We start from the raw sequence: 217048 nt of genomic DNA on the forward strand, positions 1-217048 counted from the left end.
CATAGGTACTGAGAGATGCTGGGAGAGCTGGAAGGAGCCACAGGCACTGAACAACACTCCTCCCTGGTTTCCTAGAGACCCTAAGTCTGTTCTTGCGCTCACGTGTGCCCCCTGAGCATGGGGGCCTGGACTCTGGAAGGAAGATTCTGCTGTCAAGGGAGGCAGCAGGGCTAGTGACAAGCTTTCTTCTGGCCCTATAAAGCAGAAGTTTCTGTACGTGTAACTGCCTGCCCCTAACTCTTCCTTTAAACAAAAACCCTTCTGTTTTTAGAAACTCAAATCCCAAAACTATGGTCCCAGCCACCTTGTACAGAGCCAAGGTCCTGACCCTGGCCATGAACTGGGATTTTATTGTGAAAAGGAGGCAAGAATCCTCCCTGGGGTGGCAGACATCAGCAGAAAGATCTAAGTACCCCTCTCTACCATCAGAGAATGTTCAGAAGCCACGGCTGGGCAGCAGGGTCCTGAGTGTAAGACCCCCTGAAGCTGGGCCTCCACTCAAGTCACGGCATGAGCTGGATAGCACCCCAGTGACCCAAGAGAAAACCACACCTGATGCAAACTGCAAGAGGTTTTATTATCAGCTAGCTGAGGATGAAGTCCCTCTGCCGTGCAGGGCAGGGGAGTTCAACCCTGAGTGGTGACAGTAGGGGGCTTTTAACAGCTAGCTGAGGAATTGGGAGGAGTTGGGAAGAGTTGGGAGGAGTTGGGAGGAGAGTTCTTCTTTTCCTGGTGCCCTTGATGAAATTTACAAGGCAGGAGTGGGGAGTGAGTTCTTTCTGAATTTTTATCTCCCTGTCCTCGGCACAGGAAGGCAGGCACCTCTGGTTGTAAAGTATAGAAACAAAAAGGCTTTTTACTGGCTATAGAGAACAGAGAGCTTCTTTCTGGCTATATTTTTAGAGGTCAGGGGAAACAAGTTTGGGGAACGTCCAGGGACTTTACCTTCCAGGGAGAAATGCTCTAAGCCAGGGTCCAACAAGAGGACAAATGCCACTGTACACAGTTGAAACGTGGTTCTGGCTGCATAGTGCCTCACCTAGTCTGGGACACTCTGGAGATCTGGGAGTCACCCAGATCTCACAAATAAACTCCCTTACTACTTCCATTAGCCAAATTAGTATGCTGTTTCCTTGGAACAAAGAGGCCATTGGCTGTGAAGTCAGAGGAAGCAGCAAAAAAACAAAGCAAAACAAAACACTTGTCCTTCATGGGACCAGCCAGTCTGAAGAGCATGCTCAGGTCTAGGGAGGGTTCTGGGTGTTCTTCAAACCATCTCCTGGCCTGTAGGCTTGTCAGTCTTCAGTAGGCAGAGAGGCAGCAATGTGCCTGAGGTTGGGTCTCCTAGAATGCAGCTCCTTGGGCCTGACTCCAGGCCACAGCATCACAGTACTGGAGTGTGGCACCTTGATTCCTACACCTCTCCTGAGGTAATTCCTTTGGGAGCTGAAGCTTGAGAGCCCTGGTCTTAGCCTTCAGTGCAAGCCTGGAACAGCCCTTGAGAAGGCAGGGCTCTCCTAATGGAAAGAGACTGAAGTCTCCCAACATAAAAACCTTCATTTTTCAATGAGAAAACTGAAGCTGGGAGCCAAGTGGTTTATTCAAGAGCCATTGATTAGTGAGGATGGGAGTGGAGACCATAGGATACTAGAAGACAGGAGCATTGTTCTGAGAAGAGGGAGCCCACATAAATCACTCTAGATTGCACCCCACTAGAAAAGCACAGAGTTCATTGTGTAGATAGGGCAGGTTGGAGATGCAAACTGTGTTGGAGTTATCAGATTGGAAAGCAGGAAGAAACTGTGACATGGCAAGACCAAGGTTGTACTAAAGACACACTTGTGCCCTCCCTTCAGCTTTCTGAGGACTGTGACATGGACCCCAAGGAACTGGAATTTTCACCAGAAATTTCAAGCTGACATAGGGAAAGTGCTGGGACCCTGACACTAGCCAGAGCAGGAGTCTGTCTCCAGTGCTGACAGCCTGCAGGACAGATATGGGGAAGGGTTGCGTGCTGAGATGAGACAAGGATGGGTTGACCACAGGCTGAATCTTGACCACAACCGCCAAACCTAAACAGGTCTGTAGTCAGGAGCAGAGAGAGATGGATCCTGGTGCTCAGCCTGCTTTCCCCATTTTATTCAGGCCAGGATCCCGACCTACAGAAGGGTGCTAGCAACACTTAGGTTGAGTCTTTCTATTTATATGGTGCTACCTAGAAATTCCCCTGCAGATGTGTCCACAGGTTTATCGTCTAGGTAATTCTAGATCCCATCAAGCTAACAATCATTATCCACTGTCTCAGAGCCATCAGTGAGTAGGTGGTGATCCTTGTTAGTGGGAGCACTGGATGTGGAGTCAAGGGACCTTGTTCTTGCAATGGCCTTGCTGGTAGACACACTTGTGGGAAACAGCCAGACTCTGCTGTCCTTCTTGCTTTGCCCTGGGTTCCAGCACCATATAAAATGGGTTTGGAAGTACATGCCTGTGATGCTAGTACTTGCAAGCAGTTTGTTATTGTTTGTTTTTTGAGGCAGGGTTTCTCTGTGTAGCACTGGCTATCCTGGAACTCACTCTGTAGACCAGGCTGGTCTCCAAATCAGAAATTCAGCTGACTCTGCCTCCTGAGTGTTGGGATTAAAGTCCTGCACCATCACTGTCCAGCTCAAGATTATCTTTATATCAGGCCAGCCTGGGATGCATAAGACTCTGTCTCAAACGACAACAACAACAACAAAAACAAAAACCCCAGTGTCTCCCATAACAGTAGTTAGTTTAAGATGACTGTACCATTCATCAGTGTCTTCTTTACTTCCTGGGGCTATTGTTAAAAAAAAAAAAAAAAAAAAAAAAAAAGGTTAGCAGTTAGGGTGACTCACCTGTATCATCTTGGCACCCTAGATGCAAAGGGCCAAGATCAATGTGCTAAAGGGGTTGATTCATGTGAGGCCATGTACTGACTGGTTTTGTATTGTCAACTTGGCTAGGGTTATCACAGAAAAAGGAGCTTCAGTTGGGAAACTGCCTCCATGAGATCCTGCTGTGGGGCATTTTCTCAGTTGTTGAAAAGTGGGGAGGGCCTATTGTGGGTGGTGCCATCCCTGGTCTGGTGGTCTTGGGTTCTATAAGAAAGGAAGCTGAGCAAGCCATGATAGCAAGCCAGTAAGTACCATCCCGCCATGGCCTCTGCATCAGCTCCTGCTTCCTGACCTGCTTGAATTCCAGTCCTGACTTCCTTGGTGAAGTCAGGACTTTCCGGGTGTAAGCACAGAGTGCATGCAGGGAGCCCGGGATTACAGTGACAAGCCTAGATTCTAAGTTTCAGCTCTGTACTGTTTGAACAAGCTGCTGACAAGGGGAACTGGGATGTGCACTCACTGGTTGTTGGTCACTGTCCTCTGAGTTGAAGGTTTCCTAGAGTTTGGGCAGGAGGCGCATGTGGCAGTCATAAGATGGCAAGGGTTTGCCCTCCCTGAATTATGTGATTTCTCAGTTCCTCTTCACTGGGCCAAGGGTGTATAAGAAGTACTTGGTAATTTCTTTCTTCCTTCCTTCCTTCCTTCCTTTCTTTCTTTCTTTCTTTCTTTCTTTCTTTCTTTCTTTCTTTCTTTCTTTCTTCCTTTCTCTCTGTCTGTCTGTTCAGCTATCTATGTCTGTCTATCTATCCAACTATCTATCTATCTATCTATGTCTATATATCCAACTATCTGTCTATCTATCTATCTATCTATCTATCTATCTATCTATCTATCTATCTATAGATATAGCCTGGCCACTATTCCCTGTAGATGCAGTGCTGAGGGTAGAGGTCAGGGCCTCAGGTATGCTTAGCATTCACTCCATTGAGCCACATCCTGACTACCTTTCAATAATTGATTTTATTTCTTTCTGAGACAGGTTCTCTCTATATAACCTTGACTAGCCTGGAACTTACTATGTAGGCCAGGCTGGCCTGGAACTCACAGAGATCTGCCTGTCTCTGTTTCTCAAGTGCTGGGATTAAAATCACATGCCATGATACATGGCCCAAGAATTGAATTTAAAACATGTGAATGTTTATATTATTATCAAATGAGCTGGCACTGGTGGAACATGCCTTTAATAACAGCACTTGGGAGGTAGAGGCAGGTGGATTTGTGAGTTCGAAGCCAGCCTGGACTTCACAGTGAGCTCCAGGACAGCCAGGGCTACACAGAGAAGCCTGTCTTGGAAAAAAAAAAAAAAGGATCAAATGAGCATCCTTCCCATACCTCTCAATTTTCAAGGCCATTTAAAAATTTTGCTTTATTACTATTTGTGTGTTTGTTTGTTTTCTTTGTGCATGCATGTGCACATGTGTGTATGCATGTACTGTGGTACATTGAAGTTAGTGGACAACTTTCAGGAGTAGGTTCCCGCCTTCTACCATGTGAGTTCTGAGATGGAACTCGGGGTGTAAAGTCTGTGCAGTAAGTATCTTTATCTCTGGGCAGTCTCATTGACCTTTTTAAAAATTCTGTATTTTTAAAAACACTTTGGACTAAAAGTCTCAGAAAATGTAAAGACGGTTGGACTTTTAAAGTTATTCATGCTGTAATATTGACATTAATATATGAAATATTGAGGATAAACAAGGAAAGAAGAGTTCTGGCTTAATAGTAGTGTGTTAACAAGTTGACTGGGGCCAAATGTGCTGATTGACATAAGCTAGAGTTATCTGGGAAGCAGCACCTCAGTTGAGATGATGCCCACATCAGATTAACTGTGGCAAGTCTGTGGGGCATTTTCCTGATTGGTGATTGATTGGAAGGCCCCACAGTCCCATCCCTAGACAGAGGGTCGTGGGGTGTATAAGAAGGCAAACTACCACCAAAGGGAGAAAGCCAGTAAGCATCATTCCTCCATGGTCTCCACTTCAGTTCTTCCCCCAAGTTCCTGCCTTGAGTTCTTGCTCTGACTGCCCTTCAATATGGAGAATAAACTGTAGATTGGATGAACCCTTTCCTCCCTAAGTTGTTTTTAGTCCATGTTTTATCACAGCAATGGAAACGTAACTAAGACATTGTCTTCTTAGGTCATGACACCTTTCTGTCATTTGACACTCCAGTTGAAGACCACTTCCTTTTCCTCCCCACAAAGGACTCTCCTATGCTGACAACATCCAGAACCATCTTTACAGATACTTTCCTTTCACAAGTCTTCCTTTTAGAAAGAAAGTGCTCTGAAGATTCATGTCAAGATAATGGCCCAAGCTACTATGACCATTTTTCAAAAATGGAAACTAATTAAATAACTGCCATGGATAAATAGGACCTAGATCCATCTTGTAGCTCTTAATTCAGCATTGGGGAGGATGGGCTTCCAAGCTGCAGCCATGCAGATGCCCCAAGAGACATATGACTCATCAGTAGCCAACTACATCCACAGCATTAGGCAAGCCATAACAGCTAGTTAGCATCTAGTTAGCATCTGGATACTGGTGGAGCCACACTTTGTTCCCTAGTCTGTTTCCTCATTAGAAGACAGAGACAAAATTATGAGACTGAATCTGCTAATTTGCTAATTTTCTTTTCTTCTCTCTCTCTCTTTTAAAGGAAAAAATTCCTTTATGTGTCTGTGTGTTTTGCCTGCATGTATGTATGTGCACCATGTGTGTTCTTGGTGCCTGTGGAGGCCAGAAGAGCACATCTGCTCATCGAAGCTGGAATGGCAAACAGTTGTGGGCTGCCATATGGATGTGGGAACTGAACCTGGTTCCTCTACAAGAGCAGAAAAAAATGTTTCCTCACTGCTAAGCCATAGCTCCAGTCCTCTCTACCTGTTCTTCAACATTATCTTTCACTTCAAAAGTAAACTCTCATCTGAGTCATCTGAATGTTGTCAGCATAGGAGAATTTGTTGCAGGGACAAAAAGGAAGTGTTCCTCACTGTGAGCACTCTGGAGTGTCAAATGGGGAACCAGCGCCATGACCGCTTGTGGAAAGAAGACAGTGCCATAGTTACTTTGCTATTGCCATGATAATACACTGACCAGATGAGTAAATGTACATTTACAGTTAAAATAAATGTCAGAGAACAGGCAGAGATGGCTGAAGAGGTGGATGGAGAGATGGCTGGAGAGGTGGCTGGGGAGATGGCTGAAAAGATGAATGGAGAGATGGCTGAAGAGATGAATGGAGAGATGACTGGAGAGATGAATGGAGAGATGTATGGAGAGATGAATGGAGAGGTGGCTGGGATGATCAGTGCTCAAAGGCAGCTGTCCACATTCTTTCATCTAAGGTGGTGGTTCTCAAACTCTGGGTCATAACTCCCAATCAGATATCCTGCATATCAGATACTTGCATCAAGATTCATAACATACGGCAGGTGTGGTGGTGCATGCCTTTAATCCCAGCACTCAGGAGGCAGAGGCAGGCAGATTTCTGAGTTCGAGGCCAGCCTGGTCTACAAAATTAGTTCTAGGACAGCCAGGGCTATACAAAGAAACCCTGTCTCGAAAAACAAAAACAAACAAACAAAAAGATTCATAACAGCAAAATCACAGTTATGAAGCAGCAATAAAGTAATTGGATGGCAGGTGGGGGGTCACCACAATGTGAGGATCTGCATCAAAAGGTTGCAGCATTGAGAACCACCGCTCTAAGATGAAGGTGCTGCTTCTGTATTACTCTATTTACTCCACGGGTTTACTGCCTGCAGATGCATAGTAAAATCATGGACTTAGAATCACAAGCACGAGGATGTAAAGTGGCTCAGAGTAAGCAGAGGCCCTTGGTGAGCACCATGCTTGGCTCTCAGGAGCTGAGTGACCATAGCCTGGGGAACAGGCCATTTGCTAGAGGAACGAGGCCCTGTCTGCCACAGCAGCCCAGGTGAACAGCAAGCTGTTGTCATTACATGCACTTTGCATAGATGTTTTCTCTTACTTCACAGGACTCTCGATCCATGCTACAGAAAAGGAAATTGAAATCCAAGCACTTTTTGTCTTTTTGTGGTATCAGGAAATGAACCCATGGCCTCATGTGCACTATGCAAGTACACTAACCCCGAGCTATACCCTCGTGTTCATTTTTATTTATCTTGAGATAAATAAGACAAATAAGGCTCACTATGTTGCCTAGAGAGGCCTTGAACTTGCAATCCTCCTCCATCAGCATCCCGTGTAGTTGGCATAACAAGCATACCCTAGACTGGGGAAATGCCAGAATGTGAAGTGTTTTGCTCTAGAGCACAGGGATATGTGGCAGGCAGGGATTCCTAGGATCTTTGGTTAATTTAAAATTTTATCCTTTCACTGGGCTCTCCTACTCTGCAGAGATGAAAGCAGACAGGCCCCAGAATCTGTGCAGTGTCTCATCAATACCAATAGATTCTCCAGGCTTCATCTTTTTCTTTTTGCTTGAGACAGTCACACTCTGCAGCCAGGCTAGGCTGGTGTGGACTTCCTCATGTAGACTAGGCTGACCTTGAACTTGTGACAATGTTTCTGCTTCAGGTTCCCAAGTGTTGAGTCTGCAGGTGCAAGTCACTGGGCCTGGCAGCCATGTCACTGCTGGCTGTTAGAGGGCCTTAGTTACCTTTCTATTACTGTGCTAAATACCATGACCAAGACAACTTATAGAGGGTTGGAAGCTATGCTGGTAGAGCAAAGGGATGGCAACAGGACACTGAGACAGATGCTGGAAGATCACATCTTGATTTTGCAAGTAAGAGGCAGAGAAGAAACACTGGGAATGGCAGGAGTCTTCTGAAGCTTAAAGCCAACCCCCATAACACACCTCATTCAACAAATCCACACCTCCTAATCCTTCCCAAGCAGTTCCATCAACTGGAGCACCAGTATTTAAATATATGAGACTATAGGGGCCATTCTTTTTCAATCCACCATACTAGGATTGACTGCAGCTATATCTTCAAATAGAGGTGATTTCAGGAGTCCCTTTCTCATCATGACTTGTTCATTGAGATATTTTTGCCTAGGCTTCCTGGCTACTGAATAGTTTGAAAATCACACTGGTTTGCCTAAACAAATCCCCAACAAACTGCATTTCTCAAGAGGGATCCAGGGAAATTAACAAAAACTGATTCCAAGGCTGGATTATTTGCTCTTTTTTAATTAATTAATTAATTAAGTAATTTATTATATGTAAGTGCACTGTAGCTGTCTTCAGATGCACCAGAAGAGGGCATCAGATCTCATTACAGATGGGCATCAGATCTCATTACAGATGGTTGTGAGCCACCATGTGGTTGCTGGGATTTGAAATTCAGACCTTCCGAAGAGCAGTCGGGTGCTCTTACCCACTGAGCGATTTCACCAGCCCCCGGATTATTTGTTCTTTAAGATTAGATTTAGCCATTACAAACTGGGTAACCTGCAGTGAATAATCTTGTTGCCCCCGGACCACTTAGCCATTGGACCAGTAGTTCCTGAGAACAGGACTCGCCTTACAATGGCTGTATAGCTCCCAGGATCCAGACACCAGTGAAACAGTACCTTCCCCAAGGGATTTCACAGTCTTGTGGAGACAGACAAGGTACCAAGGAAAACATAAGGAAGCAAGCAATGAAAGATTCTATACTAGGCTGGGTGAGCTTCAGAGGGCATGGACCATGGTGAGGATGAGGGGGCAAAGGCCAGGGAGGCTGGAAGAGCCAGCAAGATTCAATAGGGAAGATGCTATGCCATATAGAGAGCATAGATTATAGTTCTTTAGTCCTTGGATGAGGTATGGAAGACTGAGGGAGTCAATGGGCATCCCCAGAACTTCAGGGCACTCTCTAGGAGATTCCTGGGATCCAGGCTCAGTCTCCATCCAGGTCACTTTTGCTGGTTACTGCCCTGCTCCCTCCATCTCCCATCCTACTGATAACAGTTTGTCCTTTAGAATGTGTCACCTCAGCTCTAAGGGACAGAGATAGGGACATTCCATAGCTCTGTTGCCTTGGATGAACACAGTGCCTGGAAGGCAATGGCCTCAGCGTGTTCTGCAGTGTTGTGAACAAATGTGTAAGTAAGTGAAAGAATGAGCAAGTGGATCAGAGAATGGAAGGTGCAGTAAGCCGAGCACAGATGCATGTGTTATTGTCCTGATGGTTTTAGGGAGATGAGATCACACCTTCTCCTGGTTAGGACACCATGACTAAAAGCAACTTGGGGAAGAAAGGGTTTGTTTGGCTTACACTTGCACACGTAGTTAGTTCATCATCAGATGAAGTCAGGACAGGAACTCAAACCGAGCTGGACCTTGGAGGCAGAGCCTGATGCAGAGGCCATGAAAGAATCCTGCTTTCTAGCTTGTTTCTCATGGCTTGCTCAGTCTGCTTTCTTATAGATCCCAAGACCACCAGCTCTGGGAAACCTACCACTCACAATGGGCTGGGCCCTTCTCTATCAATCGTTAATTAAGAAACTGCCTTACAGAAGGAGGCATTTTCTCAATGGAAGTATGACACCATCCCTGAGATGACTCTACCTTGTGTCAAGTTGACATAAGGTAACCAGCATACACATGACATTAAGGAGCAGAGAATGAGGTCCAATTGCTGAGAACAGAGGAAGAAATTGTTGTTGTTGTTGTTGTTGGTGGTGGTGGTGGTAGAGGCAGTCAGGACAACATACTCTTGAGAACAGCATGTAACCTCTGTTCTGGGCTTCTTCTGTATCAGATAAGGGACATTGCTTTTCATGAAACCCTGAAACAGGGTCTGATCACAAGGTCAGTGAGGAAAGCCGGCATCCAACTTGTGCTCTTGGCCTCTGGGCTCAACAAGCCGATAAACGATCGAGTGGAGTGTGGAATGGGTGTCCAGGGAACCCTCAACTAGAAGCCTGCTTGAGATACATAGGGTGAAGGTATGAGAGGCCCAGGGAACAGTCTGGAATTTATTCTATCTCCTCTCATTCCATCTGCCTTTATTGATCCTGTGGACTGAGTGGAGAGTTGTCCCCCAAAAGAGTCGAAACCATCCTGAGAGCATGATTCTCCAACAGTGAGCTAGCCTGGGGAAACACATTGTGTCTTTTTTTGTTTGTTTTGTTTTGTTTTGTTTTGTTTTGTTTTGTTTTGTTTTGTTTTGTTTTGTTTCGAGACAGGGTTTCTCTGTATAGTCCTGGCTGTCCTAGAACTCACTTTGTAGACCAGGCTGGCCTCAAACTCAGAAATCAGCTTGCCTCTGCCTCTGCCTCTGCCTCTGCCTCTGCCTCTGCCTCTGCCTCTGCCTCTGCCTCTGCCTCTGCCTCTGCCTCTGCCTCTGCCTCTGCCTCTGCCTCTGCCTCTGCCTCTGCCTCTGCCTCTGCCTCTGCCTCTGCCTCTGCCTCTGCCTCTGCCTCTGCCTCTGCCTCTGCCTCTGCCTCTGCCTCTGCCTCTGCCTCTGCCTCTGCCTCCCAAGTGCTGGGATTAAAGGCGTGTGCCACCACTGCCTGGCTTAACACATTGTGTCTTGGGAAGCTAGCCTTGGGAAACACATTGTGTCTCTCTTTCTTCCCTGACATAACAAGCATGCTACCTATGACTGCTTCCCTGCCAGATGACATCTGAGAGTAAAGGATGCTGAGAATTCTGATGTCACCTGTGTAATGCTCTGTCAGGACAGCCCCTGCTCTCAGGTGCCTGTGGGAATCTCTGGGGCATATTTTCAGATCTAAAAGATTCTATGCACACACACTGTTGAAGCTGAATCGCCTGGGAAATCACAGACTGAGACATCTTTGTTCCTGTTAAATGACTCATGGGTGTCCTTTAAAAGAGAACGAAACAGACATGTTTTGATGGGAAAACACATGAAGAATGCAGCTGCTTTTTCCCAAACAGCCATCAGCCCATCTACTTTAGGCCAATGAGGGGAAACGCACCCAAAGCTCCCAGTTGACCTTCCCCATGAGGATCTTGTGTCCTGGTCCTGGGCCCAGAGTGGGGGTGGGGGGTAAAGAGCCTGGCCTGGTGGCAAAGGGAAACAGCTTTCCCAGGGCTGTTTAGAAAAGATGCTGTGTCTACAGTCTGCTGTGCTTCTAGGCGAATCACTTTCTGTAGCAGTATAATAGATAATCCTGAGTCTCCTTATGGAACATTTACTATATGTACAACACAGTTCTGTGTGTTGTACAACCAAGTTTCCTAGCCTCTCAAGGGAAGAACCAGGGCTCAGAAAGAGTTAGAGACTTGCCAGGGTCATATAGAGGATGTCTCTGTGGGGACAAACAGGCAGCTAGATGCAGTGCCTCTCTAGAGTAGCAGGTCTCAACCTGTGGGTCATAACCCATTTGGCAAACCTCTATCTCCAAAAATATTTACACTACAATTTGCAACACTAGAAAAAATAGTTATGAAATAGCAACAAATATAGTTGGGGGTCACCACCATATAAGGAACTGTATTTAAGGGATGAACTATATTTAAGGATGGCAGCATTAGGAAGGTTGAGAGCCACTGCTCTAGACTGTACCTGATGGATAAAAATTTACTTAGATTTTATTTATTTTTTGTGGATGGGTGTCTTGCTTCATGTAAGGCTTTGCTCCACTGAGTGTCTGCTGACCACTGGGGTCAGAAGAAGGCATAGGATCCCCTGGACCTGGAATTACAGATGGTTGTGAGGGGCCATGCAGGTGCTAGGAATTGAACCCAGGTCCTCTGAAAGAACAGCTAGTGTCCCTAACTGCTGTGCCTTCTTTCCAGGCCTTCACTTAACCTTTCTAATGGAGGAGGTGGATGACACTGTTATTGGAGGAGACAATCAGTAAACATGAGCTGATCTGGATAGTGGCATGTCCTAAACATCTGCCTCCAGGTCTTATCTGATTCACTCAGGCTTCGAGCCCTCTGTGTGCAATGGTTGGGTGGAGAAGCAGAGGAAGCAGAAGAAGCAGAGGAAGCAGGTTGCTATGGGCCTCCAGCACATCCTGATCTGTTGTTATGAGAACTGCCTGAATGTACAGTGATGGTAAATGTGTCCCTCCTATACACACAGCCAATAGGAACACATCAGCTGTGAACCACAGTACTCCATGCCAAGCACAGACTAATGCCAGCAGTAGTTCCTGCGGCTGTCAAACTTGGTTTCATCAACTTGCCTGGGTTCCCAGGGGGTTTCCAGGAAATGTGGCTGGTTTGTATCAACCTCTTTGAATGGGGGAAATCCCATGTTGACAAAGGGGAAGCCACAACAAATCACAGTGAAGGAGCAGGAAGCAGCTCTCTGATTTCTGGCCCCAAGTGTAAGTTATCCAGGGAAGCCCTGGTCCTGAAGCTCTCTCCTTGATTCCTTAACAGGAAGGAAATGATATCCACATGGAGGAGGGGTTTCTTGTAAATGACTTGCTCTGGGTGGGCATTCTTGACCACTTTACCTCCTCTCCTTGTTGGGAGTGTTTCCCTCTCTCCTTACCCTAACTAGGGAAGTCCTATAGAAAGTCCTTAACACCCACTGGGGGGCCACCCAGAGAGACAGCAGTAGGCTGCCCTGCATGCCCATGTGTGGTGATGGCATCAAAGCCAGAATTCAGAACAATCAGTGCCACACTTCCTATTATTCTGCCTCTTCATTACCCCATAACTGTGTGCAACTCCAAGGTCTTGCCTCAGGAAGCCAGGCGTGTGGTAGCCTCTCTGTGACTCCCCTGTCAGCACTCCTTAGTGGGCAGGTAAGCATGAAAGCCAATCAACATAAGTTTCTGTAATTAAGTCCCTTAGAATAGGACTTTGATCTCTCAGAACAGAAAGAGCCCTGACTGAGGGATTTTAGACAGTATGTGGAGTGCTGAGCAGTGTGAACTGGTAGGAAGAGGAGACCCCTGGGAGGTGTTGGAGCCTAAAGGGAAATCCTCATATGTGTTCTGTCACCGAGAGCATCTCCTAGGTGCTCCTATGAGTGTGTTCCTGTGTTGTGTCCCTATTCTAAGTGTGGTCCTTTCTAGGAACACCCTCTAATCCTCAATTGTTAACTGATGATTATATATAAGACACTGTGTGAAGTCCTTATCCAAATAAGGTTCTTACAGCAACACAGAGGTAAAACCTCTATTGTTAGAAAAATCAGACTGGTTGACCCAGCTTCAGGAGTTCCAGAAGTCTGAACAGAGATATAAATGTCCATTTGGGTGACTCTGAGAGCGCAGCTGTAAGGCTGGAAGGTGACAAGAAGGACAGGCAGGGTGGTCTGGTGCCTCACCAAGCTCGGGAAAGACAGGAGAGACCCACTAAGGAAGACAGGTGTTTGCGTGTGTCTGCTTGGGGACAAGTTGATTGGCGACTCTGTGAGCAGCAGTGTCATTATAGGAGAGGCTCATGACAAACACTGAGGATAATGGGCAGGTAGCTTTGTCACATGACACTTGAGCATCAGGCATGGAGGCATTTCTTACCTGTGGGCTGAATTGGGGCACAGTGCCTAGGCAGAGCTTGAGAACTGAAGGATGAGGTCAAGCCCATCCTTCTCTGCGACAATGAGTGTGCCACTTTGCCTTTCTGAACTGCAGAGGGCATATTAGTGCCCGCCCCCATTTTGTCTACCTACAGGTAAACCAGATAAAATCTTGTCACTCCTTGCATACCATTTGCATATCTGTTACCAGGGTGGCAATATAAAGGTACAAAATGTGTAAGCACATTTTTACAAAAACCTGAAAATATAAGTAATAGCAATTTGTGGACTGGAATGTGGGGACCATTCTGTTTTCTGGGATGACTACAAAGGCAGATGGAGGTTGGGGTCTAAGTGATGGAAATAACCTTGCAGGTCTAAGTTATACCCCGGCCCGAGGATAGGGTGAGAGTTTGGACATGCTTTCCCTCCTGCGTGCTGCTGCTGTCCCAAGGCAAAGCTGTCACTCAGGAAGCATGGCATGTAAAACTTCATCTGTTCCATGAAAAGTCAATTATCTCTTCCCAGACATTGCCTTCCCTGGGTGATAGATGGGAGCTATTAGCGTGCCCTTGGCAAAGACCTTGCCATGTTTTAATTCTGTCTTTCTGGCTGGACTGTCCCTGGCCAGACCCCTCTGGGGACCCAAGTCTGGGATCTGCCAACTGTGTGGAAACTTCCCAAACTCACTTAGACCCCCAAAGTCTCTCCTGTGGGCTGTGGAGGGACCTCAGTGCCCTTGGCTATTGTTACTCTCCTATGTGGCTTTTGTTAAACCATCTGTGATCAGAGCAGTTTATACAAAGAACTTTAACAGCAGGAGATGAAACAAATACCTCCCTGATGTGCGCAGAGCCCTGTGCTGGTTCCTTTTTTGCAGAGCAACCCTGGACATCTTCACCTTGTGACCACAACATTAGAGCAATTAGTGCTGAGACCTATTTGAGATCACATTCTATTTTAGTCAGCTCAGGCAGGCAACTGTGAATAGTCTCAGTGGGACTGACTGACCATCCAGCTTCCACAGAGAAATCTTTAATGCTCAAGCTAGGAAGAGGGGGTCAGTGGGGGTGGCCAGGCTGCAACTCCAGGGCTACTACTGGCTTTTTCTCTGGGAGAAGTAACATTTTGGTATCACTATCCTTCTTCTTGATAAGTTATCAAGATGGGAAGGAGGACTCTGAAGTGCTATCTCCAAGAGCAGGTAGGCTTCTGGCATGTTTCTTCTATGGACAGACCAAATATGGCTGTCTCTTCTCCCATCTGATTTAGGCAGCTTGTTTTTACTCCCTTGCCAAGGAAGGTGCACTGTGCACTGTGAAGCCAGCTTAGTTTGAAACCTAAAAGACATATTCCTTTAGCTTAGGTTATACCACCTGTATATGGACCCTGATCCTTAGAGTCTGGCTTATATAGAACATTCACAGAAGGACAACAAAACAGCAGGGAAGCTCCTGTGCTTACAGATGGGCGAGCACCACTTTGAAGTGATGTTAGCTCACAGAGCCAGCTGAGTCTTGTGTGTAAGGTGTGCATGGAGAACCTACCTCACAGATAGTTAACATGGTGAAGTATGACAGAACACAGGCCACACCTCCTTTCTGTAGTGGTTTGAAATAGAAATATCCCCTAGAGCAGTGCTTCTCCACCATCCTGATGCTGTGACCCTTTAATACAGTTCCTCATGTTGTGGGGACCCCCAACAAAGTATTTCACTGCTAATTCATAACTGTAATTTTGCTACTGTATTGCATCATAATGTAAATATCTTAATTGTGATCCATATGAAAAGGCCATGTGACTCCCCACAAGGGGTCGCCACCCACGGGTTGAGAACCACTGCCCTAAAGGCTCAGGGATTTAAACAGCAAATCTCCAGTTGGTGATGCTGTCAGAGGAAGTTCAGGAGGTATAGCTTTGCTGGAGCAAGCATAGCATAGGGGTGGGCTTTCAGAGTTTATAAATAGGCTTTCAGAGTTTATAAAACTTCCACGTTTGCTCTTCTCCTCTTTCTGAATGGAGTTGAAGATGTGATCTTTCAACCTCCTCTTTCTCCCTCTGTGCCTGTCACTTGCTGTTGTGCCTTCCTGCCATGAGAGACTCGTATCCTACTGTAGCTATGAGCTAAAACGAACCCTGTCTTCCATGAGTTGTTTTTGGTGAGGGCTTTTGTTATAGCAACAGAAAAGCAATGAACCCACTTTCCCTTTCTGTCATCCCAAGGGATCTGCTTTCTAAGGAATTGATGGGGAAAACACAGAACATAGATTTTTGCTTCTATGAGGCTTAGTGTGCCAGCTTAGTCTTATTATCTTGGGAGTTCCTCCTTCTTATTCTATGGCTAGATATGCAATGATAGGCCTTGGTTTCTCTCTGGAGAACCATAAGCAGCATCTACTCCCTCCTCCTAAGGCCCCAGTGACAAACCAACATATGTTTCTACTGAGGATCATCCAGCAGAACCAATGAATTTACTGAGGTTACGTCCTGGTTAGTTTTTTCTCAACTTGACACAAGCTGGAGTCAAACAGAAAGAACCACAATTGAGAAAATGCCTCCATCAGATTTACTATATGCAAATCTGCAGGGTTTTCTTGACTCTTAATTGAGAGAGGATGACCCAGCCGACCATGAATTGTGTTCCCCTAAGCACATGCTTTTGAACAGCATAAGAAAAGAGGTTGAGCAATCTATTGGAGAAAGCCAATAAGCGGCATACTTCCAGGGCTTTTTTTTTTAGTTCCTGCTTCCAGGTCCCTGCTTTTAGCTCCCTCCCTGACTTCCTGTCATGATGGACTACAAGCTGTAAGATGAAAAACCCTTTCCACCCCAAGTCACTTCTGTTAACGGCAGTCTATCCTACCAATAGAAAACAAACTAAGCAAACTATTTCCTTACAGTGTGGGGGTGAAGAGTTACAAGCAGGTACATGTGTGAACCCTAAGAAGGCACACTGGAAACTCTTCACTCAGCACATCTGATACATCCCATCTATCTACATCCCCTCCACAGCCATTGTGCTTTAGTAATCCCTAAGCCCCAGACTAAGTACAATTAGGGCAGAATTGAATTAAATGCCTGCAAGGAGAAGCTGGAGTCTCTCCTAAGGATCCAGGGACTCCTTTTCTGAGGGAAGGTCAGCATTCCACAGGTTGCTTCTGATGGCCTCTTGAGAGAATGCAAGGTTGATGAGGGAGAATACATGATAAAGATGATGTCTGTTTTGGTCAGAGGGCTGTGTTCTACAACAATGTTCACCTGCTAAAGGCCCTCTGGCCAGCATTCCAGTACCATGATTCCTGCTATTCAGCTCAGTCCTTGGGATCCAGCCCTCTGGGTTAGGGTCAGAGATCAGCTCCATTCACAGTAGCAACAACAGGTGTGGGACTGAAGGACCCAGGTCTATCTTCTGAAGGCTCCTTTCTACTTCTCATGCCAACTGTCCTTCATCTTGAGTCCAGCACTTTAGTAAGCCTGAAGACAGAGGTTTGGACACCAGTGTTTTAGCACCAAAAAATTTTCTCACCCAGTAATCCCGTCTTTTTTTTCTTTCTGAGAACTTGTGTTTCAGACATGGAAAACTTAGCATTACTCTAAACAAGAACTGATTCTTGTAAGCAGATGTTTATCATGAAGGAATAATCATCAGGCTGCATAGTATAATTATTTTATATATGCTAAACTCTATTCAAAAGATAGCTATGAAATTATAAGATTGAAAGCAATCCCATCTACCAACTACTTTTGAAAGCATAATAAATTTGAATGGTAGCAAACCCCATAGACATGAACACCATAGACCACACTAAAGCATCCATAAGAGTAGAGAGCCTAAGGTACCAAGTTTCACGTAAAATAGATCCCTAATGACTAGGGAGTGTTTCCAGGGGAGTCCTGGTATGTAATATAGATACACACTGTATTCTATATTTGTTTGTTTATAATAATAGGATCTCAATATAACTATGGCTGACCTCCAACTTGCTGCAAGGAGGGAAATGGCTTTGAACTTTGATCTTGCCTCCACCCTCCAAGGGCTAGCATGACAGGCCGGTACCATCCCCACACCCACATTATGCAGTGCTGGGACTTGAAGCAGGACTGAATGAGCACTCTACCAACTGAGCTCTAACCCCAGTCAGTCAGACATGCATTTGTTCGCTGAACAGACCTTGAAAGAGTTAAGAGCCTGGATACCAAGCGCTCCCTCCACCATGAGCTTTACTGTTCTGACCACACTTCCTTTTACATCCACAACTCCAGCTCCAGAGACACAGGCTCTGTGGTAAGCAGAGCTATACTAACTGACATGCTATAAAACTCCAAAGAATTAGGAAAAGCCCACAGTCTACCTTTCTCCTCGATGCTAAAGACTGTGCTTCACGTCTTATTGCCTCGGAAGATAAAATCGAACACAGAGTTTAATCTGGAGGTTGTTCTGCTAATTTGAAGCTCTCCTACCTTATGTGGGCTTGGATGCCATATGGCCCCTTCTTAACCTCTTAAATTTTGGATCACTGGAGCAGCAGCTATGACTTTTCAAAGGTTAGTGCCAAAGGCAGGGCTGGGGGGGGGGGCTAGCATAACTCAGTCCTTCCACCCTTCTGTTTTCAACACCTCCTGATGTTTGTTTGCATCCTTCCAGGATGATAGAGCTTGAGAACCAGAGCTCCATGCAATCACTTGCTCTGTGATCTCCTCCTCTTCTCTGCATCTCCAAATTCTGTCAGTGCCAAGAAGCTGCCTCACAGGTTGCCAGTTTGGAATATTCTTCCTGGAGCCAGGGAGATAACTCAATGATCAATGAGAGATGACTCAGCAATTAAGATCTACTGCCCCTTCAGAACATTTGGGTTCAGTTCCCAGCGTTTCCATCTGGGGATCACATCCAGGGGATCACACTCTGGCTTCTATGGGAAAGCACACTCATGAACGTACCTGTGGGCGAGCCCACACACACACATAGACACACACACACACACACACACACACACACATGCATTCACACACATAATCTAAAAAAAAACAATCAAAATGCATAGTGGCATAAAATTTAATTCCAGCACTTTGGGAGGCAGAAGTAGGCAGAGTTCTGTGAGTTCGAGGCCACCCTAGTCTATATAGTGAGTTCCAGGATAGGACCTTCTATTGCAGGTCATTCCTATTTCCTGGCATGCCTCAGTTCTTAAAGGGAGAGGACCCACACTGAAACCCTACATTATGTCCTAAACTAAGCACACTTATTTAGCTTTGTAAGTAGCACAGTGGCGATTATAATAGATGCACTAAAAAGGCTTTGTGAGAATAAACTGTGCAGAGTCATTGCTAGGCACAAAAGTGATGCTTGGACCAGTAACATGGCTCAGTAGGTAACAGTGCCCACATGCAAATTTGACATCTTGAGTTCAATCCCTGGAACCCACAGTAGAAGGAGAAAACTTACTCTTGAAAATGGTCCTCAGATGGGGCTGGAGAGATGGCTCAGCGGTTAAGAGCAGAGACTACTCTTCCAGAGGTCCTGAGATCACTTCCTAGCAACCACATGGTGGCTCACAACCATCTGTAATTGGATCTGATGCACCCTTCTGGTGTGTCTGAAGACAGCAACAGTGTACACATAAATAATAAATAGATAAAACTTAAAAAAAAATTTTTTTGAAAAAAGAAAAGAAAATGGTCCCCTGACTTTTGCATGCATAGTGTGGTATGTGTGTGATATAAACAGATTAATAATGATAAACGTGATAAAATAATTTTTAAAGTGTTAAATAAAATAAAACTATTAGAAACGCGGTCCTTCATGAACATGTTGAGTGGATGAATGAAGAAATGAATGAAAGAATGACTGAATCTCAGTTTTCAAGGATTCTTATATAGAAATGAGCTTACCATTTCACCAAAGTTGTTAGGTGCATTCTGAGTTTGAGTCCCAACCTGCTTCTTCCTTAACTGATTAATCTCAACTAAAGACTGACAGGATTTAGTCACAAATTCAGTCAAGCTTCTCACCCAAACACCCCTTCTGGTTTCCAAACCTCACAAGCTTTACTATGTGTAGTCCATGGAGAGCTGTTTTCATCATGGGGAAGTTACCTATTTCTCTTATTTCCAATGTCACCCATAGGCCATGCAGTCCAGGAAATCTGCAGGTCGATCTTGCCAATTGTGAAGGACAAGGGGACCCTTCCTCCCCATAGTTCCATGTCACACAGTCTGCATGGCCTTCTGCCCTGCTTCACTCAAGCCTACTGTGAGTTTACACCTCCCATGTAGGTCTGTGTTCAAGAGACTTCTATTCCAAATCATGCAATATTGGGAGAATGCTCAAAACCCCCCTGCTTGGGCGAAGGAACAGCTCAATGGCAGAGTGCTTGTCTGGCAAGCTTAAGATCCTGGGTTTGACTCCCCAGGACAACAACAGCAACAGCCAAACCTAACCAACTCAATAAAAATAAACCCTCTTCCCCTTTCCTCTAGAAGCCTGTTTGTGGAATATTGAGCAACACACAGGGTCCACCTATCCCTTACAAGATTTTTGGGTCTTAGATGGACAGGGTCCTCCAGTAGTGAAAGACAGTGAATAAAGGCATTTTCTATGATTCAAAGGGGGACCTTTCTGTACTCTCACCACACACACACACACACACACACACACACACACACACACACACACACAAACACAGACACACACACACACACAAATACACACACAAACACCAGTATAAATGTATCCATTCAAAGGATACAATTAAATCAAGTGCTGGGTTTTAGGGACATAAAGCTGAAAGGATTATATACCTGATCTGCTGCAAACTCATCTAGTGACAAAGACAGACCTGTGAGTGGAAAGTGTTGTGTGTCACTCACATTTACATCACTGTGACAAAATGAAAGAATCAATTTAGGAGGAAAGAGTTAGGTTTTGGCTCATGGTTTCAGTCCATGGTTGCTTGGCCCTATAGCTTTGGGCATCTAGCAAGTCAGTGCATCATGGTAGCAGCATGTAGCAGGTTTACCATGGCAGAGAAGCAGGGAGGGGAAGGGGAGCAAGGTCCCAACAGTGCCTCAAAGGCATGCTCCCAATGACCTAACTTTCTTCCTCAGGCCACAACTAGAGGAGCAATTCTTCAAAACTTGGGTCTTTGGTAGATATTTCACATCTAAACTACCACGTGCTATAACAGAACAAGGTACCATGGGAAATGTTGAAGATATGCTCAACATGGCAAGGGAAGAAGGGAAGGAGTGCTCTTGAATTTTAAAGCTTGCAAGCTGAGTTTTGGACTGTGGGAATGAATTCATCAGGTAGACTAAAGTGGAAGTCAGCCCTAGTGGATTAAAGGTTGGTTGGTTTCTGTTAAGCACAGAAGACCATGTGGAAATCTGGGTTCAAGGCATTCGTTTTGGATTTTGTTTTCTCGAGACAGAGTCTCACTATGTAGCCCTGGCTGACCTGGAACCCACTATGGAGATCAGGCTGGCCTCAAACTCACAGAGATCTACCTGCCTCTGCCTCTCATGTGCTGGGATTCAAGACATGTACCACTATGCCTCGATTTCAAAATGTTCTTTCATTCCCAATCAGAGAGATACTTTGAAAATGCAAACCTTCTTGAAGTGGTTTGGTGACTTTCCATGAGCAGACAACAGGAGTTTAATCCTGTGACCTAAATCATGGGTAGATAGAACAACCAATTCCTGCAAGTTGCCCTCTGACCTCATATTAGGACAAATGCACACTCCCTTATATGTATGCTCCAGCCCCCACCCCCAACATTAATTGTGTAATGATAAATAAAGCAGGAACTGGGGATGGAGAGATGGCTCAGCAGTTAAGAGCACTGACTGCTCTTCTAGGGGTCCTGAGTTCAGTTTCCAGCAACCACATGGTGGCTCACAACCATCTGTAATGGGGTCTGATGCCCTCTTCTAGTGTGTCTGAAGACAGCTACAGTGTACTCATATACATACAATAACTAGATACACCTTTAAAAAGAAATAAAGCAGGAACTGAATGAGGAAATGCCTGAGTCAATAGACTATGGTTCAATCTCTGGGTACAAGCAAGGTTGGAGGAGAAGTGAGGCAGCACAGTCAGGCATTCTGGGCCATGAAGGACCTCTTAGAGCATATTGAAGAATTTAGGGTTTATTCGTAGACTGTAGGGAGACCCTGGAAGATATTGAGCCACTTAAAACTACATTTGCTTTTTAGAAGGATCACTATGGGAAAGAGTCTGGCACCCAGTAAAGAGGGTGATTGGAAAGTTGATTAACCCAGAAATGGGAAGATTTATTATAAAATAACACTTGCAGATGAGGAGAGACCTAAATGGATAAGGGCACAGTGGGAAATGAGTGCTCAGGACCACAGTGCTCATGGATAATAAACTGAAATATCCAATCCAATGGCATGTGGATTCGTTGCCAACTGATTGTCATCAGTTGAAGAGGAAGAGCCCAGAAAGTGGTGCTGAAGCTTCTGCTTATTAATTAGAGGGAGAAGAACAAAGACAGTGAACAGTGGGCAAGAGAAGCGTCTACTCCCTGTGGATTGGCAACCACTGGGACATCCATGAAAGTGAGAATGTTTTACTGCCCCAAGTAGTTAATCTGACAAGGGTCCTGTTGAAGTCAGGGGTACCATTACTGTGCTGAAACAGCATGACCAAAGCAACATGGGGGAGAAAAGGGCTTATTTGGCTTAGGCTTCCACCTCACAGTTCATCATCAAAGGAAGTCAGAACAGGAACTTGAGCAGGGCAGAAACCTGGAGGCAGGAGCTGATGCAGAGGTCTTGAAGGAGTGAGTGCTAGTTATTGGTTTGCTCCTCCTGGCTTGCTCAGCCTGCTTTGTTATAGAACCCAGGATCGCCAGCCCATAGATAACAGCACCCACATTTCGCTGGGCCCTCCCCATCTAATTATGAAATTGCCTTAATTTCTCCATTAAGAAAATGCCTTACAGCTGGATCTTATGGAAGCAATTTCTATATCTAGATTTATCCTCTCAGATGACACTAGCTTGTGTTACGTTGACATAAAACTAGTCAGGACAGGATCTGTAGGATCAGACTTCAGACAAGGGAGAAGCCTGCTTATATGGGCTATGAGTCCCCTGAGACATGAAAGATGGAGGTTACTCCTGGCTTGCCATCAGTGCTCCTGGTTCACAGTAGTGAGCAGCATCTTCCAGGGATGCTGCTTGTTCCTAAAAGCTTCAGGCTGGATCACTGTGTCATCTTTTTTGGAACAAGGGACAAGGACCACATTGATCAGCTGGCAACCCTGCTGTCAAATCCCTTGGTCTTGGCCTTGCTGGGCTCCCGTCTCCAGCCATTTACTCAGAGGGACATTTCTACAGGTCTGGCCCATGCAGGGACCTTCTTTGCCACACTCAGTGGTTCTACCCAGGGGAGGGTTCAGGGCATGACCCTGGGGAGGCTGGGAGCCCCTAGGAAACTTTGACCAGGACAGGAGCTAGCTGCTTCTTCATTCACTTCTTGGCACTAGTAAGTGGGACTCACCAAAATGCAATGCAGAGTGAGCCAGGGAGATCAGCATTGGCTGTGAAGCCCAAGCTGAGTGGGAGAGGTCAGGAGAGAGAGAGAGAGAGGAGTACTGGAACAAACAGAACCAGAATGTAACCCTGTTTTTTAAGCACTAAGAGAAAAGGGAAAGTTTGGGGGCAAAGTGCTAGGCTCCCCACTGCTATCTGGGGGGATTATGCCCAACCCTCAGGCTGCTAGAGTTAGTTTTCCAAGCAAATCAAAAAGCCTCAGGAAATCAATCTATAAGCTTTTTGCAAAGAAAGGCCCCCACAGGGCATCAGACACTAGGAATTCCACTGCACTGAGAAAACAGTCTGTAGGGACTAGGTCGCCTCTGTGATTTGGGCATTGCTTCCACTTACAGGTAGCTCAGAATCCTACAAGCAAATCCCTCTGCCTCAAACACATACCAGGAGAGCAAAGGAGTGATCCAAGCATGGATATTAGACACTTTCAGCTCCACTGGGAACGCTTTTGGTCTTAAAAGTATCTCTCATTATGTTTGTGTGAGCATGCACTAATGTGGAAATCAGAGGGCACTCTGCAGGACTTGGTTCTCTCTTCTACCATGTTGGTTCTGAGAACTGAACTTAGGTCACCAGGCTTTGTGGCAAGTGTTTGTCCCTACTTTTTGGCCATGTTTATTCAGAGTCATTATTTTGTAGACGGATCCTCAGAGGTTTGTGGATTGTGGGCTCTGGAATGGGCTCACTGCTCACTTACCTCCAAGAATGACCCCATGCCTGCCTACACTCATAAAGAAATTCCCAACACTCTGGCTTTGAGCTTCTCCACCTAACTGCCACATAAAGCTTCAGAATTTTGTTTGATGGAAAATCCTGGAAATCCTATTAAGCATACAAGCTACCTGAGCTCCTCTCCTGAAGACTAATTTTAAAGGTCTAAATTAGGCCTCCCAGAATCTAGATTTGGAAAATGAGGTCAGGGCAAGTGTACTTATTGGGCAAGCATGACTTGAGTTCAAAGCCTAGCACACATGTGGAGAGGAATTTTAATTCAGCAGCATGGCAGCTCTGGCACGGGATCACATCCAAAGATATGACCATGGCTTGGACCATGGTCATTGCAACCATAGCCCCAGTAGGTGAGAAAACATGCTGAGGACTGTACCTATGGCAACCCAGGAGTGGAGAGGACTAGGCTGGCCATGAGAAAAGACACAGCATTCTGAACAGGTGGGGGGGTTGCTGGACTATTCTGTGTGTTGGAGTTTATAGCCCATCCTTGGATAATACTTCTGAAATAACATGGGGCTGCTGTTGATGGAATGAATCCCAAAGTGAGCACCCACATAGCAGTTCACAACTGTCTGTAACTCTAGATCGAGGAGATCAGACAGTCTATCACAGACATTCATGCAGGTGAAATACCAGTGCACGAGAATGAAAACGAATATTTTCTTTAAAAAAAAAAAGAAAACTATTGTGGAAAAATGAAGAAAAAAGATAGACATGAGCTCCCAACTGCTGGTCATGGTGGGGCTTTTTCTCAGCAATAGGAAGTAACTAATATGACTGCTGTCCTTATGAAAGGAGAAATGTGGAATGCTTGCCCAGTTCCAACTAGGCTGTCCTCTCATTCTGTGGTCTAACAATTCCCATGCTCCCTTACCAGACATTCCCTTACATTCCTTCTATCTTCATCTACTTATCCAGCTAATCTTATCTTCTAGTATCTCTCTATAAAGTACAGATCTCCTGTATGACAATTAATCTCTGTGATATCTTCTTCTATGGTCTAGACCTGTCATCTATTTCATCTGCATTTTGGTTTTGTCTTAGTTTTAGTTTTTAGTTTTTCAAGACAAGCTTTTTCTGAATAGCCCTACCTATCCTAGCACTCAGTATTTAGATCTGGCTGGCTATGAACTCACCAACATCCTATTGACTCTGGCCCCTGAGTACTGTGGTTAAAGAATCAGGCTATCATGCTCGGCTACTTTATTTATCTATTGTCTTTGTTATCTACCTAGCTCTGTCTTCTCTTTTCTTACCTCTTCATCTGCTGGTCATGTACCTTATTATTCCCTATCATCTATAGATAGTATCGTATCTGTCATCCATCTCTCTTCTATTGTCTTTTACCTATCACCTATATCATTGTTTTCTATCATCTCCTCTATCTATCTATCTATCTATCTATCCATAATTTATCTATCAATCTATCTATCTGGTCATCTGTCTTCTATTATTCACCACTATCATCTATAATCTATATTTGTCAACCATTATCTACTTTCCTATTTTGTGGTATTGGGGATGAAACCAGGGTTTCCTGGGTAAATATTTATTCATCTATCTCTTTTCGTATATGAACTTGATGAAAGCTGGAAGAGTGAACCATAATTTTTAAGAAATGCCTCCACAAAACTGACCTGTAGGCAAGACTGTAGAGCATTTTCTTAATTGGTGACATTAGTGTTAGGCCCTACCCATTTGGGCACCTCTGGACAGGTGGTCCTGGAATGTATAAGCAGGCTGAGCAACTCATGAGGAACAAGCCAGTAAGTAGCCCTTCTCACTGGCCTCTGCTTCAGTACCTGCCCTGAGTTCCTGGCCCTACTTCCTTTAATAAGGAACAGTGATGTGGAAGCAAAAGATGGAATTAACCCTTTCCTTTCCTTCCCAATTTGCTTTTGTACTTTGGTTTGTTCAGGGTTGTTTTGTTTGTTTTGGAGACAGAGACCAGTTTTTCCATGTAGGCCCAGCAGCCCCAGAACTCCCTCTGTAAACAAAGCTGACCTCAAACTCAGAAATCTGCCTGCCTCTGCCTCCCATGTGCTGGATGAAAGGTGTGTACCATCACCGGCTTTGGTCATGGTGTTTTGTCTCAGCAACAGGAACCCTAACTAAGACACAGGGTTTGTTGCATGCTAAATAGTCTACTGTTTCCACTGAGCTTTAATTTGAATTTTCAGTCATTCCTAAATTTTTTTAGGCTATACCCCAACCCATTTGATTTATGATTTTGATTGTGATAATATTTGTAGATGGATATACACACATATTCATATCTGTGTATATGTATATCTCCAGATTTGTATTCTCTAGCTATCCATATCATATACTTTATATAACCCGTAGGCAAGTTTGTAGGGCATTTTCTTAATTAGTGAGTAATTAATTAGTGATTAATTAATTAGTCAGTGATTAACATGCAGTAGACTGTGCCAGCTATTTTTCAGCAAAGCTTTTAGTAAGTCCCAGATTGGTCTTGGAGGAGACACATGATGAGAATTAAGAATCAATGAAAAGTTAGTGCTTGGTCAGGAGGGACTATTCCAGAGCTCTGTTAGGCTCTTAAAACCCAGCATCCAACAAAAGCTTCTAATTCTTGCATTCTGTGGCCTGTAGCTCATCACAATGTCACCTCCATCGCTTGCTTGCTTAGCAGCAGGCAGCAAGGCCAGCACTTCCTGGAGTCCCCTTTATCTGGAGCCCACTGTGGCTCCTACATTTACTTCCTTGATGTGTGCTGCCAAAGCACACCCATATATAATTTGATAATGAACCCTGTCATTTTGTACAAATAACATAAGGTAATTAATTTAACAGTGGGATGTAATCTGACTTTCTATTACTAATAAGTGCTTTACCATCTGTTTTGGCTCCACCCTTAACCCATGAAATCATTTCTCTACAAGCAGCCAAAGGAATATTAGTGTGTGTGTGTGTGTGTGTGTGTGTGTGTGTGTGTGTGAGTGAGTGAGTGTAGTATGTGGAGTATGCATGTGTGTGAGTTTCTGGAGTACTGTCAACATTGGATTGTTGGATATCCCCTTTCATTGCTTCTCTGCACTCTTGTCTTGTTAAGCTTAGACAGGGTCTCTTGCTCAACCTGACACTCACCAATTGGCTACAGTGCTGGGCAGTGTGTCCCAGGGATTCTCCTGCCTCGGTCTATCAACAGTGGGATGAAAAGCTGCCACACCCAGTTTGTACTGGAGTATTAGGGGTCCCCATGCTGGAGCAGTGACCACTTTACCTGCTGAGCCATCTCCCCAGAGTCAAGTCTTCTTTGTTTTTAAAGTGAAAGGACAGTTGTGTTAGTTGCAGACATGAAAAACCATACTCTTGAAGGTTCTAGGGCCCTGTACAGTCAGTGCCTGCCAATGTCTGCAGCACCAGCTTTTGTCAGAGACCATCCCATGAGAAAGGGAGCCCTTCACAATCTCCCTAGGTGAAATGGCCTTTGCTAGGAGCTGGTTATCATCCCCTCCTCCCTATTCCCTTCCTGGCACCTGAGGCTGTAAAAGCTGAATTATAGTCCCCTCTTCCCTATCTCTTCCTGAACTCCCATGCCATCCAAGGCCAGGAGTTACGCCTGAGCCCAGCCTGACACCCAAGGCTGTCAAGGAGGATCTATGTTTCGAAGATAAGATGCAGAGTGCCCACTGCCTGGTGCCTGACTTTGCCCCCCATGTCAGCAGATGCCCAATTCTTTGTTCTTTGTAAAATTCCCTCTCAACCCCTCCCCTACTCCCCGAGATGTATGCTTTAAAAAGAAGGCACCTCAGCATAATAAACGAGACCTGGACAAATTTGCTTGGTCTCCTGCTTTCTTTCCCTTCCTCTCATCTCCTTCCAGGTTTGTGGCCCCCCTCGCAACCATGAATAACTGAATACTGCAGGATGGGATAGGCTTTCTTTTCCTTTGCGGGCAGGACTCTAACCCGTGTAAGGCCATCTTTCTCACAGCTAACAAGTTCGCACCTCAGGGCTTTGGCTCTCTACATTCCTTTGGAGGACTCTCCCCAGCCCCTTAGGCTAAGCTGTTTCTTCTCTTCATCTCAGACTTAGCTCGAAAGTTGCTTCCTCTAGGAAGCCTTTTCTGACTGCCACTGTTGATGTTCTGCCCCTGCCCCAGTTATTATTATGTCACCTCATTTTGTTTCTCTCAATAGGACTCACAGGAGGACTGTAGATGTAGCTCAGTGACAGAGTCCTTCTCCAGCATGCACAAAACTCTGAGTTGTAACTCCACCCACCCCCGCCCCTGCCCTGACCCCAGAACAAAATAAACTCTGCATAGAGTGTATTCCCACATATGAGAGGTAGAGGCAGGAGGCTCAGGAGTTCAAGGTTATCCTTAGCTATGTATCAATTTAGAGGAAAACCTGGGAGACACATGAGCCTAAACACACACATACACACAACTTCAAAATGACACATTCATATGATAGAGACCCAAACCTCTGATTTTTCTTAGATTAAATCCCAATAGTACAATAGAGTTCACATGATTTGAAATTGTAGCCGTCTGACAAGATGAGAAAACAAAGTCCTTGTTTTTGGTGTATCCCTGTGTAAGCTAGAAAAACCACTCTCAAAGGTTAAGTGCAAACGAGTTAGCTCGAGGTCTCCCTAAGTCTTGGTAGGAGTGAGTTCTGCATTTCTACCAGGCTCCCAGGCAGCTGCTGCTCTCCAGACCACAGTTGGCACACCACAGATTGAGGCAGGAGTTCCTTTATTCATATGGAACTGTGTTCATGGCTGTCATCTTGAGCCTTAGGCTTCCAACATGGAGGAGGAGGAGGCTTGAAAGTTACTGTGTCTGATTGGGAGCAGTGTGGGGAAGTGCAAGGTAGTCCAATCACCACCCTCCCAACCAGCATGTTCATTCCTCTATAAATAAGTTTCCCAGACTACTTGAGCAGCTTGCCTAACCTATCATGGGTGAAGACCCCATTCTGTCTTGGCAGATGGCAGACCAATGGCTTTCTCAGTAAGGATTTCATGTCACCTCTCATTCTGCCTTCCAAAAGCTAAGTGGTGCCATGCATTTAGTTTTCTAGTAGTGGTTAGGGAATCCATAGAAAGACCCAGTCTCAAAAAGACGAATGAAATTTATGGAGGTCCTACTCTGTGTCTGCCCCATTTTAGAGCTTCCCTGAAGCTGAGTGCAAGAGGTGAGCATCAAGCAGCAGATTCTGGAGCTGGTGAGCTGGCTCAGTGGTTAAGAGTGCCGACTGCTCTTCCAAAGGTCCTGAGTTCAAATCCCAGCAACCACATAGTGGCTCACAACCATTGGAAACAAAATCTGATGCTCTCTTCTGGAGTGTCTGAAGACAACTACAGTGTACTTACATATAATAAATAAATAAATAAATAAATAAATAAATAAATAAATAAATAAATAAATATTAAGAAGCAGATGCTTCAGCGATAAGTTCAAATCGTTCTATAATGGAAGCTTCTAGAACAGATTGGGGTTGAGATGTATTGTAAGTTCAGTGAAATGAGTGCTCTCACCTTGTCTGACTCAATATTTGGCCAAAAACCAATCACATCACATTTCTTTGAGGATGGAGACAGGCAGAGAAATGGGTTTTAGGTGTCTCACTGTGCACCAAGATCTATTAGTATTATTCTTATTAATAATAGTTCTTTTTTCTACAGTCCAGTCATTATCCCCCTCCTGGGCTAACCACAACACTTTCTCATCCCTTTCCTCTTCCCAGTCTTCAAGACGATGTCCCTCCCTGCTGCCCCCATGCACCAAGATCTTAGTGCTGTGCTCTGCTATGCTTCTTTTCTGCTGCCTTACAGATTCTCTGTCTAATGCTTCAAGGAAGGAGAGTAGCCAAGTCCACGAATTTTGCACAGACAGGCTGAGAAAGAATTGAAACGAGCTGGACCCTCAGAGGCTCAGATTTGAGGTTGATTCTGAAAGATGGCCAAGACACTTCCCAAGCAGTCAAGAAAAAGAAGTGTTCCAGGCCAAGGATTTGGTGTGAGGGTATGAAGGTGTGTGAAGATGAGGAAGCTCTCAACAATGTTCCAGGGTCAGAAGCTAGCTAGCCTGTCCTACAGGAAGCCAATGAGGAGCAGAGCTGCTCTCAGTGGGGAAACAGAGAGGAGAGCTGTAAGCTGTGGGGAAAGGCAGTTTGAAGTCTCAAGGATGTGGCTAACACTCTCTGCTGAGCAGGTCTAGTGTACTGCAGATGCTTTAGTGTGGGGCTCTTGGGTGAGTGCTGCAACTTCTCAACTCTCTACAGGTGAATGAATGCTGTGGTCAAGAAACTTTCTCAGGGGAAGAGAGGTAAAGGCGGGTCACCTCTGAGGAGCCAGTGATGGGTTGGAGTGTGAGTAACGGTGTGGAGTTGTGGTTCTAGATTCTTCCTGGCCTCGCCATTATGGGGGTATGCTTGATCATCTCTGTGGTGTCCACTGCATACATGCACAATTTTACCAACAGGGGCAAGAAAACAGCTGCTCAAGTTCAGTCCCAAGGGCCTGGAGAACATTGACTAAGAAAGTGTTTTCCTGGCTGATGAGAAAAATCACTCAGCTATGGTCATCTGTTCCTGTTAGAAGGCTATGCAGCATATTATATACTATGCGCATGTTATGAAATGCCCAATAAGAAAGTTTCCCAGGCATTCATGTCTGAGTCCCACAGAACCTGTCAAAGTTATTCTTAGTGGAAGGCCCCTACAAAGGCAGGCAGGGTTTGGAGGTCCTTAGAGGTCAGAGGGTAGCTGGGAGAAGGGTTGGGGGAAGGGCTAGAGTAGAATCAAGATCTTCACTTTTATTTCATAGACAATAGGAAAACACTGGAGAAATGCCTGCCCCATCTAAAGGAGAGGGAGAGAAACCTATGAATACATCCACTTGCTGAAGGAAGAGGGATTTTTTGTTTGTTTGTTTTGTTTTCTAGAAATAGGGTCTCACTATGTCTGGCTTCTAATTAGCTCGGCTGCCCAGAATTTGTAGCTTCAAATTCCTAAGCTTCCCACTCAGCCTCACCAGTGCTGGGATCACAGGCATGCACCACCTCACTCAGCTATGAAGAGAGTGCCGTGATCTAAGAAAAAAATAAAGTATGCAAGCACTCTTTAAAAGCTTTAGCAAAAGCTATCTGCATATGGAGTGCTAATTAAACTCTTATTTTTTTTTGTTTTGTTTTGTTTTGCTTTCCCATGAAAACAAACCCCGCCCTCCGATGGCACTTGTTTGTATTATTCTAAGTGCTTGAAAACAACAAATGGCATTCCCTTAATTGCTGAAAGACAAATAATATTTTTAACACTAGTTGCCTTTGCTTGCATTTCAGCATATCAGGGCTTTAATCCTATATGTATTTCATTCCAGGAGCATGAATCAGAGTTGGGAGGGCCACTGCTCTGCCTGTTGGCAGGAAAGATAGAATTGTATTCAAAGTGGGCTGGTAAATACTGAAAGCCTAGTCTCTGAAAATAGATGTGTGTGCATATCCATAAATACACTTATTTTATGTTTTCTGACTTAAAGACTGGACAGCACACAGCCTGCAAAGGATTCAGAGATATCCGCTACTCTATACTGAAGCCCATGTGGCTAATTGATTCTCATACATGCTTCCATTGATTTTTGCCAAGTGTTTACATCAATACCCAGTCTGCAGTTTAACCATGCCTGGACAAAATAAGACTTAGAAGATATGCTTATTATCCAACTCAGTCAGCAAAGAAGTAGCTGCTGTCATTGACAGATGAGTCTCTTTCTGACATCAATGTCAGTTGGCATTTGTTTATGTTAATGAGCAAGCAAGGCTGGTAAAGATGTCTGGTGTAACTTCATCTGCCCATGACACCCTGGCCTCCTTGCTATAACAGAGAGGATTGGCAGCATTTTTCCACAAACATCTTTGCTACTCACAATGCAGTGGCTCAGATGTGCCTGCCTGTGAATATAATCCTCAACAAAGTCACAACACTCCGCTGTCTTGTTTGGCTTAGACAATCAGTTAAGCAAGAAGTCCAGTCATGGTCAGCGGCTGCCCATTTCTCTGGTGTAAATACTCCTACAAAGCAATTTCAAGCTACCAGACTATGGAACTGGGAAGAGATGCACAGTGACATACCACCATGTAGTATTTCTACCACATACACAAGTTCTCAAACCCAGCTTTCCTGACTGTGTGGCACAGCTCACCTGAGTAGCCCCCACAGATTCCAGTTTAAGGCTCCTTTATCTAGGACTGTCTACTTTATTTTCACAAGGAGAGTGTACAGACTTTATTAAAATGACAAAATGAACAGTCTTTGTGTGCTGTTCTGTAAAATAAGCTGAGGATAGATCTGCTTGTCATTCATTTTCTAAAGTCAGTCATAAAGGTGACCCAGAAAACACACATTTTCAAATGTTGAGGCCTAAACTGGTAATATCAGCATCTTCTTTTCTCGATGCATTAAAATATGTAAATGAGGGCTGGGGTAGTAACTCAGTGTTGGAGCACTTGCCTATAGGTTCAAGGCCTTGGATTCAATCCTCAGTACCACATACAAAAGAGTGGGAAGTGTTCTCTTGATTCCTGTTCAACATTTAAACCTTAAATTATGTTCATGTCTGTGTGTGTGTGTTTGTGTGTGTATCCCTTTGTTTGTGTCTCTGTGTGTGTGTGTCGCATGTGTGTGTCTCTCTGTGTCTGTGTGTGTATGTGTGTGTCCCTGTGTTTGTATGTGTGTGTATATGTCTATGTGTATGTCTGTGTGTGTGTGTCTGAGTGTCTGTGTGTCTGTGTGTGTGTGTCTCTGTGTGTGTTTGTCTGTGTGTTTGTGTGTCTATGTGTCTGTGTGTGTGTTAGACACATTGACTAGTTTGACTGGTACTATATTATGTCAAGGAAAAACTCTACTTTCTTTTAACTTCCCAAGGCATCACAGAGACCATGTCTCCAAAAATAAAACCTTGAAAAGTCACAGGGAATATTCTTCAATTTCAGAGAAGAACAAAAGCACTTATAGGTGGGAAGAGAGGCAGAGGGATCAGAAAATGCCTTGTGAAGGAGAGCCTGTACTATAACACAATACCCTGAAGTTATACATGCTGAGATAGGTGTGTCCCTGAGACACTAAATGGAAGGATGTTCACAATGGTGGAAAGTTGCAGAGAGTTGCAGAGTTTTGGGATTGCAGTTTATTACCTTGTGCAGGAATAAAAGTTACCCGCTCGCACAGCTATTTTTGAAGGCTGAACTTATTCACAGGCAGTGCTGGTAAAATACCAGAAGCCATATATAATGTCTGACCTCAGCTGCTACCTCATACAGCATATTTGTACATGGGAGCCTTAAAAAGATGGAGTGGTCTACTGTCCTATGGCAGCAGGAGACCACTTTTATTTCCCATGTTGGGCTTATAATGTCCCTCACATTCCCTTCTTTTCAGACCCACAAAAGGTTTTTGTAAAGTTTCTCTAGGCTGTTTTGTTGGCAGCAGCAGTAACCATGCCTCTTGCCTCCGGGAGTTAGAGGGTGTGATTTTTGACTAGTGTCTTCAGAAACTCTGGGTTTTTAAAATACAGCTGAGGCTCTGATCTGATAAATGTTTGCTCTATGATGTGTTCTGACATGGGGTCTGGTTTTGGGGATCTGTTACTTTGGCACTATTCTTTTTTGCCTCTTAGTGTACTATACCTCAGCCTTATTTGAAATACAGAAGTCTAATTGAAGAATAGTCCTAGGAAGATACATAAAATGATTTGTTTTATAATTCATCCCCTATGTCCAGTTTGGTTAGCTTGTTATGCAATATAAGTCAAATGTCAGGTTGTTTTCTCCTGTGCCCTTTTTTTATCATTAAAATGAACACAAAATGTGAATAAAATAAAATAAAATAAAATACAGCTGAGAATTTCTGAATGAGATATAGACGAAAATGTCCTAATTCAGATGATTTATTGGCCCAGTTGTGTCTGTGATCAGCCAGCTGTGGGTTGGAGTACTCTCTGAGAACCATCTGTACCTCTGGTTCTCTTGGGTGTCCCCCACTTCCCACAGCACATCACTGCATTCTATGATTTTCTCAGTGTGAAGCCTGACCTAGCACCCTAAAACTGTCTTCAGGTAACTGGGAGTGTCCCTAATTGTACAAGCTTAGGGAACAGGATGCTTAATAGGGGTTGGAGTATTCTTCCAAGTCGAAGGTCATGGGTTTGAATTCCCATTGGGCTTGTACCATGGTCAACTCCCTATGCAAAACACCTGCCTTTATCCTTTATCCCTGGCTTCTTAAGGCTGTGAGAAGGAGCACAGACAGAACATGGTCCCTATCATTGCATCCTCAACTAACTGTCCCTACATCTTGTCCCGCTAAAGTGCCCTGGAGGATTTCACTGTCTTGCAGGGGTCAAGCTACCCACACTGTCTCACTGGCTCTTTCCTGAGGTTCTGGTGGGGGACTCAGGGGGCTCTGAGGCTAACGGTGGGATTGGGGAGCAAAAGGGTGGGCTCCCTTCCAGCCGGGAAGCTAGTATCCACTCCACGCCCTTTGGGCAATGTTGCTAGAGGTCATGGCGGGTGCGGGGTGGGAGCCGGGCATCGCAGCTTATGAGAGGGCGCGCCCTCGAACCCCAGCACGTCCGGAAGGCAGAGGTAATGCAGCAGCCCACAGCCACTGACATGCCCTGAGCGCACGTACCCTCCTTGCCTAGGCCTCCGCTTCCTGGCGGCGCGGTAGCGGCGGGCGACCCGATTGGCGGCCAGGCCTGCGCCCCGCCCCGCCCCGCCGGGCGGGCCTCCGCGCCCTCTCCAGCCGGGCCCTTTCCTTTCCGCGGGAGGCGTCCCGGAGAGTGGCTTGGTGGCGCGCAGTTCCCCCTGACTGTGCGCCCTCGCGTCTGGTCTCCTTTGCAGAGGACTTGGTAGCTGCAGCTCCCGGAGAACAGCGGGCAGAGCTGCGGGCTGGGCGCGCCCCTGCTGCCACCGGGCGTCCCGCGATGGCTCCCGCGCCCCGCGGCGACTTCCGCGCCCGCGCTCCCCTTTGTTCAAGTCCCCGAGCGGCGGCGGGGTCGGAGCCCGCGCCCTGGGCGACTGAGGCGCCCGCAATCCGCGCCCCGGCGCCCTGGCGATGCCGGACCAGATCTCCGTGTCGGAATTCGTGGCCGAGACCCTTGAGGACTACAAGGCGCCCACGGCCTCTAGCTTCACCACGCGCACGGCCCAGTGCCGGGACACCGTGGAGGCCATCGAGGAGGTGAGCGGTAGCGTAGCCCGCGCCGGGCAGGAGGCTAGGGTCGCGGGGATCGCGCTGCGCCCTGGGCACCTGTTAGGCTTCCGCGCTTGGTGCCCGATACCCAGTGCCCTCCGGCTGCGCCCACACCTGGGAAAAGTTTCTGGTACCCCAAAGCCGGACGCAGCCGGGCCAGCAGTGCCCGACACAGAAGCCCTTTGGTCCCTGCTCTAGGGAGAGGCTGCTTGGCCACCTTGGGCCTTTTTTTGGGAACGCTCCTCTATTCCCATTTCCAGCGCAGGGTTTCAGGTTCTTTGCTCCCATCCTCGGAGAGGTCAACTTCAGCTGCAGAGTCTGTGGCGGCTTCGAGCCGGGGACCCCTGCGAGCTCTGCGGCCCGGGAGTGATGGGTCTCCCTGCGCGGACCTCTCCAACTTGTTCCGGAAGTAGCCCGGCGGGGGGCAGCTGTGGCTTCTGAGCCAACATGTAGAGCAGATCCAGGGACCCCAAGCTGCTTAGGCACGGGTGCCCATCCCATCTTGGGAGGCCTGGCAGTCCCACAATGTGCCACAGAGCAGCGCTGTAGAGGGATGTGGAGAATGGTATCTTTGAGGTCCAAAAGTTCTTTGGTGGCCACTTCTGGGCTACCTGTGTGGTGCCTGTTGACAGTATGATCAGCTCCTTTGCCCTTAACCTGGGGAAGTTATCCACCTGGATAACTGCGTAGTCATTGTATTGAGTGGCTAAGCAGTGAGCTCTCCAGACCCTGGGGAAGAGGGACTGCAAGAATAAGCAGTTTTGGTTGAAAATTGAAGCAGGCTTGGAAGAGGCTGTGTGAGTCCAGAGACTACGGCTGTCCACAGCTTGGGAAAGCCTCACTTACATCATTTTCTTTACCTCCCCAACAGAATTTAGAGTTTTGTGTTTTCAGCTCTGTAGGCTTTGTGCGTCCAGCTGGACTCACAAAAGGTAGCTGGAGAACGAGACACACATGTGTAGCAGTAGTGAACCGATGACTACATTTCTTTTGGTCAGAATTTTAAGATCAAGGTAGACATTTTAAAATACTTGTGCCAGAGGTTGGTGTTCGGAGAGCTTTTAAATTAAGCTATGTCATTACATCCTTTCCCCTTGCTTGAACAAAGCATTCGCTATTAGCCTTTGCCTGGGCAGGGGGTGGGGGTGGGGTGGGGGGGACTAGACTACTATTCTTTCGTGTAAAATATTTGTCTTTGTAGATCTACACAGTCAGGACTAGACTCAATGAAAAATACTAGGTTCAGTATCCTGCTCTTGGAAGTGAGCTAGGGTATCCGTTCTTCTCCTTCACCCTCATCCCCTTTCTTTTCTCTCTCCTGTCTTCCCAAAGATCTGCTTGTAAATCTTTTGTAGCAAATTCAGTGAGAGCAGATTGCTTTAGTCCACTTTTCTCAACCTGGCCTTTAGGTGCCACTGATGCCTTTAATGAGGCAGGTGGAGGATGAGAGCCCCTTCCCCATGAGGGCCCTTGAAAAGCACTAGGAAGATAGTCACAGTGTTTTGAAAATACATCATTAATGCTTATGAAAATAATTATATCCAAAAAGGTAGGATTCCCTCTGTGGAAAGGACACTTGTGTGTGATGTCCTTAAAAGACAGCCCATGCGGCCGCCCAGTCTTCCGCCGCACGTGCCTTTGCCGTGATGCCCAAATCCAAGCGAGACAAGAAAGTTTCTTTAACAAAAACTGCCAAGAAAGGCTTGGAACTGAAGCAGAACCTGATAGAAGAGCTTCGGAAATGTGTGGACACCTACAAGTACCTTTTCATCTTCTCTGTGGCCAACATGAGGAACAGCAAACTGAAGGACATCCGGAACGCCTGGAAGCACAGCCGGATGTTCTTTGGCAAAAACAAGGTGATGATGGTGGCCTTGGGTCGAAGCCCATCTGATGAATACAAAGACGACCTACATCAGGTCAGCAAGAAGTTGAGAGGTGAAGTTGGGCTGCTGTTTACCAACCGCACGAAGGAGGAGGTGAATGAGTGGTTCACAAAGTATACAGAAATGGATTTTGCTCGAGCGGGGAACAAAGCAACTCTAACTGTGAGCCTGGATCCAGGGCCCCTGAAGCAATTCCCTCACTCCATGGAGCTACAACTGAGGCAGCTGGGGCTGCCCACTGCCCTCGAGAAAGGTGTGGTGACCCTGCTGTCTGACTATGAAGTATGCAAAGAGGGTGACGTGCTGACCCCAGAGCAGGCCCGGATCCTGAAGCTGTTTGGGGATGAGATGGCTGAATTCAAAGTGACCATCAAATACATGTGGGACGCCCAGTCGGGACGATTCCAGCAGATGGACGATGACCTGCCTGAGAGCGCGCCTGAGTCTGAGGGAGAGTCTGAGGAGGAGGATGACAGCTGACTCTGAGAGCCAGGACTATGGCCTTCCAGCAAGTTCTTCATCTCTGCTGGACACCCCACCCCACCTCACCCTGCCCCCGGACTGCTGTCACCCTCTAGAGGGAACAGCTATTTATTTTGCTATGGACAAAGACAAGGGAGGGTGCTAATGGAATGACTTTGTTTCTATAAAGAATAAAATTGTGTCCGCAGGGTGTTCCCGGGAGACAGCAAAAAAAAAAAAAAGACAGCCCATGTTTATAAAGTTAGGACGCTTCTCTCATTGTATTGAATCAGTTAGGTATCAGTAATACTGGCAGATGTTGGAAAGCCCGGCAAATAGGAGTTGCAATTAAAGTTGGCGTGGACTCTCTCTGATTAATTTTAGTTTATTTTGGATGAACCCAAAGCTGCTTTTCCATGCAGTGTAGGAGATTACCCAAGAGCTCAGTTACTGAGTAGATTAAAGAGAGACTGGATTTGGTCATTCTGTCAAATTGCAGGCTGGATTCACTCAGCCTCCAAAGCAGAAAATGGATTTGAGTTAGAAACAGGGAAAACCTGAACTCTTTGCAGGCTTATCTCATTTTAAGTGAGGCCAGCATCCACTCTAAGCTAATAGTGTGTATGAACTGATTTGAAGGGTGAAAGGACTCAGTGTGGATTACTTAAAATAATGCTTTCTTTCTCCTCCTACATTATTTAATGTTTACTTCCAAAACAAAAAGTTGTTCTCTGTCTAGTGTAATAACACACCATGTTTACAATACTTAGATTTTAAGCAAATGTCTTTTTATGGTCAGATGAGACATTAGGGTAGGTTTTGTGATATACAAAAAGTTACACATTTCATAGAAATACAACTAAAATAATAAGTCTCTGGTCTTCTACTTAAATGAGTTATGGAATTAGTAAACTTATCTGATTAACTTTGGCAAACCTGATTGCTTCCAATGGAGAATATTTCTAGCTGTTGTCATTTTCTGACTGAAATAGGCTTTCTTGACTTGCACACCTGTAGCTAGAATGTCAGTAGTTGCCAGTGCGTGGCCTGTATTACAGGTATCAAACTGTTGTGTTTAATCTCTATCCCTGCTCTGCAGATGACGAATTTGAGGCTAGGAGATTAGTTCAGGTTATAGATACAGCAAGTGGAGTTTAAACTTGGCTGGATGCTGCTTTCTCAAACTGCATGGCGTTATCTAATGATTAGTTATTGTGCATTCTCAAAACTGCCCATAGCTAGATCAGCCACCTCCAAGTCAGGCTCCATCACTTTCCAGTTGTATGAATTGGGATGAGACCCTAACCGCCCATATATACTTTTACCGTTTTCAGTCCAGTTCACAGTCTAGATAATCATGTCTATTTCTGAAGGTTCTGGTACAGTACCCAGTAGACTTAGTAAATGGTAGCTGCTTTACCAGATTTCACTGTAGTTACTGTATAGACCCTGGAATGAGAATGGAGGAGGGGAGAAGAAAATGGATGAATGGATGAAAGTGTGCATATAAATGGAAATTGTCCCTTCCACTAGGTGTGCCTGTGTGTGTGTGTGTGTGTGTGTGTGATGGCTCCTGTGCTCACCGAGCACAGAGGCTGAACTTGCAATGCTTTGCTGAATCAGTTCCCCACAGCCTGTCTCTGCTTCCCCTGAATCCTGGGGATCCCCATGCAGGTTCACAAGCTTATGCAGCAAGCACCTGACCCCCTAAGCTGCCTTCCCAGCCCCCATGCATTCTCTCTAAGGAGCTTATTGTCTTGGTAACAGGTGAGAGTGTAGCTGGTTTGAAACTTTTGACTTCCTGTTGACTTTCTCTGGGTGACTTACTTTGCACAGTTTGCAAAGTGCAGAGTGCAACTGGTGTCAGCTTTGTGCTTTGAAAATAAGGGAGAAAATAAGTAGTTGTGGCATAAATCTGAAAAATGAGCTGTGCCACCCCCCACCCTCTTCCCAGCTTTGATTTTTGTATCTTACTTTTTTTTTTAAGCCTCTGGTTACTTCAAAATACTCTGGAAATAGAGAAACATTGTGTGCATTCTTGGGACAGTCCTGTTGTTTGTTAGGGCTTCTTCATAGCTCCATTCATTCCTACCCTTCTTATTTTGCATTGTTGTAGTTTTAAAAATAAATTTGATATTGACTCTTAAGTATTAAAATTTAACTTTTTCCTTCCATGGCCATGAGTCTCTTATTCTGTTGTCCTTGGTTACCTTGGAAATGCTTTGCTGTTCTAACTGCAAAAGGAGAATGAACATCTGGACTGTACAGACTCCCAGGGGGATGCTGTTCATGGGGCCAGGCTCCGCCCAGCATTTACAGTGGGAACTGGCCTTGCATTTGATTCTGAGTTGTAGTCCTTTGTGACTTGTTTGTAAACCAGCTCCTTCAGAATCCCAGGCTAACAGATTTTGAATCTATGGTCAGAAGGATGCCCCCTTTTTCTCAGTGTATCCTTGGAAGGGAGTAGGTTAACAGGCGATCATTTTATGCTGTCCTGAAATCTGAATTGGTGTCTCTGGAATGTCTTGAATCAGTTAGGGTGGAATTGGTTTCCCTCCAGCTGAATTCAATTTCTCTTTTATGATTAGTAGTGTAGTTACTATGATACCACTCCTTGTGCATCCCAGCTCTTGCTGTGGTTCATTTGGGACCTGCTGCTGTGTGTTAGGTGAAGGGATTAGACATCTCTTCTCTTTGAAAGAATCTGTGGTTCCGTGGGGAGAAACCGATTCTCCAGGCAGATCAGTGACATTAGGTCATGTCTGCGAGAGCATCTATGGAGATGATATAGAGAACAGGAAGACTGGACCACTTACATGTGATCAGAGCATCTATGGTGATGATATAGAGAACAGGAAGACTGGACCACTTACATGTGATCAGAGCATCTATGGTGATGATATAGAGAACAGGAAGACTGGACTGCTTACATGTGGTCAGGGATGTGGATGAAAGGGCCTTGAATGGAAGCCTGGTGTAAGAGGCTCCAAGGTGGTTTAATCCAGTCTTCCATATCTGTGTCCCTACCTTAGGGAAATATTTATCCACTCTTGGGCTGGTGATCAACTAGGCCTTTGGTGGAATTTTCCTATCCATCCAGACTGCAGAAGGCTCCTTAGGCCAAGAATTTACAGAGGCCTTTCATGGTGGGGAACTGCACTTCTGGCTTTTGGTCAGAATTGTAGCCCAAGAATGAAGTCAGCTCTTTGCTAACATTACTCTGTCTCAGATGCTTGGTGGCCACATTGGTTGGTGGCCACTCTGTTGCAAGATGTAGATTCAGGACTTTGTTCTCCATACTTGTAGGAAGTCTTGTTGATGAGCACAGTTTTAGGCCCTTGCAACTGCAAAATGCTTCACCTGACAGTACCAGTCAGTGAGGTGTGGAACTTGCAGAGCCTCAGGTTCCATGGCAGAGCTGTGGAAATAGAGGGTGCATTTTAATAGCACTCTCAAGAGCAGTGTGTGCACCAGGGTTTGAAAGTACTGTTGTAGGCTGCCCTGAGTCCTGGCTGTGTTCAGAGTTGCCTGGTGGGGGAGGGGGTGTCTGTTGCCTGGAAGAACCTGGTTCTGCTCTCCTGAATTCTGATTTCATAAGATTTGGGTGAGGCCTGGAGCTCTTATATTTGTAAAAGGCTCCTCCCTAGTTGATAATCACTGATAGACAGGTGATTATGTCATGTTGTGTGCCAGGTAGTGATGAATCAAGGTTATGCATAACTTGGGGATAGGATGTGGTTTTGGAAGGGAGGAAACTGAAGTCAAGACCGGCATCTCTGCAGAGGTGACCTTTGAGCAGTCTGGAATGTAGAGGCTGCCTGCTTGCAAAGACCTAGGCATAGAGGAGTCCTGAAAAAGGGCTGAGACGTTAGTATCAGGGCAGACAGAAGGCCTGTGATCAGAGGTGAGGGAGAGCAGAGGGGCCTGTGTGGAGGGGTGGCTTAGGTCCAGATAGCACTGGGCTTTACCTTGGGGAGAGAATTTGCACTTTGGCTGTGGAGTGATGTGAAGCTGTTAGAGGGTTTGGGGCTCAGACTCCCATGGTCTGATTTCCTCCTTAGGATTTACTTTTTATTGATTTGTATCTGTGTGTGACACTCAGAATGCAGATGTCCTTAGAGCTTATGCAGCTGGAGTTGTAGGCAGCTGTGATTTGCTTGGTTGTGAGTGCTGGGAATGAAACTTGTTACCTCCAGAAGAGCAGGAAGTTCTCTTACAATAAACCATTTCTCCAGCCACTGCTTCACAGTTTAAAGACATTTCGGTGCTTGTTCCTAGTCCCAAGAGAGAGGTGGGGAGACCAGCAAGGGAGTAGGGGTTCATTTGGATGCTGCGGTGGTGGCAGTGCAGAAGTGTCCTTTGAACTGGGTGTCATTCCCTGGTACTTGAAGCACGGGTCTCCTATCATCCCCAAGGTAAAATGACACTGTCCAGCATGCCTTAGTGGTAGAGACCAGCTCTACTGTGAAGATTGGCTGGCTGGAGGACTTGTATTGAAACAGTCTTTTTTTGTTTGTTTTTGTTTTTTGTTTGTTTGGTTGGTTGATTTTGGTTTTGGGTTTTTTTGGGGGTGGCTGGGTTTTTTCGAGACAGGTTTTCTCTGTATAGCCCTGGGTGTCCTGGAACTCACTTAGTAGATCAGTCTGGCCTCGAACTCAGGAATCCACCTGCCTCTGCCTCTTGAGTGCTGGGATTAAAGACGTGCACCACCACACCTGGCTATAACTAGCATTTTTATGAGCTTTAATTCTATGTTAAGAAAATGTGCTTTTGCCAGTTGGTTGCCTAATACCAAATGGTCAGCACCGAAGCCAGACATATAAATAATATTATACAGATTGTGCAGGCTGTGTTTACATGTTTAGGGAATATACATGTATGTATAAAATAACAAAGGAAAAGAGAGGTTATAAATTTGAAAGAGAGTAAGCAGGGATATGTGGGTTGGTTTTGAGAATAGAAACGATGAGATTATATTACAATTTCAAAAAATAAAGAAAAGTAATTGTAAAGTAAGAAAGCATTTAATGGGCTCATTTAAGATTATTTCTTTTTGAGAGAGGTCATATTGGCACCATGGAGTCATGTGACTCTGGGTTTCAGCAGTTGACAAAACAGGAGTTCTGACCACTCTGGTTGGTTCTTCAATGCCCTTTCATTGTACAGAGGTGGGTTTACTTAGTGCAAGCTGGTGTCCATTGAGTCTCTGCAGGCCAGCTTCCATTGTTGTCAACTTAGAAGAGCCAAGACTGACAACTCCAGAGATATCAAGTGCTAACCCCTGGGGAGACAGGTAGCATTAGAGGCCCTTTTTTAGAGGCTTTTCTTTTCTTGTTTTACTTTTTAGTCAGGGCTTCAGGGTTGCCTTGAACTCTATGTACCAAATATAACTTTGGATTTCAGATCCTCCTGCCTCTGCCTCCACCTTCGAAGGCTGCAATTACAGCATGTGTTATCATGTTTGTTTTATGTGGTGCCAAGGATCAAACCCTGGGCCTCTTGAATGCCAGGCAAACATTCTACCAACTGAGCTGCCTCCGTAGCCTCTAGAGGCGTTTACTGAGAGGCCTTCACTGCTACAGAGTGAGTTGTCTAATAATATACCTGGTCCCTTAGGGCTGTGGGTTCCAGAAAACCATCTGGGTTGTGTACATAAAGGCCTCATAGTGAACGGACTCAGGCTGGGTCTTCTAGGCCAGGAGATCTGTGTGTGGTGGCTGCTGCTTCTTAGAGGGGCACAAGCTAAACCATGGCAATTAAGGTAACAGTTAGGAACAGACCTTCCACCTAGGGTTTTCCTAATCATCAGGATATATTCTTCTCAGATCAAAAAAAAAAAAACAAAAGTCTCCAAAACTAATGCCCACAGGAACATGGCAGAAGAGCAGAAGAGGGGCTAAAAAGAGCATCAGAGGACACATTTGGTAAAACACTTGTTTTCTGGATATAATGCGACCATTGCACCCTGGGCAGTGCCATTCCATTTATATGCACAAGATCCAGCCTAACAGATATTGAGTAATATTCCATCAGGCAGCACTAAGTGACCTTAGTAATGATGGTGATGGTGATGAAGAAGGAGAGGAGGAGGAAGAGAAGAAGAGGAGGAGGAGGAGGGGGATGGAGGGGGAGGAGAAATGGGGAAACTAGGAGGAAAAAGAAGACACAATGGAGACATGACGGTGGAAGTGTCAGAGAGGATGTAGTAAAGGGAGGAATGAGAGATAGAAACAATCAAGATATATTTTGTGCACATATGAAATGGTCAAAGAATAAATTAATAACAAATAAATAATAAACCTTCCAGTTCAGCTCACCCCCGCTTCCTGACCATTGCTTTGCCTCTAAAAACCCTAACACTAAGAACCCTAATCCTAACCGTAACCCTCTAATAGCCTAACCCTAAGTCTAACCCTGCTTACTGTGAGGGAAATGTCTTCAGTATACCTTTTGAAGTGAGAAACCATTTCTTAATCTTGATCTTTTGAGATCATCAGATCCACCTCCAATCTAGGCAATAGATTCTTTTGGCATCCTACATACATAAAAGACAATGAACAGGGTTGTTCTTTCATTTTTTATACTTGCCCTATTTTTGTATGTTAGAAAAGGTGATTTGCTAGTTTGATTTTTAAAATTGGCATTGAAAAATACTTATTTCTTCAGAATTCTAGTACATAGTGAATATCAGCTGTAATATCCTGCAACATGAGATAACCCGTCCTTGATTTTTCTAAGTTCCCTTGGCAGAGAGCCTTTCTATATTAGGCATTAGAGAGACATTCTATTAAATTTCCTTTCTGTATCCACAGAGAAATTCATTCTTATTTGAGATATGTTCATCTAGAGAACCTGTCCTAATACAACTGTGGCTTTTCTCTACTTTGCCACTGATGGCGATGTGCTGGCTAACAAGATGGCTCAACAGTCTTTCCCTTACATTTCTGTCTTTCTTCCCAGGGTTGGTTGGTACCTATCATCTGGGAAAGGGAGCTGCAGTCTCCCTGAGCCCAGCACTGAGCCACAAACAAAACTCTTGTTTGTTAAATTCCCTCTTTAATGTTCATTGCCTGGGCACCCTCCCACTCAGATTGATAACCCCACTGCACCTTGGGTAATGGGCTATGCATGCTCTTCCCCTGGATTTCAGGAAGAAGAAGACAAGTGCTGTGAGGCAAGCTCAGGCAAGGTCTGAAGTCAGGTCCTGGTAATGCAGGATCATTGCTCACAGAAAACAGGAGCAGGCAGCTGACTAGCCTGAGCTGGAATGTGTTGGGAACTAAAAGGGGGCCCTGGGGAAGAAAGGAAAGGGGAGGAAGGCCCACACACTGCCAGAGTTCCACCTATGCTCTGGACAGAGATGTGGGAGAGCTGCCATACATTCAACTCAGCCCCAGGTCGGCATCTAAGCCTTTGACCCACTCTTTGGGTCTGAACAAGGAGCAGCCCAACCTGGGAGCCCCGGGGCTCCTTTCCTAAAGCCCTGGGGTTATGGGAGAGAGGGATGAGGGATGAGAGGTTCCCACACCGGTGAGAGAGCACAGTGGATCTGGACTGGAGCACAAGAAGGCCTTCCATCTGGAGAGTAGAAAGGGCTCATTACGAGAAAGCCTATCCCATCCTCCAAGCACAGTGGGCCTTGATGAACAGAGACATTCTATGGTTTTAGAGCTTTATTATAGAAAGGCAGGGAGAAAGAGAGAAGGTAGAAGAGAGAGAGAGGCCCCCCTAGAAGCCTAGAAGGGGGGAGGCTAGATAGAAAGAGAGTAAGAGGGAGAGAGGAGAGGAGACGAGGAGAGGAGAGGAGAGGAGAGGAGAGGAGAGGAGAGGAGAGGAGAGGAGAGGAGAGGAGAGGAGAGGAGAACACAAAGAGAAAGGAAAGAGGAGAGAGGAGTGCAAGAAGTGAGAGGTAAGAGATTGAAGGAGTGAGAGCAGGAGAGATAGGCGGGGCTGAACAACCCTTTTTATGGTCTTTACTGTTGCTAGGTAACTGGGGAGGAGTTTAGCCTGAAGGTCAGAAGCTTGGGACATTGCCTACATGACTTGTAGCCAGGCTTCTCTTGTGGTGGTTGGGGGTGGCGGTGGGGGACAGTAACTTAGGCAGGAGCCTGAGTTCCAGAAGCATGAGGGAATTGATGCCTTCCTTGTCACATAGGTGAATTATCACCCTCCCGGGTTCAGACCTCCACTCAACTGTAGACCAACCTGTCGTCTGTGCATAGCCCAATGCCCCACCTGAATGGTGAGTTCTCCCCCAGAGCTGGGAGGAGTAAAAGTCCTCTTGGGGAACTGGCTCAAATGCTAATGTAGTGCAAACCACACCTGAGATCTGGAAAAGGTGTGGCCCTGGACTTGAAGCACACTTTAACCTTGAGGAAGGGTGAGACCCACTGGCCAATCAAGATCTCCACAGGCAGACCTGCCAGTCAGACAAGGAGGCGGGATCTTATGGGTGCCTTTCCCCAAGTTCACTTTGGCTCTGCAGGCTTGAATGGTTCTGTGTCCTGCTCTGACTCTGCTGTTGGGTGTTGTGAGAGGACCTCAGGGAAGCTCTGAATTCGAGACATGGTGAGCACAGGGTTACTGCCCACAGAGGGTAGGGGCAGGGTGCTGAGCAGTGGAAGCTGGGGTGGTGAGTCCTCTCTGGGGCTGGATGGGAAGTATAAGCCATATGTGAGCACCTGTGAGGTCTCTCGTGTTGCTCCTCACTTGCTCCATCAGGGATTGACCTCTGATAACTTCCATATCATTGCCCATATCGTTTGGACCTTAGTTAGGCTGGCTTGTGAAAACAAGGGTGGTTTCTTTGAGTCTGTAGCACACATGTCCAAACCCCTTTGTCTTTTAGTATACATTAAGAAGACAGGTAAAAATCTAATAGGTCTGATTTCATACATTATACTTGTTTTTGTTTTGTTTAAGTTTTGTTAATTTTTGTTCTGTTGCAGTTTTTTCATATCTTTTACTTCATATGTTTAGTGATTTGATTATTATTTGGCAAAGGGACTTTAATAATTTCAGAATTTTTTATGGTTTTATTGAAAAATTATAGACCTCTGAGAGGATATTCTTCTATTTCGACTGTTTGTAATTTCACCTTCACATATTTTACAGAAGTCCCAATTGTTTGTTGCCATGAAACTTTTAGAATCCACATTTTTTAACTGAGATATCAATTTTTTCTCTTCATCTTGAATCCCTGAGATTCTGTCTTCTTTTCCTGTTCTGTGGGTGAACCTTGCCTCTGTAGTTGTCAGTGTACAGGTAATCTCATGTCCTGCTCTTAGGGACTTAGCAACAGCTTATGTCATTTCCTGCCTCCATCCCCTGTGTCTGTTGTCAGGCGTGCTTTATATACATGGACCACCAGCTATAGCAGCTCTCTATTTTTGTTCCCTGTCTCTGTTCTCTGCACATGCACACTCTCTGTCATCTCTCCCCTCATGGCTCTCTTTCTCCTCCCTGTCTGTGTGTCTGTCTGCAGGTCCTCTTGTGTACTTCTATCCCTTCCCCAGGTTCTCACTCCTCTCCCTTCCCCCAAACAACCTCTTTTGCACTTTATCTGTTGCATGCTTTAATTTCTCAGACCTGCTGTGATGAGATAGCTTGGATTTCTTGGTTGCAATTGTTCCTGGCTGTTACTCTCTATGTTGCTATGCTGGTGTGTAGCCATCTCTGTTTGGGTGATTATTGACCTAGGTACTGGCCTCTGGGTTTGTCTTTTTGGGTGGGAGTTTTGTTCCTGGGTTACTGTTTGATGCATGGATTTGAAGAGTGTGTTCACTGACAGTTTCCTATCTTACTGACCTATTTTGTGGGTATGGTCAACAGGGGGATGCTTTGTGATATTAAAAGCTGGGAGAAGAGACAGGCAGGAACAGAAGATCTTAGTAATCCACAAGGAGACATAGTCAGGAGAGAGGTCAAGCAGCCCATGGTGTTTCATACAATGTTGGAACAACTGGGAAAATTGAATCTGGGTTAAGAAACCAATCATGAAGTTGATCTAAGGAACCTTACCTTGTGTCCTTTCAGGCATGGAATGTGGTAGAACAGGGAGTATCTGCCCAAGTGGGGGCTGAGACACAGGGATCAGGCAGGAATGGATAGGCAGGTGGGGATTGTCTATGGTGTTTATAGGAGGCTTGCACAGGAGGAGAGGAAATTTCCACTGCTCCTCTGTTCCAGTGGTAACGGCAGCTGATAATAGTGTCTGCAGTAACAGATAGTGAGGTAGGTCTTTGGACAAAGTCTAGTCTACAGACAGGCATGGTTGTGGTTAACCAGGAGTTTCTGTCTATAATCAGGGGCTTAGGAACAGAGATGAGTTTGTAAATCCCAAAGAGTTTGCTTTTTGAGAATGTACATTTGTACATTCCAGCAAAAATCCCATGACAACATCCCCTTATCAACAGCCAGTTAAGGTACATCAGCAGGGTCAGCTACATAGAGATAACTAAGACCTCCTATAGAAAACAAAAACAGAAACAGCTTACCCATTATGGTTGTCAGATTTTTTTTTTTTTTCCTCCCTTGCTTGGTTCCTGCACATTATGCCAGACGATTTGTATGCAAACTCCCCACTCTTGTTGTAACTACAATAAATACTCAAAACCTCTAGACTTGATCTCTCAGTTTGTACCTAATGGGAGTTTGACTGCTGAGAGTCCTTGTTACTGAGCTTATAAAAAAGACCTCTGTGTGTTTGCTTTGCAATCGGCTCTGTGCTGGTCATTGCAGTTTCTGTGAGTTGGGCATAAAACCTTGATGCTTTGACTGGAACCCCAAGACCCTCAGGACTCCCATTGGAAGGGTTGAAAGACCGCTGTTAGGATGTGTCATTGCTGTTCTTTGTGTCAGTGACCTGTCTGTCAGAAATGTGTCCGTGTACATGGAGCTTAATCAGTTGTTCCCATAGGGTCTGGAAGATTGGAGTGTTGATAGTAATGCAGCCACACGAAGTTGAGGTCATACTATTTCAGTGGAAAATAGACTGAAAAACTTTAGGAAGAGGTCATTTCTGTGATATTTTGGCCAAAAAAAAAAAAAAACAGAAAACTTTTGTACTTGGCTTATGTCCTGAGATATTGAGTAGGTCAAACAAACAAACAAAAATATTGCCTGATTTGTATATTTTTATGCGATTGATAAGTATTTGTTCAATCTTCCTATTTCTTTTTTTTTTTTCCTCTGAGACAGAGTTTCTCTGTGTCTCCCTGGCTGTCCAGGAACTCACTTTGTAGACCAGGCTGTCTTTGAACTCAGAAATCCCCCTGCCTCTGCCTCTTGAGTGCTGGGATTAAAGTCGTGCTCCACCATGACCCGACTTCCCCTATTTCTTTATTCAATTTACATTGAAAACTTTAGGAAGAAGTCATTTGTGTGATATTTTGGCCAAAAAAAAAAAATCTTTGTACTTGGCTTATTCCCTGAAATATTGAGTATTGATTAAAAATTATTGCTTGATTTTCATATTTTTATTCTATTGATATGTTTTTGTTCAATCTTCCTATTTCTTTACTCAATTTACATTCTAATCGGTACAACCACCCCATTCCACCTTCCACAGTCCCTCATCACTGACTCCCTTTTATCTCCCCATGGGGGGTGGGGACCACTTGAGTATCCCCCAACTATGGCATATCAAGTCTCTGCAGGGTTAGACACATCCTTTCCCACTGAGGTCAGACAAGGCAGCCCAGTTATGGAAACAGTTTTCACAGACAGGAACAGTTTAAGGGACATGCCCTGCTCTGGATGTTGGGGACCCCATGAAGACTGAGCATCATATCCACTACATATATGGTGGGGGCCTCCATCCCAGCCTGTGTGTGCTCGTTGGTTGGTGGCTCCATCTCTGAGAGTCTCCTAGGTTCTGGGTTAGTTGACTCAGAGGGTCTTCTCATGGACTTCCTTTTCCTTCAGAGGCCATCAATTCTTTCGAGAACTCTTTTAAAATAATCCCTGAGCCCTGTCCAATGTTAGGCTGTGGGTCTCTGCATATGTTTCAGTCAGATGCTAGATGGAGACGCTCAGAGGACAATGATGCTAAGCTACTATCTGCAAGTATAACAAATTATCCTCAGTAATGCAAGCCTTGGTGCTTGCCCATGGGATGGGTTACCAGTTGGTCAGGGTATAGTTTGGCCATTCCCTCAGTCTCTGTTTCAACTTTGTGCCTGCCTTACTTGCAGACAGAACAAATTTTGGGAGGAACGGTTTTTGGTTTTCTTGGTGTACTGAACACTTCACTGCTGGTTCTGCCTGACTGCAAGATGTCACCCCTTCTGGTCCATAACTCAGTGCTATCTATCTCAGTTAAGATCACCTCTCTAGCTGCATTTGTGCCCTCCCATTCATATTCTCAGGCACATTCTACAGATGCCTCCACCCTAACCCTGCTCCCTCCCAGCATGTGCTGATTTCATTTCATTTTCCTGGCTCTCTGGCCTTCCCTTGTCTCTTACCACACCTGTTCCTAACACTCCCCTTCTTTCTTAACTACTGTCCCATCCAGTTCTCTCCCTTCCGTCTGCCTCTTCTGTCTCTTTCATATCCCCTTCTGAGTGAGATTCAACCATGCTCATTTGTGCCTTGTCTTGTTTACTGTCTTTAGGTCTATGAAGTGCAGTGTGGGTATCCTGTACTTATGGTTATTATTCACTTGTAAGTGAGTATGTACATGCATGACCTTTTGGGCCTGAGTTACCTCGTTCCAGATATTAGTTTCTAATTGTACCCATTTCTCTGCAAAATTCATGATGTCCTTGTTTTTTACACCTGAATAGCACTCCATTTTGTAAATGAAACATGGTTTTTGTGTCCACATTTTAGTTGAGGAACATCTGCATTCTTTCCTGTTTCTAACTGTTATGAATAAAGTGGCTATGAACTTAGTGGAGCAAATGCCTTTGTGGGGATGCGCCTATGAAGGTACCCTAAGTGTAGCACTTCCTCCTGCTTGTATGTTTTAAATTAATGGGAGGAGTATTCACAGTGTTTCCTCATCCCAGGATGGAACCTTAAACAAAACCTGCTGCAAATGTGGTCCAAGCGAGGCAGGGTCCATTAATTTAGAAGCCAAACTTCACAGGATCATCCACATTGTGCCACTTCTGGAAACTGAAAGATGAAAATACCATGGTCATAGATTCTTTCTCTATGGTTTCAGTTTAGCACCACTCCAGCCATCTTTTGACAGAGTCAGGATCCCAGGGAAGACTCTGTGAGAGTTCCTTGCATTTAAGTGGTGAGGTTGATGCTTGAGTTGCATTTTGTGACCACAGGTTGTGGAGAAAAATAATGCATTGAGAAATCTGCCTTGGAGAGATGCTACAGGGAGATGAAGTACCCAAACTGAGAGATGTATGAGAAGTTACAGGAAGAGCACCATCTATGCCTTTAGGAATTGAAGTCCAATGTGTTTGAGACAAAACTAGGATTTGTTGTTTGCCCTGCTGTTTTTCTTGCCTTTGTCCAATCTTCTCTCCCTGTGTGCACATTCCTATCGATTGGAATGGGAAGGCGTATTCAGTGCCATTTTATGTTGGAAAGATACATCTTGCTTTCTGATTTTGCAAGATGTGGCTGTCAAGATATTGCCTTGAGTGTCAGCAGAGACGTTAGACATTTGAACAGTGCAGGAGCCTTTCTAGATTCATCTTGGGGAAGATGAAAGTGTATATTCACTCAAAATTTTCCTTTTTCTTTCTTTCCTTTTTTTTGTTTATCTTATCATTTAGATATTCATTATCACCTTGATCACTGTCCCTACTCTAGGTCCCTGCCCTCACAGACTCCCTCCTCCCAATCTCCTCTGTTTCTCCTTTGAGCAGGGTTGGGGCCCTCTGTCTACCCCCTGGGCACATAGGTTATAGTCTATTTTTTAGGATGGCATATGCTCATGACATCAATACTGACTGTGGCTTCAGAGTCATTGGATTCAGGGTGTTGATGTTTCCCTAAACTCTTGTGTTTGTTTTGAAATTTTTTAATAAATAGGAGTGTTTTGCCTGTGTGCGTGAATATGAATATCATGTGTGCCTCATCGTTAGTGTTGTTGGAAGGTGGACTCAGAACTCCTGTTCATAAAGACATGGGTCACGTGAATGCTAGTATTGACCACTGTTATCTGGAAGACCAGCAAGAGCTTTCCACGGCTGAGTTATCGCTCTCTCCTGCCTTATGCTGCTTTTTATGTTCTACACTTACATTACTAATATTTTCATCTGTCCATTGGTCCATTAAATGTGCCTTGATTGCTAGTAAAGTTTTACTAATGTTGCATTTTAAAGCGGTACACTTCCTGTTTCTGCTAGATTAGTACAGAAGTGCAGGGAATGTATTCTTCTTTGTAGGAACTGTAGTAAACAACTGAGTTCTTTCTATCATTTTTGTCTCCGTGGTTGATTTTTGCAGTGGAGTAAGGGTCTTAATATGTAACTTTTGCTGTCCTGGAATGTGTTACATAGAACAGACAGGGATCCAGCTCAATGACGTATACCTGCCCGTGACTCTGGGATTAAAGACATGAACAAATACACCCTGCTTGTCCATGATTTTTCTCCTTAGTGATTCTTCTTACAATTTCTGGGATGTGTCCTCAGTACTGTTGATCTGTTTCACCCTACATCTCCCTCTCAATTGGAATTCCTCTCGAAAGACTTTACCCTATTTATTTAAAATGTTCATAAGCAACACAGGTGAACCTTCAACTCAATTTCCTTTAAAATGTTATGGTACTTAGATTATAACTTCTGTGTCAGGAAGTCAGTGGAGGAAGCACCACAATTACATGAATATATGGTCAAGGAAGCGTACATTTACTTTACAGTGATTTCAGTACCATGCTTTGTGATGTACACATGTATGGGATATTTTAGGATGCAGTGACTTATGATGATGTGCATGTGAACTTCACTGGGGAAGAGTGGAAGTTGCTGGATCCTTCCCAGAAGAGTCTCTACAAAGATGTGATGCTGGAGACCTACTGGAACCTCACGGTTATAGGTATGACTGTGAATTTTCTTTTGCTTTTCAAAATAGTGGGAAGACATGTCTCTTGGTGAATGATGGTGCTCTGTTATTTCAATCGAGAACAAGGAAGATTGAGTTGAATAAATAGTGTCCAGTGATGTGAAAATTCACAGTACCTTGAATTTTACCTTATTTCCAATACTATATCATTCATTTTTCTGGTACTGTCTTTTAGGCTACACTTGGGAAAACCATCAAATTGAAGGACATTGTCAAAGTTCAAGAAGAAATGAAAGGTAATTTTCATGTGCAAGCTGATGCAATTATGCCTCTGAAGAAATTTTACTATGTTATGGAAGCTATAGAAAAGCAGGAGTGTAAAATGTCAATAATTCAAGTGTAACTATAATTACAATATTCTTTTTTTTTAAGATTTATTTATTTATTATATGTAAGTACACTGTAGCTGTCCTCAGATACTCCAGAAGTGGGCATCAGATTTCGTTACTGATGGTTGTGAGCCACTATGTGGTTGCTGCGATTTGAACTCAGGACCTTCAGAAGAGCATTCTCTGCTCTTAACCACTGAACCATTTCGGTAGCCCTAATTATAATATTCTTAACAAAATGTTGTGCCTCGATGTAGTTATCTGATTTATCTATCAAAGCATTCCTCCTTTTTAAAAAAAGACAAGGAAACATTGCCTTAAGAGATACCTTTATTCAATTTGTACCTCCATTAGAGCTATACTGATCTGACAATGTGTATAGACTTACAAGACTTAGATATTGCACATCGAATAGTGATAAATATATATCCAAAACCTTCAGATTAGCAAATAATCCATGGGAAAGTTGGTGATACTCATATTCTTATAGTGAAATTGATCATTTGTTTAGGGTACTGTTTATGAGAGTCAAGAGTATTGTCATAGGAGAAACCTTAATTCATATATTACATGTCTATGAGGAACAAAAAGTCAAACAGTGTGAATGCAATGTGGAAACCTTTCATCTGTTATTTTTCTTTTAATATATATATCATGTGTCACAATGGATAAAAGCCATTTGAGCATAGGGATATTGAAAGAAGCAATGTACTGCTTTCTATCCCAGAAAAGTGAGAAAATATGTCAGATTCTGCCTTTGGTAGACATTCTTAATATGATAAAGTTTGTAATCAATTGGTTTTCTAATTTTCCTGGGAACTTCCCCAAGCTCACACTGTAGAAAATCTTTATGGGTACTAGGAATTTGGAAATTCTTTTGTTTGTCCTGGTTCACAGTCAAATGTGGTATAATTACGCTACAGGAAAAATTATGAAAGTAATTAGTGTTATAAAGCTCTGAGGTGTTCCATTTTCCACATATAGATGAAATACATCATGTAAATATCCCATACAAAAAGGATGTTATAAATATCAGTCATGTAATAACCATCACAGATATCTCGAAGATGCAAAACAACCCATAATGAGGGAGAACCCCATGAACATATAAAGTGATAAAACCAGATGATCTGGTACATCTTTATCATTAGACCAACTTGTAAACTTTATTTATCTTGATGAAATGATTGAACAGGGAAATTAATGTAGTAAACATATCACATGTGCCAATTTTCATTGCAGGTATGTAAATAATCATAGTGGAGAGAAACTCTATGAATGTAATGAACGTTCTAAAGCCTTTTCATGTCCCAGTCATCTCCAATGTCATAAAAGAAGACAAATTGGAGAGAAAACACATGAACATAACCAATGTGATAAAGCCTTTCCAACACCCAGTCATCTTCAATATCATAAAAGAACCCATACTGGAGAGAAACCCTATGAATGTCATCAATGTGGTCAAGCCTTTAAAAAATGCAATCATCTCCAACGTCATAAAAGAACCCATACTGGAGAGAAACCCTATGAATGTCATCAATGTGGTAAAGCCTTTAAAAAATGCAGTCTTCTCCAACGTCATAAAAGAACACATACTGGAGAGAAACCATATGAATGTAATCATTGTGGTAAAGCCTTTGCACAACTCAGTAGTTTAAAATGTCATCACAGATCACATACTGGAGAGAAACCCTATGAATGTAATCAATGTGGTAAAGCCTTTTTACAACACAGTCATCTCAAATGTCATAAAAGAACACATACTGGAGAGAAACCCTATGAATGTAATCAATGTGGTAAAGCCTTTGCACAACACAGTAGTTTAAAATGTCATTACAGAACACATATTGGAGAGAAACCCTATGAATGTAATCAATGTGGTAAAGCCTTTTCAAAACACAGTCATCTCCAATGTCATAAAAGAACACATACTGGAGAGAAACCCTATGAATGTAATCAATGTGGTAAAGCATTTTCACAACACAGTCTTCTCCAACGTCATAAAAGAACACATACTGGAGAGAAACCCTATGAATGTAATCAATGTGGTAAAGCCTTTGCACAACTCAGTAGTCTAAAATGTCATCACAGAACACATACTGGAGAGAAACCCTATGAATGTAATCAATGTAGTAAAGCCTTTGCACGTCACAGTTGTCTCCAATATCATAAAAGAACACATACTGGAGAGAAACCCTATGAATGTAATCAATGTGGTAAAGCCTTTTCAGGTCACAGTCATCTCCAATATCATAAAAGAACACATACTGGAGAGAAACCCTATGAATGTAATCAATGTGGTAAAGCCTTTGCAATTCACAAAGTTCTCCAATATCATAAAAGAACACATACCGGAGAGAAACCCTATGAATGTAATCAATGTGGTAAAGCCTTTGCACGACTCAGTAGTTTAAAATGTCATCACAGATCACATACTGGAGAGAAACCCTATGAATGTAATCATTGTGGTAAAGCCTTTGCAGGTCACAGTAATCTCCAACGTCATAAAAGAACACATACAGGACAGAAACCCTATGAATGTAATCAATATGGTAAATAAAGCCTTTGCAGGTCACAGTTGTCTCCAATATCATAAAAGAACCCATAATGGAGAGAAACCTTTGAAACGTAATCAATGTGATAAAAGACTTTTCACAAAGTTATTGTCTCTATAATCATAAAAGAACCCATATTCGATAGAAACCTTACGAATGTCGTCAGTGTGCTAAAGCCTGTGCATATCCCACTCATCTTCAAAACGTTAAAGATTCCACACTGGAAAGAAACCTCATAAAAGCAATCAATGTGGTAAATAAAGACTTTTTACAACTCTATAGTCTCCATTATTTTTAATGAACACATAGAAGACAGAAACCTTAGGAAGGTAATCGGTGTAGTAAAGCATTTGATGTCACGGTCATCTAAGGTGACAAAAGATCACATACAAGTGAGAAACCACGTGAATGTTATGAACGTAGTAAAGCCTTTGTATGTCATAGTTCTTTAGGCACTCACAAGACAAACTGCACAGCAGAGAAACCCCAATTTAAATGTTTGCTTTTCTCAGAGTTGGTTTGGTCATGAGATCTGTCCCTAGCCATTGAAAGGCTGTTGGAGAAACCCTCTGATTATACTTAATGTGGCAAAGCCTTTGCACAATTTTGTAGTCATCTTCATCATGGAAGAATTTGAACTGGGTAGAAACATTGTGAATCTATTTAGTATGGTGAAGCTTTTTCATTGAACTTCTTTTTATGTATATTCTTCTTTTTATGAGACTATTCATACTGGAACAGATGCTATGAATGTCAGCAGTGTGGTAAAGCTTTTAAGTTGTTGGGCCCAGTCAGGTTCAACACAACTCACACTCCACGACAATGCAAAGGATAAGAATTTATTGGGCTGGGTGGTGGTGGTGCACTCCTTTAATCCTAGCACTCGGGAGGCGGATGCAGGCAGATTGCTGAGTTAGAGGCCCAACAAGTCTAGAGTGCGTTCCAGGACAGCCAGGGCTACACAGTGAAACCCAGTCTGGGAAAAAAAATTAAAAAAAAAAAGAATTTATTGGAATTAAGTCACTACTGATCAGTGAGAGACACAAAAGTATACTCAGAAGTTTATCTTCAAAACCCCACCGCCCACACCCAACCTGAGACAGAAAGTTGTATAGCTTTCAGACACAAAAACCTCAAAGTCCTGGGCCAATTTACAGCTACATTTTCTCCCAAATCAAAACTTATTTTTATTGAATGAGTCAATAAATGGTGATTGCTAACTCCTTGTATTTTTTTGTTGTTGCAGCTGTGGGTGGTGTTGGTGTTGGGCTGTGTGTGTGCTTTCCCTTCTTTTGTAGACAGTAAGAGATTATTTACTACCCGTGTATCCTTAACTTCCTCAGTTAGATTCTACCTCTATCTCTTTGTGTAGGTCTGTATGTTTGCTTAAATTTGAGTTTATCATGGACTATCTTAATTTTTTCTATTTACAGTGTAGTCATTTTTTTACATATTAAAATCCAGGCATCTGTTGTTTCTGCGGCACATGTGTATAAACCCTTCTGGCATCTACAGACTCCAAGGAGAAGACATCTGTGATCTTAATAGATCTTCCTTTATGTTTTTCCTGGCTTTTTACCTTTGCAGCTTTTAGTATTCTTTCCTTGAACGGTATGTTTTGATTATTACACAGAGAAGAGACTTTATTTTTTGGTCCCTTCTGTTTGGTGTTTTGATGATTCTTGTGTTTTCTTTATGTTAGGAAGTTTTTCTTCTAGGATTTGGTTGTCAATACTTTCTGAAACTTTGAGCGAGGATTCTCCTTCCTCTCATCCTAAGTATTCTTATGTTTAGTCCTTTTACAATGTCCTGGATTTCCATGATATTTTATATCAGGAAGATTTAGACTTATCATTTTCACTGTCTGATTTACCCATTCCTTCTATTGCTTATCCAATGATTGAGATTTTTCTTCCATGTCTGTGTTCTGTGGTTGAACCTTGCCTCTGTAGTTCCTTTTTGCAGTCCTAAATTTTTATTTCCACTATTTCCTAAGTTTTGGTTTTCTTTTTTCCTTCTATTTCCACTTTTATGTATTGAATAGTTTTGTTTACTTCACCCGTTGGTGTCTTCTTTCTTGGCTTTATTTATAGGAATTTTGGCTTCCTCTACATTTTGTTTTGTGTTTTCTTGGCCTTCTTTGTGGCATTCATTGATTTTCTACATTTTTTTTTCTGTTTTCCTGGATTTCTCTAAGTGATTTGGTCATTTCCTCTTTAAGGAACTCTGTCATCTCCATACATTTGGGGTTAGAGTGTTTTTCTTGTAATGTAGCTTTGTTGGAATATTTAAGACTTTCTTTGACAGTATAAATGAGCTCAGAGTCATTAACCAGAGAGTGATAAATGTTGGTCCTTATTACATTATCGAGTACCAAGGTCATGGAATGGAATGGCGCTAAGCTAAGTATTCAGCTTAGATTTAACCCGATGTGTGGTTTATCCCAAGGTTATTCTTTCTCCTTACACTGGATGGGTAGCCAATTGAGGCACTTTTTGTGAGACACCTGTTTTTATCACTACCCTTGGAGTCATCATTAATAAAAAAAAGACGTGATGGTGACAGGGTAAGCGACTTTGTAATTTTCCAGCATGTATTTATTCATGTCTTATGAATGAAGACAGACCAGATTGATAGATATGTAAATTGGGGACTTTAGCTTGGTCTAAGCAATATTGAATTTCTTACTTTGGAGATATGTCCAATGCACCTTCAGGCTTTAGTCAGCTCAGATGATTGTGACACAGGCCATTGGCTGTAGTTGTGTGTCATGTTACGTCAGTACAGTGACCTGTCCTTATGTAACATTTCAACCTACAACAATATATTGATATATCGATCTACATATTTCTATATCTATTCATCTATATATGTATATACCATCTATATATCTTCATCAGTACAGTCAGTACAGTGATCTGTCCTTATGTAACATTTCAACCTACAACAATATATCGATATATCGATCTACATATTTCTATATCTATCTATTCATCTATATATCTATATATCATCTATATATCTTCAATCTATACACCTATATATCACCTATTAATCTATATATGTACATATCTATATGTACATATCTATACATCTATATATCTATCCATATATCAATAAATATATATCAATATATTATCTATAAATCTTTATATAAAATCTACATTTCTTAAATTTATATATATACATAGTATTATTATTTCATATTATTTCTTATTATTAGATTATTATCATTTCTTTTTCTCTTCATATTATTATTATTATTATTTGATACATCTATAATTTATGTGGTGGTAAGAAATCCACAAGTAATATTTACCACAAAAAGTTGGCTGTAAAAACAGCTTGTGCCCAATGACTGAAATGTAATTGAAAGTAAGATTTGGTTTTACAAACTTGTAACCACAGAACCCAACAGACAAAACAGAAACATGGCCAACAGTCATTTTCTTGGGATACAGGAAGAAAGTCCTTTTGAGTCTCTGCTAATAAGGTCACACACACACATACTACATACGTACATTAACACATATACACACACACCACACGTATAAACATACACGCACCACACATACACCAAGCACACACACATAAACACAATATACACACCATACACATGCCCCCACCAAAACACGCACACGCACGTATACCACATACTTATATTCACACACATACACATGCACACACACCACACATACCCCCACACAGTCACATACATACCACATAGATACATTCGCACATATAAACATACACCACACATACACTTGCACACATACTTACATTCACACACATACACACACACACATACACCACACAGCACATGTACACACACACCATATACAAACATTCACACGCCTACACACACCTCCCTTTTTGATTCTCGTTCATTTTGCTTAACAATGATTTCTAGTTCCTTCTGTTTCTGTGCAAGTATCATGATTTCACTTTTCTTCCTGACTGCATGAAATCATGTCATTTGTACTCTGTGATCAATTTGGTTAACAAGGGTTAACGCATAAGTAGGGCCTGGGCTGAGGAATTTGCATTGTGGGTGTTCCACATAGCCAAGAGTGACAAGGCATGTCCCAGAGTCTCTTCTCCCTCAGTGAGCCCCTTGGAGCATGGCTCTTGACCAAGGTTGTGGGGAAGGCAGAATGAAGAAATCACTAGCTGACATTGTATACCTACTTGCCTGGTGATTGCTGCTGCAACCACCAGGTTGTGTGTCTGATGACCTTCCACAGGTTCCACCATTTGCCTGCACTTTGACCCCATGAGTGTCAAATCAGAACTCCTGGAAGCTATTGAATCTGGGGGCTTTGAGACACTTTGAGAAAATATGGACAAGGTGGAGCACGGGGTATCCGAGGTCAGTGAAGCTGGTCTGTATACATTGTAGAGGACATGGATCTGTGAACCCAGAACATGCAGCTCAAAGCATGAATGCTGTGTAGGCTGTAGACTGAGTGAAGACAATGATTGTCCATGCTACATTCTGGTGGAGGGTGTTGACCAGATGGGACCAGGGAATGTCTTTGTGCCTCTCTCTCAATGTCTCTATGAATCTAAAACTGCCCTAAAATAAAGTCAGTTAAAAATACATATGGGACCCAAGGAGCTAAAGGGGTTTGCAGCCCCATAGGAGAAACAATATGAACCAACCAGTACCCCCAGAGCTCCCTGAGACTAAACCACCAACCAAAAAGAATCCCATGGCTCCAGCTGCATATGTAGCAGAGGATGGCCTAGTCAGTCATCAATGGGAGGAGAGGCCCTTGGTCCTGTGATGGTGCTATGCCCTAGTATAGGGGAATGCCTGGGCCAGGAAGCTGGAGTGTGTGGGTTGGGGAGCATAGGGAATGGGGGAAGTGATAGGTGATTTTCAAAGGGGAAACAGGAAAGGTGATAATTTTGAAATGAAATAATGAAAATATCTAATAAAAAATACATATGGGGACTGGTGGGGTGGATCCATGCATAAGAGTTCTTACTTTTCTTTGAGCAGACCCTAGTTCATTTCCTCCCATGTTGAGAGGCTCACAATCACTGGTAACTCCAGCTCTGGGGGATCTGGTGACCTCTTCAGGCCTCCACGGGCACCTGCACTAACGTGCATATTCCCACACTAATGTGCACATATCTGTTAGGGAAGTGCATGGCTTTTCTAGTCCAGATCTTGGATTTTTGGTCTGAGTCTGAATTCAGGGGTAGTCCTTTGTAAAGCACTGGGTATTGAGTGCCTGCTTTGTTTATAGCTCCTGGCTAGGCACTGATGCAAGGTAATGAATGAAGTGATGCCCTCTTGACTTCATGGTGCCCAGTCAACCTGGCTGTGTGGGAGGGGGGCAGACACACAGTCCTCACCCCTACCCCCAGTCTGCAGAGCAAGGGAAATCCTAGGTCCTCCTGCTCTTTAAAACAGGCTCTGGGGCAAACCAGTACTTGGTTCAGGAAGAACATTGCAAGTATGACCACTGCTGTGAATGGAGAGACTCTGCACCATAAGGGGAAACTGAGACAATGCTGTAGCCTAGGAAGAGAAGTTGTGCTCGGGTGAAAGGACTTTTCTGTCCCATTCTGACTGCCACTTAGCTCTTGAGTCAATTACTAGCCTCCCTGTGAGCCCCATTTTCCCTCTCAAGGAAATGGAGGTAACAGAGGGCCTCCCTCCTTGTTCTGTCCTGAGGATCTCAGGGGACAATGACAGCTTTGAGTGAGGTACAAGACTATTTAGGAACAGTCCCATAATACTGTTCACTGGGAAGAGGCCTCCAGTCCCCATGTGTAGAGCAGACAGGGAAGAGAGATGGCCTTCAGAGCTGGCTCTACAGGGGGGCTAAGTTATATTCATGATGCTGACTGTGTATCTTTGCCCAGAGTGGTGAAGGCTGGTGTGCTGTCTGAGTTGGGATATATTTTTACTCCATGTGTACATTTTCTATGTGCCATTTTCTGAGCCAGGGAAGCATGTCTGGGCAATATGGGCTTTGAGGAAAAGGCCTGGCTCGGGTCACTCCCAATAAGGTCCAGAGCAGGACCCTTGGGTGCTCCTTTGAGCCTTCCTAAGCTCAGCCAGGATGCTCCATCAAGCATCCTAATGACCACAAGGGAAAAAGGTCCAGGAGCCACACACAGCTGCATCTGGATAGCCCAGTCACCAGTTGAGTTATAATTAATATTCCGAGTCCAGAGAGCCATGGCTATGACTGTCACCCACACTGGCTTTGTGACAATGTTATTGCAGCTGAGGGTGAGCAGTATCTCACCAGGCTTCTCATCTTCCTATGGAGGATCATAGGAATTATATGCACACACACACACATAGAACATGCATACACAAATGCACACATGGTACACACGTGCATACACATGTAAACACACACACATTCAGTTTTGCTTGGGTACTTGGGGCAAGTGAAGGGATGTTGTGAGCTCACCCTGGTGCCAGTGCCCTATGTGACCTGTGGTCTTCTTTTACGGGTATGGTCTAGCAGCTTGTCGAGCCTGTGCATCATCCCCCAGTGGTTCTGATCCCTGCTCTGCCTTGGCCTCCACTTGGTCCTAGAAAAGTCAACCTGAGGCCAAAGGGCCTGCAGAGCATTAGAGCTATGGATGAAAGGGGTGCCATTTACAGAGACTGTGGGGACAGCCTCTTCAGTGATCTCAGAGGACAGGTCTGGAAACTGAGGCTGAGAGGTAAGAAGAACCTTGTAAGTACCAGGATGAACCAGGCCTACTTAACCATGAGGCCAGCATCACCACCATTGTTTCAGAGCTTGTGCATGTGTCATGGTTCTTTCTAATCCCAATGGCTGCTACCTCAAGAGGTCTGCAAGATGCAGAGGCAAATGTCAAGCAGCACTTCTGTCCCTGGCTCTGGTAAATGCAACTAATTCCCTAGAGACTTAGACCAGCACTTCCCAGCAGACCTGGGAGTGGCTGGGTCTCCCTCACCCCTACCCCCAGCCCAAGACACCCAAGCTCCTACAGCATTCAAAGAGGGATTTTCATGGCACAGGGTGTCCTCAGGACTTCCTGTGGATGGAGTTCCTTTCTGGCCTTCACCTTCTGGAGGGAGAGGATATCTCCTGCTGCCTTTTTCTTCACTCCCCCACATTCCATAGACACTCTGTCCAGGTTGTCAGTGAGTCTGAAGGAGATACCCAGAAAGAGGCCCTTGTCCTCGGAAAGAGGGTCTTTGGGCCTCCTCAATCAAAAATAGACACGATGGAATATCGTGTGCAGTGCTGGGGCTAAAGAGAGCAGTTTCTGAGTCTATATGACTGAATGTCACCTGCATACATGCCTCCAGGCCCCAGGGTCCTCGACTCCAGATGCCATCCATGCACAATTATATCGTAGGGTCCAGTCAAGCCTGGAAACTGATGTCTGGAAGCTGGAGCAGACAAAGAGGTCAGAGGAGTACAAGTTCTAGCCTATAGTGACTCTTCTTATCCTGAGGACCTTAGATGCTTTGGTGTACACCCAGTGACTCCTCTGTAGCCAAACACACCTCGCCACTGAATGAGGAGAGTCTGGGTCAGATAGTTCTTAATCTTATGTCAGAACTTTGCTATGGGGTCAGAAGTCAGAGGATGATCAGTAGAAAGATCCCTCTGATGATTGGCACCTCCTCCATTCCCACCCACCTGCCTGTGTATGAAAGCATGTACAAGTCTGGGTCACAGCCTGTTGCCAGCTGTCCACTTTGGTAGGCCATATGGCTGTGCTCAGCGTGTATTAAGAATATGCTCTGTCCCTAGTGAGCTTGAGGGCTCTGGCTTCTAATGGCAAAGAAAAGCAAAGTAAAGCCTGGGCATTGAACTCATTATAATATTGGAAAAAGTAAAGCTGGAAAGAGGTTAGGCTTCGGAGGTTGTGTGTAGAGTCTTCCCATTTTGACAAAGTATTCCAGGAGGTAAGAGATGTGAGCAGGGAGAGAGCCTGAAGAAGGTGTGGGAGCAAAAGGCCCAGTGGCAGCCATAGGGCTGGAGACAGAAGCAGTGGAGATATTCGTGGCCAGAGAGGATGGGAAGATGGGTCATTCTGATGGGGTTGCAATGAGTCACAGCCTATAGCTCAGAGCTCAGCATGTACTGAGTGACAACTCAGTGGTTGTAGGTAATGACCTGTTCCCTCCCTCCCTAATTTCCCCACATGTTCGTGCTCTCTCTGTGTCATAGTGACTCACCTCTGAGCACATTGAGGCTTTCTCTGAGCATCCATCTTTCCCGTCCACCCGTCAGCATCTTCTCCATCTGCCCAAGGTTAGGGTCATTCGCTCAGCACACCTTCAGGCCAAGTCCATGCATACTTGGTGGCTGGATGAATGAATGAGCAAAGGACTCATATTCCTGTGTGTAAGAATAGCGAGCTCCCAGGGGGGATATCTTCCGGAGTCCTATGTGGTACTCTAAGGAGTCCTCCTTCTAACAGCTTTTCCTCCTGGGCTCTCACTGGAGCCAGAAGGGATGGGAGCCTCTGAGTAGTCAGTGAGGTAACACATCTCTGTGTTGGGGGAGGGGTGTTGGTGTGTGTGTGTGTGTCTGTAAACTTTGCAACATGTATGGAATGAAGTGTGAGCCACTCCCTGAGGGTCCCTAACCCTCACACTCCTGTTCCCAAGCAGTAGGCATGGACTTCCCAGGATACCTGCTGCCATGAGAGAAGGTACCTTCCTCCTCCTGAAACCCCACCCCTGTGTCTAGCAAGCCCTTGGTGCTTGGGCCCCTGTACTAGACCTGCCCCTCAGCAACAGGAGATCTGCGGTCCCTGCCCTGATGTCTGCCTGGCTACATCCTTCCTTCCCTCCCCTCATTTCCTTTTTTTTTTTTTTTTTTTTTTTATTTTCTTTTTTTTTTTAATTAGGTATTTTCCTCGTTTACATTTTCTTTTTTTTTTTTTCCATTTTTTATTAGGTATTTAGCTCATTTACATTTCCAATGCTATACCAAAAATCCCCCTTACCCACCCACCCCCACTCCCCTACCCACCCACTCCCCCCCTTTGGCCCTGGCGTTCCCCTGTACCGGGGCACACAAAGTCTGCGTGTCCAATGGGCCTCTCTTTCCAGTGATGGCCGACTAGGCCATCTTTTGATACATATGCAGCTAGAGTCCAGAGCTCAGGGGTACTGGTTAGTTCATAATGTTGTTCCACCTATAGGGTTGAAGATCCCTTTAGCTCCTTGGGTACTTTCTCTAGCTCCTCCATTGGGAGCCCTGTGATACATCCATTAGCTGACTGTGAGCATCCACTTCTGTGTTTGCTAGGCCCCGGCATAGTCTCACAAGAGACAGCTACATCTGGGTCCTTTCAGTAAAATCTTGCTAGTGTATGCAATGGTGTCAGCATTTGGAAGCTGATTATGGGGTGGATCCCTGGATATGGCAGTCTCTACATGGTCCATCCTTTCATCTCAGCTCCATACTTTGTTTCTGTAACTCCTTCCATGGGTGTTTTGTTCCCACTTCTAAGGAGGGGCATAGTGTCCACACTTCAGTCTTCATTTTTCTTGAGTTTCATGTGTTTAGGAAATTGTATCTTATATCTTGGGTATCCTAGGTTTTGGGCTAGTATCCACTTATCAGTGAGTACATATTGTGTGAGTTCCTTTGTGAATGTGTTACCTCACTCAGGATGATGCTCTCCAGGTCCATCCATTTGGCTAGGAATTTCATAAATTCATTCTTTTTAATAGCTGAATAGTACTCCATTGTGTAGATGTACCACATTTTCTGTATCCATTCCTCTGTTGAGGGGCATCTGGGTTCTTTCCAGTTTCTGGCTATTATAAATAAGGCTGCTATGAACATAGTGGAGCATGTGTCCTTCTTACCAGTTGGGGCTTCTTCTGGATATATGCCCAGGAGAGGTATTGCTGGATCCCTCCCCTCATTTCCTCTTTGAAGTACAGGAGTTAGGAAGTCACTGGACCTACCTAGGAATGCTTCCAGATCACAGTGACCCCAGGCTCTTTACCAGCACAGAACACGGTTTTTAATGCCACTGCGCTAGGTGTGACCTGTAAGAGAAGCTTTTCAGGTCGGTGGCTTCCCTCCTCACAGGGTGCTGTACTCAGATGGAGCTCATTGAGGAAGCCTGTGGTCTTTCACAGTAAAAGTCCTCCAATGTCCCCACCGAGCATTTGCCTGGTGGTTCAGTTTCTCTGTCTCCTCATAGCTTCTGTTTCCCTTTCTTTCATAGAAATAGGCTGTAAACGCCACACAGAGGGACCTTCACTCTTGGTTTACAGCTAAGGAGACAGGACTCAGAGAAATCAAGGTATCAAGAACATATGGGTAGAAGGGAAGGCTGTAGGCAGGGATTGACCCAGGGACCACCAAATCTGCATGTCCCATTGCAGCCTGACACAGTGAACTGCAGCTCCTTTTAGAGAGGGACACACATAGGCTCAGTCAGGAACAATGAGAGATATTCTACCTTGTTCTTTTCGAGGCCTGGCTCAGCACCCCTGGGTTACTGCTGGACCCTCCCAGGAGTGTTGGGTGCTGGCCACTGGCCAGGGCAACCTCTGTCATTGACCATGCAGAACCAGTCCTAGAGGCCCCATGCCATTCCCCTGGCTACTGGGGAAAGGCCGTTGCTGGCTTCTTGGCCTGCAGCATCAGAGCACAGTTGTTATGACCTGTCATCCCAGCCAATCAGGAGCCCATGTGTGAGTCATTCCATAGCTGGTTCAGGGACCCCAAAGAACCTGCTGCCTCCAGCCTGGGACAACGTGCCAACCTGAGCCTGAGTGCTGAGCAGCAAGGCAGAGAAGCCTATTCTGACTCAATCCCACCAGGACTGACTGCACAAGACGTCCATCTGTAGAGGGACTGGGGGAACGAATTGGAGGCCTCTGCCCTCTCCTGCTTGCAGCAATGTCTTACATATCCTTCAAAAGAGCACTTAAGGCGTGCTGTGCTCCAGTAATTTCAGCAGACTGAGGAGTGTCTTGAGTTCAAGGCTGGACTGGGCTGAATAGAAAGACTATCATAGCCAGATGGTGGTGAGGTTCTCCTTTAATGCCAGTACTCATGAGGCAGAGGTAGATGGATCTGTGTGAGTTCCAAGCCAGCCTGGTCTACAGAGCGAGTTTCAGGACAGCCAGGGTTACACAGACAAACCTTGTTTTAAAAAAAAAAAAGACTCTGTCACATGAAAATGGGAGGGGGAGGGAGAGGAGGGAGGATAGGCTGGAGTTAGTTATGACTGTTGGTAGAATGCTTGCCTAAGATTCACTGAAGTCTAAAGTCTATCCCTAAGTGCACCACAAAATGCATGCGGTGGTGCATGGCTCTAACCTCAGCCCTTGGGAAATCGAGGCAGGAGGATCAGGAGTTCAAGGTCATCGTCCTTTACATAATGAGTTCAGTGTCCAGCCTGGGATACATGGGACCCTGTCTCAAAACCACAGGTGTGGACTCAGCCCACAGGAAGAAGACTGTTTGTATAACACAGGTGCCTGTTCCTCTGGCTCAGCCTTGAGCTTCTACTGTGCAGTTGAGCATAGATTGTATCCTGAGATGTTTGACTTGCTAATTCCCTAAGGTTTCCATAAAGCTGGACATTAGGTGAGGAACGTGAGGACCTGGATCTGCCCTGCCTTTCATGTCTTTCCAGCTATCCCCATTGCCAGTTCCTAGTCTGCTTGGGTTGGTCATCTTGGTTGTGCTCCATGTTAGCTGGCCAACCTCTGTCCCTGTGGGGATACTATCACTTCCTCATTGGGCAGCTGTTGTGTGCTGCAGGGCAGTGAGTTCTCCTTAGCTCTGGCCCTGGCACACACCCACACATTGCTTTTTGCTTTCCCCTCCTCCACCGCAGGGAACTAGCTGCCCAGATGTCCTGCTGGTCCCATACAGAAGCAGAGGCCTGTAAAAGGTCTGGTCTGGTGATGAGCATCTTTGATGATAATGACCTCTTGGGAAGAACAAGAAGCCTTACTTGGGACCCCATAGCTGGATTGCTGTCCAAAAGGAGGGACATCAGCATCTGGCAAGTGAACAGCCCCTAGTGTGACACATTCCTGAGTGTGTATTCTACTGTCACTATTGTGCCAGAATGGAGCTTTCTAGAAGACTAATTCACCCACATCCCTCACATTCCTTCCTGAGTCCCTAACCCTGGAGGTCACAAAGTGTTTGAGCCTTCAGGGTAGGAAGAGTCTTGTGGGCCTCTGCAGAGCCTTTGAAATGTCATGCAGCCCTGACTCACAGTTATAAACCGTTTATGTACCCTCTCTTGTTTGGGGGTACTGTGGGGGCCTCACGGTGGTAAACTATTAAATACAGAAATGCAAGAAGCCACAGTCTGAGAAGTGGAGTGCTCCCTGTATGTAAAACTGCCACATATGTCCTTGTTTGCTGAGACCCTGGCACTGTGGGATAGAGACAACAGGAACCAATTCTAGGGTAGTTCTGGCCAGCTAGTCTAGACAAAATGGTGAATAGTACTCTCTGGGTTAATTGAGAGGCCCTGACTCAAAAATAGGGGCAAGACTCTGAGGCCTGTAGACCTGGCTCTGCGCTTACAACCAACTAGTACTGTGAATTCAGTTCACAGCACCCACATCTGTCTCTGTGAGCCACCAGTAACTTCAGTTCCAGAGCCCTGACTTCTTCCCTACTCTCTAAGCATAGATAAACACAGACGTACATGTGAATAGAAATTTAAAAATCTTTTTTAAAACGAAAAAGATAGCTGGGTAGTGGCAGCACACAATTTCAATCATAGCATTCGTGAAGCAGACGCAGGTGGGTCTCTGTGAGTTTGAGGCCAGCCTGGTCTACAGAGTGAGTTCCAGGATAGCCAGGGCTACACAGAGAAACCCTGTCTTGAGAGAAGTGCAGAGTAAAGAAAGCAAAAAGAAGGAAAAAACATTCTCATGTTGACTTCTATATCCTGCATGGGAAAGCAGGCCTGTGTGTATGTGCATAAGGGTGCATGTGTGTGTGCATGAGGGTGCATGTGTGTGTGTTTATGAGGGTGTGTGTGATGGTTTGTTTATGCTCAGCCAAGTGATTGGCAATATTAGAAGGTTTGGCACTTTTGGAGTAAGTGTGGCCTTGTAGGAATAGGCATGTCACTGTGGGTGTGGGCTTTAAGACCCTCATCCTAGCTGCCTGGAAGTCAGTATTCTGCTAGCAGCTTTCAGATGAAGACGTAGAACTCTCAGTTCCTCCTGCGCCATGCCTGCCTGGATGAGGCCCTGTTCCCTCCTTGATGATAATGGACTAAACCTCTGAACCTGTATGCCAGCCCCAATGAAATGCTGTCCTTTGTAAGAGTTGCCATGTTCATGGTGTCTGTTCATAGCTGTAAAACTCTAACTAATATAGTGTGCAACATACACACACACATACCTGCACACAAACACACACACGAAAAGAGAAGAGAAGAGAAGAGTTCAGTGTCTGATCTGAGGAAGTGCTCTGAACAAAGCAGGACCAGAGTATGAAGGTTGATGCTAATCCTAGAGGCCTCTTCCAAGAGAAAGCACATATACCCAAGGACTGACCCTGTCTGAAACAGACAGCAAGAAGGGCAGAGAGGTGGAGGATCTTCAGGTGCAGAGACCCTGGGGCTGAAACAGACTTACCAGGGTCCAAAGAGGGGAAAAACACAGTAATGATGTCCCAAAAGTGTAAGTCTTAGCAGAAGGTCAGAAATGCCTTTCAGGATGTTGGGGAGCGTGATCATGGAGTATGAGAAATCCTCCCCCAAGGAGTGATGGGATGTTTGTGTCTGAACAGGCTGCAGGGTGTGAGTAGGGTGACTGGAGTGGGTGTGACCCAGATGAGCCTAGCTTAGTGAGGAGAGTCACCCACATGGCTCCCTTCCTGTTACAGTAGCAGTTTCTGTTAAGAAAAAAGTTCTTGGGGATTTCCTGTTCTTTTCTCCACCTTCTCTGGTTCCCCAACTCTTGTGGGGCCTCTCAGGCTTGGGAAAGAGCAGAGGGAGAGAGGTCTGTCAGTGTAGGGTGGGGCTTTCCAAGCAGCTTTGCCAACTTCCTCTTTTTCTCCTTTTACATCGCACTTTTACCTTGTTGCTTAAGGTTTATGCATATGGATTGGTTTGTGTGTGATGGGCAAGTGATCCAGTGATGTAGGTCAGGGGACACAACCTCTGGGATTCAGTTCTCTCCTCCTACCACATGAGTTCTCAGGCTTAAACTCAAGTCATCAGGCTTGGTGGCTTGTGCCTTTACCCAAGGAGTCATTTCAATGGCTCTGCTGCCTTTTTTTTAAACAGTCATTGAGGCTCTGGGGAGCTCAGAGTGTGCGCTCCTGGAATGTGGCTTGGGAGTCAGGATGGTTTTGCAGTGACTAGTACCGTGACATGGGATCTATGGTTCAGATGGCAGGCTGAGGTTGCAGTAACACTCTAGTCTCCCTCCCATAGATCTCACTGGGTGGCTGGCTGCTGTCCCACTCAGAAGAGGATATCTCTCTCACTGTAACCTCTGCATCCCTGGCTGGACTCAGGCTTCTGGTACCTTATAGCTGGCTTCTCCAGATAGGTCCAAGGTAGCCCTTCAGGATAGGTCTCTGGACTTGAGGAGGACTGTGGGATGGCAACACATTATCTCTCACTCCCAGTATCAGTGAGTAACGTGATCATCGGATGCCATAGGATGCTAACTGCTGTGAATAGGATCCCTGTGTGGTGGCATCAGCTACAGAGTCCTTGGTACTGCCCAGCGCTGTCCAAGAAATATGATAACATTCATATATAATATGAGATTTTCCCACAACCACATGGAAAGAGGAAAGAGAAACGGGGGTGAACAATGTCCACAGCCTGTTGGATTTAACCCATTGTATTCCAAGCGGGCCCAATAACTGTGTATTTTACCCTAAGGACTTACTTAGTTTGGACTAGTGGTTCTCAAACTTCTAATGCTGTGACCCTTTAATACAGTTCCTCATGTCATGGTCACCCCAACCAAAATATTATTTTTTTGCTACTTCATAACTGTAAGTTTTGTTATCGTTTTAATCGTAATATAGATATGTGCTTTCTGATAGTTTTAGGCAACCCTTATGAAGAGTCCTGCAATCCCCAAGGAATTGGGACCCACCCATTGAGAAGCTCTCGTTTAGACCTACTATGCTTTCTTGCCTAGTTTAGAAATTGAAAGGGGTGTGTTCAGAGGGCTAGGGAATCTGCCATCCTGCGCCCTCTAGTGTCCGTGCAGACTCAGTGCAGCTTGTGTGGCTCCAGGTGCATCTCCTGCAGCTGATGGCCATTCTGCAGAGGGCTGCACTGAAGTGGAGGCTAAGGCTGTTTGAGTTTCACCTACAGCGGATGGAGGAGGACGAGGGGGAGGACGAGGACGAGGACGAGGACAAGGAAGACTAGGATGAGGATGAGGAGGACAAGGAACAATATTCTGCCGGTCACTGTAAGGAAGAGCACAGTTGAGGCTGATTTCCCCCTGCCACCGTCTGTTCCACCTGACATGGAACAGGCTCTCCATCTGCCAGGACTTCATAGCGATTTGGTACCCACATCTCCCACCACCTTCCCTCCAGGGTCTATGTTTAGCAGTCCTTGAGGTTTGGCAATCTGACTGATGAGATTGCTGCGTGGTGGGATGAACTGTACCATGCGTGTTCCTAGCCAACACTGAGCTGTGGTTAATGGGACATTGGAGCTCCCAAGGGCCTTTCCCAGTGACAGCACAACTGTGCTGTTAGCAAAGCTTATTACTCGCAGTACCAAGCTCTGGTTAAATATTTTCCCAGAGTTTCCCAGCAATGTGTTTGCTCTTTCCTTAATTTACAATTCAGTGTGTTAAGGACAATAAGAGCATAACAGACCCTGGGAGAAGAGGTAGGAGCTGTTAGCCCCCTCCCCCAATTCCCATTACTGTAAAATCATATGTCCTTGATGCCCCAAGGCTGTTGTCTGTCAGATCTAATCCCTGCTAGAATGTGAAGTGCTTTAAACAAGTGGGAGGTGGCTGTGTGATCCAGGGACCCTCATTCCTCCCCCCTAAAAAGATGAAAGTATGGCTGTCTGAATGAAGCCTGGGTTAGTTTCAGGGCCAGGGCTAGGTAGGTATTTCTTCAGGGGAGCACACAGTGATTTTTCTGTAACTGTGTAAGCATTCCTTTTTTTTGGTCAGGTTTTTTCCCCCAGACAGCTAAACATCACTAAGGCTGCCTCGGTTGCTTAATGAATGACAGCTGTAACGGGGTGTGTACCACTGAGCCCATCACGCATCTTTGCTGCTGTCTCAGTGCCTCCAGGAGAGCTAAAATGAGGTCCCTCATATTAAATATTTTATCCAGGTCTCTGTTAGGCATCTACGGGGGCAAGTCCCAGGAAGCATCTATGAGGCCGCCAGCATTTGTGGGCTCCACTTAGCAGGTTCATGAAAGTGAGCATTAAGAGAACACGGCTTTGACAGCCACTTTATTGGCCAGGAGCTTCTTTGGGTACCAGTTAAACTCAACTTGGAATCTCATTGCCTCTCAGGATGTTAGCAGGGAAGGGGCCCAGGATAGATCAAAACCCAAAGGACAGAGCCCAGCTCTAACCTGGGTCTTTTCATTCTTGATGGGACTCATTCTGCTAACTCCTAGCTGAGCCACGTGAGACCACTTACCATGCCCTGGAGGCTCTGTCATCTTCTACCATGCCCTCTAGGCCTACAGTTTTGACTCTAAATTCCATCTATTGGCCAGAGCACCTAGTTCTCCTGCCTAGGAATGTGCCATTGTAGTGCAGGGCACTCGAAGTAGGGACCTCAATCCAGCATGACTCAAGCATCTATACTTCAAGAACCCAAGAGACTGGAAAACACTGGAAATAGGTCCTGACTGCCTGCTCAAGTATGGGCTTCTCTGGTGATCCTCTCTCCCAGGTGATGGGGTGTATCTGTCAAGAAGGAGGCTAAGGTGGGGGTGGGGGGCTTTCTGCTGCTGGGAGCCTGCTTTCTTGTCCTCCCTGGCGGTTTTTTGGCTAGCTTGCTCTATGACTGTTGGTCCTCTGTCCCAAGCGTCTGTACTGAATCCTTGTCCCGTTTGGAGGGGAAGGGGTGTCACTGGCACTGATTGCACTGTCTGAGGGTTCCTATGGCTCAGGGCTAGCTGCTGGATATTCAAGAGTCTCAGCAGCACTTAGCATTGTAAAGGTGTGTTTTCCCGTCTGGGTGTAATGGAACATGGCAGGGTGGGAGGACTATGATCCATGGAGTCCCTCCAGGACTGAGGCTTCTTTACATAGAGCCCTTCTTTACTGGAGTTTCAGAAAAGGGTCAATCCTACCCTCTCTTCCTCCTTATCTCATACTGCTTGTGCCATTGGTCCCAGTTGCTTAAGATGGCCAGACACATTCCCATTGTCACCACCCTTTATTTGAATGACATTGCATGCAGGAGCAGATCTTCAAGCCATTGCTCCTCAGAACCAGGTCCTGAGGCTCAGACCCTTCCTTTTCCCTTTTCTACTTCCCATGATCCCTCAACGCCTCAGGGGTAGCCCTGAAACATGGATTGAAGGCTCCCGGGTGGTTTCCATCCTCCTGATGCTTACGCCTTGTTCTTTGCACAGTGACCCAGAGGGTCTGCGGCACAATCCCGTAGCTGGGTATCCTGGAGTCATGTCCTGGCTGACTTAGGAGAGGTTCAGGAGCTCTCTGATGGTCAGTGCTCTGGTTAGCAAGATGTAACTGATGGGTGACATTTCTAAGTGAACTCCAGGCCAGAGACACATTGTAAGTTTCCCTGTGTGAATGTTTCAGTGGTGAGGGCCTTGGAGCTACATGGCTTCACCAGTTCTAGGTCTTTTCCCTCCAATACTAGTATTTGAACAGGGGACCCAACACCTCCCATCTTGGTCCAACCTGGCTTCTCTACCTTTTAACTGCTACCACCCCAAACTCTGCCCTCTTTTCTGGGATCTCCTGCTCACCTTGTTTCACAGTTTTGTCTCCTGCCTGAGGGTCTCCCGAGGACCTGCCTCTGACAGTAACATCCTAGTAGCCACCTCCTGGGCTCAACTCATTGTCCCTTCCTCTAGGTACTCCAGTTCCCTTCTCCCTCCCCTGCCCTCCTTTTCCCTCTCCCTTCCTTCCTTCCTTCTTTCCTTTCTCCCTTTCTCCCTTCTTCCTTCCTTCTTCATTGCTTCCTTCCTCCCTTCCTTCCCCATCAATATTCCTGGATTATCCCCAGACATCTCTTTTTGCACCTCTTGTCCTGCTCCACTAAGGGATTCTTTGGACCAAACATCACCAGGTGTACCACCCTCCCACTGTTGGCCACCCTATTCTTACCTACACTTCCGTGTTACCAGGGTGGCTTCAATTTTACATGTGTTTTGTTAATTGAGTTTCCAAAATGAATTACCTACAATAAAACTAGGGCATTTCTATCCCTTCCCAAAGAGTCATGATATGCTCCTACTCTGTGTTGGGGTTTGAATGAGAGCCCTGGGTAGTGGACTCCATGGAGAGCAGCTAGCTCTTCATCTGTATGCTTATCCTAGGCCTGTGGTGACCCCTCAGCCACCAGCAGTTGCATTTGTCCTCTTAGGGCAGACTCTGTGGATGCAGAAGTTGGTATTGAGGGCTTCTCTTCAGAGATGGATGTAGGTAGCTTCGGGGGTACTTCCGGCCAGCACTGACCACCCTGTCAAGCTTAATGTCCAGTGAGTGAGGGAGAGGTTGGCTGACTCGTGGTTGAAGCCCAGGCTGTAGGTGATAAGGAAAGAGGACACTAAACCTTGGTAGAAGCAAGGCTGTGAGATAGGAAGTGTGTGTAGCAAAAAAAGGCAAGGATCTGGCAGTCAGCCATGACTGAGGGACTTAAGAGAGCCTGGGCCCCTCTATGCAGGCCCTCCAGGACTTCAATTCTGCATTTCAGTTGGTTTTTGTTTTTGAGACAGAGTCCTCTCTCTGTAAACGAGTCTGGCATGGAGCTCAAAGTTATCTGGCTGCCTCTGCCTTCTGACTGCTGGGATTAGAACTGTGTGCCAGCGCCAAGGCTCTGTGTCTATTTCTTGTTCCTGAAGCCCCTCCCAGACAGGGCTTAGCCAACATTGTTCTATCAACTCGGAGGTTCTTAGACATGCCATCAGTCAAGAGATTGAGGCTGGGACACTATGATTGGTGGATGCTTCTTCTTTGAGTAGAAAATAAAATCTAAGGAGAATGGGATCCTGCAGAGAGGGCTCTTGCTGTTCTTGCAGAGGATCCCAGTTCAGTCCTGTTCCCTACATCCACATGGTGGCTCACAACATGTGTAACTCCAGTTCCAGGGATCCGACATACTATTCAGGCCTCAGCAGGTACCAGGCAACCTCTCAATGTATTATATAACAAGAAAAACAGTTGTAACATACTATATAAGTAAATATTCTTAAAGCTTTGAAAGAGAAAAAAGGAAAAGAACATATGGACACATTTCGACATCTTAAAACTGTAAATGACCTTTAATCCCAGCACTTGGGAGGCAGAGTCAGGTAGGTTTCTGAGTTCGAGGCCAGCTTGGTCTACAAAGTGAGTTCCAGGACAGCCAGGGCTATACAGAGAAATCCTGTCTCTAAAATAAAACAAAACAAACAAACAAACAAACAAACCCTGCAAATGAGCCAGGCTTTGTGGCTAATAGCTGTGACTGCTAGACAGGGGAAGCAGGAAGGTAAGGGTACAGGTCGTCCTCAGCTACATAGTAAGTTTGAAGCCAGCATGAGCTACATGAGACCCTGTCTCAGAAAACAAATAAACAAATAAAATTACAAAGGAAAACACGACAAAAGGTCCTACAAGATACCTGTCCATCCAGCCAATTCCCCACTTCAGTCAACTTTACCTTTCCAGTAAGTTCTTCCACAGGAGGCCTCCACTCACAAACCCATGTGACCAGTTCTCACAGATGGCAGCAATGGCCACATGCCCTAGTGTATAATCTTTGTCCATTTGTAGATATCTCTCTGTCTCTCTGTCTTTTTCTCTCTCTGTGTCTCTCTCTCTCTGTCTCTCTGTCTCTGTCTGTCTGTCTGTCTGTCTGTCTCTGTGTGTGTGTGTGTGTGTATGTGTGTGTGTTTGTGTGTATGTCTATGAGAGAAAGACAGGGTTTCTCTGTGTAGTCCTGGCTATCCTAGAACTTGCTCTGTAGCCCAGGCTAGCCTTCCTTGAATTCCTATCTGTCTGTTCTGTCAATGAGTGCTAGAGTTAAAGGCATGCACCACTACTTGCCTGCTTGTTCTCTTTCTTTTCATATAATTTTTTGAGACAGTGTCTAGTGTAGCCCAGGCTAGCCCTGAATTGCTATATAGTCAAGGATGACCTTGAACTCCTGATCCTGCTGCCTCCACCCTCCAGTTCTAGAATTACAGATGTTTGGCACCTGGCTACCTGAGTTGATGATTATTTCTGATCAAGATACTGTGGACATTTGAGTTGGTTGTTTGTACAGGGGAGGACATGTTTAGATAAGTAAATGTGTGCTTTGAAAGGCAATATCAAGTTGCCATATGTCTGTTTTGGACAAGGAACTTTAAATATCTCCTAGTCCTGTAGATAAGTAATTAAAATATGTACATTGAACGCTAACAGCCTGAGAAAGATGTGAAGAACACAGGAGAGGTAGCAGGTAATACTGAGTGCATGTTTCATCTTCCTTAACAGGACCTAGCACCTAGTGCTTAGAATTCATAAGCCTCTGAGCAGTTCAGAGTGGATTCCTTTGGGACTTGGGTAGAGGAGACTCACCCACACTAGTTCTTCTTCACATTTCAAAAATAACTGAGCTATGCAGGTGTGTTATTGTGAAGGAAAGAAACCAAAATTGAGGTAGGGAAGTGAACGAGCATTAACGTCCAGTGGCCAATCACTGCAGGATCTCACACTTGGGCCTTGTGGGAGACTGCAGTGGGGTGTGCTGGACAATGAAGCACAGTCCTGAATTTCCAAGGGGGCTGTTTCAGCTGGTAACATTCACATCGACATTTACCGACAATTGATGCAATTCTAGATGTCCCTGGCAGAACAATATCTCAGAGGCATAATAAAGAGTGGGGACTCCCATAAGGTTCCCAGGTGTCTCTTCTAGGGCTAAAACAGCATGGCATGTGCTGGTAACTTCTCCCAGTATTATGTGGAGGGGGACAGGGAGGTCTTGGGGGATCTAGAAGCCCCCTGTCAACATGCTTCAAAGCTTTAATACCTGGGTCCCCATGAAACCCTACTTACCCAGATTAACCCAGGAATCTGGGTAAGAATGGGGTTTTTAAATGTCATTTATAAAATTAGGGTTGCTGACAAATGAAGTTGAACTTTGAAGGGCCAAAGCCATGTTCCTGTTCTCTGGTATCATCCCTGAATCCACTCAGGATGGGAGTCAACCTAGTTCTAAATTTACCCTAGCTGTGTTAGGTAGGAATGTGAACCACTAGCATCTGCCTATGCAGGCAAGATTTATTTACTATGCAGCATCAGCAAATGTATCTGTGACAAGGAAACAAACACACCGGGTCCCCCACGAGAAAAAGAATTAGCTTTTCAAAGCGAAGAGTCAGCATTGGGTCCATGAGACCCCTTTGCCCCAAGCAGATGAGCTGAGGGGTTTGTCTCAATCCTGACTCTTGTTTAACCCTTACAGGACATTTGACAAAGCTTCCTTCCACTGATTTAGGCTTGCCTCTCCCTGTCCCTTTTACCACGATTCTGCATGCATGCTCCTAGTAGACTGTATTTAGCCATAAAAAGATATCTTTTCTGTCTTTCCTAGAGTGTTCTGGGTTTTGACATGTTATATAGAACCATTTTGTACCTCCTGAGGAGAGCCATCCTGGAAATGCTAAAAGTCAGAGCTTGCACTATCATGGTCTTGAGTTCTTCTGGCCCAGAAGATCTCAACCTGTGTTATCATAACCCCTTTGAGGATCGAATGCCCCTTTCACAGGGAGTCACCTAAGACCCTCCTGCATATCACATATTTACATTATGATTCATAACCATAGCAAAATTACAGTTATGAAGTAACAACAAAAATGACTTTATAGCTGGGGGTTCACCACAACATGAGGAACTGTTTTAAGGGGTTGCAGCTTTAGGAAGGCTGAGAACCACTGCTGTAATGGATGGCACTGGACATACAGAGGATATTGCTTAGCCACCATGGTGGTAGGGTGTGATAGGAAGCCAGACCTGGGGTTTCAGGTATCCACAGCTCACCTGTGTCTTGGCCTTGCAGGTTTAGTCTCCACTGCCAGCTGCCATGGGCAAGCAGAACAGCCAGCTGTGTCCTGAGGTGCTGCAGGACCTGCAGAAACACAGGGAGTTCACCGACCATGAGCTTCAGGAGTGGTACAAGGGCTTCCTCAATGACTGTCCCACTGGCCACCTGACCGTGGACAATTTCAAGATCTAGCCCAACTTCTTCCCCTACAGAGATGCCTCCAAGTTCGCTGAACATGTCTTCCACACCTTTGACACCAACGGCGACAGCACCATCAACTTCCAAGTGTTCATCATTGCTGTGAGCATGACCTCTTGGGACAAGCTGGAACAGAAGCTGAAGTGGGCCTTCAGCATGTCTGACCTAGACAGCAATGGCTACATCAGCTGCAGTGAAATGCTGGAGATAGTGCAGGTACCTGCACTTGACAGGGCCTTAAGCATGGGGAGTGCAGGGATCCAGGACCCCCATCCCCGGCCCCATACACCAGGTCATTCCTCTGCCCACTTGCTACCTGGTGTACTAAAGGACTGCATGTCTTTGCAGAGAGTAACGATAAAAGCCAAGCATCTATCGATTGCTTGCTGGACATCAGGTCCCAGCTGAGCTCATCCATCAGGTTTATTCACACAATTCTATAAAACGGGTCTTTTTTTAAAAGAAAAGAAAAGAAAAGAAAAGAAAAGAAAAGAAAAGGAAACAAACCTCTAATGAGATCTGAGATAGGTGATTAAGAATTGTCAAAGCAAGAACTGGGAAAATGGCTCAGTGGGGAAGAGCACTTGATACCCAGCATGAGGACCTGATCTGATCCCAACACCCATGGAAATGCCAGGAGTGGCTGAGCATGCCGGAAACCCTAGAACTAGGGGACAAGTGAGTCCCAGAAGCTTGCTGAGCAGGCAGCGTAGCTACAATGTTAAGCCCCGGTTGGGTTCAGTGAGAGAGAAAAGGTTATACTGTGAACACCGGTATTCCTGTTTGGCCTCTGCACGGGTGGGTGTTCATCTGCACACACATGTATAGCATACACACACATTAGCTGTCTATAGGGCTTCCTATAGAAATCAGAACGACACAGTAAAGGATGAGTCAGCAGTCAGTTCTTCACAGGAGCGGTGCTTATGTGCACCCTGCATCCTTCCTGCTCCATGCTCTAAACCATCTCTGTATTTAGTCCAGAGAGCTGACTCTGTGGGTAAAGGCGCTTGCTTCCAAGCCTGGCAGCCTGGGTTCAATCCCTAAGACCCACATGGTAGGAAAAGAGAACCAGCTTCCACAAGTTGTCCTCTGAATTCTCCCTGAGATCACCTCCCCCAAATAAATAATTACATACATCCATAAAATAAGTAAAGTAGTTATATACAGTGCCTAATACAATGGCTATAGATGTTAATAATAATTTGTATTATTTGGGAAATAAGAAGAAACTGTCTGTGTACCTCCAGTTTCATTTTCTAGAATATTTCCCACCTATAGTTTGTTGAATCTGCAGATTTGGGATCCATGAGTGGGCAGGGCTCAATGTATTTCCCCTTTGACCTTCCCTCCAGGATTTTCCAGTTCCCACCAAAGATCTTCCTTTCAGACAGAAGCTGTGCCCCACAACCTCCCCTCTACTCTGAACCAAGGAGCCCTCCATTCTTCCATTCCCCAGCTGTATCCTATGCTCTTGAACGTCACTTAAACTTTCCTGGCTCCCTTTGTCCAGCACCATGTCTGTGAGACTTGTTCTGATGAGAGAAGGGAGTGAGCAGGTGGAGTGGGAGGAGGGGATTGGGAGACGGGGTGGAGGTGGGGAGAGGGGAGTAGATGACCCTGTGAAACTGTTGATGGCACAGAGGTGTTTGGGATACACTCTCTGCCTATGCAGGCCTGCCCTTTTCCAGCCCACTTGATTCAGCTCTGATTGAGGGAGGGAGACTAGAATTCAGGGTCAGGTACACCTAGCCTGCATCCTGCACCCTTCCTAGGGCTCTATAACCATGGGCATGTCAGTAGACCCTCTGAGCTGTAGGCTTCATCCCTGTTGTCTGAGTTAGGGTTTCCATTGCTCTGATGACACACCATGGCCACAAGCAACTTGGGGAAGAAAGGGTTTATTCACTCACAGTTTCCACATAACAGTTCATCATCAAAAGCAATGAGGGCAGGACTCAAACAGGGCAGCAACCTGAAGGCAGGAGCTGATACAGAGACCATGAAAGGGTTGCTACTTACTGGCTTGCTCCCCATGGCTTGCTCAGCCTTCTTTCTTATAGAACTCAGAATCACTAGCCCAGGGTTGGACCACCTACACTGGGCTGGGCTCTGCTCCATCAATCACTAGTTAAGAAAATACACTCTGGTCAGGCATGGTGGCACATGTCTTTAATCGGAGCTCATAGGAGACAGCAGACTCTCTGTGAGTTCAAGGCTAACCTGGTCTAAAAAGTGAGTTCTAGAACAGCCAGGCTGTTACATAGAGGAACCCTGTTTCAATAAACAAAACAAAAGGGAGGAAAGGAGGGAGAGAGGGAGGGATGTAGAAAGACAGGGAGAGAGAGAGACAAAGAGAGAGAGAGAGAGAGAGAGAGAGAGAGAGAGAGAGAGAGAGAGAGAGAGAGAGAGAAGAGGAGACTGGACATTGTCCATTTTCCAGAGGGTTCCAGACTTTAACCAGAGCACTGGCTAATCCTAAGTCTCCCACTTCCATTCCTCAGGCAAAATGTCCCTGGAAGAATTCAACAAAGGTGCCAAGAGCGACCATTTATTGTCCGGTTGCTGCAGTGTGATCCCAGCAGTGCTAGCCAGTTCTAAGGGAAATGGGCTTTACACAGTTGTGAGAAACACAGGCTTGACCTGCCATCTTCAGCTTTGCTTGCAAAAGTGGTTTTCTCTGTGATTTCTCCTGCTCTCTAGGGACCTGGGTCCAGACAGCACATCAAACTCACCTGGTCTGGCTGGATGCAGCTCCCTCCTCTGTCTGATCCAATAGATGTCCCTCCCCATCCAGTCCAGGCTGGTTCCTTCCAAGGTTTCAAGTGTTCTCAGCTGTAGGGCTCCTTCCCTGCCCACAGAGGGCCTGGAGGCCCTTAAGGACACCAGACTGGACTTTTCAGTATCTTACCGAGACCAGCTGATTTATTCTATGATCCCAGCTGACTTTGTGAGGATGAAGAAGATGGAAAGCAGACAGGCAAGCCCTTCCTGTGCATGGCTCCACCTCCCTTGTTTATTTTCTCTGACCAAAGCTGCTTGCATGTATAAACCGTGGTATCCTTACTTTTAATATATAAGTTTTGTATAAAGTGAGAAGGTTCAGCCCCTGTATTTAAAGCCTCTGACTGCTTTTAAAGCATGGTCCCCTGTGGCCTGTGATTATCCACACTCCCCAAGTCTGGCTTTGCTGTGGTATTTATGTATTCATTTGCCTAATTACACAGGAGATACATGCATGCCCAAGGCTGTGGACATCTGCCCTCCGTCCTGCAAACACAGGTGTGCCTGTGTGCTCCATCCTTCCTGTCCATTGACCTGGCATATTAAAATAATCAAATAAACCAAGGTCTGTGAGTTTCTTGTGTTGTCACAAGCACCCTTTCTCAGTTCACTCTCTAGTGAGTTTGGGAATGAAGCAGGTAAGTGGTAGACAAGGAGAAAGTCCTTGAATGTCTGGAACAGCCGAGAATTTAGTCAGAGTGGAGTCCATGCCAGCCTTTCCCTACTAAGGCCGTTGGCCCTTCTGTGCTGTTGGCTAGAAGGTGTTTTAGATATTGGACAGAAACAGTCCCTCAGGACCAAACAGGGCCTATGCCCTGGCTAATGTCATCCAGCAAGTTCAGGATCACTTATTCAAATAATGGGGAATAAGAGGATGGATGGATGTGTCTGCCCAGTTATGAAGACTTCTCTCTCTCTCTCTCTCTCTCTCTCTCTCTCTCTCTCTCTCTCTCTCTCTCTCTCCCTCTCTCTCTCTCTCTCTCTCTCTCTCCCTCTCTCTCTCTCTCTCTCTCTCTCTCTCCCTCTCTCTCTCTCTCTCTCTCTCTGCCACCATGTGATTGCTGGGATTTGAACCCAGGACCTTTGGTAGAGCAGTCAGTGCTCTTAACCACTGAGCCATCTCTCCAGCCTTGGGAGTCTTCTCAAATGGAGAACCCAAAGACACACAAGATGTGAGAGTACAGTGAGGAGCAGAAATAAGAGCTCAGAAATGGGGCGGCTGAGGCAGGAAAGTTATGAGTTCTAGGACAACCTGGACTCCATAGTGAGACCTCAGCTCAAAAATCCAAGAGCAGAGACCAAGTCTGATCTCCCAGACCCATATGGTGAAAGGGAAGAACCGACTCCCATAAGTTGTCCTCTGGCCTCCACCTGTGTTTACAACCCCAGAAGTCTGGGGACCTGACAATCACATCAGGAGTCCAAGGCCATTCCTAGCTATATACTGAGTTTGAGGCCAGCCAGGGTTCCTTAGTGAGACCCCGTCTCAAAAACAAAATCTGACAATTGTCATAGGAAGTACTTATTAGGACTTGGTGGTTTAGAGCACTGGTGGCACTTCCAGAGGCCCTGAGTTCAATTCCCTAGCACCCACATATCAGCTCAAGACTGTCTGTAACTCCTGTTCCAGGTGATCTGGCACCCTCACACAGACATACATACAAGCAAAACACCAATGCCTGCTAAATAAATTTAGATTCACCTTTAAAATAAAAGTAAGAACTTATTCAAGGAAGAAGCTGTCTTGTGGCCAAACCCTGAGCTAGCCTTCTCCATGGGACCCCAGAACACCCACAGGATGTCTTATTGGAAGTGAAGGTGCTAATCAGCTTTCATAGCCTTAGGGACACTACCAACACATTACAATTACAATCCCACAGTCCATTTTCAAATCTAAAGATGAACTTCCTGTCAGGAAGCCAGGGCCATTCAGCACGTGAAGGAAGCACCACCCAAAAGGGACAAAGTCTTGGTGAGCCTTGCAGAATGTGGCTTTTGCACTTCTGTGGCTGTGGGTGAAGCTAACCCCAATCCACACCTTGCTCTATACCAAACCTTGTAGCCAGACAGTGTTGGAGACAGTGGTAGCAGGAAGCCCAGAGAGGGAATGTCAAGGTGGGGAGGTGAGAGGTTGGAGGAAGTTTGGAAGCAAGGTAGACTCTTGAGCCCTCCTGGAGGTTCTAGCCAAACTCACCTGTTCTATTTCACTCAGTGGATTTTTAAGATGTATTTTATTATTTCAATTTTGGGCCTGTGTGTGAGAGAGAAAGACTACATGCATTTGCATATATGCATGCAGGTGCCTGTGGAGGCCCAGAGCAAGATATTGGATGTCCTGAAGCTGGAGTTACTGGCAGTTGTAAGCCCTGGTACATGGATGCTGGGAACCAAACTCTGATCCCAGCAGAAGAGGTAAGTGCTCTAACCATCGAGCTTCTCTGCAGCCACACCTCATCCACTTTAAGTTTAGACCAGGCCAAACTCAATGAAATGCACTCAGCACAGTGGGACCATTCTTACTAAAATGCCTTTGTACACACGGTTCCTGCATCTGGACTGCCCTTCCCCCTTTGAATGGAAAACTCCTACTGACCCTGTGAAACCCTGTCTCTCTGTCTCATTTGTGTAGCCTTCCCTGTACCCAATACCTCCTTTTTAGTCTTACTAGCTACCAGTCAGTAAGAACTATATATACCTTCCATTTGGTGGCTCTATTATGTTCCTCGTGGTTCACATATTTTTAATGGCCATGCTGGCCTAATTAGGGTCAGATCACTAGTCATGTTTCCCACTAGGTATTAAAAACACGAGTCTCCAAAAGTTTAAGTGGTCCAGTCATGTTGGTTCACCCTTCTAATCCCAGCACTAGAAGAGCTAAGGCAGAAGAATCTCAAATTTGAGGCCATGTTTGCCTCCCCAGGAACACCCTGTCTCATAGAATGAATGAAGAGGCCTAAGTAGCTTGTTCTAGGTCCAGTAACTGACAAGGGACAGACTCAGGACTCAAACCCTGTGCTGCCTGACCCAGAGCCCCTAGATACTGTCACCATGCTTGGCTCTGTCCCCTTACAAAGGGTATGGGAAGCCTTGTCAGCTTCATCTCAGGGTCCCCTTGACCCCCAGCTTCTCTACATGAGACTTCCTTTTTCTGGGAGTCATTGAAGTTGACTGAATTGTTCCCATTGGAAGGCCCAGGAAAAGACTAACAAGGCTGGATTCCAAGATATTCAAGAGCCACCATATGGTGCAACACTAAATGTGACCCCTAGATGGCAGTGGTGCACTACTCAATTGCTGTTTCTGCAGTTTGCAGAACTGTTTTTCCACTGGGTGAGTCTGGGACTTGTGTTTACAGATGTCCAATATCAGAGTTCATGGATGGAAGGATTCATATGCTAGTGAGTGACCGAAAATATGTGGAGCAGAAAATTGATATAAAAAAGATAGGCTGTTTTCCTCCCCCTTGTTTCCATGGGAGTTCATTTGCTAGGTTTCTCAGAGATTGTCTCAGTAAGGAAAGACCCCTCAAAGTGTAGAATTCATCCAAAAAACAGAAGCACCCCCAGTAGTGTCACTTGTGCACGGAGCTATGCTTTAAGCTCATGACACGGACTTTAGGGTCACTCCAGCGTCAGCTGCAGCTGTTAAATGTAATCGACAAATCATGAAAGTGTATTTTCTTTGATTCAAGCTAAAATTAACACAAGGCCCTGCAAAGCCTTCTAGACATGTAGCCTTTTCTGGTAAATGCAGCCTAGAAACTAGTCCATTGTGATTTCTAAGCTGGTTATTTACCACAGGATGGAGGACAGGGGGAGGGTACTCGTAAGTGAGCCTGAGCAGAAAACTGCCTGGACAAAGGGTACAGAGAGGAGGATGGGGCAGGATTGAAGGATGCAGAACCAAGGATGGGGCAGGAAAGAAGGGTGCAGAGTAGAGGATGGGGCAGGAAAGAAGGGTGCAGAGCCCAGGATGGGGCAGGAAGGAAGGGTGCAGAGCAGAGCATGGGGCAGGAAAGAAGGGTACAGAGTCCAGGATGGGCAGGAAGTTTCATTATTAGGAGAACCTAGGGTCGCCTCCCCACAGAATCTTCTCTGCAATTTTCTAACCATAGGAAGAACCATCCGTGACAGTGATAAGGCAGATCTCCCCATGCCCTGAAACTGCATCAGATACCATGCACTCAGCATGTAGGTATCTGTGTACACACAAGATATGACAAAGCTGTGTGGATGGTAGGAGTGTCCCTACCCCTGACTTCAATGTCACTGTAGCTGTGCAGGACAGGACCAGGGGCTGAACCTGAAGGACAGATGCATGGACCCAGCTGCAGCTTCCCTTGGGTCTGTCATTACTCAAACATCAAGAGTTTTATTTTATTTTTTAAACAGGGCTGTGGGGAGACAGTGGCTTAGTGCATAAAACATGCACTGTGTAGCCATGAAGACCGGAATGGAGATCTCTAGAACCAGGTAATAGCTGGGCAGGTAAGGCAGTTACCTGTAATCCCAGCATCTGAGAGACAGACGGTACATCCTCAGGGCCAGCTGCCTGGCTAGCTTAGCTGGAATCAGCAAGCTACAGTTCAGGAGATCTGGCCTCAATAAATACAGTGGAGAGTGGGGTAGGGAGACACCCAATGTCTACCTTGAGCTGTCCACACATGCACATGTGCCCATACATATGGAAACACACATGCACAGGGCATATGCATACACATGCAAAAACATTAAAATCAGAAATGTAAAGAAATCTGTAGGCCCGGGTGTCTGTGACCACTCCATTCTTCTGACCTCAAGCTGAGTTTGTAAATCCGGCCCATTCCTCTCTGCATATCCCCCAGCTTTCTCAAACTAGCTTGGCCTGAATGAAACCCATCACTGCCTTGGTCCTGAATTCCAGGCCCACTCCATGCTAGAAACTGGGGTCCTCCTTAGCATCTCCCTCTATGTCCACTTAAAACAATGATTCTCAACCTTCTTAATGCTGCCACCCTTTAATACAGTTCCTCATGTTGTGGTGACCTCCAGCCAAAAAATTATTTAACTTGCTATTTCATAACTGTAATTTTGCTGCTATTATGAATTCTAATATAAATATTTTTGGAGATAGAGGTGTGCCAAAAAGTCATAACCCTCAGGATGAGAACTGATAAATCTGCCTTGCTCCGGTTGGGGCTTGTTTCTCCATCTTTAGACCTGGCAAGAGTTCAGGCTCTTGACAATTTTCATCTTGAGCAATTGACACTGAGAATAGACCCAAAGTCCAGACCTATCATCCTGGCCAGGAGCCTTTCCCGGCAGAAAAATCACCTGGCATTGCACCCTGTGGGCCGGGCACCTGCCTTACAGGGTAGCCCTATGGTGGATACAGGGTTTGTCTTCGTAGGTAATGTCCTCCTTTTTTGTGGAAATTTTAGATAAACTCAGTGTCTGAAGACATGAAGATTTAAGGAGAGCTTCAGAATGACAGACAAGCAGTCTCTAGAGAGACCAGGTTCTGTCTGGTCAGAACCAACTAGCCAAACCTGATCCTCTGGTTCCAGAGCCAGGGCTGGCTCCAAAAGTCCACTCAGCACCTCTCAGGCATTAGGCATCAGATAAGAGGCCTGGAGCAACTTCCAAGGGAGCAGGTGGCTATGTGATAGGGGAGTTTGGAGTTTAAGGACATTTTGTACCTCAGCTGCTCTTCTCAACCACAACTAGGACCCGTGTGAGCCCACAAGTCACACAACTTCCCAAACCTCTGCTCTTCCTTTGTGAAGTGAGACTAACTAAACACATGCAGTACTAAAATCCCTCCTCTGGGGAGACAAAATAGTATAGTTCCCTCCAGGTCTCCATGTCAAATGGAAACAAGATTTGCCGAAGTTCATTCTGTAAAGCCAATGAGTTTATTGAGCTTCCATAGAGAACATAAGGGGGAGGTGTTTGCAGTAGTGTGGGTGCTCCTCACCCAAAAGGCTGCACATAGAAAGCCTTTATCCTGCAGGGACCAGTTCTTCTCCATAGCCATATGGATGAATGAGACCCACCCCTAGTCTTCCCAGATGTCCTGGCCATCTTGGAGGGTGTTTGTTTAAGCCAGGATGGGGCAGTCTACCTCAAACCCACAGATGTGCAGGCTTGGATGCAGGAGATAAAGAGCAAGCAGGGACCAACCACACCCTAACTCTCTCATCTGTGCTTGCAGTAGTATAATCTACTGGTGTACAGACATAGCCAACAACTTTGGATTTTAGTTGATGCCAGATGTAGTCAAGATAACTGGCCAAGATCAGTGGTTATGGGGGTAAAGAGAGGCTGGGCAGCACTTTCTTCACTGGGGCCAGTTGGATACTAACTAAGATGGATTTTGTTAAGCCTGGAACAGTACTGGCATGGAAGAGGTGCAAAGTGAGGGTTAACTGTGACAGGGAGCTTGGATAGGAGGTCATCAGTGATGACAGTCAGTCTATTCAACAGACACTGTGCTCAGGGGCCAGAGCTGTGCTACAATGGTGGCTCTTGTCAGGAGTTCAGGCTCCACTGTGGAAATGGACATTGGGGGTCGGCTGTAATATGAAACTATAGCCTGCAGGAATGTGGTCTCTGAAGTGGTAGAGTGAAGACTTGAGGAATGATGCTTGGGAGAGGGCCCCTCACTTTAATGGAGACTCCACACTCAGTCCTTCACTGAGCCACTTCTGATGTTCCCTAGGGCAGATCTCTTAAAGACACTTCCTCAGCTCAGAGTGGCTGAGCAATGCAGGCAGAGCTGGCAGGGTGTGCTGGTTTCTTCTCTCGTGTCTGTGACCAAATATCTTCAAAAAGCAACTCATGGGAGAAAGGGTTTCTATGCAGATGGTTTAAAAGGATGCAGTCTATCATGGCAGCAGCAAGCACAGAGAGATGAGTACTGGGGCTCAGCTGGCTTTCTCCTGTTTATGCTCTCTGGAAAGCTAGCTGCGGAAATACTGCTGCCCATTTTTAAGGTGGGTGGCTCTTCCCATTTCAATTAACCTAACAGACAATTCCCCGAAGACATACCCTGAGTCACATCTCTATGGTGATTCTAGATCAGTGGGTCTCGACCTTTGGGTCTCAACCCCTTTGGGGGTAGGGGGTCACATATCAGATATTTTCAATCCGATTTGTAACAGTAGAAACATAAAGTTTTGAAGTAGCAACAAATAACTTTGTGGTTCAGGGTCAGCAAAGCACAAGAAACCAAGAACTTCCTAACACAAGGGTTGCATTGTTAGGAAGGCTGAGAATCGCTACTCTAGATCCTGTCAAATTAACAACTAATATTAAGCAACCACAGAGGGTCAATCACAAATCTCTTCCAATGGATCTCCATCCATACCTGGCCCACTGAGTCTCACTGAGCTGATTCTTATAATTTGGGTAGAAGAAAAATTGCCACCAATGTGTCTCCCCAGTGGGCACAGACTAACAACAGGGAGATAAATGCCTTTCCTGACCTCCAGCAATCACTGTGAGCATGGCTTGTCAGGGGCCTTGGAGTGAGGAAGACCAACATTAGGCACTGTAACTCAGCGAGGAGATGATGGCCCTTTCAGGTCTTGGGGCTGAACAGAAATCAATGTCAGAAGACCAAAGGAAGAAGAAAATTCTATCGTGCTCAGGGCTGCATGGAAAAGGAATGGAGGTCAGAGAGCCACAGTCCAGAGATGCAATTACACTGCACAAGTACTTAGAACTGACTGTTCCCTATGTTTGTCTCCAGCCTTGAAAGGCAACTCTGTTAACAATGATGTTCATGTTCAAGGTGTGGTTGATCCATTATTCCTGCACTAGCTGTCAGAGTGTGGCAGCTAAGGCCAGGACTGTACAAGGCTTCCATTTGGAGTTTCAGCTGATACCTGCTAGTGGAGATCTCCCAGGCCCAGAAAGACAGACATGCCAGATAGTCCTGAGGTAGCCTCCAAGTTCTGAATGGAACCCTGCTCAGGTCACTGTGGGACCTGGAAGAGAGATGCCCAGTCTGACCTGGAATGTTCATACAGGTTGCCTGAAGCTGGTAAGGGGAGTTATGTAGCTTAGGCTGCAAGCAGGGCCACCTGGGGAAGAACAAGAAGCATAAGATAGAGGCAAGATGATCAGTGGGAAGGGAGGGGAGGGGAGGGGGAGGGAGAAGGGAAGGGAGGAGAGAGGAGGGGATGAGAGGAGAGGGGAGGAGAGACAACTGCCTGGGCCTTGCTTGTACTTGTTAAGAAGCTATGAGATGAGCCAGGGTTCAGGTCAGTTAGAGGTCAGAGGGAGGAAGGAAGGAGACTAGATTGACATCGGAGCTTTCTCCCTCATCCACACAGACATGACTGGCAAACGCTCACTAGAGCATTCTTTGTCATAAGAACTGAACATCAATCCCGAGAGATGCAGTCAAGCAATTTTGGGGTATGGAATGCAGTATGCAGGATGTGTGATACACAGACATAGGTACATATATTCACAAGACTAAGATACATCTAAACAGCCACATGAAAAAGCTTGGCATGCTTCTGTATATAAGAATAAGGCACCAGGCAGTGATGGAACATGGCTTTGATCCTAACAGGAGGCAGCAATAGGTGAATCTCTGAGTTCGAGGCCAGCCTGGCTACAGACTGAGTTCCCAAACAGCCAAGGCTACCCAGAGAAACCCTATCTCAAATAAATAAATAAATACATAAATAAATACATAAATAAATAAATAAAATAAAGGAGAGGAATGAGAGGCAACCTTCTTAGGGACCCCCAAGGGTTCCAACCTCAAACAACTGGCGACTTCTAAGATCTGGTGATAAAACAGGCCCCTGAGTTGGTCTCTATCAACTTATTGTCCACTCATTATGAGGAGGGAGGCTACCTGCCAGTGTTAGTAGCCCTATAGAGAGGCCCAGGTAGCAACAGCCCACAGGAACCAGGGCCTGCCAGCTGCTACCTGAAAACACACAGAGAGAAAGCTGCCCTGGCCACAGCCCAGATTCTGGGCCAGCTGAGCTACTGCATTCCTGAGTGACAGGAATACTGGGAGAGCAAACACTAAGAGTTTAAGGGTAACCTTGGGAGGAGGTCCACTGTCTGAAGGCACACCCGTGGGAACCCGTCGGGAATGTGACTGCTTCCTTAGAAGTCCTGGGCTGCTGACAGTCACTAAAAGCTCTTCAACAGTCACAGACAACATTTAAAACAAAAATAAAACCGGCTGGAGAGATGGCTCAGTGATTCAGAGCACTGGCTGCTCTTGCAGACAACCCATTTGGTTCCCAGCACTCACACAGCATCTTACAACTGTCAGTTTCTTCGGTGACTCCCTCTTCTGTCTTTCAAAGGTACTGCACTCATGTGGCACAGCTACATACATGGGGACCAATGCTTATACACATAAAATTAAACAACCCCTTAAAAAAAAAAAAAGCAGAAGCCAGGCAAGTTGGCATATACCTTTAATCCCAGCACACAAAGATACAGCCTGAGCTACAGCCTGTATCTACATAGTGAGTTCTAAGAGAGCCAAAGTTACATTATAGACAGACCTGGTCTGCATTAAGAGAGAGGGAGAGAGAGAGAGAGAAAGAGAGAGAGAGAGAGAGAGAGAGAGAGAGAGAGAGAGAGGGAGAGGGAGAGGGAGAGGGAGAGGGAGAGGGAGAGGGAGAAGGGAGAAGGGAGAAGGGAGAGGGAGAAGGGAGAGGATGGAGGGAGGGAGCATTGGGCTGAAGTAAAGAAATGGCCCACTCATCCCATCCTATTTCCCACCATTCCAACTGCTGGTCTCCAACACAGACTGGCCAGCCAGTAACAGAGGGAGAATCAGTCTCAAGAGTTTCTCAAGACACACTGAGATAGGTGCTCAGTGCTCTCACCTTCTGTCTGTCTGTCTGTCTGTCTGTGTCTGTCTGTCTGTCTCTGTCTCTCTCTCTCTCTGTCTCTCTCTCTGTCTCTGTCTCTCTCTGTCTCTGTCTCTCTCTCTGTCTCTCTCTCTCTCTCTGTCTCTCTCTCTCTCTCTCTCTCTCTCTCTCTCTCTCTCTCTCTCTCACACACACACACACACACACACACACACACACACGAGCCCATCTCACTGCTTCCTCTGCCCACTCGCCTACTCCAGAGTTGTTAGTGAGGTGGGCCTGCCCATCTGAGAGCTGGAATCAGTAGAGGAAGCACACTGTCTATGGGTTTGTATGAGAAAAGAGAAACTTGGTCTCAGAAAGGATGTTATTGCTAGGAGTACTGGGGTGGGGTGGGGTGAGTTCCCATCCTGGCAGGGACTATGAGGAAGTCACCTCCCTCAGGTTGGGGAGAGGGCCCTTAGGGAGCTCACCTGGGACTGCAGTTGTCCCTCTGCTGTGTGCTCTGAGGCCAGTTTGGAATCTAGGAGAGTCTAACCCACAGTTCACCTGCTTTAAAAGGTCTATGATTTGTATGGGATATCTTTTCTTACAGCAAAATATAAACCTAATATATTAATGTAAGTTAAACCTTCTCTTTACCAAGGGAGGGACTTAGAAGGGCCACACTGTTCCTGCACTTCTACTCCATCCCAGACACCCTTGCCCCATTTTGGTCCTCAGAGCCAGACCTTTAATGAGTCCCATGTAGAAGGGTCTGTAGCAGTGACATTACAGAAGACTATCCTATGGGACAATTGTTTCCTCTTTGTGTTTCCTCATGAGCTTTAAATAGACAGGCAGTCACAGTGAGACTCTCCCTGCCACCAAGACTGTGCTGTTCCCTGTCTCCAGAAGACAGCCTGGTGAGTCACAGAGAACCATGAACACTGTCCCCTTGGCCAGCATCTCCATGCCTCCTACTGGCCCCTGTAGCTTAGGGTTTCATCAGTATCAAGAGTGTGTTTTAATGAATAGACTCCCCACAGCAGTTCATCAATTAGTTTAAAATTGCACCCGAACCACCCCATACACACCTTGTGAGCTTGGGATGAGGCCACATCTCCAGAAAGAGCATTGGCTGCCCTCCCACATCTGTCTCCTCTACTGGGCAGTGACTTGTCAAAGGGTAGAGGGAAACAGCATCTAAAATTAGGAAGAAGAAATGCCTTTCATGTCACCGACCTGCATTCTTTCCATATATTTGTTTTCATAGAAACAAACCAAATGTTTTAAAACAGAAACCAGAATTGATGTGAAGCAATTTCATCACCTGCCTTCCACAGCACAATTTGTGCCTCTATATTAAGTCCTAACTGTCCTGTCCTTCCTCCTTTGGGGGCTTCTGTTGGACACGATTTTCTCTTTTGAGCTACTCACTTGCAGCTAAGAAAGAACATTTTTTCCATAGTAACAGGACCCATAAGTGGGTAATCCAAGACAGCAACATGCCCTTATTGCCATCATCAGAAAAGAGCCAGGCCCCCTTCCAACGCACAAAGTGTCACAGACCTAGGAAATTCCCAGCTCCTGCTTTCCCCACAAAGCTAGCTCAGTGACATTTTCCAAGTGAGGAGGCAGGAGAGGAGGTGCTGTCTGTCTAGACTAGACTGATGAATAGGCTTTCTCAGCACACTCATTGCAGCATGTGTGGACACTGACATGTGGGGCTGCTTCTTGACTTTGCCCCAGAAGACACAAGCCCCACAGAGCCTCACCCAAGAGCCTGAGTTCAACTAAGTATTAACTAACTCTCTTCCTTACTCACAGATACAGCTCAGTCATGGGCAGAGCAAACATGCTCATGGGAATTCAGAAGGGAAAACTGTTAGCAGTGACATGGGTCCTATTCTTCCTGAGGGAGCTGGTTACAATATTCAGGCAAGGTAACCTCTGAAGAACAAACATGGCATGCTTATGCAGCAAGGAGAGACCTGGCCCTGATAGAGCCAAAGAGGATGTTTGGAGTAGGAGAGGGACAGAGAAGATACCTCTAGATGGGTATGAACAGGTACACCAGCAGCAGGTACATCATCTTCCAGCAGCCAGGGATTTCAGAGAGAGGTGAGGGCAAAGAACAAGAACCCGTGCCTATGGTTTGTGAGGTACAGGCATCCTTGTGGCTTTTGAGGTTGCAGGTGACTCTCAGAAACCTGTGTCACCAACCCAGGTGGAGATGGAAGTTGTTGGGTAGAAATTTAGAAGTCCTCATTTGCAGTAGAAGTGTCTGCCTTCTCACCATCCCGCAGCAGCCCAAGAAAGTACTTCAGGCTCCAGCTTAGCAAGGCTTAAGCAACTGCTACTAATATGAAGAGGTTTATTTTTAAAGCAAAATCTCCCTTGTAGTTACAAAATAAATCATATTCAGGCTGGCATGTAGCAAAGTTGGTGGTTGAGGGCTTGCCTAACTTTCATTACACCCTGGGTGGGGTACTCAGTGCTACATAAAACTAGGCATGGTTGCAGACATCTATAGTCCCAGAACTCAGAGGTGGAGGCAGGAGGATCATAAATTTAAGGTCATCGTCATCATCTGAACAGCAAGCATGAAGTTTGGGTCCACTTTGGGCTATATACATCCTATCCTGGAAACAAACAAACAAATAAATGACACTTGTAAAACTTCAAATAAGCTAGGCAGCAGTGGTGCACACCTTTAATCTCAGCACTTGGGAGGCATAGGCAGGTGGATTTCTGAGTTGGAGGCCAGCCTGGTCTTCAGAGTGAGTTCCAGGATAGCCAGGGCTATACAGAGAAACCCTGTCTCAACTCCACCACCCCCCCAAGTCAAAAAAATTCTCCAGATGGTTCCAGCCCTCCCATTGCCTTTTAATAATCATATACTTTCTCTCTCTCTCTCTCTCTCTCTCTCTCTCTCTCTCTCTGTGTGTGTGTGTGTGTGTGTGTGTGTCTTCCTCTCTTCCTTTTTGGGATATTTTTTCACTCCATAGAATTCCCTAGAGCCTCTTTATGGCTAAGCTGCATTCCACAGCACCAATGCATGGCAGCTGAATTACCAAGTCACTATTGAAGGACATCTGGACAGCGCTTATGGCCATTACACACAATCATTGTGAACACTTACAAAAAGGTGTATCTGTGAACACGAGTTTCCATGTCTCTGGGATAACTGCCCAGGAGCACAATGGTTGGACCTCACAGCAATTGTATGCTCAGCTCAATTGTTCGCTTTAAAATTTTATTCATTTACTTCTTTCATATGTGGAGTGTGTGAATGTGGAGGTCAGAAGACAAATTGAAGGAGTCAATTTTGCTACATTGATCCTGAGTTTTAGCCTCAGGTTATCAAGCACCATTACCCACTTAGCCATCTTACCAGCCTGTGTGCTGTTGGTCAATGGGCTATACACAGACAGTCTGGTCTCCAGTCAACCTGAGGTGTAACCCTGGGACCCAGTGGTGATAATTCACCTACATGAGACGGAAGTTCTCTCATGTCTCCTGGACATGATTCCCACCCGGGTCCAAGTGGAAAGCGTCTGGCAGCCCTCCTAGGTCTGCCTGCCCAGAGCATAGGAGGAACTCTGGCCAGACGTGGGCTATCCTCCATTCTCCTTCCTGCCCTTGCCCCTCTTTAGTACCTGAAAGAAAATAAAACTTGAGACATGTGATTCATGTAATTTATGTCAAATAGCCCAAAGAGTTGTTTATGAGCTTTGAAACCTGGGGCAGAGAACATAGCAGAACAGGCCAGGACATTCCTGGGCAGGCCCGTTTTTAAGACATCCCTGTGGCCGGGCGTGGTGGCGCATGCCTTTAATCCTAGCACTCGGGAGGCAGAGGCAGGCAGATTTCTGAGTTCGAGTCCAGCCTGGTCTACAAAGTGAGTTCCAGAATAGCCAGGGCTACACAGAGAAACCCTGTCTCAAAAAAAAAAAAGACATTCCTGAGGCTGCTTAGCCATAAAGATAAAGAGAATGACATGCCAGACTGGCCCAGCGCCTCCCTATCTCCCGCCCTTCTGACCTAAATTAAATGCTATCTGCATGTATAGTCTGTTGATGTTTAAATGAACCAATCATGTAAAACCGCTCCAATTCCTCCCCCAGCCCCAGTCCCAGCCCCTTTTCTATAAAAAAAACACCTAGCTTCCAAGCCTCGTGGTTGAATCCACTGTCTACTGCATGAGATACGTTTCAACATGAAGCTCTGCCATTAAACTACCTCGTGTTTTTACATCAAGGCATTCTGTTCTGTTCGTGATTCTTGGGTGCACGACGATTCAGGAATTGAGTGGGGGTTTACCCACTAGGTTCTTTCAGTACCCACAGTGTGCTGTTTTGTTTCTTACAAAACAGCTGAACTGTTTTCTAGGAAGGTGTATTAGGAGACCTGAACAGATAGCAAACCTATACAGAGACATAAAAGGGGGATTTATTAGAGTGTCTTCCAGGCTGTGGTCTAGTTAGTCCAACACAGGCTGTATATTGGTCCAGGAATCTAGTAGTTTTTCAGTTCATGAAGATGAGCATCTCGGCTGGTCTTCAGTAGACACTGGAATCCCAAAAACATAGAAAGCCAGTGTAGGAATGAACTTGCCAGTGAGAGCAAGGGCAAGCAGGCAAAGAGCAAAAGCTTCCCTTTTCTGTGTTCTTTCTATAGGCTGCCACGGGAAGGCACAGCCAGATTAAAGGTGGACCTTCCCACCTCAAAGGATCTAGATTACAGGTTGGTCTTCCAACCTCAGAAAACCTGGATTAAAGGTGGGACTTCCCACTTCAAAAGAAAAAAAGTTCTCACAGGTGTTCCCAGCAGCTTGGGTTTTACTTCATTCCAGATGAAGTCAAGTTGACAACCAAAAGTTGCCAGTACAGGTGGCTGGGACATTGTATATCCCCACCCAAAATTTATGAGAAATTCAGTCACTGTGAACTTTTGTCAGTGTTTGGTGTGTCACCCTTTTTATTTTAACCATTTTGACAGATAAGCAATGATAGTTCACTATGGGGTTTATTTGATTAAAAACAAAGAGAAGGGGATAGAAAGATGACTCAGTGGTTACAGCATTTGATGCTCTTCCAGAGGATGGGAGTTCAGTTCCCAACACCTCCATCAGGCAGCTCCCAACCAAGTGTAAGGCCAGCTTCAGGAAACCAACCAACTCTTTACCTTCCATGGGCACTGCACTCAAATGCATGCATGTGTCTATTCACACACACACACACACACACACACACACACACACACACACACACACAAATCTCTACATAATTAAATATCGAGGAAATTTTAAATAAAACATTCACTGATGTAAAATGTCCAGGGAAACAGTTTTTATGCATTCATGCTAGAGGTGTACTGTGCATGTGTGTCTGCTGCCTGTGGAGGTCAGAAGAGAGCATAAACCCCACACCCCCCTCATCTGGAATTGGAGTGATGGTTGTGAGCAGGTGCTGAGAATCAAACCTGGGTCCTCTGAAAGAAAAAAAAAAGGACTTTCTTTGATCCATCTCTCTTGTCCTGGAGAACTTGTTGGTTTTTCTTTGTTTGTCTGGATTTTTTGTTGTAGTTTTTGTGTTTGTTTTTTGGTTGTGTGTTTGGTTAGTTGGTTGGATTTTGGTTTTTCAGGACAGGGTTTTTCTGTGTAGCCCTGGCTGTCTTGAAACTTGTTCTGTAGACCAGGCTGGTCTTGAACTCAGAGATCTGTCGGCCTCTTCCCCACACTCCAAGTACTGGGAATAAAGGTGAGAGGGCAGCCACCACCATCACCACAGCCTGGCTGTAAAAGCTTGTCTTTTATCTGCATGCTCAGGTGCATTCTTTAGTTTTCTTAGTTTATTTAGTTTTCTTTAGGTTCTTTCGTTTTCAGGTTAGACTTAACTTTCTGTCTTTAGGGCCCAGTCCCCTGAGGTGCCAGGAGTCTTTAGATCTGCCAATGCAAGACATTTTTCAGTTGATTCATGATAAAACTAAATCATCTCTGTTCATCTGCTCCCCATCTTCTCAGAGTTATTGCTGATCTCCCTGACACCCACACAGGCATGTGTGGATCCACGGAGGATAACCTCCCTCCAGTATTAACTGAACACAGCTCTTCATGGTCCCCAAATGCCTATAAAAGCAACACCTAACTCACTGAAATACTTTGCTTCCTATTGCTGCGTTAAACGCTATGATCAGGAGCAACTTGGGGAGGAATGATTTCATTTCACTTGGCAACTCAGAGTCCATTATGAAGGAAAAGAAGGCAGAAACTCAAACAAGGCAGGTACCAAGAAGCAGGAACTGAAGCAGAGACCATGGAGGAGGGCTGCTTATGGTCTTGCTCCTCACAATGTGCTCGGCTTGCTTTTTTTTTAAAAGAGACTTATTTATTTTTAGCGTATGTATCTATTATATATTTATTTACTTATTGCTTTTCTGCATAAGATGTACATGCTATGTCCAAAGCAGCCATGAGAGGGCTCCAGACCCCTGAAACTGGAACAACAAATGGTCATGAGCCACCATGTGGATTTTGGAAGTTGAAACCAGGTCCTCTAGAAGAGCAGCCAGTGTTAACCACTGAGCCATCTCTCCATCTCCTCAGATAGCATTTTTTATACACACCAGTCCCACTAATCACAGTGGCTGGGCCTTCCCACACATCAATCATTAATCAATACAATGTCTCAAAGACTTGCCTACAGGCAATCTGATAGAGGCATTTTCTCAATTCAAGATTTCACTTCTTAGATGACTCTAATTCCTGTTATGCTGACAAAACCACTAACCAGCACACCCCCTATCAAACACCTAATAGAATCCATCTTGTTTTACAGGTGAGCAAGCTGGAACCCCTACAGGGTGTTGCAACTCACCCAGCAACTCACCACAGGCTAAATATTGATGGATGTCAGTGCCGCAGACCCTCTTGGTCCCTTATCTGCGTAGAATGAGTCTCTGATACAGGTGGGCAAGGAGTCGGCAGGAATTGACAGACAGACTCAACACAAGGGAGTGTGGATCTGAATGTAATTTGTCAAATCAAGCATCAAACTTTTTATACAGAAGAAAATAGGGGAGTTGGGTGACACACCAGCAAGGTACAAAGAGGTTACTGGATTCTTACACAAAACAGAGGAACACAAACACGGAAGAACTGGCAGGAACCAACTGGGGTAAAACTCAATGTTAACAACTGGGATCAAAACCAGCTCCACCTAAGGTCCACTTAATCTTAGAAGTCAGGGGCAGGGGCTTCCTGCCCTTGCCATAGTTCCTACTCTAGTCTATTGTGTAGTCCACCTTCCCCCTAGGCCATTGTAAATACTTGTTGTGTATGGGTGTAACTCAGTTACCTATAGTTCTAAGTATCTACTCTGGTTCCTCTTTAGGTCATAAACTTCGTTCTTCCTAGATAATGGTAAATTTCTGAGAAGGGCAGTGACTTAGCAAGGTTGGATCAAGGACTGCCTAGAATCTAACTTAGCTCTATGTCAAAATATCAATCCTAAGGAGTACTTGTAATAAAGCAATATTAAGGGAAAGCACACATATTCATTTACCAACTAAAGGAAGGACATTGGAACATTCTTTATACAGGATGCCACAGTTCCAGCAGACCAAGTTTCCGTGAACTTTTTGCCTCAGGACAGTACCCAGGTTTTTGGGGACGCTTGTCACTACTTGAGTGGATGTAGCATGTCAGAATCCCAGAATGTGTGTCTGTGGTACAGGTAACATCTTCTATCTGTCCAGTTGTCTGACCGGTCTATCTGGCCACCCTTTCTAAGGTCCATTATCACAAGTTTCTTCCAGGCTACAAGTACTCTCTCTGATCACTAATTTGAGTATCCAGACTGAATCTGTCTCTGTCAAACAAGGAAAAACCATTGACTGTTTCCTGTGCCTGAGGATGTAATAAACTCTGTAAGCCGAGTCAGATCCACCTAGTGGGAAACTAAATAGCTCTCCCTGGCTCCTATTTGGACCTAGGGCTTGGGCACAGGAATGCAAAGACAGGCCCACCCCCATGTCCCTTCTCAGGTGCCCTACCTGGCTGTTTCCTTCCCTCTAACTCAGGAGCACTGCTCCCCAGTCCCTTACTTCTCTAATCCTCCTTCCTAAGTGAACACAGTCAACATAGATTTTCACAATAAGACTCATGACTACCAGCCCTGATGCAAGTTAAGATCAGTTGAGTAGAATGTTGAAGAATATTCATGAGGCCTGGCAAGATGGCTTTAGTGGGCAAAGGAGCTTATTACCAAACTTAATTGATCCTGTGGAAAAATGTGGTGGAAGGAGAGAATGGACTCTAGCAAGTTGTCCTCTGACCATGCACACCACCCGTGTATACAAATACATAAACAAAATGTTTGAGAGAGAGAGAGAGAGAGAGAGAGAGAGAGAGAGAGAGAGAGAGAATCACTGACTAAGAGAGGTGGCCAGGGCCAAGAGAACAGCATAACCCAAATGGCTGAGTTATACAGGGATCAGGCTTGGGGAAGGGAATCTAAAGCCTAGCTCCCAGGAAGGAGAAGTTTAGGGTAGGGGATGAGGTGAGAAGTGCTAGGAGGAGTCATAGGTACTGAGGGATGCTGGGAGAGCTGGGAGAAACCATAAGTACTGAGGGATGCTGTGAAAGCTGGGAGGAGCCACAGGCACTGAACAACACTCCTCCCAGGTTTCTTAGAAAGCCTAAGTCTGTTCTTGGATGGTGTCCTCATGTCTTCCCCCTGAGCATGGGGGCCTGAACTCTGAAACGTAGATTCTGCTGTCAAGGGAGGCAGCAGGGCTAGTGACAAGCTTTCTTCTGCCCTATAGAGCAGAAGTTTCTCTACCTGTATCTGTCTGCCACTGACTCTTCCTTTAAGCAAAAACCCTTCTGATTTTAGAAACTGAAATCCCAGAACTATGGTCCCAACCACTTTGTACAGTGCCTAGGTCCTGGCCCTGGTCCTGAACTGAGATTTTGTTGTGAAAAGGAGGCAAGAATCCTCCCTGGGGTGGAAGAAATCATCAGAAAGATCTAACTACCCCCCTCTACCATCAGAGAATGTTCAGAAGCCACAGCTGGCAGCAGGGTCCTGAGAGGACAAACACCACTGTACACAGTTCACACGTGGTTCTGGCTGCATAGTGCCTGACCTAGTCTGGGCCCCTCTGGAGATCTGGGAGTCACCCAGATCTCACAAATAAACTCCCTTACTACTTCCATTAGCCAAATTAGGATGCTGCTTCCTTGGAAAAAAGAGCTCATTGGCTGTGAAGTCAGAGTAAGGAGCAAAAAAGAAAAAACAAAGCAAAACAAAACACTTGTCCTTCATGGGACCAGCCAGTCTGAAGAGCTTGCTCAGATCTAGGGAGGGTTCTGGGTGTTCTTCAAACCATCTCCTGGCCTGTAGGCTTGTCAGTCTTCAGTAGCCAGAGAGGCAGCAATGTGCCTGAGGTTGGGTCTCCTGGAATGCAGCTCCTTGGGCCTCGCCCCAGGCCACAGCATCACAGTACTGGAGTGTGACACCTCGATTCCTACACCTCTCCTGAGGCACTTCCTTTGGGAGTGAAGCTTGAGAGCCCTGGTCTTAGCCTTCAATGCAAGCCTGAAGCAGCCCTTGAGAAAGCAGGGCTCTCCTAATGGAAAGAGACTGAATTCTCCCAACATAAAAACCTTCATTTTTCAATGAGAAAACTGAAGCTGGGAGCCAAGTGGTTTATTCAAGAGCCATTGGTTTATGAGAATGGGAGTGGAGACCATGGGATACTAGAAGACAGGAGCGTTGTTCTGAGAAGAGGGGGCCCACAGCAATCACTCTAGATTGCACCCCACTAGAAAAGCACAAAGTTCATTGTGTAGATAGGTCAGCTTGGAGATGCAAACTCTGTTAGAGTTATCAGATTGGAAAGCAGGAATAAACTGTGACTGTTGTGGTGAAAGAAAATTAAAATTCAAGGTCCATGACTCATGCGGCTTGCTAGTTAGGAGGGCTTTTTGGGCTTAGAGCAAAGAACAAAGGCTGTAAAGTCATCCCAGGAACCAACTAGCCATAAAGATAGGGAAGACGTAAAAGAATGTCCTGACTGGCCCGGCGCCTCCCTATCTCCCTCCCTTCTGACCTGGGTTAAATGTTAACCAGATGCTCTGCTGACTTAGATAAGCACCCGGCTCTCAGAATTCCTGACGCCCTGACCTGCACATACTCTTTTTCTGTAGTGTAATCATTCCGCTGAAGTTTAAATGAACCAATCATGTAAAACCGCTCAAATTCCTCCCCCCAGCCCCAGACCCTTTTCTTTAAAAACCCCTAGCTTTTGAGTCTCGTGGCCGACAACTGCTGTCACCTGTGTGAGATACCTGTTTGCCCAGAGCACCCACATTAAACTACCTCATGTGTTTGCATCAAGACGGTCTCTCATGATTCCTTCGGTGCACGCTGAATGGGGAATTCAGTGAGGGTTTCCCCATTAGGTTCTTTCAGTGGCAAGACCAAGGTTGTTCTAAAGACACACTTGTGCCCTCCCTTCAGTTTTCTGAGGACTGTGACAATGGACCCCAAGGAACTGGAATTTTCACCAGGAATTTCAAGCTGAAATTGGGAAAGTGCTGGGATCCTGACACTAGCCAGAGCAGGAGTCTGTCTCTAGTGCTGCCAGCCTGCAGGACAGATATGGGGAAGGTTTGTGTGCTGAGAAGAGACAAGGATGGGTCGACCATGGGCTGAATCTTGACCATGGCTGCCAAACCTAAACACATCTGTAGTCAGTAGCAGAGAGAGATGGATCCTGGTGCTCAGTTGCTTTCTCCATTTAATTCAGCCCAGGATCCCAACCTACAGAACGGTGCTACCAACACTTAGAGTGAGTCTTTCCTTTTATATGGTGCTACCTAGAAATTCCCCTGCAGATGTGTCCACAGGTTTATCATGTAGGTAATTCTAGATTCCATCAAGCTGACAATCATTATCCACCCTCACAGAGCTACCAGTGAGTAGGTGGTGATCCTCATTAGTGGGAGCACTGGATGTGGAGTCAAGGGACCTTGTTCTTGCAATTGCCTTGGTGGTAGTCACACTTGTGAAAAAAAGCCAGACTCTGCTGTCCTTCTTGCTTTGCCCTGGGTTCCAGCACCATATAAAATGGGTTTGAAGTACATGCCTGTGATGCTAGCAACTTGCAAGCAGTTTGTTATTGTTTGTTTTTGAGACAGGGTTTCTCTGTGTAGCACTGGCTATCCTGGAACTCACTCTGTAGACCAGGCTGGCCTCCAAATCAGAGATTCAGCTGACTCTGCCTCCTGAGTGTTTGGATTAAAGTCCTGCACCATCACTGCCCAGCTCAAGATTATCTTTATATCAGACCAGCCTGGGATGCATAAGACTCTGTCTCAAAAGACAACAAACAAACACAGCAGACAGGGATTCTTTCACACATCTTGCAATAATAATAAATGTATAAAATGTATTTTTAATAGAGCCATCAAGTAGTAGGGACTTAGTGAGCTGTCTTTTGTGAACTTGGAAGGGAATATTGAGAGCAATGCAGACAATGGAGGACTGGCAAGTGGGGTTTCAGAGGAATATTTGAGAATCCCTTGAAGATTTTATCAGGGCAGTGTGTATGATATATTTGAATTATGAATATGTGGGTCTTGTCAATTTGAGCTGAAAAATCTGGTGTGATTAATAAGAAACCAGTACAACTAAACTGAAACCTTTACTTTACTGGGACAATAGAGAACTGATCAAAAGTAGCTGGAACTGAGAAATTAGTGGTGATTAAGAAGAGACCATCATCGTTGAGGTGAGGTTTGGGAGTGTTTCATTAGAGTAAGCACACTAAAGCTGTTGTTCAAAGGGAGCCAAGCCCATAAGCCATGCTGGTAGCCAAACTCAGTAATGTGTCACATCTAACTGTTTTTGAAGACACAGTGGGGTCATGGAGAACAGCTGAAGCTTGGCACTCTGAGAGGTCAACACCGGTCATCAGTAAAAGTGCAGCCTCAGCTGTGGTGGGAACCCAAAGACTGAAGGAGCCATGGAGGGAGGCTGAGGCTTGGCACCATATGTCAGTGTCAGGGTTCCTGAAGAGATACCAGGAGGCTATGTGAAGGCGCAGCTTTTGGAGCCCCCAGCAGATGGAGATGTCAGGATGGTGAGGCCACTGCCCGTGAGAGCAGAGGCTGTAGAGTGGAGATGGCCTGTGCCTATGAGTTGAGTTGAATTTGCGTGTTTTAAATGTCAGAACCTGTGAAGCAGAGTTGCGTAGGATTTCTGGAGCCCAGAAGATCATGAGTTCCAGGCCCTGGGGACTGAGTTATTTGCATGGTTGGAGTTTAGCTTTGCTTTGTTCAGACTGTGGCTATACCCTGGGTCTTCCCTCATGAAATGAGAAAATATTATTATTTTTTTATTTCACAGGAGTCTACAGTTTAAAGACATTGAACTTTCAAAAATTCTGTATTTGTAAAAAGACATTGGACTAAAAGTCTCAAAAATGTGAAGATGGTTGGACTTTTAAAGTTATTCATGCTGTAATATTGACATTAATATATGAAATATTGAGGATAAACAAGGAAGGAAGAGTTCTGGCTTAATAGTAGTGTGTTGGTATAAAAAGTTGACAGGGGCCAAATGTTCTGATTGACATAAGCTAGAGTTATCTGGGAAGCAGCACCGCAGTTGAGATGATACCCACATCAGATTAACTGTGGCAAGTCTGTGGGGCATTTTCTTGATTGGTGATTGATTGGAAGGTCTCACAGTCCCATCCCTACACAGAGGGTCCTGAGGTGTATAAGAAGGCAAACTACCACCAAAGGGAGAAAGCCAGTAAGCAACATTTCTCCATGGTCTCTACTTCAGTTCTTCCCCCAAGTTCCTGCCTTGAGTTTTTGCCGTGACTGGCCTTCAAGATGGAGAATAAACTGTAGCCTGGATGAACCCTTTCCTGCCTAAGTTGGTTTTGGTCCATGTTTTATCACAGCAATGGAAATGTAACTAAGGCATTGTCTTCTTAGGTCATGACATCTTTCCATCATTTGACACTCCAGTTGAAGACCATTTCCTTTTCCTTCCCACAAAGGACTCTCCTATGCTGACAACATCCAGAACCGTCTTCACAGATACTTTCATTTGACAAGTCTTCCTTTTAGAAAGAAAGTGTTCTGAAGAATCATGTCACAATAATGACACAAGCTGCTATGACCATTTTTCAAAAATGGAAATTAATTAGAAACCTGCCATGGAAAAATAGGACCTAGATCCATCTTGGAGCTCTTAATTCAGCATTGGGGAGGATGGGCTTCCAAGCTGCAGCCATGCAGATGCCCCAAGAGACATATGACTCATCAGTAGCCAAGTGCATCCACTGCATTAGGCCAGCCATGACAGCTAGTTAGCATCTAGTTAGCATCTGGATACTTGTGGAGCCACACTTTGTTCCCTAGTCTGTTTCCTCATTGGAAGACAGAGACAAAAATATGAGACTGAAGCTGCAAATTTTCTTTTCTTCTCTCTCTTTTAAAGGAAAAAAATCCTTTATGTGTCTGTTTGCTTTGCCTACTAGTATGTATGTGCACGATGTGTGTGCTTGGTGCCTGTGGAGGCCAAAAGAGCACATCTGATCCTCAAAGCTGAATGACAAACAGTGAGCTGCCATATGGATGTGGGAACTGAACCTCACTCCTCTACAAGAGCAGACAAAAAAATGTCTCCTCACTGCTAAGCCATAGCTCCAGTCCTCTCTACCTGTTCTTCAACATTAACTTCCACTTCAAAAGTACACTCTCATCTGAGTCATCTGAATGTTGTCAGCATAGGAGAATTTGTTGCAGGGACAAAAAGGAAGTGTTCCTCACTGTGAGCACTCTGGAGTGTAAAATGGGGAACCAGGGCCATGACTGCTTGTGGGAAGAAGACAGTGCCGTAGTTATTACATTGCCATGGTAATATACTAACCAGATGATTAAATGTACATCTACAGTTAAAATAAATGTCTAAGAACAGGGGGAGATGGCTGAAAAGGTGGATGGAGAGATGGCTGAAGAGATGAATGGAGAGATGCCTGAAGAGATGAATAAAGAGATGGCTGGAGAGATGAATGGAGAGGTGGCTGGGATCATCAGTGCTCAAAGGCAGCTGTCCATGTTCTTTCATCTAAGGCGGTGGTTCTCAAACTGTGGGTCATGACCCCCAATCAGATATCCTGCATATCAGATACTTGCATCAAGATTCATAATATAAGCCCAGCGTGGTGACACATGTCTTTAGTCCCAGCACTCAGGAGGCAGAGGCAGGCAGATTTCTTAGTTCCAGGCCAGCCTGGTCTACAATGTTAGTTCCAGGACAGCCAGGGCTATACAAAGGAACCCTGTCTCGAGAAACCACACACACACACAAAAGATTCATAACATAGCAAAATCACAGTTATGAAGAAGCAACAAAGTAATTTGATTGTGGGTGGGGGTCACCACAATGTGAGGATCTGCATCAAAGGGTCGCAGCATTGAGAACCACCGCTCTAAGATGAAGGTGCTGCTTCTGTATAACACTATTTACACCACGGGTTTACTGCCTGCAGATGCATAATAAAATCATGGACTTAGAGTCACAAGCACGAGGATGTAAAGAGGCTCAGTGTAAGCCGAGGCCCTTGGTGAGCACCATGCTCGGCTCTTAGGAGCCGAGTGACAGTAGCCTGGGGAACAGGACATTTGCTAGAGGAACAAGGGCCTGTCTGCCACAGCAGCCCAGGGGAAAGCAAGCTGTTGTCATTACATGCACTTTGCATGGATGTTTTCTCTTACTTCACAGGACTCTCGATCCATGCTACAGAAAAGGAAATTGAAATCCAAGCACTTTTTGTCTTTTTGTGGTATCAGGAAATGAACGTATGGCCTCTTGTGCACTATGCAAGTACACTACCCTCAAGCTATATGCTCGTGCTCATTTTTATATATCTTGAGACAAATAAGACAAATAAGGTTCACTATGTTGCCTAGACAGGCCTTGAATTTGCAATCCTCCTGCATCAGCCTCCTGTGTAGTTTGGCATAAGAAGCATACCCTAGGCTGGGGAAATGCCAGAATGTGAAGTGTTTTGCTCCAGAGCACAGGGATATGTGGTGGGCAGGGATTCCTAGGATCTTTGGTTAATTTTAGATTTTATTCTTTCCCTGGGCTCTCCTACTCTGCAGAGATGAAAGCAGACAGGCCCCAGAATTTGTGCAGTGTCTCATCAATACCAATAGATTCTCCAGGCTTCATCTTTTTCTTTTTTCTTGAGACAGTCACACTCTGCAGCCAGGCTAGGCTGGTGTGGACTTCCTCATGTAGCCTAGGCTGGCCTTGAACTTGTGACAATGTTTCTGCTTCAGGTTCCCAAGTGTTGAGTCTACAGGTGCAAGTCACTGGGCCTAGCAGCCATGTCACTGCTGGCTGTTAAAGGGCCTTAATTACCTTTCTATTACTGTGCTTATTACCATGACCAAGACAACTTATAGAGGGTTGGAAGCTATGCTGGTAGAATGAAGGGATGGCAACAGGACACTGAGGCAGCTACTGGAAGATCACATCTTGATTTTGCAAGTAAGAGGCAGAGAAGAAACACTGGGAATGGCAGGAGTCTTCTGAAGCTTAAAGCCCACCCCCATAACACACCTCATCCAACAAATCCACACCTCCTAATCCTTCCCAAGCAGTTCCATCAACTGGAGCCCCAGTATTTAAATATATGAGACTATAGGGGCCACTCTCATTCAATCCACCATACCAGGATTGACTGCAGCTATATCTTCAAATAGAGGTGATTCCAGGAGTCCCTTTTTCATCAGGACTTGTTCATTGAGATATTTTTGCCTAGGCTTCCTGGCTACTGAATAGTTTGAAAATCACACTGGTTTGCCTAAACAAATCCCCAACAAACTGAATTTCTCAAGAGGGATCCAGAGACGTTAACAAAAACTGAGTCCAAGACTGGATTATTTGCTCTTTAAGATTCGATTTAGCCAGAACAAACTGGGTAACCTGCAGTGAATAATCTTGTTGCCCCCAGACCACTTAGCCATTGGGCCAGTAGTTCCTGAGAATGAAAGACTCAATGAGGAGCCCCTCGCTCAGGCCTCAGGACAATAGCGGACACCCAAGAACTCACAATAGACCGAGTTTGTTGCAAACCACATGAGGCTTTATTCGGGGAAAGCCAGAGCTCTGGGGATGACTCCTATCCCACGCAGGGGTAGAGGAGTCGACCTCGTGGGGAAAGAGGTTCCAGTTTTTATAGGCCCTCAGGGAAGTAAGGAGAAGGGGGGGAGTAGGGGATTTCCAGATCTAAACAATGTCTATTCTCAAGAAATGGGTATGGGAGGGGTACCAGGAAAGAGTCTGGTGCAGGTGTAGCAACTCAGGATTGGCCGGGCTGTGGTTGCTGGGGAGATTTACTGACTCTTTCTCAGCAACCAATATCACAAACACCTGTCAATGGGCTTCTTCAGTGGGCACACACATGAATCAAGGAACGGTCAAAACATTGGCAGACACACAGTTTCAAGGAGTGGCCAGAGCATTGTGCACCTCTATTTTTCTAAATCAGTGAAGCTAGTTCTGCTAACACTGACATCTATCTTGCCATTTCAGGACTTCTGTGTCCTTTTACATTCTGTCAGGATCTTTCATTCCCCACTCCTTCTAGTTACTAGTTCTAATCTTAGAACTAAACTGCAACCTCTTTTTTAAGGTTCTGCAGAGACTGGTATTGTTGTCGTAGTACTAACAGCTGGACGGCACCAATCTTCTCTCTAATAAAGGTCACCAATTTATTAAGAACTATCGGGCCACACGTCAGCAGTAACATCAAAATTATTAGAAAGTCTATCAGAATAGAAATGAGGGTGGCCAACCAAGGGGATTTATTCTTCAGGAGCTCGCTTTACGTGAGAGGCATGAATCTAAGCAGAGATGCCTTCTACTTTGACAGCAGTGGGGGTGGTCAGCAGCACGATGCAAGGGCCTTTCTAACAAGGTTTCAGATTCTCAGCTCCATGTCATCAGACGAGAACTGCATCTCCCACCTGAAGCTGGTGTGGTACCATCAAATCTCTTGGTTCGTAGGCCTCTTTGAGCTGCTCTCAGGCAGTGTTTCTGACCACTTCTAGGGCTTTCATGCGTGTAAACAATGAAGGACCAGGGTTAAATTTTAAAGGATCTAACACTCTCTCTACTTCAATGAGTGGGGGACCCCCCCCCCACCGTACAGGATTTCATATGGAGTGAGCTTAAATGTTCCCAGTGTGTTCCTGATGCAGAACAAGGCAAAGGGAAGGAGGGCTGTCCAATAATTCCCGCCAGTCTCTAAGATTAATTTAGTCAATTTTTTTTGAGAGTTCTATTCATCCTTTCTACCTGTCCTGAACTCTGGGGTCTATAAGCACAATGTAATTTCTAATCAATCCCAAGTTGGATGGCCAGTCCCTGACTTACCTGGGCAACAAAGGTGGGTCTATTGTCAGACCCTATTACCTTAGGTATTCCAAACTGTGGAAAAATTTCTTCTAGGATTTTCTTAACCACAACATTGGCAGTTTCTTTTCTTTGTTGGGTAGGCCTCCACACATCCTGAAAAGGTATCTATAAAAACTTAAACTAGGAAACTGCTTCTGTCTGTGTACCAGTTTGGAACACCTGGCCACGGCCACATAGATCACTTTGCAGGCAGGGTTGAGAATTGCAGGAGGAGCAAACACGACCCGTTCAGTCAGCAGCAGACTCTGGTACTGAGTCATCCGGGCATTTGTCATCCATCGGTCTGGGGGCTGGCGGATAATGCTTTCAAGAGAGTGGGGGGCTACCACAGTTATTTGCTGTCCCAGAGTTAATTTGTCAGCATCCTTAACGAGTAGGGCTACTGCAGCAACGGCCTTTAAACATGTGGGCCATCCGCTGTCCACTGGGTCCAGCTTCTTAGACAAATATGCCACCGGCCTCTTCCACGACCCTAGAGCCTGAGTAAGAACTCCTCTTGCCACCGCCGCTCTCTCATCAACATAGAGGATGAAGGGCTTTGTTAGATCTGGCAATGCCAAGGCTGGCACAGTCAGCAGGGCCTCCTTAATATTTTCAAAGGCTTTCTGATGTTCTGATGTCCATCTGAATTCTCCACTTTCCTTGGTTAGGGGGTACAGGGGGGCAGCTAGTGTTGCAAACCCAGGTATCCAAAGTCTGCAGAACCCAGCGGTGCCCAAGAATTTTCTTACCTGTCTTGGAGTGGCCGGTGTTGGTATTTGAGTCACAGTCCTTTTTCTATCCTCTGTCAGCCACCGTTTTTCATCCCGGTGGGTATATCCCAAATAGACTACTTCCATCTGACATAGCTGGGCTTTTGTAGCAGAGGCCCAGTAACCCAACTCACCCAGTTCTGCTAGCAATCTCTTGGTCCCCTGCCAGCATTCTCTCTCCATGGTTGCAGCAAGGAGCAAGTCATCAACATATTGAAGCAGAGTTATCTGGGAGTTTTCAGCTTGAAAGGAGGCTAAATCTCGATGTAGAGCCTCATCAAAAAGGGTGGGGGAGTTTTTGAACCCCTGGGGTTACCGTGTCCAGGTCAATTGTCCCATTTGTCCAGTGTCAGGATCTCTCCACTCAAAGGCTGGAGAGATGGGCTGGCTGGAGGGATTTAACTTCAGGCAAAAGAAAGCATCTTTTCAATCAAATACTATGTACCATTTTCGCTCTGGAGGGAGTGAGCTGAGGAGGTTATAGGGATTAGGAACAGTTGGGTGAATATCTTGGACCCTCTTATTGACCTCTCTCGGGTCTTGGACTGGTCAGTAGTCACTCGTGCCAGGTTTCTTTACCGGCAGTAAAGGAGTATTCCAGGGTGACTGGCAAGGTACCAAAATACCTAATTGTAATAGTCTCTGAATATGTGGCCTGATTCCATCTCTTGCTTCATGGCTCATTGGGTATTGTTGCACTCCTATAGGGGTTGCATCCGTTTTCAGTCCCACGACCACAGGGGAACTCTGACAGCCATTCCCATGCCTCCAGTCTCTGCCCATGCTCTGGGGAAAGCAGTCAACCAATCTTTTAGGTCTGGCATCTCCGTTTGCTTTTTGCTTTCTAGAAAAACAAACGGGGGCTCTGTAGGGCCCTGCATCACTTCTCTTACCTTAACCAAATTGGTGGGGTGTCTCATCGCTCCCTTTAGCCTAGAGGCCGGCCGGTAAACTGTCAACCTCTCCTTTCCTTGAGCCGTGTTGTAGTTCTAATCTGGCCAGTCCAGAGGGAACCCAGCATTCCAATTGTACAGATCAGCCGATGAGAAAGGCCAATATTGGAGGGTCTGCAGAGACTGCCTGTCTGTGGGCAGGTTGCCCACAGCTCGCAAAGGAAAAGGCAGAAGTGGTGTCAGGAGCTTCATCTGCTGGGGGACTCTGGGCTTGTTGGCTCCGGGTCCCAACTGCAGGTCCTCAGTCCTCAGGCTGTGCCTTTAGCAATCTCAGAGCCGGTGCAGGGACTGCTTCTTAGGGCAGAAAGCGAGGGCACTGTGCTTACCCACTCACTTGCATGGGAGCAGCTGGAGGAGGGCTCTGAGAGGTGCAGGTGGAATCCATGGTTTGATTTATGGCAGTGAATTCTAAATGAGGTAAGGCTGTTGATCCGGGTGGGACTCAGGTCCGCTCTGAAAAACAATGGCTTTTACTTCAAAGATAAGAGTAAACCAAAAGTCCCCTCCGGTGACCATTTTACATTAAAAGTCAGCCACTCGGAGGAGCAGAAAGTCTGCCAAGGTCCCTTCTTAATTTCTACTCAAAGATTATGGGCCCTTGATCTAACTTCAGTCCAGTGGTCTAAAGTCAAACTTGGGGGGGGGTCGTTATAGTCTGTCCAATATCAGGAAAAACAGACACAAAACACACACACAGACACACTGACAAATACCTGAAAACAGGCACAAAAAACAAACACACACTGACAAATGCCTGTCTTCTAACGGACAAACAAAAACCAACTCAGAAATGCAAAAAAGTCAGGGAAGTGCTTAAGTCTTTCCAATCCAGGAAGACTACCAACTCTTCACTTCCCACCTCAGATGGACTCCTGGAGTCCTTCCCCTCACTCAGGGCGTCCCCCAGAGTGAGCAGCAGCCTGTAATTCCAGCACATCTGCTGTTCACACTCAGTGCCTCATCCAGAGGCAAAGGTCTCTACTGTGGGCTGTGGAGGGACCTCAGTGCCCTTGGCTCTTGTTACTCTCCTATGTGGCTCTTGTTAAATCATCTGTGATCAGAGCAGTTTATACAAAGAGCTTTAACATCAGGAGATGAAACAAATACCTCCCTGATATGGGCAGAGCCCTGTGCTGGTCCTTTTTTTGCATAGCAACCCTGGACATCTTTACCTTGTGACCATGACAATGGAGCAAGCTGGTTGCTGAGACCTATTTGAGATCACATTCTATTTTAGTCATCTCAGGCGGGCAGCTGTGAATAGTCTTAGTGGGACTGACTGACCATCCAGCTTCCATAGAGAAACCTTTAATGCTGAAGCTAGGAAGAGGGGGTTTGGTGGGGGTGGCCAGGCTGCAAGGCCAGGCCTACTCCTGGCTTTTTCTCTGGTAGAAGTAACATTTTGGTATCACTATCCTTCTTCTTGGTAGTTATCAAGATTGTAAGGAGGACTCTGAAGTGCTATCTCCAAGAGCAGGTAGGCTTCTGGCATGTTCCTCCCATGGACAGACCAAATACGGCTGTCTCTTCTCCCATCTGATTTAGGCAGCTTGTTTTTATTCCCTTGCCAAGGAAGGTGGACTGTGCACTGTGAAGCCAGCTTAGTTTGAAACCTAAAAGACATATTCCTTTAGCTTAGGTTATACCACCTGTATATGGACCCTGATCCTTAGAGTCTGGCTTATATAGAACATTCACAGAATGACAACCAGACAGCAGGGAAGCTCCTGTGCTTACAGATGGGCAAGCACCACTTTGAAGTGATGTTAGCTCACAGAGCCAGCTGACTCTTGTTTGTAAAGTGTGCATGGAAAGCCTACCTCACAGATAGTTAAAATGGTGAAGTATGACAGAACAGAGGCCACACCTCTTTTCTGTAGTGGTTTGAAGTAGAAATATCCTCTAGAGCAGTGCTTCTCAACCATCCTGATGCTGTGACCCTTTACTACAGTTCCTCATGTTGTGGAGACCCCCAACCATAAAAGTATTTCACTGCTAATTCATAACTGTAATTTTGCTACTGTAGTCAATCATAATGTAAATATCTTATATGTGATCCGTATGAAAAGGTCACGTGACTCCCCACAAGGGGTCGCCACCCACAAGTTGAGAACCACTGCCCTATAGGCTCAGGGATTTAAACAGCAAATCTCCAGTTGGTGGTGCTGTCAGAGGAAGTTCAGGAGGTATAGTTTTGCTGGAGCAAGCATAGCATAAGGGTGGGCTTTCAGAGTTTATATGTGTTCCCCACTTCCACTTTTGCTCTTGTCCTCTTTCTGAATGGAGTTGAATATGAGATCTTTCAACCTCCTCTTCCTCCCTCTATACCTATCATTTGCTGCTGTGCCTTCCTGTCATGAGAGACATGTGGGAAGCCACATGTGCCGTTGCTGAGTGGCACTGACTACTGCTGGCCACCACGCATAAGATTGGACAAACAACCAATGTGTACATATGCAGTAAAGTTTTTTGCAAAGACACTGCCTGGCCCAGGCATGATAATGAGGTTCTGTAAGGTACTGAGAGTATAACCAATCAGATGTGAGACATGCAAATGAGGTATGATAATGAGGTTCTGTCAGGTACTGAGAGTATAACCAATCAGATGTGAGACATGCAAATGAGGTATGATAATGAGGTTCTGTCAGGCACTGAGAGTATAACCAATCAGATGTGAGACATGCAAATGAGGTATGATAATGAGGTTCTGTAAGGTACTGAGAGAGAGTAGCCAATCAGATGAGGAACATGCAAATGAGGCTTAGTGCATAACCAATCCGGGTGTGAGACACGCCCCTCCTAGGCTTATAAAAGCAGCACCAGTTCTGGGCTCGGGGTCTTTTCGCCTCTACAATCAAGCTCTCCCAATAAACGTGTGCAGAAGGATCCTGTTGCAGCGTCGTTCTTCCTGGCCAGTCGAGCGCGCGCAAGAAGTGGTGCCGAAAACCCGGGACAAGAAACATCTTCAGGCACAAGCGAAGACCCCCTGCTACAGGGAGGATTCAGAACTGCATCACGGGGAAGGAGCAGTTAATAAAGGTTCCCGCAAAACAGACTGCTGAGAAGGATCCGGCATGGATTCAGAACTCTTCAGCTGGGGAACGGTGGTAATGAAGTGTTCCTGCAAAACAGACTGCTGAGAAGGATCCGACTGCATGGATTCAGAACTCTTCAGCTGAGGAACGGTGGTACCGGTAAGTCTACCAAATTGATCCCCAGGTTAAAGGGGGGTATGTTTTTTAAGAAAAAGAAAAGGGAGGAAAAATAAAAGGAATCAGTGATAAAGAAAAGGAAATAGTAAAGGAAAGGAAAAGGGAAAGAAAAGGAAAAAAAGGAAAGAGAGAAGGGAAAGAGAGAAGAGAAGGAAAGAAAGGATTGAGACAATAAGGTTCCCAGCTTTGGGACAAGTTAAGGTTCATGAGTTATGCTTTTTTCTCCCATTGACCCTGTGTGGGTAGGTCTGATAGTTTTGGTCTTGTTTGTTCTGATATATGGACTCTGTTATTGTTTGAAACTGTATGTAGAGGCAGTCAAGACAGGCCAGAAAATCCTTACAGAGCAACAAGAAAGTATGTCGGGAGAGAAGGGCTTAAAGAGAAAAAGGAAAAAGAAAGGAGACACAGTGTTATCAGGTGGACCAGAAGAAGAAAGTATACAGCAAGCTTATGGCTTGCTTAATGAAACTTTAAAAAATAATGGCTTGATTATTGCACCAGAAAAGGTACAGCAGTCTAATGTTAGTCATTTTCTAGGAGCCACTATTACTTTACGATGTGTCACCCCACAAAAGATTAGTATAAGAAAAGATCATCTAAAGACACTAAATGATTTTCAAAAATTATTAGGAGATATTGTCCTACAGTGTGGTAAATGTGTAGAATTTATTAATGCACCTTCCGTGGGTGTTAATCCTTGCGGATTGCAACCCCTATATGTTTGGCAAATGGACGTCACACATATCCCATTTTTTGGGAAATTACAATATGTACATGTATCCATCGATACCAGTTCTGGTGTCCTACATGCCTCTCCCTTGACAGGGGAAAAAGCAGTTCATGTCATATCTCACTGCTTAGAGGCTTGGGCTGCATGGGGCAAGCCCCTAGTGGTAAAGACAGATAATGGTCCTGCATATACTTCTTCTAAATTTAGCCAATTTTGCAAACAAATGCAAGTAAAACATATTACTGGATTGCCTTATAATCCACAGGGCCAAGGCATCATTGAGAGAGCCCACCGCACTCTGAAACAATATTTGCAAAAACAGAAAGGGGGAATAGAGGCTATGACGCCAAAGATGGCTCTATCCCTTACAATATTTACTCTTAATTTTTTAAAATTGGATGATGCTGGAAGATCACCAGCTGAAAGGCACGGACAATGGCCTCAATCGCCCAATGAAATGGTCAAATGGAAAAATGTCCTTGATAATAAATGGTATGGCCCGGATCCTATCTTAATCAGATCCCAGGGAGCTATTTGTGTTTTTCCACAGGGTGAAGAAAATCCACTTTGGGTCCCGACGCGACTGACAAGGACCGTGAAAGAGCAAGATGAACCCCAAGATGATTCTCCTGCTCCTGATGATTGAAACCAGGATAAGTATACCTTTATGGGCCATAGTAAGATCATGGCCAGTACCTTTACCGGTACATTCCAATTCTTCTACCTAGCCTTTGTTTTTTGCAAAGGAATGTTTTTTGGATGTGCCTTATGCACGACAAACTCCTCAAGAGCCACGGGTGTATAAGAGTACTAGTTTTCATTTAAATTATACATTATGCTTTGTGCATAATGTAGACAAACCTTTTATACCCTGTATATCTTTTAAGAAAAAGATTATCTCTAATTGGGCAGATCAAATTAATACTGCTGACACTATAAGTCAGATAGCAAAACCAAAAAAAAAAAAAAAAGTCTGAGGCGTTGCTTACCCTGCAAAGGGTGGATTCTCATATCACCTCTAGGTTAATGTTAGTGAACCAGAGTGGATATTTTACAACATGACATGGAACAGATGATGGATGTCATACAAATGAGTTGTGTGGCATCCACTTTGCATGTGTGCATTACTCCCAATAGGTACATTAATAATTCTTTTATTAAAAGTACAGACCTATCGAATAATCTGAAGGGGAACTGGTCGCAGGAGCTGGAAAGGTTGCAGATGCGGCTGCAGATACAGATCCTGAACCTTAATGGGACCAGAGTGGAACCAGTGACCCTTGGAGACTTTACCTCTTGGCTTACCTCTGCTTTTTCTTACTTTAAGGAATGGGTGGGAGTGATTTTGTTTGGTGCTGCCATATGCTGTGGACTGGTGTTCATGCTCTGGTTGGTATGCAAATTCAGAACCCAACAAAAACGTGACAAGGTGATTATAACTCAGGCACTTTTAGCTATTGAAAACGGCTCCTCCCCTGAAATTTGGTTATCCATGCTCAAGAATTAGTTGGCATCTGAGTTCTCTGCTCTTGCACTCCACATCACTGAGATGAGAGAGACTCAACGATCATTGATCAGACCTTGCACATCACTGAGGTTTTCTCATTGCAAGCGATAAAGTAATCATGATTTTACCACTAATTCATTTTTTGGCTGGCCTCTTTTAGAGAGTTCGCCCTAGGTCATTTAGCAGTTATTGTCACACAGCACTGCGGTATCCAGAGACGGGCAACTTTCCTCGTGCACAGTCCAACCAAAACATGGGGCCCGGTGGCGATAGGGTTACCCTATGACGGGTAAGGTGGTGACATTAGAGGAACGACCTAAAACAGGAGCCACGGCAGATGGGCATAATTGCACAGGCCTAGTCCAGCCTCATTTTATTAAAACAAACAGGGGGAGATGTGGGAAGCCACATGTGCCGTTGCTGAGTGGCACTGACTACTGCTGGCCACCACGCATAAGATTGGACAAACAACCAATGTGTACATATGCAGTAAAGTTTTTTGCAAAGACACTGCCTGGCCCAGGCATGATAATGAGGTTCTGTAAGGTACTGAGAGTATAACCAATCAGATGTGAGACATGCAAATGAGGTATGATAATGAGGTTCTGTAAGGTACTGAGAGAGAGTAGCCAGTCAGATGAGGAACATGCAAATGAGGCTTAGTGCATTACCAATCCGGGTGTGAGACACGCCCTCCTAGGCCTATAAAAGCAGCACCAGTTCTGGGCTCAGGGTCTTTTCGCCTCTACAATCAAGCTCTCCCAATAAACGTGTGCAGAAGGATCCTGTTGCAGCGTCATTCTTCCTGGCCAGTCGAGCACGCGCAAGATATCCCGCAGTAGCTATGAGCTAAAACGAACCCTGTATTCCATGAGTTGTTTTGGTGAGGGGTTATAGCAACAGAAAAGCAAAGAACCCACTTTCCCTTTCTATCATCCCAAGGGATCTGCTTTCTAAGGAACTGATGGGGAAAAACACAGAACATAGATTTTTGCTTCTATGAGGCTTAGTGTGCCAGCTTAGTCTTATTATCTTGGAAATTCCTCCTTCTTACTCTATGGCTAGATATGCAATGATAGGCCTTGGTTTCTCTCTGGAGAAACATAAGCAGCATCTACTCCCTCCTCCTAAGGCCCCAATGACAAACCAACATATGTTTCTACTGAGGATCATCCAGCATAACCAATGAATTTACTGAGGTTACATCCTGGTTAGTTTTTTCTCAACTTGACACAAGGTGGAGTCAAACAGAAAGAACCACAATTGAGAAAATGCCTCCATCAGATTTACTATACACAAATCTGCAGGGTTTTCTTGACTGATAATTGAGAGAGGAGAACCCAGCTCACCAGGGATGGTGTTCCCCTAAGCACATGCTCTTGAACAGCATAAGAAAAGAGGTTGAGCAATCCATGGGAGCAAGCCAGTGAGCAGCATACTTCCATGGCTTCTTTTCCAGTTCCTGCTTCCAGGTCCCTGCTTTTAGCTCCACCCCGACTTCCTGTCATGATGGACTACAAGCTGCAAGATGAAATAAACCCTTTCCACCCCAAGTCACTTCTGTTAATGGCAGTCTATCCTACCAATAGAAAACAAACTAAGCAAACTATTTCCTTACAGTGTGGGGGTGAAGAGTTACAAGCAGGTACACGGGTGAACCCTAAGAAGGCACACAGGAAACTCTTCACACAGAACATCTGGTACATCCCATCTAACTACAGCCATTGTGCTTTAGTAATCCCTAAACCCCAGATTTAGTACAATTAGGGCAGAATTGAATTAAATGCCTGCAAGGAGAAGGTGGAGTCTCACCTAAGGATCCAGGGACTCCTTATCTGAGGGAAGGTCAGTATTCCACAGGTTGCTTCTGATGATCTCTTGAGAGAATGCATGGTTGATGAGGGAGAATACATGATAAAGATGATGTCTGTTTTGGTCAGAGGGCTGTGTTCTACAACAATGTTCACCTGCTAAAGGCCTTCTGGCCAGCATTCCAGTACCATGATTCCTGCTATTCAGCTTAGTCTTTGGGTCCAGCCCTCTGGGTTAGGGTCAGAGATCAGCTCCATTCACAGTAGCAGCAACAGGTGTGGGACTAATGACCCAGGTCTATCTTCGGAAGGCTCCTTTCTACTTCTCATGCCAACTGTTCTTCATCTTGAGTCCAGCACTTTGGTAAGCCTAAAGACAGAGGCTTGGACACCAGTGTTTTAGCACCAAAAAATTGTCTCACCAAGTAATCCTGTCTTTTTTTTCTTTCTGAGAATTTGTGTTCCAGACATGGAAAACTTAGCATTACTGTATACAAGAACTGATCCTTGTAAGCAGATGTTTATCATGAAGGAATAATCATCAGGCTGCATAGTATAATTATATTATATATGCTAAACTCTATTAAAAGATAGCTATGAAATTATAAGATTGAAAGCAATCCCATCTACCAAGTACTTTTGAAAGCATAATAAATTTGAATGGTAGCAAACCCCTTAGACATGAACACCATAGACCACACTAAAGCATCCATAATAGTAGAGAGCCTAAGGTAACAGGTTTCATGTAAATTAGATCCCTAATGACTAGGGAGTGTTTCCCAGAGGAGTCCTGGTATGTAATGTAGATACAAACTGTATTCTATATTTGTGTTTGTAATAATAGGATCTCAATATAACTATAACTGACCTCCAACTTGCTGCAAGGAGGAAAATGGCCTTGAACTTTGACCTTGCCTCCACCCTCCAAGGGCTGTCATAACAGGCCTTACCATCCCCACACCCACATTGTGCAGTCTGGGACTTGAAGCCAGGACTGAGTGAGCACTCTACCAACTGAGCCCTAACCCCAGTCAGTCAGACATGCATTTGTTCGCTGAACAGATCTCGAAAGAGTTAAGATCCTGGATACCAAGTGCTCCCTCCACCATGAGCTTTACTGTTCTGACCACACTTCCTTTTACAGCCACAGCCTGCTCCAGCTCCAGAGACACAGGCTCTGTGGTAAGCAGAGCTATACTAAGTGACATGTTATAAAACTCCAAAGAATTAGGAAAAGCCCACAGTCTGCCTTTCTCCTCGCGGCCAAAGAATGTGCTTCACGTTTTATTGCCTAGGAAGATAAAATCGAACACTGAGTCTGATCTGGAGGTTGTTCTGCTAATTTGAAGCCCTCCTACCTGATGTGTGCTTGGATGGCATAAGGCCCCTTCTTAGCCTCTTAAATTTTGGATCACTGGAGCAGCGGCTATGACTTTTCAAAGGTTAGTGCCAAAGGCAGGGCTGGGGGGGTGGCTAGCATAACTCAGTTCTTCCACCCTTCTGTTTTCAACACCTCCTGATGTTTGTATCCTTCCAGGATGATAGAGCTTGAGAACCAGAGCTGCATGCAATCACTTGCTCTGTGACCTCATCCTTTTCTCTGCATCTCCAAATTCTGTCAGTGCCAAGAAGCTGCCTCACATGTTGCCAGTCTGAAATGTTCTTCCTGTAACCAGGGAGATGACTCAATGATCAATGAGAGATGACTCAGCAATTAAGATCTACTGCCCCTTCAGAATATCTGGGTTCATTTCCCAGCATTCCCAACTGGGGATCACAACCAAGGGATCACACTCTGGCTTCTGGCTTCTATGGGAAAGTGCACTCATGAAAGTACCTGAGGGTGAGCACACACACACACACATGCATTCACACACATAATCGAAAAAAATAAAACAATCAAAGTGCATAGTGGCATAAAATTTAATTTCAGACTTTGGGAGGAAGAAGTAGGCACAACCTGTGAGTTCGAGGCCAGCCTGGTCTATATAGTGAGTTCCAGGATAGGACCTTCTATTGCAGGTCATTGGTATTTCCTGGCATGCCTCAATTCTTAAAGGGAGAGGACCCAGACTGAAACCCTACATTATGTCCTGAACTAAGCACACTTATTTAGCTTTGTAAGTAACACAGTGGCGATTATAATAGATGCACTAAAGAGTTGTTGTGAGAAATAAACTGTGCAGAGTCATTGCTAGGCACAAAAGTGATGCTTGGACCAGTAACAAGGCTCAGTAGGTAACAGTGCCCGCAGGCAAGTCTGACATCTTGAGTTCAATCCCTGGAACCCACAGTAGAAGGAGAAGACTTACTCTTGAAAATAGTCCACAGATGGGGCTGGAGAGATGGCTCAGTCATTAAGAGCAGAGACTACTCTTCCAGAGGTCCTGAGATCACTTCCTAGCAACCACATGGTGGCTCACAATCATCTGTAATTGGATCTGATGCACCCTTCTGGTGTGTCTGAAGACAGCAACAGTGTACACATAAATAATAAATAGATAAAAACTTAAAAATAAAAAAAATTTTGAAAAAGAAAAGAAAATGGTCCCCTGACTTTTGCATGCATACTCTGGTATGTGTGTGATACAAACAGATTAATAATGATAAAAGTGATAAAATAATAGTTTTTAAAGTATTAAATAAAATAATATTAGAAAAGCGGTCCTTCATGAACATGTTGACTGGATGAATGAAGAAATGAATGAAAGAATGAGTGAATCTCAGTTTTTAAGGATTCGTACATAGAAATCAGCTTACCATTTCAGCAAAGATGTTAGGTGCATTCTGAAATAGAGTCCCAACCTGCTTCTTTCTAAACTGATAAATGTCAACTAAAGACTGACAGGATTTAGTCACAAATTCAGTCAAGCTTCTCACCCAAACACCTCTTCTGGTTTTCAAACCTCACAAGCTTTACTATGTCTAGTCCGTGGGGAGCTGTTTTCATCATGGGGAAGTTACCTATTTCTCTTATTTCCAATGTCACCCATAGGCCATGGAGCCCAGGAAATCTGCAGGTCGATCTTGCCAACTGTAAAGGACAAGGAAACGCTTCCTCCCCATAGTTCCATGTCACACAGTATGCATGGCCTTCTGCCCTGCTTCACTGAAGCCTACTGTGAGTTTACACCTGCCATGTAGGTCTGTGTTCAAGAGACTTCTATTCTAAATGATGCAATTTTGGGAGAATTCTCAAAACCCCCCTCCTTGGGCTAAGGAACAGCTCAATGGCAGAGTGCTTGTCTGGCAAGCTTAAGACCCTGGGTTTGACCCCCCAGGACATCAACAGCAACAGCCAAACCTAACCAAATCAATAAAAATAAGCCCTCTTTCCCTTTCTTCTAGAAGCCTGTTTGTGGAATATTGAGCAACACACGTGGTCCACCTATCCCTTACAAGATTTTTGGGTCTTAGATGGACAGGGTCCTCCAGTAGAGAAAGACAGTGAATAAAGGCATTTTCTATGATTCAAAGGGGGACCTTTCTGTACTCTCACCACACACACACACACACACACACACACACACACACACACACACACACACACACCAGTATAAATGTATCCATTCAAAAAATACAATTAAATCAAGTGCTGGGTTTTAGGGACATAAAGCTGAAAGGATTATTTACCTGATCTGCTGCAAACTCATCTAGTGAAAAAGGATTATATACCTGATCTGCTGCAAACTCATCTGTGAGTGGAGAGTGCTGTGTGTCACTCACTTTTACATCACTGTGATGAAATGAAAGAATCAATTTAGGAGGAAAGAGTTAGTTTTGGGCTCATGGTTTCAGTCCACGGTTGCTTGGCCCTGTAGTTTTGGGCATCTAGCAACTTAGTGCCTCATGGTAGCAGCATGTAGCAGGTTTACCATGGCAGAGAAGCAGGGAGGGGAAGGGGAGCAAGGTCCCAACAGTGCCTCAAAGGCATGCTCCCAATGATCTAACTTTCTTCCTCAGGCCACACCTAGAGGAGCAATTCTTCAAAACTTGTGTCTTCGGCAGACATTTCACATCTAAACTACCACATGCTATAACAGAACAAGGTCCCATGGGAAGTGTTGAAGATATGCTCAACATGGCAAGGGAAGGAGTGCTCTTGAATTTTAAAGCTTGCAAGCTGAGTTTTGAACTGTGGGAATGAATTCATCAGGTAGACTGAAGTGGAAGTCAGCCCTAGTGGATGAAAGGTTGGTTGGTTTCTGTTAAGCACAGAAGACCATGTGGTAATCTGGGTTCAAAGCATTCTTTTTGGATTATGTTTTCTCGAGACAGAGTCTCACTATGTAGTCCTGGCTTACCTGGAACTCACTATGGAGATCAGGCTGGCCTCAAACTCACAGAGATCTATCTGTCCCTGCCTCTCAAGTGCTGGGATTCAAGGCATGTACCACTATGCCTGGATTTCAAAATGTTCTTTCATTTCCAATCAGGGAGATACTTTGAAAATGCAAACCTTCTTGAAGTGGTTTGGTGACTTTCCATGAGCAGACAACCTGAGTTTGATCCTGTGACCTAAATCATGGGAAGATAGAACAACCAATTCCTGCAAGTTGCCCTCTGACTTCATGCTAGGGCAAATGCACACTCCCTTATATGAATGCTCCAGCCCCACCCCTCCCAAACACTAATTGTGTAATGATAAATAAAGCAGGAACTGGGGCTGAAGAGGTGGCTCAGTAGTTAAGAGCAATGACTGCTCTTCCAGGGGTCCTGAGTTCAATTTCAAACAACCACATGGAGGCTCACAACCATCTGTAATGGGGTCTGATGGTCTCTTCTAGTGTGTCTGAAAACAGCTACATTGTACTCATATGCATACAATAGATAAACCTTTAAAAAAATAAAGCAAGAACTGAGTGAGGAAATACCTGAGTCAATAGACTATGGTTCAATCTCTGGGTACAAGCAAGGTTGGAGGAGAAGTGAGGCAGCACAGTCAGGCATTTTGGGCCATGAAGGATCTCTTAGAGCATATTGAAGAATTTAGGGTTTATTCCTAGACTGTAGGGAGAACCTGGAAGATTTTTGAGCCGCTTAAAACTACATTTGCTTCTTAGAAGGATCACTATGGGAAAGAGTCTGGCACCCAGTAAACAGGGTGATTGGAAAGTTCATTAACCCAGAGATGGGAAGATTTGTTATAAAATAACACTTGCAGATGAGGAGAGACCTAAATGGATAAGGGCACAATGGGAAATGAGGGCTCAGGACCACAGTGCCCATGGATAATAAACTGAAATATCCAATCCAGTGACACATGGATTCGTTGCCAACTGATTGTCATTAGTTGAAGAGGAAGAGCCTGAAAAGTGGTGCTGAAGCTTCTGCTTAGATAATTAGAGGGAGAAGAACAAAGACAGTGAACAGTGGGCAAGAGAAGCGTCCACTCCCTGTGGGTTGGCAGCCACTGGGACCTCCGTGAAAGTGAGCATGTTTTACTGCCCCAAGTAGTTAATCTGAAAAGGGACCTGTTGAAGTCAGGGGTACCGTTACTGTGATGAAACAGCATGATCAAAGCAACTTTGGGGAGAAAAGGGCTTATTTGGCTTAGGCTTCCACCTCACAGTTCATCATCAAAGGAAGTCAGAACAGGAACTTGAGCAGGGGAGAAACCTGGAGGCAGGAGCTGATGCAGGAGGTCATGAAGGTGTGAGTGCTAGTTATTGGTTTGCTCCTCCTGGCTTGCTCAGCCTGCTTTCTTATAGAACCCAGGATGGCCAGCCCAGAGATGGCAGCACCCACAATTGGCTGGGCCCTTCCTCATCTAATTATGAAATTGCCTTAATTTCTTCATTAAGAAAATGCCTTACAGCTGGATCTTATGGAAGCATTTTCTAAATCTAGATTTCTCCTCTCAGATGACTCTAGCTTGTGTTAAGTTGACATAAAACTAGCCAGGACAGGATCTGTAGGATCAGACTTCAGACAAGTGAGAAGTCTGCTTATATGGGCTATGAGTCCCCTTAGACATGAAGGATGGAGGTTACTCCTGGCTTGCCATCAGTGCTCTTCCTGGTTCACAGTAGTGAGCAGCATCTTCCAGGGATGCTGCTTGTTCCTAAAAGCTCCAGGCTGGATCACTGTGTCATCTTTTTTGGAACAAGGGACAAGGACCACATTGATCAGCTGGCAACCCTGCTGTCAAATCCCTTGGTCTTGGCCTTGCTGGGCTCCCATCTCCACCTAATTTGTGTGAGCATGCACTAGTGTGGAAATCAGAGGGCACTCTGCAGGACTTGGTTCTCTCTTCTACCACGTTGGTTCTGAGAACTGAACTTAGGTCACCAGGCTTTGTGGCAAGTGTTTGTCCCTACTTTTTGGCCATGTTTATTCTCAAGTCATTATTTTGTAGACGGATCCTCAGAGGTTTGCTGGATTGTGGGCTCTGGAATGGGCTCACTGCTCACTTACCTCCAAGAATGACCCCATGCCTGCCTACACTCATAAAGAAATTCCCAACACTCTGGCTTTGAGCTTCTCCACCTAACTGCCACATAAAGCTTCAGAATTTTGTTTGATGGAAAATCCTGGAAATCCTATTAAGCATACAAGCTACCTGAGCTCCTCTCCTGAAGACTAATTTTAAAGGTCTAAATAAGGCCTCCCAGAATCTAGATTTGGAAAATGAGGTCAGGGCAAGTGTACTTACTGGGCAAGCATAACTTGAGTTCAAAGCCTAGCACACATGTGTAGAGGAATTTTAATTCAGCATCATGGCAGCTCTGGCACGGGATCACATCCAAAGACATGATCATGGCTTGGACCATGGTCATTGCAACCATAGCCCCAGTAGGTGAGAAAAGATGCTGAGAACTGTTCCTATGGCAACCCAGGAGTGGAGAGGACTAGGCTGGCCATGAGAAAAGACACAGCATTCTGAACAGGTGGAGAGGGGAGGTTTTGCTGGAGTATTCTGTGTGTTGGAGTTCATAGCCCATGCTTGGATAATACTTCTGAAATAATGTGGGGCTGCTGTTGATGGAATGAATCCTGACAATGAATCCATGAGCACCCACATGGCAGTTCACAACTGTCTGTAACTCTAGCTCAAGGAGATTGGACATCCTAACACAGACATTCATGCAGGTGAAATACCAGTGCACTAGAATGAAAACAAATATTTTCTTTAAAAAAAAAAGAAAACTATTGTGGAAAAATGAAGAAAAAAAGATAGACATGAGCTCTCAACTGCTGGTCATGGTGGGGCTTTTTCTCAGCAATAGGAAGTAACTAATATGACTGCTGTCCTTATGAAAGGAGAAATGTGGAATGCTTGCCCAGTTCCAACTAGGCTGTCTTCTCATTCTGTGGTCTAACAATTCCCATGCTCCCTTACCAGACCTTCCCTGAAATTCTTTCTATCTTCATCTACTTATCCAGCTAATCTTATCTTCTAGTATCTGTCTCTATTAACTACAGATCTCCTGTATGACAATCAATCTCTGTGATATTTTCTTCTATGATCTAGACCTGTCATCTATTTCATCTGCATTTTGGTTTTGTTTTCTTTTTAGTTTTTCAAGACAAGCTTTTTCTGAATAGCCCTACCTATCCTAGCACTCAGTATTTAGATCAGGCTGGCTTTGAACTCACAAGCATTCTATTGACTCTGGCCCCTGAGTACTGTGGTTAAAGAATCAGGCTACCATGCTTGGCTACTTTATTTATCTATTGTCTTTGTTATCTTCCTAGCTCTGTCTTCTCTTTTCTTACCTCTTCATCTACCGGTCATGTACCTTATTATTCCCTATCATCTATAGATAGTGTCATATCTGTCATCCATCTCTCTTCTATTGTCTTTTACCTATCACCTATACCATTATTTTCTATCATCTTATCTATCTATCTATCTATCTATCTATCTATCTATCTATCTATCTATCTATCTATCTATCTATAATTTATCTATCAATCTATCTATGTGGTCATCTGTCTTCTATTATTCACCACTATCATCTATAATCCATATTTGTCAACCATTATCTACTTTCCTATTTTTTGGTATTGGGGATGAAACCAGGGTTTCGCGGGTAAATGTATTAGTTATTCATCTATCTCTTTTCGTATATGAACTTGATGAAAGCTGGAAAAGTGAACCATAATTTTTAAGAAATGCCTCCACAAAACTGACCTGTAGGCAAGACTGTAGGGAATTTTCTTAATTAGTGACTATTAGGGTTGGCCCTACCCATTTGGGCACCTCTGGGCAGGTGGTCCTGGAATGTATAAGCAGGCCGAGCAATACATGAGGAACAAGCCAGTAAGTAGCCCTTCTCACTGGCCTCTGCTTCCATACCTGCCCTGAGTTCCCGCCCCTAATTCCTTTAATAAGGAACAGTGATGTGGAAGCAAAAGATGGAATTAACCCTTTCCTTTCCTTCCCAATTTGCTTTTGTTCTTTGGTTTGTTCGGGGTTGTTTTGTTTGTTTTTCAACACAGAGACCAGTTTCTCCATGTAGGCCCAGCAGTCCCATAACTCCCTCTGTAAATAAAGCTGACCTCAAACTCAGAAATCTGCCTGCCTCTGCCTCCCATGTGCTGGATGAAAGGTGTGTACCATCACCGGCTTTGGTCATGGTGTTTTGTCTCAGCAACAGGAACCCTAACTAAGATGCAGGGTTTGTTGCATGCTAAATAGTCTACTGTTTCCACTGAGCTTTAATTTGAATTTTCAGTCATTCCTAAATTTTTTTAGGCTATACCCCAACCCATTTGATTTATGATTTTGATTGTGATAATATTTCTATATGGATATACACACATATTCATATCTGTGTATATGTATATCTCCAGATTTGTATTCTCTAGCTATCCAAATCATATACATTATATAACCCGTAGGCAAGTTTGTAGGGCATTTTCTTAATTAGTGAGTAATTAATTAGTGATTAATTAATTAGTCAGTGATTAACATGCAGTTGACTATGCCAGCTATTTTTCAGAAAAGCTTTTAGGAAATCCCAGATTGGTCTTGGAGGAGACACATGATGAGAATTAAGAATCCAATGAAAAGTTAGTGCTTGGTCAGGAGGGATTATTCAAGAGCTCTGATAGGCTCTTAAAACCCAGCATCCAACAAAGGCTTCAAATTCTTGCATTCTGCGGCCTGTAGCTCATCACAATGCCCACCTCCATCGCTTGCTTGCTTAGCAGCAGGCAGCAAGACCAGCACTGCCTGGAGCCCCCTTTATCTGGAGCCCACTGTGGCTCCTACCTTTACTTCCTTGATGTGTGCTGCCAATGCACACCCATATATAATTTGATAATGAACCCTGTCATTTTGTACAAATAACATAAGGTAATTAATTTAACAGGTGGATATAATCTTACTTTCTATTACTAAGTGCTTTACCATCTTTTTTGGCTCCACCCTTAACCCATGAAATCGTTTCTCTACAAGCAGCAAAAGGAATATTAGAGTGTGTGTGTGTGTGTGTGTGTGTGTGTGTGTGTGTGTGTGTGTAGTGTGTGGTGTATGCATGTGTGTGAGTTTCTGGAGTACTGTTAACATTGGATTGTTGGCTATCCCCTTTCATTGCTCCCCTGCCCTCTTGTCTTGTTAAGCTTAGACAGGGTCTCTTGCTCAACCATCTGATGCTCACCAATTGGCTACAGTGCTGGGCAGTGTGTCCCTCGGATTCTTCTGCCTCTGTCTATCAACAGTGGGATGAAAAGCTGCCACACCCAGTTTGTACCTGAGTGTTAGGGGTCCCCATGCTGGAGCAGTGACCACTTTACCTGCTGAGCCATCTCCCCAGAGTCAAGTCTTCTTTGTTTTTAAAGTGAAATGACAGTTGTGTTAGTTGCAGACATGAAAAACCACACTCTAGAAGGTTCTAGGGCCCTGTGCAGTCAGTGCCTGCCAATGTCTACAGCACCAGCTTTTGTCAAGACCATCCCGTGAGAAAGGGAGCCATTCACAATCTCCCTAGGTGAAATGGCCTTTGCTAGGAGCTGGTTATCATCCCCTCCTCCCTATTCCCTTCCTGGCACCTGAGGCTGTAAAAGCTGAATTATAGTCCCTTCTTCCCTATCTCTTCCTGAACTCCCATGCCATCCAAGGCCAGGAGTTACACCTGAGCCCAGCCTTACACCCAAGGCTGTCAAGGAGGATCTATGTTCCGAAGATAAGATGCAGAGTGCCCGCTGCCCCCCATGTCAACAGATGCCCGCTTCTTTGTTCTTTGTAAAATTCCCTCTCGACCCCTCCCCTACTCCCCGAGATGTATGCTTTAACAAGAAGGCACCTCAGCATAATAAATGAGACATGGACAAATTTGCTTGGTATCCTGCTTTCTTTCCCTTCCTCTCATCTCCTTCCAGGTTTGTGATCCCCCTTGCAACCACGAATGACTGAATACAGCAGGATGGGATAGGCTTTCTTTTCCTTTGCAGGCAGGACTCTAACCCATGTAAGGCCTTCCTTCTCACAGCTAACAAGTTCCCACCTCAGGGCCTTGGCTCTCTACATTCCTTTGGAGGACTCTCCCCAGCCCCTTAGGCTCAGCTGTTTCTTCTCTTCATCTCAGACTTAGCTCGAAAGTTGCTTCCTCTAGGAAGCCTTTTCTGACTGCCACTGTTGATGTCCTGCCCCTGCCCCAGTTATTATTATGTCACCTCATTTTGTTTCTCTCAATAGGACTCACAGGAGGACTGTAGATGTAGCTCAGTGATAGAGTCCTTCTCCAGCATGCACAAAACTCTGAGTTGTAACTCCACCCACCCCCGCCCCCACCCTCGCCCTGACCCCAGAACAAAATAAACTGTGCATAGAGTGTATTCCCACATATGAGAGGTAGAGGCAGGAGGCTCAGGAATTCAAGGTTATCCTTAGCTCTGTATCAATTTAGAGGAAAACCTGGGAGACACATGAGCCTAAACACACACATACACACAACTTCAAAATGACACATTCATATGATAGAGACCCAAACCTCTGATTTTTATTAGATTAAATCCCAGTAGTACAATAGAGTTTGCACGCTTTGAAATTGTAGCCTTCTGACAAGATGAGAAAACAAAGTCCTTGTTTTTGGTGTATCGCTGTGTAAGCTAGAAAAACATCTCTCAAAGGTTAAGTTCAAATGAGTTAGCTCGAGGTCTCCCTAAGTCTTGGTAGGAGTGAGTTCTGCATTTCTACCAGGCTCCCAGGCAGCTGCTGCTCTCCAGACCACAGTTGGCACACCACAGATTGAGGCAGGAGTCCCTTTATTCATATGGAACTGTGTTCATGGCTGTCATCTTGAGCCTTAGGCTTCCAACATGGAGGAGGAGGAAGCTTGAAAGTTACTGTGTCTGATTGGGGGTAGTGTGAGGAAGTGCAAGGTGGTCCAATCACCACCCTCCCAACCAGCATGTTCATTCCTCTATAAATAAGTTTCCAAGACTACTTGAGCAGCTTGCCTAACCCTATCATGGGTGAAGACCCCATTCTGTCTTGGCAGATGGCAGACCAATGGCTTTCTCAGTAAGGATTTCATGTCACCTCTCATTCTGCCTTCCAAAAGCTAAGTGGTGCCATGCAATTAGTTTTCTAGTAATGGTTATGGAGTCCATAGAAAGACCCAGTCTAAAAAAGACAATTGAAATTTATGGAGGTCCTACTCTGTTCTGCCCCAATTTAGAGCTTCCCAGAAGCTGAGTGCAAGAGGTGAGCATCAAGCAGCAGATTCTGGAGCTGGTGAGCTGGCTCAGTGGTTAAGAGTGCCGACAGTTCTTCCAAAGTTCCTGAGTTCAAATCCCAGCAACCACATTGTGGCTCACAACCATCGGTAACAAAATCTGATGCTCTCTTCTGGAGTGTCTGAAGACAACTACAGTGTACTTACATATAATAAATAAATAAATAAATAAATAAATAAATAAATAAATAAATAAATAAATAAATATTAAGAAGCAGATGCTTTAGCGATAAGTGCAAATCGTTCTATAATGGAAGCTTCTAGAACAGATTGAGATTGAGATGCATTGTAAGTTCAGTGAAATGAGTGCTCTCACCTTGTCTGACTCAGTATTTGTCCAAAAACCAATCACTTCACATTTCAGTGAGGATGGAGACAGGCAGAGAAATGGGTGGTAGGCGTCTCACTGTGCACCAAGATCTATTAGTATTATTCTTATTAATAATAGTTCTTTTTTCTACAGTCCAGTCTATATCCCCCTCCTGGTGAGCACAGAGTTACTGCCCACAGAGGGTAGGGACAGGGTGCTGAGCAGTGGAAGCTGGGGTGGTGAGTCCTCTCTGGGGCTGGATGGGAAGTATAAGCCATATGTGAGCACCTGTGAGGTCTCTCGTTTGCTCCTCACTTGCTCCATCAGGGGGTGACCTCTGATAACTTCCCTATCATTGCCCAAATCATTTGGACCTAGTTAGGCTGGCTTGTGAAAACAAGGGTGGTTTCTTTGAGTCTGTAGCACACATGTCCAAACCCCTTTGTCTTTTAGTATACATTAAGAAGACAGGTAAAAATCTAATAGGTCTGATTTCATACATTATACTTGTTTTTGTTTTGTTAATTTTTTTTCTGTTGCAGTTTTTTCATATTTTTTGCATCATATGTTTAGTGAGTTGATTATCATTTGGCAAAGGGACTTTAATAATTTCAGAATTTTTGTGGTTTTATTGAAAAATGATAGACCTCTGAGCTGATATTCTTCTATTCCAATCGTTTGTAATTTTTGCCTTCACATATTTTGCTGAAGTCCCAGTTGTTTATTGCCATGAAACTTTTAGAATCCACATTTTTTTATCTGAGATATCAATTTTTTCTCTTCATCTTGAATCCCTGAGATTCTGTCTTCCTTTCCTGTTCTGCGGGTGAACCTTGCCTCTGTAGTTGTCAGTGTACAGGTAATCTCATGTCCTGCTCTTAGGGACTTAGCAACTGCTTATGTCATTTTCTGCCTCCATTCCCTATGTCTGTTGTCAAGGGTGCTTTATATACATGGACCACCAGCTATAACAGCTCTCTATTTTTGTTCCCTGTCTCTGTTCTCTGCACATGCACACTCTCTGTCATCTCTCCCTCATGGCTCTCTTTCTCCTCCCTGTCTGTGTGCCTGTCTGCAGGTCTCTTGTGTATTTCTATCCCTTCCCCAGGCTCTCACTCCTCTCCCTTCCCCCAGACAACCTCTTTTGCACTTTATATGTTGCATGCTTTAATTTCTCAGACCTGCTGTGATGGGATAGCTTGGATTTCTTGGTTGCAATTGTTCCTGGCTGTTACTCTCTATGTTGCTATGCTGGTGTGTAGCCATCTCTGTTTGGGTGATTATTGACGTAAGTACTGGCCTCTGGGTTTGTCTTTTTGGGTGGGAATTTTCTGGGTTACTGTTTGATACATGGATTTGAAGAGAGTGTTCACTGACAGTTTCCTATTTTACTGACCTATTTGGTGGGTATGGTCAACAGGGGATGCTTTGTGATATTAAAAGCTGGGAGAAGAGACAGGCAGGAACAGAAGATCTTAGTAATCCACAAGGAGACATAGTCAGGAGAGAGGTCAAGCAGCCCATGGTGTTTAATACAGTGTTGGAACAACTGGGAAAATTGAATCTGGGGTAAGAAATCAATCATGAAGTTGATCTATGGAAGCTTACCTTGTGTCCTTTCAGGCATGGAATGTGGTTGAACAGGGAGTATCTGCCCAAGTGGGGGCTGAGACACAAGGATGGGGCAGGAATGGATAGGCAGGTAGGGATTGTCTGTGGTATCTATAGGAGGCTTGCACAGGAGGAGAGGAAATTTCCAGTGATATTCTTTTCCAGTGTTAAGGGCAGCTGATATTAGGGTCTGCAGTAACAGATAGTGAGGTAGGTCTTTGGACAAAGTCTAGACTACAGACAGGCATGGTTGTGGTTAACCAGGAGTTTCTGTCAATAATCAGGGGCTCAGGAACAGAGATGAGTTTGTAAATCCCAAACAGTTTGCTTTTTGAGAATGTACATTTGTACATTCCAGCAAAAATCCCATGACAAAATCCCCTTAGGAACAGCCAGATAAGGTACATCAGCAGGGTCAAGCTTCATAGAGATAACTAAGACCTCCTATAGAAAACAAAAACAAAAACAGCTTACCCATCATGGTTGTCAGATTTTTTTTGCCCCTCTTGCTTGGTTCCTGCACATTATGCCAGACATACAATTTTTAAAATGTTACAATGCTGATTTCGATGCAAATTCCCCAATCTTGTTGTAACTACAATAAATACTCAAAACCTCTAGACTTGATCTCTCAGCTTGTACCTAATGGGAGTTTGACTGCTGAGAGTCCTTGTTACTGAGCTCATAAAAAAGACCTCTGTGTGTTTGTTTTGCAATCGGCTCTGTGCTGGTCATTGCAGTTTCTGTGACTTAGGCATAAAACCTTGATGCTTTGACTGGAACCCCAAGACCCTCAGGACTCCCATCTGAAGGGTTGAAAGACCGCTGTTAGGATGTGTCATTGCTGTTCTTTGTATCAGTGACCTGTCTGTCAGAAATGTGTCTCTGTACCTTGGTTTTATGATTTTTCTTGAGTACTCGTGGAGGGAGATGAACATAGTGAATGTGGAACTCCAGTGAAGTGGAAATGCTGGAGAGTCGTAGCTACAAAGGGCTAGGAAGATGTTCCAGACCCTGGAACAGGGGTTGTGTGCCCCTGGCCTTAATTTCTGGGAAGTTACAGTAGTCTTGGAACTGTGCTCCATGGCTCACAGCTGCCATTCTGTCTTCATTTCCTCCTCTGTACAAGTGGTGGAATCTGCTGCTTAGCCTTCACCGCCCCCTTGTGGTTCTCTATTATGTGTGTGCTACTTTAGTATTCTCTTACTGAGAGAGGAAGTGAGACTGTTTCCATCCCAATTTATATAGTTACTCACCTTCCACCTTGGATTAAATCCCTCTTATCAAGAGGACCTGTACCCATTAAATTGCCCCTGACAGAGAGCTCTTTATGACCGCATTCAGGGCAAAATCAGACAATGCAAAACATGGTGGAAAGGACAAAAGACCTCATTTTGCCCCCTTCTAAACAACCCTGTTCTCGGTCTATATGTGACTCTGTAGTTTTGAACTTGGAGCTGTCAGTATATGGGAGGTTGTTTTTCATCCCTTCCAGCAAAGTTAGCATATCTTCCTTAGACCAGAGTCTTATTTCCAGGTCTGTGGGGCAATCTGCTCCTCTATTCACCTTCCAGCTGTTTGGCCACCTCTTTTGTCTCCCTGGCCTGGGAATCCAGGGTTAAGGACACCTCACCACAGAGCAGTGCAGCCTCCCTTCTCCCCATTCCACTGTATCCTTCCATGCTCTGAGCCAGGAGCCCTTCCCATTTTATCCTGGCTCAGACACTACTCCAACTCCCTGATGTGGTGGCACGGGTCCTGTAATTGATATGGTTAGATCGTTGGTTTTGAAGTTTTACAACTTTCTCATTTATTATTGTCTCTGTGTCATAGTTGTTTTAACTCAACATTTCAGACTACAGTCATCTGAAGGAGCCTCAGTTGCAGGTGTTCTCCCATCAGAATGGCTGGTTTCTATGTCTCTGAGAGATAGTGTTGATAATTGATATAGGAAGACTCTTCCATGAAGGGTGGCAATATAGGGAAGCAAGTGGTCTTGGGTTGGATGAGAGAGCTAGGTGAGCATTGTTGCCGCCTGTGGCCATGTGAACTGGGTTCCCCTGAAAGGCAGCCCGGGGCTGAAAGAGATCAGAGGGCAACAAAAGAATGAGGACAAGACAAACCTTTCTGTTCAAAGCCTCTGAAGTTTACTGAGAGTCCCTGCTTATAAAGAGGGTAGGCCCATCTGCCAGCCCATTCTTTGTGCCTGGAGCCAGTCCATAGGTAATCTACAGGGCTTGTCTCCAGATAGTCTCCAGGACCTTTCAGCAGGAAGCAGAGTATTGGAGAAGATCAAATAGAGCCATCAAGGTCAAATGTACTGGCTGGTTTTATGTGTCTACTTGACACAGCTGGAGTTATCACAGAGAAAGGAGCTTCAGTTGAGGAAATGCCTCCATGAGATCCAACTGTATTTTCTCCATCAAGGGGGAAAGGCCCCTTGTGGGTGGGACCATCACTGGGCCGGTACTCTTGGTTCTATAAGAGAGCAGGTTGTGCAAGCCAGGGGAGGCATGCCAGTAGTGAACATCCCTCTATGGCCTCTGCATCAGCTCTTGCTTTCTGACCTGCTTGAGTTCCAGTCCTGACTTCCTTGGTGATGAACCAGTATTGAAGTGTAAAGCAAATAAACCCTTTCCTCCCCAACTTGCTTCTTGGTCATGATGTTTGTTTAAGAATAGAAACCCTGACTAAGACACTAGGTAATCTCCTTCTTAGTGGCAGCAAGGTCAAAGTCTGGATCAGCCAGCTCCAAGGCTAAGGGAGGCTACAGAGCATGAGAGAGTGACCAAGCAAGAAAGCAAGGCAGGAAGTAGTGTTTGTCAAATATTTTTGCCTTCATTTTCTAGCTTCAGTTTCTAGTCTGAGCTCGCAGAAGGATGGGCTGTGATCTGACAGAACCGTGTAAAACAAACATTTATTACCTAAGATGCTTCTGCTCAGAGGAAACCATCACAGCAGCAGAGTTACAAGGTAGAACAACAACAACAACAACAACAACAAAAACAGCAACAACAACAATTGTTTCAAAAGCTGATTTTGCTGCTAGACAGAATCTCTGGTCTCTTTTGAAGGAATATGGAAAATATCAGAAATTGAGATGGCAAAATCGTAGAAAGCTGTACATGGAGCTTCATCGGTTCTTCCCATAGGGTCTGGAAGATTGGAGTGTTGACAGTAATGCAGCCACACGAAGTTGAGGTCATACTATTTCAGTGGAAAAGAGACTGAAAAACTTTAGGAAGAGGTCATTTCTGTGATATTTTGGCCAAAAAAAAAAAACACAGAAAACTTTTGTACTTGGCTTATGCCCTGAGATATTGAGTAGGTCAAACAAACAAACAAAAATATTGCCTGATTTGTATATTTTTACGCGATTGATAAGTTCAATCTTCCTATTTCTTTTTTTTTTTCCTCTGAGACAGAGTTTCTCTGTGTCTCCCTGGCTGTCCAGGAACTTACTTTGTAGATCAGGCTGTCCTCGAACTCAGAAATCCCCCTGGCTCTGCCTCCTGAGTGCTTGGATTAAAGTCGTGCTCCACCACGACCCGACTTCCCCTATTTCTTTATTCAATTTACATTCTAATTGTTACACCCATCCCATTCCACCTTCCATAGTCCCTCATCACTGAATCCCTTTTATTTCCCCAGGGAGGGTGGGAACCACTTGAGTATCTCCCAACTATGGCATGTCAAGTCTCTGCAGGGTTAGACACATCCTTTCCAACTGATGTCCGACAAGGCAGCCCAGTTAGGGAAACAGTTTGCACAGACAGGAACAGCTTAAGGGACATGCCCCGCTCTGGATGTTGGGGACCCCATGAAGACTGAGCAGCATATCCACTACATATATGGTGGGGGCCTCCATCCCAGCCTGTCTGTGCTCTTTGGTTGGTGGCTCTATCTCTGAGAGTCTCCTAGGTTCTGGGTTAGTTGACTCTGAGGGTCTTCTCATAGACTTCCTATTCCTTCAGAGGCCATCAATTCTTTCCCCAACTCTTTTAAAATACTCCCTGAGCCCTGTCCAATATAGGCTGTGGGTCTCTGCATATGTTTCAGTCAGATGCTGAATGGAGACACTCAGAGGACAATGATGCTAAGCTACTATCTGCAAGTATAACAAATTATCCTCAGTAATGCCAGCCTTGGTGCTTGCCCATGGGATGTGTTATCAGTTGGGCAGGGTATAGTTTGGCCATTCCCTGAGTCTCTGTTTCAACTTTGTGCCTGCCTTACTTGCAGACAGAACAAATTTTGGGAGAAAAGGTTTTTGGTTTTTTTGGTGTACTGAACACTTCACTGGTGGTTCTGCCTGACTGCAAGATGTCACCTCTTCATGGTCCATAACTCAATGCTATCTATCTCAGCTAAGATCACTTCCCTAGCTGCATTTGTACCCTCCCATTCATAGTCTCAGGCACATTCTATAGGTGCCCCCACACTAACCCCGCTCCCTCCCAGCATCTGCTAATTGCATTTCATTTTTCTGGCTCTCAGGCCTTCCCTTGTCTCTCACCTATTCCTAAAACTCCCCTTCTTCTTTCTTAACTGCTGTCCCATCCAGTTTTCTCCCTTCCATCTGCCTCTTCTGTCTCTTTCATACCCCGTTCTGAGTGAGATTCAACCATACTCATTTGTGCCTTGTCTTGTTTACTGTCTTTTGGTCTATGAAATGAACTGTGGATATCCTGTACTTATGGTTATTATTCACTTGTAAGTGAGTACATACATGCATGTCCTTTTGGGCCTGAGTTACCTCATTCCAGTTATTAGTTTCTAATTGTACCCATTTCTCTGCAAAATTCATGATGTCCTTGTTTTTCATACCTGAGTAGCACTCCATTTTGTAAATGAAACATGGTTTTTTGTGTCCACATTTCAGTTGAGGAACATCTGCATTCTTTCCTGTTTCTAACTGTTATAAATAAAGTGGCTGTGAACTTAGTGGAGCAAATGCCCTTGTGGGTATATACCTATGAAGGTACCCTGAGTGTAGTACTTCCTCCTGCTTGCTATGTTTTAAATTAATGGAAGGAGCATTCAACGTGTTTCCTCATCCCAGAATGGAACCTTAAACAAAACCAGCTGCAAATTGGTCCAAGCGAGGCAGGGTCCATTAATTTAGAAGCCAAACTTCACAGGATCATCCATATCGTGCTGCTTCTAGAAACTGAAAGATGAAAATAGCATAGTCATATATTCTTTCTCTATGGTTTCAGTTTAGCACCACTCCAGCCATCTTTTGACAGAGTCAGGATCCCAGGGGAAGACTCTGTGAGAGTTCCTTGCATTTAAGTGGTGAGGTTGATGCTTGAGTTGCATTTTGTGACCACAGGTTGTGGAGAAAATTAACACATTGAGAAATCTGCCATGGAGAGATGCTTACAGGGAGATGAAGTACCCAAACTGAGAGATGTATGAGAAGTTACAGGAAGAGCACCATCTATGCCTTAAGCAATTGAAGTCCAATGTGTTTGAGACAAAGCTATAGGATTTGGTGTTTGCCCTGCTGTTTTTCTTGCCTTTGTCCAATCTTCTCTCCCTGTGTGCACATTCCTATTGATTCGAATGGAAAGGGGTATTCAGTGCCAGTTTATGTTGGAAAGATATAACTTGCTGTTTGATTTTACAACTTTGCTTTCTGATGTGGCTGTCAAGATATTGTCTTGAGTGTCAGCAGAGACTTTAGACATTTGAACAGTGCAGGAGCCTTTCTAGATTCATATTGGTTAAGATGAAAGTGTATATACACTCAAAAATTTCCTTTTTCTTTCTTTCCTTTTTTTTTGTTTATCCTATCATTTAGATATTCATTATCACCCTGATCACTGTCCCTACTCTAGATCCCTGCCCTCACAGACTCCCTCCTCCCAATCTCCTCTGTTTCTTTTTTGAGTGTGGTTGGGGCCCCCTGTGTACCCTGTGGGCACATAGGTTATAGTCTATTTTTTAGGATGGCATATGCTCATGACATCAATACTGCCTGAGGCTTCAGAGTCATTGGATTCTGGGTATTGATATTTCCCCAAACTCTTGTGTTTGTTTTGAAATTTTTAAATAAATAGGAGTGTTTTGCTTGTATGCGTGAATATGAATATCATGTGTGCCTCATCATTAGTGTTGTTTGAAGGTGGACTCAGAAGTCCTGTTCATAAAGCCATGGCTCACATGAATGCTAGTATTGACCACTGTTATCTGGAAGACCAGCAAGAGCTGTCCATGGCTGATTTATCATTCTCTCCTGCCTTATGTTGCTCTTTATGTTCAACACTTATATTACTAATATTTTCATCTGTCCATTGGTCCATTAAATGTGCCTTGATTGCCAGTAAAGTTTTACTAATGTTGCAGTTTAAAGCGGCACACTTCCTGTTTCTGCTAGATGAGTACAGAAGTGCAGGGAATGTATACTTCTTTGTAGGAACTGTAGTAAACAACTGAGTTCTTTCTATCATTTTTTTCTCCGTGGTTGATTTTTGCAGTGGAGTAAGGATCTTAATATGTAACCTTTGCTGTCCTGGAATGTGTTACATAGAAGAGACTAACATCCAGCTCAATGATGTATACCTGCCCGTGACTCTGTGATTAAAGAAATGAACAAATACACCCTGCTTGTCCATGATTTTTCTCGTTAGTGATTCTTCTTACAATTTCTGAGATATGTGCTCAGTACTGTTGATCTGTTTCACCCTACATCTCCCTCTCAAATGGAATTCCTCTCGAAAGTCTTTACCCTATTTATTTAAAATGTTCATAAGCAACACAGGTGAACCTTCAACTCAATTTTCTTTAAAATGTTATGGTACTTAGATTATAACTTCTTTGTCAGGAAATCAGTGGAGGTAGCACCAGAATTGCATGAATATATGGTGAAGGAAGCATACGTTTACTTTACAGTGATGTCAGTACCATGTTTTGTGATGTACACATGTATGGGATATTTTAGGATGCAGTGACTTATGATGATGTGCATGTGAACTTCACTGGGGAAGAGTGGAATTTGCTGGATCCTTCCCAGAAGAGTCTCTACAAAGATGTGATGCTGGAGACCTACTGGAACCTCACTTTTATAGGTATGACTGTAAATTTTCTTTGCTTTTCAAAATAGTAGGAAAACATGTCTCTTGTTTAGTGATGGTGCTCTGTTATTACAACTGAGAACAAGGAAGACTGAGCTGAATAAATAGTGTCCAGTGATGTGAAAATTCACAGTACCTTGAATTTTGCCTATTTCCAATACTGGATCATTCATTTTTCTCGTACTGTCTTTTAGGCTACACTTGGGAAAACCATCATATTGAAAGACATTGTCAAAGTTCAAGAAGAAATGAAAGGTAATTTTCATGTGCAAGCTGATGCGATTATGCCTCTAAGGAAATTTTACTATGATATGGAAGCTCTAAAGAAAAGCAGGAGTGTAAAATGTCAATACTTGAAGTGTAACTATAATTACAATATTTTTAAGATTTATTTATTTATTATATGTAAATATACTGTAGCGGTCCTCAGATACTCCAGAAGAGGGCATCAGATTTCGTTATGGATGCATGTGAGCCACCATGTGGTTGCTGGGATTTGAACTCAGGACCTTCGGAAGAGCAGTCTGTGCTCTTAACCACTGAGCCATCTCGCCAGCCCTAATTATACTATTCTTAAAAAATATATACTGCCTCGATGTAGTTATCTGATTTATCTATCAAAGCATTCCTCTTTTTAAAAAAAAAGATGAGGAAACATTGCCTTAAGAGATACCTTTATTCAATTTGTAGCTCTATTAGAGCTATACTGATCTGACAATGTGTATAGACTTACAAGACTTAGATATTGCACATCAAATAGTGATAAATATATATCCAAAACCTTCCAATAAGCAAATAATCCATGGGAAAGTTGGTGATACTCATATTCTTATAGTGAAATTGATCATTTGTTTAGGGTACAATTTATGAGAGTCAAGATTGTTGTCATAGGAGAAACCTTAATTCATATATTACATGTCTATGAGGAACAAAAAGTCAAACAGTGTGAATGCAATGTGGAAACCTTTCATCTGTTATTCTTCTTTTAATATATATATCATGTGTCACAATGGATAAAAGCCATGTGAGCATAGGGATATTGAAAGAAGCAATGTACTGCATTCTATCCCAGAACTAGGAGAAAACTGTCAGATTCTGCCTTTGGTAGACATTCTGAATATGATAAAAATTTGCAATCAATTGGTTTTCTAATTTTACTGGGAACTTCCCCAAGCTCACACTGTAGAAAATCTTTATGGGTACTAGGAATTTGGAAATTCTTTTGTTTGTCCTAGTTCACAGTCAAATGTGGTACAATTCACGCTACAGGAAAAATTACGAAAGCAATTACTGTTATAAAGCTATGAGTTGTTCTATTTTCCTCGTATAGATGAAATACATCATATAAAAATCCCATATAAAAAGGATGTTATAAATGTCAGCCATGAAATAACCATCACAGATATCTGGAAAGATGCAAAACAACCCATAATGAGGGAGAACCCCATGAACATATGAAGTGATAAAACCAGATGATCTGGTCCACCTTTATCAGTAGACCAATTTGTAAACTTTATTCATCTTGATGAAATGACTGAACAGGGAAATTAATGTAGTAAGCATATCACATGTGCCAATTTTCATTGCAGGTATGTAAGTAATCATAGTGGGGAGAAACTCTATGAATGTAATGAACGTTCTAAAGCCTTTTCATGTCCCAGTCATCTCCAATGTCATAAAAAAAGACAAATTGGAGAGAAAACACATGAACATAACCAATGTGGTAAAGCCTTTCCAACACCCAGTCATCTTCAATATCATAAAAGAACCCATACTGAAGAGAAACCTTATGAATGTCATCAATGTGGTCAAGCCTTTAAAAAATGCAGTCATCTCCAACGTCATAAAAGAACACATACTGGAGAGAAACCCTATGAATGTAATCAATGTGGTAAAGCCTTTGCACTACTCTTTAGTTTCCAATGTCATAAAAGAACACATACTGGAGAGAAACCCTATGAATGTATTCAATGTGGTAAAGCCTTTGCAAGACCCAGTCATCTCCAACATCATAAAAGAACACATACTGGAGAGAAACCCTATGAATGTAATCAGTGTGGTAAAGTCTTTTCACAACACAGTCATCTCCAATGTCATAAAAGAACACATACTTTCCCGATATAGCTGTCTCCTGTGAGGCTATTCCAGTGCTGAGCAAATACATAAGTGGATGCTCACAGTCATCTATTGGATGGAACACAGGGCTCTCAATGGAGGAGCCTGAGAAAGTACCCAAGGAGCTGAAGGGGTCTACAACCCTATAGGTAGAACAACAATATAAACTAAACAGTAACCCCCAGAGCTCATGTCTCTAGCTGCAAATCTAGCAGAAGATGGCCTAGTCTGCCATCATTGGGAAGAGAGGCCCCTTGGCCTTGCAAACTTTATAAGCCCCAGTACAGGGGAACTCCAAGGCCCAGAAGTGGGAGTGGGTGGGTAGTGGAGCAGTGCCGGGGGATTGTATAGGGGAACTGTCGGGATAGCTTTTTAAATGTAAATAAAGAAAATATCTAATAAAAATTGAAATATAAAAAAAATACTGGAGAGAAATCTATGAATGTAATCAATGTGGTAAAGCCTTTTCACAATTCAGTAGTCTCCAATGTTATAAAAGTACACATACTGGAGAGAAACCCTATGAATGTAATCAATGTGGTAAAGCTTTTGCAGGTCACAGTCATCTCCAATATCATAAAAGAATCCATAATGGAGAGAATCCTTAGAAATATAATCAATGTTATAAAAGCCTTTTCACAGTTATTGTCTCTATAATCATAAAAGAACCCATATTAGATAGAAACCTCATGAATGTAGTCAGTGTGCTAAAGCCTGTGCATATCCCACTCGTCTTCAAAACGTAAAAGATTCCACACTGGAAAGAAACCTCATGAATGGAATCAATGTGGCAAAGACTTTTTAAAACTCTATAGTCTCCATTATTTTCAAAGAACACATAAAAGACAGAAACCTTTGGAAGGTAATCGGTGTTGTAAAGCATTTGATGTCACGGTCATCTATGATGACTTAAAAGATCACATACAAGTGAGAACCCATGTGAATGTTATGAACGTAGTAAAGCCTTTGCATGTCATAGTTCTTTAGGCACACACAAGACAAACTGCACGGCAGAGAAACCCCAATTTAAATGTTTGCTTTTCTGAGAGTTGGTTTGGTCATGAGATCTGTTCCTAGCCATTGAAAGGCTGAGGGAGAAACCCTCTGAGTATATTTAATATGGTAAAGCCTTTGCACAATTTTGTAGTCATTTTCATCATGGAAGAATTTGAACTGGGTAGAAACATTGTGAATCTATTTAGTATGGTGAAGTTTTTTCATTGAACTTCTTTTTATGTATATTTTTCTTTTTATGAGAATATTCATACTGGAGACAGATGCTATGAATATCAGCAGTGTGGTAAAGCTTTTAAGTTGTTGGGTCCACTGAGGTTCAACACAACTCACACTCCAGGGCAATGCAAAGGATAAGAATTTATTGGGCTGGGTGGTGGTGGTGCACTCCTTCAATCCTAGCACTCTGGAGGTGGATGCAGGCAGATTTCTGAGTTCGAGTCCCAACTAGTCTAGAGCGCGTTCCAGGACAGCCAGGGCTACACAGAGAAACCCTGTCTCGGAAAAAAAAATTATTGGAAACATACTCAGAAGTTTATCTTCAAACCCCACCGCCCATACCCAACCTGAGACAGAAAGTTATATAGCTTTCAGACACAAAAGCCTCAAAATCCTAGACCAATTTACAGCTACATTTTCTCCCAAATCAAAACTTGTTTTTATTGAATGAGTCAATAAATGGTGATTGCTAACTCCTTGTATTTGGTTGTTATTGTTGCAGCTGCGGGTGATGTTGGTGTTGGGCTGTGTGTGTGCTTTCCCTTCTTTTGTAGACAGTAAGAGATTATTTACTACCTGTGTTTTCATGTATATCCTTAACTTCCTCCGGTTAGATTCTACCTCTATCTCTTTGTGTTGGTCAGTATGTTTAGAGAGAGGTTGTTTAAATTTGAGTTTATCGTGGACTATCTTAATTTTTTCCATTAACGGTGTAGTCATTTTTTTACATATTAAAATCCAGGCATCTGTTGTTTCTGCGGCACATGTGTGCAAACCCTTCTGGCATCTACATACTCCAAGAAGACATCTGTGATCTTAATAGATCTTCCTTTATGTTTCTCCTGGCTTTTTACCTTTGCAGCTTTTAGTATTCTTTCCTTGAACTATGTGTTTTGATTATTACACAAGGAAGAGACTTTATTTTTTGGTCCCTTCTGTTTGGTGTTTTGATGATTCTTGTATTTTCTTTATGTTAGGAAGTTTTTCTTCTAAGATTTGGTTGTCAATACTTTCTGAGACTTTGAGCGAGGATTCTCCTTCCTCTCTTCCTAAGTATTCTTATGTTTAGTCCTTTTACAATGTCCTGGATTTCCATGATATTTTATATCAGGAAGATTTAGACTTAACATTTTCATTGTCCGGTTTACCCATTCCTTCTATTGCTTAATCAATGATTGAGATTTTTCTTCCATGTCTGTGTTGTGTGGGTGAACCTTGCCTCTGTAGTTCCTTTTTGCAGTCCTAAATTTTTATTTCTACTATTTCCTAAGTTTTAGTTTTCTTTTTTGTTTCTATTTCCACTTTTATGTATTGAATAGTTTTGTTTACTTCACCCATTGGTTTGTTGTTTCTTGGCATTATTTTTAGGAATTTTGGCTTCCTCTATTTTCGGTTTGTGTTTTCCTGGCCTTCTTTGTGGAATTTATTGATTTCCTCTAATTTTTTTCTGTTTTCCTGGATTTCTCTAAGTGATTTGGTCATTTCCTCTTTAAGGATCTCCGTCATCTCCATACATTTGTTAGAATATTTAAGACCTTATTTGACAATATAAATGAGGTCAGAGTCATTAGCCAGAGAGTGATAAATGCTGGTCCTTATTACATTATCAAGTACCAACATCATGGAATGGAATGGCGCTATCTAAGCTAAGCATTCAGCTTAGATTTAACCCGATGTTTGATTAATCCCAAGGTTGTCCTTTCCCTTTACACTGGACGGGTAGCCAAGTGAGGCACTTTTTGAAAGAGTTACTTTTTGTGAGACACCTGTTTTTATCACTAACCTTGGAGTCACCATTTAAAAAAAAAAAGACCTGATGGTGACAGGGTGAGTGACTTTGTAATTTTCCAGCATGTATTTATTAATGTCTTGTGAATGAAGACAGACCAGATTGATAGATATGTAAATTGGGGACTTTAGCTTGGTCCAAGCAATATTGAATTTCTTACTTTGGAGATATGTCCAATGCACTTTCAGGGTTTGGTCAGCTCAGATGATTGTGACACAAGCCATTGGCTATAGTTGTGTGTCATGTTACAGATCACAGCAACTGATACTGCATACAGGAGCCAGGTCAAAGAGTAATGTATTAATGCCATTTTTTTTTTCTGCCAGATAACTAACTTTTCTCTCTCTCTCCCTCTCTCTCTCTCTCTCCATATATATATATGCATATATATTTAATTATATTTCATTTTTTCTTTTTAAATTATTTTTTTCATTTAATTATGTACATCCTGTTTGTGTCCCATTGTGGACAGAGAGACAAGGCAGTCCTCTGCTACATATGTGCCTGGGGCAATGAGCCAGTCCCTGGATGCTCCTTGGTTTTTGGCTGGGAGATCTGAAGTGTCCAGGTTAGCTCACAGTTTTGTTCTTCTTATCGGGTTGCCATCTTCTTCACCCCCTTAAGTCAGTATAGTGACCTGCCCTTATGTAACATTTCAACCTACAACAATATATCGGTATATCGATCTACATGTTTCTATATCTATCTATCTATTCATCTATATATTTTCAATCTATACATCCTTACATCTATATATCACCTATTAATCTATATATCTACATATCTATATATCTATATGTATATATCTATACACCTATACATCTATATAGCTATCAATAAATATATATAATCTATATATCTATATATTATCTATAAATCTATATATCTATAAATCTATATAAAATCTATATATTTAAATCTATCTATCTATCTATCTATCTATCTATCTGTCCATCCATCCATCTATCTATAAGTCTGTCCATATGTTTAGCTTGATGAAGCCTTGTCTAAAAGGTCTGTTATTTTCTAGGTTTCAGACGTTCAGCCTGAGAGGAAACAGTATGAGTAACATTTGTCTAATACCAGATCCTCGACTCTGGACCCATATTTTAGATAATTTGGGGGATTGTGATTACAACAGTCCTACCTCCTGTGATCAATCAGTAAACACATCTAATGCCTGCAGCTGGCAAGAAGAAAGGTTGATGGCACTTCAGTTCCCAGCCTTGGTGTCTTTGGAAGAGACCATGAAGGAGAGGGAAGAAGAAGCAGGAAAAAGGTCCCATGGGTGGATAGAGCATGACCAGGAGGGCGAGTCTGAGAGTATGAGCAGCCTAGGCAGAATACGGCAAGTGAGCCGGGCGTGGTGGCACTCGCCTTTAATTCCAGCACTTGGGAGGCAGAAGCAGGAGGATTTCTGAGTTCGAGGTCAGCCTGGTCTACAAAGTGAGTTCCAGGATAGCCAGGGCTATACAGAGAAACCCTGTCTCGGAAAAAAAAAAAAGAATATGGCAAGTGATAACTCACGGTTCTTAGTAAAAAAGTAGAGAAATTAGCATAGAAGAATGGTATCTGCCCCATGATGGTGCTTTAATGCTTATAATTATTATTAATTATTATTAATTATTTTATTATTTCATATTATTTCACATTATCATTTACTATATTATTATTTCACATTTAATATTATTTCTTATTTTATTGTTATTTCATATTATTTCATATAATTATATATTATTTTATTATTTCATATAATTTCTTTTTATATCATAGTATTTCTTGTTATTAATTTATTATCATTTCCTCTCTTCATATTATTATTATTATTATTATTATTATTTCATACCTCTATAATTTATGTGGTGGTAAGAAATCCACAAGTAATATTTACCACAACAAGTTGGCTGTAAAAATAGCTTGTGCCCAATGAGTGAAATGCAATTGAAAGTAAGATGTGCTTTACACACTTGTAACCTCAGAACCCAACAGACAAAACAGAAACATGGCCAACAGTTATTTTCTTGGGCTACAGGAAGAAAGTCCTCTGGGGTCTCTGATAATAAGGTCACACACATACATACACACACACATACCCCCACACAAACATGCACACACACACACACTACATACATACATTAACACATATACACACAGACCACAAACATACTACATACATGCACCACACATACACCAAACACACACACATAACCATGCCCCCACAAAAGCACGCACATGCACATACCACATACTTACATTCACACACACACACATACACTGCACATACACAATTTACAGTAATACACATACACACACCACACATACCCCACACAGTCACATACATACATTCACACGCATACACATGCACACACACCACATACTTACTTTCACACACATACACCACACAGCACATGCACACACACACCATATACTTTCATTCACATGCATACATACAAACACACCACACATAACTCCCTTTTTGATTCTGCTTCATTTTGTTTAACAATGATTTCTAGTTCCTTCTGTTTCTGTGCAAGTATCATGATTTCACTTTTCTTCCTGATTGCATGAAGTCATGTCATGTGTACTCTGTAATCAATTTGGTTAACAAGGGTAAACGCATAAAGCATGGCCTGAGCTGAGGAATTTGCATTTTGGGTGTTCCACTTAGCCAAGAGTGACATGGAATGTCCCAGAGTCTCTTCTCCCTCAGTGAGCCCCTTGGAGCATGGCTCTTGGCCAAGGTTGTGGGGAAGGCAGGATGAGGAAATCAGTAGCTGACATTGTTTGTGTACCTTCTTGCCTGGGGATTTCTGCTGCAACCACTAGGTTGTTTGTCTGATGACCTTCCACAGGCTCCACCATCTGCCTTCAATTTGACCCCATGAGTGTTAAATGAGAACTCCTGGAACCTATTGAATCTGGGGGCAGTGAAGCTGTCCTGTGTGATAAGGAGTCTCGCCGGCGAGGACACACACACACACACACGGGACACACACGGGTCCTTCTGCAGCATAGCTTTAATCCATCTCGAGAGAAAAATGATCAGCTTCTGGGGGAGGAGGCCCAGAACACAGGAAACTCGGTCCTTAAATAGATCACAAGAGCATTTGGAGACGTTTTTCACCCTGACTGGTTGCTCACTATCAGCCCAGATGACGCCACGGGACAGGCAGGGCACAAGGAATGGAAAAATACCCTAGCACATGTGCAGACTACTTGTTTACCAGTTAGAACACCGGATATCAGCGCCATCTTGTAATGGTGATTGCAAGGGCGGCTCCTCACATCTCCCCCTTTTCTTTTATTTAAAAGGCAACAGGCCACCCAGTACTGAGAGTGGAGATAGAGGTCAAATCCCCAGTGTGCAAAATTAGGGGCATTACACAAAACCTTCTCCCAGGCTCATCACCCAGAGGGGTCTTGGTCCACTCCCATGTCATTTTTTCCTGGGGGAAGGACACTTGGACACTCAACCTTCATACAAGATGACATGTCTCCCTAGAATAGGCTCATTTTATGCCACAGAGCATTTCTACTGCAGTGCTTAGTCGTGCAACTCTCTCAGGCTGCTGAAGCACACTCACTCTATCCCGTGCAATGAGACTAGCCTTGTGGGGTGCAAGAGCTGAGTGGCCAGCGACCTATTGCTTAAGTATAGATAACCATATATCAGGGGAGGCACCGTGTTCTAATGCTGCAAGTGCTTGGGCTATCACCATCTTGTCCCTTTTTGTTTGGGCTTTAAGTTTACAGACCATCCAGAGCAAAAGCAACGCTCCACCGCATAGGATCATGGCAAACAAGCCTACCCCCACACACTCCTTAAAATAAGAAAATGCAGATGAAATCCAGGAGGAGAGGCCCTCTGTCAATGACAGGTCCACTCGCCTCGAGTTGATCCTTAGAACAGCTGCCCTCAAGGCCTCAAGGGTCTCATCGAATCCTTCAGACAAATTTCCTGCAAGATACAAAGAAAGCTGCCTAGATAGATTAGCTGCACGAGTAAAGTTTTCATATTGAACACTGGTAATGCACAGAGCACCCAATTTTCTTTCACAGCCCAACTGGGCCAACTGGTATAGGACACCTATATGTTCCTCAACCAGATCAAGGCGCTGATTCAAAATCATCAACCCTCCTTTCAACTGGGCGCTAGCACCTGTCTCATTACTTAGAATCCATTGGTAATATGGCCAAATATTTTCTTTTTCTGTAGCATCTCCTTTATCATTCATTACAGCAAAAATCCAATGGAGGTGACAAAACAAAACCCTTTGTTTTTTCTTTTCGAGGAAAAAATTTTTGATTGACAAGGTGAAAAAACTATAGGAAATGCAAGGTCCAGATGACACCAAGGCATGCTGAGTATAGCAGTAGCATTGTCAACAGGCCATCGTGATCTTTTTGGAATAGTCGCATTTCCCTTTATCATAATCGTGGTGATGTTTATAGGTGAAGTTACATTATTTCCAACATCACTTGAGCCTGACTGTGCTCCTTGAGCAACTTGTGTTAAAGCATTAAATAACACTCCAGAGCTCACTTTATTTTTGCTAATGAAATCTGCCCAATTAGAGATAATCTTCTTCTTTAAAAATATTCAGTTGCCAAAAACAAAAGCGAGGTAGAAGAATTGGAGTGTGCCGGTAAAGGTACCGGCCATGATCTTACTATGGTCCACAAAGGTATACTTATCCCTGTCTCAATCATCAGGAGTAAGAATAACAGGATCATCTTGAGATTCATCTTGCTCTTTTATGGTCCTTGTCAGTTGCGTCGGAACCCAAAGTGGATTATCTTCACCCTGTGGAAAAAAACACAAATAGCTCCCCGGGATCTGATTAAGATAGGATCCGGGCCATACCATTTATTATCAAGGACATTCTTCCATTTGACCATTTCATTGGGCGATTGAGGCCATAGTCCGTGCCTTTCAGCTGGTGATCTCCCAGCATCATCTAATTTTTAAAAAGTAAGAGTAAATATTATAAGGGATAGAGCCATCTTTGGCATCATAGCCTCTATCCCCCCTTTTTATTTTTGTTTTTTTAAAGAAGTTTTAATTCTCCTAGTTACCTAATGACCGGTTTGAGTTAGAGGCCTTTATATACATTTCGTGTCCTCCCCAGGACATAGCCTGTGGGAGTCGGTTGCCTTGATGCTAGGTGTAGATTATGATATTTCTGACTAACAAGACCAGAACATTTGTTTCTAGGGTGGCTTTTCAGCCCAGTTATATACTATTTAGATTTACAAAATAGACTGCTAGGACTTATCTGTTTAGTCTTTTTTTCCAGTGGCTAACTTCAGCTTAGGAATTTCTCCCTTGAATAGGAGCCAGGTAATGATGTATGTGCTCTAATATGTTGGATATAAAAAGGGCTGCTCAAGCATCAAAATACAATCTTGTATTTTCATCAAAATTTTAGATACTGAACTGTTAGTCAGTTTTAATATAACATGAACAGTGACTAATTACACTTTCAATTGTTTCTCTTGACGAGAGATTGTAACTAGAATGCTTCAAAAATCATTATAGTCACTTGTGTACAATTTATTTATTTATTAATCAGAAATTAGAGAAAATCTTTAAGTTGTCTCTACAAATAACTATCTTCTAAAACCCAAATAAATATAAGAATCCTGAGTTTGTATCTTTTCAGGAGCTATCTGTAATCTTTATCAGTTAAAGCTTTATGTAAACCTCTATAACACAAAAGCAAATCCTGGGGGTCATTTCCAGGCAACCCAGGACAAGTACTTAACTGCCCAAAAACAATTTTCTTAAAGGAACAGTATTTTTCTTATAAGTTGCATAAGCAATTGCAAGCTCTGAGATATAATATTGACTATTAATATACAACTTAAAGTTTGATTGTTCAACATTTTTAAACACCATCTTCGGCATCTTTAATTATCTGTGGTGAAACAGGATGAAACTCAAAAGAATAATCATGTGACTTAATTCACATATAATTTTCTCTCATGTAAAGGCTATTTTTAAAACACAGTAAATGGGATGCATGCATTCATGAATTTATAGGAATTATGGGAGCATGCATGAAAATAAAATTTTAACTTATCTTAGGATAATGATGATCAATTTTACTTCATATGATGGTATGCAATAGATCAAACATCAATATTCTGCAATAACCAAATTAATGGCTGTTTGGAACAAGGAACAGACACTTATACATGTAAGCAAACTCTGTACACTATAACTTTATATAAAGTAGGCAAGTCAAATCGCAATGTATTGATAAATTTCACAGCCTAATTGACCTTTTATAAACTTTCTTTTCCAGGTGTATCCCCTTCTAACTAAAATTTCTTCATCATCTTATATACTTAACAGCTGAAATTATTCCACTTGATCTCCACCTTGGCAGGCAGTATGGCTGTGCTCAGCATGTATTAAGAATATGCTCTGTCCCCAGTGATCTTGAGGGCTCTGGCTTCTAATGGCAAAGAAAAGCAAAGTAAAGCCTGGGCCTTGAACTCATTATAATATTGGGAAAAGTAAAGCTGGAGAGAGGTTAGGCTTAGAAGGTTGTGTGTAGAGGCTTCCCTTTTCAACCAAGTATTCCAGGAAGGCTAAGAGATGTGAGCTCAGAGAGATCCTGAAGAAGGTGTGGGAGCAAAGGCCCAGTGGCAGCCATCAGGATGGATACAGAAGCAGTAGAGATATTCGTGGCCAGAGAGGATGGGAAGATGGTTCAGGCTGATGGGGGTGTAGTGAATCTCTGCAGCTCAGAGCTCAATGTGTACTGAGTGACAGCTCTGCAGTAGTAGATAATGACCTGTTCCCTCCCTCCCTAATTTCCCCACATGTTCATGCTCTCTTTGTGTCATTGTGACTCACCTCTGAGCAGAGTGAGGCTTCCTCTGAGCATCATTCTTTCCTGTCCACCAGTCAGCATCTTCTCCATCTGCTCAAGTTTAAGGTCATTCCCTCAGCACATCTTCAGGCCAAGTCCATGCATACTTGGTAAAGGTGGCTGGATGAATGAATGAGCAAAGCACTTGTTTTCCTGTGTGTAAGAATAGCGAGCTCCCAGGGGGGATATCTTCCGGAGTCCTATGTGTGCTCTGAGGAGTCCTCCTCCTAACAGCTCTTTCTCCTGGGCTATCACTGGAGCCAGGAGGGGTGGGAGCCTCTGTAGTCAGTGAGATAACACATCTCTGTGTTGGTGAAGGGATGTTCGGCTGTGTGTGTGTGTGTCTGTAAACTTTACAATGCGTATGATATGAAGTGTGAGCCACTGCCTGAGGGTCCCTAACCCTCACACTCTAATTCCCAAGCAGTAGGCATGGACTTCCCAGGATACCTGCTGCCATGACAGAAGGGGCCTTCCTCCTCCTGAAACCTCACCCCTGTGTCTAGCAAGCTCTTGGTGCTTGGGCCCCTGTACTAGACCTGCCCCTCAGCAACAGGAGCCTCTGCGGTCCCTGCCCTGATGTTTGCCTGGCTACATCCTTCCTTCCCTCCCCTCATTTCCTCTTTGAAGTACAGGAGTTAGGATGTCACTGGACCTACCCAGGGATGCTTCCTGATCACAGTGACCCCAGGCTCTTTACCAGCACAGAACATGTTTTTTAACATGCACAGCACTAGGTGTGACCTGCAAGAGAAGCTTTTCAGGTCGATGGCTTCCCTCCTCACAGGGTGCTGTACTCAGATGGAGCTCATTGAGGAAGCCTGTGGTCTTTCACAGTGAAAGTCCTCCAATGTCCCCACCGAGCATTTGCCTGGTGGTTCAGTTTCTCTGTCTCCTCATAGCTTCTGTTTCCCTTCCTTTCATAGAAATAGGCTGTAAACTCCACACACAGGGACCTTCACTCTTGGTTTACAGCTAAGGATACAGGACACAGAGAAATCAAGGTAGCAAGAACATATGGCTAGAAGGGAAGGCTGTAGCAGGGATTGACCCAGGGACTACCAAATCTGCTTGTCCCATTACATTCTGACACAGTGAACTGCAGTTTCTTTTAGAGAGGGACACACATAGGCTCAGTCAGGGGCAATGAGAGATATTCTACTCTGTTCTATGCTAGGCCTGCCTCAGGACCCTTGGGTTACTGCTGGACCCTCCCAGGCCTGTTGAGTGCTGGCCCCTGGCCAGGGCAACCTCTGTCATTGACCATGCAGAACAAGTCTTAGAGGCCCCGTGCCATTCCCCTGGCTACTGGGGAAAGGCCATTGCTGACTTCTTGGCCTGCAGCATCAGAACAGAGTTGATATGACCTGTCATCCCAGCCAATCAGGAGCCCATGTGTGAGTCATTCCATAGCTGGCTCAGGGACCCCAAAGAACCTGCTGCATCAAGCCTGGGACAATGTGCCAACCTGAGCCTGAGTGCTGAGCAGCAAGGCAGAGAAGCCTATTCTGACTCCATCCCACCAGGACTGAGTGCACAGGACGTCCATCTGTAGAGGGACTGGGGGAACGAATTGGAGGCCTCTGCCCTCTCCTGCTTGCAGCAATGTCTTTCATATCCTTCAAAAGAGCACTTAAGGTGTGCTGTGCTCCAGTAATTTCAGCAGACTGAGGATTGTCTTGAGTTTAAGGCTGTCCTGGGCTGTATAGAAAGACTATCTTAGCCAGATGGTGGTGAGGTCTCCTTTAATCCCAGTACTCATGAGGCAGAGGTGGATGGATCTGTGTTAGTTCCAAGCCAGCCTGGTCTACAGAGGGAGTTTCAGGACAGCCAGGGCTACACAGAGAAAAGACTGTGTCACAAGAAAATGGGAGGGGGAGGGAGAGGAGGGAGGATAGGCTGGAGTTGGCTACGACTGTTGGTAGAATGCTTGCCTAAGATTCACCGAAGTCTAAAGTCTATCCCTAAGTGCACCACAAAATGCATGTGGTGGTGCATGGCTCTAACCCCAGCCCTTGGGAAATCGAGGCAGGAGGATCAGGAGTTCAAGGTCATCGTCCTTTACATAATGAGTTCAGTGTCCAGCCTGGGATACTTGAGACCCTGTCTCAAAACTACAGGGTGTGGACTCAGCCCACAGGAAGAAGACTGTTTGTATAACACAGGTGTCTGTCCCTCTGGCTCGGCCTTGAGCTTCTACTGTGCAGTTGAGCATTGATTGTATCCTGATATTTGAACTTGCTAATTCCCTAAGGTTTCTATATAGCTGGACATTAGGTGAGGAACATGAGGGCCTGGATCTGCCCTGCCTTTCATGTCTTTCCAGCTATCCCCATTGCCAGTTCCTAGTCTGCTTGGGTTGGTCATCTTGGTTGTGCTCCATGTTAGCTGGCCGACCTCTGTCCCCGTGGGGATACTATCACTTCCTCATTGGGCAGCTGTTGTGTGCTGCAGGGCAGTGAGTTCTCCTTAGCTCTGGCCCTGGCACACACCCACACATTGCTTTTTGCTTTCCCCTCCTCCACCGCTGGGAACTAGCTGCCCAGACATCCTACTGGTCCCATAGAGAAGCAGAGGCCTGTAAAAGGTCTGGTCTGGTGATGAGTATCTTTGATGATAATGACCTCATGGGAGGGAACAAGAAGCCTTACTTGGGACCCCATAGCTAGATTGCTGTCCAAAAGGAGGGACATCAGCATCTGGCAAGTGGACAGCCCCTAGTGTGACACATTCCTGAGTGTGTATTCTACTGTCACTATTGTGCCAGAATGGAGATTTCTAGAAGACACCCACATCCCTCACATTCCTTCCTGAGTCCCTAACCCTGGAGGTCACAAAGTGTTTGAGCTTTCAGGATGGGAAGAGTCTCTCGGGCCTCATGGAGAGCTTCTGAATTGTCATGCAGCCCTGACTCACAGTTATAAACAGTGTGTGTATCCTCCCCTGTTTTGGGGCACTGTGGGGGTTCACAGTGGCAATCTATTAAGTACAGAAATGTAGGACCCTGCAGTCTGAGAGGTGGAGTGCTCCCTGTGTGTAAGCATAAGGACCTTGGTTTAGATCCCCAGCACCCTTGTAAATCCCCACATATATCCTTGTTTGCTGTGACCTTGCCACTGTGGGATAGAGACAACAGGAACCAATTCTAGGGTCATTCTGTCCAGCTAGTCTAGACAAAATGGTGAATAGTACTCTCTGGGTCCAGAGAGAGGCCTGACTCAAAAACAGTGGCAGGACTCTGAGGCCTGTAGACCTGTTTCTGTGCTTACAAACAACTACTACTGTTTCAGAGGACCTGAATTCAGTTCACAGCACCCACATCTGGCTCTGTGAGCCACCAGTAACTTCAGTTCTAGAGCCCTGACTTTTTCCCGCCTCTCTAAGCATACACACACACAGACATACATACATGTGCATAGAATTTTGAAAGTCTTTTTTAAAACGAAAAAGCTAGCTGGGCAGTGACAGCACAAAACTTCAATCACAGCATTCGTGAAGCAGAGGGAGGTGGGTCTCTGTGAGTTTGAGGCCAGCCTGGTCTACAGAGTGAGTTCCAGGATAGCCAGGGCTACACAGAGAGACCCTGTCTTGGGAGAAGTGCAGAATAAAGAAAAGCAAAAAGAAGGAAAAAACATTCTCATGTTGACCTCTATATCCTGCATGGGAAAGCATGTGTGTGTGTATGTGTATAAGGGTGCATGTGTGTGTGCATGAGGGTGCGTGTGTGTGCATGAGGGTGCGTGTGTGTGTGCATGAGGGTGCATGTGTGTGTGCATGAGGGTGCATGTGTGTGTGCATGAGGGTGCGTGTGTGTGTGCATGAGTGTGCGTGTATCTGTGCATGAGGGTGCATGAGGGTGTGTGTGATGGTTTGTATATGCTCGGCCCAGGGATTGGCAATATTAGAAGGTGTGCCACTTTTGGAATAAGTGTGACCTTGTGGGAGTAGGCATGTCACTGTGGGTGTGGGCTTTACGACCCTTATCCTAGCTGCCTGGAAGTCAGTATTCTGCTAGCAGCTTTCAGATGAAGACATAGAACTCTCAGTTCCTCCTGTGCCATGCCTGCCTGGATGATGCCCTGTTCCCTCCTTGATGATAATGGACTAAACCTCTGAACCTGTAAGCCAGCCCCAATGAAATGCTGTCCTTTGTAAGAGTTGCCATGTTCATGGTGTCTGTTCATAGCTGTAAAACTCTAACTAATATAGTGTGCAACATACACACACACATACCTGCACACACACACACACACACACACACACAGACACACACACAGACACACACACATGAAAAGAGAAGAGAAGAGAAGAGAAGAGAAGAGAAGAGAAGAGAAGAGAAGAGAAGAGAAGAGAAGAGAAGAGAAGAGAAGAGTTCAGTGTCTGATCTGAGGAAGTGCTCTGAACAAAGCAGGACCAGAGTCTGAAGGTAGATGAGAATTGATGCTAATCCTAGAGGCCTCTTCCAAGAGAAAGCATATATACCCAAGGACTGACCCTCTCTGAAACAGACAGCAAGAAGGGCAGAGAGGTGGAGGATCTGCAGATGCAGAGACCCTGGGGCTGAAACAGACTTACCAGGGTCCAAAGAGGGGAAAAGCACAGTAATGATGTCCCAAAAGTGTAAGTCTTAACAGAAGGTCAGAAATGCCTTTCAGGATGTTGGGGAGAGTGACCATGAAGTCTTAGAAATCTGCCTCCAAGGAGTGGTGGGATGTTTGTGTCTGAACAGGCTGCAGGGTGTGAGTAGGAGCTTCCTGGGTGACTGGAGTGGGTGTGACCCAGATGAGCCTAGCTTAGTGAGGAGAGTCACCCACATGTCTCCCATCCTGTTATAGTAGCAGTTTTTATTAAGAAAAAAGTTCTTGGGGATTTCCTGTTCTTCTCTCCACCTTCTCTGGTTCCCCAACTCTTGTGGGGCCTCTCGGGCTTGGGAAAGAGCAGAGGGAGAGAGGTCTGGCAGTGCAGGATGGGGCTTTCCAAGCAGCTTTACCAGCTGCCCCTCTTTCTCCTTTTACATCGCACTTTTACCTTGTTGCTTAAGGTTTATGCATATGGATTGGTTTGTGTGTGATGGGCAAGTGATCCAGTGAATGTGGGTCAGGGGACACAACCTCTGGGATTCAGTTCTCTCCTCCTACCACATGAGTTCTCAGGCTTAAACTCCAGTCATCAGGCTTGGTGCCTGGTGCCTTTTCCCAGGGAGTTATTTCAATGGCTCTGATGCCTTTTTTTTATTATTATTTAAAAACAACAAAAAAAACAAAAACAGAAAAAAAACCCAAAAAACAAAACAAAACAAAAGTCATTGATGCTCTGGGGAGTTGGGTGTTGAGCTCTTGTCGTATGGCTTGGGAGTCAGGAAGGATTTGCAGTGACAGTGCCTTGACATGGACTGTGGCTCAGATGGCAGGCTGAGGTTGCATGCTGGTACCCAGTAATACCCTATCCTCACTCCCATAGATCTTACTGGGTGGCTGTGTGTTGTCCCACTCAGAAGAGGAGGGCACATCTCTCACTGTAGCCTTCGGCCTTCCTGGCTGGGGTCAGGCTGGCTTCTCCAGAGAGGTCCAGAGTAGCCCTGCAGCCTATGTCTGTGGACCTGAGGAGGACTGTGGGATGGGAACACATTATCTCTCACTCATGGTATCCGTGAGTAAAGTGATCGATCCCTGGATGCCATAGGATGCTAATCGCTGTGAATAGGATCCCAGTGTGGTGGCATCAGCTCCAGAGTCCTTGGTACTGCACAGCACTGTACAAGAAATAGGATGACATTCATATATAATATGAGAGTTTTCTACAACCACATCGAAAGAGGAAAGAAAAACGGGGTGAACAATGTCCACAGCCTGTTGGATTTAACTTTTTATACCAAGCGGGCCCAATAACTGTGTATTTTACCTTAAGGACTTACTTAGTTTGGACTAGTGGTTCTCAAACTTCTAATGCTGTGACCCTTTAATACAGTTCCTCATGTCATGGTCACCCCAACCAAAAAATTGTTTTTATTGCTACTTCATAACTGTAATTTTTGTTATCGTTACAAATCATAATATAGATATGTGCTTTCTGATAGTTTTAGGCAACCCCTATGAAGCGTCCTGCAGTCCCCAAGGAATTGGGGCCCACCCATTGAGAAGCTCTGGTTTAGATCTACTATGCTTTCTTGCCTAGTTTAGAAATTGAAAGGGGTGTCTGGAGAAAGCTAGGGAATCTGCCAGCCTGCGCCCTCTAGTGTCCGTGCAGACTCAGTGCAGCTTGTGTGGCGCCAGGTGCATCTCCTGTAGCTGATGGCCATTCTGAAGTGGCTGCACTGAAGTGGAGGCTAAGGCTGTTTGAGTTTCAACTACAGCAGGATGGATGAGGACAAGGGGGAGGACGAGGACGAGGACAAGGAAGACGAGGATGAGGAGGCCGAGGAACAATATTCTGCTGGTCACTGTAAGGAAGAGCACAGTTGAGGCTGATTTCCCCCTGCCACCTTCTGTTCCACCTGACATGGAACAGGCTCTCCATCAGCCAAGTCCAGATGGCCTGTTGAAGTTCAAATTCAGAGAATGCATCCAGTCTCTCCTGAGTCCAGGGCTTCATAGGGATTTGGTACCCGCGTCTCCCACCACCTTCTTTCCAGGGTCTATGTCTAGCAGTCCTTGAGGTTTGGCAGTCTGACTGATGAGATTGCTGTGTGGTGGGATGAACTGTACCATGCATGTTCCTAGCCAGCACTGAGCTGTGGTTAATGGGACACTGGAGCTCCCAAGGGCCTTTCCCAGCAACAGCACATCTGTGCTGTTAGCAAAGCTTTTTACTCGCAGTACCAAGCTTGGTTAAATATTTTCACAGAGCTCACCAACTACTTGTTTGGTCTTTTTTTAAATTTACAATTCAGTGTGTTAAGGACAATAAGAGCATAACAGACCCTGGGAGAATGGGTAGGGGCTGTTAGCTCCCTCCCCCAATTCCCATTACTGTGAAGTCACATGTCCTTGATGCTCCAAGGCTGTTGTCTATCAGATCTAAGCCCTGCTAGAATTTGAAGTGAGAGGTGGCCGTGTGAAACCAAGAGACCCTCATTCCTCCTTCCTAAAAAGATGAAAGTAGGGTTGTCTGATCAATGAAGCCTGGATTAGTCTGACGGCTGGAGCTAGGTAGGTATTTTTCTTCAGTTGAGCAGGCACAGTTTTTTCTGTCCCTGCATAAGCATTCTTTTTTTGCCAGGTGTTTTCCCAGACAGCTAAACATCACTAAGGCTGGCTCGGTTGCTTAATGAATGACAGAGGAGTAAAGGGGTGTGTACTACTGAACCTGTAACACATCTTTGCTGCTGTCTCAGTGCCTCCAGGAGAGTTAAAATGAGTTCTCTCATATTAAATGTTTTATCCAGGTCTCTGTTAGGCATCTACGGGCGAGTCCCAGGAAGCATCTGTGAGGCCGCCAGCATTTGTGGGCTCCACTTAGCAGGTTCATGAATGTGAGCATTAAGAGATCATGGCCTTGACAGCCATTTTATTGGCCAGGATCTTCTTTGGGTACCAGCTAAACGCACCTTGGAAACTCATTGCCTCTCAGGATGTTAGCAGGGAAGGGGGCCAGGATAGATCAAAACCCAAAGGACAGAGCCAAGCTCTAACCTAGGTCTTTTATTTCTCAATTGAACTCTTTCTGCTAACTCCTAGGGTAGGACCCCCGATATGGGGACCCCCACTCTAATCCAGGGATAGGGTGCACCCACGAACACACAAGAATCTTGTTGCAATACACACGAGGCTTTATTGGCAGAGCTCTGGGCTGACACGTACCTCACACAGGAGGCAGGGGAGTCGACTCCGAGTTTCCAGAGCTAGGGGTTTTATGAAAGAAAAAGGGATAGGGGTGGGAGGAATTTCAACAAAGGTATGGGATTGGCTCATTCAAACATTAACAGTAAGATTACATGTCAGCCAAAGGGCATCAGGACCTTGTTCCTCTTGGCTGGGGGCTTATCTTTGTTCACATAGCAACCAGTTGATGTATGACTTTATCCCGGTGCCAAGGGGCAGTAGACAGAGGGGAGGTTCTGGCCAGATGGTGTCAACTCAGACAAGATAGCCTTGTCTGCATCCTTGCATTCTTTTTCATCTCTACAGTCAAGAGCCCTGCCCTGGCATCTGGGCTCCTAGAGAACTCTTTTACATGAATCACAAGTTACAAAATCTCATTTTCCTTCACTAGCTGAGCCATGTGAGATGGCTTACCACTCACTGGAGGCTCTGTCATCTTCCAAAATCCCCTCTGGGCCTTCAGTTTTGACTCTAAATTCCATCTTCTTGGCCAGAGCACCTAGTTGTCCTGCCTAGGAATGTGCATTTGTAGTGCCGCGCGCTCGAGAGTAGGGACCACAATCCAGCATGACTCAAGCATCTATACTTCAAGAACCCAAGAGACTGGAAAACACTGGAGCAGGTCCTGACTGCCTGCTCAAGTATGGGCTTCTCTGGTGATTCACTCTCCCAGGTGATGGGGTGTATCTGTCAAGAAAGAGGCTAAGGTCGGGGCGGGGGGCTTTCTGCTGCTGGAAGTCTGCTTTCTTGTCCTTCTTGGAGGATTATTTGGCTTGCTTGCTATATGACTGTTGGTCCTCTGTCCCAAGTGTCTGTACTGAATCCTTGTCCCCTTTGGAGGGGAATAGGGGTCACTGTCACTGACTGCAGTGGCTGAGAGTTCCTGTGGCTCAGGGATAGCTATTGGATATTGAAGAGTCTCAGCAGCACTTAGCATTGTAAAGGTGTGTTTTCCCATCTGGGTGTAGTGGAACATGGCAGGGCAGTAGTACTATGCTCCATGGAGTCCCTCCAGGACTAAGGCTTCTTTACATAGAGCCCTTCTTTACTGGAGTTTTAGAAAAGGGTCAATCCTACCCTCTCTTCCTCCTTATCTCATACTGCTTGTGCCATTGGTCCCAGGTGCTTAAGATGGCCAGACACATTCCCATTGTCACCACCCTTTCTTTGAATGACATTGCATGCAGGAGCAGATCTTCAAGCCATTGCTCCTCAGAACCAGGTCCTGAGGCTCAGACCCTTCCTTTTCCCTTTTCTACATCCCATGAACCCTCAACGCCTCAGGGATAGCCCTGAAACATGGATTGAAGGTTCCCGGGTGGTCTCCATCCTCCTGATGCTTACGCCTTGTCTTTTTGCATCCACAGAGGGTCACTTGGGATCTGCTTGGAGGCTAACTATGTCAAAGTTCTTCCTGCCTCCAAATTAGTATTAGTACATCCTGGGAACAAGGCCATCTGTGTGTGTGTGTGTGTGTGTGTGTGTGTGTGTGTGTGTGTGTGTGTGTGTGTACTATAACCACTACAGCAAGAAAGTCCAAAACCAATGCAAAGCATGAATTCTAATTAGCAGCCTGTTACCAGGGAGGAGGCAAAGGCTGGGCAGAGGCACAGCCCTGTGTTCTGGAGCTCCTACCACTGAAATATTTGGTAAGGAGCAGATCTTCAAGCCATTGGGAAGGGAATGAGAAATAAGGGAAACGAAGCCTTTCCTCCAACACCTCCAAGGCTGTCTGCACTGCAGCCTCCTCCCAGCAGATATCTGCAGAGCAGGTACAAGGAGTTTGGCATTTCAGTAGCATCTGTCAGATGATAAATCACAGACACAGCAGTGATGTGTGTTCAATGAGGTGAGTGGATGCTGCGTGCATGAGCTGGAAACCAAGGGTCTTTGGCTAGGCTGTGGGGTGCAGGGCTGTTGATCATGAAGAGGAGCCACAAGCACGGGGCTGGCTTTGGTGGCAATGCAGCTGTTTCCACATTGCATTCTCTTGGACTGTCATACCCGCACAATCCCATAGCCGGGTATCCTGGAGTCAGGTCCTGGCTCACTTAGGAGAGGTTCTGCAGCTCTCTGATGGTCAGTTCTCTGGTTAGCAAGATGTATCTGATGGGTGACATTTCTAAGTGAACTCCAGGTCAGAGACACATTGTAAGTTTCCCTGTGTGAATGGTTCAGTGGTGAGGGCCTTGGAGCTACATGGCTTCACCAGGTCTAGGTCTTTTCTCTCCAAAGTAGTATTTGAGCAGGGGACCCCACACCTCCCATCTTGGTCCAACCTGGCTTCTCTACCTTTTACCTGCTACTACCCCAAACTCTGCCCTCTTTTCTGGGGTCTCCTGTTCACATTGTTTCACAGTTTTGTCTCCTGCCTGAGGGCCTCCCGAGGGCCTGCCTCTGACAGCAACATCCTAGTAGTCACCTCCTGGCTCAGCTCATTGTCCCTTCCTCTAGGTACTCCAGTTCCCTTCTCCCTCCCATGCCCTCCTTTTCCCTCTCCCTCATTTCTTCCTTCCTTCCCTCCTTCTTTCCTTCCTTTCTCCTCCCCTCCTTCCTCCCTTCCTTCTCCATCAGTATTCCTGGATTGTCCCCAGACATCTCTTTTTGCACCTCTTGTCCTGCTCCACTAAGGGATTCTTTGGACCAAACATCACCAGGTATACCACCCTCCCACTGTTGGCTGCCCTATTCTTACCTACACCTCCGTGTTCCCAGGGTGGCTTCAACTTTACTTGTGTTTTGTTAATTGAGTTTCCAAAATGAATTACCTACAATAAAACCAGGGCATTTCTATCCTTTCCCAAAGAGCCATGATATGGTCTTACTCTATGTTGGGGTGTGAATTAGAGCCCTGGGTAGTGGGCTCCATGGAGAACAGCTCATCTGTATGCTTATCCTAGGACTGTGGTGACCCCCTCAGCCACCAGCAGTCACATTTGTCCTCTTAGGGCAGACTCTCTGTGGCTGGAGAAGTTGGTATTGTGTGCTCCTGTTCAGAGCTGGATGTAGCTAGCTTCTGGGGGGTACTTCCAGCCAGAACTGGCCACCCTGTCAAGCTCAATGTCCAGTGAGCAAGGGAGCGGTTGGCTGACTTGTGGTTGAAGCCCAGGCTGTATGTGATAAGAAAAGAGGACACTAAACTGTTGTAGAAGCAAGGTAGTTGCACTGATCTTTCTCCCTTAAGCATGGTGGTGGGAGGGGCCTGGGGCAATGCAAGTTTTTATTGGAATGGTTCAAATATGTTTAAAACTTCTGTATTCCAATTTGCTGGAGGGAGGAATGTTTCTTTTCAGGCTACGCCTGTTTTTATGTGGCCTCTTTTTGTGTTTATTGTTTATAATGGTAGTTATGAGAATAATGTTGTTAATTGTAATAGTGATATTTGTTATGATAGTATGTGCTGGAATGCATCTGAATATCATTTAGCTGTTGTGACTAGGATGCCTCGCTTTGTACCTTGGCCCTTTCAGGCTCCTTCTGCTATGACTTTGTTTGGACCTAAGAGGGATTTTTGGTATTGCTGCAGCCATTGTCACTGCTGTAGCAATCTCTGCCACCACAGCCACTGGTGCGGCCATATCCCTTACAAACTGCCGCGGCTGTGAATAATTTAACCGTTGATGTTGCAGAAGCTTTAAATTGCTGACCGCTGTCTCCTGCTTGAAAGAGTGAGCCGGAATTGATGGACTTGCCCTGTGTCTGATATTAATCAGCATCCTGGCCTTCTGGTGCACTTGCATGCAGAGTCGTCAGTGCGGAGCCCTAACCTTGATGATACAGGCTTTTGCGGCAGCGAAAACAGGACAATCTCCTCATGTGTGGCTTGGCATACTAGAGAAGTAGTCAATGATGGGTAAGACACCCTGGGCGTGTCACCAACCTAAGACAGGTATCAAACCAATGCTGTTTGTCTCCCGATGATGGGTAAGGGGCATTGCCGCAGGGTGCAACCTAAGACAGACATTCTGTCTGCCAATAGGTACAGAAGGGGGAGATGTGGGGAGTGGGTGTGGCAGCAGTCCCAAGATGGCGCCCGGGACTGCACCAAGTCTTATGACTTGCACCCGACTTCCTCATACACCTGAAAATAAGCCACGACCATCGTGAGAACTGCGCAGGTGCACCATGATGCAAGATCGGACCATATGACGAGTTATGATTCTGGCCAATGGACTGCTGTTACATGGACTGGGCTGATGGGGCATGGTTGAGGGGTTATATAAGGGATTGCGATTGGGGGCAGAGAGATACACAAGATACTATTCCTGGAGAGAGATTCATGCATGCATGTTGAAAGGTTTCTGAATAAACTGCTTTGAGAAGACCGTAGTGTCTTCGCTCCTTTCTAGCTACATGATACCCTATCTCAGAAAACAAATAAACAAATAAAATTACAAAGGAAAACACGACAAAAGGGCCTACAAGGTACCTGTCCATTTAGCCAATTCCCCACTTCAGTCAACTTTACCTTTCCAGTAAGTTCTTCCACAGGAGGCCTTCACTCACAAACCCATCGGACTTCTTCTCACAGATGGCATCAATCACCACATGCCCTTGTGCATAATCTTCCATTTGTAGATCTCTCTGTGTCTCTCTGTCTCTGTTTCTCAGTCTCTCTCTCTCTCTCTCTCTCCCCACCTGCCCGTGTGTATGTTTGTGTGTGTGTTTGTGTATATGTCTTTGAGAGACAGACAGTGTTTCTCTGTGTAGTCCTGGCTATCCTAGAACTTGCTCTGTAGCCCAGGGTAGCCTTCCTTGAACTCTTATCTGTCTTCACTGTCACTGAATGCTGGGGTTAAAGGCATGTACCACTATTGGACTTCCTGTTCTCTTTCTTTTAATATAACTTTTTTAGACAGGGTCTCATGTAGCTCAGGCTGGCCATGAACTTTCTATATAGTCATAGATGACCTTGAACTCCTGATAATCCTGCCTCTACCCTCCGGTTATGGAATTACAGATATGTGGCACCTGGCTACCTGAATTGATGATTATTTCTGATCAAGATACTGTGGACATTTGAGTTGGTTGTTTGTACAGGGGAGGGCATGTTTAGATAAGTAAATGTGTGCTTTGAAAGGCAATATCAAGCTGCCATATGTCTGTGTTGGACAAGGAACTTTAAATATCTCCCAGTCCTGTAGATAAGTAATTAAAATATGTACATAGAACGCTAACATCTTGGGAAAGAGGTGAAGAAGACGGGCGGTAGCAGGTAATACTGAGTGCATGTCTCATCTTCCTTAACAGGACCTAGCACCTAGTGCTTAGAATTCATAAGCCTCTGAGCAGTTCAGAGTGGATTCCTTTGGGACTTGGGTAGAGGAGACTCACCCACACTAGTTCTTCTACACATTTCAAAAATAACTGAGCTATGCAGGTGTATTATTGTGAAAGAAAGAAATCAAAATTGAGGTAGGGAAGTGAATGAGTATTAATGGCCAATGGCCAATCACTGCAGGATCTCACACTTGGGCCTTGTGGGAGACTGCAGTGCAGTGTGCTGGCCAAGGAAGCACAGTCCTGAATTTCCATGGGGGCTGTTTCAACTGTTAACATTCACATCAACATTCACCAAGCGATTGATGCCAATTCTAGATCTCTCTGGCAGAACAATATCTCATAGGCATAATAAAGAGTGGGGCCTCCCATAAGTTTCCCAGGTGTCTCTTCTAGGGTTAAAAACATCATGGCATGTGCTGGTAACTTCTCCCAGTATTGTATGGAGGGGGACAAGGAGGTATTGGGGGGGTCTCTATACCCCCTGTCAACATGCTTCAAAGCTTTTATACCTGGGTCCACATGAAACCCTACTTACCCAGATTAATCCAGAAATCTGCATAAGAATGGGGTTTTTAAACGTCATTTATAAAATTAGGGTTGCTGACAAAAAAAGTTGAACTTTGAAGGGCCAAAGCCATGTTCCTGTTCTCCAGTTTCATCCCTGAGTCCACTCAGGATGGGTGTCAACCTAGTTCTAAATTTACCCTAGCTGTGTTAGCTAGAATGTGAACCACTAGCATCCACCTACACAGGCAAGATTTATTTACTATGCAGCATCAGCAAATGTATCTGTGACAAGGAAAGAAACAAACACACCGGGTCCCCCACGAGAAAAAGAACTAGCTGTTCAAAGCGAAGAGTCAGGATTGGGTCCATGAGACCCCTGTGCCCCAAGCTGATGAGCTGAGCGGGTTTGTCTCGATCCTGCCTCTTGTGTAACCCTTACAGGACATGTAACAAAGTTTCATTCCACCGATTTAGGCTTGCTTCTCCCTGTCCCCTTATACCACGATTGTGCATGATTGCTTCAAGTAGACTGTATTTAGACATAAAAAGATATTCTTTCTGTCTTTCCTAGAGTGTTCTGGGTTTTGCCATGTTATATAGAACCATTTTGTACCTTCTGAGGAGAGTCATCCTGGAAATACTAAAAGCCAGAGCTTGCACTATCATAGTCTTGAATTCTTCTGGCCCAGAAGATCTCAACCTGTGTTATCATAACCCCTTTGACGATGGACTGACCCTTTCAGAGGAAGTCACCTAAGATGCTCCTGCATATCAGATAGTTACATTATGATTTATAACCATAGCTAAATTACAGTTATGAAGTAGCAATGAAAATCACTTTATAGCTGGGGGTTCACCACAACATGAGGAACTGTATTAAGGGGTTGCAGCTTTAGGATGGCTGAGAACCACTGCTGTAATGGATGGCACTGGACATACAGAGGATATTGCTTAGCCAGCGTGGTGGTAGGGTGTGATAGGAAGCCAGACATGGGGTTTCAGGTATACACAGCTTACCTTGTGTCTTGGCCTTGAAGGTTTAGTCTCCACTGCCAGCTGCCATAGGCAAGCAGAACAGCAAGCTGGGTCCTGAGGTGCTGCAGGACCTGCGGAAACACAGGGAGTTCACTGACCATGAGCTTCAGGAGTGGTAGAAGGACTCCCTCAATGACTGTCCCACTGTCCACCTGACTGTGGACTATTTTAAGATCTAGGCCAACTTCTTCCCCTACAGAGACACCTCCAAGTTCACTGAACATGTCTTCCACACATGTGACACCAACAGTGACGGCACTATCAACTTCTGAGTGTTCATCATTGCTCTGAGCCTGACCTCTCGGGGCAAGCTGGAACAGAAGCTGAAGTGGGCCTTCAGCATGTCTGACCTAGACAGCAATGGCTACATCAGCTTCAGTGAAATGCTGGAGTTAGTGCAGGTACCTGCACTTGACAGGGCCTGGCACATGGGGAGTGCAGGCATCCAGGACCCCCATCCCCGGTCCCATGCACCAGGTATTTCCTCTGCCCACTTGCTACTTGGTGTACTAAAGGACTGCATGTCTTTGCACAGAATAACAATAGAAGCCAAGCATCTATCGATTGCTTGCTGGACATCAGGCCCCAGCTGAGCTCATCCATCAGGTTTATTCACACAATTCTATAAAACGGGTCTTTTATATTTTTTAACCTCTAATGAGATCTGAGGCTCAGATAGGTGATTAAGAATTGTCAAAGCAAGAACTGGGAAAATGGCTCAGTGTTGAAGAACACTTGATACCCATCATGAGGACCTGAGTTCTGATCCCAACACCCATGGAAAAGTCAGAAGTGGCTGAGCATGCCCGAAACCCTAGAACTAGGGGACAAGTGAGTCCCAGAAGCTTGCTGAGCAGGCAGCCTAGCTACAATGGTAAGCCCCGGCCGGGTTCAGTGATAGAGAAAAGGGAACCTTGTGAACACCGGGATTCCTGTTTGGCCTCTGCACGAGTGGGTGTTCATCTGCACACACATGTATAGCATACACACACATTAGCTGTCTATAGGGCTTCCTATAGAAATCAGAATGACACAGTAAAGGATGTGTCAGCAGTCAGTTCTTCACAGGAGCAAAGCTTATGTGCACCCTGCATCCTTCCTGCTCCATGCTCTAAACCATCTCTGTATTTGGTCCAGTGGGCTGACTCTGTGGGTAAAGGTACTTGCTACCAAGCCTGGCAGCCTGGGTTCGATCCCTAAGTCCCACATGGTAGGAAAAGAGGACCAGCTTCCACAAGTTGTCCTCTGAATTCCACGTGAGATCATCTCCCCCAAATAAATAATTACATACATCCATAAAATAAGTAAAGTACTTATATACAGTGCCTAATACAATATCTGTAGATGTTAATAATAATTTGTATCATTTGGGAAATAACAAGAAACTGTGTGCCTCCAGTTTCATTTTCTAGACAATTTCCCACCTGTAGTTTGTTGAATCTGCAGATTCAGGACCCATGGTTGGGCAGGGATCAATGTATTTCCCCTTTGACCTTCCCTCCAGGATTTCCCAGCTCCCCACCAAAGATTTTCCTTTCAGACAGATGCTTTGTCACACAACCTCCCCTCTACTCTGAACCAAGGAGCCCTCCATTCTTCCACGCCCCAGCTGTATCCTGTGCTCTTGAACGTCACTTAAACTTTCCTGGCTCCCTTTGCCCAGCACCTTGTCTGTGAGACTTGTTGTGATGAGAGAAGGGTCCTGACTCTGCCCTGTCCATGCTCCTTGGTTAGCAGAGCGAGGACCATAACCCACCCTCCGTACTCCAGAGCACACTCACAGATGCCCCTTTGCAGGCCATCTACAAGATGGTGTCCTCCATGATGAAGATGCCCGAGGACAAGTCCATGCCTGAGAATCGAACAGACAAGATCTTCAGGCAGATGGACACAAACAATGAAGGTAGGAAACATGGTAGGAGTGAGCACGTGGGGTGGGAAGAGGGGATTGGGAGAGGGGGTGGGGGTGGGGAGAGGGGAGTAGGTGAGTCTGTGAAACTGTTGATGGCACAGAGGTGTTTGGTATACAGTCTCTGCCGTATGCAGGCTTGCCCTTTTCCAGCCCAATGGATTCAGCTCTGATTGAGGGAGGGAGACTAGAATTCAGGGTCAGGTACACCTAGCCTGCATCCTGCACCCTTCCTAGGGCTCTATAACCATGGGCATTGTCAGTAGACCCTCTGAGCTGTAGGCTTCATCCAAGTTGTCTGAGTTAGGGTTTCCATTGCTGTGATGAGACACCATGGCCACAAGTAACTTGGGGAGGAAAGGGTTTATTCACTCACAGTTTCCATATAACTGTTCATCATCAAAAGCAGTGAGGGCAGGACTCAAACAGGGCAGGAACCTGAAGGCAGGAGCTGATACAGAGACCATGAAAGGGTTGCTACTTACTGGCTTTCTCCCCGTGGCTTGCTCAGCCTGCTTTCTTATAGAACTCAGGATCACTAGCCCAGGGTTGTACCACCTACAGGGTTGGCCCTCCTCCATCAATTACTAATTAAGAAAATACCCTCTGGTCAGGCATGGTGGCACATGTCTTTAATCGGAGCTCATAGGAGACAGGAGGCTGTCTGTGAGCTCAAGGCTAACCTGGTCTAAAAGGTGAGTTCTAGGACAGTCAGGGCTGTTACATAGAGAAACCCTGTTTCAATAAAAACAAAACAAAACAAAAGAGGGGAAAGGAGGGAGAGAGGGAGGGAGGTACACACACACATACACACACACACACAGAGAGAGAGAGAGAGAGAGAGAGAGAGGGAGAGGGAGAGAGAGAGAGAGAGATAGAGAGAGAAAACTCCCTACAAGTTTTCCGGCAGACATTTTATACAGACATTTTCGCAACTGAGGCTCCCTCTTTCCTGATAACTAAAACTTGTATCAAGCTGACATAAAATTAGCTAGCACACATTTTGAGAGAAACAGTGGTCTTACTACTTCCACAATTATATATGCAGAGGGGAGGAAGGTCATACTGGTGGCTGAGAGGTGAGACACTGAATCAAGGGGCTTTGAGTCTTGAGAATCTGAACCAGGCCATCATCCTGTGATGTGAGGCACTGCGGATTCTCATGGGGCTCATCAAACATAGAAGCCACTGAGCCTCATCGTACTAGGAGTCTGAGGTTCTACCACAGATGCAAAAAGGCAGGTCTCAGGAGGAGGTGAGGTGGTGAGAGGTCCTGCTGTGCCTTGGCTGAGTTTCTCACAGGACCTCAGCAAGGGTGAGGTAGCTGCATGGTGAGTTGATTCTGCCATTCTGTGGCTTTGTAGAGCCAAGACTGGTTGGGTTTTGTTCCAACAGGAAATGCAGCATTAAGGCGTGAAAGGCTCCTCAGGTCGCACTTAGATTGAATGTAAGCTATTGCACAGGAAAGAGCACTGAACAGCCTCCAGTGCTCTGTGCAGATGAGCTGAGGACCGTGCTCAGCGGGACTCAAGGCTCCATGGAACTGTAGACAGCAAAAGCTTTCCAGACACCAAGGTAATGCTTTTCAATGCACTCAAAGCAATGCAGCCTCTTGCCTGGTGCTGCCTTTCAGCCATTTTCTAAAGTGTTCTTTACTCTCTTGTGTACTCTGACATGGAGGCTTGTGTTCCAACAGACCATACTGAGGCTTGCCCACTTCCCAGGCTTGGCTTTCTTCTCTGTGAAATGGGGATAAGCCCAGTGGCGTGGTTGTGAGGCTAAAGTAGCACTATGTTGGTGGCACACTTAACATGGAGGGCCATTGTTTCTGATTGTCAAAGCCAGGAGCTTTAGCAGTTTCAGAGTGTAGACCGTGCTCCCACTGTGCACTTGTCCAATTGTTTGTGTCTCACTATGGAGGCCATTGAGCGCATACTCTGCCCTGTAAGCCAGGGGCCACTTGCTAGCACTCAAGAGATGAGAAGTCTGGGCTGTCAGAGAAACTGGTACAGAATAGGACCAGAATAGGACAGCAAAGGTGGATAGCTCTCAACACCCGAAGCTGGCAAGAGTCTACACTAGGGGGCACTGTGATAGTTTTAACTGTCAACTTGACTCAGTTTAGGATCACCTCAGAATTCTTTTTTTTAATTATTTAAATTTTTATTTTAATTTAGATTTAGTATTTATTTTCTACATGAGTGTTTAACTGAATGTATGTTTGTGTAATATGTTAGAGGCCAGAAAAGTGCACTGGGTCGCCCTGGAACTGGAGTTACAAATGATTGGGAACCGCCCTATGGATGCTGGGAACTTTATCCAGGACCCTCTGAAAAAGCAGCAACTGCTCTTAACTGCTGAGCCATCTCACCAGCCATAAAGGAGAGTCTTTTTTTGCTTGTTGGTTTGTTTTTTAGAGACAAGGATTCTCCGTGTAGCCCTGGCTGTCCTAGAACTTGCTGTTTAGAGCATGTTGGCTTCAAACTCAGAGATCCACCAGTCTGCCTCCTGAGTACTGGGATTAAAGATGTGTGCCACCACTGCTCAGCTCAGAAGAATCTTAATGAAGAATTATCAAACTCAGTGGTTCTCAACCTATGGGTTCCAACCCCTTTGGGGGATCAAATGAACTTTTCACAGAGGTGGCATAAGACCAACAGAAAACACAGATATTCATATTCAGATTCATAACAATAGTGTAATTACCGTTATGAAGTAGCAGTGAAAATAATCTTATGGTTGAGGGTCACTACAACACAAGGAACTGCATTAAAGGGTCACAGCATTAGGAAGGCTGAGAACCATCCATCTAGATCATGGCAGCCTATGAGCATGCCTGTTGGGGGTTGTGTTGATGGTTAATTGATGTGGGAAACCCCATTACTACTGTCTAGACAGGGGGCCTGAACAGTGTAATAAAGGGAAAAGAAGAGTATCAGAAAAAAGTGCAGAGTCTCATTATGAGCCAGGTGCTGATACCTCTATTCTCCCTGCCCTGTGAGGTTTTAAAGCCTTGACTTCCTGAAGTGATGAATTGTAACCTAGAAGTAAACCAAAGAAAACTTCCTCCCTCAAGTTGCTTTTAGTCAGGGAATTTTTATCACAGTAACAGAAATGCAATTTGACCTGCAGTCATAATTTGTCCTTTCTCCCCAATTGCCCCAGATCGTGGTGGCTCTCCAGGCCTCTAGGTGGGGCTATCAGCTTACTTCAGGCCATAGAGTTCATAACCAAACCTAACCTCATGACTAGTGCTCAATCCTCAGGACGTACACCTTGAAAGGAGAACCAGCTCTTATAAGTTTTCCTCTGACCACTTGTGTGACTCAAAATGGCATAGGTCCACATATGTGTGTGTATGTGTGTGTGTGTGTGTGTGTGTGTGTGTGTGTGTGTGAGAGAGAGAGAGAGAGAGAGAGAGAGAGAGAGAGAGAGAGAGAGAGAGAGAGAGGAGACTGGACATTGTCCATTTTCCAGAGGGTTCCAGACTTTAACCAGAGAACTGGCTAATCCTAAGTCTCCCTCTTCCATTCCTCAGGCAAAATGTCCCTGGATAAATTCAACAAAGGTGCCAAGAGCGACCCATCCATTGTCCGGTTGCTGCAGTGTGACCCCAGCAGTGCTAGCCAGTTCTGAGGGGAATGGGCTTTTACACAGTTGTGAGAAACACAGGCTTGACCTGCCATCTTCAGCTTTGCTTGATACAGTGGTTTTCTCTGTGATTTCTCCTGCTCTCTCGGGACCTGGGTCCAGACAGCATAACACACTCTCCTGGTCTGGCTGGATGCAGCTCCCTCCTCTGTCTGATCCAATAGATGTCCCTCCCCATCCAGTCCAGGCTGGTTCCTTCCAAGGTTTCAAGTGTTCTGGGCTGAAGGGCTTCTTCCCTGCCCACAGAGTGCCTGGAGGCCCTTAAGGACACCAGACAGGACTTTTCAGTATCTTACCGAGACCAGCTGATTTATTCTATGATCCCAGGTGACTTTGTGAGGATGAAGAAGATGGACAGTAGATAGGCAAGCACTTCCTGTGCATGGCTCCACCTCCCTTGTTCATTTGCTCTGACCAAAGCTGCTTGCATGTATATACCGTGGTATCCTTATTTTTAATATATAAGTTTTGTATAAAGGGAGAAGGTTCAGCCCCTGTATTTAAAGCCTCTGACTGCCTTTAAAGCATGGTCCCCTGTGGCCTGTGATTCTCCCCACCCCCAAGTCTGGCTGTGCTGTGGTATTTAAGTATTCATTTGCCTAATTACACAGGAGATACATGCATGCCCAAGGCTGTGGACATCTGCCCTCTGTCCTGCAAACACAGGTGTTCCTGTGTGCTCCATCCTTCCTTTCCATTGATCTGGCATATTAAAATGATCAAATAAACCAAGGTCTGTGAGTTTCCTGTGTTGCCGCAAGCACCCTGTTCATGGTTCACTCTCCAGTGAGTGTGGGGATGAAGGAGATAAGTGGTAGATACGGGGAAAGTTCTTGGATGTCTAGAACAGCCGAGAATTTAGTCAGAGAGGAGTCCATGTCAGCCTTTCCCCACTCAGTGGGCTCCACACACAGCAAGGCCATTGGCCCTCCTGCTTAAAGCCACAGAACCCGTAGACTGAGCCCCAAACCGTCTGAAGATGTTCAGGAAGCACCCACTGAGCACCTGTCCTGGGTGAGCACTGGAGACTCTGAGATTGGTCAGACATTGTCCTTGCTCCCACCTCACCTCAAGGAGAAAGGTGCTGTTGGCTAGAAGGTGTTTTAGATATTGGACAGAAGCAGTCCCTCAGGGCCAAATATATGCCTTGCCTAATGTCACCCACCAATCTTGCAAGCCGTCCGGCGGCTCACATGGACGGGGTACACCTGAGTGGCTGGCTGGCACTTAAAGAAAGGGAAACTAGGAGGACGAGAGAGAAATGGAGCCAAGACAATGTTCTGATCAGGGTTCAAATGTTTAATGACAAATGCACTTATAAAGGGCAGGAAGGCGGGGAGGCTTATTCCCACCAATTCATCCTTGGAGCTTGGAACCAGCTGCAGATGATGATGTGCAGGATAGGGCATACTCTCCGGAATAGCTCTGCGGCCTCTCAGCAGGTAGCAGTTTCTTGAAGAGGAACAGAGACAGTTTCTGAACAATTGAGTGATCTAGGGAGGAAGGCTCCACCCTAGGTAATCTCCTTAGTGGCAGCAAGGTCAAGGTCTGGCTCAGCCAGCTTCAGGCTGAGGGAAGGTTACACAGCAAGTTCAGGATCACTTATTCAAATAATGGGGAATAAGAGGATGGATGGATGTGTCTGCCCAGTTATGAAGACTTCTCTCTCTCTCTCTCTCTCTCTCTCTCTCTCTCTCTCTCTCTCTCTCTCTCTCTCTTTCTGCCACCATCTGATTGCTGGGATTGGAACTCAGGACCTTAGGTAGACCAGTCAGTGCTCTTAATAACTGAGCCATCTCTCCAGCCTTGGGAGTCTTCTCAAATGGAGAACTTAAAGACACACAAGATGTGAGAGTACAGTGAGGGGCAGAAATAAGAGCACAGAAAGGGTCAGCTGAGGCAGGAAAGTCATGAGTTCTAGGACAACCTGGACTCCATAGGGAGACCTAAGCTCAAAAATACAAGATCAGAGACCAAGTCTGATCTCCCAGACCCGCATGGTGAAAGGGAAGAACCGACTCCCATAAGTTGTCCTTTGGCTTCCACCTGTGCTTACAACCCCAGCAGTCTGGGGACCTGACAATTGCATCAGGAATCCAAGGCCATTCCTAGCTACATACTGAGTTTGAGGCCAGTCAGGGTTCCATAGTGAGACCACGCCTCAAAAACAAAACGTGACAACTGTCATAGAAAGTACTAATTAGGACTTGGTGGTTAAGAGCACTGGTGGCACTTCCAGAGGCCCTGAGTTCAATTCCCTAGCACCCATATATCAGCTCACAACTGTCTTTAACACCTGTTCCAGGTGATGTGGCACCCTCACACAGACATACATACAAGCAAAAATGCATTTGAAATAAATTTAGATAAACCTTTAAAAAGAAAAGGAAGAACTTATTCAAGGAAGAAGCTGTTTTGTGGCCAAACCTTGAGCTAGCCTTGTCCATGGGACTTCCTTTTTCTGGGAGCCATTGACGTTGACTAAATTGTTCTCATTGAAAGGCCAAGGAACAGTCTAACAAGTCTCGATTCAAAGATATTCAAGAGCCACCCTATGGTGCAACACTAAATGTGAGCCTTAGATGGCACTGGTGCACTACTCAATTGCTGCTTCTGCAGCCTGCAGGACTGTTTTTCCACTGGTTGAGTCTGGGGCTTCTGTTTACAGACCTCCAACATCAGAATTCATGGATGGAAGAATCAATATGCTAGTGAGTGACTGAAAATTTGTGGATCAGAAAATTGATATCAAGAAGATAGTGTGTTTCCCTCCCCCTTGCTTTCGTGGGAGTTCACTTACTAGGTTTCTCAGAGACTGTCTCAGTAAGGAAAGACCCCTCAAAGTGTAGAATTTAGCCAAAAAAACAGAAGCACCACCAATGGTGTCACTTGTGCTCAGAGCTACGCTTTAACCTCATGACACGGACTTCAGGGTCACTCCAGCATCAGCTGCAGCTGTTAAATGTAATCGACAAATCATGAAAGTGCATTTTCTTTGATCCAAGCTAAAATTAGCACATGGCCCTGCAAAGCCTTCTAGACATGTAGCCTTTTCTGGTAAATGCAGCTTAGAAACTAGTCCATTGTGATTTCTAAACTGGTTATTTACCACAGGATGGACCACAGGGGAAGGGTACTCAGAAGTGAGCCTGAGCAGAAAGCCGCCTGCACAAAGGGTACAGAGAGGAGGATGGGGCAGGAAGGAAGGGTGCAGAGCCGAGGATGGGGTAGGAAGGAAGGGTGCAGAGCCGAGGATGGGGCAGGAAAGAAGGGTGCAGAGCCAAGGATGGGGCAGGAAGGTTCATTATTAAGAGACCCTACGGTCGCCTCCCCACAGAATCTTCTCTGCAATTTTCTAACCATAGGAAGAGCCATCAGTGACAGTAACAACGCAGATCTACACAAGCTCTGAAACTGCATCAGATACCATGCACACAGCATGCATGTGTCTGTGCGAGAACACAATCATGATATGACAAAGCTGTGTGGATGGTAGCAGTGTCCCTATCCCTGACTTCAATATCACTGTAGTTGTGCAGGACAGGACCAGGGGTGAACCTGAAGGACAGATGCATGGACCCAGCTGCAGCTTCCCTTGGGTCTGTCATTATTTAAACACCAAATTAAATTTTATTTAATTTTTTAAAACAGGGCTGTGGGGAGACAATGGCTTAGTGCATAAAAAAATGTTCGATGTAAGCATGAAGACCAGAAATCAGATCTCTAGAACCATGTAATAGCTGGGCAGATATGGCAGTTACCTGTAATCCCAGCATCTGAGAGACAGACAGGACATCCTCAGGGCCAGCTGCCTGGCTAGCTTAGCTGGAATCAGCAAGCTACAGTTCAGGAGACCTGGCCTCAATAAATACAGTGGAGAGTGGGGTAGGGAGACACCCAATGTCTACCTTGAGCTGTCCACACATGCACATGTGCCCATACATATGGAAACACACATGCACAGGGCATATGCATACACATGCAAAAACATTAAAATCAGAAATGTAAAGAAATCTGTAGGCCCGGGTGTGTGTGACCAGTCCATTCTTCTGACCTCAGCTGAGTTTGTAAATCCGGCCCTTTCCTCTCTACATATCCCCCAGATTTCTCAAACTAGCTTGTCCTGAAGGAAACCCATCACTGCCGTGGTCCTGAATTCCAGGGCCACTCCATGCTAGAAACTGGGTCCTCCTTAGCATCTCCTTCTATGTCCACTTAGAACAATGATTCTCAACCTTCCTAATGCTGCCACCCTTTAATACAGTTCCTCATGTTGTGGTGACCTACAACCAAAAAATATTTAACTTGCTACTTCATAACTGTAATTTTGCTGCTATTATGAATTCTAATATAAATATTTTTGGAGATAGAGGTGTGCCAAAAAGGTCATAACCCTCAGGTTGAGAACTGATAAATCTGCCTTGCTCCGGTTGGGGCTTGTTTCTCCATCTTTAGACCTGTCAAGTGTTCAGGCTCTTGACAATTGTCATCTTGAGCAATTGACACTAAGAATAGACCCAAAGTCCAGACCCATATCCTGGCCAGGAGCCTTTCCCAGCAGAAAAATCACCTGGCATTGCCCCCTGTAGGCTGGGTACCTGCCTTACAGGGTAGACCTGTGGTGGATACAGAGTTTGTCTTTGTAGGTAATGTCCTCCTCTTTGTGGAAATTTTAGATAAACTCAGTGTCTGAAGCAAAAGACATGAAGATTTAAGGAGAGTTTCAGGCTGAAAGACAAGCAATCTCTAGAGAGACTAGGTTCTGTCTGGTCAGAACCAACTAGCCAAACCTGATCCTCTGGTTCTAGAGCCAGGGCTGGCTCCAAAAGTCCACTCATCACCTCTCAGGCTTTAGGCATCAGATAAGAGGCCTGGAGCAACTTCCAAGGGAGCAGGTGACCATGTGATAGGGGAGTTTGGAGTTTAAGGACATTTTGTACCTCAGCTGCTCTCCCCACCCACAAGTAGGTCCCATGTGACATATGTGTGAGCCCACAAGTCACACAACTTCCCAAACCTCTGCTCCTTCCTTTGTGAAGTGAGACTAACTAAACACATGCAGCACTAAAATCGCTCCTCTGAGGAGACAAAATGGTACAGTTCCCCCTAAGGTCTCAATGTCAAACGGAAACAAGATTCGCCGAAGTTCATTCTGTAAAGCCAATGAGTTTATTGAGTTTCCTTGGAGAACATAAGGGGGAGGTGTTTGCAGTAGTGTGGGTGCTCCTCACACAAAAGGCTGCACATAGAAAGCCTATATCCTGCAGGAACCAGTTCTTCTCCATAGCCATATGGATGACGGAGCCCCGCCCTTAGTCTTCCCAGATGTCCTGACCATTTTAGAGGGTGTTTGTTTAAGCCAGGATGGGGCAGTGTATTAGTCAGGGTTCTCTAGAGTCACAGAACTTATGGACAGTCTCTAGCTAGTAAAGGAATTTATTGATGACTTAGAGTCCGCAGCCCAATTCCCAACAATGGTTCAGTCGCAGCTGTGAATGGAAGTCCAAGGATCTAGCAGTTACTCAGTCTCACGCAGCAAGCAGGTGAAGGAGCAAGAGCTAGAGCTAGACTCCCTTCTTCCAATGTCCTTATATTGTCTCCAGCAGAAGGTGTAGCCCAGATTAAAGGTGTGTTCCTTAAACTCGGAGATTCAATCTTCTGGAATCCATAGCCACTATGCCTCAAGATCTCCATACCAAGATCCAGATCAGAATCTTCTATCTCCAAGCCTCCAGATAAGGGTCACTGGTGAGCCTTCCAATTCCGGATTGTAGTTCATTCCAAATATTGTCAAGTTGACAACCAGGAATAGCCACTACAGGCAGTCTACCTCAAACCCACAGATGTGCAGGCTGGGATGCAGGAGATAAAGAGCAAGCAGGGACCAACCACACCCTAACTCTCTCATCTGTGCTTGCAGTAGTATAATCTGCTGGTGTACAGACATAGCCAACAAGTTTGGATTTTAGTTGATGCCAGATGTAGTCAAGATAACTGGCCAAGATCAGTGGTCATGGGGGTAAAGAGAGGTTGGGCAGCACTTTCTTTACTGGAGCCAGTTGGATACTAACTAGGATGGATTTTGTTAAGCCTGGAATGGTGCTGGCATGGAAGAGGTGCACAGTGAGGGTTAACTGTGGCAGGGAGCTTGGATAGGAGGTCAGCAGTGAAGACAGTCAGTCCATTCAACAGACACTGTGCTCAGGGGCCAGAGTCGTGCCACAATGGTGGCTCTTGTCAGGATTTCAGGCTCCACTCTGGAAATGGACATTGGAGGTCGGCTGTAATATGAAACTATAGCCTGCAGGGATGTGGTCTCTGAAGGGGTAGAGCAAAGTCTTGAGGAATGATGCTTGGGAGTGGGCCCCTCACTCTAATGGAGACTCCACACTCAGTCCTTCACTGAGCCACTTCTGATGTTCCCTAGGGCAGATCTCTTAGAGACAGTTCCTCAGCTCAGAGTGGCTGAGCAATGCAGGCAGAGCTGGCAGGGTGTGCTGGTTTCTTTGGTGTCTGTGACCAAATATCTTCAAAAAGCAACTCATGGGAGAAAGGGTTTCTATGGCAGATGGTTTAAAAGGATGCAGTCTATCATGGCAGCAGGAAGCACAGAGAGATGAATACTGGGTCTCAGCTGGCTTTCTCCTGTTTATGCTCTCTGGAAAGCTAGCTGGGGGAATACTGCTGCCCATATTTAAGGTGGGTGGCTCTTCCCATTTCAATTAACCTGACAGATAATCCCCTGAAGACATACCCTGAGGCATATCTCTAATGGTGATTCTAGATTAGTGGGTCTCCACCTGTGGGTCTCAGCCCCTTTGGGGTTGGGGGGGGGGAATCACATATCAGATATTTACAATCCGATTTGTAACAGTAGAAACATAAAGTTTTGAAGTAGCAACAAATAACTTTGTGGTTCAGGTCACCACAGCACAAGGAACTGTATTAAAGGATTGCAGTGTTAGGAAGGCTGAGAAGAGAATCGCTACTCTAGATCCTGTCAAACTAACAACGAATATTAAGCAACCACAGAGGGTCAATCACAAATCTCTTCCAATGGAACTCCATCCATACCTGGCCCACTGAGTCTCACTGAGCTGATTCTTATAATTTGGGTAGAAGAAAAGTTGCCACCAATGTGTCTCCCCAGTGGGCACAGACTAACGACAGGGAGATAAAAATGCCTTTCCTGACCTCCAGTAACCACTGTGAGCATGGCTTGTCAGGGGCCTTGGAGTGAGGAAGGCCAACATTAGGCACTGTAACTCAGTGTGGAGATGATGGCCCCTACAGGTCTTAGGGCTGAACAGAAATCAATGTCAGAGGACCAAAGGAGGAAGAAAACTCTATCATGCTCAAGGCTGCATGGAAAAGGAATGGAGGTCAGAGAGCCACAGTCCAGAGATGCAATTACACTGCACAAGTACTTAGAACTGACTGTTCCCTATGTTTGTCTCCAGCCATGAAAGGCAACTCTGTTAACAATGGTGTTCATGTTCAGGGTGTGGTTAATCCATTATTCCTGCACTAGCTGTCAGAGCATGGCAGCAAAGGCCAGGACTGTACAAGGCTTCCATTTGGAGTTTCAGCTGATACCTGCTAGCAGAGAGCTCCCAGGCCCAGAAAGACAGACATGCCACATAGTCCTGAGGTAGCCTCCAAGTTTTGAATGGAACCCTGCTCAGGTCACTGTGGGACCTGGAGGAGAGATGCCCAGTCTGACCTGGAATGTTCATACAGGTTGTCTGAAGCTGGTACGGGGAGTTATGGAGCTTAGGCTGCAAGCAGGGACACATGGGGAAGACAAGAAGCATAAGATAGAGGCAAAATGATCAGTGGGAAGGGAGGGGAGGGAAAGGGGAGGGAGGGGGAGGGAGAAGCGAGGAGAGGATGAGAGGAGAGGGGAGGAGAGACAACTGCCTGGGCCTTGCTGGTACTTGTTAAGAAGCTATGAGATGAGCCAGGGTGCAGGTCAGTTAGAGGTCAGAGGGAGGAAGGAAGGAGACTAGACTGACATCAGAGCTTTCTCCCTCAGCCACACAGACATGACTGGCAAACGCTCACTAGAGCATTCTTTGTCATAAGAACTGAACATCAATCCTGAGAGATGCAGTCAAGCAATTTTGGGGTATGGAATGCAGTATGCAGAATGTGTGATACACAGACATAGGTACATACATTCACAAGACTATGATATATCTAAATAGCCACATGAAAAAGCTTGGCATGCTTCTGTATATAAGAATCAGGCACCAGGCAGTGGTGGAGCATGGCTTTAATCCCAACAGGAGGCAGCAATAGCTGAATCTCTGAATTTGAGGCCAGCCTGGCTACAGACTGAGTTCACAAACAGCCATCCAGAGAAACCCTATCTCAAATAAATGAATGAATGAATGAATGAATGAATGAATAAATAAATAAATAAATAAATAAATAAATAAATAAATAAATAAATAAATAAATAATAGAAATAAAGGAGAGAGATGAGAGGCAACCTCCTCCCCAAGAGTTCCAACCTCAAGCTACAGGCGACTTCTAAGATCTGGTGATAAAACAGGCCCCTGAGTTGGTCTCTATCAACTTATTGCCCACTCATTATGAGGAGGGAAGCTACCTGCCAGTGTTAGGAGCCCTATATAGAGAGGCCCAGGTAGCAACAGCCCACAAGAAACAGGGCCTGCCATCTGCCACTTGAAAACACACAGAGAAAGCTGCCCTGGCCACAGCCCAGATTCTGGGCCAGCTGAACTACTAAGTTCCTGAGCGACAGGAATGCTGGGAGAGCAAACATGAGTTTAAGGGTAACCTTGGGAGGAGGTCCACTGTCTGAAGGCACAGCCGTGGGGACCTGTGGGAAATGTGACTGCTTCCTGAGAAGTCCTGGACTGCTGACAGTCACTAAGAGCTCTTCAACAGTAACAGACAACATTTAAAACAAAAATAAAACAGGCTGGAGAGATGGCTCAGTGATTCTGAGCACTGGCTGCTCTTGCAGACAACCCCATTTGGTTCCCAGCACTCACACAGCACCTCACAACTGTCAGTTTCTCCAGTGACTCCCTTTTGTGCCTTTCAGAGGTACTGCACTCATGTGGCACACTTACATACATGTGGACCTATCCTGTCCCGCGGGATTCAGTTATTCGTGGGTGCGAGGGGGACCGCGAACCTGGAAGGAAATGGGAATAAAAGAAAGAAAGTCGGAGGACCAAGTAGATATACCAACCTATCAAGGTCTCGTTTATTAGGCTGAGGTGCCTTCTTTTTAAAGCATACATCGCGGGGAATATGGGAGGGGTCGAGGGAGAATTATACAAAGAACAAAGAAGTGGGCATCTGCTTACATGGGGGCTGAAGTCAGGTGCCAGGCTGGGCTCAGGTGTAACTCATGTCCTTGGATGGCATGGGAACTCAGGAAGAGATAGGGAAGAGGAGACTATAATTCAGCTTTTACAACCTCAGGTGCCAAGAAAGGAATAGGGAGGAAGGGAGGTGATAACCAGCTCTTAGTACAAGGCCATTTGGCCTGTTAGGGAGATTGTGAAGGGCTCACTTTCTCACGGGATGGTCTCTGACATGGACCAATGCTTATACACATAATATTAAACAACCCCTTAAAAAAAAAAAAGCAGAAGCCAGGCACGGTGGCATATACCTTTAATCCCAGCACACAAAGACAGCCTGATCGACAACAGCCTGTATCTACATAGCGAGTTCTAGGACAGCCAAAGTTACATAATAGAGAGACCTGGTCTGTGTTTTGAGAAAGAGAGAGAGAGAGAGGGAGGGAGAGGGAGAGGGAGAGGGAGAGGGAGGAGGGGGAGGGAGAGGGAGGAGGGGGAGGGAGAAGGGGGAGGGAGGAGGGAGAGGGAGAAGGGGGAGTGAGGAGGGAGAGGGAGGGGGGAGGGAGAGGGAGGGAGGGAGCATTGGGCTTAAGTAAAGAAATGGCCCACTCATCCCATCCTATTTCCCACCATGCCAACTGCTGGTCTCCAACACAGACTGGCCAGTAAGTAACAGAGGGAGAATCAGTCCCAAGAGTTTCTCAAGACACACTGAGATAGGTGCTCAGTGCTCTCAGCTCTCTGTCTGTCTGTTTGTCTGTCTGTCTCTGTCTCTCTCTCACACACACTCATACACACACACACATACACACACACAAACACTCGAGTCCATCTCACTGCCTCCTCTGCCCACTCGCCTACTCCAGAGTTGTTAGTGAGGTGACCTGCCCATCTGAGAGCTGGAATCAGTAGAGGAAGCACAGCAATTGACTGTCTATGGGTTTGTATGAGAAAAGAGAAACTTTTGGTCTCAGAAAGGATGGCATTGCTAGGAGTACTGGGGTTGGGTGGGTTCCCATCCTGGCAGGGACTATGAGGAAGTCACCTCCCTCAGGGTGGGGAGAGGGCCCTTAGGGAGCTCACCTGGGACTGCAGTTGTCCCTCTGCTGTGTGATCTGAGGCCATTTTGGAACCTAGGAGAGTCTAACCCACAGTTTACCTGCTTTCAAAAGTCTCTGATCTGTATGGGATATCTTTTCTCACAGCAAAATATAGACCTAATATATCAATGCAAGTTAAGCCTTCTCTTTACCAAGGGGGGGACTTAGAGGGGCCACACTGTTCCTGCACTTCTACTCCATCCCAGACACCCTTGCCCCATTTTGGTCCTCAGAGCCAGACCTTTAATGAGTCCCATGTAGAAGGGTCTGTAGCAGTGACATTACAGAAGACTATCCTATGGGACAATTGTTTCCTCTTTGTGTTTCCTCATGAACTTTAAATAGACGGCCAGTCACAGTGAGACTCTCCCTGCCACCAAGACAGTGTTGTCCCCCTGTCTCCAGAAGACAGCCTGGTGAGTCAAACACAGAACCATGAAGACTGTTCCCTTGTCCAGTGTCTCCATGACTCCTCCTGTCCCCTGTAGCCTAGGGTTTCATCAGTACAAAGAGTGTGTTTTAATGAGTAGACTCCCTACAGCAGTTCATTATTTGGTTTAAAATTGCACCTGACCCTCCACACACACACCTTGTGAGCTTGGGCTGAGGCCACTATTCCAGAAAGAGCATTCACTGCCCTCCCAGGTCTGTCTCCTCTGCTGGCCATTGACTTGTCAAAGGGTAGAGGGAAACAGCATCTAAAGTTAGGAAGAAGAAATGCCTTTCGTGTCACCGAACTGCATTCTTTCCATATATTTGTTTTCATAGCAACAAACCAAATGTTTTAAAACAGAAACCAGAATTGATGTGAAGCAATTTCATCACCTGTCTTCCACAGCGCAATTGGTGCCTCCATGTTAAGTCCTGAGTGTCCTTACTTCCTCCTTTTGAGGCCTCTGTTGGACACGGTTTTATCTTTTGAGCTACTCACTTGCAGCTGAGAAAGAACCTTTCTTCCATAGTAACAAGACCCAGAAGGGGGTAATCCAAGACAAAAACACGTCCTTATTGCCATCATAAGAAAAGAGTCAGGCCCCCTTCAACTGCACAAAGTGGCACAGACCTAGGAAATTCCCAGCTCCCGCTTTCCCCACAAAGCTAGCTCAGTGACATTTTCCAAGTGAGGAGGCAGGAGAGGAGGTGCTGTCAGTCTAGACTAAACTGATGAATAGGCTTTCTCAGCACACCCACGGCAGCATGTGTGGACACTGACATGTGGGGCTGCTTCTTGACTTTGCCCCAGAAGATACAAGCCCCACAGAGCCTCACCCAAGAGCCTGAGCACAACTAAGTATTAACTAACTCTCTTCCTTACTCACAGATACAGCTGAGCCATGGGCAGAACATACATGCTCATGGGAATTCAGAGGGAAAACTGTTAGCAATGAGATGGGTCCTATCCTTCCTGAGGGTGCTGGTTACAATATTCAGGCAAGGCAACCTATGAAGAACAAACATGTCATGCTTATGCAGCAAGGAGAGACCTGGCCCTGATAGAGCCAAAGATGATGTTTGGAGTAGGAGAGGGACAGAGAAGATAATAAAGAGACCTGTAGATGGGTATGAACAGGAACACCAGCAGCAGATACATCTTCCAGCAACTGATACATCTTCCAGTAGAAGATACATCTTCCAACAGCAGATACATCTTCCAGCAGTTGTTACATCTTCCAGCAGCCAGGGATTTCAGAAGAGGTGAGGGCAAAGAACAAGAACCTGTGCCTATGGTTCATGAGGTACAGGCATCCTTGGAGCTTTTGAGGCTGACTCTCAGAAACCATGTGTCACCAACCCAGGTGGAGATGGAAGTTGTTGGGTAGAAATTTAGAAGTCCTCATTTGCAATAGAAGTGTCTGCATTCTCACCATCCCTCAGCAGCCCAAGAAGCCCTTCAGGCTCCAGCTTAGCAAGGCTTAAACAACTGCTACTAATATGAAGAGATTTATTTTTAAAACAAAATCTCCCTTGTAGTTACAAAAATAAATCATATTTAGGCTGGCATGTAGCGAAGTTGGTCAAGGGCTTGCCTAACTTTCATGACACTCTAGGTTGGGTGCTCAGTGCTACATAAAACTAGGCATGGTTGCACACATCTATAGTCCCAGAACTCAGAGGTGGAGGCAGGAAGATCATAAATTTAAGGTCATCGTCATCGTCTGAACAGCAAGCATGAAGTTTGAGTCCACTTTGGGCTATATACACCCAATCCTGGAAACAAACACACAAACAAATGACACTTGTAAAAATTCAAATAAGCCAAGCAGTAGTGGTTCACACCTTGAATCCCAGAACTTGGGAGGCAGAGGCAGGTGGATTTCTGAGTTGGAGGCCAGCCTGGTCTTCAGAGTGAGTTCCAGGATAGCCAGAGCTATATAGAGAATCCCTGTATAGCTCTCCCCCCACTCAATCCCCCACTCCAAAAAAACTCTCCAGATGGTTCCAACCCCCTCAGGAGCCTCCCATTGCTTTTTAATTATCATATACCTTTCTCTCTCTCTCTCTCTCTCTCTCTCTCTCTCTCTCTCTCTCTCTCTCTCTCTCTCTCTCTCTCTCTCTCTCTCTCTCCTGCTTCCTCACTTCCCTTTTGGGATATTTTTTCACTCCGTAGAATTCCCTAGGGACTCTTTATGGCTAAGCTGCATTCCACAGCACCAGTGCATGGCAGCTGAATTACCAAGTCACTATTGAAGGACATCTGGACAGCGCTTATGGCCATTACACACAATCATTGTGAACACTTACAAAAAGGTGTATCTGTGAACACGAGTTTCCATGTCTCTGGGATAACTGCCTGGGAGCATGATGGTTGGACCTCACAGCAATTGTGTGCTCAGCTCAAATGTTTGTTTTAAATTTTTATTCATTTACTTCTTTCATATGTGGAGTGTATGAATGTGGAGGTCAGAAGACAAATTGAAGGAGTCAGTTTTGCTACATTGATCCTGGGTTTTAGCCTTAGGTTATCAAGCACCATTACCCACTTAGCCATCTTACCAGCCTGTGTGCTGTTGGACATTGAGTATACACAGACTGGTCTCCAGTCAAGCTGAGGTGTAATCCCAGGACCCAGTGGTGATAATTCACCTACATGGAACGGAAGTTCTCTCATGTCTCCTGGAACTCTGGCTCCTGTCAAAGTTACCACCCCCACAGCCCCCACAAGAGAAGCATGGCTTTAGTCACATAGGTATTGCCCCAAGCTTCTGATCTTCAAGTTAAACTCCTCCCCAGTTACCTAGCAACAGTAAAAATAATAGCAAACCATAAGAGGGGCTGTTTGGCCTCTCCTCATTCTCTTGCTCTCTTGCTCTTACTCCCCTTACACTTACTCTCCACTCTCCTCTCCTCTCCTCTCCTCTCCTCTCCTCTCCTCTCCTCTCCTCTCCTCTCCTCTCCTCTCCTCTCCTCTTCTCTCTCTCTCTCTCTCACCTCTTACTCACTCCCTCTTACTCTAGACTTTCTTCTCTCTTTTCTTTTCCCCATTCTCTCCTCTTGGCCATGGCTGGTCTCTCTCCCTCTTTCCACCTTTTCTCATTCTCTCTGAATTTTGATAATAAAGCTATAAAACCATAGACTGTCTCTGTTCATCTAGGCCTGCTGCACTTACTCTTGCCTGCATGGGAACCTCTCTCCCTCAGCCCTCACTCACATTACCCCAGTACTACAGGGTGTAGTCCTGTGGCCCCAGGTCAGGGGCTTTCCCTTTTCCACCACCACCACCACCACTACCACCCCTTTGAGTGGGGTCAGTGGCTTAGATGCCCACCCGGTTCCGAGTGGAAAGCATCTGGTAGCCCTCCCGCGTCTGCCTGCCCAGAGCATAGGAGGATCTCTGGCCGGACGTGGGTTATCCTCCCTTCCCCCTCCTTCCCTTGCCCCCCTTTAGTACCCACAGTGTGCTATGTTTTGTTTCACAAAACAGCTGAACTGTTTTCTAGGAAGGTGATTTAGGAGACCTGAACAGATAGCGAACCTATACAGAGACATAAAAGGGGGATTTATTAGAGTGTTTTTCCAGGGTGTGGTCTAGTTAGTCCAACAATGGCTATCTACTAGTCCAGCAACTCACTACAGACTAAATATTGATGGATGTCAGAATCTCAGAGTGTGTGTCTGTGGTACAGCTGACGTCTTCTATCTGTCCAGGTGTCTATCCGGTCTATCTGGTCACCCTTCTAAGGTCCAAATCACAAGTTTCTTTCAGGCTACAAGGACTCTCTCTGATCACTGATTTGAGTATCCAGACTGAATCTGTTTCTGTCAAACAAGGAAAAGCCTTTGACAGTTCCCTGTGCCTGAGGATGTAATAAACTCTGTAAGCTGAGTCAGATCCACCTAGTGGGAAACTAAATAGCTCTCCCTGGCTCCTGTTTGGACCTGGGGCTCGGGCACAGGAATGCAAAGACAGGCCAACCCCCATGTCCCTTCTCAGGTGCCCTACCTGGCTGTTTCCTTCCCTCTAACTCAGGAGCACTGCTCCCCACTCCCTTACTTCTCTAATCCTCCTTCCCGAGTGAACGCAGTCAACATAGATTTTCACAATAAGACACATGACTCCCAGCCCTGATGCAAGCTAAGATCAGTTAAGTAGAATGTTGAAGAATATTCATGAGGCCTGGCAAGATGTCTTTAGTGGGCAAAGGAGCTTATTACCGAGCTTAATTGATCCTGTGGACAAATGTGGTGGAAGGAGAGAACTGACTCTAGCAAGTTGTCCTCTGACCATGCACACCACCCATGTATACAAATACATAAAGCAAACAAACAAACAAAAACATAACTGCGAGCAGGTTCCAGCTCCCAAGGTTCTGGTCAAATCCACATCTGCTGGGAATGTTTAAATCATCTGGATGATTCTGTTTGGCTTCAAGGATGAAAATCAACTTCACATTCTGAATGAAAAATTAAATAGTAGAGGGGGCATAACTACTCCTAAAGCATGGGGAAGGTTTTTATTGTAGCTATAAGGAAGAAAGCAGACCGAGGAAAGAGGCTAGACTGAAATTGCTGGCAGACTAAACCATGAGAGAAGAGAGGGAGGGAGGAAGAGAGGGAGGGAGGGAGAAAGAGAGGGAGGGAGGGAGGGAGGGAGGGAGAGAGAGAGGGAGGGAGGGAGGGAGGGAGAGAGGGAGACAGAGAGAGACAGAGAGAGAGAGAGAGAGAGAGAGAGAGAGAGAGAGAGAGAGAGAGAGAGAGAGAGAGAGAGAGAGTCACTGACCAAGAGAGGTGGCCAGGGCCAAGAGAACAGCATAACCCAAATGGCTGAGTTATACAGGGATCAGGCTTGGGGAAGGGAATCTCAAGTTTAGCTCCCAGGAAGGAGATGTTTAGGGTAGGGGATGGGGTGAGAAGTGCAAGGAGGAGCCATAGGTACTGAGGGATGCTGGGAGAGCCATAGGTACTGAGGGATGCTGTAAGAGCTGGGAGGAGCCATAGGTACTGAGGGATGCTGGGAGAGCTGGGAGGAGCACAGACACTGAACAACACTCCTCCCTGGTTTGCTAGAGACCGTAAGTCTGTTCTTGGATGGTGTGCTCATGTCTTCCCCCTGATCATGAGGGCCAGGACTCTGGAAGGTAGATTTTGCTGTCAAGGGAGGTAGCAGGGCTAGTGACAAGCTTTCTTCTGCACTATAAAGCAAAAGTTTCTGTATCTGTATCTGTCTGACACGGACTCTTCCTTTAAGCAAAAACCCTTCTGTTTTTAGAAACTGAGATCCCACAACTACAGTCCCAGCCACATTGTACAGTGCCTAGGTCCTGACCCTGGTCCTGAACTGGGATTTTATTGTGAAAAGGAGGCAAGAATCCTCCCTGGGGTGGCAGACACCAGCAGAAAGATCTAACTACCCCCCTCTACCATCAGAGAATGTTCAGAAGCCACAGCTGGGCAGCAGGGTCCTGAGAGGACAAACGCCACTGTACACAGTTGACACGTGGTTCTGGCTGTGTAGTGCCTGACCTAGTCTGGACCCCTCTGGAGATCTGGGAGTCACCCAGATCTCACAAATATACTCCCTTACTACTTCCATTAGTCAAATTAGGATGCTGCTTCCTTGGAATAAAGAGCGCATTGGCTATGAAGTCAGAGGAAGGAGAAAAAAAAAACTTGTCCTTCATGGGACCAGCCAGTCTGAAGAGCATGCTCAGATCTAGGGAGGGTTCTGGGTGTTCTTCAAGCCATCTCCTGGCCTGCAGGCTTGTCAGTCTTCAGTAGTCAGAGAGGCAGCAATGTGCCTGAGGTTGGGTCTCCTGGAATGCAGCTCCTTGGGCCTCGCCCCAGGCCACAGCATCACAGTACTGGAGTGTGGCACCTGGATTCCTACACCTCTCCTGAGGCAATTCCTTTGCGACCTAAAGCTTGAGAGCCCTGGTCTTAGCCTTCAATGCAAGTCTAGAGCAGCCCTTGAGAAGGCAGGGCTCTCCTAATGGAAAGAGACTGAAGTCTACCAACATAAAAACCTTAATTTTTCAATGAGAAAACTGAAGCTTGTGAGCCAAGTGGTTTATTCAAGAGCCATTGATTCGTGAGGATGGGAGTGGAGACAATAGGATACTAGAAGACAAGAGCATTGTTCTGATAAGAGGGAGCCCACCGTAATCACTCTGGATTGCACCCCACTAGAAAAACACAGAGTTCATTGTGTAGATAGGGCAGGTTGGAGATGTAAACTCGGTTGAAGCTATCAGATTGGAAAGCAGGAAGAAACTGTGACTGTCGTGGCAAGATCAAGGTCGTTCTAAAGACACACTTGTGCCCTACTTTCAGCTACCTGAGGACTGTGACATGGACCCCAAGGAACTGGAATTTTCACCAGGAATTCAAGCTGACATAGAGAAAGTGCTGGGACCCTGACACTAGCCAGAGCAGGAGTCTGTCTCTAGTGCTGACAGCCTGTAAGACAGATATGGGGAAGGGTTGTGTGCTGAGAAGTGACAAGGATGAGTTGACCATGGGCTGAATCTTGAGTAAGATTGCCAAACCTAAACACATCTGTAATCAGGAGCAGAGAGAGATGGATCTGGTGCTCAGTTGCTTTCTCCATTTTATTCAGCCCAGGATCCCAACCTACAGAAGGGTGCTACCAGCACTTAGAGTGAGTCTTTCCTTTTATATGGTGCTACCTAGAAATTCCCCTGCAGATGTGTCCACAGGTTTATCATCTAGATAATTCTAGATTCCATCAAGTTGACAATCATTATCCACTGTCTCAGAGCCATCAGTGAGTAGGTGGTGATCCTCGTGAGTGGGAGCACTGGATGTGGAGTCAAGGAACCTTCTTCTTGCAATGGCCTTGCTGGTAGGCACACTTGTGGGAAACAGCCAGACTCTGCTGTCCTTCTTGCTTAGCCCTGGGTTCCAGCACCATATAAAATGGGTTTGAAGGGACATGCCTGTGATGCTAGTACTTGCAAGCAGTTTGTTATTGTTTGTTTTTCAAGACAAGGTTTCTCTATGTAGCACTGGCTATCCTGGAACTCACTTTGTAGACCAGGCTGGCCTTCAAATCAGAGATTCAGCTGACTCTGCCGCCTGAGTGTTGGGATTAAAGTCCTGCACCATCACTGCCCAGTTTAAAATTATCTTTATATCAGGCCAGCCTGGGATGGATAAGACTCTGTCTCAAAAGACAACAATCAAACACAAAAGCCCAGCGTCTTTCAAAACAGTAGTTAGTTTAAGATGACTGTACCATTCATCAGTGTCTTCTTCACTTCCTGGGGCTATTGTTAAATAAAAAAATGTTAACACTTAGGGTGGCTCACATGGTAGTGTATCATCTTAGCATTCTAGACACTAAGGGCCGAGATCAATGTGCTGAAGGGGTTGATTCCATGTGAGGCCAGGTACTGGCTGGTTTTGTGTTGTCAACTTGGCTAGGGTTATCACAGAGAAAGGAGCTTCAGCTGGGAAAGTGCCTTGCTGCAGACCCTCTTGGGTCCCTATGTCTGAGTGGAACGGGTCTCTGGGGCAGGTGGACAAAGTGTCAGAGGGAATGACAGACAGACCAACAGGAGAGATTGTGTAGAATCTGAATGTATTGTGTCAGGTTGAGCATCAAACTTTTTATACCGTAGAAATAACAAGAAATCAGTCAAAATACAATCCACCAAGTTACAGTGACACAATACAAAAGGAATGTATACATCAAAAGAAGGTGGGGACCAGGCTGCTGCCACAAAAGAAGGAAGCCAGGTGCAAACTAGTCTATTGTAAAACCCACCACCAGGGGTTCTGCACTAGCAGAATGTGGAGCAGAATGTGGAGGCTTAATTATAATAGAATATAATCTTAAAATGCATTTATAAGAAAACGTTAAAAGAGAGCTCATAGATCCATACACCAGACTAACGCGGAAATAGAGTATGAGTATATGGTTGAATGAGAACGCAAAAGCTCCAGAAGGTGAGCTTCCTTGAAACTCTGCCTCGTGAGTGGATTTTAGGCTTCACAGCCTGTCAAGCTGACTTGACCAGAGTGTGTGGCAGTGCCTCAATGAGATCCAGCTTTGTGGCGTTTTCTCAGTTGATTATCAAGTAGGGAGGATCCACTGTGGGAGGTGCCATCCCTGGGCTGGTGGTCTTGGGTTCTATAAGAAAGGAAGCTGAACAAACTATGGAAGCAAGCCAGTAAGTACCATCCCTCCATGGCCTCTGCATCAACTCCTGCTTCCTGACCTGCTTGAGTTCCAGTCCTGACTTCCTTGGAAATGAACAGCAATGTGGACGTGTAAGCTGAATAAATCCTTACCTCCCCAACTTGCTTTTTGGTCATGATGTTTTTGCGCAGGAATAGAAACTTTAACTAATACAAGTCTGGAGGCGAACTTTGCCCAAGTCTCTCTTTGACTTGTGTTTAGCCATCTTCCTGTGTCTTCCTTCTTCTATCTGTATTTGCTTCTGTGTCCAAATTGCCTTTCCTATGAAACAAATGGAGCAAAAGTCCTTGTAGGCTGAAATGATGACAAGGTGGACAGAGTGCTTGCTGTGTGAGCTTGAGGTCTGGGATCCTTTTCCCAGTACCAGCATAAGAAGCCAGCAGTGGCCCTGTGAGCCCAGCACTGTGGTGGGTGGAGACAGGAGGATCACTGGGAGCACTGGCCACCTGTCTAGCACCAAGTTCAGTGAGATAACCCCCACCTCATACATTAAAAAAGTACTTTTTAGAAGTCCTTGATTGTAATGGCTTTTAAACCAAACTGAAAATGAAAAAGAAGAAAGGCAAATTTTTCCTCTCAGAAAGACACGATGCTATTAGGACAGACACACTGTGTTCACTTCAGCCAAGATCTTATTTCTAAATAAGGCCACACACTGAGGCACTGGGGTGTGGGAAGCCACATACGCCATTACAAAGTGGCACTGGCTACCACCCATAAGTTTGGGTAAACAACCAATGTTTGCATGTGCAGTAGAGTGTTTTGCCAAGTCACTGCCCGGCCCGAGGCATGCAAATGAGGTACTGAAAGCATAACCAATCGGGTGTAGACACGCCTCTCCTAGACCTATATAAGCAGCGCCTGTTCTGGGGCTCGGGGTCTTTTTGCCTCTGCAATCAAGCTCTCCCAATAAACGTGTGCAGAAGGATCCTGTTGTGGCATCTTTCTTGCTGGCGAGTCGGGCTCTCACACTGGGGCCAACTTCTTCATAGCTCTTCTCTGGGGAATACAGGATGTTAAATGATTTCCGGGTGTAAGCACAGAGTGCATGCAGGGAGCCCGGGATTACAGTGACAAGCCTAGATTCTAAGTTTCAGCTCTGTACTGTTTGAACAAGCTGCTGACAAGGGGAACTGGGACCTGTACTCACTGGTTGTTGGTCACTGTCTTCTGAGTTGAAGGTTTCCTAGAGTTTGGACAAGAGGCGCAGGTGGCAGGCATAAGATGGCAAGGGTTTGCCATCCCTGATTTGCGTGATTTCTCAGTTCGTCTTCACTGGGCCAAGGGTGTATAAGAAGTACTTTGTAACTTTCTCTTTCTTTCCTTCTTTCTTTCTTTCTTTCTTTCTTTCTTTCTTTCTTTCTTTCTTTCTTTCTTTCTTCCTTCCTTCCTTCCTTCCTTCCTTCTTTCCTTCTTTCCTTCCTTCCTTTCTCTCTGTCTGACTGTCTGTCTATCTATCTATCTCTCTATCTATCTATCCATGTCTGTCTATCTATCCAACTATCTATCTATCTATCTATCTATCTATCTATCTATCTATCTATCTATCTATAGTGAGACAGGATCTATGTAACCCAGTCTGGCCACTATACCCTGTAGATGCAGTGCTGAGGGTAGAGGTCAGGGCCTCAGGTATGCTTAGCATTCACTCCATTGAACTACATCCTGACTCCCTTTCAATAATTGATTTTATTTCTTTCTGAGACAGGTTCTCTCTACAGAACCTTGACTAGTCTGGAACTTACTATGTAGGCCAGGCTGGCCTGGAGCTCACAGAGATCTGCCTGTCTCTGCTTCTCAAGTGCTGGGATTAAAAGCACGAGTCACGATACATGGCCCAAGAATTGAATTTAAAACATGTGAATGTTTCTATTACTACAAAATGAGCAGGGCACTGGTGGTGCATGCCTTTAATAACAGCACTTGGGAGGCAAAGGCAGCCAGATTTGTGAGTTCGAAGCCAGCCTGGACTTCACAGTGAGCTCCAGGACAGCCAGGGCTACACAGAGAAGCCTATCTTGGGAAGAGAAACCTGTCTCAGAAAAAAAAGTATCAAATGAGCATCCTTTCCCTACCTCTGAGTTTTCAAGGCCATTTAAAAATTTGTTTTATTACTATTTGTGTGTTTGTTTGCTTGTTTTCTTTGTGCATGCATGTGCACATGTGTGTATGCATGTACTATGGTACATTGAAGTAAGAGGACAACTTTCAGGAGTAGGTTCCCTCCTTCTACCATGTGAGTTCTGAGATGGAACTCAGGTTGTCAGGACTGTGCAGCAAGTATCTTTATCTCTGGGCAGTCTCTACAGGGCTATTTATTTTCTTAAGGCAAAACATAGAAACATTAAGCAGGGAGAGGAGACCCAGCCTCAGAGTTCTGACAACCATGAGAAGCAGCAGTACATGTTATCCAAGCTCAATCAGTGAATGATCCCAGCCCAGGACCATTCTCCACCTCACATAACAGGTCCCACATAACAGCTCCGTAAGCCCCATTAAGTACCCAGTAGCTTCCTATTCCAGTGTTTCAAACTCCTTCCACAATCCTTCCTAAAACACGGGGCCAACTCTTAACACTACCCTACTTCTGGTACCAACTACAGTTTCTATCTTAGTTACTTTTCTGTTAGTGTGATAAAACAGTGACCAAAAACAATGTGAGGACAGAGTGTTTATTCAGCTTACAGTTTATGGGCCATCTGGAAGTGAAGTCAGGTCACCAACCCAAGGCAGGAACCTGGGTGTTGTGGACTGCTTCCTGGCTTGCTCCCCCTGGGTTGCTCAGTTTGCTTTTTTATATCCCCCAGCATCACATCAATTGAAATCAAGCACATGCTCAATGATCTTGCTTATAGGCAGTCTGATAGAGGCATTTTTTCTGTTGAAGTTCCCTCTTCTCAAGAAGACTCTAGCTTGTGTCAAGTAGACAAAAAACAAACACTGCAGACAGGGATTCTGTCACACATCTTGCAATAACAATAAATGTATAAAATGTATTTTTATAGAGCCATCGAGTAGTAGGGACTTAGTGAGCTGTCCTGTGGGAGCTTGGAAGGGAATATTGAGAGCAATGCAGACAATGGAGGCCTGACTTTTGGGTTTCAGATGGATATTTGAGAATCCCTTGATGATTCTATCAGGGTAGTTTTATGATATATTTCATTTATGAATCTGTGGGTCTTGTCAATTGGAGTTGAAAAATTTGGTGTGATTAATAAGAAACCAGGACCATTAAACTGAAACCTTTGCTTTACTGGGAAAATAGAGAACTGATCAAAAGTAACTGGAACTGAGAAATTAGTGGTGATTAAGAGGAGACCATCATCATTGAGGCGAGGTTTGGGAGTGTTTCCTTAGACTATGCACACTAAAGCTGTTGTTCAGAGGGAGCCAAGCCCATAGTCATGCTGGTAGCCAAACTCGGTAATGTGTCAGATTATCTCACATCTAACTGGTTTTGAAGACACAGTGGGGTCATGGAAAGAGCTGAAGCTCGGCACTCTGAGAGGCCAGCAGAGGTCATCTGTGAAAGTGCAGCCTCAGCTTTGGTGGGAACCCAAAGACTGAAGGAGCCATGGAGGGAGTCTGAGGCTTGGCTCCATATGTCAGTGTCAGGGTCCCTGAAGAGAGACCAGGAGGCTATATGAATGTGCAGCTTTTGGAGCCCCCAGCAGATGGAGATGTCAGGATGGTGAGGCATGAGAGCAGAGGCTGTAGACTGGAGCTGGCCTGAGCCTGTAAGTTGAGTTGAATTGTGTGTGTTAGAAATGTCAGAACCTGCCGGGCATGGTGGCTCGTGCCTTTAATCCCAGCACTCGGGAGGCAGAGGCAGTTGGATTTCTGATTTCTCGGCCAGCCTGGTCTACATAGTGAGTTCCAGGACAGCCAGGGCTATAGAGAGACTCTGTCTCGAAAATAAAAAAAAAAAAGAAAAGAAAGAAAGAAAAAAAGAAATGTCAGAACCCAAGAAGTGGAGTAACATAGGATTTCTGGAGCCCAGAAGATCATGAGTGCCAAGCCCTGGGGACTGAGTTATTTGCATGTTTGGAATTTAGCTTTTTTTTTTTCAGACTGTGACTATGCCCTGGGTCTTCCCTAATGAAGTGAGAAAAAATTAATTTTTTTTTTATTTCACAGGAGTCCACAATTTAAAGACTTTGAACTTTTAAAAAGATGTATTTTTAAAGAGACTTGGGACCAAAAGTCTTGAAAAAGTTAAAGATGGTGGGACTTTAAAAGTTATTCATGCTGTAATATTGACATTAATATATGAAATATTGAGGATAAACAAGGAAGGAAGAGTTCTGGCTTAATAGTAGTGTTGGTGTATCAAGTTGAAAGGGGCCAAATGTTCTAATTGACATAAGCTAGAGTTATCTGGGAAGCAGCACTTCAGTTGAGATGATGCCCACATCAGATTAACTGTTGCTAGACTGTAGGGCATTTTCTTGATTGGTGATTGATTGGAAGGCCCGACAGTCCCATCCCTAGACAGAGGGTCCTGGGGTGAATAAGAAGGCAAACTACCACCAAAGGGAGAAAGCCAGTAAGCATCATTTCTCCGTGGTCTCCACTTCATTTCTTCCCCCAAGTTCCTGCCTTGAGTTCTTGTCTTGAGTCCTCTCTACCTGTTCTTCAACATTAACTTTCACTTCAAAAGTACACTCTCATCTGAGTCATCTGAATGTTGTCAGCATAGGAGAATCCCTTGTAGGGACAAAAATGAAGTGTTCCTTGCTGTGAGCACTCTGGAGTGTCAAATTGGGAACCAGGGAGGGCCATGACCGCTTGTGGGAAGAAGACAGTGCCGTAGTTACTTTGCTATTGCCAAGGTAATACGCTGACTAGATGAGTAAATGTACATTTACAGTTAAAATAAATGTCTAACAACAGGCAGAGATGGGTGAAAAGGTGGATGGATGACCCGTACAGCAAGTCCAGTTACTTGAGGGTCTCGAGGGGACCTTTTCCTAAGAACCAAATGGGGGGAGAGAGAGATGGACAGAAAGTGCAAAGAACGACACGTAAACAGTCTGAGAAGCATCAAGGTGTCGCTGTTTTCAGAAAGGCTCAAGGCTTAAATGCACAAGCAAAAGGGGAAGTACTTTTCAGCAGGAGGGGTGGGGCAGTGGAAATGCACAAGCGAAAGGGGAAGTACAAGTACTTCTCAGCAGGAGGGGTGGGGCAGTGGAAATTTTTGTTTTGGCAGCTACACGGGGAAGCAGGAACTTGGTGGTATCAGGGTGTGGTCAGGACATCTTAGGACTTAGGGCTGAAACATTCTGTGGTTGTTCTCAGAATGGTGCGTCGGTGGCCCACTTTTGACCCCCTTTTCTTCTCGGGGAGAGAGGCCCATTTCAGAGATCAGGACAATAGTGTTGTCTTAATAGCTCCCAATGTCTCCCTCATTTTAATATTTTTATAAAGGCATATTGCATAATAAATTTGTAGCCACGTTTTTAACGACCCCCTAAACGTCTGTTTGCTCACCGGGTGATTCTCTAAAACCACGAAGGACAGAAGGACAAGTTATCTATGAGACTTGAATTAACGGTCCCAGTCTGTTGGGTATAACCTGGGCTAGCCAAAGGATTTAGGAACGAAGCAAGCCCCGTAGAGGTAGAGGTCTGATCCCTAGCGTGCAATGTTAGGGGGCATGTACAGGATTGACTCTCAGGCCCACAGATTTTTACTCAGAGTAACCCTGACCTGCTCCCGTGCTGTTTTTCCTGGGGGGAAGGACCCTAGGGCACTCAACCTTCATGAAATCAGACATGCCTCTCAGAGACTGTCTAACAGCTTCCAGACTAATCTCTATGCAGTATTTAGCCTACAACTCTCACGGGCGACGGCTTCAAGTTCCAATTTTTCGATGTGTCTAGCCTGGGATGACTGTTTAGTTTCCAATGTGTCGAGAATGTATATTACCATGTTGGAAGCACAGACTACGGCAATCTATAAATGATTCGTGGCATGAGACTGATGGCTGAATTTAGGGGGAGGGGAATGATCTCACTTAAGCATTTTATGGAAATTGAGTCTCTCTCCCTGAGAATAGGGTGATGAAGCAGTATCCACGTCTGACTCTTCTCCAGTAACCTGCTTGCTATCGCCAACGTCCAGCCGGTGGTAATGAACTGAAACAGATGTGCTTGAAAGAGATGAATCAATTTGGGATTTAACAAATCGGGTCAATTTCTGAAATGCCCAAGGACCAAAGGAAATCAATAATAGGAGTCCCAATAGGGACCCCAAAAGCAAGGGCAACAAGGTCGAAAGCCAGGGGGAGGTTGAAAACCAATTTTGGTACCATGACTCTTGTTGTTCTCTCTCTCTCTTTCTTTTTTCTAAGCTGGCAGTAACCTTGGCAATGCTATCTTTAACTAATCCAGTTTTATCAACATATACGCAGCATTCTTTCTTAAGTGCAGCGCATAAGCCTCCTTGTTGTAGAAAGAGCAAATCTAATCCCCTTCTATTTTGAAGGGCGACTTCTGAAAGGGAGACCAAGGATCAGTAAGATCATCTAGGCCCCTTTTTATATTCTCTATAACTTGGCTAATAGCCTCATTGAGCAGATGGTAATTGCACACATTCTGTTGAGATGACACAAGGGCCGAGATTCTGGTCCCGGTCCCAGCAGCACCCAGGCCAAGAAGGACTGCAAGGGTCACCGCTGAGATAGGCTCTCTTTTGTGCTGGGATGGCAAGGAGGCACCTCGGTCCCAAAACTTCAGTAAGTCATCTGACTCATGAATACTAAAATTTGGAAAAAGCTGAACCAAGACACAATAATCTCTATTATTTATAAAATCTTGTATAATAATGTACTGTGTAAGGACTGTGGAACATGCCAAAAAGGTATCATTTGGGGCAAGAAGATAAGAATACCTATTTTTATTTACTCTAAACGTATTATTGCAAATCTTAGCAAGGGCCATGGCAGAAGCATGCCTGGGCCCAACACACAACTCCCTACCCCAGAGAGTTCTTTCAAGGTAAGCTGAACTGACTCGAAGGGAAGCTGGTTGGCATCTGAAAGCAGGGTAAAATTTCCAAATATGGCTATGCCCTCATAAAGGGTGGGGAAGCAGAAAAGCACATCCAACAATCTTCAAATTCTGACGCATTATCTTTTTGTGTCTTATCCAACAAGGCTAGGACAGAAGCATTCAATATAAACCACAGTAAATCAGTGGAAGAGGGGGGGCACCCGCTCACCTTCGTCCAGGCCCATCGAGGCCTCAGTTCATCCAGGTCTGAGTGCTGGGCCACAGGCGGGCCTCTCATCCTGTGCTGGCGATGGCAGAGTGTTCTTGCTCAGACCCGCCGCCTCAGGCCGCAGAAGCCCTGAAGGCCCAGCCTTAGCCTTCAGGTGGCTGCCATTCTTCCCACCACACCACACTTGCCACCACTTTTGAAACGTCCTCAAAGGCCTGGCTGGGGCTCCTCCATGGGCCCGGCCCTGGAGAGCAGGGTGCCGGTGCTGCGGAATGGCTACGTGGCCTAGCTGGTGGCTGCCTCGAGGGCGAGGGCTCCTGGTGTCCACAGGGTAGGGACCCTCGGGCTCATCCTGCACGGGCCGAGGCCGTGAAGGGCCTGGGGCGAAGAAGGCCACACTCCCAAGCTCGTTGTGCTCTCTGCCAGAACCCTGCACAATCGAGGCCGTGAGGGGCCTGGGGCGAAGAAGGCCACACTCCCAAGCTCTCTGTGCTCTCTGCCAGAACCCTGCACAATCTCCCGTGGGGGCTAGGGGGTTGTCTGCAGTTGTCATCAGGGGAGGCAGGCCCCGCAGGGGGGCCCTCTGTCCGTGTCCCTGGACCGCAGGTAGTGGGTGGCCATTGATATCAGTCTTAGATCGGCAATCTTGTGCCCATTGGCGGCCTCTCTTGCACTTAGGGCAAAGACCTGGCGGGGGGGCGGGGGGGGGGCGGGGCGGTTGTTGGGTAGCAGGCATGGTTGAGACTAGGGTGCTCTGTCTTTGTGTAGGGCATCCTCTAGCAAAATGTCCAGGTTGGTTGCATCTATAGCAAGTTTTTTCTCCTTTATTTAGTTGTAAGGCAGCCCCAATAGCCAGGTTGATAGACTTAGAAACTTGTTGGGAAAACACATCTACCTCATTACAAAGCTTGATCATACCATTTATATCTAAACTTTTGGTTTTACCTCTCAGGGCAGCCCTACATGCTGAATTGACATTTTCAAGAGCAAGTTGTCAGACTAACAGACCCTCAGTTTCCTCAGGTCCCAAAATTCTCTCAGCTGCTTCCTGCAATCTGGCAACGAACTGCGCATAGGACTCTTGGGGCCCTTGTATAATCTTGGTTAGGGGTATAGTTAGTGCCCCTGCAGCAGGGACAGTGCGCCAAGCTCCCAGGGCCGCCTGTGCCATCTGGGCGAGGACTCCAGGGGAGAGCCCTAATTGTTTTTTGTCTGCAGCGAAATTGCCTTTACCACAGATTTTATCAGCAGTCCAGGAGACTGTCTTACTAGTAGGATTCTTTCTATTTTTTGCAGCCAAATTTTCTCCTCTGTCCATAAACTCTGACTTCCAAGTTAAATATTGGCCTCTAGCGAGGACAGACTGAACAACTTTATTCCATTCATTGGGTATCAAGTAGCCTTCTCCTTCTAAACCTTCTAATATGGACACTGTGAATGGGGCATTAACCCTATAATTTTTGACTGCTGAATGAAGATCTTTTACATGTCTCAGTTTTAGCTTTTTGTAGACTGGTTGGCTGTTGGTGTCCAACCCTTCATCGGGGGACATGCCACCCTCATTGGAATCAGAGTTTGCTTGACCCTCCTCATCATCACTCTCTGGTTCCCCCTGATCTTTTTCAGAGAAGACAGTCGGGGGGGGGGGGGTTCTCATGACCTGGAGCAGCCTGATGGGCTCGAGATCAGGTGAGAACAGGGAAGGTCAATTTTTCATTCCCTTGTTTCTGAGAGGGACCCTTGCGGCCAGTTTGACGGGATTTTGAGATAGGACCTTGAAGGTACCCCATGAGGGCTCCTTGTAGACTCTGAGTCTCTAGACTGAGGTCTTGTAGCTTCTTTTGAAGCCCTAGAACATCTTTAAGATTGGTGATCTGAGTCTGAAGTTCTCTTTTAGTTTGAAGTAATCACTGAACGGATGAAGGGGCCAGCGATACAGGCCGAGGATTAGGCTGAGGATTAGGGGGGAAGGAGGGCAAATAAGGAGGAGTGTGGAAATTGAAGGGCTCGATGGTAAGATAGGCACCGGGCCTGGGACCATAGTGAACTTGTTCATATTTAAAGGCTTCCTCATCTAATTTTGCCTCCGAGGCAGGATCGAGGGGTTCATCTGACAACTCCTTATACAAAATGGGGTAAATCCTTTTTGGTCAACCAGGGGTCGAGCAGTAGCCCCTTTTCTAGAATCTAATGTAATTTGGGGAGAAAAAGGGGAATGCAGGGAGTCCTTAGGGACCGGGGCATCGATAATCAATGACGGCCAAGACTGACAATTTGCCGGCAGCTCAGTTTCGCTTTTGTGAGACTGATCAGTGATCGGGAGTTTTCTAAACAAATCTTCAGTAAGGACTAGGAGGCGAGTGCCCTCTCCACCCTTTTCTGCCTGCTCAAGGAGGTCTCTGATGATTCCTCAATAACTAAAAAATGACTCAGGAACACTTTCTCCTTGTTTTATCAAAGCATTGATATCTTTGCCTACTTTATTCCAAGTTAAAGGGTGTATTTCAGGACCATTCAATATCAGCCATGGACATCTCTCATCCACAAAACAAAAAATTTTTATTAAATCCTTTTTCTTAACTCTTATCCCTCTCTCCTAAAGAGACCCCTTCATCTCTTGAATAAAAACTGTCTCTTAGGACAGAACATTCCCCATGATGAATGGGACAACAATTTTATGCCCTGGCTTACCTCTCAACATCTGCGACACTCAAGCGAAGTGGCGGGGAACCGTCTCACTGTCTACAAGGTATCTCTTGAATCCATTGTCTGGAGGGTGGTCATACCTCATGCCCCACATTGGGCGCCACTTGACCAGTCCAACAGGTCCAGTTATTCGAGGGTCTCGAGGGGACCTTCTCCTAAGAACCAAATGGGGGGAGAGAGAGACAGACACCAAGTGCGAGGAACAACATGTAAACAGTCTGAGAAGCATCAAGGTGTCGCTGTATTCAGAAAGGCTCAAGGCTTAAATGCGCAAGCAAAAGGGGAAGTACAAGTACTTCTCAGCAGGAGGGGTGGGGCAGTGAAAATGCACAAGCAAAAGGGGAAGTACAAGTACTTCTCAGCAGGAGGGGTGGGGCAGTGGAAATTTTTGTTTTGGCAGCTACACGGGGAAGCAGGAACTTGGTGGTGTCAGGGTGTGGTCAGGACATCTGGCGCTGACCTAGGGGTGGAACGTTCTGTGGTTGTTCTCAGAACGGTGCGTAGGTGGCCTGCTTCTGACCCCCTTTTCTTCTCGGGGGGAGAGGCTTAATTCAGAGATCAGGACAATAGAGATGTCTTAATAGCTCCCAACATATGGAGAGATGGCTGGAGAGATTAATGGAGAGGTGACTGGGATGATCAGTGCTCAAAGGCAGCTGTCCACATTCTTTCATCTAAGGAGGTGGTTCTCAAACTGTGGGTTATGACGCCCAATAAGATATCCTGCCTATCAGATACTTGCATCAAGATTAATAATATAAGCTGGGTGTGGTGACACACACCTTTAATCCCAGCACTCGGGAGGCAGAGGCAGGCAATTTCTGAGTTCCAGGCCAGCCTGGTCTACAGAGTTAGTTCCAGGACAGCCAGGGCTATACAAAGAAACCCTGTCTCAAAAACCAACAACAACAAAAAAAGATTCATAACATAGCAAAATAACAGTTATGAAGCAGCAAAAATGTAATTCGATTGTGGGGGTCACCACAATGTGAGGAGCTGCATCAAAGGGTCGCAGCATTGAGAACCATTGCTCTAAGATGAAGTTGCTGCTTCTGTATAACACTATTTACACCACCGGTTTACTGCCTGCAGATGCATAATAAAATCATGGACTTAGAGTCACAAGCACGAGGATGTAAAGAGGCTCAGAGTAAGCAGAGGCCTTGGTGAGCACCATGCTTGGCTCTCAGGTGCTTAGTGACAGTAGTCTGGAGAACAGGCCATTTGCTAGAGGAACAAGGGCCTGTCTGCCACAGCACACCAAGGGAACAGCAAGCTGTTGTCATTACATGCCCTTTACCTGGATGTTTTCTCTTACTTCACAGGAATCTTGATCCATGCTACAGAAAAGGAAATTAAAATCCAAGCACTTTTTGTCTCTTTGTGGTATCAGGAAAGGAACACATGGCCTCATGTGCACTATGCAAGTACACTACCCTTGAGCTATAACCTTGTGCTCATTTTTATTTATCTTGAGACAAACAAGACAAATATGGCTCACTATGTTGCCTAGACAGGCCTTGAACTTGCAATCCTACTGCATCAGCCTCCTGTATAGTTTGGCATAACAAGCATATCCTAGACTGGGGAAATGCCAGAATGTGAAGTGTTTTGCTCCAGAGCACAGGTATATGTGGTGGACAGGGATTCCTAGGATCTTTGGTTAATTTTAGATTTTATCCTTTCGCTGGGCTCTCCTACTCTGCAGAGATGAAAGCAGACAGGCCCCAGAATTTGTGAAGTGTCTCATCAATACCAATAGATTCTCCAGGCTTCATCTTTTTCTTTTTGCTTAATACAGTCACACTCTGCAGCAAGGCTAGGCTGTGTGGACTTCCTCATGTAGCCTAGGCTGGCCTTGAACTTGTGACAATGTTTCTGCTTCAGGTTCCCAAGTGTTGAGTCTGTAGGTGCAAGTCACTGGGCCTGGCAGCCATGTCACTGCTGGCTGTTAAAGGGCCTTAGTTACCTTTCTATTATTGTGCTTATTACCATGACCAAGACAACTTATAGAGGGTTGGAAGCTATGCTGGTAGAGTGAAGGATGGCAACAGGCCACTGAGGCAGCTGCTGGAAGATCACGTCTTGATTTTGCAAGTAAGAGGCAGAAAAGAAACACTGGGAATGGCAGGAGTCTTCTGAAGCTTAAAGCCCACCCCCATAACACACCTCATTCAACAAATCCACACCTCCTAATCCTTCCCAAGCAGTTCCATCAACTGGAGCCCCAGTATTTAAATATATGAGACTATAGGAGCCACTCTCATTCAATCCACCATACTAGGATTGACTGCAGATATATCTTCAAATAGAGGTGATTCCAGGAGTCCCTTTCTCATCAGGACTGGTTCATTGAGATATTTGTGCCTAGGCTTCCTGACTACTGAATAGTTTGAAAATCACACTGGTTTGCCTAACAACAAATTTCCAACAAACTGCATTTCTCAAGAGGGATCCAGGGACATTAACAAAAACTGAGTCCAAAGCTGGCTTATTTGCTCTTTAAGATTAGATTTAGCCACAACAGACTGGGTAAACTGCACTGAGTAATCTTGTTGCCCCTGGACCACTTAGCAATTGGGCCAGTAATTTCTGAGAACAGAACTCTCCTTACAATGGCTGTATAGATCCCAGGATCCAGACACCAGTGAGACAGTCCCTTTCCCCAGGGATTTCACAGTCTGGTGGAGACAGACAAGGGACCAAGGAAACATAAAGAAGCAAGCAATGAAAGATTCTATACTAGGCTGGGTGAGCTTCAGAGGGCATGGATCATGGTGAGAATGAGGGAGCAAAGGTCAGGGAGGCTGGAAGAGCCAGCAAGATTCAATAGGGAAGATGCTTGTGCCATATAGAGAACACTGATTATAGTTCTTTGGTCCTTGGATGAGATATGGAAGACTGAGGGAGTCAATGGGCATCCCCAGAACTTCAGGGCACTCTCTAGGAAATTCCTGGGATCCTGGCTCAGCCTCCATCCAGGTCACTTTTGCTGGTTACTGCCCTGCTCCCTCCATCTCCCATCCTACTGATAACAGTTTGTCCTTTAGAATGTGTCACCTCAGCTCTAAGGGGCAGAGATAGGGACATTCCATAGCTCTGTTGCCTTGGATGAACACAGTGCCTGGAAGGCAATGGTGTCACAGTGCTCTGTAGTGTTGTGAACAAATGTGTAAGTAAGTGAAAGAATGAGCAAGTGGGTCAGAGAATGGAAGGCGCAGTAAGCCGTACACAGATGCTTGTGTTATTGTCCTGATGGTTTTAGGGAGATGAGATGACACATGGTCCTGGTTAGGACACCATGACTAAAAGCAACTTGGGGAGGAAAGGGTTTGTTTGGCTTACACTTGCACATGTAGTTAGTTCATCATCAGAGGAAGTCAGGACAGGAACTCAAATCGAGCTGGACCCTGGAGGCAGGGCCTGATGCAGCAGCCATTAAAGAATGCTGCTTTCATGCTTGCTACTCATGGGTTGCACAGCCTGCTTTCTTATAGATCCCAAGACCACCAGCTCCGGGAAAGCTACTACTCACAATGGGCTGGGCCCTTCTCTATCAATCATTAATTAAACTGCCTTACAGATGGAGGCATTTTCTCAATGGAGGTATGACCCCGTCCCCGAGATGACTCTACGTTGTGTCAAGTTGACATAAGGTAACCAGCATATACATGACCTTAGGGAGCAGAGAATGAGTTCCAATTGCTGAGAACAGGAGGATGAAATTGGGTGTTGGTGGTGATCTTGAAAGATCCTGGCAGAATGTAAAAGGACACAGAAGCCCTGAAATTGGCAAGATAGACGTCAGTGTTAGCAGAACTAGCTTCACTGATTTAGAAAAATAGAGGTGCACAATGCTCTGGCCACTCCTTGAACCTGTGTGTCTGCCAATGTTCTGACCAGGTGTGTGCCCATTGCTGCACCTTTATTAGACTGTTTCCTTGTACCCCTCCCATACCCATTTCTTGAGAATAGACATTGTTTAGATCTGGAAATCCCCTAATCTCCCCCTTCTCCTTTCCCCCCTGAGGGCCTATAAAAACTGGGAACTCTTTCCCCTTGAGGTCGATTCTTCTACCCCTACGTGGGATATGAGTCGTCCCCAGAGCTCTGGCTTTCCCCGAATAAAGCCTCATGTGGTTTGCAACAAGCTCGGTCTGTCGTGAGTTCTTGGGTGTCCACTATTGTCCTGAGGCCTGAACGAGGGGCTCCTCTTAGAGTCTTCCAATCTTAGTGGTGGTGGTGTTGGTGTCCTTGTTGGTGGTGGTAGAGGCAGTCAGGACAACATACTCTTGAGAACAGCATGTAACCTCTGTTCTGGGCTTCTTCTGTATCAGATAAGGGACCGTGCTTTTCATGAAACCCTGAAACAGGGTCTGATCACAAGGTCAGTGAGGAAAGCCAGCATCCAACTTGTGCTTTTGACCTCTGGGCTCTCCCAGCCGATACACAATCGAGTGAAGTGTGGAACGGGTGTCCAGGGAACCCTCAACTGGAAGCCTGATTAAGATACATAGGGTGAAGGTATCAGAGGCCCAGGGAACAGTCTGGAGTTTATTCTATCTCCTCTCATTCCATCTGCCTTAGGTGTCTTTATTTATTAATCCTGGGGACTGAGTGGAGAGTTGTCCCCCAAAAGAGTGGAGACCATCCTGAGAGCATGATGCTCCAACAGTGAGCTAGCCTGGGGAAACACATTGTGTCTTTTTTTTTTTTTTTTTTGGTTTTTTGGAGACAGGGTTTCTCTGTATAGTCCTGGCTGTTCTGGAACTCACTTTGTAGACCAGGCTGACCTCAAACTAAGAAATCAGCCTGCCTCTGCCTCTGCCTCTGCCTCTGCCTCTGCCTCCCAAGTGCTGGGATTAAAGGCCTGTGCCACCACTGCCCAGCTTAACACATTGTGTCTTACCCAGCAAGCTAGCCTGGGGAAACACATTGTGTCTGTCTTTCTACCCTGACAGAACAAGCAGGCTGCCTATGACTGCTTCCCTGCCAGACAACATCTGTGAGTAAAGGATGCTGAGAATTCTGATGTCACCTCTGTAATGCTCTGTCAGGACAGCCCCTGCTCTCAGGAGCCTGTGGGAATCTCTGGGGCATGTTTTCAGATCTTAAAAGATTCTATGCACACACGCTGTTGAAGCTGAATCGCCTGGGAAGTCACAGACTGAGACGTCTTTGTTCATGTTAAATGACTGATGGGTGCCCTTTAAAAGAGAATGAAACAGACATGTTTTGATGGGGAAAACACATAAAGAATGCAGCTAGTTTTTTTTTTTTTCTCAAACAGCGATCAGCCCATCTAATTTAGGCCAATGAGGGGAAACACACCCAAAGCTCCCAGTTGACCTTCCCCATGAGGATCTTGTGTCCTGGTCCTGGGCCCAGAGTGGGGGTGGGGGGTAAAGAGCCTGGACCTGGTGGCAAAGGGAAACAGCTTTCCCAGGGCTGTTTAGAAAAGATGCTGTGTCTACAGTCTGCTGTACTTCTAGGCGAATCACTTTCTGTAGCAGGATAATAGATAATCCTGAGTCTCCTTATGGAACATTTACTATATGTACAACACAGTTCTGTGTGTTGTACAACCAAGTTTCCTAGTCTCCCAAAGGAAGAACCAGGGATCAGAAAGAGTTAGAGACTTGCCAGGGTCACATAGAGGATGTTTCTGTGGGGACAACCAGGCAGCTAGATGCAGTGTCTATTTAGAGCAGCAGGTCTCAACCTGTGGGTCATAACCCATTTGGCAAACCTCTATCTCCAAAAATATTTACACTACAATTTGCAACAGTAGAAAAAATAGTTATGAAATAGCAACAAATATAGTTGGAGGTCACAACCATATAAAGAACTGTATTTAAGGGATGAACTATATTTAAGGATGGCAGCATTAGGAAGGTTGAGAGCCACTGCTCTAGACTGTACCTGATGGATAAAAATTTACTTAGATTTTATTTATTTTTTGTGGATGGGTGTCTTGCTTGCATGTATGGCTTTGCTCCACTCAAGTGTCTGCTGACCACTGGGGTCAGAAGAAGGCATAGGATCCCCTGGACCTGGAGTTACAGATGGTTGTGAGGGGCCATGCAGGTGCTAGAAATTGAACCCAGGTTCTCTGAAAGAACAGCTAGTGTTCCTGACAGCTGTGCCTTCTTTCCAGCCCTTCACTTAAAGATTCTAATGTAGGATGTGGATGATACTGTTATTGGAGGAGACAATCAGTAAACATGAGCTGATCTGGATAGTGGCATGTCCTAAACATCTGCCTCCAGGTCTTATCTGATTCACTCAGGCATCGAGCCCTCTGTGTGCAATGGTTGGGTGGAGAAGCAGAGGAAGCAGCCAAGGTTTCTATGGGCCTCCAGCACATCCTGAGTTATGAAAACTGCCTGAATGTACAGTGATGGTAAATGTGTCCCTCCTGTACACACAGCCAACAGGAACCCATCAGCTTTGAACCACAGTACTCCATGCCAAGCACAAACTAATGGCTGTCAACCTTGTTTTCATCAACTTGTGCTGGGTTTCCATGGGGTTTCCAGGAAATGTGGCTGGTTTGTATCAACCTCTTTGAATGGGAGAAATCCCATGTTGACAAAGGGGAAGCCACAACATATCACAGTGAAGGAGCAGGAAGCAGCTCTCTGATTTCTGGCCCCAAGTGTAAGTTATCCAGGGAAGCCCTGGGCCTGAAGCTCTCTCCTTGATTCCTTAGCAGGAAGGAAATGATATCCACATGGAGGAGGGGTTTCTTGTAAATGACTTGCTCTGGGTGGGCATTCTTGACTACTTTACCTCCTCTCCTTGTTGGGAGTGTTTCCCTCTCTCCTTACCCTAACTAGGGAAGTCCTATAGAAAGTCCTTAACACTCACTGGGGGGCCACCCAAAGAGACAGCAGTAGGCTGCCCTGCATGCCCATGTGTGGTGATGGCATCAAAGCCAGAGCTCAGAACAATCAGTGCCACACTTCCTATTATTCTGCCTCTTCATGCCCCCATGACTTTGTGCAACTCCTAGGTCTTGCCTCAGGAAGCCAGGCATGTGGTACCCTCTCTGTGACTCCCCTGTCAGCACTCCTAGTGGGCAGGTAGTCATGAAAGCCAATCAACATATGTTTCTGTAATTAAGTCCCTTTGAATAGGACTTTGATCTCTCAGAACAGAAAGAGCCCTGACTAACACAGAGGGATTTTAGACAGTATGTGTGTACTGGCTAGTTTTGTGTCAACTTGACACAGCTGGAGTTATCATAGAGAAAGAAGCTTCAGTTGAGGAAATGCCTCCATGAGATCCAACTGTAAGGCATTTTCTCAATTAGTGATCAAGGGGGAAAGGCCCCTTGTGGGTGGGACCATCTCTGGGCTGGTAATCTTGGGTTCTATAAGAGAGCAGGCTGAGCAAGCCAGGTGAGGCAAGCCAGTAAAGAACATCCCTCCATGGCCTCTGCATCAGCTCCTGCTTCCTGACCTGCTTGAGTTCCAGTCCTGGCTTCCTTGGTGATGAACAGCAGTATGGAAGTGTAAGCCGAATAAACCCTTTCCTCCCCAACTTGTTTCTTGGTCATGATGTTTGTGCAGGAATAGAAACCCTGACTAAGACAAATTGGTACCAGCAGAGTGGGGTATTCCTGTGACAAGCTGACCATGTTTTGGGGAGGACTGTGGAAGGACTTTGGAACTTTGGGCTTGAAGATCCATCCGTTGTTAAGAGCTCTGTTGGATGTTGTGTAGGAGCTTGGAAGATAACGTTGAGAACAGTGCAGAAGATGGAGGCCTGGCTTGTGAAATTTCAGAGGGAAAAATTAAAGACTCTTTTCAGGGCCATTGCTGTTCTGATAGTGAAGATTCTGTAGTTCTGGTTAGCTGGGGCTGAAGAATCAGCTGTGATTAACAAGATACCAGAACTACTAAAGCAAAAACTTTGCATTACTGGGACTATTGATGCTGGTTAGCTGGAGCTAAGAAATTAGCGGTGATTAAGAAGAGACCAGCATCATTGAGATGACATTTTCTGGGAAGTGTTTTCTGAGAGCACAGTGGCTGTGTTCCAGATATAGCCAAAGTCGTACATTGTGCTGTGGCTGGACTTGGTAATATGTAAGGGTCACCCAGGTGGTACTGGTTTTGAAGGCATGAAGGAGTTGAGCAGAGCAGCTGAGGCTTGGCACTGTGAGAGGCCATGGAAGGCCATTGGTGAAGGTGCAGCTTCAGTTGCAATTGAAGGCCCAGGACTGAAGGGGTCATGAAGTGTTTTGGAGATGCCAGTACCATGAGATGACCACCAAGAGCAGCAGCAGCAGTGGAGTACAGGCAACTGGAGCCTAGAGGACGACGTATGTGCTACAAAGGGCATGGCTGGAGAAGTGACCCAAGCCCTTGGAGGAGCCCAGAAGATCCTGAGTTGGATCCCAGACATTGGACGGTTGGAGATTGACTTTTGCTTTTGATTGTGACTGTGCCCTGATATTTTCCCTCTTGAAGGAAGAAACTGTTTTAGTGGAGCCCACAGTTAAGAGACTTTTAAGTGTAAAAGGACTTTGGATTTTAAAAGAGATGGATATTTTAAAGAGATTGAAATTTTAAGAATATGTAAAGACTGTGGGACTTTTAAAGTTATTTAGATCTTGGGGATGAATAAGATTGTAAGGGTTGAGGCTTACTAGTGATGTTTTTGTGTGTCAAGTTGACAAGGGGTCAATTGTACTGGCTAGTTTTGTGTCAACTTGACACAGCTGGAGTTATCATAGAGAAAGAAGCTTCAGTTGAGGAAATGCCTCCATGAGATCCAACTGTAAGGCATTTTCTCAATTAGTGATCAAGGGGGAAAGGCCCCTTGTGGGTGGGACCATCTCTGGGCTGGTAATCTTGGGTTCTATAAGAGAGCAGGCTGAGCAAGCCAGGTGAGGCAAGCCAGTAAAGAACATCCCTCCATGGCCTCTGCATCAGCTCCTGCTTCCTGACCTGCTTGAGTTCCAGTCCTGGCTTCCTTGGTGATGAACAGCAGTATGGAAGTGTAAGCCGAATAAACCCTTTCCTCCCCAACTTGTTTCTTGGTCATGATGTTTGTGCAGGAATAGAAACCCTGACTAAGACAATGTGGAATGCTGAGCAGTGTGAACTGGTAGGAAGAGGAGACCCCTGGGAGGTGTTGGAGCCTAAAGAGACATCCTCATATGTGTTCTGTCACCCAGAGCATCTCCTAGTTTCTCCTATGAGTGTGTTCTTGTGTTGTGTCCCTGTTCCAAATGTGATCCTTTCTAAGAACACACTCTAATCCTCAGTTGTTAACTGCTGATCATGTGTAAGACACTGTGTGAAGTCCTTATCCAAATAAGGTGCTTACAGCAACACAGAGGCAAAACCTGTATTGTCAGAAAAATCAGACTGGTTGAACCAGCTTCAGGAGTTCCAGAAGTCTGAACAGAGATATAAATGTCCCTTTGGGTGACTCTGAGAACCCAGCTGTGAGTCTGGAAGGTGACAGAAAGGACAGGCAGGATGGTCTGGTGCCTCACCAAGCTCAGGAAAAGCCAGGAGAGACCCACTAAGGAAGACAGGTGTGTGTGTGTATCTGCAATTTGATTGGCGACTCTGTGAGCAACAGTGTCATTACAGGAGAGGCTCATGACAAACATTGAGGATAATGGGCAGGTAGCTTTGTCACATGACCCTTGAGCATCAGGTATGGAGGCATTTCTTACCTTGGGCTAAATTAGGGTAAAGTGTCTAGGCAGAGCTTGAGAACTGAAGGATGAGGTCAAGCCCAGTTTTGCTCTGTGACAATGAGTGTGACACTTTGCCTTTCTGAACTTCAGAGGGCATATTAGTGCCTGCCCCCATTTTGTCTACCTACTGGAAAACCAGATAAAATCTTGTCACTCATTGTATACCATTTGCATATCGGTTACTAAGGTAGCAATAAAAAGGTACAAAATGTGTAAGCACATTTTTACAAAAACCTGAAAATATAAGTAATAGCAATTTGTGGACTGGAATGTGGGGACCATTCCGTTTTCTGGGATGACTACAAAGACAGACGGAGTTTGGGGTCTAAGTGATGGAAATAAACTTGCAGGTCTAATTTAGATCCCAGCCCGAGAATAGGATGAGAGTTTGGACATGCTTTCCCTCCTGCGTGCTGCTGCTGTCCCAAGGCAAAGCTGTCACTCAGGAAGCATGGCATGTAAAACTTCATCTGTTCCATGAAAAGTCAATTATCTCTTCCCAGACATTGCCTTCCCTGGGTGAAAGATGGGAGCTATTAGTGTGCCCTTTGCAAAGCCTTGCCATGTTTTAATTCTGTCTTTCTGGCTGGACTGTCCCTGGCCCAGACCCCACTTGGGACCCAAGTCTGGGATCTGCTGACTCTGTGGAAACTTCCCAAACTCACTTAGACCCCCCAAAGTCTCTCCTGTGGGCTGTGGAGGGACCTCAGTGCCCTTGGCTCTTGTTACTCTCCTATATGGCTTTTGTTAAATCATCTGTGATAAGAGCAGTTTATACAAAGAACTTTAACAGCAGGAGATGAACAAATACCTCCCTGATGTGGTTAGAGCCCTGTGTTGGCTCCTTTTTTGCAGAGCAACCTTGGACATCTTCACCTTGTGTCCATGACAATGGAGCAAGCTGGTTGCTGAGACCTATTTGAGATCACACTCTATTTCAGTCAGCTCAGGCAGGCAGTTTTGAATAGTCTCAGTGGGACTGACTGACCGTCCAGCTTCCACAGAGAAACCTTTAATGCTGAAGCTAGGAAGAGGGGGGTTGGTGGGGGTGGCCAGGCTGCAAGGCCAGGCCTACTCCTGCCTTTTTCTCTGGGAGAAGTAACATTTTGGTATCACTATCCTTCTTGTTAAGTTATCAAGATGGTAAGGACTCTGAAGGGCTATCTCCAAGAGCAGGTAGGCTTCTGGCATGTTCCTACCATGGCCAGACCAAATAGTGCTGTCTCTTCTCCCATCTGATTTAGGCAGCTTGTTTTTATTCCCTTGCCAAGGAAGGTTCACTGTGCACTGTGCAGCCAGCTTAGTTTGAAACCTAAAAAGACATATTCCTTTAGCTTAGGTTATACCACCTCCATATGGACCCTGATCCTTAGAGTCTGGCTTATATAGAACATTCACAGAAGGACAACCAGACAGCAGGGAATTTCCTGTGCTTACAGATGGGCAAGCACCACTTTGAAGTGATGTTAGCTCACAGAGCCAGCTGACTCTTGTTTGTAAGGTGTGCGTGGAGAGCCTACCTCACAGATAGTTAAAATGGTGATGTATGACAGAACACAGGCCACACCTCCTTTCTGTGGTGGTTTGAAATAGAAATATCCCCTAGAGCAGTGCTTCTCAACCATCCTGATACTGTGACCCTTTAATACAATTCCTCATTTTGTGGGGACCCCCAACCATAAAAGTATTTCACTGCTAATTCATAACTGTAATTTTGCTACTGTAGTGAATCATAATGTAAATATCTTATATATGACCCGTATGAAAAGGTCATTTGACTCCTCCCAAGGTGTCACCACCCTGGTTGAGAACCACTGCCCTATAGGCTCATGGATTTAAACAGCAAATCTCCAGTTGGTGGTGCTGTCAGAGGAAGTTCAGGAGGTATAGCTTTGCTGGAGCAAGTGTAGCATAGGGGTGGGCTTTCAGAGTTTATAAATGCTCCCCACTTCCACTTTTGCTCTTGTCCTCTTTCTAAATGGAGTTGAAGATGTGATCTTTCAACTTCCTCTTCCTCCATTTGTACCTGTCACTTGCTGCTGTGCCTTCCTGCCATGAGAGACCCGTATCCCACTGTAGCTATGAGCTAAAACTAACCCTGTCTTCCATGAGTTGTTTTTGGTGAGGGGTTTTGTTATAGCAACAGAAAAGCAATGAACCCACTTTCCCTTTCTATCATCCCAAGGGATCTGCTTTCTAAGGAATTGATGGGGAAAACAACAGAACATAGATTTTTGCTTCTATGAGGCTTAGCGTGCCAGCTTAGTCTTATTATCTTGGGAATTCTTCCTTCTTACTCTATGGCTAGATATGCAATGATAGGCCTTGGTTTCTCTCTGGAGAAACATAAGCAGCATCTACTCCCTCCTCCTAAGGCCCCAGTGACAAACCAACATATGTTTCTACTGAGGATCATCCAGCAGAACCAATGAATTTACTGAGGTTACGTCCTGGTTAGTTTTTTCTCAACTTGACACAAGCTGGAGTCAAACAGAAAGAACCACAATTGAGAAAATGCCTCCATCAGATTTACTATATGCAAATCTGCAGGGTTTTCTTGACTGATAATTGAGAGAGGACGACCCAGCCCACCAGGGATGGTGTTCCCCTAAGCACATGCTCTTGAACAGCATAAGAAAAGAGGTTGAGCAATCCATGGGAGCAAGCCAGTGAGCAGCATACTTCCATGGCTTCTTTTTCAGTTCCTGCTTCCAGGTCCCTGCTTTTAGCTCAGCCCCAACTTCCTGTCATGATGGACTACAAGCTGTAAGATGAAATAAACCCTTTCCACCCCAAGTCACTTCTGTTAACGGCAGTGTATCCTACCAATCGAAAACAAACTAAGGAAACTATTTCCTTACAATGTGGGGGTGAAGAGTTACAAGCAGGTCCATGGGTGACCCCTAAGAAGGCACACTGGAAACTCTTCACACAGCACATCTGATACATCCCATCTAACTACATCCCCTCCACAGCCATTGTGCTTTAGTAATCCGTAAGCCCCAGACTAAGTACAATTAGGGCAGAATTGAATTAAATGCCTGCAAGGAGAAGCTGGAGTCTCTCCTAAGGATCCAGGGACTCCTTTTCTGAGGGAAGGTCAGCATTCCACAGGTTGCTTCTGATGGTCTCTTGAGAGAATGCATGGTTGATCTGATAAAGATGATGTCTGTTTTGGTCAGAGGGCTGTGTTCTACAACAATGTTCACCTGCTAAAGGCCTTCTGGCCAGCATTCCAGTACCATGATTCCTGCTATTCAGCTTAGTCCTTGGGATCCAGCCCTCTGGGTTAGGGTCAGAGATCAGCTCCATTCACAGTAGCAGCAACAGGTGTGGGACTGAATGACTCAGGTCTATCTTCTGAAGGTTCCTTTCTACTTCTCATGCAAACTGTTCTTCATTTTTGAGTCCAGCACTTTGGTAAGCCTGAAGACAGAGGCTTGGACACCAGTGTTTTTGCACCAAAAAATTTTCTCTCCCGGTAATCCCGTCTTTTTTTTTTCTTTCTGAGAACTTGTGTTCCAGACATGGAAAACTTAGCATTACTCTATACAAGAACTGATCCTTGTAAGCAAATGTTTATCATGAAGGAATAATCATCAGGCTGCATAGTATAATTATTTTATAGATGCTAAACTCTATTTAAAAGATAGCTATGAAATTGTAAGATTGAAAGCAATCCCATCTACCAAGATCTTTTGAAAGCATAATCAATTTGAATGGTAGCAAACCCCATAGACATGAACACCATAGACCACACTAAAGCATCCATAACAGTAGAGAGCCTAGGGTAACAGGTTTCATGTAAAATAGATCCCTAATGACTAGGGAGTGTTTCCCAGAGGAGTCCTGGTATGTAATGTAGATACAAACTGTATTCTATATTTGTTTGTTTATAATAATAGGATCTCAATATAACTATGGCTGACCTCCAACTTGCTGCAAGGAGGAAAATGGCCTTGAACTCTGACCTTGCCTCCACCCTCCAAGGGCTGGCATAACAGGCCTGTACCATCCCCACATCCACATTGTGCAGTGCTGAGACTTGAAGCCAGGACTGAGTGAGCTCTAACCCCAGTCAGTCAGACATACATTTGTTCGCTGAACAGATCTTGAAAGAGTTAAGAGCCTGGATACCAAGTGCTCCCTCCACCATGAGCTTTACTGTTCTGACCACACTTCCTTTTACAGCCTCAGCCTGCTCCAGCTCCAGAGACACAGGCTCTGTGGTAAGCAGAGCTATACTAACTGACATGCTATAAAACTCCAAAGAATTAGGAAAAGCCCACAGTCTGCCTTTCTCCTCGCTGTCAAAGAATGTGCTTCACGTTTTATTGCCTAAAAAGATAAAATCGAACACAGAGTCTGATCTGCAGGTTGTTCTGCTAATTTGAATCCCTCCTACCTTATGTGTCCTTGGATGTCATAGGGCCCCTTCTTAGCCTCTTAAATTTTGGATCACTGGAGCAGAGGCTATGACTTTTCACAAGTTAGTGCCGGTGGTGGGGGGAGGGGGTGGGGTTGCATAACTCAGTCCTTCCACCGTTCTGTTTTCAACACCTCCTGATGTTTGCATCCTTCCAGGATGATAGAGCTTGAGAACCAGAGTTGCATGCAATCACTTGCTCTGTGATCTCATCCTCTTCTCTGCATCTCCAAATTCTGTCAGTGCCAAGAAGCCTCCTCACATGTTGCCAGTCTGGAAGGTTCTTCCTGGAGCCAGGGAGATAAATCAATGATCAATGAGAGATGACTCAGCAATTAAGATCTGCTGCCCCTTAAGAACATCTGGGTTCAGTTCCCAGCATTCCCAACTGGGGATCACAACCAGGGGATCACACTCTGGCTTCTGGTTTCTGGCTTCTATGGGAAAGTGCACTCATGAAAGTACCTGAGGGCGGGGACACACACACACACAAATAATCAAAAATTTAAAAATAATCAAAGTGCATAGTGGCATAAAATTTCATTCCAGCACTTTGGGAGGCAGAAGCAGGCAGAGTTCTGTAAGTTTGAGGCCAGCCTAGTCTATATAGTGAGTTCCAGGATAGGGCCTTCTATTGCAGGTCATTGGTATTTCCTGACATGCCTCAGTTCTAAAAGGGAGAGGACCCAGACTGAAACCCTACATTATGTCCTAAACTAAGCACACTTATTTAGCTTTGTAAGTAGCACAGCGGTGATTATAATAGATGCACTAAAAAGGCTTTGTGAGAATAAACTGTGCAGAGTCATTGCTAGGCACAACAGTGATGCTTGGACCAGTAACATGGCTCAGTAGGTAACAGTGCCCACATGCAATTCTGACATCTTGAGTTCAATCCCTGGAACCCAGAGTAGAAGGAGAAAACTTACTCTTGAAAATGGTCCTCAGATGGGGCTGGAGAGATGGCTCAGTGGTTAAGAGCAGAGACTACTCTTCCAGAGGTCCTGAGATTACTTCCTAGCAACCACATGGTGCCTCACAACCATCTGTAATGGGATCTGATGCACCCTTCTGGTGTGTCTGAAGACAGCAACAGTGTACACATAAATAATAAATAGATAAAACTGTAAAAATAAAAAATTTTTTGAAAAAAGAAAAGAAAATGATTCCCTGACTTTTGCATGCATAGTGTGGTACGTGTGTGATACAAACAGATTAATAAAGATAAAAGTGATAAAATAATAATTTTTAAAGTATTAAATAAAATAAAACTATTAGAAACGCGGTCCTTCATGAACGTGTTGAGTGGATGAATGAAGAAATGAATGAAAGAATGACTGAATCTCAGTTTTCAAGGATTTGTATATAGAAATGAGCTTACCATTTCACCAAAGTTGTTAGGTGCATTCCGAGTTCGAGTCCCAACCTGCTTCTTCCTAAACTGATTAATCTCAACTAAAGACTGACAGGATTTTGTCACAAATTCAGTCAAGCTTCTTACCCAAACACCCCTTCTGGTTTTCAAATCTCACTAGTTTTACTATGTCTAGTCCGTGGGGAGCTGTTTTCATCATGGGGAAGTTACCTATTTCTCTTATTTCCAAAGACACCCATAGGCCATGGAGCCCAGGAAATCTGCAGGTCGATCTTGACAATTATGAAGGACAAGGGGACCCTTCCTCCCCATAGTGCCATGTCACACAGTCTGCATGGCCTTCTGCCCTGCTTCACTGAAGCCTACTGTGAGTTTACACCTGCCATGTAGGTCTGTGTTCAAGAGACTTCTATTCCAAATCATGCAATATTGGAAGAATGCTCAAAACCCCCCTCCTTGGGCGAAGGAACAGCTCAATGGCAGAGTGCTTGTCTGGCAAGCTTAAGACCCTGGGTTTGACTCCACAGGACAACAATAGCAACAGTCAAACCTAACCAACTCAATAAAAATAAACCCTCTTCCCCTTTCCTCTAGAAGCCTGTTTGTGGAATATTGAACAACACACAGGGCCCACCTATCCCTTACAAGATTTTTGGGTCTTAGATGGACAGGGTCCTCCAGTAGAGAAAGACTGTGAATAAAGGCATTGTCTATGATTCAAAGGGGGACCTTTCTGTACTATCACCACACACACACACACAAACACACTCTCACACACACACACACACACACACACAAACACCAGTATAAATGTATCCATTCAAAGGATGCAATTAAATCAATTGCTGGGTTTTAGGGACATAAAGCTGAAAGGATTATATACCTGATCTGCTGCAAACTCATCTAGTGACAAAGACAGACCTGTGAGTGGAAAGTGTTGTGTGTCACTTACTTTTACATCACTGTGACGAAATGAAAGAATCAATTTAGGAGGAAAGAGTTGGTTTTTGGCTCATGGTTTCAGTCCATGGTTGCTTGGCACTGTAGCTTTGGGCATCTAGCAACTTAGTGCATCATGGTAGCAGCATGTATCAGGTTTACCATGGCAGAGAAGCAGGGAGGGGAAGGGGAGCAAGGTCCCAACAGTGCCTCAAAGGCATGCTCCCAATGACCTAACTTTCTTCCTCAGGCCACACGTAGAGGAGCAATTCTTCAAAACTTGGGTCTTTGGCAGACATTTCACATCTAAACAACCACATGCTATAACAGAACAAGGTACCATGGGAAATATTGAAGATATGCTCAACATGGCAAGGGAAGAAGGGAAGGAGTGTTCTTGAATTTTAAAGCTTGCAAGCTGAGTTTTGGACTGTGGGAATGAATTCATCAGGTAGACTGAAGTGGAAGTCAGCCCTAGTGGATGAAAGGTTGGTTGGTTTCTGTTAAGCACAGAAGACCATGTGGTAATCTGGGTTCAAGGCATTCGTTTTGGATTTTGTTTTCTCGAGACAGAGTCTCACTATGTAGCCCTGGCTGACCTGGAACTCACTATGGAGATCAGGCTGGCCTCAAACTCACAGAGATCTACCTGCCACTGCCTCTCATGTGCTGGGATTCAAGACATGTACCACTATGCCTGGATTTCAAAATGTTCTTTCATTTCCAGTCAGGGAGATACTTTGAAAATGCAAACCTTCTTGAAGTGGTTTGGTGACTTTCCATGAGCAGACAACAGGAGTTTGATCCTGTGACCTAAATCATGGAAAGATAGAGCAACCAATTCCTGCAAGTTGCCCTCTGACCTCATGCTAGGGCAAATGCACACTCCCTTATATGTATGCTCCTTCCCCCCCTTCCCAAACACTAATTGTGTAATGATAAATAAAGCAGGAACTGGGGATGGAGAGATGGCTCAGTGGTTAAAAGCAGTGACTGCTCTTCCAGGGGTCCTGAGTTCAATTTCCAGCAACCACATGGTGGCTTGCAACCATCTGTAATGGGGTCTGATGCTCTCTTCTAGTGTGTCTGAAGACAGCTACATTGTACTCATATACATACAATATATAGATACACCTTAAAAAAAATAAAGCAGGAACTGAATGAGGAAATGCCTGAGTCAATAGACTATGGTTCAATCTCTGGGTACAAGCAAGGTTGGAGGAGAAGTGAGGCAGCACAGTCAGGCATTCTGGGCCATGAAGGATCTCTTAGAGCATATTGAAGAATTTAGGGTTTATTCGTAGACTGTAGGGAGACCCTGGAAGATATTGAGCCACTTAAAACTGCATTTGCTTTTTAGAACGATCTCTATGGGAAAGAGTCTGGCACCCAGTAAACAGGGTGATTGGAAAGTTGATTAACCCAGAGATGGGAAGATTTATTATAAAATAACACTTGCAGATGAGGAGAGACCTAAATGGATAAGGGCACAGTGGGAAATGAGGGCTCAGGACCACAGTGCCCGCGGATAATAAACTGAAATATCCAATCCAATGACACTTGGATTCGTTGCCAACTGATTGTCATTAGTTGAAGAGGAAGAGCCCGGAAAGTGGTGCTGAAGCTTCTGCTTAGATAATTAGAGGGAGAAGAACAAAGACAGTGAACAGTGGGCAAGAGAAGCGTCCACTCCCTGTGGGTTGGCAGCCACTGGGACCTCCGTGAAAGTGAGCATGTTTTACTGACCCAAGTAGTTCATCTGACGAGGGACCTGTTGAAGTCAGGGGTACCATTACTGTGCTGAAACAGCATGACCAAAGCATCTTGGGGGAGAAAAGGGCTTATTTGGCTTAGGCTTCCACCTCACAGTTCATCATCAAAGGAAGTCAGAACAGGAACTTGAGCAGGGGAGAAACCTGGAGGCAGGAGCTGATGCAGGAGGTCATGAAGGTGTGAGTGCTAGTTATTGGTTTGCTCCTCCTGGCTTGCTCAGCCTGCTTTCTTATAGAACCCAGGACC

General features: G+C 45.2%; 2 protein-coding genes and 2 pseudogenes across 3 annotated transcripts; all 4 read left to right on the forward strand.

Moving 5' to 3' along the window:
- Positions 1-34324: 34324 nt before the first annotated feature.
- On the forward strand, positions 34325-80888 carry Gm10479 (predicted gene 10479). Of its 2 annotated transcripts, XR_003950222.1 has the most exons (5): positions 34325-34867; positions 52110-52236; positions 52439-52499; positions 77358-77756; positions 80045-80888. XR_003950222.1 is itself a non-coding variant. In XM_030247037.1 (4 exons), exons 1-4 carry the CDS (start codon positions 34742-34744, stop codon positions 77509-77511), a joined length of 468 nt encoding a protein of 155 aa, XP_030102897.1. In that variant the 5' UTR covers positions 34325-34741; the 3' UTR covers positions 77512-77996. The 2 variants fall into 2 exon arrangements, 1 of the variants encoding a protein (XP_030102897.1); XM_030247037.1 differs by lacking the exon at positions 80045-80888 and having other exon boundaries at positions 77358-77996.
- On the forward strand, positions 36473-37469 carry Mrto4-ps1 (annotated as a pseudogene).
- On the forward strand, positions 53965-70516 carry Gm29758 (predicted gene, 29758; the record flags this gene model as incomplete). The annotated part of the gene is made up of 2 exons (XM_006515297.4): positions 53965-55134; positions 70379-70516. Coding segments are annotated over 2 exons (1308 nt in total), but the record flags the coding sequence as incomplete, so codon positions are not given.
- Positions 77649-170266, forward strand: Gm4012 (annotated as a pseudogene).
- Positions 170267-217048: the final 46782 nt, after the last annotated feature.

Source organism: Mus musculus, chromosome 12 (genome assembly GCF_000001635.26).
Source record: "Mus musculus strain C57BL/6J chromosome 12, GRCm38.p6 C57BL/6J".
In the NCBI taxonomy this organism is placed as follows: Eukaryota; Metazoa; Chordata; class Mammalia; order Rodentia; family Muridae; genus Mus; species Mus musculus.

Bases quoted from the DNA above. Each gene is read 5' to 3' on its own strand.
- Gm10479 (XM_030247037.1), top strand. From the start codon at position 34,742: ATGCCGGACCAGATCTCCGTGTCGGAATTCGTGGCCGAGACCCTTGAG. The intron at 52,237-52,438 runs GTATGACTGTGA...ACTGTCTTTTAG, and splicing joins CTGGAACCTCACGGTTATAG to GCTACACTTGGGAAAACCAT. The intron at 52,500-77,357 runs GTAATTTTCATG...TTGGCCTTGCAG, and splicing joins AGTTCAAGAAGAAATGAAAG to GTTTAGTCTCCACTGCCAGC.